The 288,358-nt window shown below is 49.9% G+C and overlaps 6 protein-coding genes across 10 annotated transcripts; 3 read left to right on the top strand and 3 right to left on the bottom strand.

Annotated features, from left to right (window-relative positions):
- Positions 1-52,738: 52,738 nt before the first annotated feature.
- Positions 52,739-94,585, top strand: LOC143781328 (tumor necrosis factor receptor superfamily member 16-like). Its single transcript, XM_077267879.1, has 7 exons — positions 52,739-52,920; positions 74,359-74,464; positions 74,660-75,025; positions 80,742-80,810; positions 86,032-86,209; positions 87,095-87,240; positions 93,416-94,585. Exons 1-7 carry the CDS (start codon positions 52,852-52,854, stop codon positions 93,715-93,717), a joined length of 1,236 nt encoding a protein of 411 aa, XP_077123994.1. The 5' UTR covers positions 52,739-52,851; the 3' UTR covers positions 93,718-94,585.
- A 472-nt stretch (positions 94,586-95,057) lies between these two features.
- On the bottom strand, positions 95,058-97,778 carry LOC143782209 (uncharacterized). The gene is made up of 2 exons (XM_077269417.1): positions 97,771-97,778; positions 95,058-95,931 (listed from the first exon to the last, which is right to left on the bottom strand). Exons 1-2 carry the CDS (start codon positions 97,776-97,778, stop codon positions 95,058-95,060), a joined length of 882 nt encoding a protein of 293 aa, XP_077125532.1.
- Positions 97,779-100,439: 2,661 nt separating this feature from the next.
- On the bottom strand, positions 100,440-185,601 carry SETD2 (SET domain containing 2, histone lysine methyltransferase). Of its 3 annotated transcripts, none has more exons than XM_077267875.1 (22): positions 184,313-185,601; positions 168,347-168,403; positions 143,215-143,233; positions 132,790-138,167; positions 130,439-130,570; positions 128,688-128,816; positions 128,038-128,161; positions 127,271-127,348; positions 127,094-127,191; positions 126,681-126,807; positions 126,295-126,429; positions 125,634-125,762; positions 115,632-116,279; positions 115,331-115,376; positions 110,591-110,750; positions 109,276-109,963; positions 108,741-108,875; positions 108,518-108,663; positions 108,234-108,348; positions 105,336-105,404; positions 104,628-104,729; positions 100,440-101,320 (listed from the first exon to the last, which is right to left on the bottom strand). In XM_077267875.1, the coding sequence occupies exons 1-22, from the start codon at positions 184,345-184,347 to the stop codon at positions 101,159-101,161; spliced, it is 8,712 nt and encodes a 2,903-aa protein (XP_077123990.1). In that variant the 5' UTR covers positions 184,348-185,601; the 3' UTR covers positions 100,440-101,158. The 3 variants fall into 3 exon arrangements, with proteins under 3 accessions (XP_077123990.1, XP_077123989.1, XP_077123991.1); XM_077267874.1 differs by having other exon boundaries at positions 100,441-101,320; positions 105,336-105,416; XM_077267876.1 differs by lacking the exon at positions 168,347-168,403 and having other exon boundaries at positions 100,441-101,320; positions 105,336-105,416.
- A 157-nt stretch (positions 185,602-185,758) lies between these two features.
- Positions 185,759-209,735, top strand: LOC143781327 (tubulin delta chain-like). 2 transcript variants are annotated; one of them, XM_077267877.1, is made up of 12 exons: positions 185,830-185,942; positions 186,699-186,835; positions 186,933-187,033; positions 187,402-187,497; positions 188,617-188,678; positions 190,154-190,291; positions 204,912-205,053; positions 205,734-205,919; positions 205,999-206,094; positions 206,346-206,421; positions 207,165-207,306; positions 207,397-209,735. In XM_077267877.1, exons 3-12 carry the CDS (start codon positions 186,939-186,941, stop codon positions 207,630-207,632), a joined length of 1,269 nt encoding a protein of 422 aa, XP_077123992.1. In that variant the 5' UTR covers positions 185,830-185,942; positions 186,699-186,835; positions 186,933-186,938; the 3' UTR covers positions 207,633-209,735. The 2 variants fall into 2 exon arrangements, with proteins under 2 accessions (XP_077123993.1, XP_077123992.1); XM_077267878.1 differs by lacking the exon at positions 186,699-186,835 and having other exon boundaries at positions 185,759-185,942.
- A 10,943-nt stretch (positions 209,736-220,678) lies between these two features.
- KIF9 (kinesin family member 9) lies at positions 220,679-260,421 on the bottom strand. The gene is made up of 21 exons (XM_077267870.1): positions 260,283-260,421; positions 253,021-253,125; positions 252,784-252,949; positions 252,581-252,687; positions 252,176-252,400; positions 251,939-252,022; positions 248,044-248,136; positions 247,243-247,387; positions 246,961-247,025; positions 235,596-235,673; positions 235,038-235,106; positions 234,077-234,181; positions 233,948-234,003; positions 232,558-232,648; positions 229,944-230,089; positions 229,515-229,715; positions 228,945-229,153; positions 227,189-227,368; positions 224,687-224,802; positions 221,920-222,024; positions 220,679-221,841 (listed from the first exon to the last, which is right to left on the bottom strand). The coding sequence occupies exons 2-21, from the start codon at positions 253,114-253,116 to the stop codon at positions 221,734-221,736; spliced, it is 2,445 nt and encodes an 814-aa protein (XP_077123985.1). The 5' UTR covers positions 253,117-253,125; positions 260,283-260,421; the 3' UTR covers positions 220,679-221,733.
- Positions 260,383-273,627, top strand: KLHL18 (kelch like family member 18). 2 transcript variants are annotated; one of them, XM_077267871.1, is made up of 10 exons: positions 260,383-260,740; positions 265,217-265,347; positions 265,662-265,802; positions 265,989-266,187; positions 268,168-268,328; positions 268,400-268,536; positions 270,049-270,286; positions 270,393-270,497; positions 270,791-270,902; positions 271,775-273,627. In XM_077267871.1, exons 1-10 carry the CDS (start codon positions 260,615-260,617, stop codon positions 272,159-272,161), a joined length of 1,737 nt encoding a protein of 578 aa, XP_077123986.1. In that variant the 5' UTR covers positions 260,383-260,614; the 3' UTR covers positions 272,162-273,627. The 2 variants fall into 2 exon arrangements, with proteins under 2 accessions (XP_077123986.1, XP_077123988.1); XM_077267873.1 differs by having other exon boundaries at positions 260,486-260,740; positions 270,064-270,286.
- Positions 273,628-288,358: the final 14,731 nt, after the last annotated feature.

Genomic DNA, 288,358 nt, shown 5'->3' with positions numbered 1-288,358 from the left:
GTATCCTTTCTCTTGGATACATTGTATCCTTTGGCTCGGATACTTTGTATTTTCTGGCTCGGATACATTGTATCTCTTACCCTGTGTGCGCTTTTCATTCTATGTTGGCGATACTAACATTTTACACCCCAGAGAGCCGGGTGGTCTGGGGGGGCGATACCGGAGCTGACACTTTACAAGCGGAGGTGTACACCTTGTGTAATCTTCCCCGTCATCATCAGCAGAAGCGATGCCCCATGGGGGCAGATAGTAAACCTCTGGAGCAAGTGCCAGCAAACAGCAGCATTAACCCTGGGGGGGCATTGTCCTCCGCATTTATGATGGAGTCACAGGAAATCCCCGCACATTCCTCAGACTCCTCTTCTTCCTCACTCAAAGCTTCAAAGAGAAGAGAAGAGGAGGAGGAGGAATGCACCTGAAGGCTGGGGGGCATCATGTCATGGGAAGTGAGGAGCAATCTGCCCCCAGGGGCGGCCATGACAGCTCCTGGGTGTGGAGGAGGGGGCGCTGTGGGGTCCGGGCCTCTCTGGACCACTTCTAGCCCAATCTTTGTTGCCTCTTTCTTGGGCGGTTTCTGCCTCTTCATGTGACGGAGGTGGTCTGCAGGGCCCTTCCCCTGTAAGCGCAGACCTGTGGGGGGCGATCAGCGGCTGCTATTTATGCCGATCGCAATCTGTCGGTGACCCCAACTCTTATTGGCTGCGGATTTTACATTCAGATTGTTTGAATTTCTCCTGCAGCGAAGTCCCTTATTGCCGGCGGTGAGGACGGCATCCATTCATGTAATCATGCTCCGCAAGTCACACCGCCGTCCTGCAGTCATCGTGCTCCGCAAGTCACACAGCCATCCTGCAGTCATCGTGCTCTACAGGTCACACCGCCATCCTGCAGTCATCGTGCTCCACAGGTCACACCGCCATCCTGCAGTCATCGTGCTCTACAGGTCACACCGCCATCCTGCAGTCATCGTGCTCTACAGGTCACACCGCCATCCTGCAGTCATCATGCTCTGCAGGTCACAGCGCCATCCTGCAGTAATCGTGCTCCACAGGTCACACCGCCATCCTGCAGTCATCGTGCTCCGCAGGTCACACCGCCATCCTGCAGTCATCGTGCTCCACAGGTCACACCGCCATCCTGCAGTCATCGTGCTCCACAGGTCACACCGCCATCCTGCAGTCATCGTGCTCCACAGGTCACACCGCTATCCTGCAGTCATTGTGCTCCGCAGGTCACACCGCCATCCTGCAGTCATCGTGCTCCACAGGTCACACCGCCATCCTGCAGTCATCGTGCTCCACAGGTCACACCGCCATCCTGCAGTCATCGTGCTCCACAGGTCACACCGCCATCCTGCAGTCATCGTGCTCCACAGGTCACACCGCCATCCTGCAGTCATCGTGCTCTGCAAGTCACACCGCCATCCTGCAGTCATCGTGCTCCCCTGACCTCTCTGCAGAGCATCGCTCCTCCACGTCCTGAAAGATACACAGTGATATATCCTGCAGATTATTAGACCACTGACCTCTCTGCAGAGCATCGCTCCTCCACCTCCTGACAGATAGATAGTGATCTATCCTGCAGATTATTACACCACTGACCTCTCTGCAGAGCATCGCTCCTCCACCTCCTGACAGATACACAGTGATATATCCTGCAGATTATTACACCACTGACCTCTCTGCAGAGCATCGCTCCTCCACCTCCTGACAGATACATAGTGATATATCCTGCAGATTATTACACCACTGACCTCTCTGCAGAGCATCGCTCCTCCACCTCCTGACAGATACATAGTGATCTATCCTGCAGATTATTACACCACTGACCTCTCTGCAGAGCATCGCTCCTCCTCCTCCTGAGAGATACATAGTGATATATCCTGCAGATTATTACACCACTGACCTCCCTGCAGAGCATCGCTCCTCCACCTCCTGACAGATACAGTGATATATCCTGCAGATTATTACACCACTGTCCTCTCTGCAGAGTATCGCTCCTCCACCTCCTGACAGATACATAGTGATCTGTTGTGAATTTGGATTCTGGGCTCCCCCGGTGGCCGCTTGTGGAATTGGACTTGTCATCCTCTTTCCTGTTTCACCTGATTCCATCAGTAGTGGGTGTCGCTATTTAAGCTCATTTCTCTGGTGGTTTCTTGCCGGTCAACAATGTTATCTGATGCCTCTCAGTGCTTGTTCCTGCTTCTAGACAACTACTGATAAGTTGGACTTTTGTCCATGTTTTGTTTTGCCTATTTGTTCCAGTTCGCAGCTGAAGTTTTGTTACTGTGTCTGGAAAGCTCTCGTCGATCAGGGATTGCTACTCTGGCGTTATGAGTTAATGCCAGAGTTTAAGGTAATCTCTGGATGGTGTTTTGTTAGTATTTTTCTGCTGGCCATGAAAGTATACTATCTGTCTTCTGCTATCTAGTAAGCGGACCTCAAATTTGCTAAGACTATTTTCCTGCTGCGTTGTTGTTTCATCTGAACTCACCGTCATTATATGTGGGGGGCTACTGTCTTCTTTGGAATATTTCTCTAGAGGTGAGCCAGGTCTTATATTTCCCTCTGCTAGCTATTTAGGTCTTAGGCCAGAGCTGGGCATCTAGCGATAAATAGGAAATGCTACCTGGCTATTTCTAGTTGCGCGGCAGGCTTAGTTCATGGTCAGTATAGTTCCATCTTCCGAGAGCTTGTCCTTCTATAGGCTTGCTATGATCTCTGCCTGCAGAGATCATGACAGTTTGACCGGCCAATAAAGTGTTAAAGACCCAGGTTGAGAAAGGAGAGTTATAAGAAGTCTGCTGGAATTTTTTTTTTTTTTTTTTTTTTTTTTTTCCTCCAGTCTGCCTTGCTGCAGTCTTTTTTCTCTCTCTCCTCCTAATCTCTGTATGCTCTGTGTGCACCTGACAATAATGGATCTCCAGAGTGTAACTGCGGGTTTGAATAATCTCATCACGAAAGTACAAAATTTACAAGATTTTGTAGTACATGCTCCGGTATCTGAGCCGAGAATTCCTTTGCCGGAGTTCTTCACAGGGAATAGAGCTAGCTTCCAGAATTTCCGAAATAATTGTAAGCTTTATTTGTCCCTGAAGTCTCGTTCAGCTGGAGACCCTGCTCAGCAGGTTAGGATTGTGATTTCCTTGCTCAGGGGTGACCCTCAAGATTGGGCCTTCTCATTGCCAGCAGGGGATCCTGCGTTACGCGATGTGGATGCGTTTTTTCTGGCCTTGGGCTTGCTTTATGAGGAACCTCATTTGGAACTTCAGGCAGAAAAAACTTTGATGGCACTATCTCAGGGGCAAGACGAAGCTGAAGTTTTCTGCCAAAAATTCCGTAAATGGTCTGTGCTTACTCAGTGGAATGAGTGCGCCTTGGCGGCAACTTTCAGAGAAGGTCTCTCTGATGCCGTTAAGGATGTTATGGTGGGGTTCCCTTTGCCTGCAGGTCTGAATGAGTCCATGACAATGGCTATTCAGATTGATAGGCGTCTGCGGGAGCGCAAACCGATGCACCATCTGGCGGTGTCTATGGAAAAGACACCAGAAAGTATGCAGTGTGATAGAATTCTGTCCAGGAGCGAGCGACAGAATTTTAGACGGAAGAATGGATTGTGTTTCTATTGTGGGGATTCTACTCATGTTATATCGGCGTGCTCTAGGCGTACAAAGAAGCTTGATAAGTCTGTTTCCATTGGCACCATTCAGTCTAAGTTTATTTTGTCTGTAACCCTGATTTGCTCTTTGTCATCCATTGCCACGGACGCCTATGTTGACTCTGGCGCCGCTCTGAGTCTTATGGATTGGTCCTTTGCCAATCGTTGTGGTTTTGATTTAGAGCCTTTGGAGACTCTTATTCCTCTGAAGGGGATTGACTCCACCCCATTGGCTAATAATAAACCACAATACTGGACACAAGTAACCATGCGTATCAATCCGGATCACCAGGAGATTATTCGTTTCCTGGTGCTGTATAATTTACATGACGATTTGGTACTGGGATTGCCATGGTTGCAGTCTCACAACCCAGTCTTGGACTGGAGAGCTATTTCTGTGTTGAGCTGGGGATGTAAGGGTATTCATGGGGACGTACCTTTGGTTTCTATTTCGTCGTCCATTCCCTCTGAAGTCCCTGAGTTCCTCTCTGATTATCAAGACGTCTTTGACGAACCCAAGCTTGGGTCGTTACCTCCGCACCGTGAGTGCGATTGTGCCATAGATTTGATACCGGGTTGTAAATATCCAAAGGGTCGTTTGTTTAATTTGTCTGTGCCGGAACATGCTGCTATGCGGGAATATATAAAGGAGTCTTTGGAAAAGGGACATATTCGTCCATCTTCTTCTCCCTTGGGAGCTGGGTTTTTCTTTGTCTCAAAAAAAGACGGCTCTTTGAGACCATGTATTGATTATCGGCTTCTGAATAAGATCACTGTTAAGTATCAATACCCATTGCCATTGCTTACTGATTTGTTTGCTCGTATAGAGGGTGCTAAGTGGTTCTCTAAAATTGATCTTCGTGGGGCGTATAATTTGGTGCGGATCAGGCAGGGGGATGAGTGGAAGACCGCATTTAATACGCCCGAGGGCCACTTTGAGTATTTGGTCATGCCTTTTGGTCTTTCTAATGCCCCTTCAGTTTTCCAGTCTTTTATGCATGATATTTTCCGCGATTTTCTGGATAAATTTATGATAATATATCTGGATGATATTCTGATTTTTTCTGATGACTGGGACTCTCATGTCCAGCAGGTCAGGAGAGTTTTTCAGGTTCTGCGGTCTAATTCTTTATGTGTGAAGGGGTCTAAGTGCGTTTTTGGGGTCCAGAAAATTTCCTTTTTGGGGTATATTTTTTCTCCCTCTTCCATTGAGATGGATCCCGTCAAGGTGCAAGCTATTTGTGACTGGACTCAGCCCTCCTCTCTTAAGGGTCTTCAGAGATTTTTGGGCTTTGCCAACTTTTACCGCCGATTTATTGTTGGTTTTTCGGATGTCGTTAAACCACTGACTGATTTGACCAGACAAGGCGCTGATGTTGCTAATTGGTCCCCTCATGCTGTAGAGGCCTTTCAGGAGCTTAAGCGCCGTTTTGCCTCTGCCCCTGTGTTGCGTCAGCCTGATGTGAATCTGCCTTTTCAGGTTGAGGTTGACGCTTCGGAGATCGGTGCTGGGGCAGTGTTGTCGCAGAAAGGTTCCGACTGCTCCGTCATTAGGCCTTGTGCCTTCTTTTCTCGCAAATTTTCGCCCGCAGAGCGGAATTATGATGTTGGGAATCGGGAGCTTTTGGCCATGAAGTGGGCGTTTGAGGAGTGGCGCCATTGGCTCGAGGGGGCTAGGCATCAGGTGGTGGTATTGACTGACCACAAAAATTTGATTTATCTTGAGACTGCCAGACGCCTGAATCCTAGACAGGCGCGCTGGTCTTTATTTTTTTCTCGCTTTAATTTTGTGGTGTCATACCTACCGGGTTCTAAGAATGTTAAGGCAGATGCCCTTTCTAGGAGTTTCGACCCGGACTCTCCTGGTAATTCTGAACCCACAGGTATCCTTAGGGAGGGAGTAATTTTGTCGGCCGTTTCTCCTGATCTGCGGCGGTCCTTGCAAGAGTTTCAGGCGGATAGACCGGATCGTTGTCCGCCTGATAGACTGTTTGTTCCGGATGATTGGACCAGCAGAGTCATCTCTGAGGTACATTCTTCTGCATTGGCAGGTCATCCCGGAATTTTTGGTACCAGGGATTTGGTGGCAAGATCCTTCTGGTGGCCTTCTCTGTCACGAGATGTGCGAGTCTTTGTGCAGTCATGTGACGTTTGTGCTCGGGCCAAGTCTTGTAGTTCTCGGGCTAGCGGACTGCTGTTGCCCTTGCCTATTCCTAAGAGGCCTTGGACACACATCTCGATGGATTTTATTTCAGATCTGCCTGTTTCCCAGAAGATGTCTGTCATCTGGGTGGTCTGTGACCGTTTCTCTAAAATGGTCCATTTGGTTCCTCTGCCCAAGTTGCCTTCTTCTTCTGAGTTGGTTCCTCTGTTTTTTCAGAATGTTGTCCGATTGCACGGTATTCCTGAGAATATTGTTTCTGACAGAGGTACCCAATTTGTGTCTAGATTTTGGCGGGCATTCTGTGCTAGGATGGGCATAGATTTGTCTTTTTCATCTGCTTTTCACCCTCAGACTAATGGCCAGACCGAGCGGACTAATCAGACCCTTGAGACATATCTGAGGTGTTTTGTCTCTGCTGACCAGGATGATTGGGTTGCTTTTTTGCCATTGGCAGAGTTCGCCCTCAATAATCGGGCCAGTTCTTCCACCTTGGTGTCCCCGTTTTTCTGTAATTCGGGGTTTCACCCTCGATTTTCCTCCGGTCAGGTGGAATCCTCGGATTGTCCTGGAGTGGATGCGGTGGTGGAGAGATTGCATCACATCTGGGGGCAGGTTATGGACAATTTGAAGTTGTCACAGGAGAAGACTCAGCGTTTTGCCAACCGTCATCGTCGTGTTGGTTCTCGGCTTTGTGTTGGAGATTTAGTGTGGCTGTCTTCTCGTTTTGTCCCTATGAGGGTCTCTTCTCCTAAGTTTAAACCTCGGTTCATCGGCCCTTATAGAATATTGGAGATTCTTAATCCTGTTTCTTTCCGTTTGGACCTCCCTGCGTCCTTTTCCATTCATAACGTTTTTCATCGGTCGTTATTGCGCAGGTATGAGGTACCTGTTGTACCTTCTGTTGAGCCTCCTGCTCCGGTGTTGGTTGAGGGTGAGTTGGAGTATGTTGTGGAGAAAATTTTGGACTCTCGTGTTTCCAGACGGAAACTCCAGTATCTGGTCAACTGGAAGGGTTACGGCCAGGAGGATAATTCTTGGGTCAATGCATCTGATGTTCATGCTTCTGATCTTGTTCGTGCCTTCCATAGGGCTCATCCTGGTCGCCCTGGTGGATCTGGTGAGGGTTCGGTGCCCCCTCCTTGAGGGGGGGGTACTGTTGTGAATTTGGATTCTGGGCTCCCCCGGTGGCCGCTTGTGGAATTGGACTTGTCATCCTCTTTCCTGTTTCACCTGATTCCATCAGTAGTGGGTGTCGCTATTTAAGCTCATTTCTCTGGTGGTTTCTTGCCGGTCAACAATGTTATCTGATGCCTCTCAGTGCTTGTTCCTGCTTCTAGACAACTACTGATAAGTTGGACTTTTGTCCATGTTTTGTTTTGCCTATTTGTTCCAGTTCGCAGCTGAAGTTTTGTTACTGTGTCTGGAAAGCTCTCGTCGATCAGGGATTGCTACTCTGGCGTTATGAGTTAATGCCAGAGTTTAAGGTAATCTCTGGATGGTGTTTTGTTAGTATTTTTCTGCTGGCCATGAAAGTATACTATCTGTCTTCTGCTATCTAGTAAGCGGACCTCAAATTTGCTAAGACTATTTTCCTGCTGCGTTGTTGTTTCATCTGAACTCACCGTCATTATATGTGGGGGGCTACTGTCTTCTTTGGAATATTTCTCTAGAGGTGAGCCAGGTCTTATATTTCCCTCTGCTAGCTATTTAGGTCTTAGGCCAGAGCTGGGCATCTAGCGTTAAATAGGAAATGCTACCTGGCTATTTCTAGTTGCGCGGCAGGCTTAGTTCATGGTCAGTATAGTTCCATCTTCCGAGAGCTTGTCCTTCTATAGGCTTGCTATGATCTCTGCCTGCAGAGATCATGACAGTGATCTATCCTGCAGATTATTACACCACTGACCTCTCTGCAGAGCATCGCTCCTCCACCTCCTGACAGATACATAGTGATATATCCTGCAGATTATTACACCACTGACCTCTGCAGACCATCGCTCCTCCACCTCCTCAGAGATACATATGTCTGAAGGACTTGATGTTGAACTTGTTATATGGGGGGATTTTGCGCTGGGCCCCTCTCCCCCACCCACAACCTCATAACTACCTGTGAATTGTGTCAGACAGTTGTCAGGAAAATGATAAAAGATGGTGGAGAATCTTCAAAGCCTGGAGCTGAGGGGGTCGGGGAGGGTCCCATGGCTGTGCCCCTCACTTTTGTCTTGGGGTGGAGGGGTCTCCTCTGGATTTTTGGCCTCGGGGCTAAATATAGCAAAACATGAGAAGAAACAGATCCCGTGTCTTCGCTTCTCCTGAGAAGACCCCGAGCAGACCCCCGGGCGCAGCCTCAGTGCTGGGACCAGAGGAGGATCCTTCTGGCGGCTCCAGGGATGAGGAGGACTATGGTCTATGCTCAGCCATGGCAGAGGGGCCAATGTGACGGACCCTGGGGCCCCGGAGACGCCACGTTGTACTATACAGTTTATTTATTTCGGATCTCTGCTTGTTGTCAGCGAATGGGAACATTCCTGGGAAACCAGTGACTGCAGACAAAGGTCCGACAGAAGTCCTGTGTAATGCTGGGACAGATACATTGTAGCAAACCTACCAGCTGTGAGGACAGAGCGCTTCTATTCACTGACAGCAAGCAGAAGTACTGACAAGGGACGACCACACGAAGCCGCTGCATGATACTGCATATAGAGAGGGGTCCGTAGAGGGATTACCGCCCTTATGAGAAGACGATAAAGGGGTCTCCAGGTACTAAGACCCCCAGCCACCAGAAAGCGGTCATCCTCCTGCAGCACCTCCGCAGGAGAGATGAAGTATTACAACGTTCCAGAGCCAATTAATGGGTCCCGCCAGGGCCGTATTTAGAGTTTCTGCTGCCCTAGGCACTTTTACTGCTGCCTCCCCCATTGGTGAGTATGACACTATCGGCAGTGACTTTGCCATAAATCGCAGATGTGAAAGTCGCCTTTTGCAGCAGATCCGGCAGTTTTTCTGCATCTGCCGTGTAACGGATCACTTACAGCAACACTGCGTTCGGCCTCATTCATTCCCTATGGGACTTGCGGACATGTGCGGCACTTGCGGTTTTGCCGCGATCCGGTAAATGCGGTACTTGCAGCAATGGAAAAAAACACTGCTAGCAGTGTCTCACCGCAAGTGCAAAACTGCAAGTGCCGCACATGTCTGCAAGTAGCCATCACTACCTGTCCCTGCACCTTGCTAGCTCATCCCTATCCATCCCTGTGACCTAAAACTGCACTAAAAAGCTTTAGAAAAACAATTTATTACCTGACATATTCCTATGATAATGAGGCTCCAGGCTACGGCGTAGACTAGGACGGGCAGCAGTCTCCGGGTCTCCATCCTCTGCACACCCTCAGTCCCTGCCTGTGCACAGACCTCCCTCCACCGGACCCGGGAATCACCGCTCGCAGTAGCATACCGGCAGAGGTGTATCTAGGGTTTCTGGCACCCGGGACATATGCAATCTGCACACTCAGTCATGTGCCCACGAGCCGCTCTCCCTAATGCTCTCAATGTTCAGTGAAAAACTGAGAGAAGCAGAAGAGAAGCTTGTTGTCACAGGACCACAAGTATGAAAATCACATATGAGTGACGTGTCCATGTGACGACTGCTGGAACCTGCAGAGCTGAATCCTGACATCGCAGCTTCTGAATTCTCACAACTAATGCACTGCACACATTTAGGATTCTCCCTGGCCGGTGGACGGTCATGTCAGCACAAGCATGTGATTTGTATCCTCCTGGCCACATTCCGACTAGACGTGCCCGGCCTCGCTCAGTTCATTTTCATTGACGGAGGCCACACATGTCTAGTCAGCATGTGACCGCATGTATGTAAATCGCCGGCACCAGAGAATCCTGACAGCATGCAGTGCGCACTGTGAGAAGTCAGAAGTCTGCAGTCACATAGAATGACTGCAGACTCATCACAAACCTGGACATCCCCTTTAATGCTCCTAACATAAATAAAAGCATGAGAATTACCGTATATACTCGAGTATAAGCCGACCCGATTATAAGCCAAGACCCCTAATCTTGCCACAAAAAACTGGGAAAGCTTATTGACTCGAGTATAATAATAATAATAATAATAATAAAAATAATTTTATTTATATAGCGCCAACATATTCCGTAGCGCTTTACAACTTATAGAGGGGACTTGTACAGACAATAGACATTACAGCATAACAGAAATCACAGTTCAAAACAGATACCAGGAGGAAAGAGGGCCCTGCTGCTCGCAAGCTTACAAACTATAGGAAAAGGGGGGACACGAGAGGTGGATGGTAACAATTGCTTTAGTTATTTGGACCAGCCATAGTGTAAGGCTCGGGTGTTCATGTAAAGCTGCATGAACCAGTTAACTGCCTAAGTATGTAACAGTACAGACACAGAGGCTATTAACTGCATAAAGTGTATGAGAACATGATGGAGGAACGTGATTATGTTGTTGTTTTTTTATTAATAGGCCACACAGGGATAATTAGGTTAATGCGTTGAGGCGGTAGGCCAATCTGAACAAATGAGTTTTTAGTGCACGCTTAAAACTGTGGGGATTGGGGATTAATTGTATTAACCTAGGTAGTGCATTCCAAAGAATCGGCGCCGCACGTGTAAAGTCTTGGAGACGGGAGTGGGAGGTTCTGATTATTGAGGATGCTAACCTGAGGTCATTAGCGGAGCAGAGGGCACGGGTAGGGTGGTAGACTGACCAGAGAGGAGATGTAGGGTGGTGCTGAGCCATGGAGTGCTTTGTGGATGAGGGTAGTAGTTTTGTACTGGATTCTGGAGTGGATGGGTAGCCAGTGTAATGACTGGCACAAGGTAGAGGCATCGGTGTAACGGTTGGTGAGGAATATGATCCTGGCAGCAGCATTCAGGACAGATTGGAGCGGGGAGAGTTTGGTAAGAGGGAGGCCGATTAGTAGAGAGTTACAATAGTCCAGACGGGAATGAATAAGTGAGACAGTAAGAGTTTTTGCAGAGTCGAAAGTAAGAAAAGGGCGAATTCTAGAAATGTTTTTGAGATGCAGATAAGAAGAGCGAGCCAGTGATCGGATGTGGGGGGTGAATGAAAGCTCGGAATCAAGGATGACCCCAAGGCAGCGGGCATGTTGCTTTGGAGTAATGGTGGAACCGCACACGGAGATGGCAATGTCAGGCAAAGGTAGGTTAGTAGAGGGAGAGAACACGAGGAGTTCAGTTTTTGACCGGTTCAGTTTCAGATAGAGGGAGGACATGATGTTAGAGACAGCGGTAAGACAATCACTGGTGTTTTCTAAGAAGGTCGGAGTGAAAGCAGGAGAAGAGATGTATAATTGGGTGTCGTCAGCATAGAGATGGTACTGGAAACCAAATCTACTGATTGTTTGTCCAATAGGGGCAGTATACAAAGAGAAGAGGAGGGGGCCTAGGACTGATCCTTGAGGAACCCCAACAGTAAGGGGAAGGCAAGAGGAGGAGGAACCAGCAAAACATACAGTGAAGGATCGGTCAGAGAGATAGGAGGAGACCAAGAGAGAACGGTGTCCTTGATGCCGATGGAGCGGAGCATAGTGAGGAGGAGCTGATGATCCACAGTGTCGAATGCTGCAGAGATCCAGGAGAATTAGCATGGAGTAGTGACCATTAGATTTAGCTGTTAGTAGGTCATTAGAGACTTTAGTGAGGGCAGTTTCAGTAGAGTGTAAAGAGCGGAAGCCAGATTAAAGAGGGTCGAGAAGAGAGTTATCTGAGAGATAGCGGGTAAGACGGAAGTGGACCAGGCGTTCCAGGAGTTTAGAGATGAAGGGAAGATTAGAGACAGGTCTATAATTAGCGGCACAGTTTTGGTCGAGGGAGGGTTTTTTAAGTAATGGATGTATGATGGCATGCTTAAATGAGGAGGGAAAAATACCGGGAAGTGAGGGAAAGGTTGAATATTTTTGTTAGGTGAGAGGTGACAGCCGGGGAAAGGGACTGGAGGAGATGTGACGGAATGGGGTCACTGGTGCAAGTGGTCGGGCGAGAAGATGCAAGGAGCCTGCTTACTTCTGTAACTGGTTCAAAGTCAGAGAGTGAACTAGATGCAGTGGGGGAGGGAGGACAGTGCTTGGTATGAGGGGATTGGGAGATGATTTCCTGTCGAATGTGGTCAATTTTTTCTTTGAAGTAATTGGCCAGATCGTCAGCGCGGAGATCTGTGGTTGGGGCCTGCTCTCTTGGGTTGCGTAGGGACTGGAAAGTGTCAAAGAGACGTTTAGGGTTATTTGACAGCGAGGTGATGAGGGTGTTGAAATAGGTTTGTTTGGAGAGGTGAAGGGCAGAGTTGTATGTTTTTAGCATGAACTTATAATGGATAAAATCTTCGGGTAGATTAGATTTTCTCCACAGACGTTCGGCGCACCTGGAGCACCGCTGCAGGAAACGTGTTTGCAGCGTGTGCCACGGTTGTCGCCGTCTGTGTCGAGTTGTTGTATGTATAGGAGGAGCAGCTTCATCCAGGGCACTTTGCAGGGTTTCATTGTAATGCTTCAGAGCACAATCAGGACATGAAATGGATAACGTATAAGCCTAGGGTGGGAAATGCAGCAGCTACCGGTAAATTTCAAAAATAAAAATGGATACCAATAAAAAGTAAAATGAATTGAGACATCAGTAGGTTAAATGTTTTTGAATATCCATATTGAATCAGGAGCCCCATAAGATGCTCCACAGAATATGCCGTATGCTGCTGCTGCGATAAAAAAAAAAGACATACTCACCTGGCCAGTTGACGGAGCCACCGCTGGCTCAGGTCCCCGACACTTATGATATTCACCTGTCCCCGTTCCACCACCGCGTGCCACTGTGTCTTCCAGGTCTCTGCAGTGACTGTTCAGGCAGAGGGTGCGCACTGAACACATCATCGCGCCCTCTGACCTGAACGTCACAGTCAGAGGACGTGAAAGACACAGCCCGGTGGTGGAACGGGGACAGGTGAATATTGCATTGCTCACCCTCCCCCTGTTAGACTCACCCTCCTGGCGCGGTCTCTGCACTTCCTTGCTTCGTCCCGGGGCCTGCAGCTACCTGCAGTGTTGAGCGGTCACTGGTAACGCTCATTAAAGTAATGAATATGCGCTCCACACCTATGGGAGTGGAGTCGCGTCCATATTCATCACCTTAATGAGCGGTACCACGTGGCCACTGAGCACAGGAAGAGCTGCCAGCGCTGAGACCATCGGAGTTGCAGGCATTGCTGGAGGAGGGTGAGTATGATGTCTTCAAGAAGGTGGGGAGGTGGGTGGTCGGCCAACCCCAGACTTAAAAAAAAAAAAAAAAATCACACAAAAAAAAAACTTGCTCAGGTGCCGCCCCTCGCATCCTGGCACCCTAGGCACATGCCCTCAAGTGTCTAGTGGCAAATATGGCCCTGCTGACACTATATACAGAGGTTCTGTGTGTAGTGTCACTGGTGATCACTGCATTACCTGTACACTATATACAGAGGTCCTGTGCATAAGGTCACTGGTGATCACTCTTACCTGTACACTATATACAGAGCCTCTGTGTATGTCACCAGTGATCACTGTATTACCTGTACACTGACACTATATACAGAGCTCCGGTGTATAATGTCACTGGCAATTGCTATATTACCTTTACACTGACACTATAGAGCTCCTGTCTATAATATCACTGCTGCTCACTGTATTACATGTACACTGACACTATATACAGAGCTCTTGTGTATAATGTCACCGGTGATCACTATTATCTGTACACTATATACAGAGGTCCTGTGCATAAGGTCTCTGGTGATCACTGTTACGTGTACATTATATACAGAGCTCCTGTGTACAATGTCACTGGTGATCACTGTATTACCTCTACACTGACACTATATACAGCACAATGTCACTGGGGATTACCGTTACCTGTACACTGATACTATATACAGAGCCCCTGTGTTTAATGTCACTGGTGATCACTGTATTAGAAAAACCACAAAAAGATGGCGGCAATACAGTTCCAAAATACTGATGAAGCAACCACTTACAACCTACCAACTCATGGAAGGGGTAACTGCTTAGCATATTATTGCACAAAAGAGGCTTGTATGGGGTGCTGGTCACACACAGGTAATGCACAGTATGCAACTTACAGCCGAGGCATCACTAATAGGCTGAGAGTGCACTAGTTCTGAGATCTGGACAGGTGAGCTGGTAACCCTTTGCGCTGATCACTGCATTACCTGTGCACTGACACTATATACAAAGCTCATGTGTATGTCACTGGTGATCACAGTATTACTTGTACACTTACACTATATTATTATTATATTTATTCCATGGCGCTTTACATGTGAGGAGGGGTATACATAATAAAAACAAGTACAGTAATCTTAACCCCTTTCTGACATTGGACGTACTATCCCGTCGAGGTGGGGTGGGCCCGTATGACCACCGACGGGATAGTACCTCCAGCGCAATCGGCGGCGCTCACGGGGGGAGCGCGGCCGATCGTGGCCGGGTGTCAGCTGACTATCGCAGCTGACATCCGGCACTATGTGCCAGGAGCGGTCACGGACCGTCCCCGGCACATTAACCCCCGGCACACCGCGATCAAACATGATCGCGGTGTGCCGGCGGTACAGGGAAGCATCGCGCAGGGAGGGGGCTCCCTGTGGGCTTCCCTGAGACCCCCGGAGCAACGCGGTTGCTGCGAGGTTCTCCTACCTCCTTCCTCGCTGCAGGTCCCGGATCCAAGATGGCCGCGGCATCCGGGTCCTGCAGGGAGGGAGGTGGCTTACCGAGTGCCTGCTCAGAGCAGACGCTGGTAAGCCTGCACCGATGTAAGTGAGATCTGTGATCTGACAGAGTGCTGTGCACACTGCCAGATCAATGATCTGTGATGTCCCCCCCTGGGACAAAGTAAAAAAGTTTTAAAAAAAATTTCCACATGTGTAAAAATAAATAAAAATAAAAAAATCCTAAATAACGAAAAAAAAAAATTGTTATTCCCATAAATACATTTCTTTATCGAAATTAAAAAAAAACAAACAATAAAAGTACACATATTTAGTATCGCCGCGTCCGTAACAACCCCACCTATAAACCTATATCACTAGTTAACCCCTTCAGTGAACACCGTAGGGGAAAAAAAAAAAAAACGAGGCAAAAAACAACGCTTTATTATCATACCGCTGAACAAAAAGTGGAATAACACGCGATCAAAAAGACGCATATAAATAACCATAGTACCGCTGAAAACGTCATCTTGTCCCGCAAAAAACGAGCCGCCATACAGCATCATCAGCGAAAAAATAAAAAAGTTATAGTCCTCAGAATAAAGCAATGCCAAAATAATTATTTATTCTATAAAATAGTTTTTATCGTATAAAAGCGCCAAAACATAAAAAAATGATATAAATGAGATATCGCTGTAATCGTACTGACCCGACGAATAAAACTGCTTTATCAATTTTACCAAACGCAGAACGGTATAAACGCCTCCCCCAAAAGAAATTAATGAATAGCTGTTTTTTTGTCATTCTGCCTCACAAAAATCGGAATAAAAAGCGATCAAAAACTGTCACGTGTCCAAAAATGTTACCATTAAAAACTTCAACTCGTCCCGCAAAAATCAAGACCTCACATGACTCTGTGGACCAAAATATGGAAAAATTATAGGTCTGAAAATGTGGAGACGCAAAAACTTTTTTGATATAAAAAGCGTCTTTTAGTGTGTGACAGCTGCCAATCATAAACATCCACTAAAAAAAGGCTATAAAAGTAAATCAAACCCCCCTTCATGACCCTCTTAGTTAGGGAAAAATAATAAAATTAAAAAAAATGTATTTATTTCCATTTTCCTGTTAGGGTTAGGGTTAGGGTTAGGGTTAGGGTTAGGGCTAGGGTTAGGGCTAGGGTTGGGACTAGGGCTAGGGTTAGGGTTAGGGCTAGGGTTAGGGCTAGGGTTAGGGTTGGGGCTAAAGATAGGGTTAGGGTTGGGGCTAAAGTTAGGGTTAGGGTTTGGATTACATTTACGGTTGGGATTAGGGTTGGGATTAGAGTTAGGGGTGTGTCAGGGTTAGGGGTGTGGTTAGGGTTACCATTGGGATTAGGGTTAGGGGTGTGTTTGGATTAGGGTTTCAGGTAGAATTGGGGGGTTTCCACTGTTTAGGCACATCAGGGGCTCTCCAAACGCGACATGGCGTCCGATCTCAATTCCAGCCAATTCTGCATTGAAAAAGTAAAACAGTGCTCCTTCCCTTCCGAGCTCTCCCGTGCGCCCAAACAGGGGTTTACCCCAACATATGGGGCATCAGCGGACTCGGGACAAATTGGACAACAACTTTTGGGGTCCAAGTTCTCCTGTTACCCTTGGGAAAATACAAAACTGGGGGCTAAAAAAATCATTTTTGTGGAAAAAAATGTTTTTTATTTTCACGGCTCTGCGTTATAAACTGTAGTGAAACACTTGGGGGTTCAAAGTTCTCACAACACATCTAGATAAGTTCCTTGGGAGGTCTAGTTTCCAATATGGGGTCAATTGTGGGGGGTTTGTACTGTTTGGGTACATCAGGGGCTCTGCAAATGCAACGTGACGACTGCAAACCAATCCATCTAAGTCTGCATTCCAAATGGCGCTCCTTCCCTCCCGAGCTCTGCCATGCGGCCAAACAGTGGTTCCCCCCCACATATGGGGTATCAGCGTACTCAGGACAAATTGGAGAACAACTTTTGGGGTCCAATTTATCCTGTTACCCCTGTGAAAATACAAAACTGGGGGCTAAAAAATCATTTTTTGCAAAAAAAAAAAGAATTTTTATTTTCACGGCTCTGCGTTATAAACTGTAGTGAAACACTTGGGGGATCAAAGCTCTCACAACACATCTAGATGAGTTCCTTAGGGGGTCTACTTTCCAAAATGGTGTCACTTGTGGGGGGGGGTTAATGTTTAGGCACATCAGGGGCTCTCCAAACGCGACATGGCGTCCCATCTTAATTCCAGTCAGTTTTGCATTGAAAAGTCAAATGGCGCTCCTTCCCAAACAGTCGTTTACCCCCACATATGGGGTATCGTCGTACTCAGGACAAATTGCACAACAACATTTGTGGTCTAATTTCTTCTCTTACCCTTGGGAAAATAAAAAATGGGGGCAAAAAGATATTTTTTGTGAAAAAATATGATTTTTTATTTTTACGGCTTTGCATTATAAACTTCTGTGAAGCACTTGTTGGGTCAAAGTGCTCACCACACATCTAGATAAGTTCCTTAAGGGGTCTACTTTCCAAAATGGTGTCACTTGTGCGGGGTTTCAATGTTTAGGCACATCAGGGGCTCTCCAAACGCAACATGGCGTCCCATCTTAATTCCAGTCAATTTTGAATTGAAAAGTCAAATGGCGCTCCTTCCCTTCCGAGCTCTGCTATGCGCCCAAACAGTCGTTTACCCCCACATATGGGGTATCAGCGTACTCAGGACAAATTGCACAACAACTTTTGGGGTCCAATTTCTTCTCTTACCCTTGGGAAAATAAAAAATTACGGGCGAAAATATAATTTTTGTGAAAAAATATGATTTTTTATTTTTACGGCTCTGCATTATAAACTTCTGTGAAGCACTTGGTGGGTCAAAGTGCTCACCACACATCTAGATGAGTTCCTTAGGGGGTCTACTTTCCAAAATGGTGTCACTTGTGGGGGGTTTCAATGTTTAGGCACATCAGGGGCTCTCCAAACGCAACATGGCGTCCCATCTCAATTCCAGTCAATTTTGCATTGAAAAGTCAAATGGCGCTCCTTTCCTTCCGAGCTCTGCCATGCGCCCAAACAGTGGTTTACACCCACATATGGGGTATCAGCGTACTCAGCACAAATTGTACAACAACTTTTGGGGTCCATTTTCTCCTGTTACCCTTGGTAAAATAAAACAAATTGGAGCTGAAATAAATTTTGTGTAAAAAAAAATTTAAATGTTAATTTTTATTTAAACATTCCAAAAATTCCTGTGAAACACCTGAAGGGTTAATACATTTCTTGAATGTGATTTTGAGCACCTTGAGGGGTGCAGTTTTTAGAATGGTGTCACACTTGGGTATTTTCTGTCATATAGACCCCTCAAAATGACTTCAAATGAGATGTGGTCCCTAAAAAAAAATGGTGTTGTAAAAATGAGAAATTGCTGGTCAACTTTTAACCCTTATAACTCCCTAACAAAAAAAATGTTGGTTCCTAAATTGTGCTGATGTAAAGTAGACATGTGGGAAATATTACCTATTAAGTATATTGTGTGACATATCTCTGTGATTTAAGGGCATAAAAATTCAAAGTTGGAAAATTGCGAAATTTTCAAAATTTTCGTCAAATTTCCGTTTTTTTCACAAATAAACGCAAGTTATATCGAAGAAATGTTACCACTATCATGAAGTACGATATGTGACGAGAAAATACTGTCAGAATCACCAGGATCTGTTGAAGCGTTCCAGAGTTATAACCTCATAAAGGGACAGTGGTCAGAATTGTAAAAATTGGCCCGGTCATTAACGTGCAAACCACCATTGGGGGTGAAGGGGTTAAACAATACAAGTCAGGACTGGTACAGGAGGAGAGAGGACCCTGCCCGCGAGGGCTCACAATCTACAAGGGATGGGCGAGGATACAGTAGGTGAGGATAGAGCTGGTCATGCAGCGGTTTGGTCGATCGGTGGTTACTGCAGGTTGTAGGCTTGTCGGAAGAGGTGGGTCTTCAGGCTCTTTTTGAAGATTTTGATGATAGGCGAGAGTCTGATGTGTTGTGGTAGAGAGTTCCAGAGTAGGGGTGATGCGCGAGAGAAATCTTGTATACGATTGTGGGAAGAAGAGATAAGAGGGGAGTAGAGAAGGAGATCTTGTGAGGATCGGAGGTTGCGTGTAGGTAAGTACCGGGAGACGAGGTCACAGATGTATGGAGGAGACAGGTTGTGGATGGCTTTGTACGTCATGGTTAGGGTTTTGTACTGGAGTCTCTGGGTAATGGGGAGCCAGTGAAGGGATTGACAGAGGGGAGAGGCCGGGGAATAGCGGGGGGACAGGTGGATTAGTCGGGCAGCTGAGTTTAGAATAGATTGGAGGGGTGCGAGAGTGTTAGAGGGGAGACCACAGAGCAGAAGGTTACAGCAGTCGAGGCGGGAGATGATGAGGGCATGGACTAGGGTTTTTGCAGATTCTTGGTTTAGGAATGTACAGATTCGGGAGATGTTTTTGAGTTTGTCGGCAGAAGGTGGAAAGGGCTTGGATGTGTGGTTTATAGGAGAGATCAGGGTCCAGGATTACCCCGAGACAGCGAGCTTGTGGGACTGGGGAGAGTGGGCAGCCATTTACTGTAATGGATATGTTCGTTTGGGGGGTCGCGTGAGATGGGGGAAAGATGATGAATTCTGTTTTGTCCGTGTTAAGTTTTAGAAATCTAGCAGAGAAGAAGGATGCAATAGCGGATAGATATTGAGGGATTCTGGTTAGTAGGGAGGTGATATCTGGTCCAGAGATGTAGATCTGTGTGTCACCAGTATAGAGGTGATACTGAAAGCCGTGAGATTCTATGAGCTGTCCCAGGCCAAAGGTGTAAATGGAGAAGAGCAAGGGCCCAAGGACTGAACCTTGTGGGACTCCGACAGATAGGGGGGAGGTGAGGAGGTGTTGTGTGAGTGGGAGACGCTGAATGTCCGGTCTGTTAGGTATGACGAGATCCAGGATAGGGCCAAGTCTGTGATGCCAAGGGATGAGAGGGTGTGTAGTAATAGGGAATGGTCCACTGTGTCAAAGGCAGAGGACAGGTCCAGGAGGAGGAGGACAGAGTAGTGTCGCTTGCTCTTGGAGGTTAATAGGTCATTAGTGACCTTAGGGCAGTTTCAGTGGAGTGGTGTGACCGGAAGCCAGATTGTAAGCGGTCAAAGAGGGAGCAGGAAGATAGATGGGAGGACAGATCAAGATGGACGTGTTGTTCCAGTAGTTTTGAGGCATAAGGGAGAAGTGATATAGGGCGATAGCTAGACACTGAGGATGGGTCAAGAGAGGGCTTTTTGAGGATAGGTGTGATTGAGCCATGTTTAAAGCTTGAGGGGAAAACACCAGTTGTTAGTGATAGGTTGAAGAGATGGGTTAGGGTTGGGATGAAGACTGTGGCGAGGTTTGGGATGAAGTGGAAAGGGATCAGGTCAAGTGCACAGGTGGCGAGATGCGATTTTGAGAGTAGAGTGGAGAGACAATCTTCTGTAATAGTGGAGAAGTTGGTTTTGGAGGTGGAGGGCTGGGAAGTTGGGAGGAAGGGCTCTTGGGGTTGTCAACCAAAACTGTCTCAGATGTTATCAATCTTCTGCTTGAAAAATGAGGCAAAGTCTTCAGCTGAGATGAGTGGGGAGGGAGGAGGTGCTGGGGGACGGAGGAGAGAATTGAAGGTGTTGAATAACTGTTTAGGGTTGTGAGACAGGGAGGATATGAGAGATGAGAAGTAGGTTTGTTTAGCTGTGGCGAGTGTGGCCTTGAAAGTAGTGAGGGACTGTTTGAATACGATGAAGTGCTTGTTGGAGTGGGATCTTTTCCATCTGCGCTCAGCAGCCCTGGAAGCTCGCCTCAGTTCTTTGGTCAGGCTGGTGTGCCAGGGCTGTCTGTTGATTTTTTCGAGCTTTGGTATGTGTGAGAAGGGTGACCGATTCCAAAGCTGCAGCTATTGTGGTGTTATATAGAGCGGCAGCGTCATCCGCATTGTGTAAGGAACTTATGTCTATGAGAGGGAGGAGGGATTCAGAGAGTGAATGTAGATCAAGGTGTTTAAGATTTCTGCGAGGGTGTGCAAGCTTGTGGGGTGGGGATTGTGGACAAGGAGTGGAGAGAGAAGAGAATGTGAGTAGATTGTGGTCAGAAAGAGGAAGAGGTGAGTTAGAGAGGTTAGATAGGGAGCAGAGGCGGGTGAAGATGAGGTCCAGTGTGTGACCATCTTTGTGAGTGGCTGTAGAAGACCATTGAGTGAGGCCGAAGGAGGAAGTGAGAGATAGAAGTTTAGTGGTAGCTGAGAGGGAAGTGTCAATGGGGATGTTGAAGTCGCCCATGATGATAGTGAGGATGTCCGCAGAAAGGAAATGAAGTAGCCAGGTGGTGAAGTGGTCAAAGAAGGTGGTGGCTGGCCCTGGGGGCGGTAAATGACAGCCAGTTAGAGGTTGGAGGGGGAGTAGATGAGCACAGAGTGCACCTCAAAAGGAAGGAAGGGTGACAGAGGGTGGCAGTGGGATGTGGGTGAAGGAGCAGTAATCTGACAGGAGAAAACCAACTCCTCCACTATGCTTGCTGCTGGGGTGGGGTGTGTGGGAAAGGAGGAATCCACCATACGAAAGTGCAGCAGGAGAGGCTGTGTCAGAAGGGGTGAGCCAGGTTTCGGTGATGGCGAGGAAGGAAAGTTTGGTAGTAACAAAATGATCATGGATCTAGGAAAGCTTGTTGCAGACAGAATGAGTTCCACATAGCTCCTGTTAGTGGGACTGGGGAAGCGGGGGCTGGGTGAATGGGTATAAGGTTAGAGAGGTTACAGAAATTTATGATAGAGCGTGTATGGGAGGTAGAACTGACTGTGGGGATGTGGTGAGGAGGACCAGGATTTGCAGAGATATCACCAGTAGTGAGAAGGAGCAGAGAAAGTGTTAGCAGGTGGGAGCAAGAGAGCGCAGGAGGTGACTGTCTATGCTTGGAGACAGAGGATTGTTGTTATGATCTGGTGGCCTAAGAGCAGCATGAGACGTACTCTGGAGAAGGTGGTACCTGTACTGACCTCAGACCCTGAACTTAACACCGCAACTAGAAGTAGCCGTGGAATGTAACTAGCACTCCCTAGACATCTCGACACAGCCGGAGCACTAATTACCCCTAGAGATAGAAAAGGGAAAACTATCTTGCCTCAGAGAAAATCCCCAAAGGATAGACAGCCCCCCACAAATATTGACTGTGAGAGGAGAGGGAAAAAACATACGCAGACTGAAATGAGAATTTAGCAAAGGAGGCCACTTCTAGCTAAATAGAAAGGATAGGACAGAGTACTATGCGGTCAGTATTAAAACACTAGAAAATATCCACCACATAAAATATAAAATCTCCACAGCTAACTAAAGATATGGAGAGTATATCTGCATCTCCAGAGTTACCAGCTTGGCTAAACAAATCCTTATACAGACCAAGCTGGAAAAGACAAAAACATGGAAAAGAACTGAACAATAAGGCCACAGCATGTGGACAGCAAAAATCAAGGCCAGAACTTAACTTTGTTGAAATGAACTGCAAGCAGAAGAGACCAGGCAGGGATGTGAATCCTCCAGGAACAATGGACAACTGGCACTGACTAAAGGGTGAAGCAAGACTAAATAGCCCAGTCAAAATTGCAAAAAGTGAACACACCTGATAAATGCTGCGATTCAGAGACAGCAGCGCTACCACTTACAACCACCGGAGGGAGCCCAAGAGCAGAATTCACAACAGATTGTATTTTGAGGAACAGTTCTGAGGAGGAGGTGAGGTGGATGGGGAGGACTGAGGAAGAGATGAACAGTTCCTTACTAGGAGTAGGGAGTAGGGGGGTTATTAGAAAGTGAAGGATTATAGGGGTGAGAGTGAAAACAAACAGAAACATTGTTTACAGTGACTGTGTCCAGTTACCTTCAGTTCCCTTCTGGTTCAATTCTGGTTTTAATTCTGATCTTCACACTTATATGATACACTTATAGGATACACACTGCAGACTTGAGCTATGCAATATATGTGCTACAAAGTGCATTCAGGTGTGACACAGAGAGGAGTGGTCTCTGTTCATCTTGGTCAGAAAATTAAGAGTGGACCAGATGCATATAAAGAAGCCAAAGTAAACAAGGTCATTAATAACACTGGGGTAGGCTGGGGTTAGTTGAAAGACATACCATGTGAATGCTAGCAGCAGAGGTAGGAGTCTGTGTGGAAAGTGGGGTGACGTACCAGGTGGGGATTATATGCACTTAATATAGACAAAGCAGGAGAGCTGGGTGGATGATCACTGTATTACCTATACACTATATACAGAGCTCCTGTGTATAATATCACTGGTGATTACTGTATTACCTGCACACTATACACAGAGTTCCTGTGTATAATGTCACTGATCACTGTATTATCTGTACACTATATACAGAGCTCCTGTGTATAATATCACTGGTGATTACTGTTATTACCTGCACACTATATACAGAGTTCCTGTGTATATTGTCACTGATCACTGTATTACCTGTACACTGGCACTATATACAGAGCTCCTGTGTATAATATCACCGGTGATCACTGTATTACCTGTACACTGACACTATATACAGAGTTCCTGTGTATAATGTCACTGGTGATCACTGTATTACCTGTACACTATATATAGAGCTCCTGTGAATAATGTCACTGGTAACAACCTGTATACAATACATGTCATACTATGAATGCCTTTAATGCAAGCCACCGCCATTCTACATCATTATTGCTGTGCATACCGTAGATCTGCAGTAGTGTGGACCCCTAGGATCAGTAATAGGATCATAGTATGGGCTTCTACAGTCAATTATATTGGTGGTCTCAGAGCCCCCAGTCCGACACTGATGCATGAAGGCAGGTTTCCCTTATTTTGAGAAGAGGAATGGATCAAGTCCTTTCTGTACTATCATAAACGGTAAATTTGGTGTTTTTTTTTACCTCCTCGTCTGTTTGATATTACTGAGCAGGTGAGTGACATAATCCCTCTTCAGTGTGCGCCCCTCATTCGCTGAGTAGCCGGTGTGGCTGCTGGTCGCAGGACCAGCAGGGTTTATAGGGTGCAGATAATCGGACATCACAGGAGCCCATGTGCAGATAAATGGGGCACTGAGTGCAGGGAGCATCCAGGGTCCAGGGACAGGAAGCATTGGAGCTGCCCAGAGGACACCAGAAACCTCCCTAGCCCTCACTGGGGGGTGGCAGGGCCCTGGGTGGCCCCTCCTGTGCTCGGCCCCTCTGCTCTTTGATGCTTTGTGTTATGCAGGAAGTGAACACTTGTTAGCAAACATCTCGCCCTCCTCAATACACAGAGCCCCCTTCCTGGACAATGAGGGTCAGCCTGGAGGCTCAAAGTCAGTTCATTGGTCTTCATGGTCAGACAATACAGGACCATCAAGTGTGTGACCCTCCCCGGCTATAAGGGTATGTGCACACGTCAGGATTTCTTGCAGAAATTTTCCTGACAAAATCCGGACATTTCGGGTATGTGCACACGTCCGGATTTCTTCAGGAATTTTTGCATTTTTTTTGGCGGAATTCCCTGATAAAAACGCAATAATTCTGCACAAAAAACGCTTAAATTATGCATCCTATCATTTAGAATGCATTCCGCATTTTTTGTGCAAATTCTGTGTTTTTTTTCCACAAAAAAAACGCAATCCACAAAAAGAAGCAACATGTTCATTCTTTTTGCGGATTTCCCATGATTTTGGAGTGTCAGGAGGAAATCCGCAAAAAATTCGCAAAAAAAAAAAAATTGCGGATTTCTGGCAGAAATGTCCGGATTTTGTCAGGAAAATTTCTGCAAATCCTGACGTGTGCACATACCCTTCTGCCAGAAATCTGCAATTATTTTTTTGCGGGCTTTTTTTGCGGAATTTTAGCGGATTTTTTTTTCCTCCTGACACTCCAAAATCATGGGAAATCCGCAAAAATAATGAACATGTTGCTTCTTTTTGCGGATTACGTTTTTTTTGCTGAAAAAAACGCAAAATTTGCACAAAAAATGTGGAATGCATTCTAAATGATAGGATGCATAATTTAAGCGTTTTTTGTGCAGAATTATTGCGGTTTTATTGGGGAATTCCGCAAAAAAAAAGCAAAAATTCCTGAAGAAATCCGGACGTGTGCACATACCCTTAATGTGTGACCCCCAGCAATGGCCGAAAATTCTAGTGGAAAAATAGAGTGTACCCCAGGATGGTTCTCCTCCCGGGTGCGGTCACTATTGCCTGACTTCAGCATTGGGATACCGATGGGGAGGGGGAGCGCCGGGGCTGCTCACGGGGGGTGCCGGGTCTGTGCACTGGGGGAGCGCTGGGGCTGTGCACTGGGGGAGCGCTGGGGCTGTGCACTGGGGGAGCGCTGGGGCTGTGCACAGGGGGAGCGCTGGGGCTGTGCACTGGGGGAGCGCTGGGGCTGTGCACTGGGGGAGCGCTGGGGCTGTGCACTGGGGGAGCGCCGGGGCTGCTCACGGGGGGTGCCGGGTCTGTGCACTGGGGGAGCGCTGGGGCTGTGCACAGGCTTCTCATGTTCTCAGTCACTGACAGCAAGCAGAGATCTTGGCAGTGAATAGGATGGGTGCTACAATCGTTCTGCGCCTCGGTCTCGCTGGAGAGCGCTATAAGCTTTACTACTTGTGACGCCGGGCGCGGCGGTCATTACCGAGACGTCCAGTGATATTAATAACCAGCTCAGGTCCAACAACTGCACCGTGACCTCTGGTGACTGATCTCAGCCTGCGATCTGCAGATCTATCAGGGCATCACAGGAGGGGCCCCGGGGTAGTGGCCCCCAAACAGCTGAGTCAACACATGGCCGCCTGCAACCTGCTGACTGATCCCATTAATGAGGCAACAGGCTGACCGTTAACCCCTTCATCACAGGGTCCCCCTGCTTCACCTCCACCATCATCACCCCGCCATCTCCATCAGAATATTCACATTTATACCAGCGAAGAAACCGTGGGCCACCGAGGTGGGATCAGCAATGGCCGCAAGGGAACACAAACATAACGGTGCAGCAGCAGTCCTATGTCAAAGAGTCTGGAAACTTAGCGATTACTTTGTGCCTCCGCATTGGCATGAATTACTCCACAACAATAAAGCCAGCAGCAATACCCCGCACCATGTACACCCGCACCCCAGCAGCAATACCCCGCACCATGTACACCCGCACCCCAGCGGCAATACCCCGCACCATGTACACCCGCACCCCAGCAGCAATACCCCGCACCATGTACACCCGCACCCCAGCAGCAATACCCCGCACCATGTACACCCGCACCCCAGCGGCATTACCCCGCACCATGTACACCCGCACCCCAGCAGCAATACCCTGCACCATGTACACCCGCACCCCAGCAGCAATACCCCGCACCATGTACACCCGCACCCCAGCAGCAATACCCCGCACCATGTACACCCGCACCCCAGCGGCAATACCCCGCACCATGTACACCCGCACCCCAGCGGCAATACCCCGCACCATGTACACCCGCACCCCAGCGGCATTACCCCGCACCATGTACACCCGCACCCCAGCGGCATTACCCCGCACCATGTACACCCGCACCCCAGCAGCAATACCCCGCACCATGTACACCCGCACCCCAGCGGCAATACCCTGCACCATGTACACCCGCACCCCAGCGGCATTACCCCGCACCATGTACACCCGCACCCCAGCAGCAATACCCCGCACCATGTACACCCGCACCCCAGCGGCAATACCCCGCACCATGTACACCCGCACCCCAGCGGCATTACCCCGCACCATGTACACCCGCACCCCAGCAGCAATACCCCGCACCATGTACACCCGCACCCCAGCAGCAATACCCCGCACCATGTACACCCGCACCCCAGCAGCAATACCCCGCACCATGTACACCCGCACCCCAGCGGCAATACCCCGCACCATGTACACCCGCACCCCAGCGGCAATACCCCGCACCATGTACACCCACACCCCAGCGGCATTACCCCGCACCATGTACACCCGCACCCCAGCAGCAATACCCCGCACCATGTACACCCGCACCCCAGCAGCAATACCCCGCACCATGTACACCCGCACCCCAGCAGCAATACCCCGCACCATGCACACCCGCACCCCAGCGGCAATACCCCGCACCATGTACACCCGCACCCCAGCAGCAATACCCCGCACCATGTACACCCGCACCCCAGCAGCAATACCCCGCACCATGTACACCCGCACCCCAGCAGCAATACCCCGCACCATGTACACCCACACCCCAGCGGCAATACCCCGCACCATGTACACCCGCACCCCAGCAGCAATACCCCGCACCATGTACACCCGCACCCCAGCGGCAATACCCCGCACCATGTACACCCGCACCCCAGCGGCAATACCCCGCACCATGTACACCCGCACCCCAGCGGCAATACCCCGCACCATGTACACCCGCACCCCAGCGGCATTACCCCGCACCATGTACACCCGCACCCCAGCGGCAATACCCCGCACCATGTACACCCGCACCCCAGCGGCAATACCCCGCACAATGTACACCCGCACCCCAGCGGCAATACCCCGCACCATGTACACCCACACCCCAGCGGCAATACCCCGCACCATGTACACCCGCACCCCAGCAGCAATACCCCGCACCATGTACACCCGCACCCCAGCAGCAATACCCCGCACCATGTACACCCGCACCCCAGCGGCAATACCCCGCACCATGTACACCCGCACCCCAGCGGCAATACCCCGCACCATGTACACCCGCACCCCAGCAGCAATACCCCGCACCATGTACACCCGCACCCCAGCGGCATTACCCCGCACCATGTACACCCGCACCCCAGCAGCAATACCCCGCACCATGTACACCCGCACCCCAGCGGCAATACCCCGCACCATGTACACCCGCACCCCAGCGGCAATACCCCGCACCATGTACACCCGCACCCCAGCGGCAATACCCCGCACCATGTACACCCGCACCCCAGCGGCATTACCCCGCACCATGTACACCCGCACCCCAGCGGCAATACCCCGCACCATGTACACCCGCACCCCAGCGGCATTACCCCGCACCATGTACACCCGCACCCCAGCGGCAATACCCCGCACCATGTACACCCGCACCCCAGCGGCAATACCCCGCACAATGTACACCCGCACCCCAGCGGCAATACCCCGCACCATGTACACCCGCACCCCAGCGGCAATACCCCGCACAATGTACACCCATGCCAAATTGTCTTTCCCTAAACAGAACACTTCTCATTTACACCATGTTACAAATTATTATGCAAATTACATTTTTATCGGATTTTCCTAAATGGTCGGTGCAAATGAGTCAGTCTAATAAGTCATCACCCGTTAGATTATACATCGAATTTTATTGCAGAAACCTCCCAATGATAACAGTATAATCTCCAAAGTGAATAAAACCCCACAATGCACTGCTCCATGTTATTAGGCACAGTATAATTTCTAAACATTTGATATGTTTTAAAGAACTGAAAAGTCTCATTTGTGGAATTTGCAGCATTAGGAGGTCACATTCACTGAACAAAAAAGCTATTTACCTCCAGAACCTCCTAACAGGCCAAGTTACATGTAACATAGGAGCCTTCTTTGATGTCACCTTCACAATTCTTGCCTCCATTGAACTTGTGAGTTTCTGGAGAGTTTCTGCTTGTATTTCTTCCCTCCCAGAGCTGCTGTTTGGATGTGATCGGCCTCCCACCCTCATAGATCTTTTGCTTGTTGATCCTGCAAAGGTTCTCTATAGGGTTGAGGTCAGGGGAAGATGGCGGCCACACCATGAGTTTATCTCCTTTTATGCCCATAGCAGCCAATGACTCAGAGGTTTCTTTGCAGCATGAGATGGGGCATTGTCAGCATGAAGATGATTTTGCTCATGAAGGCACGTTTCTGCTTTTTATACTATGGAGGAAAGTTGTCAGTCAGAAACGCTATATACTTTGCAGAGGTCATTTTCACACCTTCAGGAACCTTAAAGGGCCCTACGAGCTGGTTCCCCATGATTCCTGCCCAAAACATGACTCCTCCACATCCTCGCTGACGTTGCAGCCTTGTTGGGACATGGTGGCCATCCACCAACCATCCATCTGGACCATCCAGGGTTGCTCAACACTTATCAGTAAACAAGACTGTTTGACAATTATTCTTCATGTATGTCTGGGCCCAATACAACCGTTTCTGCTTGTGAACACTGTTTAGGGGTGGGCGAGTAGTAGGTTTATGCACCACAGCAAGCCTTTGAAGGAGCCTACACCTTGAGGTTCGAGGGACTCCAGAGGCATCAGCAGCTTCAAATATCTGTTTGCTGCTTTGTAATGGTATTTTGGCAGCTGCTCTCTTAATCCAATCAATTTGTCTGGCAGAAATCTTCCTCATTATGTCTTTATCTGCATGAACTCTGTCTGTGCTCTGTTTCAGTCACAAATCTCTTCACAGTACGATAATCACGCTTAAGTTTTCGTGAAATATCTAATGTTTTCATCCCTTCACCAAGGCATTGCACTATTTAACACTTTTCAGCAGCAGAAAGATTCTTTTTATTTTCCATATTGTTTGAAACCTGTGGCCTGTTTAATAATGTGGAACATCATTTTTAGGCCGCTTTCACACGTCAGTGGCTCCGGTACGTGAGGTGACAGTTTCCTCACGTACCGGAGACACTGACACACGTAGACCCATAAAAATCAATGCATCTGTTCAGATGTCATTGATTTTTTGCGGACCGTGTCTCTGTGTGCCAAACACGGAGACATGTCAGTGTTTGTGGGAGCGCACGTATTACACGGACCCAATAGAGTCAATGGGTCCGCGTAAAACACGGACCTCACACGGACATTCTCCGTCTGGGGTCCGTGTGCGTGCAGGAGACAGCGCTACAGTAAGTGCTGTCCCCCCCACATGGTGCTGAAGCCGGTATTCATATCTTCCCTGTAGCAGCGTTTGCTGTAGAGAAAATATGAAGAATAGTGTTAAAAATAAAGATTTAGGTGTCCGCCGCCCCCCCACCCCCTGTGCGCCCCCCCGCTGGTCAGAAAATACTTACCCGCTCCCTCGCTCCTTCCTGGTCTGGCCGCGCCTCCTACTGTATGCGGTCACGTGGGGCCGATCATTTACAATCATGAATAGTCGGCTCCGCCCCTATGGGAGGTGGAGCCACATATTCATGACTGTAAATGATCGGCCCCACGTGACCGCATGCAGGAGAAGCCGCGGCCAGACCAGGAAGGAGCGAGGGAGCGGGTAAGTATTTTCTGACCAGCGGGGGGGCGCACAGGGGAGGGGGGGGCGCACAGGGGGTGGGGGGGCGGCGGACACCTAAATCTTTATTTTTAACACTATTCTTCATATTTTCTCGGCAGCAAACGCTACTGCAGAGAGGATATGAATCGCAGCTTCAGCACCATGCAGAGTGGGTACCACACGCTCCGTGTGGTACCCACTCGCCATACGGGCGGCACACGTGTGCCGCACGTATGGCCTCCGTGAGTTCCCAGGCACACGGACACGGATTATCTGGACGTGTGGGACAGCCCTTAAGTAGTTTTCCTTTAATTAGAATCACCAGGAACACTAATTATCATGTGTTTAAGATTGATTTCAGTGATGCATTGAGCCCTGAGACACAATACCATCCACGAGTTTATTTGAAAAACAAAACAATTAAATCTTTATGACACTTAAATGCAATTTGCATAATAATTTGGAACACAGTGTAAAGCAAAATCCTCTATTTAGATCTCACCCATCCGCAGAACATTCTTCCAGTACCTTCAGGCTTGTTCAGATGATCTTTAGAAACCTCAGACGACCTTTATGTTATTTTTGGGGAGCTGTGACTTTCTCCTTGCAATCCTGTATTGCTCACCATTGTTGATCAGTGTCCTACTGATGGAGAACTCATGAACTTTAGCTGACCTGAAAGGCCTTTGGTTGCTTAGAGGAGACCTTGAGTTTCTTTGTGACCTCGGACTATTTTACCTCCTTCTTTCGGAGAGATCTTTGTTGCTTGCCCACTCCTGTGGGGTAATAAGGGTTTTGAATTTCCTCCATTTGTGTATAATCTGTCTGACTGTTCATTGGTGGATGTTTAGAGATGATCTTGTACCTTTTTCCAGCCTGATGAGCATCAATAACTCTTCTTCTGAGGTTCTCAGGACTCTCCTGTGTTCCTGCCATGAGCCACTTCCACAGAAGTGAAGACCAGACGTTGATAGATCCCTGCCCTTTATATAAAACAGGTCGCCCACTCACTCCTGATTGTCGTCCCATTGATGGAAACACCCGACTCTGATTTCACCTTATTTTCTAATCTTAAAGGTTCACATACTTTTCCATTACAGACGTGTGAATCATAATAATTAATAGTGAAATTACAAAGTCTGATGGTTTTCACTAATTTCTTTTCTTTGATTGTTTATAGCAGTGTGAAGACTCAGTAATTAGCAGTCAGCGGATCAGTGGTTAGCACTGTACAGTGGCTCAGTGATTAGCAGTCTGCAGCTCAGTGGTTAGCACTGTACAGTGGCTCAGTGATTAGCAGTCGTATGTGGCTCAGTGGTTAGTACTATATAGTGGCTCAGTAGTTACCACTGTACGGTGGCTCATTGATTAGCAGTCTGCGGCTCAACGGTTAGCACTGTATAGTGGCTCAGTGGTTATCACTGTACAGTGGCTCAGTGGTTAGTACTGTACAGTGGCTCAGTGATTAGCAGTCTGCGGCTCAGTGGTTAACACTGTATGGTGGCTTAGTGGTTAGCAGTCTGCAGCTCAGTGGTTAGCACTGTACGGTGGCTCAGTGGGTTTCTCCTGGATTCTCCGGTTTCCTTCACATTACAAAGACTGATGGGTACTGCAGATTGTCAGCCCCGATGGGGACAGAGATGATGATGTCCGTGCAGCACTGTCATATGTAAATATAATAAATCTACTTTTAGGATTTGTGTGAAAATCTGATGTTGTTTTAGGGCAAATTATAGAGAAATCAGGAAAATTCTGAAGGGTTCACAAACTTTCAGGCCCCTCTGTGCGTTATCATTCGGTGCTGCCCCTTCAGCTTGGGAGGCCAAGGCTTCCTCCTCCTAAGAACTGCCCTGCCCAAGGGTCATGAGGCGGAGCCCCCTTAGTTGGGACTTTGGGGTCACAGGGACCCGCTATGTCGGAGTGTGGTTAGACCCCCATTCCTCCCCCAGAATCCACAGACCAGGATATGTTCCGGGGTCCCGGTGGAGAAATGAGGGGGATTTATAGGAGATTTGGCAAAGACTGTCACAGATAAATACGGCCACAAAGTGACACAAGACAGAGATAGAGCGGCGCCAAGACTGGGGGTGATGAATAAGGATGAGGGGCGCAGACACGGGACCCTATTACTTCCCTGGAACGGCGGCCAATACTGGGCTCCGCCTGGAAACCTGCGACCACCGGGGGCACATGAGGCCTTCTGACAACCAGCGCTCTGGAGAAGGGGAGTGACGGACCCCGACGTTACATTCTGTACAATGTATCCAGCACGGAGCAATGTGGGGGCCCCGCGGAATTACTGCCCCCCATAGACCCCCACAGTGAGAGGTCGCCTGTGGGGGAGGGAAGCGACAACCTCTGCACTCAAATATGGAGCCCACATCTGGTAGTTGTCAGAGTCGGAGCTGCGGTACCAGGGTCAGCTTCAGCCCAGATGATGAGATGAATGTAAGCGGGGGTCTTATCCCCCAACCATGACACCACTGATAGCGCACATCTGAGTACACGGCGTCTGTCGCGTGTGCGTGTCGGAGATGACGGCGTCTCTTTACCCAGATGAAGTAAACAGAGGAGGATAACCCCCAACATGGAGGCAAACAACACAGCCAGGATTAGATACACAGCTCAGCCGACAGTATCACACAGGAGAGGATTAGATACACGGCTCAGCCGACAGTATCACACAGGAGAGGATTAGATACACGGCTCAGCAGTCAGTATCACACAGGAGAGGATTAGATACACGGCTCAGCCGACAGTATTACACAGGAGAGGATTAGATACACGGCTCAGCCGACAGTATCACACAGGAGAGGATTAGATACACGGCTCAGCCGACAGTATTACAGAGGAGAGGATTAGATACACGGCTCAGCAGTCAGTATCACACAGGATAGGATTAGATACATGGCTCAGCAGACAGTAACACACAGGAGAGGATTAGATACACAGCTCAGCAGTCAGTATCACACAGGAGAGGATTAGATACACGGCTCAGCCGACAGTATCACACAGGATAGGATTAGATACACAGCTCAGCAGTCAGTATCACACAGGAGAGGATTAGATACACAGCTCAGCCGACAGTATCACACAGGAGAGGATTAGATACACGGCTCAGCCGACAGTATCACACAGGAGAGGATTAGATACACGGCTCAGCCGACAGTATTACACAGGAGAGGATTAGATACACGGCTCAGCCGACAGTATTACAGAGGAGAGGATTAGATACACAGCTCAGCCGACAGTATCACACAGGAGAGGATTAGATACACAGCTCAGCAGACAGTATCACACAGGAGAGGATTAGATACACGGCTCAGCAGACAGTATCACACAGGAGAGGATTAGATACACAGCTCAGCCGACAGCATCACACAGGATAGGATTAGATACACGGCTCAGCAGTCAGTATCACACAGGAGAGGATTAGATACACGGCTCAGCAGTCAGTATCACACAGGAGAGGATTAGATACACAGCTCAGCAGTCAGTATCACATAGGATAGGATTAGATACACAGCTCAGCAGTCAGTATCACACAGGAGAGGATTAGATACACGGCTCAGCAGTCAGTATCACACAGGAGAGGATTAGATACACAGCTCAGCAGTCAGTATCACACAGGAGAGGATTAGATACACAGCTCAGCAGTCAGTATCACATAGGATAGGATTAGATACACGGCTCAGCAGTCAGTATCACACAGGATAGGATTAGATACACGGCTCAGCCGACAGTATCACACAGGAGAGGATTAGATACACAGCTCAGCCGACAGTATTACACAGGAGAGGATTAGATACACAGCTCAGCCGACAGCATCACACAGGATAGGATTAGATACACGGCTCAGCAGTCAGTATCACACAGGAGAGGATTAGATACACGGCTCAGCAGTCAGTATCACACAGGAGAGGATTAGATACACAGCTCAGCAGTCAGTATCACATAGGATAGGATTAGATACACAGCTCAGCAGTCAGTATCACACAGGAGAGGATTAGATACACGGCTCAGCAGACAGTATCACACAGGACAGGATTAGATACACAGCTCAGCAGTCAGTATCACACAGGATAGGATTAGATACACGGCTCAGCAGGCAGTATCACACAGGACAGGATTAGATACACAGCTCAGCCAACAGTATCACACAGGAGAGGATTAGATACACAGCTCAGCAGACAGTATCACACAGGATAGGATTAGATACACGGCTCAGCAGGCAGTATCACACAGGATAGGATTAGATACACGGCTCAGCCGACAGTATTACAGAGGAGAGGATTAGATACACAGCTCAGCCGACAGTATCACACAGGAGAGGATTAGATACACGGCTCAGCAGGCAGTATCACACAGGATAGGATTAGATACACGGCTCAGCAGACAGTATCACACAGGATAGGATTAGATACACGGCTCAGCAGACAGTACCACACAGGATAGGATTAGATACACAGCTCAGCAGACAGTATCACACAGGATAGGATTAGATACACGGCTCAGCAGACAGTATCACACAGGATAGGATTAGATACACGGCTCAGCCGACAGTATTACACAGGAGAGGATTAGATACACAGCTCAGCCGACAGCATCACACAGGATAGGATTAGATACACGGCTCAGCAGTCAGTATCACACAGGAGAGGATTAGATACACGGCTCAGCAGTCAGTATCACACAGGAGAGGATTAGATACACGGCTCAGCAGACAGTATCACACAGGAGAGGATTAGATACACGGCTCAGCAGTCAGTATCACACAGGATAGGATTAGATACACGGCTCAGCAGACAGTATCACACAGGATAGGATTAGATACACAGCTCAGCAGACAGTATCACACAGGAGAGGATTAGATACACGGCTCAGCAGACAGTATCACACAGGAGAGGATTAGATACACGGCTCAGCAGTCAGTATCACACAGGATAGGATTAGATGCACGGCTCAGCAGACAGTATCACACAGGAGAGGATTAGATACACGGCTCAGCAGTCAGTATCACACAGGATAGGATTAGATACACGGCTCAGCAGACAGTATCACACAGGATAGGATTAGATACACAGCTCAGCCGACAGTATCACACAGGAGAGGATTAGATACACGGCTCAGCAGTCAGTATCACACAGGATAGGATTAGATACACGGCTCAGCAGACAGTATCACACAGGAGAGGATTAGATACACGGCTCAGCAGTCAGTATCACACAGGATAGGATTAGATACACGGCTCAGCAGACAGTATCACACAGGATAGGATTAGATACACGGCTCAGCAGACAGTATCACACAGGATAGGATTAGATACACGGCTCAGCAGACAGTACCACACAGGAGAGGATTAGATACACGGCTCAGCAGACAGTATCACACAGGATAGGATTAGATACACAGCTCAGCAGACAGTATCAACAGGAGAGGATTAGATACACGGCTCAGCAGACAGTATCACACACGATAGGATTAGATACACAGCTCAGCAGTCAGTATCACACAGGAGAGGATTAGATACACGGCCCAGCAGACAGTATCACACAGGATAGGATTAGATACACAGCTCAGCAGACAGTATCACACAGGATAGGATTAGATACACAGCTCGGCAGTCAGTATCACACAGGAGAGGATTAGATACACGGCTCAGCAGTCAGTATCACACAGGATAGGATTAGATACACGGCTCAGCAGACAGTATCACACAGGATAGGATTAGATACAGCTCAGCAGACAGTATCACACAGGAGAGGATTAGATACACAGCTCAGCCGACAGTATCACACAGGATAGGATTAGATACACGGCTCAGCAGACAGTATCACACAGGATAGGATTAGATACACAGCTCAGCAGACAGTATCACACAGGATAGGATTAGATACACGGCCCAGCAGACAGTATCACACAGGATAGGATTAGATACACAGCTCAGCCGACAGTATCACACAGGATAGGATTAGATACACGGCCCAGCAGACAGTATCACACAGGATAGGATTAGATACACAGCTCAGCAGACAGTATCACACAGGATAGGATTAGATACACAGCTCAGCAGTCAGTATCACACAGGAGAGGATTAGATACACGGCTCAGCAGTCAGTATCACACAGGATAGGATTAGATACACGGCTCAGCAGACAGTATCACACAGGATAGGATTAGATACAGCTCAGCAGACAGCATCACACAGGAGAGGATTAGATACACGGCCCAGCAGACAGGATCACACAGGATAGGATTAGATACACGGCTCAGCAGACAGTATCAACAGGAGAGGATTAGATACACGGCTCAGCAGACAGTATCACACACGATAGGATTAGATACACAGCTCAGCAGTCAGTATCACACAGGAGAGGATTAGATACACGGCCCAGCAGACAGTATCACACAGGATAGGATTAGATACACAGCTCAGCAGACAGTATCACACAGGATAGGATTAGATACACGGCTCAGCAGACAGTATCAACAGGAGAGGATTAGATACACGGCTCAGCAGACAGTATCACACAGGATAGGATTAGATACAGCTCAGCAGACAGCATCACACAGGAGAGGATTAGATACACGGCTCAGCAGACAGTATCACACAGGATAGGATTAGATACAGCTCAGCAGACAGTATCACACAGGATAGGATTAGATACACGGCTCAGCAGACAGTATCACACAGGATAGGATTAGATACACGGCTCAGCAGACAGTACCACACAGGAGAGGATTAGATACACGGCTCAGCAGTCAGTATCACACAGGATAGGATTAGATACACAGCTCAGCAGTCAGTATCACACAGGAGAGGATTAGATACACGGCTCAGCAGACAGTATCACACAGGATAGGATTAGATACACAGCTCAGCAGACAGTATCACACAGGATAGGATTAGATACACAGCTCAGCAGACAGTATCAACAGGAGAGGATTAGATACACGGCTCAGCAGTCAGTATCACACAGGATAGGATTAGATACACAGCTCAGCAGTCAGTATCACACAGGAGAGGATTAGATACACGGCTCAGCAGGCAGTATCACACAGGATAGGATTAGATACATGGCTCAGCAGACAGTATCACACAGGATAGGATTAGATACACAGCTCAGCAGACAGTATCACACAGGATAGGATTAGATACACAGCTCAGCAGACAGTATCACACAGGATAGGATTAGATACACAGCTCAGCCGACAGTATCACACAGGAGAGGATTAGATACACGGCTCAGCAGACAGTATCACACAGGATAAGATTAGATACAGCTCAGCAGACAGTATCACACAGGAGAGGATTAGATACACAGCTCAGCAGACAGTATCACACAGGAGAGGATTAGATACACGGCTCAGCAGTCAGTATCACACAGGATAGGATTAGATACACGGCTCAGCAGACAGTATCACACAGGAGAGGATTAGATACACAGCTCAGCAGGCAGTATCACACAGGATAGGATTAGATACACGGCTCAGCAGACAGTATCACACAGGATAGGATTAGATACACAGCTCAGCCGACAGTATCACACAGGAGAGGATTAGATACACGGCTCAGCAGTCAGTATCACACAGGATAGGATTAGATACACGGCTCAGCAGACAGTATCACACAGGATAGGATTAGATACACGGCTCAGCAGACAGTACCACACAGGATAGGATTAGATACACAGCTCAGCAGACAGTATCACACAGGATAGGATTAGATACACGGCTCAGCAGACAGTATCACACAGGATAGGATTAGATACACGGCTCAGCAGACAGTACCACACAGGAGAGGATTAGATACACGGCTCAGCCGACAGTATCACACAGGAGAGGATTAGATACACGGCTCAGCCGACAGTATCACACAGGATAGGATTAGATACACGGCTCAGCCGACAGTATTACACAGGAGAGGATTAGATACAGCTCAGCAGTCAGTATCACACAGGAGAGGATTAGATACACGGCTCAGCAGACAGTATCACACAGGAGAGGATTAGATACACGGCTCAGCAGTCAGTATCACACAGGATAGGATTAGATGCACGGCTCAGCAGACAGTATCACACAGGAGAGGATTAGATACACGGCTCAGCAGTCAGTATCACACAGGATAGGATTAGATACACGGCTCAGCAGACAGTATCACACAGGATAGGATTAGATACACAGCTCAGCCGACAGTATCACACAGGAGAGGATTAGATACACGGCTCAGCAGTCAGTATCACACAGGATAGGATTAGATACACGGCTCAGCAGACAGTATCACACAGGAGAGGATTAGATACACGGCTCAGCAGTCAGTATCACACAGGATAGGATTAGATACACGGCTCAGCAGACAGTATCACACAGGATAGGATTAGATACACAGCTCAGCAGACAGTATCACACAGGATAGGATTAGATACACGGCTCAGCAGACAGTATCACACAGGATAGGATTAGATACACGGCTCAGCAGACAGTACCACACAGGAGAGGATTAGATACACGGCTCAGCAGACAGTATCACACAGGATAGGATTAGATACACAGCTCAGCAGACAGTATCAACAGGAGAGGATTAGATACACGGCTCAGCAGACAGTATCACACACGATAGGATTAGATACACAGCTCAGCAGTCAGTATCACACAGGAGAGGATTAGATACACGGCCCAGCAGACAGTATCACACAGGATAGGATTAGATACACAGCTCAGCAGACAGTATCACACAGGATAGGATTAGATACACAGCTCAGCAGTCAGTATCACACAGGAGAGGATTAGATACACGGCTCAGCAGTCAGTATCATACAGGATAGGATTAGATACACGGCTCAGCAGACAGTATCACACAGGATAGGATTAGATACAGCTCAGCAGACAGTATCACACAGGAGAGGATTAGATACACAGCTCAGCCGACAGTATCACACAGGATAGGATTAGATACAGCTCAGCAGACAGTATCACACAGGAGAGGATTAGATACACAGCTCAGCCGACAGTATCACACAGGATAGGATTAGATACACGGCTCAGCAGACAGTATCACACAGGATAGGATTAGATACACGGCTCAGCAGACAGTATCAACAGGAGAGGATTAGATACACGGCTCAGCAGACAGTATCACACACGATAGGATTAGATACACAGCTCAGCAGACAGTATCACACAGGATAGGATTAGATACACAGCTCAGCAGTCAGTATCACACAGGAGAGGATTAGATACACGGCCCAGCAGACAGTATCACACAGGAGAGGATTAGATACACAGCTCAGCAGTCAGTATCACACAGGAGAGGATTAGATACACGGCCCAGCAGACAGTATCACACAGGATAGGATTAGATACACAGCTCAGCAGACAGTATCACACAGGATAGGATTAGATACACAGCTCAGCAGTCAGTATCACACAGGACAGGATTAGATACACAGCTCAGCAGTCAGTATCACACAGGATAGGATTAGATACACAGCTCAGCAGTCAGTATCACACAGGATAGGATTAGATACACGGCTCAGCAGTCAGTATCACACAGGATAGGATTAGATACACGGCTCAGCAGACAGTATCACACAGGATAGGATTAGATACAGCTCAGCAGACAGTATCACACAAGATAGGATTAGATACACAGCTCAGCAGACAGTATCACACAGGATAGGATTAGATACACGGCTCAGCAGACAGTATCAACAGGAGAGGATTAGATACACGGCTCAGCAGACAGTATCAAACAGGATAGGATTAGATACAGCTCAGCAGACAGCATCACACAGGAGAGGATTAGATACACGGCTCAGCAGACAGTATCACACAGGATAGGATGAGATACAGCTCAGCAGACAGTATCACACAGGATAGGATTAGATACACGGCTCAGCAGACAGTATCACACAGGATAGGATTAGATACACAGCTCAGCAGACAGTATCACACAGGAGAGGATTAGATACACGTCTCAGCAGACAGTATCACACAGGATAGGATTAGATACAGCTCAGCAGACAGTATCAAACAGGATAGGATTAGATACACGGCTCAGCAGACAGTATCACACAGGATAGGATTAGATACACGGCTCAGCAGACAGTACCACACAGGAGAGGATTAGATACACGGCTCAGCAGACAGTATCACACAGGATAGGATTAGATACACAGCTCAGCAGACAGTATCACACAGGATAGGATTAGATACAGCTCAGCAGACAGTATCACACAGGAGAGGATTAGATACACGGCTCAGCAGTCAGTATCACACAGGATAGGATTAGATACACAGCTCAGCAGACAGTATCACACAGGATAGGATTAGATACACAGCTCAGCAGACAGTATCAACAGGAGAGGATTAGATACACGGCTCAGCAGTCAGTATCACACAGGATAGGATTAGATACACAGCTCAGCAGACAGTATCACACAGGATAGGATTAGATACACAGCTCAGCAGACAGTATCAACAGGAGAGGATTAGATACACGGCTCAGCAGTCAGTATCACACAGGAGAGGATTAGATACACGGCTCAGCAGACAGTATCACACAGGATAGGATTAGATACACAGCTCAGCAGACAGTATCACACGGGATAGGATTAGATACATAGCTCAGCAGACAGTATCACACAGGAGAGGATTAGATACACAGCTCAGCCGACAGTATCACACAGGATAGGATTAGATACACGGCTCAGCAGACAGTATCACACAGGATAGGATTAGATACACGGCTCAGCAGACAGTATCACACAGGAGAGGATTAGATACACGGCTCAGCAGACAGTATCACACAGGATAGGATTAGATACACAGCTCAGCAGACAGTATCACACAGGATAGGATTAGATACACGGCTCAGCAGACAGTATTACACAGGATAGGATTAGATACACGGCTCAGCAGTCAGTATCACACAGGACAGGATTAGATACAGCTCAGCCGACAGTATTACACAGGATAGGATTAGATACACAGCTCAGCAGTCAGTATCACACAGGATAGGATTAGATACACAGCTCAGCCGACAGTATTACACAGGATAGGATTAGATACACAGCTCTGCAGACAGTATCACACAGTGTAGGATTAGATACACGGCTCAGCAGTCAGTATCACACAGGATAGGATTAGATACACGGCTCTGCAGACAGTATCACACAGGATAGGATTAGATACACAGCTCTGCAGTCAGTATCACACAGGATAGGATTAGATACACGGCTCAGCAGTCAGTATCACACAGGATAGGATTAGATACACGGCTCAGCCGACAGTATCACACAGGATAGGATTAGATACACGACTCAGCAGTCAGTATCACACAGGATAGGATTAGATACACAGCTCAGCCGACAGTATTACACAGGAGAGGATTAGATACACGGCTCAGCAGTACCACACAGGAGAGGTTTAGATACACGGCTCAACAGACCGTATCACACAAGATAGGATTAGATACACGGCTCAGCCGACAGTATCACACAGGAGAGGATTAGATACACGGCTCAGCCAACAGTATCACACAGGATAGGATTAGATACACGGCTCAGCAGACAGTATCACACAGGATAGGTTTAGATACACGGCTCAGCAGACAGTATCACACAAGATAGGATTAGATACACGGCTCAGCCGACAGTATCACACAGGAGAGGATTAGATACACGGCTCAGCAGTCAGTATCACAAAACATAGGATTAGATACACGGCTCAGCCTACAGTATCACACAGGAGAGGATTAGATACACAGCTCAGCAGTCAGTATCACACAGGATAGGATTAGATACACAGCTCAGCAGTCAGTATCACACAGAATAGGATTAGATACACGGCTCAGCAGACAGTATCACACAGGAGAGGATTAGATACACGGCTCAGCAGACAGTATCACACAGGATAGGATTAGATACACAGCTCATTAGACAGTATCACACAGGAGAGGATTAGATACACGGCTCAGCAGTCAGTATCACACAGGATAGGATTAGATATACAGCTCAGCAGACAGTATCACACAGGATAGGATTAGATACACAGCTCAGCAGACAGTATCACACAGGAGAGGATTAGATACACAGCTCAGCAGACAGTATCACACAGGATAGGATTAGATACACGGCTCAGCAGACAGTATCACACAGGATAGGATTAGATACACGGCTCAGCAGACAGTATCAACAGGAGAGGATTAGATACACGGCTCAGCAGACAGTATCACACAGGATAGGATTAGATACAGCTCAGCAGACAGCATCACACAGGAGAGGATTAGATACACGGCTCAGCAGACAGGATCACACAGGATAGGATTAGATACACGGCTCAGCAGACAGTATCACACACGATAGGATTAGATACACAGCTCAGCAGACAGTATCACACAGGAGAGGATTAGATACACAGCTCAGCAGACAGTATCACACAGGATAGGATTAGATATACAGCTCAGCAGACAGTATCACACAGGATAGGATTAGATACACAGCTCAGCAGACAGTATCACACAGGAGAGGATTAGATACACAGCTCAGCAGACAGTATCACACAGGATAGGATTAGATACACGGCTCAGCAGACAGTATCACACAGGATAGGATTAGATACACGGCTCAGCAGACAGTATCAACAGGAGAGGATTAGATACACGGCTCAGCAGACAGTATCACACAGGATAGGATTAGATACAGCTCAGCAGACAGTATCACACAGGAGAGGATTAGATACACGGCTCAGCAGACAGGATCACACAGGAGAGGATTAGATACACAGCTCAGCAGTCAGTATCACACAGGAGAGGATTAGATACACGGCTCAGCAGACAGGATCACACAGGATAGGATTAGATACACGGCTCAGCAGACAGTATCACACACGATAGGATTAGATACACAGCTCAGCAGTCAGTATCACACAGGAGAGGATTAGATACACGGCCCAGCAGACAGTATCACACAGGATAGGATTAGATACACAGCTCAGCAGACAGTATCACACAGGATAGGATTAGATACAGCTCAGCAGACAGTATCACACAGGATAGGATTAGATACACAGCTCAGCAGACAGTATCACACAGGATAGGATTAGATACACGGCTCAGCAGACAGTATCAACAGGAGAGGATTAGATACACGGCTCAGCAGACAGTATCACACAGGATAGGATTAGATACAGCTCAGCAGACAGCATCACACAGGAGAGGATTAGATACACAGCTCAGCCGACAGTATCACACAGGATAGGATTAGATACACGGCTCAGCAGACAGTATCACACAGGATAGGATTAGATACACGGCTCAGCAGACAGTATCAACAGGAGAGGATTAGATACACGGCTCAGCAGACAGTATCACACAGGATAGGATTAGATACAGCTCAGCAGACAGCATCACACAGGAGAGGATTAGATCCACGGCCCAGCAGACAGGATCACACAGGATAGGATTAGATACACGGCTCAGCAGACAGTATCAACAGGAGAGGATTAGATACACGGCTCAGCAGACAGTATCACACACGATAGGATTAGATACACAGCTCAGCCGACAGTATCACACAGGAGAGGATTAGATACACGGCTCAGCCAACAGTATCACACAGGAGAGGATTAGATACACGGCCCAGCAGACAGTATCACACAGGATAGGATTAGATACACAGCTCAGCAGACAGTATCACACAGGATAGGATTAGATACACAGCTCAGCAGTCAGTATCACACAGGAGAGGATTAGATACACGGCTCAGCAGTCAGTATCACACAGGATAGGATTAGATACACGGCTCAGCATACAGTATCACACAGGATAGGATTAGATACAGCTCAGCAGACAGTATCACACAGGATAGGATTAGATACACGGCTCAGCAGACAGTATCAACAGGATAGGATTAGATACAGCTCAGCAGACAGCATCACACAGGACAGGATTAGATACAGCTCAGCCGACAGTATTACACAGGATAGGATTAGATACACAGCTCAGCAGTCAGTATCACACAGGATAGGATTAGATACACAGCTCAGCCGACAGTATTACACAGGATAGGATTAGATACACAGCTCTGCAGACAGTATCACACAGTGTAGGATTAGATACACGGCTCAGCAGTCAGTATCACACAGGATAGGATTAGATACACGGCTCAACAGACCGTATCACACAAGATAGGATTAGATACACGGCTCAGCCGACAGTATCACACAGGAGAGGATTAGATTCACGGCTCAGCCAACAGTATCACACAGGATAGGATTAGATACACAGCTCAGCAGACAGTATCACACAGGATAGGATTAGATACACAGCTCAGCAGACAGTATCACACAGGATAGGATTAGATACACGGCTCAGCAGACAGTATCAACAGGAGAGGATTAGATACACGGCTCAGCAGACAGTATCACACAGGATAGGATTAGATACAGCTCAGCAGACAGCATCACACAGGAGAGGATTAGATACACGGCTCAGCAGACAGTATCACACAGGATAGGATTAGATACAGCTCAGCAGACAGTATCACACAGGATAGGATTAGATACACGGCTCAGCAGACAGTATCACACAGGATAGGATTAGATACACAGCTCAGCAGACAGTATCACACAGGAGAGGATTAGATACACGGCTCAGCAGACAGTATCACACAGGATAGGATTAGATACAGCTCAGCAGACAGTATCAAACAGGATAGGATTAGATACACGGCTCAGCAGACAGTATCACACAGGATAGGATTAGATACACGGCTCAGCAGACAGTACCACACAGGAGAGGATTAGATACACGGCTCAGCAGTCAGTATCACACAGGATAGGATTAGATACACAGCTCAGCAGTCAGTATCACACAGGAGAGGATTAGATACACGGCTCAGCAGACAGTATCACACAGGATAGGATTAGATACACAGCTCAGCAGACAGTATCACACAGGATAGGATTAGATACACAGCTCAGCAGACAGTATCACACAGGATAGGATTAGATACACAGCTCAGCCAACAGTATCACACAGGAGAGGATTAGATACACGGCTCAGCAGACAGTATCACACAGGATAAGATTAGATACAGCTCAGCAGACAGTATCACACAGGAGAGGATTAGATACACAGCTCAGCAGACAGTATCACACAGGAGAGGATTAGATACACGGCTCAGCAGTCAGTATCACACAGGATAGGATTAGATACACGGCTCAGCAGACAGTATCACACAGGAGAGGATTAGATACACAGCTCAGCAGGCAGTATCACACAGGATAGGATTAGATACACGGCTCAGCAGACAGTATCACACAGGATAGGATTAGATACACAGCTCAGCCGACAGTATCACACAGGAGAGGATTAGATACACGGCTCAGCAGTCAGTATCACACAGGATAGGATTAGATACACGGCTCAGCAGACAGTATCACACAGGATAGGATTAGATACACGGCTCAGCAGACAGTACCACACAGGAGAGGATTAGATACACGGCTCAGCCGACAGTATCACACAGGAGAGGATTAGATACACGGCTCAGCCGACAGTATCACACAGGATAGGATTAGATACACGGCTCAGCCGACAGTATTACACAGGAGAGGATTAGATACAGCTCAGCAGTCAGTATCACACAGGAGAGGATTAGATACACGGCTCAGCAGTCAGTATCACACAGGAGAGGATTAGATACACGGCTCAGCAGACAGTATCACACAGGAGAGGATTAGATACACGGCTCAGCAGTCAGTATCACACAGGATAGGATTAGATGCACGGCTCAGCAGACAGTATCACACAGGAGAGGATTAGATACACGGCTCAGCAGTCAGTATCACACAGGATAGGATTAGATACACGGCTCAGCAGACAGTATCACACAGGATAGGATTAGATACACGGCTCAGCAGACAGTATCACACAGGAGAGGATTAGATACACGGCTCAGCAGTCAGTATCACACAGGATAGGATTAGATACACGGCTCAGCAGACAGTATCACACAGGATAGGATTAGATACACAGCTCAGCAGACAGTATCACACAGGATAGGATTAGATACACGGCTCAGCAGACAGTATCACACAGGATAGGATTAGATACACGGCTCAGCAGACAGTACCACACAGGAGAGGATTAGATACACGGCTCAGCAGACAGTATCACACAGGATAGGATTAGATACACAGCTCAGCAGACAGTATCAACAGGAGAGGATTAGATACACGGCTCAGCAGACAGTATCACACACGATAGGATTAGATACACAGCTCAGCAGTCAGTATCACACAGGAGAGGATTAGATACACGGCCCAGCAGACAGTATCACACAGGATAGGATTAGATACACAGCTCAGCAGACAGTATCACACAGGATAGGATTAGATACACAGCTCAGCAGTCAGTATCACACAGGAGAGGATTAGATACACGGCACAGCAGTCAGTATCATACAGGATAGGATTAGATACACGGCTCAGCAGACAGTATCACACAGGATAGGATTAGATACACGGCTCAGCAGTACCACACAGGAGAGGTTTAGATACACGGCTCAACAGACCGTATCACACAAGATAGGATTAGATACACGGCTCAGCCGACAGTATCACACAGGAGAGGATTAGATACACGGCTCAGCCAACAGTATCACACAGGATAGGATTAGATACACGGCTCAGCAGACAGTATCACACAGGATAGGTTTAGATACACGGCTCAGCAGACAGTATCACACAAGATAGGATTAGATACACGGCTCAGCAGTCAGTATCACAAAACATAGGATTAGATACACGGCTCAGCCTACAGTATCACACAGGAGAGGATTAGATACACAGCTCAGCAGTCAGTATCACACAGGATAGGATTAGATACACAGCTCAGCAGTCAGTATCACACAGAATAGGATTAGATACACGGCTCAGCAGACAGTATCACACAGGAGAGGATTAGATGCACGGCTCAGCAGACAGTATCACACAGGATAGGATTAGATACACAGCTCATTAGACAGTATCACACAGGAGAGGATTAGATACACGGCTCAGCAGTCAGTATCACACAGGATAGGATTAGATATACAGCTCAGCAGACAGTATCACACAGGATAGGATTAGATACACAGCTCAGCAGACAGTATCACACAGGAGAGGATTAGATACACAGCTCAGCAGACAGTATCACACAGGAGAGGATTAGATACACAGCTCAGCAGACAGTATCACACAGGATAGGATTAGATATACAGCTCATTAGACAGTATCACACAGGATAGGATTAGATACACGGCTCAGCAGACAGTATCACACAGGATAGGATTAGATACACGGCTCAGCAGACAGTATCAACAGGAGAGGATTAGATACACGGCTCAGCAGACAGTATCACACAGGATAGGATTAGATACAGCTCAGCAGACAGCATCACACAGGAGAGGATTAGATACACGGCTCAGCAGACAGGATCACACAGGATAGGATTAGATACACGGCTCAGCAGACAGTATCACACACGATAGGATTAGATACACAGCTCAGCAGTCAGTATCACACAGGATAGGATTAGATACACAGCTCAGCAGACAGTATCAGACAGGATAGGATTAGATACACAGCTCAGCAGTCAGTATCACACAGGAGAGGATTAGATACACGGCTCAGCAGTCAGTATCACACAGGATAGGATTAGATACACGGCTCAGCAGACAGTATCACACAGGATAGGATTAGATACAGCTCAGCAGACAGTATCACACAGGATAGGATTAGATACACAGCTCAGCAGACAGTATCACACAGGATAGGATTAGATACACGGCTCAGCAGACAGTATCAACAGGAGAGGATTAGATACACGGCTCAGCAGACAGTATCAACAGGAGAGGATTAGATACACGGCTCAGCAGACAGTATCACACAGGATAGGATTAGATACAGCTCAGCAGACAGGATCACACAGGATAGGATTAGATACACGGCTCAGCAGACAGTATCAACAGGAGAGGATTAGATACACGGCTCAGCAGACAGTATCACACACGATAGGATTAGATACACAGCTCAGCCGACAGTATCACACAGGAGAGGATTAGATACACGGCTCAGCCAACAGTATCACACAGGAGAGGATTAGATACACGGCCCAGCAGACAGTATCACACAGGATAGGATTAGATACACAGCTCAGCAGACAGTATCACACAGGATAGGATTAGATACACAGCTCAGCAGTCAGTATCACACAGGAGAGGATTAGATACACGGCTCAGCAGTCAGTATCACACAGGATAGGATTAGATACACGGCTCAGCAGACAGTATCACACAGGATAGGATTAGATACAGCTCAGCAGACAGTATCACACAGGATAGGATTAGATACACGGCTCAGCAGACAGTATCAACAGGAGAGGATTAGATACACGGCTCAGCAGTCAGTATCAACAGGAGAGGATTAGATACACGGCTCAGCAGACAGTATCAAACAGGATAGGATTAGATACAGCTCAGCAGACAGCATCACACAGGACAGGATTAGATACAGCTCAGCCGACAGTATTACACAGGATAGGATTAGATACACAGCTCAGCAGTCAGTATCACACAGGATAGGATTAGATACACAGCTCAGCCGACAGTATTACACAGGATAGGATTAGATACACAGCTCTGCAGACAGTATCACACAGTGTAGGATTAGATACACGGCTCAGCAGTCAGTATCACACAGGATAGGATTAGATACACGGCTCTGCAGACAGTATCACACAGGATAGGATTAGATACACAGCTCTGCAGTCAGTATCACACAGGATAGGATTAGATACACGGCTCAGCAGTCAGTATCACACAGGATAGGATTAGATACACGGCTCAGCCGACAGTATCACACAGGATAGGATTAGATACACGACTCAGCAGTCAGTATCACACAGGATAGGATTAGATACACAGCTCAGCCGACAGTATTACACAGGAGAGGATTAGATACACGGCTCAGCAGTACCACACAGGAGAGGTTTAGATACACGGCTCAACAGACCGTATCACACAAGATAGGATTAGATACACGGCTCAGCCGACAGTATCACACAGGAGAGGATTAGATACACGGCTCAGCCAACAGTATCACACAGGATAGGATTAGATACACAGCTCAGCAGACAGTATCACACAGGATAGGATTAGATACACGGCTCAGCAGACAGTATCAACAGGAGAGGATTAGATACACGGCTCAGCAGACAGTATCACACAGGATAGGATTAGATACAGCTCAGCAGACAGCATCACACAGGAGAGGATTAGATACACGGCTCAGCAGACAGTATCACACAGGATAGGATTAGATACAGCTCAGCAGACAGTATCACACAGGATAGGATTAGATACACGGCTCAGCAGACAGTATCACACAGGAGAGGATTAGATACACAGCTCAGCAGACAGTATCACACAGGATAGGATTAGATACACAGCTCATTAGACAGTATCACACAGGAGAGGATTAGATACACGGCTCAGCAGTCAGTATCACACAGGATAGGATTAGATATACAGCTCAGCAGACAGTATCACACAGGATAGGATTAGATACACAGCTCAGCAGACAGTATCACACAGGAGAGGATTAGATACACAGCTCAGCAGACAGTATCACACAGGATAGGATTAGATATACAGCTCATTAGACAGTATCACACAGGATAGGATTAGATACACGGCTCAGCAGACAGTATCACACAGGATAGGATTAGATACACGGCTCAGCAGACAGTATCAACAGGAGAGGATTAGATACACGGCTCAGCAGACAGTATCACACAGGATAGGATTAGATACAGCTCAGCAGACAGCATCACACAGGAGAGGATTAGATACACGGCCCAGCAGACAGTATCACACAGGATAGGATTAGATACACGGCTCAGCAGTCAGTATCACACAGGATAGGATTAGATACACGGCTCAGCAGACAGTATCACACACGATAGGATTAGATACACAGCTCAGCAGTCAGTATCACACAGGAGAGGATTAGATACACGGCCCAGCAGACAGTATCACACAGGATAGGATTAGATACACAGCTCAGCAGACAGTATCACACAGGATAGGATTAGATACACAGCTCAGCAGTCAGTATCACACAGGAGAGGATTAGATACACGGCTCAGCAGTCAGTATCACACAGGATAGGATTAGATACACGGCTCAGCAGACAGTATCACACAGGATAGGATTAGATACAGCTCAGCAGACAGTATCACACAGGATAGGATTAGATACACAGCTCAGCAGACAGTATCACACAGGATAGGATTAGATACACGGCTCAGCAGACAGTATCAACAGGAGAGGATTAGATACACGGCTCAGCAGACAGTATCACACAGGATAGGATTAGATACAGCTCAGCAGACAGCATCACACAGGAGAGGATTAGATACACGGCTCAGCAGACAGTATCACACAGGATAGGATTAGATACACGGCTCAGCAGACAGTATCACACAGGATAGGATTAGATACACAGCTCAGCAGACAGTATCACACAGGATAGGATTAGATACACGGCTCAGCAGACAGTATCACACAGGAGAGGATTAGATACACGGCTCAGCAGTCAGTATCACACAGGATAGGATTAGATACACAGCTCAGCAGACAGTATCACACAGGATAGGATTAGATACACAGCTCAGCAGACAGTATCAACAGGAGAGGATTAGATACACGGCTCAGCAGTCAGTATCACACAGGATAGGATTAGATACACAGCTCAGCAGTCAGTATCACACAGGAGAGGATTAGATACACGGCTCAGCCAACAGTATCACACAGGAGAGGATTAGATACACGGCCCAGCAGACAGTATCACACAGGATAGGATTAGATACAGCTCAGCAGACAGTATCACACAGGAGAGGATTAGATACACAGCTCAGCAGACAGTATCACACAGGAGAGGATTAGATACACAGCTCAGCAGACAGCATCACACACGATAGGATTAGATACACAGCTCAGCAGTCAGTATCACACAGGAGAGGATTAGATACACGGCTCAGCCAACAGTATCACACAGGAGAGGATTAGATACACGGCCCAGCAGACAGTATCACACAGGATAGGATTAGATACAGCTCAGCAGACAGTATCACACAGGAGAGGATTAGATACACAGCTCAGCAGACAGTATCACATAGGATAGGATTAGATACAGCTCAGCACACAGTAACACACAGGATAGGATTAGGTACACAGCTCATTAGACAGTATCACATAGGATAGGATTAGATACATGGATTCCTTTTATTTCTTACATTTTGCACATTTTTTGGGGATTCGCAGCCGCTCGTTCGCCCGGTTGTTCGCTCGGCTGCAGACATTACGGCATTTCCCGCTCTGTAATACAGAACCATTTGTACATTTTATTACCTGGACATAAAGATGAAACACTGAAACCCCTCAAGGTGAAGACCACCTATATAATGGGAAGCTCCGCACATCCTGACAGGGGGGAGATGAAAAGCTCCATAATAATAGAGACACATCCTCCATGGAGGGGAACAATGAGATCACAGGCAGGAGCCACAAAGCTTTACAGCCCCCATTCATTGCACCCTACAGGGGGATGCGCAGCCACACAGGGGGCACCGTCACCCGCCACCGCTGCACCCACAGGAACCTGGGGGCCACAATTACCAGAAAACATCCTGAACTCCAGACTGGGCAAAGAAAAAGGGTCTGGTGCCGAGGGGACAAAGAAGGTTCTCAGTGAGAAGAGGACGATGTTGTGGTGATGATGTTTCACCGCAGCGTCCAAAGTATCTGAAGAAACACAAGCCCTGGTATAGAAACCTAGAAACGTGTCCATGTTTGTGTTTCTTCAGATACTTTGTTACATTGTGCCGGGGGGAGACCCCTCAGAAGCCCGGACCCTGCGCTGTCACATCGGTCACTTTCCTGTGTAACCATTTAACTACAAGGTGATCACTGAACTCTGCAGAGTGATACATTGTAACAGGGAGCGAAGAGGATACAATGTAGCAAACCCTCAGCTGGGAGAAGTCTTTGGCCCCTTCATGAGAACATTAATGTTTATAGATGGAGGCGCCGCGCTGAAGCTGTCAGGTTCAGAGCCAGTTTTTGGGGTCTCAGCCCATAGACCCCCAAGTCATCTACAAATGTCAGCAGCGCCATTCTCGCCCATTCCTGTCTATGGGACAGCGCTGCTGTAGGGGGTCGGACCCCAATGCTCTGCCATTTTGCGGATTGGCGCAGGGTCCGCGACCCCCGGGAATTGGCGCATTGGCCTCGATGGAGCGGAGATATTATTAGCCGGTGAATTGTGATCATTCAGAGATGCTTCTGTTGGGTCTATTTGGCCTTTTCGAGCATTTTTAGGGCAGACGTTGGTCCAATCCACAGCACAAAGGCCGCGGACGGTTCTGGGCCCCAATGGCGCTAACATATAATGTCTCCGGGACAGAACTCGGGCGACAACATCTGGAGAGTAAGAAACGGCGCCCAAAATGCCGGAGAATAAAGGAGAAGCGAATAAAAGCTGCACTCCAGAAAGAGACATAAAAGCCTGAAAGTTTCCGAACTTTGTATTCCACCTTGATGAGGCTCATTCCCCGCAGTCCATGGGCCGTGTGCACACTCTGCGGTATCAGTGCGGTATCGGTGCGGTATCGGTGCGGTCTGACCCTGCGCTCACACAATAGTAGGAGAATGACCCCAGGCGGCGGGGCAGGGGTTAACAGCAGCAGGCAGGACCGCCATTGTCTCCTGCTCCCTCCTCCAGTCATCATCATCATCATCGTCCTGCAAAGTTCGGCCTCTTTTTAGGCTCCTGCTCCTCCTCCTCCTCCTCCATTCCCCTCTGGTGGAGGCTGCGGACTGCGCTCACACTACAAGCCCCAGCAGTGCGCGATGTACTGAGCGCGGCCCCCGGATGTGCCCCCCGGACCCCAGAGGAGACATGAGGACCCTGCTCGCCCTCTCCCTGCTGCTCATCGCCAAGGTGGGACCACTCGGACTTTCCGGGGCTTCTGGGTGGGAAGGGGTTACTGGGGAATTAATGACTGTCTGATGGACTACAACTCCCAGCATGGGCTCCGGATGGCATGCTGAGAGTTGTAGTTCCATAGAAGACTTCGCTCTGTGACTTGGGTACGGTGTGATTCCCTATGGGGGGATGTGACCGCGACCCCCGAGACCCCGCGGATCCTGTGTGCCGGGAGGGAGCGCTGTGCGGTCACCGGAGCCCGGGGGTGCGGGGACTTCTGCAACTTACATCCCGGCACATTAGAGCGGAGCACGATCCCGGCACCGGCCACAAACGTCCCCGGGAGGGAGATAAAATGGCGGCCACCGGCAACACGTCAGGAGACAAAGATGTGGTGAAGGAGGCAGCGTGTCCGAACCTGCCCGGGACCTCTCCTCTCCCCCGTACCGCCGCCTCTCCTCTCCTCGGTGCCCGCCGCCTCTCCTCTCCCCGGTACCCGCCGCCTCTCCTCGGTGCCTGCTGCCTCTCCTCTCCTCGGTGCCCGCCACCTCTCCTCTCCTCGGTGCCCGCCGCCTCTCCTCTCCCCGGTACCCGCCGCCTCTCCTCGGTGCCCGCCGCCTCTCCTCTCCCCCGTACCGCCATCTCTCCTCGGTGCCAATCGCCTCTCCTCTCCTCAATGCCCGCCGCCTCTCCTCTCCCTGGTGCCTGCCACCTCTCCTCTCCTTGGTGCCCGCCGCCTCTCCTCTCCCCGGTACCCGCCGCCTCTCCTCGGTGCCTGCTGCCTCTCCTCTCCCCGGTGCCTGCCACCTCTTCTCTCCTCGGTGCCCGCCACCTCTCCTCTCCTCAATGCCCGCCGCCTCTCCTCTCCCTGGTGCCTGCCGCCTCTCCTCTCCCCGGTGCCTGCCGCCTCTCCTCTCCCCGGTACCCGCCGCCTCTCCTCTCCCCGGTGCCTGCCGCCTCGCCTCGGTGCTCACTGCCTCACCTCATTGCCTCTCTCCTGGTGCCCGCCTCCTCTCCTCAGTGCCCGCTGCCTCGCCTCTCCTCTCCCCGGTACCCGCCGCCTCTCCTCGGTGCCTGCTGCCTCTCCTCTCCTCGGTGCCTGCTGCCTCTCCTCTCCTCTCCTCAATGCCCGCCGCCTCTCCTCGGTGCCCGCCGCCTCTCCTCGGTGCCCGCCGCCTCTCCTCTCCCCCGTACCGCCATCTCTCCTCGGTGCCAATCGCCTCTCCTCTCCTCAATGCCCGCCGCCTCTCCTCTCCTTGGTGCCCGCCGCCTCTCCTCTCCCCGGTACCCGCCGCCTCTCCTCGGTGCCTGCTGCCTCTCCTCTCCCCGGTGCCTGCCACCTCTTCTCTCCTCGGTGCCCGCCACCTCTCCTCTCCTCAATGCCCGCCGCCTCTCCTCTCCCTGGTGCCTGCCACCTCTCCTCTCCTTGGTGCCTGCCGCCTCTCCTCTCCCCGGTGCCTGCCGCCTCTCCTCTCCCCGGTGCCTGCCGCCTCTCCTCTCCCCGGTACCCGCCGCCTCTCCTCTCCCCGGTGCCTGCCGCCTCGCCTCGGTGCTCGCTGCCTCACCTCATTGCCTCTCTCCTGGTGCCCGCCTCCTCTCCTCAGTGCCCGCTGCCTCTCCTCTCCTCAGTGCCCGCCGCCTCTCCTCTCCCCGGTGCCTGCCGCCTCTCCTCGGTACCCGCCGCCTCTCCTCGGTGCCCGCCGCCTCTCCTCTCCCCGATGCCTGCCACCTCGCCTCTCCTGTCCCGGTGCCCGCCGCCTCTCCTGTCCCGGTGCCCGCCGCCTCTCCTGTCCCGGTGCCCGCCGCCTCTCCTCTCCTCGGTGCCCGCCGCCTCTCCTCGGTGCCCGCCGCCTCTCCTCTCCCGGTGCCCACCGCCTCTCCTCTCCCTGGTGCCTGCCACCTCTCCTCTCCCCGGTACCCGCCGCCTCTCCTCGGTGCCTGCTGCCTCTCCTCTCCCCGGTGCCTGCCACCTCTTCTCTCCTCGGTGCCCGCTGCCTCGCCTTGGTGCCTCTCCTTTCCCCGGTACCCGCCGCCTCTTCTCTCCTTGTGCCCCTCTCCTCGGTGCCCGCCGCCTCTCCTTTCCTCAATGCCTGCCGCCTCTCCTCTCCCCGGTGCCTGCCGCCTCTCCTCTCCCCGGTACCCGCCGCCTCGCCTCGGTGCTCGCTGTCTCACCTCATTGCCTCTCTCCTGGTGCCCGCCTCCTCTCCTCAGTGCCCGCTGCCTCTCCTCTCCTCGGTGCCTGCCGCCTCTCCTCGGTACCCGCCGCCTCTCCTCGGTGCCTGCCGCCTCTCCTCGGTACCCGCCGCCTCTCCTCGGTGCCCTCCGCCTCTCCTCTCCCCGGTACCCGCCGCCTCTCCTCTCCCCGGTGCCTGCCGCCTCGCCTCTCCTCTCCTCGGTGCCCGCCGCCTCTCCTGTCCCGGTGCCCGCCGCCTCGCCTCTCCTCTCCCGGTGCCCACCGCCTCTCCTCTCCCCGGTGCCCGCCGCCTCTCATTGCCGCCTCTCCTCTCCCGGTGCCCGCCGCCTCTCCTCTCCCCGGTGCCCACCACCAGGCCACGCTCACTGCTTGGAGCTTTGGGAAACTTTCTGGAGTCCTCGGTGTTGCCGATGGCATCTGATACCGGGAGCCCCAGCGGGTGTAGATGGTGGAAATCTGAGACTTCGCTCTGTGGCACCGACAGGTCGCATGTGATACATTGTTACAGTTGGGGCGATACAGGTTTTGACTTTGCTCGCTGAAGAATGAAGGGTTAATGTCAATACAGGAAAGATATGAGAGAGAAGAGACCCAGCACCGAAAATGTGCATGACATACCGGATTCATCAAGTCACCTCACATTTCATACGTTTTTCGTCGGATCCGTCGCTGGACAGATAAAACGTTACTATGTTCCTATTGCACCATCAGGCGCTAATACAACTATGAGAAAAAAATGGATTCCTTTTTTTTTTTTTTTTCAAAATCCGGTGGATTGTGTCTGATGGCAAAAACCTGATATGTGAAAGTGGCCAAAGTGTCACGGTGTCGTCTTCTGCAACTTCTACTCCGCAATGGAGGCAATAAAAAAGATGGAGTCGCTGTGCTGGGTGCACAGAGCGGCAGGGAGAGTTAACCGTGCGCTGCCAATTGATACAATGTATCCATGTCAGGACTTGATACATTTGGTTCCTCACTCCAGGGATCTGTAGAGTCTGAGCCCCCCCCCCCGCTGCTCAGCGTCTCTTAGGGCTCATTCACACTGCGCAGTCTGAACATGATTTTCTTTGCCGCCCGTTCTGTCTCCGCTGTTACCCTCCGGTTGTCAGCTCCCGTAGAGGTTGTCAGCTCCCGTAGAGGTTGTCGCCCGGTCTTTCCAGGTCCTTTGGCAGCCATATTTGCCGGCACCCAGCTTTCCCAGTAGCAGAAGTGTCTGTGGTGAGTACTGGATCCGCCGCCGGACTTCTCTCATTAGCTCATTATTGGGTCACTGATGTCGCCAATTTCCAGGCTTTTCCGCCGTCCGCACTCACGTCATCCCCCCCCCCTCCCTGCATCAATGATATCAGCTGTACCCCCTTATAGCCAGCCACAGAAACTGTACGCAGCTCTCCTGCGGTCTTATGGAAATGAAGCACCATGGATCATAAACTGCCCAGGGCCCCGTGTAGTAATGTACCGTAATGTACGGGGCCCCGTGTAGTAATGTGCCGTAATGTACGGGGCCCCGTGTAGTAATGTACCATAATGTACGGGGCCCCGTGTAGTAATGTACCATAATGTACGGGGCCCGTGTAGTAATGTACCATAATGTACGGGGCCCCGTGTAGTAATGTACCGTAATGTACGGGGCCCCGTGTAGTAATGTACCGTAATGTACGGGGCCCCGTGTAGTAATGTACCGTAATGTACGGGGCCCCGTGTAGTAATGTACCATAATGTACGGGGCCCCGTGTAGTAATGTACCATAATGTACGGGGCCCGTGTAGTAATGTACCGTAATGTACGGGGCCCCGTGTAGTAATGTGCCGTAATGTACGGGGCCCGTGTAGTAATGTACCATAATGTACGGGGCCCCGTGTAGTAATGTACCATAATGTACGGGGCCCCGTGTAGTAATGTACCATAATGTACGGGGCCCCGTGTAGTAATGTACCGTAATGTACGGGGCCCCGTGTAGTAATGTGCCGTAATGTACGGGGCCCCGTGTAGTAATGTGCCGTAATGTACGGGGCCCGTGTAGTAATGTACCATAATGTACGGGGCCCGTGTAGTAATGTACCATAATGTACGGGGCCCCGTGTAGTAATGTACCATAATGTACGGGGCCCCGTGTAGTAATGTACCATAATGTACGGGGCCCCGTGTAGTAATGTACCATAATGTACGGGGCCCCGTGTAGTAATGTACCATAATGTACGGGGCCCCGTGTAGTAATGTACCATAATGTACGGGGCCCCGTGTAGTAATGTACCATAATGTACGGGGCCCCGTGTAGTAATGTGCCGTAATGTACGGGGCCCCGTGTAGTAATGTGCCGTAATGTACGGGGCCCGTGTAGTAATGTACCGTAATGTACGGGGCCCCGTGTAGTAATGTACCGTAATGTACGGGGCCCCGTGTAGTAATGTGCCGTAATGTACGGGGCCCCGTGTAGTAATGTGCCGTAATGTACGGGGCCCCGTGTAGTAATGTACCGTAATGTACGGGGCCCGTGTAGTAATGTGCCGTAATGTACGGGGCCCCGTGTAGTAATGTACGGGGCCCCGTGTAGTAATGTACCGTAATGTACGGGGCCCCGTGTAGTAATGTACGGGGCCCCGTGTAGTAATGTACCGTAATGTACGGGGCCCCGTGTAGTAATGTGCCGTAATGTACAGGGCCCCGTGTAGTAATGTGCCGTAATGTACAGGGCCCCGTGTAGTAATGTGCCGTAATGTACGGGGCCCCGTGTAGTAATGTGCCGTAATGTACGGGGCCCCGTGTAGTAATGTGCCGTAATGTACGGGGCCCGTGTAGTAATGTGCCGTAATGTACGGGGCCCCGTGTAGTAATGTGCCGTAATGTACGGGGCCCGTGTAGTAATGTGCCGTAATGTACGGGGCCCCGTGTAGTAATGTGCCGTAATGTACGGGGCCCCGTGTAGTAATGTACCATAATGTACGGGGCCCCGTGTAGTAATGTACCATAATGTACGGGGCCCCGTGTAGTAATGTGCCGTAATGTACGGGGCCCGTGTAGTAATGTACCGTAATGTACGGGGCCCCGTGTAGTAATGTACCGTAATGTACGGGGCCCCGTGTAGTAATGTGCCGTAATGTACGGGGCCCCGTGTAGTAATGTGCCGTAATGTACGGGGCCCCGTGTAGTAATGTACCGTAATGTACGGGGCCCGTGTAGTAATGTGCCGTAATGTACGGGGCCCCGTGTAGTAATGTACGGGGCCCCGTGTAGTAATGTACCGTAATGTACGGGGCCCCGTGTAGTAATGTGCCGTAATGTACAGGGCCCCGTGTAGTAATGTGCCGTAATGTACAGGGCCCCGTGTAGTAATGTGCCGTAATGTACGGGGCCCCGTGTAGTAATGTGCCGTAATGTACGGGGCCCCGTGTAGTAATGTGCCGTAATGTACGGGGCCCGTGTAGTAATGTGCCGTAATGTACGGGGCCCCGTGTAGTAATGTGCCGTAATGTACGGGGCCCGTGTAGTAATGTGCCGTAATGTACGGGGCCCCGTGTAGTAATGTACGGGGCCCCGTGTAGTAATGTACCGTAATGTACAGGGCCCCGTGTAGTAATGTGCCGTAATGTACGGGGCCCCGTGTAGTAATGTACCGTAATGTACAGGGCCCCGTGTAGTAATGTGCCGTAATGTACGGGGCCCCGTGTAGTAATGTACGGGGCCCCGTGTAGTAATGTACCGTAATGTACAGGGCCCCGTGTAGTAATGTGCCGTAATGTACGGGGCCCCGTGTAGTAATGTACCGTAATGTACAGGGCCCCGTGTAGTAATGTGCCGTAATGTACGGGGCCCCGTGTAGTAATGTGCCGTAATGTACGGGGCCCGTGTAGTAATGTGCCGTAATGTACGGGGCCCCGTGTAGTAATGTGCCGTAATGTACGGGGCCCCGTGTAGTAATGTGCCGTAATGTACGGGGCCCCGTGCAGTAACGTCCCGGGGCCTATGACAGTTCTTCTGGTTCCCGTCCGGTGTGAGGTCTGGTACATTCTCTCCGCCCCCCACTTGCCCCGTTCGCCCATTCTGCCCGCTGTAGATCGGCCTCGGCTTTGCCGCGTCTTAATCCCAACTTCCCAAACCCTCGTCCAGGACTGGTTAGGAAAATGCCAAAAGTCACAAAATGTTTCCACAACTTTTGAGGCTTTTTTTTTTCCGTTTCAGGCAGTTTTCGCCTATGTGACCACGTTGTGGCTTCGTGTGCGGATTTTTCCGCACTGTTTTTGAAAAATCCGCAGGTAAAATGTCCTGTGTTTTACCTGCAGATTTCCTGCGTTTTTTGTGCGGATTCCTATACAGGAGCAGGTGTAAACCGCTGGGGAATCTGCCCAAAGAATTGACATGCTGCGGAATAAACAACGCAGCGTTTCCGAGCGGTATTTTCTGCAGCATGTGCACTGCAGATTTTGTTTTCCATAGGTTTACATGGTACTGTAAACGTGATGGAAAACTGCTGCGAATCCACAGCGGCCAATCCGCTCCGTGTGCACATAGCCTTACAAATATTCACCAAATCGAAGATCTCTGCTTGTTGTCAGTGAATAGACCATGAACTCCAGGATCTGATCGCTCAGGCTGTGCACTGATACATTGTAACAAACAGTCAGCACAGGAGAGCTTCCCTGTAGCTCAGAGGATTGTCCAGACTGGATACAATGGTAGCAAACGCTCAGCTGTGAGAAGTCCGATGTGAATCTGTTGTCATGCTTTTAGTTCTGGGGAGGATCAGCGGCGGCCGGACTCCTCTGACCTCGCTTATCTCCACAATGGCGGAGAGAATTCATAGAAGGTTGTCTGGGGGTCTCTGGTGGATGAAGCCGCAGTTTGTTACATTGTGTCCCCCACTATAACGTGCTATTCTCACAGGGGGTTACCGCTTTTCCAAACGTCGCTGTTTCTTTAGACTGTAAGTCCGCAGCTCCCTGCATCAATTATGTGATACGTCTTCACTTTGCCACAACCTTAAGGCTATGTTCACACGTTGCGGTTTTTGCTGCGGATCCGCAGCAGTTTTCCATGCGTTGTACAGTACAATGTTAACCTATGGAAAACAAAAACCGCAGTGCACATGCTGCGGAAAATTCAGCGCGGAAACGCTGCAGAATAAAAGAAGGAGCATGTCACTTCTTTGTGCGGATTCCGCAGCGGTTTTCAACCAGCACCAATAGGAAAGTGCAGTTGAAAACCCGCATAGGAATCCGCAGAAGAAACCGCGAGAAAATCCGCAGTGAAAACCACAGTGGTTTTGCAATGCGGATTTTCCAAATCTGCTGTGGAAAAATCCGCAGCAGAATCCGCAACGTGGGCACTTACCCTTAAGGGGATGTCCATTTCTTGACTATTTGCTGAACTTGGGGGCGGACATATCATTGGTGCAGCATGTGTGGCCGCACAGGGGCCCAAGAGGGGTGAGGGGCCACTACCACCCCCAAAGCAGGTGCATTGATGAGCTTTTGAGCTGCACAGGAGCCCTGTATGGTGTTCCTGGGTGGGGGCCCCCCCCCGTGTAGTGTTCCTGGGTGGGGGCCCCCCCCGTGTAGTGTTCCTGGGTGGGGGCCCCCCCGTGTAGTGTTCCTGGGTGGGGGCCCCCCCGTGTAGTGTTCCTGGGTGGGGCCCCCCCGTGTAGTGTTCCTGGGTGGGGCCCCCCCGTGTAGCGTTCCTGGGTGGGGGCCCCCCCGGTGTAGCGTTCCTGGGTGGGGGCCCCCCCGGTGTAGCGTTCCTGGGTGGGGGGCCCCCCCGGTGTAGCGTTCCTGGGTGGGGGGCCCCCCCGGTGTAGCGTTCCTGGGTGGGGGCCCCCCCGGTGTAGCGTTCCTGGGTGGGGGCCCCCCCGGTGTAGTGTTCCTGGGTGGGGGGCCCCCCCGGTGTAGTGTTCCTGGGTGGGGGGCCCCCCCGGTGTAGCGTTCCTGGGTGGGGGGCCCCCCCGGTGTAGCGTTCCTGGGTGGGGGGCCCCCAGTGTAGTGTTCCTGGGTGGGGGCTTTATACCCGCAGGTTGAGGGATAGGTCTTATATTTTGGGGGTCCCCTCCCGGCGTTTCCCCTGATTGCCGGGCGAGGGGGGCACAGCGTCTGAAGAGGCTCTTTCAGCTGAGAGAAGCGGCTCATTCATCCCCCTGAACGCGACTTCTCGGCCTCAGTAATTAAGTGGTCAGAGCTTAGAAAAAACACATTTCTGCTGGTTCCTGGGAAGATGATTACATGGGGGGTACACAGTGCCAGGCTCGGGGGGCCGTGCGGCGGTGTCCTCTAGGAAAGTCTCCCCCCAGATTATGCATCACCCGGGTTCTCCGACTTGAACCATGAAATGGGGACTTCACCGGCCCAGAACCAAAGGCAGGACGCACGGTGTAATCCTCGGGGGGCGCAAGTCACGGGCACCGAGCTAAGTGCTGGATCTTCAAGGGCGTCTGATGCATTCTGCCCATCGACTGGCATCAGCCTATAGAATAAACCAACAACTGCGCCACTGTCTGCCACGGTGCCTGAGGCTGCTATGAGAGATGGTGGTCCATCCACCTCCCAAATAGAAGGGGCCACGCTGCCATCCAGGTCTCTACCACGTAGACTTATGGGGCAGAGCGAGGGGCTTGGAGGGTCTCCTGGATCTCTGAGGTTGGTGATTGATGGGCACAGCTGTTTAGAGAGACAGCCACCCCACCTCTCCTGGATGATTCCTCTTATACTGGGAGCTGGCGCCCCTATAATGGGAGCTGGTGCCCCTATACTGTGAGCTGCTGCACCCCTTTTCCTCTAATACTGGGGGCTGGTGCACCCCTTTTCCTCTAATACTGGGGGCTGGTGCACCCTATACTGTGAGTTGCTGCACCCCTTTTCCTCTAATACTGGGGGCTGGTGCCCCTATAGTGGGAGCTGCTGCACCCCTTTTCCTCTAATACTGGGGGCTGGTGCACCCTATACTGTGAGCTGCTGCACCCCTTTTCCTCTAATACTGGGGGCTGGTGCACCCTATACTGTGAGCTGCTGCACCCCTTTTCCTCTAATACTGGGGGCTGGTGCCCCTATAGTGGGAGCTGCTGCACCCCTTTTCCTCTAATACTGGGGGCTGGTGCACCCCTTTTCCTCTAATACTGGGGGCTGGTGCACCCTATACTGGGAGCTGCTGCACCCCATTTCCTCTAATACTGGGGGCTGGTGCCCCTATAGTGGGAGCTGCTGTACCCCTTTTCCTGTAATACTGGGAGCTGGTGCCCCTATAGTGGGAGCTGCTGCACCCCTTTTCCTCCAATACTGGGGGCTGGTGCACCCCTTTTCCTGTAATACTGGGAGCTGGTGCCCCTATAGTGGGAGCTGCTGCACCCCTTTTCCTCCAATACTGGGGGCTGATGCACCCCTTTTCCTCTAATACTGGGGGCTGGTGCCCCCTCGTGTTCTGGACGCTGGTGGGTGCCACCGCCCCACCCCCCCTTGTCCCTCATGGCTGCGGGCGTCCTCTGATGTCTCCAGATGCTCAGCGCCATAGTGGGTCCTCGCAGGGGAGACCGCTGGGTCCTCACCAAATATGGAGCTGGTTGTGTGTAATCCGATCATTGTAAGAGGGAGACGCGGGGCCTAATGAGAACAAGACCCCGGGACCGGAGGATTCCCGGCGTCCATTAACCCTTCCTGCGTCGCGGCCCGTATAGACGGATCCATCGTACAGGAGGCCGATCGTCTGCGCTCATTCTTATGCACAAATGACCTAGAATCTTATAATTGATGGTTCGGCGATCGTCTAGCCGTGCCTGGCGATCAATGCCGGGGCGATCACTTGGGATCACTATCTGGGGCGCGGGATCCTTATACCTTAATGCACGGCCAATCCTACATGTGGCACACACGGGTCTGGGTTTAGAGGGATTGTCCAGTTTACACCCCCATATCTGTTCTGTCATCAGCGAATTGTGGGGGTCTTTTACCGGAAGACCCTGGAATGGTCCTCATTGTAAATGTAGCATGGTCTCTTCGTTGCCGGGCGCGGTGTCTGGGGGTTTCGTCTCCACATTGAGTGATTGTGCCACAGAGCTCCTCTGTCTGGTCCGTTGTACCCTGCATGCTCTGCCCCGATGGCGTTATATAATGGAGGGGAGGTACTTCCTGGGGGTCTGTGCGAGGCCCACTGCACCCGTCCCAGGGAGATCGGCTGTGGCTGGAGTCGTCCTTTAAGTCTCCCTCCCTGTGCGGTAGAACAAGGGCACTGCTGTGCGGCGCTCGCTGAAGGATCTGTGACTGTTCAGCTCTGGTCCTAATCAAACTGCATGTAACCCGCAGACTGGCACCGCACCCCCGTACCTGCCAGGGGGCATGACACACAGGACTCAAGAGTGACGACTCCCTCTCCTCCACACCGGCGGGCGGGCCTAGGTGTGGGGCTCTGCGGGCGGGCCTAGGTGTGGGGCTCGGCGGGCGGGCGGGCCTAGGTGCGGGGCTCTGCGGGCGGGTGGGCATAGGTGCGGGGCTCTGCGGGCGGGCCTAGGTGCGGGGCTCTGTGGGCGGGCCTAGGTGCGGGGCTCGGCGGGCAGGCAGGCCTAGGTGCGCGGGGCTCTGCGGGCGGGCCTAGGTGCGCGGGGCTCTGCGGGCGGGCCTAGGTGCGCGGGGCTCTGCGGGCGGGCCTAGGTGCGGGGCTCTGCGGGCGGGCCTAGGTGCGCGGGGCTCTGCGGGCGGGCCTAGGTGCGCGGGGCTCGGCGGGCGGGCCTAGGTGCGCGGGGCTCGGCGGGCGGGCCTAGGTGCGCGGGGCTCTGCGGGCGGGCCTAGGTGCGGGGCTCGGCGGGCGGGCCTAGGTGCGGGGCTTGGCTGGCGGGCCTAGGTGCGGGGCTCTGCTTGCTGGCGGGCCTAGGTGCGGGGCTCTGTGGGCCTAGGTGCGGGGCTCTGCTTGCGGGCGGGCCCAGGTGCGGGGCTCTGCGCAGCAGCATAAACAGTAAAAAGTAGGTGACACTTGTCAAGCACTGTGTTTGTGTGACCAACCTGTCAATCAGTTTTCCAAGCGATGCTACAGATCACTTGGAGAACGCTACGGATCCGTCCAAAAAACGGACCCAATGCATCAATTTCTTTACAATCCGCACAGGATCTGTCTTTTCAACATTGTGACAGATTGTGACTGATTGTAAGAACAGAAGTGTGAATGAGGCCTGATTTATATGGGGAGATGGGATCCTGCTGTAATTGGCATCAGGCAGGTTCCCAGCATAGACGATCATCGCCTTGTCGTGGCTGCTGGGCACATAAATTGGCCAAATTCCGCGCTAAGTATCTGCATTTTTTTTCTATTTCCTAGGAGCATTAATGTAATTCTGATGTCATGTCTCCATGCTGTAGTGTCCGCGGGCAGCGCTAGTGGTCAGTGCTGTATGGCGGCTGCTGCCCCTGGTCGCACCGTTAGATCCAGGGCTGCGGGGTCACACACAGGATTAGGTGCACTGGCCGCTGAGCCTGGACTAAGGACCCCTGTAACATTACATGATGGGGGGTCGGCAGTGGTCTGAGCTGTGTAGCCGCTCAGGGGCCCCAGAGGTCAGGGGCCACATCAGCTCCAGAGCGGAAAACTGCTTCTGTGACCCCCACTATTGGCCCTGGGCTGCCCCCCATACACCCCCCATACACCCCACAATCCTTCTCTCAGATTGTATCATCACACATGAGGCTTAGATACAGCGGCTGCGATGCGTGACCGGGGGCAGGAGGTTGTCTGGAAAAGTCTCTGATCTTGTCTGGGTTTAGTTGCTTGTTGTGAGCACAGCTGGGGAGGTTGTCGGGTGTGTGGTTGTCGGGTGTGTGGTTGTCAGGTGTGTGGTTGTCGGGTGTGTGGTTGTCGGGTGTGTGGTTGTCGGGGGGGGGGGGGGGGGTCGCGGAGGTTGCCGGGTGTGTGGTTGTCGGAGGTGGGTGCTGCACCTTATGCAGGTGTTCGGTCTCCAGGACGTTTCTGTGGGGAGGACATGAAACTCGCAGGTACAAGAACTTGTCACATTCATGGCTACAAGGGGGAGGTGGGGGAGGGGGCACATTGACCTGTTCGGTGCCGGAGCTCCGCGGCCTCCTGTGATGTCTGCGCTGCTCTCTGGTACATTCCTGCCCGCTGTAGCGCATAAACCACAGGTTGACTGCGGCGCCTCTGCTGGACACCAGGGGTACTGCGGCTCATCTCCTCCATCGAGTCCTTTTCCGTCACCCTTGGGAACCTGTGGAGCCTTTTGATTACTTTTGCCCCTTTCCTTGCACTGAGCAGATGTAGCTGAGCCGGGCAGTGTTTACTGCTGCACAATGTCCGGCCTTACAGGCAGTAAATAATTTAAGACACCGTTGGCATATTCCGGGATCTCCGTGCAGCCGACATTGATGTGGGGGGTCACTGACTTCATTCTCCAGATGTTACTGGCTGGGGCATTACATTGCAACTTCTGCTGCTGCTCCTCCTTGGCCGCCCTCTTCTGCTGCGGCTCCTCCTCAACCGCCCTCTTCTGCTGCGGCTCCTCCTTGGCCGCCCTCTTCTGCCTCTCCATGGCCGCCCTCTTCTTCTGCCGCCCTCTTCTGCCGCTCCTCGGCCACCCTCTTCTGCCGCCCTCTTCTGCCGCTCCTCGGCCACCCTCTTCTGCCGCCCTCTTCTGCTGCTGCTCCTCCTCGGCCGCCCTCTTCTGCTGCTGCTCCTCCTCGGCCGCCCTCTTCTGCTGCTGCTCCTCCTCGGCCGCCCTCTTCTGCTGCTGCTCCTCCTCGGCCGCCCTCTTCTGCTGCTGCTCCTCCTCGGCCGCCCTCTTCTGCTGCTGCTCCTCCTCGGCCGCCCTCTTCTGCTGCTGCTCCTCCTCGGCCGACCTCTTCTGCTGCTGCTCCTCCTCGGCCGCCCTCTTCTGCTGCTGCTCCTCCTCGGCCGCCCTCTTCTGCTGCTGCTCCTCCTCGGCCGCCCTCTTCTGCTGCTGCTCCTCCTCGGCCGCCCTCTTCTGCTGCTGCTCCTCCTCGGCCGCCCTCTTCTGCTGCTGCTCCTCCTCGGCCGCCCTCTTCTGCTGCTGCTCCTCCTCGGCCGCCCTCTTCTGCTGCTGCTCCTCCTCGGCCGCCCTCTTCTGCTGCTGCTCCTCCTCGGCCGCCCTCTTCTGCTGCCGCTCCTCGGCCGCCCTCTTCTGCCTCTCCATGGCCACCCTCTTCTGCTGCGGCTCCTCAGCCGCCCTCTTCTGCCTCTCCTCGGCCACCCTCTTCTGTCGCCCTCTTCTGCCGCTCCTCGGCCACCCTCTTCTGCCGCCCTCTTCTGCTGCTGCTCCTCCTCGGCCGCCCTCTTCTGCCGCCCTCTTCTGCTGCTGCTCCTCCTCGGCCGCCCTCTTCTGCTGCTGCTCCTCCTCGGCCGCCCTCTTCTGCTGCTGCTCCTCCTCGGCCGCCCTCTTCTGCTGCTGCTCCTCCTCGGCCGCCCTCTTCTGCTGCTGCTCCTCCTCGGCCGCCCTCTTCTGCTGCGGCTCCTCCTCAACCGCCCTCTTCTGCTGCGGCTCCTCCTCAACCGCCCTCTTCTGCTGCGGCTCCTCCTTGGCCGCCCTCTTCTGCCTCTCCATGGCCGCCCTCTTCTTCTGCCGCCCTCTTCTGCCGCTCCTCGGCCACCCTCTTCTGTCGCCCTCTTCTGCCGCTCCTCGGCCACCCTCTTCTGCCGCCCTCTTCTGCTGCTGCTCCTCCTCGGCCGCCCTCTTCTGCTGCTGCTCCTCCTCGGCCGCCCTCTTCTGCTGCTGCTCCTCCTCGGCCTGTTGTGAATTTGCTTTTTGCTCCCTCTAGTGGTTACTAGTTTTTTGACTCTGGTTTTTCTGTCATTCCTTTAATCCGCACCTGGGTCGTTAGTTAGGGGTTTTGCTATATAAGCTCCCTGGACCTTCAGTTCAATGCCTGGCAACGTAGTTATCAGAGCTAGTCTGCTGTGCTCTTGTCTACTGATCCTGGTTCCAGTTATATCAGCTAAGTCTGCCTTTTGCTTTTTGCTATTTGTTTTGGTTTTGTATTTTTGTCCAGCTTGTTCCAAATCTATATCCTGACCTTTGCTGGAAGCTCTAGGGGCTGGTGTTCTCCCCCCGGACCGTTAGACGGTTCGGGGGTTCTTGAATTTCCAGTGTGGATTTTGATAGGGTTTTTGTTGACCATATAAGTTACCTTTCTTTATTCTGCTATCAGTAAGCGGGCCTCTCTGTGCTAAACCTGGTTCATTTCTGTGTTTGTCATTTCTTCTTACCTCACCGTCATTATTTGTGAGGGGCTTCTATCCAGCTTTGGGGTCCCCTTCTCTGGAGGCAAGAAAGGTCTTTGTTTTCCTCTACTAGGGGTAGCTAGATTCTCCGGCTGGCGCGTGTCATCTAGAATCAACGTAGGAATGATCCCCGGCTACTTCTAGTGTTGGCGTTAGGAGTAGATATATGGTCAACCCAGTTACCACTGCCCTATGAGCTGGATTTTTGTATTCCGCAGACTTCCACGTACCTCTGAGACCCTCGCCATTGGGGTCATAACAGTTTGCCAGGCCAGTATTAAATGTTTAATGCATTGCAGAAGAGGGATTATAAGAAAGAAGATTCTGAGTTTTTTTTTTTTCTCCTTCCCCTTTACCTCAGAGTGGCTATGCTTGCTGCAGACATGAATGTCCAGACCTTGATTACAAGTGTGGACCAGCTGGCTACTCGTGTGCAGGGCATACAAGACTATGTTATCAGAAATCCTAGGTCAGAACCTAAAATACCGATTCCTGAACTGTTTTCCGGAGACAGGTTTAAGTTTAGGAATTTCGTGAATAATTGTAAATTGTTTTTGTCCCTGAGACCCTGTTCATCAGGAGATTCTGCTCAGCAAGTAAAAATTGTTATTTCGTTCTTACGGGGCGACCCTCAGGATTGGGCTTTTTCGCTGGCGCCAGGAGATCCGGCATTGGCTGATCTTGATGCGTTTTTTCTGGCGCTCGGTTTACTTTATGAGGAACCCAATCTTGAGATTCAGGCAGAAAAGGCCTTGCTGTCTATGTCTCAGGGGCAGGACGAGGCTGAAGTGTACTGCCAAAAATTTCGGAAATGGTCCGTGCTGACACATTGGAACGAGTGTGCACTGGCCGCTAATTTTAGAAATGGCCTTTCTGAAGCCATTAAGAATGTTATGGTGGGTTTTCCCATTCCCACAGGTCTGAATGATACTATGGCACTGGCTATTCAAATTGACCGGCGGTTGCGGGAGCGCAAAACCGCAAATTCCCTCATGGTGTTGTCTGAACAGACACCTAATTCGGTGCAATGTGATAGAAAAACCGCAAATTCCCTCATGGTGTTGTCTGAACAGACACCTGATTTAATGCAATGTGATAGAATCCTGACTAGAAATGAGCGGAAAATTCATAGACGCCGGAATGGCTTGTGCTACTACTGTGGTGATTCTACACATGTTATCTCAGCATGCTCTAAACGTATAGCTAAGGTTGTTAGTCCTGTCACCGTTGGTAATTTGCAACCTAAATTTATTCTGTCTGTAACTTTGATTTGCTCACTGTCATCTTATCCTGTCATGGCGTTTGTAGATTCAGGTGCTGCCCTGAGTCTCATGGATCTCTCATTTGCTAAGCACTGTGGTTTTACTCTTGAACCATTAGAAAATCCTATTCCTCTTAGGGGTATTGATGCTACGCCATTGGCAGCAAATAAACCGCAGTATTGGACACAGGTTACCATGTGCATGACTCCTGAACACCGCGAGGTGATACGTTTCCTGGTTTTACATAAAATGCATGATTTGGTTGTTTTAGGGCTGCCATGGTTACAGACCCATAATCCAGTCCTGGACTGGAAGGCTATGTCAGTCTCAAGTTGGGGCTGTCGTGGTATTCATGGGGATTCCCTGCCTGTGTCTATTGCTTCTTCTACGCCTTCGGAAGTTCCGGAGTATTTGTCTGATTACACAGGCCAACAAAAAACAACTTTTTTTATGTTTCTTTGATGAAAATAGGCAAATATTACTAATTTTGGGTCGAGAAACTCAAATATACCCACAGAATTGTTTAATTAGCTCTCGTTTTTTAGATACACGCCATGGAAGTATGTGCTGTAGGTAGCGATAAGAATTCATTACAAGAGTATAAATTGCACAGTACAGTACACATATTTAGTATCGCCGCGTCCGTAACGACCCAACCTATAAAACTGTCCCACTAGTTAACCCCTTCAGTAAACACCGTAAGAAAAAAAACAAAAAAACGAGGCAAAAAACAACGCTTTATTACCATACCGCCGAACAAAAAGTGGAATAACACGCGATCAAAAAGATGGATATAAATAACCATGGTACCGCTGAAAACGTCATCTTGTCCCGCAAAAAACGAGCCGCCATACAGCATCATCAGCAAAAAAATAAAAAAGTTATAGTCCTCAGAATAAAGCGATGCCAAAATAATTATTTTTTCTATAAAATAGTTTTTATCGTATAAAAGCGCCAAAACATTAAAAAATGATATAAATGAGGTATCGCTGTAATCGTACTGACCCGACGAATAAAACTGCTTTATCAATTTTACCAAACGCAGAACGGTATAAAGAAATTCATGAATAGCTGGTTTTTGGTTATTCTGCCTCACAAAAATCGGAATAAAAAGTGATAAAAAATGGTCACGTGTCCGAAAATGTTACCAATAAAAACGTCAACTCGTCCCGCAAAAAACAAGACCTCACATGACTCTGTGGACCAAAATGTGGAAAAATTATAGGTCTCAAAATGCAACGTATATAAGTGCCACGTATTTAAGTGCCACGTATAAGTGCCACGTATTTAAGTGCCACGTATAAGCAAAGTAATGATGGTAAGCAGTCTTCACAAGTGGAGTAATTGGTCTTCTTTGGTTGGCAAATGTCACATAACCACACACGTAACAAAAATTGTTAACAATATTTGCACATTTACGAGGCATTTTCAAAGTGTAAATTCTCTCCACAAAATTACTGCAACAAGAGAAAGAGACTTCAATTAGTACAAACTATGCAGACACAATGAATAAAATGGCTGACATTGGTTCAACAGGTCTGTAATCAGGTTTACCAATACACATTTGTTGAAAATTCAAAATTTCCCTATTTTCCTGCATAATAATCTTAAATGACCTGTATCTCAGCAACAAGAGCTAATAATGATTTTTAAGTAACATATTCGTTTTTAGGATGCTAAAATTATTACAAACCAGCTATTTTCATTTCAGAAACATTTTCACTGTTGGCCAGTGTTATCAGGATGTCTTCAGTGAGTCTGAGTCCAGTGCACTGCCTCCTCATAGGGACTGTGACTGTGCTATAGATTTGATCCCAGGCAGTAAGTTTCCTAAGGGAAGACTGTTTAATCTGTCGGTACCTGAACATACCGCTATGCGTTCATATATCAAGGAGTCTCTGGAGAAAGGACATATTCGTCCGTCTTCTTCCCCCCTTGGTGCGGGATTCTTTTTTGTGGCAAAAAAGGACGGATCTTTGAGACCTTGTATTGATTATCGGCTTTTAAATAAGATCACTGTCAAATTTCAGTATCCTTTACCGCTGTTGTCAGACTTGTTTGCCCGGATTAAAGGTGCCAAGTGGTTCACCAAGATAGACCTTCGTGGTGCGTACAACCTTGTGCGCATTAAGCAAGGGGATGAATGGAAAACCGCATTCAATACGCCCGAAGGTCATTTTGAGTACTTGGTGATGCCTTTTGGGCTCTCCAATGCGCCTTCAGTTTTTCAGTCCTTTATGCATGACATTTTCCGGAAGTATCTGGATAAATTTTTGATTGTTTATCTGGATGATATTTTGTTTTTTTCTGATGATTGGGATTCGCATGTGGAGCAGGTCAGGATGGTCTTTAAAATTTTGCGTGAAAATTCTTTGTTTGTCAAGGGCTCAAAGTGTCTCTTTGGTGTACAGAAGGTTCCCTTTTTGGGGTTCATTTTTTCCCCTTCTGCTGTGGAGATGGACCCAGTCAAGGTCCGAGCTATTCTTGATTGGACTCAGCCCTCGTCAGTTAAGAGTCTTCAGAAGTTCTTGGGCTTCGCTAACTTCTACCGTCGTTTTATCGCTAATTTTTCTAGCATTGTGAAACCTTTGACGGATATGACCAAGAAGGGCTCCGATGTAGCTAACTGGGCTCCTGCTGCCGTGGAGGCTTTCCAGGAGTTGAAACGCCGGTTTACTTCGGCGCCTGTTTTGTGCCAGCCTGACGTCTCACTTCCCTTTCAGGTTGAGGTGGATGCTTCGGAGATTGGGGCAGGGGCCGTTTTGTCGCAGAGAGGCCCTGGTTGCTCTGTTATGAAACCTTGTGCCTTTTTCTCTAGGAAGTTTTCGCCTGCCGAGCGAAATTATGATGTGGGCAATCGGGAGTTGTTGGCCATGAAATGGGCATTTGAGGAGTGGCGTCATTGGCTCGAGGGTGCTAAGCATCGTGTGGTGGTCTTGACTGATCACAAAAATCTGATGTATCTCGAGTCTGCCAAACGCCTGAATCCTAGACAGGCCCGCTGGTCATTGTTTTTCTCCCGCTTTGATTTTGTTGTCTCGTATTTACCAGGTTCAAAGAATGTGAAGGCCGATGCTCTTTCTAGGAGCTTTGTGCCTGATGCTCCTGGAGTCGCTGATCCTGTTGGTATTCTTAAAGATGGAGTTATCTTGTCAGCTATTTCTCCGGATCTGCGACGTGTGTTGCAGAGATTTCAGGCTGATAGGCCTGAGTCTTGTCCACCTGACAGACTGTTTGTCCCGGATAAGTGGACCAGCAGAGTCATTTCCGAGGTTCATTCCTCGGTGTTGGCAGGTCACCCGGGAATTTTTGGCACCAGAGATCTGGTGGCCAGGTCCTTTTGGTGGCCTTCCTTGTCAAGGGATGTGCGGTCATTTGTGCAGTCCTGTGGGACTTGTGCTCGAGCTAAGCCTTGCTGTTCTCGTGCCAGCGGTTTGCTCTTGCCCTTGCCTGTCCCGAAGAGACCTTGGACACATATCTCCATGGATTTCATTTCTGATCTTCCGCTATCTCAGGGCATGTCCGTTATCTGGGTGATATGTGATCGCTTCTCCAAGATGGTCCATTTGGTTCCTTTGCCTAAGCTGCCTTCCTCTTCCGATCTGGTTCCTGTGTTTTTCCAGAACGTGGTTCGTTTGCACGGCATCCCTGAGAATATTGTGTCAGACAGAGGATCCCAGTTCGTTTCCAGGTTCTGGCGATCCTTTTGTAGTAGGATGGGCATTGATTTGTCGTTTTCGTCTGCTTTCCATCCTCAGACTAATGGACAGACGGAGCGAACCAATCAGACTTTGGAGGCTTATTTGAGGTGTTTTGTCTCTGCTGATCAGGACGATTGGGTGACATTCTTGCCGTTGGCTGAGTTTGCCCTTAATAATCGGGCTAGTTCCGCCACCTTGGTTTCGCCTTTTTTCTGCAACTCTGGTTTCCATCCTCGCTTTTCTTCGGGTCATGTGGAGCCTTCTGACTGTCCTGGGGTGGATTCTGTGGTGGATAGGTTGCAGCGGATCTGGAATCATGTGGTGGACAACTTGAAGTTGTCACAGGAGAAGGCTCAGCGCTTTGCCAACCGCCGCCGCGGTGTGGGTCCCCGACTACGCGTTGGGGATTTGGTGTGGCTTTCTTCCCGCTTTGTTCCTATGAAGGTCTCCTCTCCCAAATTTAAACCTCGTTTTATTGGGCCTTACAAGATATTGGAAATCCTTAATCCTGTATCTTTTCGTCTGGATCTTCCTGTGTCGTTTGCTATTCACAATGTATTTCATAGGTCCTTGTTGCGGCGGTACATTGTGCCTGTAGTTCCTTCTGCTGAGCCTCCTGCTCCGGTGTTGGTTGAGGGCGAGTTGGAGTACGTGGTGGAGAAGATCTTGGATTCTCGTCTCTCCAGGCGGAGGCTTCAGTACCTGGTCAAGTGGAAGGGCTATGGTCAGGAAGATAATTCCTGGGTGGTCGCCTCTGATGTTCATGCGGCCGATTTAGTTCGTGCCTTTCATGCCGCTCATCCTGATCGCCCTGGTGGTCGTGGTGAGGGTTCGGTGACCCCTCACTAAGGGGGGGGTACTGTTGTGAATTTGCTTTTTGCTCCCTCTAGTGGTTACTAGTTTTTTGACTCTGGTTTTTCTGTCATTCCTTTTATCCGCACCTGGGTCGTTAGTTAGGGGTGTTGCTATATAAGCTCCCTGGACCTTCAGTTCAATGCCTGGCAACGTAGTTATCAGAGCTAGTCTGCTGTGCTCTTGTCTACTGATCCTGGTTCCAGTTATATCAGCTAAGTCTGCCTTTTGCTTTTTGCTATTTGTTTTGGTTTTGTATTTTTGTCCAGCTTGTTCCAAATCTATATCCTGACCTTTGCTGGAAGCTCTAGGGGCTGGTGTTCTCCCCCCGGACCGTTAGACGGTTCGGGGGTTCTTGAATTTCCAGTGTGGATTTTGATAGGGTTTTTGTTGACCATATAAGTTACCTTTCTTTATTCTGCTATCAGTAAGCGGGCCTCTCTGTGCTAAACCTGGTTCATTTCTGTGTTTGTCATTTCTTCTTACCTCACCGTCATTATTTGTGGGGGGCTTCTATCCAGCTTTGGGGTCCCCTTCTCTGGAGGCAAGAAAGGTCTTTGTTTTCCTCTACTAGGGGTAGCTAGATTCTCCGGCTGGCGCGTGTCATCTAGAATCAACGTAGGAATGATCCCCGGCTACTTCTAGTGTTGGCGTTAGGAGTAGATATATGGTCAACCCAGTTACCACTGCCCTATGAGCTGGATTTTTGTATTCTGCAGACTTCCACGTTCCTCTGAGACCCTCGCCATTGGGGTCATAACACGGCCGCCCTCTTCTGCTGCTGCTCCTCCTCGGCCGCCCTCTTCTGCTGCTGCTCCTCCTCGGCCGCCCTCTTCTGCTGCTGCTCCTCCTCGGCCGCCCTCTTCTGCCTCTCCTCGGCCGCCCTCTTCTGCCTCTCCTCGGCCGCCCTCTTCTGCCGCTCCTCGGCCACCCTCTTCTGCCGCTCCTCGGCCGCCCTCTTCTGCTGCCGCTCCTCGGCCGCCCTCTTCTGCCTCTCCATGGCCACCCTCTTCTGCTGCGGCTCCTCAGCCGCCCTCTTCTGCCTCTCCTCGGCCACCCTCTTCGGCCGCCCTCTTCTGCCGCTCCTCGGCCGCCCTCTTCTGCTGCGGCTCCTCGGCCGCCCTCTTCTGCCGCCCTCTTCTGCGGCTCCTCGGCCGCCCTCTTCTGCCGCTCCTCGGCCGCCCTCTTCTGCACTTTTGCCTCTTTCTAACCCATCTTCTCTGTTTTGCAGGTGGCTGCGCAGGACGAGTGTCAGGGGGGAGCGTGCTGCTCCCTGTGCCCCCCGGGTTATGGGGTGTCTGTGCCCTGTCGTACGGTGTGCGAGCCGTGCACAGAGGGTAAGTGACGTCCACAGAGGAGCAGGATTCTGGGAAAGCTGGGTGATGGCTAATATGGTGCCGTTACAGCTCCACCTCAACGGTGTTCTACAAATAGGCCATCTGTATGGATGGAGGTGGTCCCCCAGCTTTCCACGAGTCCTGACCGGCAGTCGCAGTGTGATCCGTTCTGAGTCTAACCCACATATCTTGCAGGTTCCACCTTCTCCGACGTGTCCAGTGCCACTGAGCGGTGCCGGCCGTGCTCCACCTGCCAGGGCGCCCTGCAGACACTGAACGCCACCTGCACCGCCGAGCACGATGCCGCCTGCCACTGTCCTGAGGGCTACTACCTGCACTCCGAGGATGGCGTCTGCCTCGCCTGCCACGTGTGCTCCAAGGGCTCCGGTGCCAAGACGCCCTGCACCCGCACGGAGAACACGCAGTGCCAGCCCTGCCCCCAGGGCTTCTACTCGGAGGTGAAGAGCAGCCGGTCGCCGTGCCTGCCCTGCCGGAGCCGGTGTCTGGAGACAGAGGTCCAGATCGGAGACTGCACCCCCCACCACGACATCCTGTGTATGAGTAAGTGCCGCCCGCGCCTTCTGCCATTAATAGCCCCGCTTGGTGTCAGCGTGAAGAAACAGTCCTGGACTGAGAGTGGTCACAGCTGAGGGACTGCAGCAGGTCGCCCCTCCGTCCAGTACCTCGTCCAATCTCCGGATTCTGTGACGCCCCTGGCACTGCCGCTTCTGATCCCACCAGGCTAGCGAAGCAGGGCAGGTGGCATCAAGGCGTCACAATTGTGTGGGGCAGATACCTCCACGGTCCTTAAAGCCAGCTGTCCTCAGACGTCCGGGCAAGAGACGCCGCCGCTGGCATCTCCCTCAATAGAGCAGCAGGAGACGCAGAAGCCGCCATGATACTATTCAGGTTCTTTCAACTACGGTTTTCTTGGCAGAACCAGATCTGCAGCGAAGACGGTCCATAAAGGAGATTTACCAGACTCTGCCCTGTGGGGACCGGCGCTCAGTGGGCAACTTACCCCGGCCGCTCCCTCCATTTATCGGGCTCTTAATCCTTTCCTTACAGTCCCTTCACTGTATCTCATCCAAGGACAATAACTCCAATCATCCAGAAGGAAAAGCGTCCGAGTGTCAATGTAATCCAGACGATTGTAAAGGACATAGAGCAGTATTATAGTAGTTATATTCCTGTACATAGGAGCAGTATTATGGTAGTTATATTCCTGTACATAGGAGCAGTATTATAGTAGTTATATTCTTGTATATATGGGCAGTATTATAGTAGTTATATTCTTGTACATAGGGGCAGTATTATAGTAGTTATATTCTTGTACATAGGGGCAGTATTATAGTAGTTATATTCTTGTACATAGGAGCAGTATTATAGTAGTTATATTCTTGTACATAGGGGCAGTATTATAGTAGTTATATTCTTGTACATAGAGGCAGTATTATAGTAGTCATATTCTTGTACATAGAGGCAGTATTATAGTAGTTATATTCTTGTATATAGGAGCAGTATTATAGCAGTTATATTCTTGTACATAGGAGCAGTATTATAGCAGTTATATTCTTGTACATAGGGGCAGTATTATAGTAGTTATATTCCTGTACATAGGAGCAGTATTATAGTAGTTATATTCTTGTACATAGGGGGCAGTATTATAGTAGTTATATTCTTGTACATATGATCAGTATTATAGTAGTTATATTCTTGTACATAGGAGCAGTATTATAGTAGTTATATTCTTGTACATAGGAGCAGTATTATAGCAGTTATATTCTTGTACATAGGAGCAGTATTATAGTAGTTATATTCCTGTACATAGGAGCAGTATTATAGTAGTTATATTCCTGTACATAGGAGCAGTATTATAGTAGTTATATTCTTGTACATAGGGGCAGTATTATAGTAGTTATATTCCTGTACATAGGAGCAGTATTATAGCAGTTATATTCTTGTACATAGGGGCAGTATTATAGTAGTTATATTCCTGTACATAGGAGCAGTATTATAGTAGTTATATTCTTGTACATAGGGGGCAGTATTATAGTAGTTATATTCTTGTACATATGATCAGTATTATAGTAGTTATATTCTTGTACATAGGAGCAGTATTATAGCAGTTATATTCTTGTACATAGGAGCAGTATTATAGTAGTTATATTCTTGTACATAGGAGCAGCATTATATAGTGGTTATGTTCTTGTACATAGGGGCAGTATTATAGTAGTTATATTCTTGTACATAGGAGCAGTATTATAGTAGTTATATTCTTGTACATAGGGGCAGTATTATAGTAGTTATATTCTTGTACATAGGGGCAGTATTATAGTAGTTATATTCTTGTACATAGGGGCAGTATTATAGTAGTTATATTCTTGTACATAGGAGCAGTATTATAGTAGTTATATTCTTGTACATAGGGGCAGTATTATAGTAGTTATATTCTTGTACATAGGGGCAGTATTATAGTAGTTATATTCTTGTACATAGGAGCAGTATTAAAGTAGTTATATTCTTGTACATAGGGGCAGTATTATAATAGTTATATTCTTGTACATAGGGGCAGTATTATAGTTATATTCTTGTACATAGGAGCAGTATTATAGTAGTTATATTCTTGTACATAGGGGGCAGTATTATAGTAGTTATATTCTTGTACATAGGAGGCAGTATTATAGTAGTTATATTCTTGTACATAGGAGGCAGTATTATAGTAGTTATATTCTTGTAGATAGGAGCAGTATTATAGTAGTTATATTCTTGTACATAGGAGCAGTATTATAGTAGTTATATTCTTGTACATAGGAGCAGCATTATGTAGTGGTTATGTTCTTGTACATAGGGGCAGTATTATAGTAGTTATATTCTTGTACATAGGAGCAGTATTATAGTAGTTATATTCTTGTATATAGGGGGCAGTATTATAGTAGTTATATTCTTGTATATAGGGGCAGTATTATAGTAGTTATATTCTTGTACATAGGAGCAGCATTATAGTAGTTATATTCTTGTACATAGGAGCAGTATTATAGTAGTTATATTCTTGTACATAGGGGCAGTATTATAGTAGTTATATTCTTGTACATAGGAGCAGTATTATAGTAGTTATATTCTTGTACATAGGGGGCAGTATTATAGTAGTTATATTCTTGTACATAGGGGGCAGTATTATAGTAGTTAGATTCTTGTATATAGGAGCAGTATTATAGTAGTTAGATTCTTGTACATAGGGGCAGTATTATAGTAGTTAGATTCTTGTACATAGGGGCAGTATTATAGTAGTTATATTCTTGTACATAGGGGCAGTATTATAGTAGTAATATTCTTGTACATAGGAGCAGTATTATAGTAGTTATATTCTTGTACATATGGGCAGTATTATAGTAGTTATATTCTTGTACATAGGGGCAGTATTATAGTAGTTATATTCTTGTACATATGGGCAGTATTATAGTAGTAATATTCTTGTACATAGGAGCAGTATTATAGTAGTTATATTCTTGTACATATGGGCAGTATTATAGTAGTTATATTCTTGTACATAGGGGGCAGTATTATAGTAGTTATATTCTTGTACATAGGGGCAGTATTATAGTAGTTATATTCTTGTACATAGGGGGCAGTATTATAGTAGTTATATTCTTGTACATAGGGGGCAGTATTATAGTAGTTATATTCTTGTATATAGGAGCAGTATTATAGTAGTTAGATTCTTGTACATAGGGGCAGTATTATAGTAGTTAGATTCTTGTATATAGGAGCAGTATTATAGTAGTTATATTCTTGTACATATGGGCAGTATTATAGTAGTTATATTCTTGTACATAGGGGCAGTATTATAGTAGTTATATTCTTGTACATAGGAGCAGTATTATAGTAGTTATATTCTTGTACATAGGGGGCAGTATTATAGTAGTTATATTCTTGTATATAGGGGTAGTATTATAGTAGTTATATTCTTGTACATAGGGGCAGTATTATAGTAGTTAGATTCTTGTATATAGGAGCAGTATTATAGTAGTTAGATTCTTGTACATAGGAGCAGTATTATAGTAGTTATATTCTTGTATATAGGAGCAGTATTATAGTAGTTATATTCTTGTACATAGGGGCAGTATTATAGTAGTTATATTCTTGTACATAGGGGGCAGTATTATAGTAGTTATATTCTTGTACATAGGGGGCAGTATTATAGTAGTTATATTCTTGTACATAGGAGCAGTATTATAGTAGTTATATTCTTGTATATAGGATCAGTATTATAGTAGTTATATTCTAGTACATAGGGGCAGTATTATAGTTGTTATATTCTTGTACATAGGAGCAGTATTATAGTAGTTATATTCTTGTACATAGGGGGCAGTATTATAGTAGTTATATTCTTGTACATAGGGGCAGTATTATAGTAGTTATATTCTTGTACATAGGAGCAGTATTATAGTAGTTATATTCTTGTACATAGGGGCAGTATTATAGTAGTAATATTCTTGTACATAGGAGCAGTATTATAGTAGTTATATTCTTGTACATATGGGCAGTATTATAGTAGTTATATTCTTGTACATAGGGGGCAGTATTATAGTAGTTATATTCTTGTACATAGGAGCAGTATTATAGTAGTTATATTCTTGTACATAGGGGCAGTATTATAGTAGTTATATTCTTGTACATAGGGAGCAGTATTATAGTAGTTATATTCTTGTACATAGGAGCAGTATTATAGTAGTTATATTCTTGTACATAGGGACAGTATTAAACTAGTTATATTCTTGTACATAGGGGCAGTATTATAGTAGTTATATTCTTGTACATAGGGAGCAGTATTATAGTAGTTATATTCTTGTACATAGGGGGGCAGTATTATAGTAGTTATATTCTTGTACATAGGGGGCAGTATTATAGAAGACTGGTCTGTAGGGTTTCTGTTGCTGTACAGATTAGTGTCTGTTCTTTTATCTTCCTCCACATCTCCTGTTTGTGCTGACACTCACCTCCTCCTCCACTATCAGCTTCTTGTTACCTACTTTTGGAGGTTGTATTTGTTTTTTGGGATGTGAATATTTTCTGTGACCCTGTCCTCTGACCCTCATCACACAGACACTTCAAAGGCAGCATGTGCTGTGCAGGCAGGGGGTGTTGACAGCAGAGCTAGGGGTGGTATAGTGAGGGGCACAGCTGGAGAGGTGCAGCACTGTGATCTCCAGCTACCTCTGGGTTCATGCAGTGGTGAGGCTGTGCGGGGCTCTCAGGCTGCACACAGTCTCCCCTGTTCACTTAATTATTATATTTTATTACTTAGACGCTAAACACAAAACAACACATCTGCAACAATGTAACCAATGGAGTCTTACAGTGGAAATGTCTCCTGCATTCAGTGCTAGTGATGAGCTCCGAAAAGTAAATCTGCACTTGTTACTGCCTGTGTTATGTTCCAGAGATGCACATACAGCGGGCTTCAGAGCTGAAATCTTCCAAGAATCCTTGCTTCTTTTAGCCCACACAGAGCTTAGATGGTTGGCAACCTAATTGGTGAGTTCAGCCGACATTCATCTAATGCTGAAGGCGACACGAACGGCAGAACCCTACATCATAGGAGTTCTGCTAATCTGCTGAGAAGGGGTTAATCCAGAAGTGAGACAATGTCCAATAATAAGCAGCAGAATAGTGAGTGCAGCTCTGGGGTATAATACAGGAGGTAACTCAGGATCAGTAATGTAATGTATGTACACAGTGACTGCACCAGCAGAATAGTGAGTGCAGCTCTGGGGTATAATACAGGAGGTAACTCAGGATCAGTAATGTAATGTATGTACACAGTGACTGCACCAGCAGAATAGTGAGTGCAGCTCTGGGGTATAATACAGGATGTAACTCAGGATCAGTAATGTAATGTATGTACACAGTGACTGCACCAGCAGAATAGTGAGCGCAGCTCTGGAGTATAATACAGGATGTAACTCAGGATCAATAATGTAATGTATGTACACAGTGACTGCACCAGCAGAATAGTGAGTGCAGCTCTGGAGTATAATACAGGATGTAACTCAGGATCAGTAATGTAATGTATGTACACACTGACTGCACCAGCAGAATAGTGAGTGCAGCTCTGGAGTATAATACAGGATGTAACTCAGGATCAGTAATGTAATGTATGTACACAGTGACTGCACCAGCAGAATAGTGAGTGCAGCTCTGGAGTATAATACTGGTATAAGGTGTGTCTTGGAGCAGAACTTTAATTATATCTGATATCTTTGTTTTGCACCAGATAAAGATGTGCCAATTTTAAAGCGTAAAGATGATAACAGCACAACGTACACCTCACTGGAGGATGGCAGTAAGTATGTTATACCGCTCCTATTAAAACAGCGGATTTTTCTACATGTTTTTGGTAAAGACTTCTCACATTACAGGTGGGCAAAACTGGCATTTATCATTTATTTTGTCGCGCCCTCATACTCTACTTTGCTGCACAGACCTCATAACCAACATTTCCTATCACTCAGGGTACTGTCACACAGTGGCATTTTTATCGCTACGACGGTACGATCTGTGACGTTCTAGCGATATCGTTACGATATCGCTGTGTCTGACACGCTACTGCGATCATGGACCCTGCTGAGAATCGTACGTCGTAGCAGATCGTTTGAAACTTTCTTTCATCGCTGGATCGTTGTGTGTGACAGCGACCCAGCGATGCGTTCGCTGGTAACCAGGGTAAACATCGGGTTACTAAGCGCAGGGCCGCGCTTAGTAACCCGATGTTTACCGTGGTTACCAGCGTAAAAGTAAAAAAAAACAAACCGTACATACTCACCATCTGATGTCCGTCCGGTCCCTTGCAGTCTGCTTCCCGCTCTGACTGTCTGCCGGCCGGAAAGTGAGAGCAGATCACAGCGGTGACGTCGCCGCTGCGCTCTGCTCTCACTGTACGGCCGGATCTGTCAGAGCAGGAAGCAGACGGCAAGGGACCTGACGGACATCAGATGGTGAGTATGTACGGTTTGTTTTTTATTACTTTTACGCTGGTAACCACGGTAAACATCGGGTTACTAAGCGCGGCCCTGCGCTTAGTAACCCGATGTTTACCCTGGTTACCCGGGGACTTCGGCATCGCTCCAGCGCCGTGATTGCAACGTGTGACCGCAGTCTACGATGCTGGAGCAATAATCATACGACGCTGCGACGTCACGAATCGTGCCGTCGTAGCGATGTAAATGGTACTGTGTGACGGTACCCTAAGTCATTGGAATGTGGAAATAAGCAAACACAGGGAGAACAAACACTTAGTAGATTTTCTACTTGGTTGTATTTGAATCCCAGTGCTGCAAACCAGTGCTAACCACTGAGCCACCGTGCTGCCCATGTACTGGAGTGTTAGATCCCCTGTTGTAGTACCACTAAAAATTGAGGTCAATGTAGTACTCCTCCTGTCCTGTATATATACACTGCACAGTACCACTCCTCCTGTCCTGTATATATACACTGCACAGTACCACTCCTCCTGTCCTGTATATATACACTGCACAGTGCCACTCCTCCTGTATATATACACTGCACAGTACCACTCCTCCTGTCCTGTATATATACACTGCACAGTGCCACTCCTCCTGTATATATACACTGCACCGTACCACTCCTCCTGTATATATACACTGCACAGTACCGCTCCTCCTGTCCTGTATATATACACTGCACAGTACCACTCCTCCTGTATATATACACCGCACAGTACCACTCCTCCTGTCCTGTATATATACACTGCACAGTGCCACTCCTCCTGTCCTGTATATATACACTGCACAGTACCGCTCCTCCTGTCCTGTATATATACACCGCACAGTACCGCTCCTCCTGTCCTGTATATATACACTGCACAGTACCGCTCCTCCTGTCCTGTATATATACACCGCACAGTACTACTCCTCCTGTCCTGTATATATACACTGCACAGTACCACTCCTCCTGTATATATACACTGTACAGTACCACTCCTCCTGTCCTGTATATATACACCGCACAGTACTACTCCTCCTGTCCTGTATATATACACTGCACAGTACCACTCCTCCTGTATATATACACTGCACAGTACCACTCCTCCTGTCCTGTATATATACACCGCACAGTACCACTCCTCCTATCCTGTATATATACACTGCACAGTACCACTCCTCCTGTCCTGTATATATACAGTGCACAGTACCACTCCTCCTGTATATATACACTGCACAGTACCACTCCTCCTGTCCTGTATATATACACTGCACAGTGCCATTCCTCCTGTCCTGTATATATACACCGCACAGTACCACTCCTCCTGTCCTGTATATATACACTGCACAGTATCACTCCTCCTGTCCTGTATATATACACTGCACAGTACCACTCCTCCTGTATATATACACTGCACAGTACCTCTCCTCCTGTATATATACACTGCACAGTACCACTCCTCCTGTATATATACACCGCACAGTACTACTCCTCCTGTCCTGTATATATACACTGCACAGTACCACTCCTCCTGTATATATACACCGCACAGTACTACTCCTCCTGTCCTGTATATATACACTGCACAGTACCACTCCTCCTGTATATATACACTGCACAGTACCACTCCTCCTGTCCTGTATATATACACCGCACAGTACCACTCCTCCTATCCTGTATATATACACTGCACAGTACCACTCCTCCTGTCCTGTATATATACAGTGCACAGTACCACTCCTCCTGTCCTGTATATATACACTGCACAGTACCGCTCCTCCTGTCCTGTATATATACACTGCACAGTACCACTCCTCCTGTCCTGTATATATACACTGCACAGTGCCATTCCTCCTGTCCTGTATATATACACCGCACAGTACCACTCCTCCTGTCCTGTATATATACACTGCACAGTACCACTCCTCCTGTATATATACACTGCACAGTACCACTCCTCCTGTATATATACACTGCACAGTGCCATTCCTCCTGTCCTGTATATATACACTGCACAGTATCACTCCTCCTGTCCTGTATATATACACTGCACAGTACCACTCCTCCTGTATATATACACTGCACAGTACCACTCCTCCTGTATATATACACTGCACAGTACCACTCCTCCTGTCCTGTATATATACACTGCACAGTACCACTCCTCCTGTATATATACACTGCACAGTACCACTCCTCCTGTATATATACACTGCACAGTACCGCTCCTCCTGTATATATACACTGCACAGTACCACTCCTCCTGTCCTGTATATATACACTGCACAGTACCACTCCTCCTGTCCTGTATATATACACTGCACAGTACCACTCCTCCTGTATATATACACTGCACAGTACCACTCCTCCTGTCCTGTATATACACACTGCACAGTACCGCTCATCCTGTCCTGTATATATACACTGCACAGTACCACTCCTCCTGTCCTGTATATATACACTGCACAGTACCGCTCCTCCTGTCCTGTATATATACACTGCACAGTACCACTCCTCCTATCCTGTATATATACACTGCACAGTACCACTCCTCCTGTATATATACACTGCACAATATCACTCCTCCTGTATATATACACTGCACAGTACCGCTCCTCCTGTATATATACACTGCACAGTACCACTCCTCCTGTCCTGTATATATACACTGCACAGTACCACTCCTCCTGTCCTGTATATATACACTGCACAGTACCACTCCTCCTGTATCTATACACTGCACAGTACCACTCCTCCTGTATATATACACTGCACAGTACCACTCCTCCTGTCCTGTATATATACACTGTACAGTACCACTCCTGTCCTGTATATATACACTGCACAGTACCACTCCTCCTGTCCTGTATATATACACTGCACAGTATCACTCCTCCTGTATATATACACTGCACAGTACCACTCCTCCTGTCCTGTATATATACACTGCACAGTACCACTCCTCCTGTATATATACACTGCACAGTACCACTCCTCCTGTATATATACACTGCACAGTACCGCTCCTCCTGTATATATACACTGCACAGTACCACTCCTCCTGTCCTGTATATATACACTGCACAGTACCACTCCTCCTGTCCTGTATATATACACTGCACAGTACCACTCCTCCTGTCCTGTATATATACACTGCACAGTACCACTCCTCCTGTCCTGTATATATACACTGCACAGTACCGCTCCTCCTGTCCTGTATATATACACTGCACAGTACCGCTCCTCCTGTCCTGTATATATACACTGCACAGTATCACTCCTCCTGTATATATACACTGCACAGTACCACTCCTCCTGTATATATACACTGCACAGTACCACTCCTCCTGTATATATACACTGCACAGTACCACTCCTCCTGTCCTGTATATATACACTGCACAGTACCACTCCTCCTGTCCTGTATATATACACTGCACAGTACCACTCCTCCTGTATATATACAGTGCACAGTACCACTCCTCCTGTATATATACACTGCACAGTACCACTCCTCCTGTCCTGTATATACACACTGCACAGTACCACTCCTCCTGTCCTGTATATATACACTGCACAGTACCGCTCATCCTGTCCTGTATATATACACTGCACAGTACCACTCCTCCTCCTGTCCTGTATATATACACTGCACAGTACCGCTCCTCCTGTCCTGTATATATACACTGCACAGTACCACTCCTCCTGTCCTGTATATATACACTGCACAGTATCACTCCTCCTGTATATATACACTGCACAGTACCGCTCCTCCTGTCCTGTATATATACACTGCACAGTACCACTCCTCCTGTATATATACACTGCACAGTATCACTCCTCCTGTATATATACACTGCACAGTATCACTCCTCCTGTATATATACACTGCACAGTACCGCTCCTCCTGTATATATACACTGCACAGTACCACTCCTCCTGTCCTGTATATATACACTGCACAGTACCACTCCTCCTGTCCTGTATATATACACTGCACAGTACCACTCCTCCTGTATATATACACTGCACAGTACCACTCCTCCTGTATATATACACTGCACAGTACCACTCCTCCTGTCCTGTATATATACACTGCACAGTACCACTCCTCCTGTATATATACACTGCACAGTACCACTCCTCCTGTATATATACACTGCACAGTACCACTCCTCCTGTATATATACACTGCACAGTACCACTCCTCCTGTATATATGCACTGCACAGTACCTCTCCTCCTGTATATATACACTGCACAGTACCGCTCCTCCTGTATATATGCACTGCACAGTACCGCTCCTCCTGTATATATGCACTGCACAGTACCACTCCTCCTGTATATATGCACTGCACAGTACCGCTCCTCCTGTATATATGCACTGCACAGTACCGCTCCTCCTGTATATATACACTGCACAGTACCGCTCCTCCTGTATATATGCACTGCACAGTACCACTCCTCCTGTATATATGCACTGCACAGTACCGCTCCTCCTGTATATATACACTGCACAGTGCCACTTCTGCACTTTTTTAGTTTCTCCTCTTTCCTCTGCAGATAAAGATCTGATCATTCTGAGGCGCGCGGATGGCAGTGGTCACATCGATAACACCACGGGGTCCGGTACTCCTCAGTTTATCCCCCCAGAGGACAATAGTAAGAACATCATTCCTGTCTACTGCTCCATCTTGGCTGCTGTGGTCGTTGGCCTCATCGGATATGTGGCTTTTAAGTGGTGAGTCCGTCTGATGTTGTCATGGTGGTGGTGGTCTTTATGCCGTTCCGTCAGTGGATGCCGTTGCTGTAGGGGTCTCTCGGGGGCATATTTTAGTGTGGGGTTTCTAGGTTTCCTGACCTGGAGAACCTCCGTCCTGCCGGGACGTTCATGGAAAACGTTTAACCTTAACACTGGCGCTTGTTGAGAATCTTTCCTCAAAGTTCTTCCTGAAACTTTCCACTGCGGTGTCTCCCAGCTTTCCTGTAGGAGATCCTTGAAGGTTTTCCCAGGGCCGGGCTTCTCCTCTCGGTAGGGAGGACATTCCGAACTTAGGATGAGGCTTTTGTCCGCTTTGCGGCTGTTCCGACCGATTCCCAGCGTATGAATAGGATTAGTGTCCCGCTCGGTGGATTAGATCCGTGTCTTTCACAAATCTCATCTCTTGCTGTTCTGTAACTGTCTCTTTAATAAAAGTAAAATCTTCTCTGAACGCCGGTCGCTGGGATCCGTGAGGCCAAGATCCGGGTAGAGGTTGTAAACTTGGCCAAAATTCATCTGACACTAAAATGCTGGTTTCTGAGCTCGGTGCCCTCCAGACCTGTACACCGCGGATCATTGGAGCTGTGTGGTTTCTTTTCTTCGGGTGGGGATCATGGAGATCTTTTTGGATCGGAATCATTGGACAATGTTTTGTTGTCCCTTAGACCAATCTCCCATTAGATGACTTCTGTCCCGAGAACATTGGTGGAGTGGTTGAGCCCTAGAGATACTTTGAGTAGTGACCTCCTGTGATCATACGCTCCGCTGTGAGTGAACGGCCTGAGCAGCGAGCCGTCCTATGGTCGTACATGTCCGACTGATCCCTCGTGCAGCCAAATAACCCCCTTGTTTTTTGTGTTTTAGCTGGGTCACTTGCAAGCAGAAGAAGCTCCTGGCCAAGCAAAGAGCAGGAGAACTGGCAGCATCTGGAGAGGGCGAGAAGCTTCATAGCGACAGCGGCGTTTTCCTGGACACGCACAGCCTTCAGGACCAGAACCAGCTGCACAAAGGTATAGTGGACCTTTCCTAGCAGGCAATGGTGGCCAACGCTAGGTCTGGCCTGGGGTCATCGCTAGGGGGGATGAAGAAGCTTGGCGCTGTGCCTCTGCTCCTTTTGGCAATTAATCCAATGTCCCCTATAGTATGATGGCTGTAAGGATGGGAAGACCATCTTGTGAGGCCCAAAGGCATGTTGTATCTTGGTGACATCCTAGGCGTGGGACTGATGAGGCTCGTGTGATGTGGGAATGTAGACAGGCCCATAGTGGAATGAAGTCCTCTCCTTGGTAGAAAGGTCCATGGAGAGAAATTCAGAGCCCCCAATATGTATATTGGGTTTATTTGTAGATGGATCCCGACTTGCCCCTAGTCATAGGTATCTCTCATGTTTTTTTTTTTTTTTTTTTATTCGTTTATTAACAACAAAATAAACTGTTACATACACATTTGTATCATCATTATTGAACATAATATAAAGTACGTATCCTTTTATGCATTGTTAAACATACAATAAAATGCGTATTTTTATTTATCACCAGTGTTATCTTGTAGCTATAAATTGTGTATGTTGGGTCATCTGCACCATATGTGTTATGTAAATGGAAACCTAAAATCATAAATCTTGAATTATAACTGTAACAGCACTAACTACTAATTAGAAAAATGGAAAGGAAAAGAACCTTTACCTCGTGTCTGTCCCCCATGCGATGTCCCCAACCAGCACCAAAGCCAATCCTGGCAGATCTATAGAGGAAGATGGGAAGAATTCCATCTACCCCAGATGTTTTTTCACATTTTCCTGGACATCCTCTGTTCCGGTACAGCGTACGTTCATATGGAATAATCGAATTTACCAGGTCGATCCAAGTTCTCAGAGATGGACATGAGCTCCCCATCCACCGCAGCGCCAACACCTTCCCTGCCATAAAGGGCGTAAGAAAATATCAATATAATGATCCCATACTCCAAATATGCAAATTAATGGATCAAGGGGAACAGGAATTAATAGCAAAGACGTTAATAGTGACGTCACCTCTTTCCAGTAATGAGGAATGGTGGGACAAAGTCTGCATCCGATGAGCGACATTGCAGACACTCTGGTGTTTGGGATCGACCCATTGTGAAGAGCCGTATCGGAGTTATACGATTGGTGTATTATGTATCGCTGGGTCATCCTGTTATTAACTGATAGGGATACTTTAATTGGAGATTCAAGAATATGGTCCCATTCCTCTTCCTGTATATCGGAAAGATGTCCCCCCCCACATCCCCTTAATAGATCTCACGCTGGATACAGCTCCCGATGATAACATATAGGTATATAAGGAGGAGATGAGGCCTTGGGGACCCTGCGAGATAACAATTCCTATCCAGGGTAGAGCGGATATAGCTCGGCCTGCACCTGGATGTCTCGTGTGCGATTGACCTTAGTTGTAGATATCGAAACTATTGGGATCTCGGTACACCATGTGTAGTTTGCGTCCCCCCGCCATACAGATCACCTATTGAGGAGACACCATGCCCGATCCAGAAGTCGGGTGATTCAGCAGAGCTGGACAATAGCCATTGTTCCACAGGGGCATTTCCACTATAATAATATCTATGAATCCAATAGTTCTTTTAATTTCCCTCCAGACTGATCATGCCAGACGAAGTAAGGGCAGTAAACGGGGGACACTAATTTTCTCCAGGTCCAGAAAGTTCAGTGGACAGTCAATTTGGGCCGAACGAAGCAGGTGGCTTTCAGAGTTAGGGAGACAATTATTGGGCATCCATTTATTGATGGCTCTAGCCTGACCTGCCAAGTAATAGAGATAAAAATCCAGCAACGCCGCCCCTCCCCCCTGCTTGCGTCGATAACTTGAGTTTGGGCCTAGACCTCCCCCATAGGAAAGATGTGATTTGAGAGTTCAAATTCACAAAAAAGGCTTTTGGTATTATCCCAGCACTGTGCTGAAGACCATAGCGGAGCTTGGGGAGCAGCATCGTGTAATTAGGTTGATACGACCGGCTGCAGAGAGCGGGAGCTTATTCCAAGCTGCAAATTTAGATTTGACCAATTCTAACAATAGGAATATATTAAGTTGTAAATCAGATCTACTATATATACATGAAACTGGGTACAATGGGGAGGGAGGAGAGAGTCTCAAGACAGGGCACTGGGATATGGGAGAGGGGCAGATTTGTCCCAATTTATGTACAGGCCTGAGTATTTACTAAATTTGTCTATAGTGGCAATTACCTGCGGCAATGTGTCCTCCGCCTGATCCATAAATATCACCATGTCATCAGCGTATGGACCGATGGTGTCCACACGGCCAGCTATGTCTATACCTCTAATGTCGGGAGAGGACCTTATGCGTATCGCGAGGGCTGGGGAGAGGGGACACCCCTGGCGGGTCCCTCTGTATACTGAGAAGGGTTTAGAAATGGAGCCATTTACAATTATACGGGCTCTAGGCTTCATATATAATAGACCTTACCCATTTGAAGAATTTATCACTGAAACCATATCTTTGCAGACATGCTGATAGAAAGGGCCACTCGATCCAGCGATGCCACTGCCCAGGAGTTGTCCAGCACCGACTGGACCCGTCTAATGTTAATAGACGTATTCTTACCCGGCATAAAGCCCGTTTGGTCCGGATGTATAAGGTCTAATATAATCGAGTTCAGTCTAGTAGCTAGAATTTTAGTAAAAATGTTATAATCTACATTTACCAACGATATAGGGCGGTAAGATCCACATTCCAAAGGGTCCTTCCCCTCCTTCTTAAGTATAATAATGTTTGCCTCGTAAAATATGTCCGGCATAGATCCTTCCTCCCACATCCCCCGAAACGCTCTCAATAAAAGTGGTGCTAGTGTGTCACCATATCTCCTATGTAATTCAATAGGAAACCCGTCTGGACCAGGAGCCTTCCCAGAGGCCATATCCGTCATAGCACACGATCTCCTCCAGGGTAAACTCGGCATCCATGAAGGCTGAACTCCGTGCGGGAAATGCTACAACCCATAAATAGTCCAGGTTTTCCAGAATATCAAAGTCACACTTAGATGTATATAGCGACTTGTAATACTTGTGGAAACAGTGAAGTATTTCTTCAGTTGAGGACACCAGTGATCCGTCTGGTGGTCGGATGTGTAGTATTGTATTAGATGAGTTATGTTGGCGTACCAAGAAGGCCAGAAATGTGCTAGCTTGGTTTCCGAATTCAAAATAGGATTGACGAGTGAAAAATAATTTGCGTTTAGATTTAGTGTCTGTATGCTGAGCATATAACCTCTGGGAAGTGAGCCACTCGATTCTATTACCATTAGTTGGCTCAGATATATATGTGGTCTCCGAGTCTTTCAGTCGTTGCTCCATCTCGTCATCTTCCCTTCAGGTCACCCTTTTTATATAACAGATTGTAGAAGATAAACATCCCCTTAGATTCGCCTTAAGGGCGTCCCAAAATAGGTGGGTGTTCTGGGGCTCCAGGTGGGACGAAATGAAGCAATTCAACTGGTCAACAGTCCGATCATTAGAGTCTGGAAGTTGAATCCATTCTGGCTAAAACTAATAAATACGGACAATCATATAATGGCATAGTCTAAGTTTAAGGATGACCGGGCTGTGGTCAGATATTCCCCTATTACCATGCTCAGTGCTATCCACCCACATTTCCAACCCCTCGGATCCAAATATATAGTCTATACGAGAGAGAGCACGTCTGGTGGATGAGTGACCGGTATATCCTTTTATCTCAGGGTGGCGTATTCTCCACAAATCCAACCATCCACTTCCCTCCATAAATAAAGCCAATTGGGATGGAGCCTGAGAGGGGGTTTCTCCAACGATCTCATCACCCAGTCTCAGTCTATCAAGGCGGTTATCCATGACGAGATTAAAATCCCCCATACAAATGACATTTGCGTCTGGGAAGTTTAGGACAAAACCCATTGCCGTCCGAAGAACTGCTATATTAGCTGGAGGAGGGTTACAAACACATAATATTACGTATTCACGAGAATTAATTAATGCATGTACAAAAACGAAACGACCTTCAGAGTCCCTCCGGGCCTCCCTAACGTCCCATCTAACATCTCTATGAATTGGCAATGAAACCCCTCTCGAGTAGCTAGTGTGAAACGCGTGAATGGACCGTTGTACCCATGGTTTCTGTACACATCGGGCCGTGTCTCTAGTCAAATGTGTCTCTACCAACACCACGACATGAGGATGATAGCGTTTGATCTGTGAAAATACTTTGATTTTTTTCCGGGGAGATTTGATACCCCGCACATTCCAGGTCATACATACTATTTCAGATACCATACTTACACGACAAAACATGGTATATATTGGTGTCCGGGCAGAGTCTAGGGACCGCACACAGAGGGCAAGAGAACTGTTGGCGGCGATTTCTAACTAAATAACAAATAGAACAAACATAAAAGAAAAAACCAAACAATATAGGAGTGAAGTCCTGTGCTCCTATTACTAAGTGAAAACGGGGATTCCCTCGCTAGATCCAGCGTCCGGTATTGTTGTTGGGTTGGACGCCCACACAGAGAGCTCCATTATACAATTAGAAAAAGGAGAAAAAAGAATTCTGGTAGTATCATAAATACATTAGGGTTTATTTGCATTGGACGCCCTGTGGGTCCGAAGCCATTCAGCCACAGTGAAAAATATAGAAGAACCCTCAAGAACAATTCATAGTCAAGCTAGATAAATCATGGAGTACATAACGTTTTGGTCTCTGAGTTGTTTCTTTATTTCCATGAACCGCGCCCGCTGTTTCTGAAGCTCCATAGAAAAATCCGGAAAGATCGAGATTGTGGCGTTGTGAAATTTGATAGGGCTTTTCTGCCGTGCCAGTCGTAGAATAGCGTCTCTATCCTTGCAGTTGAGAAGACACGCCAAAAAAGGTCTCGGCGGGGCTCCAGGAGGGAGAGATCTTGTGGGAACCCTGTGGGCCCTTTCCACAGAGAATGTTGAGAATTCATCTCCCAGAGAGGTCATAAGCCAGCCCTCTAAAAATCCATGCACCGGGGGGGCCCACAGCACCCGCAGAGGCAACAGCAAGGAGGGGGCCAAACCCTCCAAAGTAATAGCATCGGTAGGGTAAGTGTCTTCCTGATAGGGGAGCGCGGGGCCCAATTTTCCAGAGCACTCACTGCCCGTCCCCTTAATAGAGTTCAGAATGCGTGCTCACCTCCTAGACAGCGCTGCAGGTATGGTGATCAGCGTCACGTCTCCTCCTGTCAGAGCCCGAGCTTGTGTAGTGACCGCCGCCTCACACCGGCACCATCGTCAGAGTCCCACCAGCGCACCAGAGCCGCAGCGCAGTCACCTGCAGGTACCGGGGACTTCCCAAGGCTTAGGGGGGAGTCCCGGCACCGGCAGAAGCTGTGTGCCGCTCTGTAGCTTGTTAGAGCGCGTGCTTGTAAAATGGCCGCCGGCTCTCATGGATCCCGCTGACCGTGCAGACTCCCTCGGCTCCCAGCGTCTCACAGGTCCTCACAGCGCTCCCTGCAGCAGCCGCACACCTTCCAGGGTCCAAAGGGCCTCAGACCCGACAGGTAGCCCACACTTTGAAGGGGTCTTAATGGCAGGATGTAGACAGGATATTAGGAGCTCTCCCAGGGTGAGTCCTCTCTCTTCAGCTACATAGCCATGCCCCATCTCTCATGTTATTAAAAGCATGTAAACTTCTTGCGTTTCATTGGTTAGACGCAACCTCAATCTATAGGAGATCTATAACGAGGGGTAAATAATGTAATCTGGATGGAAAGAAGAGACCTAAACGTCTGATATAGCATACTCCAGGGAAGAGCAGATATGGCCATGTACATAATAATAGTAATAATAATCTTTATTTTTATATAGTGCTAACATATTCCGCGGCGCTTTACAGTTTGTACACATTATCATCGCTGTCCCCGATGGGGCTCACAATCTAAATTCCCTATCAGTATGTCTTTGGAATGTGGGAGGAAACCGGAGTGCCTGGAGGAAACCCACGCAAATACGGGGAGAACATACAAACCTCTTTGCAGATGTTGTCCTGGGTGGGATTAGAACCCAGGACCCCAGCGCTCTAGTTGCGTAGGCCAGTAGATCTTGTGGTCATATTTTTCTTCTGAAAAGGTCTACACATTAGTCTGCATCTAAAATTAATTCTTTTGTCTCAACAGCCAAATTGGAGCCAAAACTCTACATCAACCTCCTGCCACACAAGCAGGAAGAAGTGGAGCGTCTCCTGACCGACACCAGTCGTGGGAAAGACTGGCAACGTCTGGCCAGCTTGCTGGGTTATGAAGAAGACACAATAGATACTTTCGCTAGAGGAGAAGATCCAGTTCATACTCTTCTTACTAACTGGTCATCCAAGGAGAGCTCCACGCTGGAAGTTCTGTGTGCAGCCTTGGTCAACATGGAGCGGGCTGATGTGGTGGACACCCTGAACAGCACAGCCGATGCCAGCTCCGTGGTGTAACACCGCATGCTGGCTCATATATGACTGGAGATTGGGTGAACATTTTCAAAACTTATTGAACACAATGAAACCCAAGTGGTGGAAATATCAACATCTGAAGGTCCAAATAATGGTGGATTTTTTACAAAAAGAGACTGGTGCTGCCAAACCTTAAAATGCGGGAAGCCTGGTCCAACTGGAGTCCCCTCCGATCATGGATTACCACCTCCTTCACCTTTTTCTTCGTCTGCCTCCATCCACTTACCCGCGGGGTGGTATGACCATTTCATGGGCTGGATCCTTGCCTCAGGACTTCTTAAGGGTCAGTCCCACTAAGACTTTTTGGAGGGCAATGGTCCTGGACACCACATGGCTTCATCTATTGGGAGTCCTTGTGCTTCCTTTGGTTTATGTATTGTCCCTGTACTGATGCTGGGGCCTCTGGCGTCGTGCAGTGGTCCACGCCTCATCCTCCGCAGTCCTGACATCCGGTTGGGCCGTCCTCATATGTTCTGTATTAATATTAGCCTCATTCGGGGTCTTGTGGTTTCTTTTGTTACGTTTTTGTTTTTGCTACAGAAATACTTGACTTTCGTGCATTTTTCTTCTGTTTTTCATATCTGGAAACTACAGCCATAACTCGGTTCGGATGTTGATGATTTTGCTTCTTTCCGCTGCAGAACATGGATAAGAAGGAAATGTCGTGACTCTTGTCGATTTTTAATATTTTATTATGAAAAAGTTGCCCGGACTTTTTGTAAATGAAACTTTTTGTATCAGATTTTTTATTTTTTTTTTTCCGTCCTTAGATTTTGGGCACCTCTGAGAGGTCGCCCCCTGTGAAGTTTCACATGGTATTACCCCAATATTAAATGTTATTTTTTATTTCAAAACGTTCAGTGGGTTTCATTTTATTTATTTTTTAGTGGTTTTTCATGTTCATACAGTCGTCCATTTCTTCTTGGTGTCTGCATTGTCCACCATGCTGGTAGTTATGGATTGGTGTTTGTGCAATCATTGAATCGTGCACATATCAGCGTATCAATGTTTGTGGTGCGGCCATTATGTCAGGACCAGAACGATCGGGATCAGCGTCCCAATGTTTTTGATGTGGCCGTGATGTAAGAACCAGAACGATCGGGATCAGCGTCCCAATGTTTGCGGTGAGGCCGTGATGTAAGGACCAGAACAATCGGGATCAGCGTCCCAATGTTTGCGGTGAGGCCGTGATGTAAGGACCAGAACAATCGGGATCAGCGTCCCAATGTTTGCGGTGAGGCCATGATGTAGGACCAGAATGATCGGGATCAGCGTCCCAATGTTTGTGGTGAGGCCGTGATGTAGGACCAGAACAATCGGGATCAGCGTCCCAATGTTTGCGGTGAGGCCGTGATGTAAGGACCAGAACAATCGGGATCAGCGTCCCAATGTTTGCGGTGAGGCCATGATGTAGGACCAGAATGATCGGGATCAGCGTCCCAATGTTTGTGGTGAGGCCGTGATGTAGGACCAGAACAATCGGGATCAGCGTCCCAATGTTTGTGGTGAGGCCGTGATGTAGGACCAGAATGATCGGGATCAGCGTCCCAATGTTTGTGGTGAGGCCGTGATGTAGGACCAGAACAATCGGGATCAGTGTCCCAATGTTTGTGGTGAGGCCGTGATGTAGGACCAGAATGATCGGGATCAGCGTCCCAATGTTTGTGGTGAGGCCGTGATGTAGGACCAGAACAATCGGGATCAGCGTCCCAATGTTTGTGGTGAGGCCGTGATGTAGGACCAGAATGATCGGGATCAGCGTCCCAATGTTTGTGGTGAGGCCGTGATGTAGGACCAGAACAATCGGGATCAGCGTCCCAATGTTTGTGGTGAGGCCGTGATGTAGGACCAGAATGATCGGGATCAGCGTCCCAATGTTTGTGGTGAGGCCGTGATGTAGGACCAGAACAATCGGGATCAGCGTCCCAATGTTTGTGGTGAGGCCGTGATGTAGGACCAGAATGATCGGGATCAGCGTCCCAATGTTTGTGGTGAGGCCGTGATGTAGGACCAGAACAATCGGGATCAGCGTCCCAATGTTTGTGGTGAGGCCGTGATGTAGGACCAGAATGATCGGGATCAGCGTCCCAATGTTTGTGGTGAGGCCGTGATGTAGGACCAGAACAATCGGGATCAGCGTCCCAATGTTTGGGGTGCGGCCGTGATGTAAGGACCAGAACGATCGGGATCAGCGTCCTGATAAATTTTGTATCTTTGATTAACTCTTGAGCGAAGCTTTCCAGGCTCTGATACTATTCCTGGGTGTCTTCCTCCTCCGGCCCCTCATGTGCTGTGACGCTATAACACTGCGGACTAGCAGAGCTGCACGGACTTCTCCCAGACACCGCGGACCCCGTGTGCCTGCCCCCTATGGGCCATATGACGACCGGCATCTGGCTGTCTGACAGGCTGCGCCCCCCACTTCCAGGATCTGTCATCTGTAATAAGTTAGTGCGCCAGCTTTGAGCATCTGGTAATAGTGATGGAGGATGAGGAGGGTCTCACAGAAAAATCCAGGAATGTCCCCCAGAGAGATGGATCAGGTCTGCGCCACATTAACGTCCTCCAAGTCGCAGATTCAGGAGGCCACGACCCAAAGTGGAGAAGAATCTATTATCGACAAAAAAGGAAGAAACGGATCCACAAGGCCGAATGGGTAAAAAAATACGTAACTTTACTTCACATGGTTAAAAAAAAGTTGTCCGACAATTAAAAGCCATTGTGGCTTCTCACCGAGTTGTCAGTAATGTGAAATAAAGTTAGATTTTATTTATCGGCCATGTGGATCCTCATCCTCCCTTTTTTTTTTTGGCAATTTTCTCCGGTGGTCAATGGTATCGGATCCAAGCAGTGTAAACAAGGAGCAACGCTGCATTCACCACACGGCGAGGCTCCAACCAACATTCATTGTTGTGCTTCTATTATCCCTGTATCTATTATCCATCTATGTGTTATCTATGTTTCTATTATCGATAATCTATTCTCTATCATCTATTCCTCTTGGTATCTCGTTGCTTGCAGCTGCTCCGGCTCCTTCCCTTTTGCTGCAGTTTTCCTTGTTGTTCGTGACTTTTTTTCTATGGGAGCGAACAGGTGCCAGAATATAGAAAATGTGTAGAAATGTGAGAGGTCGGAGGGATTTACAGCTTATCCAGTGGCGGCCAAGAGACAGCTGCTCGTCTGTTCTGAGGGGCTTTCACCTGAGCCACAGTTCACACACAAAGAGAAAAACAGCGGGTACTGCGTCACTGCGATGGGGGCACTGTGGATATCACCGGCATTTGGTGACCGCCCGTCTCCTCCATCATCAATATCTGGAGAACGCCCGTCTCCTCCATCAATTCTTGTGCCAGAAATCTTCTGTGTATGAGGCTCATGCAGATCCCAGACAGATGGGATGATGGCAGATCCGGGGCCCCGTGCCTGATCATCACCCCCAGGACTCCTCGTTCTTAGGGACTGGATGTTGGGGGCCCTTGTCCGGCTGCAGTATAAATCTGGATCCGCTGGTACGTGCAGCACGTCATGCATGGTGATACTTGTACCTGAGGTCTGATGTTATCTCCCCCTTCCATGACGGCCCTTCCTGGGCTGAATCTGCATCTGGAGTCACTTATGGTGGAGTCGGCGCATTGTTTGGACACAGAGGAAAACCATTAACTCCGCCATTAGTAGGACATCAGGGAGAGCACAGACTACCTCTCATGTCAGTTCTTACCAGAATTGTACAGAAAAAGCAGATTTCAGATTCAATATCCAGCATCACTCCGGCAGACAAATATGCAGCATATAAGAAGTGGGGGAGGGGAACTGACAACCCGTACATACACAATCAGCTGTACAAAAGTAACTGTCAAGACAACAGCAACCGCACCAACAAAGGCCAAGAGCTGACTCCGGTCATGGCTACTCTGGAACTAGGAAACCATCAACATGCAGGATAGGGGTAATCGTTAGTATTTTCTCTAGGAAAATGAAAATCAGACAATTGCAATACACCCGCTACTATACACAACTGATCATTATGTTCCTGACCAGACCATGAACCACATAACATACAATCCCCCCCCCTCCTGCATGGTCAGCTAATCCAATCCTGCCCCCTACTGGTAAAAAACATAAATGACATAAAGTCAATAACAAAATATAACTACTATAATGCTGCCCCCTATATACAAGAATATAACTAATATAATACTGCCCCAATGTACAAGAATATAACTACTATAATACTGCCCCTATGTACAAGAATATAACTACTATAATACTGCCCCTATGTACAAGAATATAACCAGTATAATACTGCCCCTATGTACAAGAATATAACTACTATAATACTGCCCCTATGTACAAGAATATAACTACTATAATACTGCCCCTATGTACAAGAATATAACTACTATAATACTGCTCCTATGTACAAGAATATAACTACTATAATACTGCTCCTATGTACAAGAATATAACTACTATAATACTGCCCCTATGTACTAGAATATAACTACTATAATACTGCCCCCTATGTACAAGAATATAACTACTATAATACTGCTCCTATGTACAAGAATATAACTACTATAATACTGCTCCCTATGTACAAGAATATAACTACTATAATACTGCTCCTATGTACAAGAATATAACTACTATAATACTGCCCCTATGTACTAGAATATAACTACTATAATACTGCCCCCTATGTACAAGAATATAACTACTATAATACTGCTCCTATGTACAAGAATATAACTACTATAATACTGCCCCTATGTACAAGAATATAACTACTATAATACTGCCCCCTATGTACAGGAATATAACTACTATAATACTGCCCCTATGTACAAGAATATAACTACTATAATACTGCCCCTATGTACAAGAATATAACTACTATAATACTGCCCCCTATGTACAAGAATATAACTACTATAATACTGCCCCTATGTACAAGAATATAACCAGTATAATACTGCCCCTATGTACAAGAATATAACTACTATAATACTGCCCCTATGTACAAGAATATAACTACTATAATACTGCTCCTATGTACAAGAATATAACTACTATAATACTGCTCCTATGTACAGGAATATAACTACTATAATACTACTCCCTATGTACAAGAATATAACTACTATAATACTGCTCCTATGTACAGGAATATAACTACTATAATACTACTCCCTATGTACAAGAATATAACTACTATAATACTGCTCCTATGTATAAGAATATAACTACTATAATACTGCCCCCTATGTATAAGAATATAACTACTATAATACTGCTCCTATGTATAAGAATATAACTACTATAATACTGCTCCTATGTACAAGAATATAACTACTATAATACTGCCCCCTATGTACAAGAATATAACTACTATAATACTTCCCCTATGTACAAGAATATAACTACTATAATACTGCCCCCATGTATAAGAATATAACTACTATAATACTGCCCCTATGTACAGGAATATAACTACTATAATACTGCCCCTATGTACAAGAATATAACTACTATAATACTTCCCCTATGTACAAGAATATAACTACTATAATACTTCCCCTATGTACAAGAATATAACTACTATAATACTTCCCCTATGTACAAGAATATAACTACTATAATACTTCCCCTATGTACAAGAATATAACTACTATAATACTGCTCCTATGTACAAGAATATAACTACTATAATACTGCCCCCATGTATAAGAATATAACTACTATAATACTGCCCCTATGTACAGGAATATAACTACTATAATACTGCCCCCATGTATAAGAATATAACTACTATAATACTGCCCCTATGTACAAGAATATAACTACTATAATACTGCCCCTATGTACAGGAATATAACTACTATAATATTGCTCCTATGTACAAGAATATAACTACTATAATACTGCCCCCATGTATAAGAATATAACTACTATAATACTGCCCCTATGTACAAGAATATAACTACTATAATACTGCCCCCATGTATAAGAATATAACTACTATAATACTGCCCCTATGTACAAGAATATAACTACTATAATACTGTCCCTATGTATAAGAATATAACTACTATAATATTGCTCCTATGTACAAGAATATAACTACTATAATACTGCCCCCATGTATAAGAATATAACTACTATAATACTGCTCCTATGTACAAGAATATAACTACTATAATACTGCCCCATGTACAAGAATATAACTACTATAATACTGCTCCTATGTATAAGAATATAACTACTATAATACTGCCCCTATGTATAAGAATATAACTACTATAATACTGCCCCCATGTATAAGAATATAACTACTATAATACTGCTCCTATGTATAAGAATATAACTACTATAATACTGCTCCTATGTACAAGAATATAACTACTATAATACTGCCCCTATGTACAAGAATATAACTACTATAATACTGCCCCTATGTACAAGAATATAACTACTATAATACTGCTCCTATGTATAAGAATATAACTACTATAATACTGCTCCTATGTATAAGAATATAACTACTATAATACTGCCCCTATGTATAAGAATATAACTACTATAATACTGCCCCCATGTATAAGAATATAACTACTATAATACTGCCCCTATGTACAAGAATATAACTACTATAATACTGCTCCTATGTACAAGAATATAACTACTATAATACTGCCCCCATGTATAAGAATATAACTACTATAATACTGCTTCTGGTTAATTCTTTTAGTGCTCTTCAGCGAGCCATACAGTCCTTCATTCCCTTGTAGCCAAATGTATTTTATTCTCTTTTTTTCTTTTATACATAAAAAATTCAGTAAAAATTTGAAGTAAAACGTTATAGGCAGTACAAAAAAAAAAAGAAAAACAAAATTGTCAGTAATGCACAATTCTGCCTAACGAAAAAAAAAACAGAAAAAAAAACACGGTGAATGCACAAAGGGAAAAAATTACAAAAGAAAAAACCCTTTTAGATGAGCGACATGATATTTACAGGGGCACGTGGGGTATTTGCGCTGTAGGAAAGTCCTGGTTCTGGTGGTTCCTGGATTATGAAACAAAAATATATAACATTATATTCACAGATATGGTAAAATATAATACAGGCCCGCGGGCGGGGGAGAAAAAAACTAAATAAATGGGAGGGGGATGGGCACAATTTATTGCGCTCTACAGCAGAGAAAGGCGCCGGTTGTAGGAAGAGTTAACTCGGAAATCTTGGACCATAGAGCTGACACTCAAAGCCTTTTGTCGATCCAGTAAGGGGAGGAATCTGAGAATTAATGGCCACGGCGGCCATGTGAAATGTGCTGTCAGATTTAATATCGGGGGATGGACCGTTCAGTCGTGGGGGTTGGGTGCCCCATCATTGGGGTGCAGTTCGTGGCTTGGCCTCTGGAGGGCGCTATTCGAAGTCCACATCCTCTTTGGGCTTGTAGATGGTGCCGAACTTCTGCATGTACTTCTTGATGTACTCCTTGGTTTTATGCTTCACGTTCTCATTGCAGTCGAGGTCCTCAGGGTTCTTGCAGTATTTCAGCTCCTTGTTCATGACGCCGTGAGTCAGCTGTGGGGTGAAGAGAGGAGCGGTCATTACCCTGGTACTGTGGCGTCAGCGCCCATAATCCAATAATTACACAAGTGTCATTTGTTTCTCTTTGTTGCAGTATGTAGATATTGCGCTCGCTCTGGGGTTGCCATGACCGCAGTAATGTTGCAATATGTAGATATTGCGCTCGCTCTGGGGTTGCCGTGACTGCAGTAATGTTGCAGTATGTAGATATTGCGCTCGCTCTGGGGTTGCCATGACCGCATTAACGGACTAGCAGCAAGTACTGGATGTCAGTGAGCGCCAAGATTGGAGGATCACATGTCCACATGGACTCTATTCCATGCTACCATGTTGACCCCAGAGCAAGCGTGATATGTACTGGGACGTAGCAGAGCCAAGATCAGGAAAGGGGGGAAATACCCCTCAGTCAACAGCCTCCAAACTCCTGTCCCTTACTTCGTCCTTTGGACTTACTCAGTGGTCCTCCGCAGCCACCCACACAGACGGACATACCCTAGACCTGGTCTTCACCCGTCTCTGCTCTCTATCTAACTTCACCACCTCCCCTCTCCCTCTATCCGACCACCATCTGCTCACCTTCTCATCCCTGTCCTCCTCACCGGTCACCCATGTCCAGCAACATGCGCACCCACACAGGAACCTCGCACACCTGGACACCCACACACTCTGACTCCATCTTACCACAGGCATCCATATCCTCACTCCACGACACAGACACTGCCTCTGCTTTCTACAATGCCACTCTCGCATCAGCTATTGACACGGTTGCCCCTCTCGTTCATGGCAGAGTGTGACGTATCAATAGACAACCCTGGCACAATAACACCACTAAAAAGCTCCGGCAAGTGTCCAGGGTTGCAGAGCAGCATTGGAAGAAAACACATTCGCAAGATGACTTCACTGCATTCAAACAGGCAACACTCGCTTTTAAATCACCGCTCACCTCTGCTAAACAGGCGACTTCACAGCCCTCGTATTTTCCCTATCCTACAACCCCAAGCAGTTATTCATACCCTTTATCTCCCTCCTCCGCCCTCCACTGCCCCCTCCAACCTCCCTCATCTCTGCTGAGGACTTTGCCACACACTTTAAAAATAAGATCGACCAAACAAGGCAAGCCTTCATTGTTCAACCACCACAACCCCTTTGTATACCAGACCAATGCCCAAACCCCATAACCTCCCTACCCAACATCACTGAAGGGGGGCTTAATTGTCTCTTCTCCAAATCGCACCTCACCACCTGTGCGCTTACCCCATCCCATCCCACCTCCTCCCCAACCTCACCACCACTCTTATCCCATCCCTAACCCACCTCTTCAACCTATCACTAACTTCTGGCACCTTCCCTTCTGCTTTCAAACATGCCACAATCACACCTATCCTTAAAAAGCCAACCCTCAATCCAACTGCTATGTCCAGCTATCGCCCAATATCGCTGCTCCCATTCGCTTCCAAACTCCACTCTGAACTTTCCTCCCACCTCTCATCTAACTTGTTGTTCGACAATCTACAATCTGGTTTCCGCCCCATCACTCAACTGAGACTGCCCTGACCAAAATCACTAATGACCTACTTACAGCCAAAGCTAACGGACAGTACTCTGTACTCCTCCTTCTACACCTGTCCTCTGCTTTCGACACACTTGACCACTGGCTCCTACTACAGATCCTCTCCTCCTTTGCCATCAAAGACCTCGCCCTATCCTGGATCTCCTCATACCTTTCCAACCGCACATTCAGCGTCTCCCACTCCCACACTACCTCCTCATCCCACCCTCTCTCTGTTGGAGTCCCCCAAGGCTCTGTTCTAGGACCCCTACTCTTCTCAATCTATACACTTGGCTTGGGACAACTCATAAAGTCCCATGGATTCCAGTACCACCTCTATGCTGATGACACTCAGATCTACCTCTCTGGCCCAGACGTCACCGCTCTGCTGTCCAGAATCCCAGAGTGTCTATCAGCCATATCCTCCTCCTTCTCTCGCTTCGACAAGCTCAATGTGGACAAATCTGAACTCATCATCTTTCCTCCATCTCATAGATCTTCCTTACCTGACCTATCTATCACAATTAACAACATCACGCTTTCCCCCGTACCGGAAGTCCGCTGCCTCGGAGTAACCCTTGACTCTGCCCTGTCCTTCAAACCGCACATCCAAGCTCTGTCCACCTCCTGTCACCTCCAGCTCAAAAATATCTTCAGAATCCGTCCTTTCCTCAGCCGTCAATCTACTAAAATGCTTGTGCGTGCCCTCATCATCTCCCGCCTTGACTACTGCAACATCCTTTTCTGCGGCCTCCCTGGTAACACTCTCGCACCTCTCCAGTCCATCCTTAACTCTGCTGCCCGACTAATTCATCTCTCTCCTCGCTACTCCTCCGCTTCCCCCCTCTGCAAATCTCTTCACTGGCTCCCATTCCCTCAGCGTATCCAGTTCAAATTACTAACACTGACCTACAAAGCCATCCATAACCTGTCTCCTCCATATATCTCTGAACTAATCTCCATATATCTTCCCTCACGTAATCTCCGGTCCTCACAAGACCTCCTTCTCTCCTCCACACTTATTCGCTCCTCACCCAATCGCCTCCAAGACTTCTCCCGAATATCCCCCATCTTCTGGAATTCTGGGCCCCAACACGTCCAACTATCAACCACATTTGGATCCTTCAGACGGAACCTGAAAACTCATCTCTTCAGGAAAGCCTACAGCCTGCACTGACCCCGCTGCCTCCTCACCACTACTGGAGCTACCGCCTCACCAACACCGGAGCTCCTGCAACCCTCAACCTACTGTCTCCATCCCCACCATCGTGTATAATGTAAGTCCGCAAGAGCAGGGTCCTCGCCCCTCTGCATCAGTCATTGTTTACTGTAAGTGATATCTGTAACTTGTATGTAACCCCTTCTCATGTACAGCACCATGGAATCAATGGTGCTATAGAAATAATAATAATAATAATAATAATAATAATAATAATAATAATAATATTGTGAAAACAGAATATTAAGGAAACACAGTCAGATGACGAGCTGCATACACATAGGGACATTCTACATGGACACTTCTTGCATAGCTGCTTCACAGCCTTTACATTGCACACGCACTGTGTGAATGCTGCCAAACTATGACTACCGCTTTGTGTGCTGCTGTCAGTCAGCGGGCGGATAAGGGGCAGCACAGAGCCGGCACAGTACTGCCTCCTACAGCGGTTTTGCATGTATTAATGTGAAAAGGGGAGTGTGCCCCCTTCAAATACACAGCAGCAGAGCGCCCCCCGCTGTGTAGAGCCGCACCTTCCGTGCCAGGTGCTTGAAGTCCTCAGTTGTGTTTATCCTCCCAATCTTACAGTCCGGCTTCCTGTAAGGATTCAGACATTGCACGATGAACTGCGACATCTGGAAAGAGAGAAGGAAAAGCAGCGGGAATTAATAGAGAAGAAAAACCCCTAGGCGGCAGCGCCAGGAGGCGGCAGCGCCAGGAGGAGGCAGCGCCAGGAGGAGGAGGCAGCGCCAGGAGGAGGCAGCGCCAGGAGGAGGCGGCAGCGCCAGGAGGAGGCAGCGTCCGCAAAGCGCAACGTCAGGAGGCGGCAGCAGCGCAACGTCAGGAGGCGGCAGAATCGGCAGCGTAACGTCAGGAGGCTGCAGAATCGGCAGCGCAATGTCAGGAGGCTGCAGCGGCAGCAGCGCAATGTCAGGAGGCTGCAGTTTTACAATTTAAAGGGCCAGTCCCGGGTTATATAAGTGAAGCAGAAGTTCTGCTGAGTTTTGCATCTAAACTTCTCTCCATTTCCAGCCTCTGCTTACCGTAAGCAATTGATTTACTTGCAGAGGCTGAAACTGATCTGGAGGCAAGTCGTGCTCACACAGATGAGGGTTTGTTACAGTGCATGAGCACCTGTGTCGCTTGCCTGGTGTCGATCACTGTCACTAGCCCTGCAGCGGTGTGAGCGGGGCGGCTCTACTGCCTGTTGTGGGGCCGGCAGCGCCCGCTCTGCTCCTCACCTCCTTTCTGAAGACTTCTTTGCTCCTCTTCGCCAGCTCGCTCGATGTATCTGCTTCTGCAGTTTTTGCCTTTTTGGAAGACTAGAATAAATAAGTTAAAAGGTTGGGGGGAGGGGGCAGCTGCAGCTCAAAAACTAGCCTGGAACCCAATAGTGGGGGTCCGAGACATCCTGGACATGGGGGGGGGGGTGACCGTAGAGAGGACGAGGGAAGCACATGTATAAGAGGGTGAAAGGTCAGCAGTGGGGGTCACGTATGGAAACATTCAGCTCCGCACTCACCCAGCTTTCCCGGACTCCTGCAGAGCTATAGGAGGACAGCTGCGGCCACTTTGGTAGTCACCCAGCCTGACAAGCCGCCCTTTGTCCGCTGCTGCGCAGGATGCCCACATGGCGGACAGCTGGGGCGTGTTAATATGCAGGCGGCTGGCAGCCAGCTCCGGCCCCGGGCCCCTCCACAACAAACGTTTCCATGTCGTACTTGGGCTCATAAATGCTCCGCAGTCTGGGGAGGCTGAATGCGCCGTTTATGAAGATGTCGGGGGTCTTAATGAAGGAGCGGGGTCCAGTCAGCACTAATTACAGCCCAGGCTTTAATTGGGGAAGTGGCCAGTGACGGCTCGGGGGGAACGTTCCCCGCTCCTGGTTTACAGTCTGTGGGTGCCGGTCTGGGACGTTCTGCAGGAGGAGACGTGGTAATAAGGAGCTGTGAGCCGGGAGGGGGCCCGAGAAGACGCCTCACAAAGGCCTGCGTTACAGCGCCCCCCAGGGGTTATATGGGGCAACTGCAGAGCACAGACGTGGAGGAGGGGGGCACTTGCTTTTCTCCCCATTGTGAGTATCTGGCACCGTACAACAGCGTCACTCGTGGTCCACAGACCCCAGACCGCAGCAGGCGGAGGAGACGGCAGCGCAGACCTCAGAGGCCACAGCTGATTCAGGATCTGGCAGCGCAGCGCGGCGCGCACCGCGACGGCCGCTCACCTCCTCCGATTACAGGCCCCGGCTCCCTGCAGCCAGTGATAGCTCCTAGCAGCTGCCCACAAAGCACACATCACCCGGCAGAAGACATTTGCCGCTCAGGAAGATAAGAGAGCTGGGTGCCCATCGGTGGGGGAAATGCTAACGGCAGCTTATAAAGGTGTCACCCTGTCTTCCCTATCTGCAGGAACTAGAAGCCCTGCAGGGATGTGGGAAAGATGGGTGATGAGGTTCTCTCCTGGCGATTCCTTCACAGACTCGTGGTGACCCCCTCCCCATCACCATAATTAATCGGCAGCACCGGCTGTTTAGCCTCGTCCCTGTGATGCAGTGTGGAGCACCGGTGACCCGGGGACGGCGGGAGGACCCGGGGACGGCGGGAGGACCTGGGGACGGCGGGAAGACCCGGGGACGGCGGGAAGACCCGGGGATGGCACATTAAAGAGGTGATCTGTCACCTGCCACTTCTGCAGAGGGAGAAGAGAGGAGCTGCGGTAGAGCCAGAAAACCCAGACACGAGGGTATCACGCTGCAGTTATATGGAGAGGGTGCGTCACTGTGTATAGGGCCACACTGCAGTTATATGGAGGGGGTGTGTCACTGTGTATGGGGCCACACTGCAGCTATACGGAGGGGGTGCGTCACTGTGTATGGGGCCACACTGCAGTTATATGGAGGGGGTGCGTCACTGTGTATGGGGCCACACTGCAGTTATATGGAGGGGGTGCGTCACTGTGTATGGGGCCACGCTGCAGTTATACGGAGGGGGTGCGTCACTGTGTATGGGGCCACACTGCAGTTATACGGAGGGGGTGCGTCACTGTGTATGGGGCCACACTGCAGTTATATGGAGGGGGTGCGTCACTGTGTATGGGGCCACACTGCAGTTATATGGAGGGGGTGCGTCACTGTGTATGGGGCCACGCTGCAGTTATACGGAGGGGGTGCGTCACTGTGTATGGGGCCACACTGCAGTTATACGGAGGGGGTGCGTCACTGTGTATGGGGCCACACTGCAGTTATATGGAGGGGGTGCGTCACTGTGTATGGGGCCACACTGCAGTTATATGGAGGGGGTGCGTCACTGTGTATGGGGCCACGCTGCAGTTATACGGAGGGGGTGCGTCACTGTGTATGGGGCCACACTGCAGTTATATGGAGGGGGTGCGTCACTGTGTATGGGGCCACACTGCAGTTATATGGAGGGGGTGCGTCACTGTGTATGGGGCCACGCTGCAGTTATACGGAGGGGGTGCGTCACACTGTATGGGGCCACGCTGCAGTTATATGGAGAGGGTGCGTCACTGTGTATAGGACCACACTGCAGTTATACGGAGGGGGTGCGTCACTGTGTATGGGGCCACACTGCAGTTATATGGAGGGGGTGCGTCACTGTGTATGGGGCCACGCTGCAGTTATACGGAGGGGGTGCGTCACTGTGTATGGGGCCACGCTGCAGTTATATGGAGAGGGTGCGTCACTGTGTATAGGACCACACTGCAGTTATACGGAGGGGGTGCGTCACTGTGTATAGGGCCACACTGCAGCTATACGGAGGGGGTGCGTCACTGTGTATAGGGCCACACTGCAGTTATATGGAGGGGGTGCGTCACTGTGTATGGGGCCACGCTGCAGTTATATGGAGAGGGTGCGTCACTGTGTATGGGGCCATGCTGCAGTTATATGGAGGGGGTGCGTCACTGTGTATGGAGCCACGCTGCAGTTATATGGAGGGGGTGCGTCACTGTGTATGGAGCCACACTGCAGTTATACGGAGGGGGTGTGTCACTGTGTATAGGGCCACGCTGCAGTTATATGGAGGGGGTGCGTCACTATGGAGGGGGTGCGTCACTGCGTATGGGGTCATGCTGCAGTTATATGGAGGGGGTGCATCACTATGTATCGGGCTCTCGATTACCTTCATTGGGTTCTCGTCGTAGGTCGGCGTTCCCAGGTCCATTTCGGCCTCGTGGTCCATGCCCAGTCCTTCTTCCCCGGGGCTGTCCCAGGACGGCGGATCCCACTGCGTCTGTCTGGACAGCCAGAGGAGTCGGGGTGAGACATAACATATTTCCTGCCACAGTAAGGCTGAAGGCAGATACTTCTCACAGCTGAGGGTCTGTTACATGGCACCCTCGCAGATGTTTTCCTTCAGTCTCAGTCTCCCCCTCCGCACCTGTCTGATAAATGCCCGTCACTCACCTGGTTATTACATGGTAATAATAGATTTTGCCCTCGGGGTCCCGCGCCGTCTTCCAGCTGGGTGGGAGGACAATGGTTTTGGGTTTCGGAGGGGAAGGCGGTGGAAGGTCCATAATGCCGTTGGGGGGAGCCATTCCCATCTCCGGCTGAAAAAGCCACAAACAACACATGAGAAGAAGAGTCACCACAGGAGGGGTCTCCATGAATGGAGACGACTACCTACCTGCTGCAGAGGCGGCGGCTGCCCAGGAGGAACGATGGCCGCCACCGGAGGTGCCTGCTGAATGACGACCCCTGGTGGGTGCGGAGCGTAGATCTGCTGCCCCGGCATAAACTGCAACCCGGGCTGCGTGTAGCTCTGTAATAACAGAGGAGAGTTAGTGTCGACCCCCGTGGGTGGAGGACGGGTTGCCCTCTTCTACTGTGTCCACGCGCCAGGTTATGGCGCCCACTGTGACGGACCACCAGCCCACTGTGACGGACCACCAGCCCACTGTGACGGACCATCAGCCCACTGTGACGGACCACCAGCCCATGGGTCCTGGTACCATTAACGGTCGTGGTGAGAACACGAAAAAACAACCTGAGGACTGCGACGTAACAATGGGGGCAGGGAAACAAAGCAAGATATCAAGGGATCATGACTGCTCACAACTGAGGGGTTGTCACAGTGAATCCAACCTCACACAGCACTGTCCACACTGGATGGCAGTGTAACAGACCCTCAGCTGTGAGGCGGTACGAGGATGGTCACCTACCTGCACCATCGGTTGTGCGGTCTGTGTGTAGGCGGTGGGCACTCCATAGACGGTGGGGCAGGCCTGCCCGGGGTAGTAGATTGCCGGCTGGGCAGGGGCTGCCGGGTACTGTGGCTGAGTCTGATGCTGCGGCACTGCCACCGCTTGCTGGCTGGGGTCCCACACACTATAGGTCTGTGCGGGGATGGAGCTGGGGGCCGGTACTGGCATTACAGTCACACTGGCATCTTGGGGGACCATTGGCTCGGGTGGGGCTACATACTGCTGTGCGGGGACATCCATGGGGTCCGGCACATGCTGGACTACGGTCACCGGCTGAGGGGTGAGCATGGTGGTGTTCACCACCAGGGCCTGGGAAGCGTCATAGCTGTTGGGGGACGTCACTGATTCCAGGGGAGGTGGGGTCGGTAACAGGACTTTACCCATATTAGGGTTGGTGGGATCCACATAGGACTGGATGGGGTATCCCTGTGGGTACGTGACGAAGGGTGGGGGGATCTGGCCACCGTAGGCCATGGAGTCGTAGGGTAGGGGGGACGTGATGCCAATGCTCTGCATCTGCTGCTGCTGCTTCTGCGCCTCCCTCTGCGCCACCTCCTGCTCAAACAGCTTCCTGCGCTCCTCCGTGGACAGCTTGTTCCGATCCTGTAGGCGGCCCTTCTTCTTAGAGGAGGCCGGGGTGTCATACCTGCCAAGACACGAGGAAGGCGACTATATCAGGTCTCCAGATACACCCAGAGCTGCACAAATGGAGGATGAGGCACTAGTGGGCAGCTCTGGGTGTGAACAGAGGATACAACATTAGTGGGCAGCTCTGGGTAAGAACAGAGGATACAACATTAGTGGGCAGCTCTGGGTGTGAACTGAGGATAAGACACTAGTGGGCAGCTCCGGGTGTGAACAGAGGATACGACACTAGTGGACAGCTCTGGGTAAGAACAGAGGATACGACACTAGTGGGCAGCTCTGGGTGTGAACAGAGGATACAACACTAGTGGGCAGCTATGGGTGTGAACTGAGGATAGGACACTAATGGGCAGCACTGGGTGTGAAGAGGATACATCACTAGTATGCAGCTCTGGGTGTGAACAGAGGATACGACACTAGTATGCTGCTCTGGTTGTGGACAGAGGATAGGACCCTAGTATGCAGCTCTGGATGGGATTAGTGTTTTACACTCTGCCATCTCCCTTCCTTCCAGCGATTCTGTGATTCCCCCCCCCCCCGTGATCCCCCCCCCCCCCCGTGATCCTCGTGTTCCCAGGATTAACCCCTTGTTTAGGCTGCAGTCACACGTCGGCCACGCTGCGCTCACCTGTCCTCTCCTCTCTTTGCGCTGCGCTCATAGAAGGACGGTGGCGATGGGGATTTCTTGCGCTTCTTCTGGCTCTGCCGATCAGAGTCCCGCTCCCGGCTCGGGATCTTGGAGGTCGGAGTCTGGTAACCTCCACTAGAGGGGTCTCTCCAGCGGTCATCTGTGGAGCAGGAGACGTGCAAGACGCCATGATCATCACATAGTGACAGCACAGAAGCCACCGTGTATGCAAGTGTGACAATGGTGACTGATAAGGCTACGTTCACATTAGCGTTGTGCGACGCAGCGTCGGGCGCCGCTGCAGCGACGCATGCGTCATGTGCCCCTATATTTAACATGGGGGCGCATGGACATGCGTTGCACTTGCGTTTTGTGACGCATGCGTCGCTGCGGCGCACGCGTCAGGGCGCAGAGGACGCAGCAAGTTGCATTTTTTGTGCGTCCAAAATCAAGCAAAAAAAGGACGCATGCGTCACAAAACAATGCGTTTTGCATGCGTTTTGCATGCGTTGTGTCGCCGATGCGTCGCCGACGCAACACACAACAACGCAAGTGTGAACATAGCCTAATAGAGGAGTGTGCGGTGACTGGTGATAATAGAGGAGTGTGCAGTGACTGATGATAATAGAGGAGTGTCCAGTGACTGATGATAATAGAGGAGTGTCCGGTAACTGTGATGATAATAGAGGAGTGTGCAGTGACTGATGATAATAGAGGAGTGTGCAGTGACTGTGATGATAATAGAGGAGTGGGCAGTGACTGTGATGATAATAGAGGAGTGTACGGTGACTGTGATGATAACAGAGGAGTGTGCGGTGACTGATGATAATAGAGGAGTGTGCGGTGACTGATGATAATAGAGGAGTGTCCGGTAACTGTGATGATGATAATAGAGGAGTGGGCAGTGACTGTGATGATAATAGAGGAGTGTACGGTGACTGATGATAATAGAGGAGTGTACGGTGACTGTGATGATAACAGAGGAGTGTGCGGTGACTGATGATAATAGAGGAGTGTACGGTGACTGTGATGATAACAGAGGAGTGTGCAGTGACTGATGATAATAGAGGAGTGTCCAGTGACTGTGATGATAATAGAGGAGTGGGCAGTGACTGTGATGATAATAGAGGAGTGGGCAGTGACTGATGATAATAGAGGAGTGGGCTGTGACTGTGATGATAATAGAGGAGTGTGCTGTGACTGTGATGATAATAGAGGAGTGTCCGGTAACTGTGATGATAATAGAGGAGTGTGCGGTGACTGTGATGATAATACAGGAGTGTGCGGAGACTGATGATAATAGAGGAGTGTCCAGTGACTGTGATGATAATACAGGAGTGTCCAGTGACTGTGATGATAATAGAGGAGTGTCCAGTGACTGTGATGATAATACAGGAGTGTGCAGTGACTGCGATGATAATAGAGGAGTGTGCGGAGACTGATGATAATAGAGGAGTGTCCGGTGACTGATGATAATAGAGGAGTGTCCAGTGACTGTGATGATAATACAGGAGTGTCCAGTGACTGTGATGATAATAGAGGAGTGTCCAGTGACTGTGATGATAATACAGGAGTGTGCAGTGACTGCGATGATAATAGAGGAGTGTGCGGAGACTGATGATAATAGAGGAGTGTCCGGTGACTGATGATAATAGAGGAGTGTGCGGTGACTGTGATGATAATAGAGGAGTGTCCGGTGACTGTGATAATAGAGGAGTGTACGGTGACTGTGATGATAATAGAGGAGTGTGCGGTGACTGATGATAATAGAGGAGTGTGCGGTGACTGTGATGATAATAGAGGAGTGTGCGGTGACTGTGATGATAACAGAGGAGTGTCCGGTGACTGTGATGATAATAGAGGAGTGTCTGGTGACTGTGATGATAATAGAGGAGTGTGCAGTGACTGCGATGATAATAGAGGAGTGTGCGGAGACTGATGATAATAGAGGAGTGTCCGGTGACTGATGATAATAGAGGAGTGTGCGGTGACTGTGATGATAATAGAGGAGTGTCCGGTGACTGTGATAATAGAGGAGTGTACGGTGACTGTGATGATAATAGAGGAGTGTGCGGTGACTGATGATAATAGAGGAGTGTGCGGTGACTGTGATGATAATAGAGGAGTGTGCGGTGACTGTGATGATAACAGAGGAGTGTCCGGTGACTGTGATGATAATAGAGGAGTGTCTGGTGACTGTGATGATAATAGAGGAGTGTGCGGTGACTGTGATGATAATACAGGAGTGTGCGGAGACTGATGATAATAGAGGAGTGTCCAGTGACTGTGATGATAATACAGGAGTGTGCGGAGACTGATGATAATAGAGGAGTGTCCAGTGACTGTGATGATAATACAGGAGTGTCCAGTGACTGTGATGATAATAGAGGAGTGTCCAGTGACTGTGATGATAATACAGGAGTGTGCAGTGACTGCGATGATAATAGAGGAGTGTGCGGAGACTGATGATAATAGAGGAGTGTCCGGTGACTGATGATAATAGAGGAGTGTGCGGTGACTGTGATGATAATAGAGGAGTGTCCGGTGACTGTGATAATAGAGGAGTGTACGGTGACTGTGATGATAATAGAGGAGTGTGCGGTGACTGATGATAATAGAGGAGTGTGCGGTGACTGTGATGATAACAGAGGAGTGTCCGGTGACTGTGATGATAATAGAGGAGTGTACGGTGACTGTGATGATAATAGAGGAGTGTGCGGAGACTGATGATAATAGAGGAGTGTCCGGTAACTGTGATGATAATAGAGGAGTGTGCGGTGACTGCGATGATAATAGAGGAGTGTGCGGAGACTGATGATAATAGAGGAGTGTCCAGTGACTGCGATGATAATAGAGGAGTGTGCGGAGACTGATGATAATAGAGGAGTGTGCGGAGACTGATGATAATAGAGGAGTGTCCGGTAACTGTGATGATAATAGAGGAGTGTGCGGAGACTGATGATAATAGAGGAGTGTACGGTGACTGTGATGATAATAGAGGAGTGTGCGGTGACTGATGATAATAGAGGAGTGTCCGGTGACTGATGATAATAGAGGAGTGTCCGGTAACTGTGATGATAATAGAGGAGTGTGCGGAGACTGATGATAATAGAGGAGTGTACGGTGACTGTGATGATAATAGAGGAGTGTGCGGTGACTGATGATAATAGAGGAGTGTGCGGTGACTGTGATAATAGAGGAGTGTGCGGTGACTGTGATGATATCAGAGGAGTGTGCGGAGACTGATGATAATAGAGGAGTGTACGGTGACTGATGATAATAGAGGAGTGTACGGTGACTGTGATGATAATAGAGGAGTGTACGGTGACTGTGATGATAATAGAGGAGTGTGCGGTGACTGTGATGATAATAGAGGAGTGTGCGGAGACTGATGATAATAGAGGAGAGTACGGTGACTGTGATGATAATAGAGGAGTGTACAGTGACTGTGATGATAATAGAGGAGTGTGCGGTGACTGTGATGATAATAGAGGAGTGTGCAGTGACTGTGATGATAATAGAGGAGTGGGCAGTGACTGTGATGATAATAGAGGAGTGTGCGGTGACTGTGATGATAATAGAGGAGTGTCTGGTGACTGATGATAATAGAGGAGTGTCCGGTGACTGATGATAATAGAGGAGTGTCCGGTAACTGTGATGATAATAGAGGAGTGTGCGGAGACTGATGATAATAGAGGAGTGTACGGTGACTGTGATGATAATAGAGGAGTGTGCGGTGACTGATGATAATAGAGGAGTGTGCGGTGACTGTGATAATAGAGGAGTGTGCGGTGACTGTGATGATATCAGAGGAGTGTGCGGAGACTGATGATAATAGAGGAGTGTACGGTGACTGATGATAATAGAGGAGTGTACGGTGACTGTGATGATAATAGAGGAGTGTACGGTGACTGTGATGATAATAGAGGAGTGTACGGTGACTGTGATGATAATAGAGGAGTGTGCGGAGACTGATGATAATAGAGGAGAGTACGGTGACTGTGATGATAATAGAGGAGTGTACAGTGACTGTGATGATAATAGAGGAGTGTGCGGTGACTGTGATGATAATAGAGGAGTGTGCAGTGACTGTGATGATAATAGAGGAGTGGGCAGTGACTGTGATGATAATAGAGGAGTGTGCGGTGACTGTGATGATAATAGAGGAGTGTCTGGTGACTGATGATAATAGAGGAGTGGGCAGTGACTGTGATGATAATAGAGGAGTGGGCGGTGACTGTGATGATAATAGAGGAGAGTACGGTGACTGTGATGATAATAGAGGAGTGTACGGTGACTGTGATGATAATAGAGGAGTGGGCGGTGACTGTGATGATAATAGAGTAGTGTACGGTGACTGTGATGATAATAGAGGAGTGTGCAGTGACTGTGATGATAATAGAGGAGAGTACGGTGACTGTGATGATAATAGAGGAGTGTACGGTGACTGTGATGATAATAGAGGAGTGTGCAGTGACTGTGATGATAATAGAGGAGTGTACGGTGACTGATGATAATAGAGGAGTGTGCGGAGACAGATGATAATAGAGGAGTGTACGGTGACTGTGATGATAATAGAGGAGTGTACGGTGACTGTGATGATAATAGAGGAGTGTACGGTGACTGTGATGATAATAGAGGAGTGGGCAGTGACTGTGATGACGGTGAGTCTGGAGATGTGGGTGAGGATAACAGTCTTAGGGCTGTGGGTGCTGATAATGGGGGCGGGTTGGTACTTACTGTTCTCCTTCTCCACTTGGGATTTCTTTGGGATCCGATAAACTTCCTACATAAAAGAGCAGAGAGATGGGGTGAGATGTCCCAGGAGAAGGGCGCCAGAGTGCAGACCCCACCCTGTGTAATCGCCCCCCGCCGTCTGTCTGCACCCCGAAGTCAGATCCTAGACTCGTTCCCAGATAATTTATTACCATAGACCCCGGCTCTGATTTACCCCAATAGTGAGCACGGTGCGCAGCGTACGTCAGCGGCTCTCATGCAGGAGCAGAGTTGTGAGCCCCCAATGTGGGCACCACTTTCCTACCTTTAGATCCTTCCAGGCATCCAGCAGCTTGTTGGCGAGTTCGCTCATATCCAGCATCTTGTCGGTGGGTTCCTGGCTGCGCTCGCTTTCTACATCGGATACACCTTCCTCCTCGTCCTGGGATGGGGTCTCTTCTGCTTTGGTGGTCTCCTTGGTTTCAGTCTCGGAGGTCTCTATTCCAGCTGTGGACTCGTCATCGGCCTTGATGGAAGGAGGTGACGGCTCCTCCGATGGTGGGACATCTTCTGCTTTCACGTCGTCTTTGTGCTGGTGGCCGTTCTTCTGCTCCTCGGCGGCCTGCGCCTCCGGCTTAGCCGGCGCTTCCTTCACCTCGAGCTCGCTGGCAGGGTCAGACATGGCGCTGTCCATGCTGTTCTCGCTGATGATCTTCAGTCTGCGCAGGATCAGCTTCTTGGGGGTCTCCCCCTCCATCTCCACACTCAGCTTCGCAGCGGGGTCGGGGTTGTTCACGGGAGTATTGAGGGGGGTGTGGGCACGGGACGTGTTCTCGCTGGAGTAGCCGTCGCCTTCGCTCAGCTGCGGGATGGCCGTCTTGGTCTGCGCCCATCGCTGGATGATGGGGAGAATCTTGCTCTCCTCCAGCATGTTCTTATTGGGGATGGGAAGCAATTCCAGTGTCTTTATGATCTGATGCAAAAGGAGACAAAGAAAATCCTTACAGGACATGAAGGCATTCTGGCCAGGAGCAGGTTTATAGGGTTACACGGCAACATTACTAGGCGCTTGGCTTCTCCATCCTGTATGTACCACTGTGCATAAGACTGCAGAACGAGTTACATGAGATCAGTCAGTGAGCTCACCTCTGCTCTGTAACCCTTCTCCATCCTGTATGTATCACTGTGCATAAGACTGCAGAACGAGTTACATGAGATCAGTCAGTGAGCTCACCTCTGCTCTGTAACCCTTCTCCATCCTGTATGTATCACTGTGCATAAGACTGCAGAACGAGTTACATGAGATCAGTCAGTGAGCTCACCTCTGCTCTGTAACCCTTCTCCATCCTGTATGTATCACTGTGCATAAGACTGCAGAACGAGTTACCTGAGATCAGTCCGTGAGCTCATCTCTGGTCTGTAACTAGTCTGTAACTCTCCTCCATCCTGTATGTATCACTGTACATAAGACTGCAGAACGAGTTACTTGAGATCAGTCAGTGACCTCACCTCTGCTCTGTAACCCTTCTCCATCCTGTATGTATCACTGTGCATAAGACTGCAGAAGGAGTTACTTGAAATCAGTCAGTGAGCTCATCTCTGCCCTGTAACCCCTCTCCATCCTGTATGTATCACTGTGCATAAGACTGCAGAAGGAGTTACTTGAGATCAGTCCGTGAGCTCATCTCCGGTCTGTAACTCTCCTCCATCCTGTATGTATCACAGTGCATAAGACTGCAGATCGAATTACTTGAGATCAGTCCGTGAGCTCATCTCCGGTCTGTAACACTTCTATCTTGTGACAGCAGGAGTTATTTTTCTATCCTGACCCCATTTTTATTATTCTATGTGCATCTCCTGCTTTCCATAATGAGGTCTGTGTAAGTGTTGAGATAAGAAGTCTCAGGAATTTCTTTGTCTTAGAGACTTCCAGAAAACATAGGAAAGTGAAAGCAAAGACGTAGAGCCGCACCTAGGACCATTAACCCCTTAGGCTACTTTCACACTAGCGTCGGGAACAACCCGTCGCTGTGCGTCGGGCCGCCGTTCCCGACGCTAGCGTGGTCTCCGCCGCACAACGGGGGCAGCGGATGCATTTTTCCCACGCATCCGCTGCCCCATTGTGATGTGCGGGGAAGTGCGGGGAGGTGGGGGCGGAGTTCCAGCCGCGCATGCGCGGTCGGAAAAAGCAGACCGTCGGGAGCAAAAAACGTTACATGTAACGTTTTTTTCTCCCGACGGACCGCTACCACACGCCCAAGCGTCGCAAAACGGACGCGACGTTTGGCAATGCGTTGCAAATGCGTCGCTAATGTTAGTCTATGACGAAAAAACGTATCCAGCAAGAACTTTTGCTGGATGCGTATTTTCGGCAAAACGACGCATTTGCGACGTATTGCAGTTAACGCTAGTGTGAAACTAGCCTTAGTGACAGAGCCAATTTGATACTTAATGACCAGGCCAACTTTTACAATTCTGACCACTGTCACTTTATGAGGTTATAGCTCTGGAACTTCAACAGATCACAGTGATTCTGAGATTGTTTTTTCGTGACATATTGTACTTTATGTCAGTGGTAACATTTCTGATATGACGTGTGTCTCAGGGGTGAGGCTTCTCCTTGTGGAGCGTGACATACCAGCTCTGGCTTGTCGAGGTAAGGAGGCTTATTCGCCGTGCAATGCTCCTCTGGGAAATTTTATATGCAAATTGCCAATTCAGAGCGAAAGAGGACTTGAACTCTATAGCACCACCTGTTGGAAGTAGCGATCCTACACCCTTATTGTCATATTGCACGACTCGTCAAAGGGTTGATTGTGACTTGTAGGATCGCTACTTCCAACAGGTGGCGCTATAGAGTTCAAGTCCTCTTTCGCTCTGAAGAGGCAATTCGATATTACTTGTTTATTTCTGGAAAAAAAAACAAAAAGGGAATTTGGCAAAAATTGTGAAAATTTTTACCATTTTCAAACTTTTACTTTTTGTGACCTTACATCAGAGAGATATGTCACACAAAATAGATAAATAACATTTCCCACATGTCTACTTTACATCTGCACAATTTTGGAAACTATTTATTTTTGTTAGGACGTTATAAGGGTTAAACGTTGACCAGCAATTTCTCATTTTTCCAACAAAATTTATAAAACCATTTTTTTAGGGACCACCTCACATTTGAAGTGACTTTGGGGGTCTATATGACAGAAAATACCCCGAAGTAACACCATTCTAAAAACTGCACCCCTCAAGGTGCACAAAACCACATTTAAGAAGTTTATTAACCCTCCAGGTGCTTCACGAGAACTAAAGCTATGTGTAAGGAAAAAAAAATGAACATTTTCCTTTCTTCACAAAAATTTCACTTTGGAACCAATTTTTTTTTAATTTTCACAAGGGTATCAGGAGAAAATGGACCACAAAATTTGTTGTCCAATTTCTCCTGAATACGCCAAAACCCCGTATGTGGGGGAAAGCCACTGTTTGGGCGCATGGCAGGGCTCAGAAGGGTGGGAGTGCAGTTTTATTTTTTGAACCCAAAATTGGATGGAATGAATGGCGGGCACCATATCACGTTTGGCGACCCCCTGATGTACCTAAACAGTGGAACCCCCCCAGTCTAACTCTAACCCTAACCTTAACACCACAACCCCAACCCTAGTTATAACCCCAACCCCAGCTCCAACCCAGCCCCAACTCCAGCTCCAACCCCAGCCCCAACACCAGCCCCAGCTCCAGCCCCAACCCCAGACCCAACCCCAAACCCAAACCCCAGACCCAACCCCCAGACCCAACCCCAAACCCCAGACCCAACCCCAAACCCCAGACCCAACTTCAACCCCAGACCCAACTCCAACCCCAGACCCAACTCCAACCCCAGACCCAACTCCAACCCCAGACCCAACTCCAACCCCAGACCCAACCCTAACCCTAACCGTAGCACCAATCCTAACTCTAGCTAAAACTTCAACTATAACCACAACCGTAACCCCAAGCATAACCCTAACTATAACCACAACTGTAACCCTAACGGAAAAAAAAAATTTATAATATTTTTTTTTCACTAAGGGGGTGATAAAGGGGGGTTTGATTTACTATTTTTTTTATTTTGATCACTGCGATAGGGTCTAGCACAACGATCAAAATGAACCAATAGGAGAAATCTCCTATTGTTGTGGGGTGCAGGCCGGCAGATCTCGGCCCATGTACCTGCCATTTTTTTTTCCAGAAGATGCCGAGCTACACAGCCAGAGGAACATTGCAGTTACCAGGGGGCACGGGGGGACCCCATTATCTCTCCTCTGATGTGCTAGATCACATCAGAGGACAGTCAAATAATTGGGAAATCTGACTTTCTTTTTTTGCAGTTGCCATTACTCCGTGAATAACGGAGATCGCAACACTGGGGTCAGTAAAAACTGAAACGAATCATGTTCTCCGTGGTCTCGGCTACCCCCACTGGGGGGCGCTATACACATTTCTCAGCACCATTAAAAAGCGGCGCTGAGGAATAAGTATCCTTAACTGCCGCCACTAAAAGGCGTATCGGCGGTTGTTAAGGGGTTAAGACACCTAGGACCCTTAAGGTGGGTGTAGACAGTATTACCTTTGGCCAATGAGATGTATATATGCTAATACCAGCACATACAGTGTTGGAAGTATTTTGATCCCTGATTTTGTTAGGCTACGTTCACATTTGCGTTGTGCGCCGCAGCGTCGGCGACGCAACGCACAACGCAAACAAAAACGCAGCAAAACGCACGCTAAAACGCTGCGTTTTGCGACGCATGCGTCCTTTTTGGCCGAAATTGGACGCAAAAAAAAATGCAACTTGCTGCGTCCTGTGCGCCCTGACGCGTGCGCCGCAAAAAACGCATGTGTCAAAAAACGCATCACAACGCATGTCCATGCGCCCCCATGTTAAATATAGGGGCGCATGACGCATGCGGCGACGCAGCGGCGCCCGACGCTGCGTCGCACAACGCTAATGTGAACTTAGCCTAAGTTTGCCCACTGACAAAGACATGAACAGTCTATAATTTTAGGGGTAGGTTAATTTGATCCTTGAGAGATAGGATATCAAAAATAAAATCCAGAAAGTCACATTATATAAATTACAAAATCAGCAAGGGATCAAATACTTATTTCCAACACTGTATGTGGAGAGAAGCAGAGCAAATTATATTGCTACAATGCATGTCCAGTGAGACCTATACAACCCTTGACCGATGATGTAATGACCAGTGTCCGCATCACTCTCCTGTACGTACTAGGATTTTATAATTTAATTTGGAACAGGCACAACGTCTCCGAACGTACCACATTACGTGGCGATGACACTCTCCTCTCCATCCTCTATGTATCACTGTGCATAAGACTGCAGAATGAGTTACCAGTGATCCATCAGTGATATGGTCTCTAGTCTGTTATACATATCTCCTCTCCATCCTCTATGTATCACTGTGCATAAGACTGCAGAATGAGTTACCAGTGATCCATCAGTGATATGGTCTCTAGTCTGTTATACATATCTCCTCTCCATGCTCTATGTATCACTGTGCATAAGACTGCAGAATGAGTTACCAGTGATCCATCAGTGATATGGTCTCTAGTCTGTTATACATATCTCCTCTCCATCCTCTATGTATCACTGTGCATAAGACTGCAGAATGAGTTACCAGTGATCCATCAGTGATATGGTCTCTAGTCTGTTATACATATCTCCTCTCCATCCTCTATGTATCACTGTGCATAAGACTGCAGAATGAGTTACCAGTGATCCATCAGTGATATGGTCTCTAGTCTGTTATACATATCTCCTCTCCATCCTCTATGTATCACTGTGCATAAGACTGCAGAATGAGTTACCAGTGATCCATCAGTGATATGGTCTCTAGTCTGTTATACATATCTCCTCTCCATGCTCTATGTATCACTGTGCATAAGACTGCAGAATGAGTTACCAGTGATCCATCAGTGATATGGTCTCTAGTCTGTTATACATATCTCCTCTCCATCCTCTATGTATCACTGTGCATAAGACTGCAGAATGAGTTACCAGTGATCCATCAGTGATATGGTCTCTAGTCTGTTATACATATCTCCTCTCCATCCTCTATGTATCACTGTGCATAAGACTGCAGAATGAGTTACCAGTGATCCATCAGTGATATGGTCTCTAGTCTGTTATACATATCTCCTCTCCATCCTCTATGTATCACTGTGCATAAGACTGCAGAATGAGTTACCAGTGATCCATCAGTGATATGGTCTCTAGTCTGTTATACATATCTCCTCTCCATGCTCTATGTATCACTGTGCATAAGACTGCAGAATGAGTTACCAGTGATCCATCAGTGATATGGTCTCTAGTCTGTTATACATATCTCCTCTCCATCCTCTATGTATCACTGTGCATAAGACTGCAGAATGAGTTACCAGTGATCCATCAGTGATATGGTCTCTAGTCTGTTATACATACCTCTCCTCTCCATATTCTAGATCATGGACATAACAAGTGTTCCAGACCGGAGACTAGCTCGCTGACTGGTCTCTGGTAACTTTCTGCAGTCTTATGATTTTTCTTAACCCTTAATGCCACAGAGAGGCTTCACCTTCCTGACAGAGGCCCATCTCTCACACCTGCGCTCACTTTATGTGCTCCTATCGCTTTAACACTTCTACGTGTTCTATCGATTCGTAGATTGGTCGTTGTGAAACCTTTTCTCCTTCTCAGTGGTCGTAAATTTAGATTAATAACATATATGTTTATGAAAATATCAGAAATTTTGTGAAAATTTAGAAACATTTGGAATTTTCAAACTTTGAGTGTTTATGCCCTTTTAGAATAATAATTAATAACGAATATTCCTGCGTCAACTTCACAGCCAAATCATTTATGAAAGCCCCTTTTATTTTGTTAGGATGTTAGAAAAATTAAAACAAATTTTATTTTTTTTTTTAAGAAAAAGCTGAGAAAAATGTGCCAAGTCGTTTATACTGAACGCACAGATACCCCAGAGGGGCCAAGACAGCAGAAAACCACCAAGTTTGTGCACAGGGCAGGGGATCAGTGATACCAATATCTGCATTCTCCTTCTGCACTTCTATGTTGCAGCCTGCTTATGATTGGCCAGCGACATACAGGAGGCAGAAGGGCACGCCCCAAGGACAACCATCTAAGGCTATGTGCACACATTGTGGATTCCATCGCGGATTTTTCCCGCGGATTCTGCAAAATCCGCAGGTAAAACGCCCTGCGTTTTACCTGCGGATTTAGTGCAGTTTTTGTGCGGATTTCACCTGCGTTTTTACACCTGCGGATTCCAATTATGGAACAGGTGTAAAACGCTGCAGAATCCGCAAAAAGGATTGACATGCTGCGGAAAATAAACCGCAGCGTTTCCGCGCGGAGTTTTCCGCAGCATGTGCACTGCAGATTTGGTTTTCCATAGGTTTACATGGTACTGTACAACGCATGGAAAACTGCTGCAGATCCGCAGCCAAATCCGCATCGTGTGCACATACCCCAACAACAGCCACTAGAGTTAACTCATTAGGTGTCCATTAACTCTCACGGTGCTAGCAGGGATCTCACCGAGGTCTATGATGTCACCGCCGGTCACTGAGGCTGTGCTCGCAGCAGCTCATTCCCCAGTGGTTCTCAGCCTGGACGATCACATTTTGACACCCTTCAGGTTGAAAACTGTTAATCCCCCAGACATGGATTACGGCGTGGGACAGAACGACAGAGGTGAGGGATATTGTTTTTGGATTTTGTTTTATTACAGGAGACGAGGGATTCAGTGTTATGGGCATTAGGTGAGTAAAACTGTTTGTTACTTTGAAATAAAAAAGTAAAATTGTGTTGTTTTATTTCTACTAAAAGTCTTTATTTACCATGCAACTATAGGATTACTAATTCATAGGTGTCTTATAGACTCCTCTCCATTACTAAGCTGTGGGCTTGATGTCACTGGACAATACAAAGGTGACATCAACCCCACTTGCCACCGCCACAGGGCAAGTGGGAAGAGCCGGGCAAAGTACCAGAATTAGCGCATCTAATAAATGTGCCTGTAGTGAAATGTATAAATATATGTGTGCAGTGAACTATGCATAGGTATTGTGTGACTAGTAATAATTGAACATCTGTCCTGAAGGCTGCAGGTCTCACCCAGGTGTTAATATGTATTTTCCTGAGACAGCAGACTTCTGTTTCCAATCTCACCAGGGGGTCGTGCTGGGAACCAAGAAGAAAGGGAACATTTGACACCTCCTAGCTCTTTGAAGAGAGATGTCAATTACAGCCTGACACTATATCGGTGGGAAGCTTTACACAAAGAATCTCAGAGAAAATAATATATTCATTGGGGGCGCAGCCGTGGTCCAATCAAAAACAAGCAATTAGAATATCAACTTGAGGGGCTGGTCTAGAAACCTGACCTCCAGGGTGACTCTATACATTTGACTTGTATACATTCAAAATTGTTCTCTTGTGAGGGCAGCCTGGGAAGCTGATGTGATCCAGTCTATATTCATCCTACCCTCAGGGAGCAGAAGCAGACTACAAGTTAGCTATTTCTGTACGTTTTCTCCTGTTTATTTTATACTGTTCTGCATAGTTGTATTTCTTTTTATTACCATATTTTTATACCTTTTTCTTTACTGTAAGCACCGAACCGTTTTGTATTAAAGCATAAAACTTTAACAGTTGAACCTTGTATGTTCTTAAGAACCCATAGCCTAAGGTGTGTGAGTCTTATGAGTGGTAGACATTATTAGTAGTAATATTTCCGGGACTCATCGCCCGTGTATTTGGTGAGTGGTGGCAGCGTGTATGAGCGGGTGTGTGGCCTGGGTCGGTGTGTGATTTATGCTCCCATTACAGCATAGGACAGAGGTTGAATGCTGAACTGAGAGTGGGGAGATAGGGTTGCACCTGCAAGGGTTAATCTAAGTCATGTGACGAATTAGCAGCAGCACAGAGAGGGATCCGTGACAGTGCCTATTCTGGGCGGCTGCTATTTCTAGGCTGGGGGGGGGGGGGGGTTGCAATATCCATGGCCCCTTACCAGCCTGAGAATACCAGCCCCCAGCTGTCTGTTTTAGCAAGGTTGGTTGTCAAAAATGGAGGGGGGGGGGGGGGCATTCTTTAAAAATTATTTATTTCAATAATTAAAAAAATACAGCATGGGGACCCCTCTATTTGTGACATTGCTGAAGCCGACAGATGAGGGTTGCAGCCCCTAAGCTTTGAGTTTTGCCTGGCTGGCTATCAAAAATACAGGGGAATCCATGCCATTTTTTTTTAAATTATTATTTATTTACAGCGGCTGAGGAATGCTCCCATCAGCCCCTCCTGCTCTCACTGTTATTAGTGGCAGCAGGCGTCGGATGATGGGAGCAGTAGTCCCATCAGCTGACACCAGTGACCGGAGGTGAACTTTATACCTCTGATCACAGCTGTGCGCTCACGCTGTCTTTTGACAGTGTGGGAACTGCAGATCTCTGACCGGTGGGGATGATTTCACCACTGATCAGAAGCGTTTTTTGCCACGCTGTGATGCACATGACAGCGTGACAAACATCCGGTGTTCGGGCAGCCAAACACGAACAGTAACACTGACTTCCTGGTGAAGTCATTCACATTGTGTGGGCAGCAACACTCGTAACTGAACGAAAAGAAGCCCACCCCCATGACCAACTATATAAAGTGCTTTTTGCACATGATTACAGCGCTGGTTTTAATTAAAAAAAAATTGTACATCACTAAATGCAGTGGGGACAGTTTAGATGCCAAAAATGACGTGACAGGTTCCCTTTAAACTCAAATTTTACTTAGTTACCGTAGGAAAGTTCTCTCTTACTGGGGCGTACAGGCTTAAATGACAGAGCCAAGGCAGATGTAGAAGGGGGCTGGTTTACGTGTTATATGAGAGACACAGGACACCAGCCTATCACAGGAAAGATATTCCGCCCTACGACACGCCGCTCTACGATATTCTGGTTTATTAGTTCATTAAGTCTATTAGTGCGTTGGGCGTATAGGTCAGGGGCAATTTGTATGGCATAAACTGCAGACAATGTGAATAGAGCCCGATATTTCCAGATAATGCACAGTACGTTTATTGTCTTGGCCTATACTTCAGTAACCTCCAGAGCAGCAGTCACAACTCTGTTGATAACGCGAAGATCCCAAGCAGCAAGTGCTGACAGAAAGATCAGGGATGGCGGTGACAGCTGGTGCAGCTTTAGGTGTGACTGGAGTAGAAGACCAGACGTAATAAGGCATCGGTATAAGATTAACAAAGTGATCACGAGTCCTGACCTCTAGCTGCAGCCGGATGCTGGTACTTGTGTTTCCCCGGTTGTCTCCAAGTTCGGCCATCCAGATCCACAAGAGCGACAAGCCGTGACACTCCAGGAAAAACTTGAGGCAGGACGGAGACTGCGTATTCTGCGGGGACAAGCGGCAGAGAGGGTGAACCTGGAGCCGATGGTATATATCATCACAGAGGTAATTAGCGGGGTACAGTGACCCTGATCATCAGAGGGGAGAGGAGGGTGCAGCCATGTGCTTCACACTTCTGACTGACACATCCAACGAGGTGTATGAGGTGTCTAAAACCCTAGACTAATCAGGCGCACTACTTGCTCGCCAGTGTTGGCGCAGTCTCTTGTGCATGGTAAGTTTCTCCCGCTGCGCACAATCCCTTGGGGCAGAACTGCCAGCGGCATCCTGATCAGAGCAGCCGAGGGACCCAGGGTGCCCACACACATCTGTAGTATATGGGATGAGCTCGGCCCGGGGGTCTCCTGGGCTGGTGACACAGCCTCACAACGAGTTTTTTTTGTTCAATCATTTCCCAAACTGTGCAGAAATTATGCGGTCTCAGATGAGAATAAACTCTGATGCTAACACACAATGTGGACGCCCCTGTGATCAGTAACAGCCGCAGACCCCCATAACAGAGGAGCTGGATTCTCACCCGGATCAGCTTCAGGCAGGTTTGCTTCTGCTCTAAAGTCTCGATTCGGACCATCAGCCGCGATAAGCTGAGCACCTGGTTCTTGTCCGACAGACCTTCTCCGTTCTCCAGCAGGGCCTCCAGCTCTCCGTCCACCTGGATCACAGCAGAGAGGAAATATGATGTGACATTCTGATAATCCGGCACAGTCCAGAACACTGAGGGCTCTGGACTATCCGACCTTTGGATCCACACACATACAGTTATGTGAGGAGCCTGACATCTCTACAATGGGGCCTACAATGTACAGGGACAGAGACGCCGGGCAGTGAGGCTGCAGGAGTCCTGCCTGGTGGGATCCGGGGGCTGGAATAAGGGGCTCTCTCCCCTGTATGGAGGACACTCACAGAATCCTTCTTGCGGGATCTTTCCTTCTTCATCTTGCCCCCGGCTGCTCGGACACTGACGCGATTCTCCCCTCCGAGGTATCCTCTGCAGTTCGCTGATCCACAGAAGCATTTCTGAGCCTCCTTACTGCAACGTATGAGAGAGCGGAAATGATTACAATCACCATGTGCAAGCATGAAACACATGAGCCAGAAAGCCAATATGGCTTCCATACAGGTGCGGAGGACAGGATGGGAGCAGCCCTGCAAGGGGCACACCACAGGGTGACAGAGGATGTGTATCTGGCCAACCCTCCGGCAGCGCGAGGACAAAACGCACCCGTTCACCCAGTGCTGGGAACCAACATGGAGTCCCAAAGGGAGAAAGAAAAAAAGGATAAATAATATAGAATTTTGTTATGAGTGGTCCTTACCCGTATCGCTGGAACTGGTAGTCAAACGTCAGCTCAGCGCCAGCTGGCACCAGTCTGGTGGTAAAAAAGCCCACTCTGAGCTGTCCATTAACCGTCCACTACACAGGGCAGAAAGCAGAGTGATATTAGGTCCGGATCCACCTGGCTGCAGGCAGGACAGTCCGTGCCCAGCCTCACCTTCTGCGTCTCACAGTTGGGGTCACAGCTATGGTTCATGAAGCGCGAACAGTTTCCCTTCTGCGTTGCGTCAATAATCTGTGGGAAAACACAAAACGTGATCAGTGCGGACATCACCGGAGAGCGGACTGTCCGGGAAAGATGGACACTGCCTAGGATGGACGTGAGCAGCATATACAGAGCCTGCACGCCCTGCCGCCGGCACCATTCTCGCCTACACGTCCCGCCGCTGACACCATTCTCGCCTACACGTCCCGCCGCTGACTCCATCCTCGCCTGCACGCCCCGCCACCGCCGACCCCATCCTCGCTTGCATGTCCCGCCGCTGACTCCATTCTCGCCTGCACATCCCGCCGCTGACTCCATCCTCACCTGCACGCCCCGCCACCCCCATCCTCGCCTGCACGTCCCGCTGCTGACTCCATCCTCGCTTGCACGCCCCACCGCCGACTCCATCCTCGCCTGCACACCCCGCCACCGACTCCATCCTCACCTGCACGTCCCGCCGACTCCATCCTCGCCTGCACGTCCCGCCGCCGACTCCATCCTTGCCTGCACGCCCCGCCAACGACTCCATCCTCGCCTGCACGTCCCGCCGCTGACTCCATCCTCGCCTGCACGCCCCGCCACTGACTCCATCCTTGCCTGCACACCCCGCCGCTGACTCCATCCTTGCCTCCACACCCCGCCGACTCCATCCTCGCCTGCACACCCCGCCACCGACTCCATCCTCGCCCTATTACTGCCCCCCGGCCGGCTCCTCTCACCTCATCGTTTTTCAGAGCCATGAAATAATAGTGGATGTTCTTGCTGCGGGCGTACTCCTTCACGCGGCCTTTGAACTCCTTGTGGTCCAGCACCTCTCCGCAGTACTCCAGCACAAACGTGTTCCTGCGGGAAGGAAATTGTTTTATCTCCTTTGAACATACAAATCATTTTTGTGGGGTTTTTTTTTTCCATCATCCGTGGGACCTAATTTTTGTTATACTTTGCTCCGGCACCTCCCCAGGACCTGGCGATCACACAATTTCTTGGTCCGGAGGATGAACGCTTGTCCAGAGCAGTGTATAGAGTGATCAGGAAGGCAGAGGTGATAATAAACCCTCTCTGCCTTCTCTATGTGGAGTCTGGCTGTGTAACAGCGGCTCCCAGCACCTGCTCCCATTTCAGGCCACCGCTTGCTTTACGGTGATGCTTCAGATCATCATTGCAGAGTAACATGCGGACGACATGGACATTTTAAGTCTACGGACAGACTGGAACTAATTAGATGAGACTGCGACCAAATTGAATGTTCCATGGCTGAGATCAGGCGGCTCTTCAGGATGCAGAAATGGCAGACAACTATGGCTAGCAACCCCAATACCAGCTCGGCCCTGTTAACTCCTCAGGGAAGGTGCATCTACCATAAGCTTACGGTTTTAGGTCTCTGCCGGCTCGGAGGCCCCAACCCTTCTTATCCGTCAGGATGCATTCCACGTCAGCATGTTGCTTCCTCTGGAAACGCCGGTTGGAGCAGTAGTCTCCATTCGGGCACCTTGATGAACTGGGAGAAAGCAGGAAAAGAGTCAGAAAATGAGCGGCACACAAATCTATACGCTCAGATCTCCCTCAGCCGCCTGCAGATCTAGAACAATGCGCTAATTCCTAATAAATCCTTATAATGGGCCGCATCTGTAATACACAACTGCAGACCCCACTGCTGCACTCGGGGGGCTCCTCACTGAGCGCTGCGTCTCACATCCCCACCGGAAGCAGATTTCATATTACTACAAGAGCTTATTCACACTGAACTCGGGGGGGAAAAGCGTTTTACAGCAGCTGCAATCTGAACAATTATAGAAAGTCTCCATCACACAGTGGGGCTTTTTCTGTGCGGTTTGTGACCTGTGGTGCGGATTTTTTTATTTAAAGCAGCAAAGCAATTCTGAGTGTTTTTACTGCAGTTTTTCACCATGGAAATCATAATGGGTTATCACCAAAATACGCTTATAATTTGTGATGCAATTTTCTGGCCATAGCCTACATGTTTCATGCAAACCAAAAAAACGCCACATAAAAAAATGCTAACTGTGAACATAACCTTGCATTAATTGGGGTGCCTGCTGTTGCTTTGTGTAGTGCCCCCATGCTTCCAGACCTACCGCTTCCAGCTAATGAGTTGCTTGTCCTCTCGGCCACATGCACATCTGATATCCCTGCGCCCCCAGCTGCAACGCCTTCTCCTCCCTTCCGCAGGCCGCGACGCCTTCTCTCCACCTGCGGGCCGCGACGCCTTCTCTCCACCCGCAGGCTGCGATGCCTTCTCTCTACCCGCGGGCCGCGCCGCCTTCTCTCCACCTGCGGGCCATGCCGCCTTCTCTCCACCCGCAAGCCGCGCAGCCTCCTTCTCCTCCCTGAGCTGCGCCGCCGCCTTTTCCTCCCCGAGCTGCGCCGCCGCCTTTTCCTCCCCGAGCTGCGCCGCCGCCTTTTCCTCCCCGAGCTGCGCCGCCGCCTTCTCCTCCCTGAGCTGCGCCTCCGCCTTCTCTCCACCCGCAAGCCGCGCAGCCTTCTCTCCACCCGCAAGCCGCGCAGCCTCCTTCTCCTCCCCGAGCTGCGCCGCCGCCTTTTCCTCCCCGAGCTACGCCGCCGCCTTCTCCTCCCCAAGCTGCGCCACCGCCTTCTCCTCCCCGAGCTGCGCCGCCACCTTCTCCTCCCCGAGCTGCGCCGCCACCTTCTCCTCCCCGAGCTGCGCCGCCACCTTCTCCTCCCCGAGCTGCGCCGCCACCTTCTCCTCCCCGAGCTGCGCCGCCTCCTCCTCCTCCCCGAGCTGCCCCCCCCACCTCCTTCTCCTCCCCGAGCTGCGCCGCCTCCTCCTCCTCCCCGAGCTGCCCCCCCACCTCCTTCTCCTCCCCGAGCTGCGCTGCCACTTTCTTCTCGCTTCCCTTTTCCCTCTCACAGTATGCTTAGCACGCCTCACAATGAGAAGCTGCAGCCGCATCCCCTTCTCTCCCTATCGGTGATCCCCAGTTTTTTGCACAAGATTATTTGGGGACTGATGACATTCCCAAATGTTTACAGACATATTAACGCTGGTCTGGTGCGGACAGATCGATTCTCTACAGAAAACAGTGGTCTTAGGCTCAGATCGACAGACGGCGAGGATGTGCCGGGCACAGGAGCAGTCACCATTCAATCATGAGCAGGCGGTTGAGGCAGTCTTCTCCGCAGGCCACCTCGCCCCGAGACCGCTCCTCCTTAGACAGCAGCGGGCACTCGCACTGCATTCGCTTTATGTCCCGGTGACTTTTATTCTTCTTCCTGCAAAACAGAAATCATAGTTAGGACAAACCATCTGTAAGGGGAGTGAGAGAAGTCAGAGTGTAATAATCTGCAGGAGGTGGATGAGCGATGCTCTGCAGAGAGGTCAGAGGTGTAATAATCTGCAGGATATATCACTATGTATGTGTCAGGAGGTGGAGGAGCGATGCTCTGCAGAGGGGTCAGTGGTGTAATAATCTGCAGCATATATCACTGTGTATGTGTCAGGAGGTGGAGGAGCGATGCTCTGCAGAGGTCAGTGGTGTAATAATCTGTAGGATATATCACTGTGTATCTGTCAGGAGGTGGAGGAGCGATGCTCTGCAGAGAGGTCAGTGGTGTAATAATCTGCAGGATATATCACTATGTATCTGTCAGGAGGTGGAGGAGCGATGCTCTGCAGAGAGGTCAGTGGTGTAATAATCTGCAGGATATATCACTATGTGTCTGTCAGGAGGTGGAGGAGCGATGCTCTGCAGAGAGGTCAGAGGTGTAATAATCTGCAGGATATATCACTATGTATCTGTCAGGAGGTGGAGGAGCGATGCTCTGCAGAGAGGTCAGTGGTGTAATAATCTGCAGGATATATCACTGTATCTGTCAGGAGGTGGAGGAGCGATGCTCTGCAGAGAGGTCAGTGGTGTAATCTGCAGGATATATCACAATGTATCTGTCAGGAGGAGGAGGAGCGATGCTCTGCAGAGAGGTCAGTGGTGTAATCTGCAGGATATATCACAATGTATCTGTCAGGAGGAGGAGGAGGAGCGATGCTCTGCAGAGAGGTCAGAGGTGTAATAATCTGCAGGATATATCACTATGTATCTGTCAGGAGATGGGGGAGCGATGCTCTGCAGAGGTCAGTGGTGTAATAATCTGCAGGATATATCACTATGTATCTGTCAGGAGGTGGAGGAGCGATGCTCTGCAGAGGTCAGTGGTGTAATAATCTGCAGGATATATCACTATGTATCTGTCAGGAGGTGGAGGAGCGATGCTCTGCAGGGAGGTCAGTGGTGTAATAATCTGCAGGCTATATCACTATGTATCTGTCAGGAGGTGGAGGAGCGATGCTCTGCAGAGAGGTCAGTGGTGTAATAATCTGCAGGATATATCACTGTGTATCTGTCAGGAGGAGCGATGCTCTGCAGAGGGGTCAGTAATGTAATAATCTGTAGGATATATCACTATGTATCTGTCAGGAGGTGGAGGAGTGATGCTCTGCAGAGAGGTCAGTGGTGTAATCTGCAGGATATATCACTATGTATCTGTCAGGTGGAGGAGCAGAGAGGTCAGTGGTGTAATAATCTGCAGGATATATCACTATGTATCTGTCAGGAGGTGGAGGAGCGATGCTCTGCAGAGAGGTCAGTGGTGTATTAATCTGCAGGATATATCACTATGTATCTGTCAGGTGGAGGAGCGATGCTCTGCAGAGAGGTCAGTGGTGTAATAATCTGCAGGATATATCACTGTATCGTCAGGAGGTGGAGGAGCGATGCTCTGCAGAGAGGTCAGTGGTGTAATAATCTGCAGGATATATCACTATGTATCTGTCAGGAGGTGGAGGAGCGATGCTCTGCAGAGAGGTCAGTGGTGTAATAATCTGCAGGATATATCACTATGTATCTGTCAGGAGGTGGAGGAGCGATGCTCTGCAGAGAGGTCAGTGGTGTAATAATCTGCAGGATATATCACTATGTATCTGTCAGGAGGTGGAGGAGCGATGCTCTGCAGAGGTCAGTGGTGTATTAATCTGCAGGATATATCACTGTGTATCTGTCAGGAGGTGGAGGAGCGATGCTCTGCAGAGAGGTCAGTGGTGTAATAATCTGCAGGATATATCACTATGTATCTGTCAGGAGGTGGAGGAGCGATGCTCTGCAGAGAGGTCAGTGGTGTAATAATTTGCAGGATATATCACTATGTATCTGTCAGGAGGTGGAGGAGCGATGCTCTGCAGAGGTCAGTGGTGTATTAATCTGCAGGATATATCACTGTGTATCTGTCAGGAGGTGGAGGAGCGATGCTCTGCAGAGAGGTCAGTGGTGTAATAATCTGCAGGATATATCACTATGTATCTGTCAGGAGGTGGAGGAGCGATGCTCTGCAGAGGTCAGTGGTGTAATTATCTTCAGGATATATTGCTGTCAGGAGTGATGCTCTGCAGGGAGGCATACAATCAGCAGATAGGGGGTAGGTGCAGTAAGCGGAGGCCGTACCTCTCGGTCAGATAGACGTTCTCCTCTATCAGGTCGAAGTATGTCGGCATCTTCCCCAGCTTGTAGCAGTCCTTCCAGTGCTGCGGGTCCCTGAAGTCTTCCATGCAGCAGATGGGGCCCAGGCGGCCATGCTTCGAGGCTGGTGAGTCCACTAGACCGGCCTCGGCCTTCATTTTCCTTCTCTCTAGCGCTTCGGCATCATTCTCCGAGTCGCTCTCTAACTCCTGCCTCCGTTTCTTAGGTGGTCCTCGCTCCTTCATGTTTGACCGCTCGCGGGCCAGCGTCTCTCTCTTGTCCGTGCGCGGTGCGTTGTCCTTTATGGAGTTGCTGCTGATCTCATGCGCTTGCACGGAGCCGCTCTCCCTAGATTTATTGAGGAAAGCTTTAGGATGGTGTCCGACCTCGTGCATGTGATCCTTATCCCAGGCGAAATCGTACTCTTCATCGTCATCGTCTTCAGTGTAGCAGTTGGTGACGGAGTCGGGGACTTGGCCGGACGGCTTGCTGTACTTGTAGTCGTGCTTGTTGTGGTAGCTGGAATTCCAATAGCCGTTGTCACCGACGTAACCGTGTGAAGGATCGTGGCCGCTGCTTCCTTGCTGGTAGCCAAAGTACATGAAGCTACTGTCCGGGGGCTGGTAAGTGCTGCTCGGCTTTTCAGGCTGAGAGAAGTCCCATCCTAGGTCAGACAAGTCTTCTGCTGCCTGGAATCCATCCACTCGCGAGTAGTCTCCATGCCCTCGATTATATCCAGGTCCCTGGTGCCGACTGTCCGGCCTCTCTACAAAGCTCGTCGCCAGCTGCTTTTCTACTGTGGGGTGTATGGACGGGGCAGCGGGCATTGCAGACTTTTCTGGCTCCTTGGGTTTGGCTTGGCTGACCATGTGGCTCTCCTGTGCTGCGTGACCCTCTATGAGGGCTTTGCCTTTGTTTTTAGGTTTCATGGGTACAGGACGGCTGGTGCTGACATTGGCATCGGAAGGAGGGTGCTGAATCGCTGTTTTTGGAACGGGAACGTCATTACTTTTATCTTCCAGTATGACAGGCGTGACGGGGATCGGGATGTGCGCAGAGTTTCTCTCCTTAAAGTCTTCTGATCTGCTTTCTTGAAGTTTATGATCATTTTGAAGTGTCTCAATTTTTGTCGAAATTAAAGGACGAGCTTCATCCACGGATAATATACGGATTTTAGGCTTTTCCATGGTTATTGGAGAAGGATTTGCACCTTCCCTGCCAGAGGATGAAAATTGTGCTTCATCTGCAGATAATGACGATGGTTTAGTATCTTCCAAGGTCCATACTGATGGCTTCACTTCGTCCATGATCAATGCCAATGGTTTTTCTTCTTCCATGGATATTGGAGTTGGTCTCGCACCTTTCATGGTTACCACGGCTGGTGTCACACCATCCGTTGTCACCACTGCCGGTGTTGCATCATCTAGGATTACTGCAGTCGGTATTGAACCTTCCATGGTCACCGTAGTTGGTCTCGCACCTTCTATGGTCACAGCAGCTAGGCCTGCACCCTCAATGATCACCGATGTCAGTCTCTTGCCCTCCACGGCCAATGCAGTCGGTCTGGCACCCTCTAAGGCCAATGCAGTCAGTCTGGCGCCTTCCACAGTTAATACAGCAAGGCCTGCACCCTCCATCATTACCGCTGTCGGTCTTGCGCTTTCTATTTTCACTGCTGTTGGTCTCAATCCTTCCATGGGCACTGCTGCTGGTCCTACACTTCCCATGGTTATTGCAGCTGGTTTTGCAGCTTCTATGGTCACTGCAGTGAGTCGTGCACCTTCCGTGGTTACTGCAGCCAGTTTTGCACCTTCTTTGGCTACTGCAACTGGTCCTGCAACTTCCATGGTCACTGCAGCCAGTTTTGAACCTCCCAATGTCACTGCAGTTGGTCTTCCACCCTCCATGGTCAGTGAAGCTGGTCCTACACCTTCCATGGTCACTAAAGCTGGTCCTGCACTTTTCACTGTCACCGCAGCTGGTCCTGCACTTTTCATTGTCACTGCAGCTGGTTCAGCGCCTCCCATGGTCACCGCAGCTGGTCTTGCATCTTCCATGGTCACCGCAGCTGGTCTTGCAACTTCCATGGTCATCGCAGCTGGTCCTGCATCTTCCATGGTCAATGCAGCTGGTCCTGCACCTTGCATGGTCACCGCAGCTGGTCCTGCACCTTCCATGGTCAATGCAGCTGGTTTAATGTTTTCAATGGTAAATGCAGAAAGTTTTTCCAACGTCACTGCAGGTATTTTAGCACTACTCATACTTAATTCAGCTAGGCTTGCATCATCCAAGTTGACTGCAGAAGGTTCTGCTACTTCCATGGACAATGGTGACATTTCACCTTTGATAGTTGTAGATGTCTGACCTTCCTCCACGAGTAATGTAAACAGCTGACCTTCTTCTTGAGTGACTGGAGACATTATAGCTTCTTCCATGGTTAGTATAGAGGTTTTAGGAACGACCACGACTGATTGCAAACGATTCCTGGGGAGGCCGCTGTCATCAGAGTCTGTATCTTCCGATTCACTATCGGCACTTTCACTCTCTTCGCTGTCAGAGTAATACGCCTGGACGGCGCTGATGAAGTTCATGGACGGCACCATGCTGTCAGAGGTTAACTGTGATCCATCGTTAATAGTCTCCTCCTCGGCTTCAATGTGGAGGACCTCACACTTGTCGATCGCCTGCTTGGAAAATTCATTTTCTGCATGGACCTCAATCCATTCAGCCGCAGTTTCAAGTGAAGAAGATTTTTCATTTTCTTCCACATTACCTGTTGAAGAGTTTTTGATCTGTAAAGAATTTTCTTTCTTGCAAATTTGTGGTGACGATGGTGGGGCTTCTCCCAAAGTCACTTTATTGGAGACACAGTCGTCTTTGTCACTAGTTTTGTTATTCTCTGGGGTTTCTTCAGCTGACGAATCGCAGTATGTACTTTGTAGATAACAGATTTTGGGGGCCGTAGTTTCACAAGGTAAATCCCGCTCAGCAAAGAAGCTCATAGCTAGACTGGACTTTTGCAAAATTAAGTTTGTTATTCGAGGCTCAGGCTGAAGGTGAATTACAGAAATGTGACTGTCATTGATGTGCTCCCGCCCCGTGGAATGACAGAATTTGTCCCCGGGGTCCGGCGTTTTACAGTCCGTCTCGTTCGAATCATGACAAGGACGCCAGTCTTTGGTAATGCTTTCTAGGTGGCTTTTTGACTCTGTTGGCGACATGGGATCTTTATGCTCTGTAACATATGAGCGATGTGCTTCACTTGGAGTGATTTTCTCACCGCCTTCTGAGACGGCATCCAGCCTGCTAAGCGCATGCGCTCCGAGGTCCTCATCAGATTTATCAAGTTGTTCAGTTTCACTGCTATCAAAGCTCATTTCAGGAACATCTGAATTGCAGTTTTCAGAGTCGGGTGTTTCGTTTGGATCCTCAGAGTGAAAATTTTCTGTAGAACTGAGAGTAACGAAATGCCATCCTCGCCCATGGGGGAGATCGTCATCGTTGGTTCGGGGGGAACTGTTACTTTGATGATCATCTATAAACTGTTCAGCGTCTTCCATGTTAGGATCGAAAGTAGTCACGACTTTGTTTTCGATAGTAGAAGTCACCTTATGCCTATAAAACAGAGGAGAAACTGCCTTCTTGTGGATGGGTATGTTCAATGGGGAACGTTCATCTTTTTTGCCTGTTTTACGCTCATCTTTTGGTACCGGTCTTTCTTCCAAATCCCATTTAGAACTTTTTCTTCCTGAAGTTACCGATTCAGATTTGGAATCTGATGATTTTGGGAAATGAGACTTTAAGCTCTCCACCCTCCAATGTGAGGATCCATGTTTAATGTCAGCTTCTTTTGGAGGAGAACCTCTCCTAGAAGATTCTCTGGCAGGAGACTTGCTATCTTTTCCAGCTCTGCTGGACGTTGTACTTCCTCTGCGATCAGAATAATGCGAAGAATCGAATTTGGGATCTTTGTCGTATTTTGAGTGTGAAGACGATGTCATCCTGGTTTCTCTGTAAGAATGAGAAGATGATGGAGGATATCGGGAATCGCTAGGTCTAGAGTAAGATCTTCGATAATCTTCTTCAGAATCAGAACTGTCCCTGGCCCTACTGTCTGCATAGGAGCGCGAGTATCTCGTTCGGTAAGGAGAACTCCTGTGGTACCTCCGCTCGGACTCGTAATGATGTGAACGTTCAGATCTAGCATATGAAAAGCTACTTCTTGGGCCTCGGTCAGATCTAGACCTTGATCGTGACCTGGAACGGGATTTGCTTCTCCTCCGCTCACGGTCTGACCTACAATGAGAATAGGAGGACGAGTATTTGGAGTCTCTGTCTGACCTGGAATAACCAGAATGTTTCTGATCCTTTCCAGACCTCGATCTTGACGTATACTTCCCACTGTCCTCGCTTCTCAAGGACATGGAGCACCTTTTAGAGTCCCTTTCTCTACTGGAAGTGTGTTTTAGCTCATGGGAGCGATGGCTTGAGGAGGTCTGGACTGAATCTTCATCAGACTCTGAGCCGACAACCATAGTTTCTGAGTGAGACGATTTGGATTTAGGTTTTTCAGGGCTAGGATTAGATTTAATGCTTTGCACGCTGGCATAACTCTTCTCTTCCTTCCCAATATGGGAATATTCTTTTATCGCCGTCGTCTCCACTTTGTCGACGACCATCTGAGTGCTCGGGATTTCTACAACAGAAATTAAAGACCACTCTCTGCTTTCCTTTGCACCAGTTCTGCTTGATGATGGGGATGGAGACAGCTGTTCTTTTGAAGACACAGTGCTTGTAGGTTCTTTCACCTGTGACTTTGTGAAACATGCATTTGCTGAAAATGGCACCAACTCAACATCTGAAGAATACTTCATGCCTTCTATCTGTGCCTCTTGGGGTGATTGTGAGTGGGATATGGGGGCAGATGTTATAGGAGGAGGAGGTGGTGGAGGTGGGGGTGGTGGCGGCGGAGATTGGGGTGCTGGTAGTTTGCTTGTAACGCTTAGAAGATGCTTTTTGAAATGAATTTTTCCCAGTTCCACCTTGGGCTTTGGTGGAGAAACTTCCATGACTCCACCAGTAGATTCCACAAAGTCCATCTTGAGCTTTGAGATTTGCTCCGCGGAGCTGAGTGCGAGCGGATTACTCTGCGGCTCATTTTGCTTGTCGCTGACTAAAGGTGTCAGTAATCTGTTCTGGAAGGTTTTTTTTGTGAAGCTGAAACTGAATGACACCTTCTGCCTCCCCTGTTCTTCCAAGTTCACCTTTGATTTGGTTCCTTTAGGTAGAAATCTACTTGAGGAAATACCCTTAAATGCGCCTGACGATTTGCCAAACCCTTTCGATGATCCGTCACTCTTGGCCTGCAAAATAACAAAGCTAATGAGTGCATACATGAAAACACCCCTCCATTGCACGCGGACAGGACCTGGCCCCCAAAGCACGAGGACAGGACCCCTCCCCCAATGTACGGGGACAGGACCCCGCCCTCAATGCACGGGGACAGGACCCCGACCACAATGCATGGGGACAGGATCCTGCCCCCCAATGTACGGGGACAGGACCCCGCCCTCAATGCACGGGGACAGGATCCCGACCACAATGCACGGGGACAGGATCCTGCCCCCCCCAATGTACGGGGACAGGACCCCGACCACAATGCACGGGGACAGGATCCTGCCCCCCAATGTACGGGGACAGGACCCCGACCACAATGCACGGGGACAGGACCCCGCCCACAGTGCACGGGGACAGGACCCCGCCCCCAGTGCACGGGGACAGGACCCCGCCCCCAGTGCACGGGGACAGGACCCCGCCCCCAGTGCACGGGGACAGGACCCCGCCCCCAGTGCACGGGGACAGGACCCCGCCCCCAGTGCACGGGGACAGGACCCCGCCCCCAGTGCACGGGGACAGGACCCCGCCCCCAGTGCACGGGGACAGGACCCCGCCCCCAGTGCACGGGGACAGGACCCCGCCCCCAGTGCACGGGGACAGGACCCCGCCCCCAGTGCACGGGGACAGGACCCCGCCCCCAGTGCACGGGGACAGGACCCCGCCCCCAGTGCACGGGGACAGGACCCCGCCCCCAGTGCACGGGGACAGGACCCCGCCCTCAGTGCACGGGGACAGGACCCCGCCCTCAGTGCACGGGGACAGGACCCCGCCCTCAATGCACGGGGACAGGACCACGCCCACAATGCACGGGGACAGGACCACGCCCACAATGCACGGGGACAGGACCACGCCCACAATGCACGGGGACGGGACCCTGACCACAATGCACAGGGACAGGACCCACAGGGCTACACAATGAAAACTGCATTGCAGCACATGACGAGGTAGTGATAACAATTTGGAGGATAGAGTAACAGCTGCTGCTCCCCCAAGCACTCGCCGGTTCCATTAATCTGATCAGACTAGGGTACGCTGCACTATTTTTTCACTGTATTTTCTGTACATATATTGAAAGTAATGATGCAGGAAGTAACAGGGTTCCCAATGCCCCATGTCCTCATCCTGTGAGGGGTCCTCACAGCAGCACAGAGATTTGCAGGACAGGAGTATACAGATCTGAGTAATAACATCTGCGTCAGGTGTATCGGAGCGCCACACAGGAAACAGGCAGATGGCGAGTTTGGGGATATATAGATTCTAGCTAGTGATGAGCGAATATACTCGTTACTCGAGATTTCTCGAGCACGCTCGGGGGTCCTCCGAGTATTTTTTAGTGCTCGGAGATTTAGTTTTTCTTGCCGCAGCTGAATGATTTACAGCTACAAGCCAGCTTGATTACATGTGGGGATTCCCTAGCAGCCAGGCAACCCCCACATGCACTTATGCTGGCTAACAGATGTAAATCATTCAGCTGCGGCAAGAAAAACTAAATCTCCGAGCACTAAAAAATACTCAGAGGTCACCAGAGCGTGCTCGGGAAATCTTGAGTAACGAGTACATTCGCTCATCACTAATTCTAACATTTGTTTCAGTATTTTCATGTGAAAAGCTGAAGGCAGTGAAAAAATGCCCACTACTCATATAGAAAAAGTCTGAGGGTCCCACTTCCTCAGGTTACACATTGAGAAGTCCTAAGAGTCCTGTTCCTCCCGCCTACTCACAGAGAAAGCCTGAGAACCCTGCTCCTCACAGAGAAAGCCTGAGAACCCTGCTCCTCACAGACAAAGCCTGAGAACCCTGCTCCTCACAGACAAAGCCTGAGAACCCTGCTCCTCACAGACAAAGCCCGAGAACCCCGCTCCTCACAGACAAAGCCCGAGAACCCCGCTCCTCACAGACAAAGCCTGACAACCCTGCTCCTCACAGACAAAGCCTGAGAACCCTGCTCCTCACAGACAAAGCCTGAGAACCCTGCTCCTCACAGACAAAGCCCGAGAACCCTGCTCCTCACAGACAAAGCCCGAGAACCCTGCTCCTCACAGACAAAGCCTGAGAACCCTGCTCCTCAGAGAAAGCCTGAGAACCCTGCTCCTCACAGAGAAAGCCTGAGAACCCCGCTCCTCACAGACAAAGCCTGAGAACCCCGCTCCTCACAGAGAAAGCCTGAGAACCCCGTTCCTCACAGAGAAAGCCTGAGAACCCCGCTCCTCACAGAGAAAGCCTGAGAACCCTGCTCCTCACAGAGAAAGCCTGAGAACCCTGCTCCTCACAGAGAAAGCCTGAGAACCCTGCTCCTCACAAAGCCTGAGAACCCTGCTCCTCACAGACAAAGCCTGAGAACCCTGCTCCTCACAGACAAAGCCTGAGGACCCTGCTCCTCACAGAGAAAGCCTAAGAACCCTGCTCCTCACAGAGAAAGCCCGAGAACCCTGTTCCTCACAGAGAAAGCCCAAGAATCGTGCTCCTCAGAGAGAAAGCCTGAAACCCTGCTTCTCACAGAGAAATCCCAAGAACCCCGCTCCTCACAGAGAAAGCCTGAGAACCCTGCTCCTCACAAAGCCTGAGAACCTGGCTCCCTCTTTGACCGCTTACAATCTGGCTTCCGACTGCATCACTCCAGTGAACCTGCCCTGACAAATGTCACTAATGAACTACCTAATCCAAGTGACACTAGTCTGTCCTCCTCCTCCTGGACCGGTCATCTGCCTTCTATATTATTCTGTCCTCCTCCTCCTGGACCTGTGCTCTGTCTTCTATATTACTCTGTCCTCCTCCTCCTAACCCTGTCGGCTGCCTTTGACACAGTGGACCATTCCCTATTATTACAGACCCTCTCATCCCTTGGCATCACAGACTTGGCCCTATCCTGGATCTCATCATACCTAACAGACCGGACATTCAGTGTCTCCCACACCACCTCCTCACCTCGCCCCCTATCTGTTGGAGTCCCGCAAGGTTCAGTCCTAGGGCCCCTGCTCTTCTCTATTTACACCTTTGGCCTGGGACAGCTCTTTCAGTATCACCTCTATGATGATGACACACAGATCTACATCTCTGGACCAGATATCACCACCCTACTAACCAGAATCCCTCAATGTCTGTCCACTATTTCATCCTTCTACTCCGCTAGATTTCTGAAACTTAACATGGACAAAACAGAATTCATCATCTTTCCCCCATCTCACCCCCAACGAACATATCCATTACAGTAAATGGCTGCCCACTCTCCCCAGTCCCACAAGCTCGCTGCCTCGGGGTAATCCTGGACCCTGATCTCTCCTATAAACCACACATCCATGCCCTTTCCACCTTCTGCCGACAAACTCAAAAACATCTCCTGAATCTGTACATTCCTCAACCAGGAATATGCAAAACCCCTAGTCCATGCCCTCATCATCTCCCGCCTTGACTACTGCAACCTCCTGCTCTGTGGCCTCCCCTCTAACACTCTCGCACCCCTCCAATCTATTCTAAACTCCGCTGCCCGACTAACGCACCTGTTCCCCCCGCTATTCTCTGGCCTTTCCCCTCTGCAAATCCCTTCACCGGCTCCCCATTTCAGAGAATCCAGTTCAAAAGCTAACAGTGGTTGTCCACTACTAGGACAACCCCCTCTTAAACAAAATGTTCGGCCTCAATAAAATAAAGCCTATACTCACATAACGTGCTGGTGCGCTCCTGTGGTGTCGGCACTCGATGTCCCCGGGGCTGTGATGCGGTGTTGTGACAAGTGACACCGGCGCCCAATCATTGCTGGCATCAGTGTCTCAGCCTTTGGACAAACTGGACATGAAGAGGAAGTTCGGACTGCAGCTGGTCCCCGGCTTCCTCTTCATATTCAGTTTGTCCAAAGGTGGAGACAATAACTCCAGCACTGATTGGGCGCTGGCGTCACAACAAATCCATAACAGCAGCGGGAATGGCGCCAGCACGAGAGGCGAGTATAAGTTTTATTATTTTATCAGGGCCGAACATTTGGTTTAAGAAGGGGTTGTCGTAGTAGTGGACAATCCCTGTAACCATAGCATACAAAGCCATCCACAGCCTGTGTCCTCCATACATCTGTGACCTCGTCCCCCGATACTTATCTGCACGCAACCTCCGATCCTCACAAGACTTCCTTCTCTACTCCCCTCTTATCTAGTCTTCTCACAAAAGCATACAAGATTTCTCCCGTGCTTCCCCCATACTCTGGAACCCTCTACCCCAACACATCAGACTCTCGCCTACCGTAGAAACCTTCAAAAAGAACCTGAAGACCCACCTCTTCCGACAAGCCTACAACCTGCAGTAACCACCGATCGCCCAAACCGCTGCATGACCAGCTCTACCCTCACCTACTGTATTCTCACCCATCCCTTGTAGATTGTGAGCCTTCACGGGCAGGGTCCTCTCTCCTCCTATAGACTGTGAGCCCTCGGGGGCAGGGTCCTCTCTCCTCCTATAGACTGTGAGCCCTCGGGGGCAGGGTCCTCTCTCCTCCTATAGACTGTGAGCCCTCGGGGGCAGGGTCCTCTCTCCTCCTATAGACTGTGAGCCCCCGGGGGCAGGGTCCTCTCTCCTCCTATAGACTGTGAGCCCTCGGGGGCAGGGTCCTCTCTCCTCCTATAGACTGTGAGCCCTCGGGGGCAGGGTCCTCTCTCCTCCTATAGACTGTGAGCCCTCGGGGGCAGGGTCGTCTCTCCTCCTATAGATCGCGAGCCCTTGGGGGCAGGGTCTCCCTCCTCCTGGACTAGTCACTGACTATTCATGATTGTCCTTGCTATTATCATGTACACCCCTCCTCACATGTACAGCGCCATGGAACAAGTGGCGCTATAATGGTAATAGTATACTCCTCCATACTATGTTGTCCCCACGAAGGACAGATAAGTCGGCTTCAGAACAATAAATCACAACTAACACCAATTGGGAAATTTCGGAAATACTGGACTCTTATTGAAGATAACAGATCTGCATTGAGAACTGAAGGGCTACATCAAGACACGTAGTAATGAGAGGAAGGCGCCTCACCTCATTGTCGTCGTCTTCTCTGTTGTCATTCAAGAAGAAACACATAGAAAAAAAGAAAGAAAACAAAATGTAATTATGATAGAAAACAATCCACGAGAATAACCAGAAATCTAAACTTAACAGAAGCCATCATGTCCAGCACTTGTATTTGTATGGCGGCCATTACTGCGGCTGCAGCTTTCCCAAGGTCAATGGTGACAAGCACTTACCTTTCTGCAGCTCTCCTGCCGGTCTCTGGGCTTCCTCTGGCTGGGGCTGGCATGTCACTGGCTGCAGAGGTAACATGTCCATACGGCCAGAGGAGGTGGAGAGACCGGCGGGGAACCAGGCAACGATATTACAGGTGCTGCGGGGCTCAATAAAAGGAGGTACAGAGAGCGGTGAAGAACTAGGCTGCATTATTAGAGGTGCTGCGGGGGTCAATAAGAGGAGGTACAGAGAGCGGTGGGGAAGTAGGCCGCATTATTAGAGGTGCTGCGGGGCTCAATAAGAGGAAGTACAGAGAGCGGTGGGAACCAGGAAGTGTTATTAGAGGTGCTGCGGGGCTCAATAAGAGAAGATACAGAGAGCGGCAGGGAACCAAGAAGAGTTATTAGTGGTGCTGCGGGGCTCAATAAGAGAAGATACAGACAGCGGTGGGGAACTGGCAGCGTTATTAGAGGTGGTGCGGGGTTCAATAAGGGGAAGTACAGAGAGCAGTGGGGAACTAGACAGCGTTATTAGAGGTGCTGCGGGGCTCAATAAGTGGAGGTACAGAGACTGGAAGGGAACTAGACAGCTTTATTAGAGGTGCTGCGGGGCTCAATAAGACAAGGTACAGAGACTGGAGTGGAACTGTCAAGGTGAAAATATATTTCTTATATATCTTTCTGTACTTTTATACTCATACTGTGAAACAATAAGTTTTTCCTATGCTTGCAGATATAACTGTATTTAAAGATGGCCGCCAGAGCTTAGTTTCGTTTCAGGTTTTAGTGTCCGAAGGGTTAAGCCATTTCCTCAGAAACGAAACTCAGGAATGTGAAGAAAGGGAGGATTCACCAGAAGACGTCAGAACAAATCAGGAAGACTGGATGCTAGCTTAAACCCCGCCTAATGCACGCCTTCCCCTAACACTCAATATAGTATTGTGTATTTTAGAATAAAGCCAGTTGGTGTGACCGCTGCAGACATGTGTGGATGCACGGGGCATTAACTAAGTTTGAACCAGCTACCTGTCTGATTTATTCTTATCCGGTACCAGATGCCCTGCACACATATTAATTTGGAATGACTGGTGAAGGAAGGGTATATTGTCGTTTTACGGCCCCGACAGAACTAGGCAGCGTTATTAGACATGCTGCGGGGCTCAGTAAGAGGAGGTACAGAGACAGGCGGGGAACTAGGCCGCATTATTAGAGGTGCTGCGGGGGCTCAATAAGAGGAGGTACAGAGACAGGCGGGGAACTAGGCCGCATTATTAGAGGTGCTGCGGGGCTCAATAAGAGGCGGTACAGAGACAGGCGGGGAACCAGGAAGTGCTATTAGACGTGCTGCGGGGCTCAATAAGAGGAGGTACAGAGACAGGCGGGGAACTAGACAGCATTATTAGATGTCTGCGGGGCTGAATAAGAGGAGGTAGAGAGATCGGCGGGGAACTAGGTAGCATTATTATAAGTGATGCGGGGCTCAATAAAGGAGGTACAGAGACCGGCGGGGAAATAGGCAGCATTATTAGAGGTGCTGCAGGGTTCAATAAGAGGAGGTAGAGAGACCAGCGGGGAACTAGGTAGCATTATTAGAAGTGCTCAATAAAAGGTAGAGAGACGGGTGGGGAACCAGGAAGCGTTATTGGAGGTGCTGCGGGGCTCAATAAGAGGAGGTACAGAGACCAGCGGGGAACCAGGAAGTGTTATTAGAGGTGTTGTGGGGCTCAATAAGGAGGTACAGAGACCGGCGGGGAACTAGGAAGTGTTATTACAGGTGCTGCGGGGCTCAATAAGAGGAGCTACAGAGAGCGGTGGGGAACTAGGCAGCATTATTAGAGGTGCTGCGGGGCTCAATAAGAGGAGGTACAGAGACTGGCGGGAACTTGGCAGCATTATTAGAGGTGCTGCAGGGTTCAATAAGAGGAGGTAGAGAGTCCGACGGGGAACTAGGTAGCATTATTAGAAGTGCTCAATAAGAGGTAGAGAGACGGGTGGGGAACCAGGAAGCATTATTAGAGGGCTGCGGGGCTCAATAAGAGGAGGTACAGAGACCGGCAGGGAACCAGTAAGTGTTATTAGAAGTGCTGCGGGGCTCAATAAGAGTTAGAGACCAGTGGGGAACCAGGAAGTGTTATTAGAGGTGTTGTGGGGCTCAATAAGGAGGTACAGAGACCGGCGGGGAACCAGGAAGTGTTATTACAGGTTCTGCGGGGCTCAATAAGAGGAGGTACAGAGACTGGATGGGAACTAGGCAGCATTATTAGAGGTGCTGCGGGGTTCAATAATAATAATAATTATATAATAATAATAATTTTTATTTATATAGCGCCAACATATTCCGCAGCGCTTTACAACTTATAGAGGGGACTTGTACAGACAATAGACATTACAGCATAACAGAAATCACAGTTCAAAACGGATACCAGGAGGAATGAGGGCCCTGCTGCTCGCAAGCTTACAATCTATAAGGAAAAGGGGAGACACGAGAGGTGGATGGTGACAATTGCTTTAGTTATTTGGACCAGCCATAGTGTAAGGCTCGGGTGTTCATGTAAAGCTGCATGAACCAGTTATCAGCCTAAGTATGTAGCAGTACAGACACAGAGTGCTATTAACTGCATAAAGTTCAATAAGAGGAGGTACAGAGACTGGCGGGGAACTTGGCAGCATTATCAGAGGTGCTGCGGGGCTCAATAAGAGGAGGTACAGAGACTGGCGGGAACTTGGCAGCATTATTAGAGGTGCTGTGGGGCACAGTTTATGGCGTGTTACTATGGAGACAAACGGGTTTGCATGGGAGCTGTAAACTTCTCTAAACTTTCTATGTAATGAGTGAACATAAGATTTATAGGGTCTCGCTCGTACACAACGGGACCTCTGATCACCGACAAATTCTTGCCACGCCAGGAGGGCTCCGAATGTACTGGTCCAGGAGCGGATTTATTGGTTAGTCCTGACTAAACGTTTAGCACAAGTCTTGTATAAACTCAGGTGTCTGGTCTTATACAGTATTCGCGCTTCCCGCCATATTTGACCGCTGTTAGGTTCAGCTAACTTGTCTCCAGCCTCGGCCCCGTCCTCCAGCCTCGGCACCATCCTCCAGCCTCGGCACCATCCTCCAGCCTCGGCACCATCCTCCAGCCTCGGCACCATCCTCCAGCCTCGGCACCATCCTCCAGCCTCGGCACCATCCTCCAGCCTCGGCACCATCCTCCAGCCTCGGCACCATCCTCCAGCCTCGGCACCATCCTCGGCTCCAGCCTCGGCACCATCCTCGGCTCCAGCCTCGGCACCATCCTCGGCTCCAGCCTCGGCACCATCCTCCAGCCTCGGCACCATCCTCCAGCCTCGGCACCATCCTCCAGCCTCGGCACCATCCTCCAGCCTCGGCACCATTTTCCAGCCTCGGCACCGGCCTCCAGCCTCAGCTCCATCCTCCAGCCACGGCCTCCAGCCTCAGCACCATCCTCCAGCCTCGGCCTCCAGCCTTGACACCATCCTTGGCACCATCCTCCAGCCTCGGCCTCCAGCCTCAGCCCTGTCCTCCAGCCTCGGCACCATCCTTGGCACCATCCTCCAGCCTCGGCACCATTCTCCAGCCTCGGCACCATTCTCCAGCCTCGGCACCATCCTCCAGCCTCTGCCTCCAGCCTAGGCACCATCCTCCAGCCTCAGCCTCAGCCTCAGCACCGGCCTCCAGCCTTGGCATCCAGGCTCGGCACCATCCTCCAGCCTCAGGCTCGGCACCATTCTCCAGCCTCAGCACCATTCTCCAGCCTCGGCCTCCAGCCTCAGCATTGGCCTCCAGCCTTGGCATCCAAGCTCGGCACCATCCTCCAACCTCAGCCTCGGCACCATCCTTCAGCCTCAGCACCGGCCTCCAGCCTCAACACCATCCTCGGCACAGTCTTCCAGCCTCCACCTCCAGCCTCGGCACCAGCCTCCAGCCTTGGCATCCAGCCTCAGCACCATCCTCCAGCCTCAACACCATCCTCGGCACCGTCTTCCAGCCTCAGCCTCGGCACCAGCCTCCAGCCTTGGCATCCAGCCTCAGCACCATCCTCCAGCCTCGGCACCATCCTCCAGCCTCAGCACCGGCCTCCAGCCTTGGCATCCAGGCTCGGCACCATCCTCCAACCTCAGCCTCAGCACCGGCCTCCAGCCTCAACACCATCCTCAGCACCGTCTTCCAGCCTCAGCCTGCAGCCTCGGCACCAGCCTCAGCACCATCCTCCAGCCTCTGCACCATCCTCCAGCCTCGGCACCGGCCTCCAGCCTTGGCATCCAGGCTCGGCACCATCCTCCAACCTCAGCACCATCCTTCAGCCTCAGCGCCGGCCTCCAGCCTCAACACCATCCTCGGCACCATCTTCCAGCCTCAGCCTCGGCATCAGCCTCCAGCCTTGGCATCCAGCCTCAGCACCGGCCTCCAGCCTCAGCACCGGCCTCAGCACCGTCTTCCAGCCTCAGCCTCGGCACCAGCCTCCAGCCTTGGCATCCAGCCTCAGTACTATCCTCCAGCCTCGGCACCATCCTCCAGCCTCAGCACCGGCCTCCAGCCTTGGCATCCAGGCTCGGCACCATCCTCCAACCTCAGCACCGGCCTCCAGCCTCAACACCATCCTCGGCACCGTCTTCCAGCCTCAGCACTGGCCTCGGCACCGTCCTCCAGCCTCAGCCTCAGCACCATCCTCCAGCCTCGGCACCATCCTCGGCACCGTCCTCCAGCCTCGGCACCATCCTCCAGCCTCAGCACTGGCCTCGGCACCGTCCTCCAGCCTCGGCACCATCCTCGGCCCTGTCCTCCAGCCTCGACACCGGCCTCCAGCCTCGGCACCAGCCTCCAGCCTCCAGCCTTGGCATCCAGCCTCAGCCTCGGCCTCCAGCCTCAGCCTCCAGCCTCGGCACCGTCCTCCAGCCTTGGCACCGTCCTCCAGCCTCAGCCTCCGCACAGAATTCGTTTCAGTGCCAAATGGTATTGTGTCTCTCCAGGAACAAATAACACCTTATCTGAGCTCAAGGTGATTATTACACAGGAGAGCGGCGGCGGTCACACGAGGGAGACCTGTCCTCATGAGTATCCAGAGACATGTTATTAGGCTACTTTCACACTTGCGTCGGTACGGGTCTGTCGCTAAGCGTTGGGCCGATGTACGTTGTGAAATTTGTGCACGACGTGGGCAGCGGATGCAGTTTTTCAACGCATCCGCTGCCCATTCTGAAGTCCGGGGAGGAGGGGGCGGAGTTTCGGCTGCGCATGCGCGGTAGAAAATGGTGGACGGGACGGACAAAAAAACATTACATTGAACTTTTTTTTTGTGACGACGGTCCGCCAAAACACGACGGATCCAGTGCATGACGGACGCGACATGTGGCCATCCGTTGCGATCCGTCGCTAATACAAGTGTATGGGAAAAAAACGCATCCTGCGAGCACATTTGCAGGATCAGTTTTTTGCCCAAAAAAACGGATTGCGACGGATCGCAAACAACGCAAGTGTGAAAGTAGCCTAATATGTAGCCGCAGGGAAAAGGGAGACCGAGCACAGAATCACATCATCAGCACTCCGCAAACCTTCACAAATGGTCTAGAAATGCTCAGATGCTTCTCCAACACATAAAAGGGAATCTGGCAGTAAGATGAGCAGCACGGTGGCTCAGTGGTTAGCACTGTATGGTGGCTCAGTGGTTAACACTTGCTTTGCAGCGCAGGAGTCCTGGGTTCAGAGCCAACCCAACATCTGTAAAGTGTTTGTATGTTCTCTACTTGGGTTTCCTCCGGGTTCTCCGGTTTCCGCCCACATTCCAAAGACATACTGACATAGAATCTAGGCTGTGAGCCCCAATGGAGACAGTGCTGATGTGTGCACAGCACTGTGGAATTAATGGCGCCATTAATCAACCTTCAGACCAGGGCATATAGGGGCATGAAGTTATGTGAAATGTAAATTCCTCGACACCTTTAGATCATCTATCTGTTGCTGCTTGAGTCAATAGCATTTTCTTTCATGTGCAAATGAAAGTGCGTGGACAACCTCTTTATAAAATTATTAAACACAGTATACCTGGAATTATCCACGAAATTATATTATCACTCTGAAAGATATCACTAATGAACCAAAATACACCCGTGGTTAGGGTATGCTGTGAAATATCACCAGTGGAAGCCACTGTAATAGAAAGACCAATACCAAACGACCATGGATAGGAGATCACCAGAAAATCTATGAGCCCGGGAATAGTTAAAAAAATAGGCCTTTATTTATAAAGTTGGCAACAATTACATACAGCAATAATAAAAAGTATTTTATATGCTAAAAAATATAAAAATATATATATATATCTTATTCACGAGGTCAGGAAATGAACATGCTCAGTTAAACCCCCCCCCCACTATAGTATCTCATTTCTAGTTGTGCATATCGTAGAAATGCAAAGGTTACCATAAAAAGTGCTAGAATATCGGAAGAATCGTGTAAAATTGTAAAATATGTGCAAATCACAAGAGGACTATATAGCGCTGTGCAAATAGTGCAAAAAAGTGCATAATAAAAATAAGGGATCATATAACCCAATAACACAAAGTACCCACGTGTAGAGGCCTATATACAGGCCAAACAATAGGTAACCATATGCCTATATAAGATAGCACAACATAATATATGAAAATTATATATATACCTGGGGGATAGCTGAGACCTGAACCAGCGTGCGCCCGACGAGCGTTTCGGATGTATGTCCTTCGTCAGGGGGTGATCAATAGTAGTCTAAAGGGGTTTATATAGTGTGGCTTTTACTGAACGCTGTGGCCCGGGTGTATTAGGCGCGTGCACAGACAGGAGGTCTGAGAGTTCCGGTCCCCGCGTCACATGACCGGCCGCACAGGAGCGGAGTACCCGGCGTAACCTAGGTAACATGGACGCAGAGCGCCGGGACTCACAGACACAGTCTGGGCATGCGCACAACCAGGGGCACAGTGTGAGAGAACGTAAGTGCAGAAGATCTCATGCTGTTGACATAGCTCAGCTCATATGTCATATATTAGACCATAGAGGACATGAGGCACATATGAATGAAACTAATTGACCGGAGTTTGCCCATATAAGTCAAATATGCACATACTATACTAAACTATAACTCAAAAAAGAATTTTTTTGCTAATTATTTAGTCATATACTCCGAATATAGCTGCCCATATAAATAATATTGAAGACAAGTAAATGAAAAAATAATTAATGATTATCTACTAACCAGAAGAACAAAACAACTTGTGTCCATTATAAATAAGGCATATATATAGTGGGCGTACATAGGGATGATAATGGCTGCCTGTATAGTGATATTTTTCGGAAGTCAACGGCAGTAAATTCTCTGCTACATGCCTCATCATCACATCCTCCAACAATGATTAAATCAATTCCCATAGGCCAATTTTTGCGCTTATGGAGGATATGTACGAATGAGGCAGATTTTGAGAGGCAAGACTGACTTCCAAACTGTTCTGTTCACCGATGAGTGCCGTGCAACGCTCGATGGTCCAGATGGATGGAGTGGAGGATGGCTGGTTGATGGACACCCCATGAAAACACGGCTAAGGCGCCAACAACGAGGAGGTGGAGTAATGTTTTTGGCTGGAATCATGGGGAGAGAGATTGTCGGCCCCTTTATGATCCCTGAAGGGGTAAAGATGAACTCCATAATCTATGTGGAGTTTCTAAAACAACACTTCCTGCCATGGTTCAAGAGGAAGAACCGTGCTTTCCGCAGCAAGATCATTTTCATGCATGATAATGCACCGTCTCATGCTGCAAAAAACACATCTGCATCTCTGGCTGCTATGGGCATAAAAGAGGACAAACTTATGGTGCGGCCACCATCCTCCCCTGACCTCAACCCCATTGAGAACCTCTGGAGCATCATCAAAAGGAGTGTCTATGATGGCGGGAGGCAGTTCACATCTAAGCAGCAGCTCTGGGAGGGTATTCTGTCCACATGCAAAACAATTGGAGCAGAAACCATCCAAAAACTGACAAATTCAATGGACGAGAGAGTTCAGAAGCTTCTTTCCAACAAGGGGTCCTATGTGCAAATGTATCATCACCTAGAATAAAGTTTTCACCTGAAACTGTTTGATTTCATTTTGTAATAAGCTGATAATGCTATAACTTCACAATTAACCATTTTTTTGGTCAAAATAAAAAAAAAAAGGTTGAAAACTCTGCTGTGCATAATAATTTGGAACATGCATTTTGAGTGTTTATTTTTTTTTTTAAAGATACTGTTTTCATAGGCAGTTTGTTCCAAAACATTGCAATTATACTAGAATAGTAGATGACTGGAAAATAACAATGACTGCAATTCAGATAGGTAATTTAGAGAAAATATGAGGAAATATTATTTGCATAATAATTTGGAACACAGTGTATATAATTTTCATATATTATGTTGTGCTATCTTATATAGGCATATGGTTACCTATTGTTTGGCCTGTATATAGGCCTCTACACGTGGGTACTTTGGGTTATTGGGTTATATGATCCCTTATTTTTATTATGCACTTTTTTGCACTATTTGCACAGCGCTATATAGTCCTCTTGTGATTTGCAAATATTTTACAATTTTTCACGGTTCTTCCGATATTCTAGCACTTTTTATGGTAACCTTTGCATTTCTACGATATGCACAACTAGAAATGAGATACTATAGTGGGTTTTTTTTTTTAACTGAGCATGTTCATTTCCTGACCTCGTGAATAAGATATATATATATTTTTATATTTTTTAGCATATAAAATACTTTTTATTATTGTTGTATGTAATTGTTGCCAACTTTATAAATAAAGGCCTATTTTTTTAACTATTCCCGGGCTCATAGATTTTCTGGTGATCTCCTATCCATGGTGGTTTGGTATTGGTCTCTTTATAAAAGTAGCAATCATAAAATAACAGATACCCACCTCCCACATGGCCTTTCTCCAGAGATCGTGGCATCGGGTCTCCTGCGGCAATGTTCTGCCACGTGAGCGCTGCAGCCAATGAGACACTTAAGGGGCTGCTGAGATCTTACTACTTCTGCTTGTCCAAGGTACCATCAAGAGAATGCCTCAGCGCAATAGCGGACAGTACCACACGGGCTCCAATATCGTTGGAACGGTGCGAGTGGGGGAATAGGAGGAGGTTTTATTTTCAAAGGGGGCTGTCCAGGTACTAGAAAATCCCTTGTAAAGGGCGTGACAGAGCATTTAGGGAATCACTGCCTCCTAAAATTGTTTCCCTGTGGAGGCAGAGTTTTGGGAACTTCTCAACCACACCCAAAGCACTTACTGATCATTTGCACATGAATGAAAACAGCTATTTCTCAGGAATGCAGCAACAGATAGAATATATAAAAGGTGTCTATGGATTTACATTTCAATCACCTGCAAACCAACATATGCGGCTTGGTTGGGGGGCGAGTGATTGGTCAAACTGAAGAAAATTCCCTTTATAAAATTTCCTTTCCGCGTCCACGGCTGCTGAGCTGAGTAATATAGTGACACCAAATGGGAGACGCATGCAGTAAAAGCCTTCAGAGAAGGACAGCCTAGGGAGAAAAACTGCAAACAGGTATTTTATAAAAATAGAAGTAAGGAGATCAGCCTAATTATCCAACCCCGCCATTGTAGAAGGACCCCGGCGAAATAATGCCGCAAGTAGAGCTGCAACGTAGCGGACAGGCAGGTAATGCGGCCACAGGTGCAGCAGCGGGTGACATCCCGCAGTCCACGAGCGACAGTCCGAGTCCTGTGGATCTTATTTCAAGTGGATGCAACTAAGAACTTTGCCGACTGCAGAGCGGTGAATCTGGCGATCACCGGCTTCATTACTGTACAGTGGTTTCCACTAGGTCTGTAGCTTTTTTAACATGTAACTGGATACATAGTGGCGCATACGCTAGGATGGGAGATTGGGCAAATCAGGCCGACCTCCATACTTCTATCTTTATAGATCACCAGTCTGCACCCCGCTGTGTCCCCTGCCTCTATGATCGCTCTCCAGTGCACATACCGTATTTTTTGGACTATAAGGCGTTTAGAGGTGGAAAATAGGGAAAAAAATATTTAAGGCAAAAAAGTGTACAATATTTAATAACATACTATATGTGGTGTTATTATATATAATAGTATGTTATTATGTTGGAAGCTGTGGGACCGGTGTGGTGTCTGAAGTACTATATGAAGATGCTGGAGGGTGAGTATAAGAATGGGGGCACAGGGCTTATATAGAAAGCACCACTCCAGCACTGCAAAATAACACTGGAGTGCTGCTTTAAAATCCCGTGGGAGAACTATAACTCCCAGCATGTCCTGCAGATCCTATGACATGCTGGGAGTTATAGTTCACTAAAGGAGTGGCAGAGTGCTTTATTGTGTTTTGTAAAGACTAACCTCTTAAGTGTGGCAGCCAGCCACTGTGGTGAGGTAAAAGCATCCCATGACTGCACACACAGAGCCCTCCCTCCTGTTGCCTTTCCACAGCACAGGTTATAAGAGGAATCCGGCAGATTCTAGTGGGGAATCTGAAGGACATGTGATGATGTCAAGAAGAGGGAGGGCTCTGTGCTGCCATGTGATGCTCCAGCCCGCCCACTCCTGACATCACACAGGTCCTCCTTGTGCACACTGCACAGCACTCAGCTCCAGCCCAGGAAGGTAGGCAGAGATCTCCTCTCCCCCGGACCCTGCTGCTGCTGCCTCCTCCTCCCCCGGACACACGGATTTCCCCAGCTGCTGCAGGAATCAGCGCTGAGGAAACCATGTGTGTCCCTGCTTAAGTGCAGTATTCATTTGCTGCTCCTGGCTCACCGCTCAGCTGATAGGTGGGCGGGGAGTAGCTAATGAATATTCACTGCACTTAATCATCGGGACCACATGGTTTCGACATTTTTCTGCCTCCTGAAGTGGGATAACAGTGCGATCCCACTCGCTGCTGCCCCCCTCCCCACATGCTACATCCCTACCATAAGACGCACCCACACTTTCCTCCCAAATTTGGAGGAAAAAAAGTGCGTCTTATGGTCAGAAAAATACAGTATATACAGCCTACTCTCACTTGTATTGGGGGTGATTTACATATATACCCATTGTGCTGCTGATGTGTAATTATAATATATACATACATCATTTTCAGACATTTAGCACATTTGTGGGTCCTACGTGTTCCTGGGAAGGACATACTAGCACACAGGTATATTCCTGTTTACACCTTATTCTGCACGCTTCCTCCCGCCCAGTTGTCTCCACATTCATTGCTGTATTAACAAGTGGAGCAGGATCAGACTACCAGCTTCAGTTTGTTGTCTGTTACCATGGAGACATCAGTCTAGGAGATTTGTAGAGGGAATCTGAGGCCAGGTTTAGGCAGCCCCCCCTGGAGCTTCATCACAGGCTAGATGTCTTACTGCAATCTTTATAAACAGCAGCTGCAGTGTGAATTAAGCTCTGCTGCGAGCGCGCTCAGGAGTCTGCCGCCTTGCTGCGAGCGCGCTCAGGAGTCTGCCGCCTTGCTGCGAGCGCGCTCAGGAGTCTGCCGCCTTGCTGCGAGCGCGCTCAGGAGTCTGCCGCCTTGCTGCGAGCGCGCTCAGGAGTCTGCCGCCTTGCTGCGAGCGCGCTCAGGAGTCTGCCGCCTTGCTGCGAGCGCGCTCAGGAGTCTGCCGCCTTGCTGCGAGCGCGCTCGGTAGTTTGCTTAATTGCTGCGAGCACGCTCAGTAGTCTGCTGTATTTACATGCAAAGATTAGAGGAAACGGTCAATCAGTGGCAGGATGGTGGGGGGAGGTCATGCTGCAGCCAATACAGGGCAACTTCATAACAAGCAGGACATCGAGCAAGTGACAGATGCTGCAATCAGGATCTGTCACAACTTTATGCTATTCCCTTTAAAACGAAAACTTTTGGCAAAGTTGCATGTTGGAAAAAAACCTGCTTATATAAAGTACCTAACCCAGTTAGTGGTCTCCATCCATATTCCCCACAGAAGCCCTGCTGCTCACGTGGGAGGGTATGACGGTATAATGGCCATACAGCTACATGTGGCCCCCGGAGAAGCTCATTCAAGATGATGCAGATACAGTTATTGGTCCATGTAAGCAGCGCCTGGATCTATGAATACCCTGGGAAGGAATAACCGAGCATCAACTACCATGTCGTTCAGCTTGTACTAGGACAGAGCTGCCAGAAGTCACTATAAGGCCACGTTCACACACAGGATTCTGCTGCCAGAAGTCACTATAAGGCCACGTTCACACACAGGATTCTGCTGCCAGAAGTCACTATAAGGCCACGTTCACACACAGGATTCTGCTGCCAGAAGTCACTATAAGGCCACGTTCACACACAGGATTCTGCTGCCAGAAGTCACTATAAGGCCACGTTCACACACAGGATTCTGCTGACGTCAGAAGTCACTATAAGGCCACGATCACACACAGGATTCTGCTGACGACAGAAGTCACTATAAGGCCACGTTCACACACAGGATTCTGCTGACGACAGAAGTCACTATAAGGCCACGTTCACACAGGATTCTGCTGCCAGAAGTCACTATAAGGCCACGTTCACACAGGATTCTGCTGCCAGAAGTCACTATAAGGCCACGTTCACACACAGGATTCTGCTGCCAGAAGTCACTATAAGGCCACGTTCACACACAGGATTCTGCTGCCAGAAGTCACTATAAGGCCACGTTCACACACAGGATTCTGCTGCCAGAAGTCACTATAAGGCCACGTTCACACACAGGATTCTGCTGACGTCAGAAGTCACTATAAGGCCACGATCACACACAGGATTCTGCTGACGACAGAAGTCACTATAAGGCCACGTTCACACACAGGATTCTGCTGACGACAGAAGTCACTATAAGGCCACGTTCACACACAGGATTCTGCTGACGACAGAAGTCACTATAAGGCCACGTTCACACACAGGTTTCTGCTGGCGACAGAAGTCACTATAAGGCCACGTTCACACACAGGATTCTGCTGATGACAAGTCACTATAAGGCCACGTTCACACACAGGTTTCTGCTGACGACAGAAGTCACTATAAGGCCACGTTCACACACAGGATTCTGCTGCCAGAAGTCACTATAAGGCCACGTTCACACACAGGATTCTGCTGACGATGGAACTCACTATAAGGCCACGTTCACACACAGCATTCTGCTGACGACTGAAGTCACTATAAGGCCACGTTCACACACAGGATTCTGCTGACGACAAGTCACTATAAGGCCACGTTCACACACAGGATTCTGCTGACGACAGAAGTCACTATAAGGCCACGTTCACACACAGGATTCTGCTGACGACAGAAGTCACTATAAGGCCACGTTCACACACAGGATTCTGCTGACGACAGAAGTCACTATAAGGCCACGTTCACACACAGGATTCTGCTGACGACTGAAGTCACTATAAGGCCACGTTCACACACAGGATTCTGCTGACAACAAGTCACTATAAGGCCACGTTCACACACAGGATTCTGCTGACGACAGAAGTCACTATAAGGCCACGTTCACACACAGGATTCTGCTGACAGCAGAAGTCACTATAAGGCCACGTTCACACACAGGATTCTGCTGACGACAGAAGTCACTATAAGGCCACGTTCACACACAGGTTTCTGCTGGCGACAGAAGTCACTATAAGGCCACGTTCACACACAGGATTCTGCTGATGACGGAAGTCACTATGAGGGTATGTGCACATGCTGCGGATCCGAAGTTGATTTGACGCTGCGGATCCGCAGCAGTTTTCCCAAAGTTTACAGTACCATGTAAACCTATGGGCAAAAAAAAACGCTGTGCACCTGCTGCGGAAAAGCAGCGGATTATTTTCCGCAGCATGTCACTTCTTTCTGCGGATTCCGCAGCGGTTTTCAACATGCACCAATAGGAAAGTGCAGTTGAAAACCCGCAGAGGAATTCGCAGAAGAAACCGCGATAAAATCCGCAGTGAAAACCGCAGTGGTTTTGCACTGCGGATTTTCCAAATCCGCTGCGGAAAAATCCGCAGCAGAATCCGCAACGTGTGCACATGGCCTAAGGCCACGTTCACACACAGGATTCTGCTGACGACGGAAGTCACTATAAGGCCACGTTCACACACAGGATTCTGCTGACGCCGGAAGTCACTATAAGGCCACGTTCACACAAAGGATTCTGCTGATGACAGAAGTCACTATAAGGCCACGTTCACACACAGGATTCTGCTGACGACGCAAGTCACTATAAGGCCACGTACAAGTCACTATAAGGCCACCTTCACACACAGGATTCTGCTGACGACAGAAGTCACTATAAGGCCACGTTGACACACAGGATTCTGCTGACGACAAGTCACTATAAGGCCACGTTGACACACAGGATTCTGCTGACGACAAGTCACTATAAGGCTACGTTCACACACAGGATTCTGCTGACGACAGAAGTCACTATAAGGCCACGTTCACACACAGGATTCTGCTGACGACAGAAGTCACTATAAGGCCGCCTTCACACACAGGATTCTGCTGACGACAGAAGTCACAATAAGGCCACGTTCACACATAGGATTCTGCTGACGACTGAAGTCACTATAAGGCCACGTTCACACACAGGATTCTGCTGACGACAGAAGTCACTATAAGGCCACGTTCACACACAGGATTCTGCTGACGACAGAAGTCACTATAAGGCCACCTTCACACAGGATTCTGCTGACGACAGAAGTCACTATAAGGCCACCTTCACACAGGATTCTGCTGACGACAGAAGTCACTATAAGGCCACGTTCGCACACAGGATTCTGCTGACGACGGAAGTCACTATAAGGCCACGTTCGCACACAGGATTCTGCTGACGTGAGAATTTATTTTATCCCACATTTCAGATGATCTGCAAATACTTAAGACCAGGACATGACTTCTACAATCCAGAGCAGCAGCAAAAATCCCGAGCAGCAGCTGCAGATTTCACTACAAATCCATCATGGAATTTGCTTTTGCAAATCCTCACCCTGTGAATGTCCTGTAGCGACGCGCTGAGATCTCTGGGCGTCTATGGACCATCACAATTTACACACAGTTTTGTGAAAAAAGTGCTCACCACCTTCCTGATTTCCTATTCTTTTGCAAGTTTGTCACATTTAAATGTTTCCGATCACCAAACAAATGTAAATATCAGATCACAGATAACAAGTAATCACACAATGCAGGTTATAAATGAAGGACTTTATTATTAAGGGAAAAAGTAATCCAAACCTACAGGGTCCTGTGTGAAAAAGTGATTGCCCCCTAAACATAACTGGTTGGGCCGCCCTTAGCAGCAACAACTGCAATCAAGCGCCTGTGATAACTGGTAATCAGTCTTTACAACACTCTGGAGGGATTTTGGCCGCTTATCTCTGTAGAATTGTTGTAATTCAGCCAAATTAGAGGTTTCTGAGCATAAACTGCCTGACTAGGCCACTCTAAAGTCTAAATTTTTGTCTTTCTTCTGCCAGAGGTGCACTTGCTGGTGTGGTTTGGATCACTGTCCTTAAGCATAACCCAAGTGCACTTCAGCTTGAGGTCACGAACAGATGGCCGGACATTGTCCTTCAGGATTTTTGGGCAGACAGCAGAATTCATGGTTACATTTACCACATCAAGTCTTTCAGATCCTCAAGCAGCTAAACAGTCCCAGACTATCACACTACCACCACCATATTTTACTGTTGGTATGATGTTCCTTTTCTGAAATGCTGTGTTACTTCTACACCGGATGTAATGGGACATACTCCTTCCAATTAGTACAACTTTTGTCTCGTCAGTCCACAGAATATTCTCCCAAAAGTCTTGGGGATCATCAACATGTTATCTGGCAAAACGGAGATGAGCCGTTATGTTCTTCTTGCTGAGCAGTGGTTTTGTCTTTGATCCCTGCTATTCAAGCCATTTTTGACCAGTCTTTTTCTTATGGTGGAGACATGAACACTGACCTTAACTAAGGCAAATGAGGCCTGCAGTCCTTTGGATGTTGTTGTGGGGTCTTTTGTGACCTCTTGGATGAGTCCTTGCTGCGCTCTTGGGGTACTTTTGGTTGGCTAGCCACTCCTGGGAAGGTTCACCATTGTTCCATGTTTTTGCCATTTGTGGATAATGGCTCTCACTGTGGTGCGCTGGAGTCCCAAAGCTTTAGAAAAGGTTTTATAAACTTTACCAGACTAATCGATCTTAATTAATTGGTTTCTCATTTGTTCTAGAATTTCTCAAGATGGCGGAATGATGTTTAGCTTTTGAGGATCTTTTGGTCTACTTCACTTTGTCAGGCAGGTCTTATTTAAGTGATTTCTTGATTGAGAATAGGTGTGGCAGTAATCAGGCCTGCGTGTGGCTAGGGAATGTGAACTCAGCTTCTCGAAGATGTGATAAACCTATTTATATTTTAAGAGAGGGGCAATCACTTTTTCACACAGGGCCCTGTAGTTTGTAGGTTTGGATCTCCTTTTACATTAATAAAGTCCTTCATTTATCACCGCCATTGTGTGATTACTTGTGTTATATTCGTCTAATATTTACATTTGTTTGGTGATCTGAAACATTTAAGTGACAAACATTGGAAAGAATAGGAAATCATGAAGGGGGTGAACACTTTCACACAAATGTATGACTCGTCCTGAGAAGTCGTGTGTGGAGCGACGCACTGAAGACGCTTCAGAATGACAAAAAAGTGTAAAACTTGTCACAATGTATTACTCTCGGCTGCTGCCGTTCATTGATCCTGTGTCCGATCCCCGCACGTGGTCTTGGCTCATCATCCAGAAGTGATCAGACCATTTTCTGATTGGTGACGACTAGTGAGGAGCGAGCATGCTCGGGTATTGTGCTATCTGAGCACGCTCAGGTGATATCCCAGTATCTTCGGTGTGCTCTAATAATATGCGGCTGCTAGACTGCGGTAACACATGCGGGGATTGTGTGTTTGTTAGGCAATCCCGCATGTCTGACATCCACTGGGACTCGGACATATTACTCGAGGACACTGAAGGTACTCAGAAACTGCCGATAAGACGCCTTTAGCTGATCTTCCACATAAACAACCAACCTATAGAGGCGTCCCTGTAGTTCAGCTGAGGCCTTCGCGCTTCTTCCCCTGGCGGCTTTCTCGTCACCCGCTGTCCCCAGAGGGCCGCAGTGGCCCAGTCATTTCCAGTCGATCAGGGCTGGTCATCGGCCACTGACGACACTTTGGCACCATGATGAACTGCTCTCCGCAGTGACCCGAGGTCCGGGCGGCCAATGATGAGACGCAGAGCGGTCGCTCGCCACGAACAATCTTTCCATTACAGCGTCCATAAAGGAAAAACAGAGAAGCTCAATATGGCAGGTGAACGTCCTCCTGCCATGGTGCGGCATTAGGCCAGGCGGGGGCAGCCATCAGACATCTGCTGTGGACCGCGGCTTAAAGGGGTTTTCAACTTCGAAGGTTTAAAGAAAATCAGCCGTACTTCCCCCGACATCCCAGTGATGCCTCACTGCTGCCCGCCTAGTCTTGTTGAGATTGTTGGGTTACATCACCACTACAGCATCTGACCGCTGCAGACGATCATGCGCTGTATATTTTTTTTTCGACAGCAGCCAAACGAACTGAGACTAGGGGCAGCAGCAGAGAAGCGGCACTGGGACAGCAGCGGGTATTTAGAGCCGATTTCACTATTATTCCGGTAACACATTTGTGCCAGATGAGGATGTCAGGAGAAGGGCCTCCATGGCTTCCAGAGTCTGACGTCCTTATCCGCTGCCTCAACGCGGTTCTGGTCATCTTTAAATGGCAATCCCAGCAATACTTTAGCAAAAGGGGTTTTATTAAAAAATGTTGGCCAATTTCAATTCTACATATTTTCTGTATCACTGTACATAGAATGAGTTACGAGTCATCAGACAGCACACTCGTCTGGAGCCAGTAACTATTATCTGCTTTCTTCATCCACTATGTACATGTATAACCGTACATAGCAGCAGCAGAACGGGCCACCAGTGATCTCATCTGTTCTGTGACAGTTACCTGATGATCGCTGGTAACTCGCTCTGCAGTCTGCCATGTACAGTGATACACAGAGGATAGAGAAGAGGGATCCGCATTACAAACCTGAGAATGAGCTCACTGAGCGGTCACCGGTAACTCGCTCTGCAGTCTGCCATGTACAGTGATACATAGAGGATAGAGAAGAGAGATCCGCATTACAGACCTGAGAACGAGGCCACTGAACGGCCACCGGTAACTCGCTCTGCAGTCTGCCATGTACAGTGATACATAGAGGATAGAGAAGAGAGATCCGCATTACAGACCTGAGAACGAGGCCACTGAACGGCCACCGGTAACTCGCTCTGCAGTCTGCCATGTACAGTGATACATAGAGGATAGAGAAGAGAGATCTGCATTACAGACCTGAGAACGAGCTCACTGAACGGCCACCGGTAACTCGCTCTGCAGTCTGCCATGTACAGTGATACATAGAGGATAGAGAAGAGAGATCTGCATTACAGACCTGAGAACGAGCTCACTGAGCGGCCACCGGTAACTCGCTCTGCAGTCTGCCATGTACAGTGATACATAGAGGATAGAGAAGAGAGATCTGTATTACAGACCTGAGAACGAGCTCACTGAGCGGCCACCGGTAACTCGCTCTGCAGTCTGCCATGTACAGTGATACATAGAGGATAGAGAAGAGAGATCTGCATTACAGACCTGAGAACGAGCTCACTGAGCGGCCACCGGTAACTCGCTCTGCAGTCTGCCATGTACAGTGATACATAGAGGATAGAGAAGAGAGATCTGTATTACAGACCTGAGAACGAGCTCACTGAGCGGCCACCGGTAACTCGCTCTGCAGTCTGCCATGTACAGTGATACATAGAGGATAGAGAAGAGAGATCTGCATTACAGACCTGAGAACGAGCTCACTGAGCGGCCACCGGTAACTCACTCTGCAATCTGCCATGTACAGTGATACATACAGGATAGAGAAGAGGGATCTGCATTACAGACCTGAGAACGAGCTCACTGAACGGCCACCGGTAACTCGCTCTGCAGTCTGCCATGTACAGTGATACATAGAGGATAGAGAAGAGAAATCCGCATTACAGACCTGAGAAAGAGGTCACTGAGCGGCCACCGGTAACTCGCTCTGCAGTCTGCCATGTACAGTGATACATAGAGGATAGAGAAGAGAGATCTGCATTACAGACCTGAGAAAGAGGTCACTGAACGGCCACCGGTAACTCGCTCTGCAGTCTGCCATGTACAGTGATACATAGAGGATAGAGAAGAGAGATCTGTATTACAGACCTGAGAACGAGCTCACTGAGCGGCCACCGGTAACTCGCTCTGCAGTCTGCCATGTACAGTGATACATAGAGGATAGAGAAGAGAGATCTGCATTACAGACCTGAGAACGAGCTCACTGAGCGGCCACCGGTAACTCACTCTGCAATCTGCCATGTACAGTGATACATACAGGATAGAGAAGAGGGATCTGCATTACAGACCTGAGAACGAGCTCACTGAACGGCCACCGGTAACTCGCTCTGCAGTCTGCCATGTACAGTGATACATAGAGGATAGAGAAGAGAAATCCGCATTACAGACCTGAGAAAGAGGTCACTGAGCGGCCACCGGTAACTCGCTCTGCAGTCTGCCATGTACAGTGATACATAGAGGATAGAGAAGAGAGATCTGCATTACAGACCTGAGAAAGAGGTCACTGAACGGCCACCGGTAACTCGCTCTGCAGTCTGCCATGTACAGTGATACATAGAGGATAGAGAAGAGAGATCCGCATTACAGACCTGAGAACGAGCTCACTGAGCGGCCACCGGTAACTCGCTCTGCAGTCTGCCATGTACAGTGATACATAGAGGATAGAGAAGAGAGATCTGCATTACAGACCTGAGAACGAGCTCACTGAGCGGCCACCGGTAACTCACTCTGCAATCTGCCATGTACAGTGATACATACAGGATAGAGAAGAGGGATCTGCATTACAGACCTGAGAACGAGCTCACTGAACGGCCACCGGTAACTCGCTCTGCAGTCTGCCATGTACAGTGATACATAGAGGATAGAGAAGAGAAATCCGCATTACAGACCTGAGAACGAGGCCACTGAACGGCCACCGGTAACTCGCTCTGCAGTCTGCCATGTACAGTGATACATAGAGGATAGAGAAGAGAGATCCGCATTACAGACCTGAGAAAGAGGTCACTGAACGGCCACCGGTAACTCGCTCTGCAGTCTGCCATGTACAGTGATACATATTAGATATAGAAGACAAACTTAATATTTATCATAAAACCCAATTTAAAATGAATTTTTAGCCAAAAGTAGATTGCCCCTTTCTCATCCTTTGAGCTTCCTGTGAGACCCTGCAGTGATCTGACATGGTGCGCAAGTTTGTGACCTGCCAAAATCCCAAGAGTCTCCGGGGGTCGCTAACTCTCCCCCACAATATCACAAGTGCAGGAGTAAGGCGGGTGTTGGAGAGTTCTGCCCTCAGTAATACTGACGTGTAACGAACCCAGAATTAACCCTCCCCGGCCCTGACAGATGGACGCTCTCCCCGCCTGCGCTCACATGATGACATCGGCAATTTCAGTAAATCACAGAGCTGGCATTATACTGCACCCCGTGACGGAGGGGTGACTGTCGTCATAGCAACAGGGAGTTTTCAATGATGCTGGAGCAGGAGGCGGCAGGTGGTACTCGACTCCCACCCAAATGCCTATGCAATAATGCATTTTAGTTAAGAAAACATTCTGCAGAAAAACGTGTTCTGGCACAAAAGAGAGAAAAGGTCTAAGAAAGTGCAGCCTTTGACACGAGGGGCCAGTGGGGTCCAAGGTTCAAGACGAGTCCGAGAGGTCAGATTACACGTCATGTATGGGGGACGTCGGCGGACCCAGAGGAGGACGTCGGCGGACCCAGAGGAGGACGTCGGCGGACCCAGAGGAGGACGTCGGCGGACACAGGGGAGCACGTCGGCGGACACAGGGGAGCACGTCGGCGGACACAGGGGAGCACGTCGGCGGACACAGGGGAGCACGTCGGCGGACACAGGGGAGCACGTCGGCGGACACAGGGGAGCACGTCGGCGGACACAGGGGAGCACGTCGGCGGACACAGGGGAGCACGTCGGCGGACACAGGGGAGCACGTCGGCGGACACAGAGCAGCACGTCGGCGGACCCAGAGGAGCACGTCGGCGGACCCAGAGGAGCACGTCGGCGGACCCAGAGGAGCACGTCGGCGGACCCAGAGGAGCACGTCGGCGGACCCAGAGGAGCACGTCGGCGGACCCAGAGGAGCACGTCGGCGGACCCAGAGGAGCACGTCGGCGGACCCAGAGGAGCACGTCGGCGGACCCAGAGGAGCACGTCGGCGGACCCAGAGGAGCACGTCGGCGGACCCAGAGGAGCACGTCGGCGGACCCAGAGGAGCACGTCGGCGGACCCAGAGGAGCACGTCGGCGGACCCAGAGGAGCACGTCGGCGGACCCAGAGGAGCACGTCGGCGGACCCAGAGGAGCACGTCGGCGGACCCAGAGGAGCACGTCGGCGGACCCAGAGGAGCACGTCGGCGGACCCAGAGGAGCACGTCGGCGGACCCAGAGGAGCACGTCGGCGGACCCAGAGGAGCACGTCGGCGGACCCAGAGGAGCACGTCGGCGGACCCAGAGGAGCACGTCGGCGGACCCAGAGGAGCACGTCGGCGTTACCATGGGGCCGGCAGATGCGCAGCCGCTATGTGCACATCTGCAACTCTTGGCTGGAAAAATGCAGCTGCAAAAATGCGCATTATTGCCGTGTTTTGATGCACCTTTTGCCTGTGCTTTTGACTTTGAGTGAAGTCAATGGTGAAAAACGCAGCAAAAACGCACAGAGAATCGACGCGAAGATTATTTTCTGCACCAAATCTCCAAGTCACAAATAAGCAGCGTGTAATTAACGCATTCAGTTTGCTGCATCAGGATTGCTTCAGGTTTTGCTAGCAAATCTGCATGGCAAAAATGAACTAAATCTGCAACGTGTGCACAAGCCCAGAAGAAGCACAAAAACAGAGTCCGGAAAAATGTATCCAGACAAAAAGCCGGAGACCAACCAGCGAAGACGTTGCGAATGGAGGCCCAAAAATCTGCCAGACACAGCTCCACGACGCCGGAGCCACACGTATACACAACCGCAAACCGGGCCGGGACCGAAGGCATCACATGCCCAGAAGGGAGGTCCGGCCAGAAGAAGCTCAGCAAGAAGCTACACGGAGACACCCCCTCCTCACCGCCCAGCAAGGAGCTACACGGAGACACCCCCTCCTCACCGCCCAGCAAGGAGCTACACGGAGAGACCCCCTCCTCACAGCACAGCAAGGAGCTACACGGAGAGACCCCTCCTCACCGCTCAGCAAGCAGCTATACGGAGAGACCCCCTCCTCACCGCCCAGCAAGGAGCTACACGGAGAGACCCCCTCCTCACCGCACAGCAAGGAGCTACACGGAGAGACCCCTCCTCACCGCCCAGCAAGGAGCTACACGGAGAGACCCCTCCTCACCGCACAGCAAAGAGCTACACGGAGAGACCCCTCCTCACCACACAGCAAGGAGCTACACGGAGAGACCCCCTCCTCACCGCACAGCAAAGAGCTACACGGAGAGACCCCTCCTCACCACACAGCAAGGAGCTACACGGAGAGACCCCCTCCTCACCGCACAGCAAGGAGCTACACGGAGAGACCCCCTCCTCACCACTCAGCAAGGAGCTACACGGAGAGACCCCCTCCTCACCGCCCAGCAAGGAGCTACACGGAGACACCCCCTCCTCACCGCCCAGCAAGGAGCTACACGGAGACACCCCCTCCTCACCGCCCAGCAAGGAGCTACACGGAGAGACCCCCTCCTCACCGCCCAGCAAGGAGCTACACGGAGACACCCCCTCCTCACCGCCCAGCAAGGAGCTACACGGAGACACCCCCTCCTCACCGCCCAGCAAGGAGCTACACGGAGAGACCCCCTCCTCACCGCACAGCAAGGAGCTACACGGAGAGACCCCTCCTCACCGCTCAGCAAGGAGCTACACGGAGAGACCCCTCCTCACCGCTCAGCAAGCAGCTACATGGAGAGACCCCCTCCTCACCGCTCAGCAAGGAGCTACACGGAGAGACCCCTCCTCACCGCTCAGCAAGGAGCTACACGGAGAGACCCCTTCCTCACCGCCCAGCAAGCAGCTACACGGAGAGATCCCCTCCTCACCGCCCAGCAAGCAGCTACATGGAGAGACCCCCTCCTCACAGCTCAGCAAGGAGCTACACGGAGAGACCCCCTCCTCACCGCTCAGCAAGCAGCTACACGGAGAGACCCCCTCCTCACCGCTCAGCAAGGAGCTACACGGGGAGACCCCTCCTCACCGCTCACCACCAATAATAGAGGATCATAACACGTCTCATAATGCAATACACCAGAACACGCAATGTGCAGCACCGAACAAGAAGCAAATAATGGAAGATTTCACTTCAGAAGCTGAAAAATACAGAGTGCAGCTCTGGAGTATAATACAGGATGTAACTCAGGATCAGTAATGTAATGTATGTACACAGTGACTGCACCAGCAGAATAATGAGTGCAGCTCTGGGGTATAATACAGGAGGTAACTCAGGATCAGTAATGTAATGTATGTACACAGTGACTGCACCAGCAGAATAGTGAGTGCAGCTCTGGGGTATAATACAGGAGGTAACTCAGGATCAGTAATGTAATGTATGTACACAGTGACTGCACCAGCAGAATAGTGAGTGCAGCTCTGGGGTATAATACAGGAGGTAACTCAGGATCAGTAATGTAATGTATGTACACAGTGACTGCACCAGCAGAATAGTGAGCGCAGCTCTGGAATATAATACAGGATGTAACTCAGGATCAGTAATGTAATATATGTACACAGTGACTGCACCAGCAGAATAGTGAGTGCAGCTCTGGAGTGTAATACAGGATGTAACTCAGGATCAGTAATGTAATGTATGTACACAGTGACTGCACCAGCAGAATAGTGAGTGCAGCTCTGGAGTGTAATACAGGATGTAACTCAGGATCAGTAATGTAATGTATGTACACAGTGACTGCACCAGCAGAATAGTGAGTGCAGCTCTGGAGTATAATACAGGAGGTAACTCAGGATCAGTAATGTATGTACACAGTGACTGCACCAGCAGAATAGTGAGTGCAGCTCTGGAGTATAATACAGGATGTAACTCAGGATCAGTAATGTAATGTATGTACACAGCGACTGCACCAGCAGAATAGTGAGCGCAGCTCTGGAGTATAATACAGGATGTAACTCAGGATCAGTAATGTATGTACACAGTGACTGCACCAGCAGAATAGTGAGTGCAGCTCTGGAGTATAATACAGGATGTAACTCAGGATCAGTAATGTAATGTATGTACACAGCGACTGCACCAGCAGAATAGTGAGTGCAGCTCTGGAGTATAATACAGGATGTAACTCAGGATCAGTAATGTAATGTATGTACACAGTGACTGCACCAGCAGAATAGTGAGTGCAGCTCTGGAATATAATACAGGATGTAACTCAGGATCAGTAATGTAATGTATGTACACAGTGACTGCATCAGCAGAATAGTGAGTGCAGCTCTGGGGTGCTGGTCTACGGGACGTTATATGGACTCTAAATTTATTACATACTGGGTAGAAAGCTGCTAAGTAAGAACACCCCATTGCTACACATATGGATGACAGAAGCCGCAGGCCCTTATCAGACGCAGCAGGGCCTTAATTGCGGCATCTTTCCCCTTCCCCTCGAGTACCGGGGTGGGGGGTGCAGAGACTGCAGATAATGATAGAGTCACATATATGTATAGTCACAAACAAGTGCATTTACTGTTGGTCAGGAGGCCTCTGCGATTCCTCCTGTTCTGTCTCATCATCTTGTTCTGCCCTGAAAGACAAATACACACACATTAAGAACACGAGCAGCATGATGTAAAGGGCAAAAGTGAAGAAAAAAAAGTGTTCACGCCCCTAATATAATAGTGCTAATGGCTGTGCAGTGACCTGCGGGACGATCAGACATTGTTCTATATGGTGAAGGCCACCATGGACTTATGACCGGTAATGGACACAGTGCAGGAAGTCCAGCTCCGGGCTCAGCCATATACAGGGGGACACAGGCTGCCGTTTATTTGGGGTATGTGGGGGGTTCAGCGCCGGGCTCAGCCATATACAGGGGGACACAGGCTGCCGTTTATTTGGGGTATGTGGGGGGTTCAGCTCCGGGCTCAGCCATATACAGGGGGACACAGGCTGCCGTTTATTAGGGTTTTGTGGGGGGGTCCAGCTCCGGGCTCAGCCATATACAGGGGGACACAGGCTGCTGTTTATTTGGGGTATGCGGGGGGTCCATGTGATCCCTCCCGATCCCGCTAGTTACACCGAGTTCAGCTGATCGGTCTGTATAAGGTGCAATGGGGATAAGTCGCTGCTGACAGAGATCTCCAAAGGGAAAATGGATGGTGCATGCAGAAACAATCTGCCCGATCCTTTTCCTTCCCATCTGCACCTGCGCTGCTGCAGAGGGTTGGGCAGATCATTATCCTACATCTGTGGGGTCACGTGGCCCCGTTACAGCTGCTGATTCTGTACTACGCGGGGGATGTCGTGCCTATCATGCACCACCGAAACAGTACGTGCGCTGCGCCATTCATGTCCAGGTAGCAGGGCAGGCGGTAATTTGGGATTTATCGGGTTTGTTATCTGTGGTGTCACATAGGGAATACATGTCATACACCCCAGTATAGGAGACCCCCTCCACACGGGCACTAATGATACTGGGGGTCTCCCTGACTTCAGGATCAAGTTATTACAGGAAGTGGCTGTGAGCGAGAGGTCACCCGAGGTCACGAGAAGCTGGGGGCTCTAGGACCCTACAGGACTACAACCCCCATAAGACACAACCTGCAGTCAGAGTGTCACAGGAGGGTGAGGGGCACACACAGGTGTTTAACACTTCGCTCTCCATGGAGGTGCCAAGTACCGGCGGCACAGAGTCTATCCACGACAATACAATGGAGCTACCCATAGCATTTGGGTCATGACGGTCAGCCATGTTTACCGTTGATGCGATGTGATCTACAATGGACATTTATCTTGGATCATCCATGGACGACCCGGAGATCTGGTGTTGGACCAGTCACTCGAAGAACAAGATATTAAAAGCCTCGCTGACCGCTGCTCAGGAATGTGAAGCATCTAAGAAAATGGCCGAGGAGTGAAGACGAGGAGCGAAGACGAAGGGCGAAGCGAGCACAACAGCCGAGTGCCGGACCCATCTGTGGAGTCCGGAGGCAGACGAAAGCCCTGAAACCCAACATCCACAGACGTCAGAATTAACGCGCCCCATCCCCCGAGCGACTATAGGATGAAGCAAGATGTCACCATTCTGCAGACCTTTATGTGCATCACCCGGCCCAACTGACAGCGTCCACCCCGGACTGGACAAATAGCTCTCCCCGGCCCAGAGCCCGTCTGACCACCATCGTCAGCGACCGATTATCAGTTACACATACCAATGTCACCCACGAGGTCAAAGTGCAGGACGGCCTGGACCCTAAAGGGGAATTTGCACTGCACAAAAATCGGTAACGTTCATGGTGAAAAACGTTCTTTTCACAATTTTCTTGCCCTATAAACAGGCTGCCGAGCACCAGAAGAATAAGCAAAATGCTGGCTCATCAGATGGAATGATCTTAGGTGCAGCACAAGGGATCATTGCTCTCATCATCCTCTAATCGCTCACAAGTACAATGGCGGAGTGTGCGTGGAGCGAACTACTACAGATCGGCGAGGGCACATCATTTATCCATTGACCGTCATATCGTGCCAAAGGTCCGTCTGTGTAAAAGGACCTTAACGGTGGTCCCCCAAATCAAAATCAAGGGTCTCCCTCTACTGCGATGTGCAGCCAGGACACCCAACCCCCGACTGCAGGATCTGGGAGAGACGGGACTCATCTATTTTACTGACACGGTCACTCATCGCACACAATCGCTGCCATCAAGGGTCCCAAAGACTCCGTGATTCACAGCCTCATCCCAGACCCCCGCACCGGCCCTTTGGGGGAGGTCTGATGTAGCACTCACTGCACAGACCAGAGGTGGCTACAACGTTTTCTAAGCTGTTAAGATCACGTAATCACCGATCCACAGAATAGCAGATGCCCCCAGATCAGTTGGGGTCTGACCGCTGAGATCTCTCCCAATCTTAAGGCTGAGTCACACAACGATATCGTTGCAACGTCATGCTTTTGGTGACGTAGCAACGATCCCGCTAACGATCTCGTTATGTGTGACAGCGACCAACGATCAGGCCCCTGCTGGGAGATCGTTGGTCGATGGGAATGATCAGGACCATTTTTTGGTCGCTGATCACCCGCTGTCATCGCTGGATCGGCGTGTGTGACGCCGATCCAGCGATGTGTTCACTTGTAACCAGGGTAAATATCGGGTTACTAAGTGCAGGGCCGTGCTTAGTAACCCGATATTTACCCTGGTTACCATTGTAAAAGTAAAAAAACAAAACAATACATACTCACATTCTGATGTCTGTCACGTCCCCCGGCATCCACAGGGTTAAAACTGCTTTCGGCAGGAGCACTGGTAATGCACGCGCTGCTGCAGAGAACTTCCCTGCACTGACTGTGTCAGCGCCGGCCGTAAAGCAGATCACAGCGGTGACATCACCGCTGTTATTGCCGGCGCTGACACAGTCAGTGCAGGGAGGCTCTCGGCAGCAGCGCGTGGACGCCGGCGGGGGACGTGACAGACATCAGAATGTGAGTATGTAGTGTTTTTTTTTTTTTCTTTTACAATGGTAACCAGGGTAAATATCGGGTTACTAAGCGCGGCCCTGCGCTTAGTAACCCGATGTTTACCCTGGTTACCCAGGTGCTGCAGGGGGACTTCGGCATCGTTGAAGACAGTTTCAACGATGCCGAAGTCGTTCCCCTGATCGTTGGTCGCTGGAGAGAGCGGTCTGTGTGACAGCTCCCCAGCGACCACACAACGACTTACCAACGATCACGGCCAGGTCGTATCGCTGGTCGTGATCATTGGTAAGTCGTTTAGTGTAAAGGTACCTTTAGAGGGGCTGCCTGCCCCTGAGGAAATCATTAATGGTCTGTAAGCACACAGAGCAAAGATCCAGCTCCGCTCCGTGGTTCCAGCCATGAATACAGTTACAACCACGTCCTGACTGGAGTCTCAGAAACTTCTCCTAGGCCACGTTCACACGGTCAGTATTTCACATCAGTATTTGTAGACAAAATCAGGAGTGGAACAACCAGCAGAAAAGTAGACTAGAAACATCTGCACAACTTCTGTATTTATCACCCACTCCTGATATTACCCATGAAAAATACTGACCGAATACTGATCGTGTGAACGTGGCAACAATGGATTCTACAGAGAGGTGAAAACTAGTCGGCACGTGGCCGCAACGAGTTAACTCGTATACCTATGATGGGACCGGCAAGCAGAGCCGAATCCTAGCGGTGTGTAAGGCTCGGGCGACTTGCCGAAAAGGTACTCGGGTGGACAACTCCCCTTACACTATTCTTTTTTCCCCTAGACCTGTGCTTGTGTGCACGTACTGTAGTGTCAGTGTGTTCATACACCACCACCTAGACCTGTGGATGTGGGCACGTACTGTAGAGTCAGCGTGTTCATACACCACCACCTAGACCTGTGGATGTGTGCACGTACTGTAGTGTCAGTGTGTTCATACACCGCCACCTAGACCTGTGGATGTGTGCACGTACTGTAGAGTCAGCGTGTTCATACACCACCACCTAGACCTGTGGATGTGTGCACGTACTGTAGAGTCAGCGTGTTCATACACCGCCACCTAGACCTGTGGATGTGTGCACGTACTGTAGAGTCAGCGTGTTCATACACCACCACCTAGACCTGTGGATGTGTGCACGTACTGTAGTGTCAGTGTGTTCATACACCGCCACCTAGACCTGTGCTTGTGTGCACGTACTGTAGTGTCAGTGTGTTCATACACCACCACCTAGACCTGTGGATGTGTGCACGTACTGTAGTGTCAGTGTGTTCATACACCGCCACCTAGACCTGTGGATGTGTGCACGTACTGTAGTGTCAGTGTGTTCATACACCGCCACCTAGACCTGTGCTTGTGTGCACGTACTGTAGTGTCAGTGTGTTCATACACCGCCACCTAGACCTGTGGATGTGTGCACGTACTGTAGTGTCAGCGTGTTCATACACCACCACCTAGACCTGTGGATGTGTGCACGTACTGTAGTGTCAGCGTGTTCATACACCGCCACCTAGACCTGTGGATGTGTGCACGTACTGTAGAGTCAGCGTGTTCATACACCGCCACCTAGACCTGTGGATGTGTGCACGTACTGTAGTGTCAGCGTGTTCATACACCACCACCTAGACCTGTGGATGTGTGCACGTACTGTAGTGTCAGCGTGTTCATACACCGCCACCTAGACCTGTGGATGTGTGCACGTACTGTAGAGTCAGCGTGTTCATACACCGCCACCTAGACCTGTGGATGTGTGCACGTACTGTAGTGTCAGTGTGTTCATACACCGCCAAATAGACCTGTGGATGTGGGCACGTACTGTAGTGTCAGTGTGTTCATACACCGCCACCTAGACCTGTGGATGTGTGCACGTACTGTAGTGTCAGTGTGTTCATACACCGCCACCTAGACCTGTGGATGTGGGCACGTACTGTAGTGTCAGTGTGTTCATACACCGCCACCTAGACCTGTGGATGTGTGCACGTACTGTAGTGTCAGTGTGTTCATACACCGCCACCTAGACCTGTGGATGTGGGCACGTACTGTAGTGTCAGTGTGTTCATACATCGCCACCTAGACCTGTGGATGTGTGCACGTACTGTAGTGTCAGTGTGTTCATACACCGCCACCTAGACCTGTGGATGTGGGCACGTACTGTAGTGTCTGTGTTCATACACCGCCACCTAGACCTGTGGATGTGGGCACGTACTGTAGTGTCAGTGTGTTCATACACCGCCACCTAGACTAGTGGATGTGTGCATGTACTGTAGTGTCAGCGTGTTCATTCACCGCCACCTAGACCTGTGGATGTGGGCACGTACTGTAGTGTCAGTGTGTTCATACACCGCCACCTAGACCTGTGGATGTGGGCACGTACTGTAGTGTCAGTGTGTTAATACACCGCCACCTAGACCTGTGGATGTGTGCATGTACTGTAGTGTCAGCGTGTTCATTCACCGCCACCTAGACCTGTGGATGTGGGCACGTACTGTAGTGTCAGTGTGTTCATACACCGCCACCTAGACCTGTGGATGTGTGCACGTACTGTAGTGTCAGTGTTCATACACCGCCACCTAGACCTGTGGATGTGTGCACGTACTATAGTGTCAGTGTTCATACACCGCCACCTAGACCTGTGGATGTGTGCACGTACTGTAGTGTCAGTGTTCATACACCGCCACCTAGACCTGTGGATGTGTGCATGTACTGTAGTGTCAGCGTGTTCATACACCGCCACCTAGACCTGTGGATGTGTGCACGTACTGTAGGGTCAGTGTGTTCATACACCGCCACCTAGACCTGTGGATGTGTGCACGTACTGTAGTGTCAGTGTGTTCATACACCGCCACCTAGACCTGTGGATGTGTGCATGTACTGTAGTGTGTGTTCATACGCCGCCACTGTCCCGGTGTACAGCACAGTTGCGGTCCTCTTCTCAGCGACGTCAGTCACCGCTCTTCAGACTGCCCAGGTCACTCCATGCGTGAGCCGGAGGTCTCTTTTACAATGCACGCCTATGGGGTCTCGCTCTGCTGCTCCGTAGAATTACACGAATGTCACCCAGAGCGCAGCGTGACCTGGAGAAAGTCTGAGAAGGTGCAGAATGGTGCTGGATAGAGGAGGAGACAACGATAGGGCAGTATAATAACACACCGACACTGCAGCATATACACAGGTTTAAGGGGAAAGAGTTCATTAAAGGGTTTCTTTACGAATGGCCTCTGCAGTGCACAGGGGTAGAGCAGTAGTCGAGCACGCTGTACTCCGGTGGTCCGAAGAAAAAGGATTGGGAGGTGCATTTGCTCCACTTCTGCTCCAATTAGGGTGGGCACTGCAGAGCAGCACTCAGGATTGCTGGGGGTCTCTGCGATCACCACGCTATCACCGATCCTACAGCCACTGTGCCACAGACTGAGGACAGGCAAAGACAAATGGATCGGTGCAAATCCTTCTCCAAACTCAGCCGCACACAGGGATACACATGGTGTCCATTACTTGTGGTCAGGCGAGTGTTGCTGGAATAGCCCGGGTGACTGCATGCAGTGTGACACAGGATCAGCACAGAGATTTGTGGAGACAACTGAAGCAAACACTCAGCAGTGAGAAGCAGCAGCTCCGACACAATTCACAGCTTCTAACTCCACTGACCGCTGCACTCCAGAATGGTGATGGAGGGGAGGAAAGAAGTTGTATTTCTTCGTGCAAGTGGCACCATCACCGTAATGTGCAGCTGTTTGTATTTTCCTCTAGTCGTCATTCTCGCCTCCAGTACGGTCTCCTGGAATAATCTCCTGTAATTTACGATCCCGCAGGGGTATGTGACTTCCTAACACAAGGACGGTCAGCATGTGAGGTACAGTAAAGCATCGTTCTTAAGTTCCCAATAGTCAAAATCAGCTGTAAATACTGGGGTGCTGGCGGGGAAACCGCAGCCTAAAATATGGGGCTTTTTGAAGCATTTTTCTCCATTTATAAGAAAAGGGAAAAACGCTGCAAAAAATGCTGAAATGACTGATGCTGCAGAAATGAAACGGCTTCACATCTGCAAGATAAGCGAGCGTCGTGTGCATGGGGCTGCAGGATCTCACTACTTTGCAGATTTGCCACAAAAACTGAAGCATTTCCTTGTGCCAGCAAAGAAATAAAAACCGCAGCAAATACTTAACGCATGCACATAGCCAAAGTCGACGTTTTCACTGCATAATGATTTCGGGATCCCGGCACATCCACATCGGGGGGCGACAGGCGCAGATGGAGATTCCCGCCAGGATGCGTGCTTGGCGCCATGAGGTGTACGTGCCTCCTGTCCTGGCAGGAACCTGCGGCTCCATCTGCGCCTGTCACCTGCCAGTGTGGATGGGCTATGGGCACTCGCAGTGCTGTCGGTGAGGCCGGAGACTGGATCCACAGATCCTGAGCAGACAATGCTATCCACTCACATATATACAGGGCACACTGCGCTGTAAGGGGGGACCACATGGAGCTAGCGAGGGTGGAAATTCTGCTCCAAACTGTAGCTGGTAAACCAGACAGCAAGCGTGAAGTCTCACAATAAAAAACCACACTGATGGAGATGTGTGCATCAAACAGGAGGCCAGAACCCTGGAAAGTCGGTGTCGGTCCTCATCATACACACGTCTGGCTTGGGTCACCATTACTACACCCCATATTTACACCAAGCCCCAAGTGTACGATCAGATTTATACTTTTGTGCCTTCCAGGACAGTGGAGTCGGAGTCCATTTTGGTGGAGTCTAAATACATAATACATTGGGTGCAATAGTACAATGCAGGATGTGATGAAAGTGGGAAAGTGACGAGATCTCCTGTAAATCTCTGCTGCACTTATGTCCATGATCAGTAGTGACCGGCGCTGTGGAGTCGGAGTCAGGGAAATTGAGGTGTTGGAGGTTTGGGTCAGACTCCACAGCCTCGGTGCCTTCCCCTTAATATCAGACATTCAGACCCATTATAACGGGGACAAAGCTGGGGGGCAGTGACAGACATCACAGAGACCAGGCACACTATACACCTTGCTGATGTTCTTAAAAGATGCGAACGCTCTGGTCTTTTACTTAGTCTTGCTGCCTTGAAGGCGCTCGATCAGCCGACTTCATTTGCGTCTTTACACATATCCGGCTTCTCGGGTGCATTCCACTAAGCCATACACGCTCTCGACTCCTCACCCAGTGCAATGGTTACGCTCCCTCACGTAATAATATTTTAATGGGTCTAGACAGGGCTGCCCCCTATCCCCCCTTTAGCTTGTGCTCTGCACAGAGCCCTTGGTCTGTAACATAAGGAATAACCCGAACATTCAGGGATTCCTAGTAAAGGGGAAGGATTTCCTGGGGTCTCTTTCAGCAGATGACATCTTTCTCACTTCATGCAATCCACAAGTCTGCAGCCATAGGAGTGCATTGATCTGCTTACTTCCTGCACGGGGCTGTGCACACCATGCGGGAAGCAAGCAGATTATATGCGGTTGGTACCCAGGGTGGAGGAGAGGAGACTCTCCTCCACGCACTGCGCACCATATAATTGGTAAAAAATAAAAGAATTAAAATAAAAAATAGCGATATACTCACCCTCGATGTCCCCCGCAGTCTTCCGGCCTCTCCGCTGCACGCTGCCGCTTCGGTTCCTATAGCTGCTGGGCGGTGAAGGACCTGCGATGACGTCATGGTCTTGTGATTGGACGCGAGACCGCATGTGACCGGTCACGTGACCAATCACAAGACTGTGACGTCATCACAGGCCCTTCACCGCACAACAGCTATAGGAACGGACGCCGCTGAGGTCTGCAGGTGAGTATAACCATGTTTTTTATTTTTTTTATTATTTTTAAACATTCTATCTTTTACTATAGATGCGGCATAGGCAGCATCTATAGTAAAAAGTTGGTCACACTTGTCAAACACTATGTTTGACAAGTGTGACCAACCTGTCAGTCAGTTTTCCAAGCGATGCTACAGATCGCTTGGAAAACTCTAGCATTCTGCAAGCTAACTATGCTTGCAAAACGCTAGTTTTCTGCGGGTATATGCATGCTAATTCTGCATGCGATATACCCGCGGCAGGAGGCGCAGAATTGCCGCGGAAATTTCCGCGGCAATTCTGCAACGTGTGAACTTAGCCTTAAAGTAAACACTACAAAAACTGCAGCTCCCCCAATATCCTTGCTCAGCAGGGAGGGTCCTATGAGAAACGTTTACATTAGCCTGGAAAGACACCAAACGCAAATAGCTTGGAGTCTTTGTAACGGGGGTCTTCTGAGACCCTGTATAGACACAATGCCCCCGACTTCTTCCAGATTAATTTACTACTCTCCAAATGGTCTAAACGTCCCCTTAATTTTAGGGAGAGCAGTGGCTGTAAAGCCGAACATCTTACCTAAATGTCTATATGTGTGTGATTTCTAGAAGTGTGTTCTAAAAGTGTGGATTACATTAGAATTAAAACCTGAAAGATGTATACAGACTGTGCCCTGCTACCTGCCACCATCGCACTCTAACAAGCATCTCTATTCTTCCAACAGGTATGTTCATCCAGCTCTCCTATGAAGCGCACATAATACATCACCCAGCTTTGCGCATAGACTTTCCCCTGCTCCTAGCATTGTGATGGTATGTTCATCCAGCTCTCCTATGAAGCGCACATAATACATCACCCAGCTTTGCGCATAGACTTTCCCCTGCTCCTAGCATTGTGATGGTATGCCTTTCAGCTAACCCCCAACTTACTCTGTGATATTTATGACCTTCTTTACTTAGTCTTGATTGTATGCATCTGGTCCACCCTTAATTCTCTGACCAAGATGAGCAGAGACCACTCCTCTCTGCTCCACACCTGACCGCACTTAGTTTTCCATATATTGCATAGCACAAGTCTGCAGGACTTTAGTCTGCAGTGTGATTTCTAGAAGTGTGGATTACATTAGAATTAAAACCTGAATTGGAACTGAAGGTAACTGGCCAATCACTGCAAACAATGTTTCTGTTTGTTGTCACTTTTACCCCTATAATCTTTCACTTTCTGCAACCTCCCCTAATCCCCACACCAAGTAAGGAACTGTTCATCTCCTCTTCAATCCTCCCCATCCATCTCACCTCCTCCTCAGAACTGTTCCTTAACATACAATCCTCTGTCTCAAAGCACAGGCAGCCGATTCATGCCCTCTCCTGCTCCCACCTGCTAACACTATCTCTGCTCCTTCTCACTGCTGGTGATATCTCTCCAAATCCTGGTCCTCCTCACCATATTACCACAGTCATTTCTACCTCCCATCCACGCTCCATCACAAACTTCCGTAACCTCTCTAACCTTATACCCATTCGCCCAGCCCCCGCTTCCCCAGTCCCACTAACAGGAGCTCTGTGGAACGCTCGCTCTGTCTGTAACAAGCTTTCCTACATCCATGATCTTTTTGTTACTACCAAACTTTCCTTCCTCGCCATCACCGAAACCTGGCTCACCCCTTCTGACACGGCCTCCCCTGCTGCACTCTCTTACGGTGGCTTCCACCTTTCTCACACACCCCGCCCCAGCAGCAAGCATGGTGGAGGAGTTGGTTTTCTCCTGTCAGACAACTGCTCCTTCACCCCAATCCCACTGCCACCCTCTGTTACCCTCCCTTCCTTTGAGGTGCACTCTGTGCGCATCTACTCCCCCTCCAACCTCCAACTGGCTGTCATTTACCGCCCCCCAGGGCCAGCCACCACCTTCTTTGACCACTTCACCACCTGGCTACTTCATTTCCTTTCTGCGGACATCCCCACTATCATCATGGGCGATTTCAACATACCCATTGACACTTCCCTCTCAGCTGCCACTAAACTTCTATCTCTCTCTTCCTCCTTCGGCCTCACTCAATGGTCTTCTGCAGCCACTCACAAAGATGGTCACACACTGGACCTCATCTTCACCCGCCTCTGCTCCCTATCTAACCTCTCTAACTCGCCTCTTCCTCTCTCTGACCACAACCTTCTCACATTCTCATCTCTCTCCACTCCATGTCTAGAGTCCCCACCCCACAAACTTTCACACCCTCGCAGAAATCTTAAACATCTTGACCTACATTCATTCTCTGAATCCCTCCTACCTCTCACTGACATAAGTTCCATACACAATGCGGATGACGCTGCCGCTCTATATAACACCACAATAGCTGTAGCTTTGGAATCTGCTGCCCCACTTACACATACCAAAGCTCGCAAAATCAACAGACAGCCCTGGCACACCAGCCTGACCAAAGAACTGAGGCAAGCTTCCAGGGCTGCTGAGCGCAGATGGAAAAGATCCCACTCCAACGACCACTTAATCGCACTCAAACAGTCCCTCACTACTTTCAAGACCGCACTCGCCACAGCTAAACAAACCTACTTCTCATCTCTCATATCCTCCCTGTCTCACAACCCTAAACAGTTATTCAACACCTTCAATTCTCTCCTCCGTCCCCCAGCACCTCCTCCCTCCTCACTTATCTCTGCTGAAGACTTTGCCTCATTCTTCAAGCAGAAGATTGATAACATCAGAGACAGTTTTGGTCAACAAGCCCCAGAGCCCTTCCTCCCAACTTCCCTACCCTCCACCTCCAAAACCAACTACTCCACCATTACAGAAGATCAACTCGCCACTCTACTCTCAAGATCGCATCTCACCACCTGTGCACTTGACCCGCTCCCAACCCACCTCATCCCAAACCTCACCACAATCTTCATCCCAACCCTAACCCATCTCTTCAACCTATCACTAACAAATGGTGTTTTCCCCTCAAGCTTTAAACATGCCTCCATCACACCTATCCTCAAAAAGCCCTCTCTTGACCCATCCTCTGTATCTAGCTATCGCCCTATATCACTTCTCCCCTATGCCTCAAAACTACTGGAACAACACGTCTACCTTGAACTGTCCTCCCATCTCTCTTCTTGCTCCCTCTTTGACCGCTTACAATCTGGCTTCCGGTCACACCATTCCACTGAAACTGCCCTAACTAAGGTCACCACTGACCTTTTAACCGCCAAGAGCAAGCGACACTACTCTGTTCTCCTCCTCCTCGACCTGTCGGCTGCCTTTGACACAGTGGACCATTCCCTATTATTATTACAGACCCTCTCATCCCTTGGCATCACAGACTTGGCCCTATCCTGGATCTCATCATACCTAACAGACCGGACATTCAGCGTCTCCCACTCACACACCACCTCCTCACCTCGCCCCCTATCTGTCGGAGTCCCACAAGGTTCAGTCCTTGGGCCCCTGCTCTTCTCCATTTACACCTTTGGCCTGGGACAGCTCATAGAATCTCATGGCTTTCAGTATCACCTCTATGCTGATGACACACAGATCTACATCTCTGGACCAGATATCACCTCCCTACTAACCAGAATCCCTCAATGTCTGTCCACTATTTCATCCTTCTTCTCCGCTAAATTTCTGAAACTTAACATGGACAAAACAGAATTCATCATCTTTCCCCCATCTCACGTGACCCCCCCAACGAACCTATCCATTACAGTAAATGGCTGCCCACTCTCCCCAGTCCCACAAGCTCGCTGCCTCGGGGTTATCCTTGACGCTGATCTCTCCTTCAAACCACATATCCAAGCCCTTTCCACTTCCTGCCGACTTCAACTCAAAAATATTGCACGAATCCGTTCATTCCTCAACCAAGAATCTGCAAAAACCCTAGTCCATGCCCTCATCATCTCCCGTCTTGACTACTGCAACCTCCTGCTCTGGGGCCTCCCCTCAAACACTCTCGCACCCCTCCAATCTATTCTAAACTCTGCTGCCCGACTAATCCACCTGTCCCCCCGCTATTCTCCGGCCTCTCCCCTCTGTCAATCCCTTCACTGGCTCCCCATTGCCCAGAGACTCCAGTACAAAACCCTAACCATGACATACAAAGCCATCCACAACCTGTCTCCTCCTTACATCTGTGACCTCATCTCCTGGTACTTTCCTACACGCAACCTCCGATCCTCACAAGATCTCCTTCTCTACTCCCCTCTTATCTCCTCTTCCCACAATCGTATACAAGATTTCTCTCGCGTATCACCCCTACTCTGGAACCCTCTACCACAACACATCAGACTCTCGCCTACCATCGAAACCTTCAAAAAGAACCTGAAGACCCACCTCTTCCGACAAGCCTACAACCTGCAGTAACCACCGATCGACCAAACCGCTGCATGACCAGCTCTATCCTCACCTACTGTATCCTCACCCATCCCTTGTAGATTGTGAGCCTTCGCGGGCAGGGTCCTCTCTCCTCCTGTACCAGTTATGACTTGTATTGTTCAAGATTATTGTACTTGTTTTTATTATGTATACCCCTCCTCACTTGTAAAGCGCCATGGAATAAATGGCGCTATAACAATAAATAATAATAATAATAATAATATGTGTTGGAGACCCCCCCTGTACCAATCCAATATTGAAGACATTTCAGTCAGCTCTTTGTAATATTTTTGGGGGACATATTCGCCACTGTACAGACAAATCCGTCCTCTTTTCCCCCAAAACACAGGGAGACCTCTCTTTCCCAGATAGCTGGCGATACCATTTAGCAGTACACCTTCGTCAGATCCCAGCATGGGCCTCATTGTGGGCACATAACAAATGGTCAGAAATCGAAAAACTTTGGATACCCCCCATACACCCAAATTCATTATTATGGTCAACAACACCCTTGCTGGGTTCCATGTTGTGTACAGGAAATATTTGGAGGATAGGTGGAACAGCACCCCCCCCATCTCTCCCAGAGCCCCTAGGATCTCATTCCATTTAACATGACAAAGCCGTGGTTTCGAGCCCACCTATTCTACTATGCTGATGTAGTGGACCCCCTTTACTAGAAATATTCTCCCCTTCCAAACTATTAGGGAACAGTTTAAAATCCCAAATACGGCTTTTCCTCCCATCCACAGATCCGTCACTTAGCACAATATTCTCTGCTCCCCCCCACAGAGGGTCTTCTGGGAATATCTGGTATTTTATAGTCCCCTCTTAGGCCCGGTGGGGGAGATTTGGGTAGGGCGCGCCCTCTATGTAACACACGAGGAGAACTAATAGGAGATGGAAATGCCGGATATTGTGCATAGTTGTGTTCCCTCCGGAGGGTTCGCTGCCGCAGATATTCTGCTATCGGCCATTAATCTCTCCTTGGTGACGGACCTGATCTCCTCGATCCTAGGTGCTAGCGTTCCCCTGGATCCTCTGAACTCCCCGCTCAATGTGCCTCCACTCTCTATGGGAAAACTTCCAGCCAGGCTGCTCCTCTATATATGAACACCGGCCAAATGCCTCATTGCCCCCACTGGGAGAAAACATCAGCTCCCACCATTAATAGGTGCCGGCGAGGATCAGGGAGACCAGGCGGACGGAGAAGCTCACCGAGTGCTTGATTCATTTAACCGTATTTGGGCTCCATGGGACGACGGTCACCGTGTTGGCTTAAGAAGATGATGTACAGCCTTTCCCCTTCTTTTTTCCCTTCCCCCTCCAGTTTTATTGATCGATTATTGATGTTACAATGGATAACCTAGGAACCACTCATTCATTGCACATTGGACTTTTTACTGCTTTCACAAGACTTAGTCGATATTTCATTGTCCGGGGTAATAAGAAGGTTTCACAAGTTCCTAGTTGGCGCTGCCTAAACGCATATTGCATTGTTAAAGATAAAAATTGTTAACAGATAGAAAAATAAAGAAATCTTATCAAAGACTGCAGGTAAACAATCCAACCTCCCATAGATGGCGGCACAAATACCCAAAGGTAGAAAATTCTCTAGATGCCGACAACTGGGGCCCCGGGACCTTCCCCACCAAATCTCCGAGACGCTACATGTGGGTCATGGATGGGGGACTCCATAACACCAGGTATTACATAGCTCCCCCACACATACATTTATAAAGGCCACTGTATATTGTATAGGGTCATCATTTTCCTATAATAATTCACATCAGCTATCAGGAGGGCCGGCATACAGGTGCATACTAAAACCCTATGTGGCACATTAGGCTACTTTCACACTAGCGTTAACTGCAATACGTCGCAAATGCGTCGTTTTTGCGAAACGCCGCATCCAGCAAAAGTTTTTGCTGGATACGTTGTTTCGTCATAGAGTAACATTAGCGACGCATTCGCGACGCATTCGCGACGCATTTCCAAACGGTGAATGCGTTTGGCGGCGTTTGGGCGTATGGTAGCGGTCCGTCGGGAAAACAAAACGCTACATGTAACGTTTTTTGCTCCCGACGGTCCGCTTTTTCCGACCGCGCATGCGCAGTCGGAACTCCGCCCCCACCTCCCCGCACTTCCCCGCACATCACAATGGGGCAGCGGATGCGTGGGAAATATGCATCCGCTGCCCCCGTTGTGCGGCGGAGACCACACTAGCGTCGGGAACGTCGGCCCGACGCGCAGCGACGGGTTGTTCCCGACGCTAGTGTGAAAGTAGCCTTAATCTATACCTATGGTAGATATTTTAGTTGTATTCATCTATACATATGTATTTTCCCGGCATACATACATGGATGACCCCTGGAATCTGCACTTATCCACAGACGTAACATTGAGGGCGGCGGGATAAGCCGAGCTTAGAAGTCACTAAGCACATGAGGAGCGCCCCCTATAGGACAGGGATCACATCTGTGGCATTGTGTACACTCTCCTCTTATCACACAGAGTTCCGTCAGCTGAGGACACTAACATGATTCCGTGGGTCACTACAAATCCCAGAAAGCTGGCAAGTCATGCTGGGAGTTGTAGTTGATATTAGTTAGGGATACATGGGAATGGAGCAGAGATGAGCTGTGGATTGGAGATAACGGTCATAACTACCCCACAAATACACACCCATCGCAGGCTTATGATCAGCACACGAGTGCACCTTCCCTCCATACAACTCTGCAAACCTCCAGAGGTGGATCATGGAGTGATATGGAGGGGACAGGCCCTTGGGCATTTCAGGGTGCAGCTTTGACAGACAGGTGAGATATACTTACTCAGTCGGGTGTTCTGGATCATAGAAATCCCCCATTGTCAGTTGTGGAGCAAGGCATCCAGCCTGTGGAGAGGTGGGGGAGCGACTCCAGAGAGACGGGGTGCAGGAAAGGAGATCACTTCAAATGGGTCAATCACCGGGCAGCCCTGGAAACCGGGATCCACAGGGAGAACAGATACTACCAATGTCCTCAATGGGAAATATTGGGGTTCACGCAGAAAATAACTCCAGAGAAGACGATCCAAAGATATCGGGGGTCTCACAGAAATCCTCAGATAGACTGGGTGGGTGCAGGAAAGACACCTCCAGAGGGATGAAGAAGCTTCAAGAGAATGAAGAAAGTCAGCAGCAAATATCAGGGAATACACAGAAAGCCTCCAGAGACCGGGCGCAGCGGACTGCAAAGAGCGTTAAGGTGTTGGGGTGAAGGAGTTCCAGATATTGAGGTGCTTGCAAAAGGATTAATTCCAGATCTCAGGGTGCACACAGCAGGGTTCCCTAAATATTAGGGTTAAAGGTCCTCATCTGCAATCTGACAACGGTCCTGGTTGTTTTGGGGAGCACACAGCAGGTTCCCTTAGATATTATGGTGCAGAAATGTTGCTCATTAGAGATCCCCTCCTTCCATCAGTGATTTTAGGGTGCAGCCTCCCTCTCCTTCCATCAGCCGGTGGTGACAGTGCACAGGTTTGGGGTGCAGACTTTTCAGCAGGGCGCTGCTTCTTTCAGCAGTGATTTTTGGGAACACAGACTTTGGCTGCAGATTTCAGCAGGGCTCCAGGGATTCTGAGATGCACTCTCCAGCAGGGCTCATCAGTCCATGACTCTGGGGGGACACATTTCAGAAGGAGTTTCCCTCGTTCCACCAGTGATTTGGGGGTGCACAGACCTGGGGTGCAGACTTTAGCAGGGCTTCCCCCTTCCAGCAGTAATCTGGGGGTGCACTGACTTTGGGGGTGCAGTGACTTTGGGGGTGCAGTGACTTCCCCCTTTCTGCAGTAATCTGGGGGTGCACTGACTTCGGGGGTGCAGTGACTTTGGGGGTGCACTGACTTCGGGGGTGCACGGCTTCCCCCTTTCTGCAGTAATCTGGGGGTGCACTGACTTCGGGGGTGCACGGCCTGTAGCACGGCTTCCCCCTTTCTGCAGTGATTCCGGGCTGCAGACAGGACAGACAATGGCGGCGGCTCCGTCCTCCGCTCTCCCCTGGTCTCAGGCCATGATGCCGCTGCTCTCCCTCCGGCCTCTCACTCCTGCGCGTCCCCGGCTCCCGCTTACTAAGAAGGCCGCCTACTTGGAGAGTGTTTCGGGCTGCGCGCTTACCACAGGCCGCGGCTTGTCCCGGAGCTGTCAGGGCCGCAGACACGGCGGGGACAAGTTACCAGTGTAGGCCGGAGGAAGGTGCAGGTTTCCCGGCAGGATCGCGGCTCTGCGGCCTCCGGCTGCTCGGCTCCTCCTCCCCAGAACACGGAGCGGAAATGGCGCAAACCCATCCACTTCCTCCAGTCACAACTGTAACACGGGGAGGGGAGGAGACTGCACCCGGCGGTGAGGACACGGCCCGCCCGCACACCCGGCGGGGAGGACACGGCCCCGCACACCCGGCGGGGAGGACACGGCCCCGCACACAGGTGAGCGCACGACTCCCGGGGCTCAGCGGCCGCAAGCCGGGCCGCACACAGACGCCGATTATCCAGAGCTGGACCTGTTACCCATGGCAACCAATCAGACGCCAGCTTATACCTATTTCCCTTCAGTTAGAAAATGTAAGAAGCGTACTGATTGGTCGCAAATAATTTCGATAAACTTAATTTATGCACAGTGAACGTTAGTACAGCGCCCGCATACAGCTACCAATCCGAATCCAGCTCTTATGCTGCAGTTGTAGAACAGGAAATGAAAGGCGTGTTTTGATTGGTTGCTATGGACTCCATTTTCTGTCTTTCAATAAACTTTATTTATACAGTACATTGATGGACATATGATTGGTTGCTATGGGAAACTGATCAATAACATTTACTTATTGTGTCCAGTGTGTTTTTTAATATAAATAAATTGATAATTATTAACCCCTGATGGACACAACTTCAGTTTTTACTGTTTAGTTTGAAGCCAGGACTTTTCCCTCTCGCCTCATGATATCTGTTGTTTTTCACTTTTGCGGGAAGCGTCATTGTTCTGAATGGCTGCTTCCATTTTACCATATAAAGTACCGAGAACGGGGAAAAAAATCCTAATGTGATGGTGAAAAAACGTTTTTCTGTGAGTGAGGCGCGTGGTCCACGTGGCGCATAGAACATGGTGATCGGGGGCGGCTGCGCGGAGTGGAAAAACAGCCATTAGCAGCAATAAGCTTGTCCTTTCTTTTTTTTACACGCTCGCGGCAGATGCCGGCCGTCCATGCAGGCTCCTGAGCCCGCTGCACATATGGCATGGAGCTGAGGGGGTTAACGGCTGCAGAAAGCCTCGGCACAGTTGGCGCTTCCTTCATGTTCCTGGTCGGTTGCCGGCCCAGCAATCCTGAGTATTCGATATTCTGACACATCGGAATTTTACCGTTTTTCATCCATTTACCCCCAAAATCTGTGGGAATTCATCCATTTTGTTGTTTTTTTTCCCAGCTGGAAATGTCGCTGATCTGGCTCCAGGTTGGACAATGCGGCAACCAGATCGGCCAGGAATGGTGGCAAATCCTGAGCAGCAACCTCGCCGACGCTGACCGGTAACATGGCCTCCACCTTGTGCCTGTATTTTTTCCAATAAGTCTCCTCTAAGGGAATAGAATGGCCGCGGCCCCTTGTGGTACCAGCTGATTTATGGGAGAAGGGTCTTCAGACGACTGAGGGAAAAAAGGATCCACCTCCAGAAATCCCATAAAGTGAATGTTAATGAATCCATTATATCCGCATAGTAGCCTCTAACCCTCTAAGGGGGAGTTCACAAGGTCTTTAGTCATTGCATCCCACATTGTCCTGCCCCTCGACCTTCATGTATGACACAGCTGAGGGGTCTTCAGGCTCTGAGCAGGAGGGTCTGCCAGTGATCACATGTACAGATGACCTGAGCGGGCTGCCTCCTCATCTCTCACAGGTATCCGTATTTCTCCCGCGATGGACTCATTAACGCCATCTGTGTGGACACTGAACCTAAAGTCATCCGAAAACTCCGCCAGCAAGTGAAGAGCGGGTAAGTAGGGGTCCACCGATGGCTGATCACAGGGGGTCTGGGGAGCTGTAGGTGGGTGTGTATACTATTGCAATAGTAAGTTCACCCTTAAAAGGACACGGCTATTTTAGTTTTTTAATTATTTTGTCATTTTTTTCATCAGTTGCAGCCACATGAGAGTGTTTTTTTTGTTTGCTGGACAAATTCTATTTTTTAATGGGACCATTTTTGGGAAGATCTAATGTGTTGAAAAAGTTTAATCTTTTCTCAAGGACTGAATGGGGGAAAAAACAGCAATTCTGCATTTTTCTGCAGTGTTTACTGTGCGGGATAAGTGACAAGGTAACTGGGTCAATTCAATCAGTGATACCAAGTTTTGATATTTTTATACTTTCCTACTTTTCTATCATTTATTTTTTCTTGTTTTATTGTAGTCCATCTTGGGTACTAGATCTTGAGTGGTCCCGATCCCCCCATATAATACCATGTCTAACAGCTGCAGCCGGTGCACTCCTGCCTTCTCCCTAACCAAGCAGATGGCGCAATTGCTACTGACTGCGGCCTGTGAAGGGTTAAGCTGTAGGGATCAGTGTTGTCGCTGATCACTGACAGCTGATCACACGGATGCTGAACCAATACCCGACAGAATCAGCATGACGGACATCTGCACCATAGCAGAAAGGGGGCTGTTGACAGTGAGCCCCTAATAGAGGTTAATTACAGCGGATCCCAAGCGCCGGCAGCCATGAAAAATAACAACAGTTCTCGCCCTCCCTCGTCGGCTCTCTTTGTTTTGGCTGCAGCGGTGATGAAATGTCGCAGTATGCGTCACTGCTGCAGCCAATCACTGAGCTCAGCAGCTCTGATTGTTGCTGTCGGGGCGAATGCGTCCTCATCTTATGTTTTCAGAGGAAGTCGCTTGTTACACGGCAATCAGCCCAGAATGGCGTCTCCCCCTATATCGCCTCTGTGGACCTTTACTAGGACAACCCAATAAGGGGTGAAATCCCCACCAAGTGGAGGTATGACTACTGTCATTTGTCACTGCCTCCATGCTGCAGCCCCCTCCCTGGCGTCATCACCGGGGTCTGCACCGGGACCCTCGTCCAGCTGTGTCTAATGTCTGGCTTTCTCATTCAGATACTTCAGAGATTCCAATGTCATCGTGGGACAGAGAGGAAGAGGCAACAACTGGGCGTATGGTAAGAAAACTGTAGGGGGGCTGCGTACTGTATTTGGCATGTTGTAGGAGTTGCAGCACACTAGTACGTTTGCAGTATGCTGTGGCCAGTTGCAGTATGCTGTGGCACAGTTGCAGTGTGCTGTGGCACAGTTGCAGAAAGCAGTAGCACAGTTGCAATACGCTGTAGCAAGTTGAGCCTGTTGTAGCAGTTCCCACAGGTTGGAGCACAAGTGCAGCAAGTAGTAGAACATGTGCAGCATGCTGTAGCACAGTTGCTACACGTTGTAGCACAGTTGCCACACGTTGTAGCAGGATGTAGCACAGTTGCTGCACATTGTAGCAGGATGTGGCACAGTTGCAGCACGTTGTAGCACAGTTGCCGTGTGAAGGGACAAATTAAGAAAGATTCTCCATTTTGTGCTTTTCGACCAATAAACGGGGGCTCAGATATCTGCTTGATTCCCCCCCCCCCCCCCCCAAACAGAGACACACGTCTCCGTCTGGTCATTTTCAGTTGCCGGCAACGCCCTGTAGATTAATTTGGAAATCACTGAGTTAACTGTGAAGGATCACTTTAGATTCTCCCTCAACAGCCGCATGTTGTAAAACAGGTGCAACACGCTGTAGCACAGTTGCCGCATGTTGTAACACAGGTGCAACACGCTGTAGCACAGTTGCCGCACGTTGTAGCAGTTGCTATAGCACAGTTCCGCACATTGTAGCAGTTGCAGCACGTTGTAGCACAGTTGCCATCCGTTGTAGCAGTTGCTATAGCACAGTTCCGCACATTGTAGTAGTTGCAGCACGCTGTATCACAGTTGCAGCACGCTGTAGCACAGTTGCAGCATGCTGTAGCAGTTGCAGCACGTTGTAGCAGTTGCAGCACGTAGCGGTTGCAGCACGGTGTAGCACAGTTGCCATCCGTTGTAGCAGTTGCAGCATGCTATAGTTCAGTTCCGCACGTTGTAGTAGTTGCAGCACACTGTAGCACAGTTGCAGCATGATGTAGGAGTTGCAGCACGTTGTAGCACAGGTGCAGCACACTGTAGCGCAAGTGCAGCACGTTGTAGCAGTCACAGCACGTAGCAGTTGCAGCACGTTGTAGCACAGACAGTTGCCATCCATTGTAGCAGTTGCAGCATGCCATAGCACAGTTCCGCACGTTGTAGTAGTGGCAGCACGCTGTAGCGCAGGTGTGGCACGTTGTAGCAGTTGCAGCACGCTGTAGCACAGTTGCCATGGAGCTGTGGTCGCATGTGACGTGCAGAGTATATGGGACGGAGTCTTGCAGTTACCGTAGGACGAAAGTCACAGTGTGGCATCATGGAGAATCATCAACTCCGATGCCAGAGACTCAAGTTGTTGTGTAGCCCTCATCTCAGGGTTTTGCAGAAGGGGCCATCACAGAGCTGGGGCCACGCACAGGACGGCTCCAGGGCCCTCTGGATATTGCCTATAATATAGCTCTGCGACTGCTCTCCACTTTATTAATAGGTTACCAAGAGATTCCGAGCAGCGCGGAGCAGAGTCTGCTGCACAGGACCATGGAGGCTGTCCGGAGAGAGGTGGAGCGGCGGGACTGTTACAGCGGCGCGGTGATGCTGCACAGCCTGTGTGGCGGCACCGGATCCGGTATGTCCTAGAATGTGTAAGGGGGGATGGCTGTGGAGACCACCGACTCTCAGGGCCACCAGCTAATAGGAATAGGAAATGGCCGATAAGCAGCAAAATAGACAATGGCGTCTCCTGTAATGTTCTAGGGATGAGCCCCCTGACCGTCAGGGCCGACGCCGGCGTCATCTCCGGTTTGTGCTTTTATAGAAAGCTGAAAAGTTCTATCATTGAATGAGAACTCTTACAGAGTGCAGCTCCTGCTGGTGTATTCAGCACTCAGAACATTGTCTGCACTGGTAGGAGCAGGAGTAGCGATGTACCGGGCCGAGCTCTACATTATATTCATACTATGTCCGTGTCCGCAGATTTTTTATCATATTTTTTAAGGGAAAGTCACCTGAAACATCTGCTCTGTCTCTGGCGGCTGTAGTTTGTCCAGATCGTTCTGTGCGTCGATCATGTGGTCGTTTTATAATTCTGTTTGTTACAAATACAGCAAAACCAATTATATATTCTGACTTTTTGCATTTTTTAGAAACAGAAAAAGGTTCTTTTATTTGAAGGTTTTTTTTTCTTGCTGAACCTCAGAACAGTCGAGATGCCGGACACTGTACCTGCCAGGAGCACACAGGCGCTGCCGTCAGGCTTCTTGTTTGACCTCTGGCCACCTGTTCCTGGTTGGGCCAATGGGGTATGGAGGACACCCCCTACTTCTGTGAGACCCTACTTCTGGGAGTCCCTTGCCTCTCTCAGACCTCTGCCTATGTGAGTCCCTTCCCTCTGACAGACCTCTGTCTCTGTGAGACCCTACTTCTGCGAGCCCCCTGCCTCTGGGAGCCCCCTACTTCTGTGAGTCCCTCTGCCTCTATCAGACCTCTGCCTCTGTGAGCCCCCTACTTCTGTGAGTCCCTTTCCTCTGTGAGTCCCTTTCCTCTGTGAGTCCCTTGCCTCTGTGAGTCCCTTGCCTCTGTGAGTCCCTTGCCTCTGTGAGTCCCTCTGCCTCTATCAGACCTCTGCCTCTGTGAGCCCCCTACTTCTGTGAGTCCCTTGCCTCTGTGAGTCCCTTGCCTCTGTGAGTCCCTTGCCTCTGTGAGACCCCTTCCTCTGTGAGTCCCTTGCCTCTGTGAGTCCCTTGCCTCTGTGAGTCCCTTGCCTCTGTGAGTCCCTTGCCTCTGTGAGTCCCTCTGCCTCTATCAGACCTCTGCCTCTGTGAGCCCCCTACTTCTGTGAGTCCCTTTCCTCTGTGAGTCCCTTGCCTCTGTGAGTCCCTTGCCTCTGTGAGTCCCTTGCCTCTGTGAGTCCCTCTGCCTCTATCAGACCTCTGCCTCTGTGAGCCCCCTACTTCTGTGAGTCCCTTGCCTCTGTGAGTCCCTTGCCTCTGTGAGTCCCTTGCCTCTGTGAGACCCCTTCCTCTGTGAGTCCCTTGCCTCTGTGAGTCCCTTGCCTCTGTGAGTCCCTTGCCTCTGTGAGTCCCTCTGCCTCTATCAGACCTCTGCCTCTGTGAGCCCCCTACTTCTGTGAGTCCCTTGCCTCTGTGAGTCCCTTGCCTCTGTGAGACCCCTTCCTCTGTGAGTCCCTTGCCTCTGTGAGTCCCTTGCCTCTGTGAGTCCCTTGCCTCTGTGAGTCCCTTGCCTCTGTGAGTCCCTTGCCTCTGTGAGTCCCCTTCCTCTGGGAGTCCCCTTCCTCTGGGAGTCCCCTTCCTCTGGGAGTCCCCTGCCTCTGTGAGACCCCTGCCTCTGTGAGACCCCTGCCTCTGTGAGACCCCTGCCTCTGTGAGACCCCTGCCTCTGTGAGACCCCTGCCTCTGTGAGACCCCTGCCTCTGTGAGACCCCTGCCTCTGTGAGACCCCTGCCTCTGTGAGACCCCTGCCTCTGTGAGACCCCTGCCTCTACCAGACCCCTGCCTCTACCAGACCCCTGCCTCTACCAGACCCCTGCCTCTACCAGACCTCTGCCTCTGGGATGCCCCTGCAAGGCCCGTTTCTGTGAGCCCCCTGCCTTTGTGAACCATTATGATGTCTTGTGGAGAACTCTCGGCTGTGATCAGCTGTGCTAAGTCCTCCTTGGAAAGCTGAGCGTGCATAGATCCATGGATGGTACATGGGTAGGTATACTGTTATTTTGTGCATTTTGTGACAAGAGCGGAGCAGAGAGGAATGGGTGCATCGCTCAGATGAGTGCTTTGCTCTGTTGCTTCAGTGATTAATCCCTTTTAAGAAAACCCCTTTAACCGCTTCCCGACCTGTGACACAGCGTATGTGTCATGAAAGTCGGTGCCAATCCGACCTGTGACGCATATGCTGTGTCACAGAATGATCGCGTCCCTGCAGATCGGGTGAAAGGGTTAACTCCAATTTCACCCGACCTACAGGGACAGGGGGAGTGGTACTTCAGCCCAGGGGGGGTGGCTTTGCCCCCACGTGGCTACGATCGCTCTGATTGGCTGTTGAAAGTGCAACAGCCAATCAGAGCAATTTGTAATATTTCACCCATGAAAAGTGGTGAAATATTACAATGCAGCCATGGCCGATGCTGCAATATCATCGGCCATGGCTGGAAATACTGGTCTGCCCCCCCCCCCCCCCCCCCCACCGATCTACTCCCCAGTCCTCCGTTCGGTGGTCCGCTTCCCTCCGTCCTCCTGTCCGCTCCCCCTCCGTCCTGTCCCCTTCCCCCGTGCTCAGATCTCCCACCCCTCATACTTACCGATCCTCCCAGAGTCCGTCCGTCTTCTCCCTGGGCGCCGCCATCTTCCAAAATCCGGCCGGCAGATTCGTTCAATGTACATTTTGATCACTGTGATAGGTTTTATCACAGTGATCAAAATGAAAAAAATAGTAAATGAACCCCCCCTTTATCACCCCCATAGGTAGGGACAACAATAAAATAAAGAAAATATTTTTTTTTTATTTTTTTCCCCACTAAGGTTAGAACTAGGGTTAGGGTATGTGCACACGTATTCTGGTCCTCTGCGGATTTTTCCGCAGCGGATTTGATAAATCCGCAGTGCAAAACCGCTGCGGATTTATCGCGGATTCACCGTGGTTTTTCTGCGGATTTCACTGCAGTTTTACAACTGCAGTTTTCTATTGGAGCAGTTGTAAAACCGCTGCGGAATCCGCAGAAAGAAGTGACATGCACAGCGTTTTTTGTTTCCCATAGGTTTACATTGAACTATAAATTTATGGGAAACTGCTGTGCACCCACAACTGCGGAAACACTGCTGATCCGCAGCGTTTTCTGCAGCGTGTGCACATAGCCTTAGAATTAGGCTACGTGCACACGGTGCGGATTTGGCTGCGTATCCGCAGTGGATTGGCCGCTGCGGATTCGTAGCAGTGTTCCATCAGGTTTACAGTTCCATGTAAACCTATGGAAAACCAAATCCGCTGTGCCCATGGTGCGGAAAATACAGCGCGGGAACGTTGCGTTGTATTTTCCGCAGCATGTCAATTCTTTGTGCGGATTACGCAGCGTTTTACACCTGTTCCTCAATAGGAATCCGCAGGTGAAATCCGCACAAAAAACACTGGAAATCCGCAGTAAATCCGCAGGTAAAACGCATTGCCTTTTACCTGCAGATTTTTCAAAAATGGTGCGGAAAAATCTCACACGAATCCGCAACGTGGGCACATAGCCTTAGGGTTAGTGTTGGAATTAGGGCTAGGGTTGGAAATAGGGTTAAGATTAGGCTTGTGGTTAGGGTTATGGGTGTGTTGGGGTTAGGGTTGTGGTTAGGGTTGGGATTAGGGTTAGGATTAGGGTTAGGGTTGGGATTAGGGTTAGGGGTGTGTTGGGGTTAGGGTTGTGGTTAGGGGTGTGTTGGGGTTAGGGTTGTGGTTAGGAGTGTGTTGGGGTTAGGGTTGTGGTTAGGGTTATGGCTAGAGTTGGGATTAGGGTTAGGGGTGTGTTGGGGTTAGTGTTGGAGTTAGAATTGAGGGGTCTCCACTGTTTAGGCACATCAGGGGTCTCCAAGCGCAACATGGCGCCACCATTGATTCCAGCCAATTTTGCGTTCAAAAAGTCAAATGGTGCTCCCTCCCTTCCGAGCCCCGACGTGCGCCCAAACAGTGGTTTACCCCCACATATGGGGTACCAGCATACTCGGGACAAACTGGGCAACAATTATTGGGGTCCAATTTCTCCTGTTACCTGTTGTGAATTCCGTTCTCTGGCTCCCTCCTGTGGTCATGAGTGGTACTGTGTGAGTTTGTTCTTGGGCTCCCTCTGGTGGCCTTTAGCAATATGGCTGGTCTTGGCTGGGCTTAGCTGTTTCATCTCCTGCTAGGCTGGGCCTATTTAACTCACCTGGACCTTTTCTTGTCGCCTGCTGTCGGTGTATTCAGGCCTGATCCTGTGCTCTCCTGAATATTCCTTGTGACCAGTCTCCTGCTATGAGAAGCTAAGTTTGCTTGTTCAGTTTCTCATTATTTCCTTGAAAAAGTTTCTCATTATATTATGAGTTCAGCCCAGCTTGCTTTTATGTGATTTTTTGCTTGCTGGTTAGTTCTGGGGTGCAGAGTGCGCCCCTCACATCGTGAGTCGGTGTGGGGGTTCTTGTATTCTCTGCGTGGTTTACTTTTGATAGTTTTTGTACTGACCGCACAGACACCTATCTATTTTCTGCCTATCTAGTATTAGCGGGCCTCATTTGCTAAATCTGTTTCATCTCTACGTTTGTATTTTCCCCTTAACTCACCGTTATTATTTGTGAGGGGCTATCTAAAACTTTGGGGTACATTTCTCTGAGGCAAGTGAGGTCTTTGCTTTCTCTCTAGGGGCAGTCAGTTTCTCAGGCTGTGAAGAGGCGTCTAGGTTTTCAGGTAACGCTCCACGGCTGCCTTTAGTGTGTTTGGATAGGATCAGGATTGCGGTCAGTATAGCTTTCACATCCCCAGAACTTGTCCTATATACTCAGGGTATATTTGTCAGGTCAGTTTGAGATCCTACCACCAGGATCATAACAGTACAGCAGGCCCGAAAGTGTTAATGCAGCTAAAGAGGGAGAAGAGAAATCTCAAGGTCATTTTTTTTTTTTTTTTTTTTTCCTCTGCACTGTGTTTTGCCTCTCTCCTCCCCTTAATCTCTGGGTGGTTCTGTATGCAGCTACTAATATGGACCTTCAGAGTCTGTCTTCTAGTGTGGATCATCTCACTGCAAGGGTACAGGGCATTCAGGATTATGTAGTCCGCAGTCCTATGTCAGAGCCTAAAATACCTATTCCTGAGCTGTTCTCCGGAGATAGATCTAGGTTTTTGAACTTTAATAATAATTGTAAGTTATTTCTTTCTCTGAGACCTCGCTCATCTGGCGACTCTGTTCAGCAAGTTAAAATTGTTATTTCTTTGTTGCGTGGTGACCCTCAAGATTGGGCATTCTCTTTGGCGCCAGGAGATCCGGCACTGCTAAATGTTGATGCGTTTTTTCTGGCGCTTGGAGTGCTTTATGAGGAACCAAATCTGGTAGACCAAGCAGAGAAGGTTTTGCTGGCTCTCTCTCAGGGTCGGGATGAAGCGGAGGTTTATTGTCAGAAGTTTAGGAAGTGGTCAGTGCTCACTCAGTGGAATGAGTGTGCCCTGGCGGCGATTTTCAGAAAGGGTCTTTCTGAAGCCCTTAAAGATATTATGGTGGGGTTCCCCACACCGACGGGTCTGAATGAGTCAATGTCTTTGGCCATTCAGATTGATCGGCGTTTGCGGGAGCGCAAACCTGTGCACCCTCTGGCGGTATTTTCTGAGCAGAAACCTGAGCCTATGCAATGCGACAGGATTCTGACCAGAGTTGAACGGCAAAACCACAGACGTCAGAATGGGTTGTGCTTTTACTGTGGTGATTCTGCTCATGTTATCTCAGCATGCTCTAAGCGCACAAAAAGGGTTGCCGAGTTTGTCACCATTGGTACTGTACAACCTAAAGTCATTTTGTCTGTTACTTTGATTTGCTCTCTGTCATCTTACCCAGTTATGGCTTTTGTGGATTCAGGTGCCGCCCTGAATTTGATGGATTTGTCATTTGCCAGGCGCTGTGGTTTTATCTTGGAGCCTTTACAATTCCCTATCCCACTAAAGGGAATTGATGCTACACCATTGGCCAAGAATAAACCTCAGTACTGGACTCAATTGACCATGTGCATAGCTCCTGTACATCAGGAGGTGATTCGCTTTCTTGTGCTACATAATTTGCATGATGTTGTCGTGTTGGGTCTGTCATGGCTGCAGGCTCATAATCCAGTCCTGGATTGGAAAGCAATGTCTGTGTCAAGTTGGGGGTGCCAGGGAATTCATGGCGATGCTCCTTTGGTGTCTATTGCTTCTTCTACTCCTTCTGAAGTCCCTGAATTTTTGTCGGACTACCAGGATGTATTTGATGAGCCCAGGTCCAGTGCCCTTCCTCCTCATAGGGATTGTGATTGTGCCATAAATTTGATTCCTAGTAGTAAGTTTCCTAAGGGACGACTTTTTAATTTGTCTGTACCAGAACATACCGCTATGCGGAGTTATATACAGGAGTCCTTGGAGAAGGGGCATATTCGCCCGTCCTCGTCCCCTTTGGGTGCGGGGTTCTTTTTTGTGGCCAAGAAGGATGGTTCTCTGAGACCCTGTATAGATTATCGCCTTCTAAATAACATCACGGTCAAATTTCAGTACCCCTTGCCACTGTTGTCCGATCTGTTTGCCCGGATTAGGGGGGCCAGTTGGTTCACCAAGATAGATCTTCGTGGTGCGTATAACCTTGTGCGTATTAAGCAGGGTGATGAATGGAAAACAGCATTTAATACGCCCGAAGGCCATTTTGAGTACTTGGTGATGCCTTTTGGGCTTTCTAATGCCCCCTCTGTGTTTCAGTCCTTCATGCACGACATCTTCCGAGAATATCTGGATAGGTTTATGATTGTGTACCTGGATGATATTTTGGTCTTTTCTGATGATTGGGAGTCCCATGTGAAGCAGGTCAGGATGGTATTTCAGGTCCTGCGTGCCAATGCCTTGTTTGTGAAGGGCTCTAAATGTCTCTTCGGAGTCCAGAAGGTTTCCTTTTTGGGCTTTATTTTTTCTCCTTCTACTATCGAGATGGATCCAGTCAAGGTCCAGGCTATTCATGACTGGACTCAACCTACATCTGTGAAGAGTCTTCAGAAGTTCTTGGGTTTTGCTAATTTTTACCGTCGCTTCATCACTAATTTTTCTAGTGTGGTGAAGCCTTTGACGGATTTGACCAAGAAGGGTTCTGATGTGACTAATTGGTCTCCTGCGGCCGTGGAGGCCTTTCAGGAGCTAAAGCGTCGTTTTTCTTCGGCTCCTGTCTTGCGCCAGCCCGATGTCTCTCTTCCCTTTCAGGTCGAGGTTGATGCTTCTGAGATTGGAGCAGGGGCTGTTTTGTCGCAGAGAAGCTCTGATGGCTCTGGGATGAGACCATGTGCGTTCATTTCAAGAAAGTTTTCGCCTGCCGAGCGGAATTATGATGTTGGTAATCGAGAGTTGTTGGCAATGAAGTGGGCATTTGAGGAGTGGCGACATTGGCTTGAGGGAGCCAAGCATCGTGTGGTGGTCTTGACGGATCACAAGAATTTGACTTATCTCGAGTCTGCCAAACGGTTGAATCCGAGACAGGCTCGATGGTCGCTGTTTTTCTCTCGTTTCAATTTCGTGGTTTCATATATTCCGGGTTCGAAAAACTTGAAGGCTGATGCCCTTTCTAGGAGTTTTGTACCTGACTCTCCGGGAGTTTCTGAGCCGACTGGTGTCCTCAGAGAGGGGGTGATTTTGTCTGCCATCTCTCCTGATCTGCGACGGGTGTTGCAGGAGTTTCAGGCCAATAGACCTGACCGTTGTCCACCGGATAGACTGTTTGTCCCAGACAGATGGACCAGTAGAGTTATTTCCGAGGTTCATTCTTCGGTGTTGGTGGGTCATCCTGGGATTTTTGGTACCAGGGATTTGGTGGCTAGGTCCTCTTGGTGGCCTTCCTTGTCGCGGGATGTGCATTCCTTTGTGCAGTCCTGTGGGATTTGTGCTCGGGCCAAGCCTTCGTGTTCTCGTGCCAGTGGATTGCTTTTGCCTTTGCCTGTCCCGAAGAGGCCTTGGACGCATATTTCCATGGATTTTATTTCGGATACCCTTGCCTAAGTTGCCTTCCTCCTCCGATTTGGTGCCACTGTTTTTTCAGAATGTGGTTCGTTTACATGGTATTCCGGAGAACATTGTGTCCGACAGAGGATTCCAGTTTGTGTTCAGATTTTGGCGGTCCTTTTGTGCTAAGATGGGCATTGAATTGTCTTTTTCGTCAGCCTTCCATCCTCAGACGAATGGTCAAACCGAACGAACTAATCAGACCTTGGAAACTTATTTGAGATGTTTTGTTTCTGCTGATCAGGATGATTGGGTGACCTTTTTGCCATTGGCTGAGTTCGCCCTCAATAATCGGGCTAGTTCTGCTACTTTTGTTTCACCTTTCTTTTGCAATTCTGGTTTTCATCCTCGTTTTTCCTCGGGTCAGGTTGAGCCCTCTGACTGTCCTGGGGTGGATTCTGTGGTGGATAGGTTGCAGCAGATTTGGAACCATGTGGTGGACAATTTGACTTTGTCCCAAGAGAAGGCTCAGCGCTTTGCTAACCGCCGTCGCTGTGTGGGTCCCCGACTTCGTGTGGGGGATTTGGTATGGTTGTCTTCTCGTTATGTCCCGATGAAGGTTTCCTCTCCTAAGTTCAAGCCTCGTTTCATCGGTCCTTATAAGATTTTGGAAATCCTCAACCCTGTGTCATTTCGTTTGGACCTCCCACCATCGTTTGCCATTCATAATGTGTTCCATAGGTCATTGTTGCGGAGATATGTGGTGCCTGTGGTCCCTTCTGTTGATCCTCCTGCTCCGGTCTTGGTCGAGGGGGAGTTGGAATATGTGGTGGAGAAGATCGTGGATTCTCGTATTTCGAGACGGAGGCTTCAGTACTTAGTGAAATGGAAGGGTTATGGTCAGGAGGATAATTCCTGGGTTGTCGCCTCCGATGTCCATGCGGCCGATTTGGTTCGTGCCTTTCATTTGGCTCATCCTGATCGGCCTGGGAGCTCTGGTGAGGGTTCGGTGACCACTCCTCAAGGGGGGGGGGTACTGTTGTGAATTCCGTTCTCGGGCTCCCTCCTGTGGTCATGAGTGGTACTGTGTGAGTTTGTTCTTGGGCTCCCTCTGGTGGCCTTTAGCAATATGGCTGGTCTTGGCTGGGCTCAGCTGTTTCATCTCCTGCTAGGCTGGGCCTAATTAACTCACCTGGACCTTTACTTGTCGCCTGCTGTCGGTGTATTCAGTCCTGATCCTGTGCTCTCCTGAATATTCCTTGTGACCAGTCTCCTGCTATGAGAAGCTAAGTTTGCTTGTTCAGTTTCTCATTATTTCCTTGAAAACGTTTCTCATTATATTATGAGTTCAGCCCAGCTTGCTTTTATGTGATTTTTTGCTTGCTGGTTAGTTCTGGGGTGCAGAGTGCGCCCCTCACATCGTGAGTCGGTGTGGGGGTTCTTGTATTCTCTGCGTGGTTTACTTTTGATAGTTTTGTACTGACCGCACAGACACCTATCTATTTTCTGCCTATCTAGTATTAGCGGGCCTCATTTGCTAATCCTGTTTCATCTCTACGTTTGTGTTTTCCCCTTAACTCACCATTATTATTTGTGGGGGGCTATCTAAAACTTTGGGGATATTTCTCTGAGGCAAGTGAGGTCTTTGCTTTCTCTCTAGGGGTAGTCAGTTTCTCAGGCTGTGACGAGACGTCTAGGTTTTCAGGTAACGCTCCACAGCTGCCTTTAGTGTGTTTGGATAGGATCAGGATTGCGGTCAGTATAGCTTCCACATCCCCAGAACTTGTCCTATATATTCAGGGTATATGTGTCAGGTCAGTTTGAGATCCTACCACCAGGATCATAACAGTTACCCTTGTGAAAATAAAAAATTGCTTGCTAAAACATCATTTTTGAGGAGAGAAAAATGATTTTTTATTTTCACGGCTCTGCGTTGTAAACTTCTGTGAAGCACTTGGGGGTTCAAAGTGCTCACCACATATCTAGATAAGTTCCTTGGGGGGTCTAGTTTCCAAAATGGGGTCACTTGTGGAGGGTTTCTACTGTTTAGGCACATCAGGGGCTCTGCAAACGTAACATGATGCCCGCAGACCATTCCATCAAAGTCTGCATTCCAAAACGTCACTACTTCCCTTCCGAGCCCCGATGTGTGCCAAAACAGTGGTTTACCCCCACATATGGGGTACCACCATACTCGGGACAAACTGGGCAACAACCATTGGGGTCCAAATTCTTCTTTTACCCTTGTGAAAATAAAAAGTTGCTTGCTAAAACATCATTTTTGAGGAAAGAAAAATGATTTTTTATTTTCACGGCTCTGCGTTATAAACTTCTGTGAAGCACTTGGGGTTTAAAGTGGTCACCGCACATCTAGATTAGTTCCATGGGAGGTCTAGTTTCCAAAATGGGGTCACATGTGGGGGAGCTCTAATGTTTAGGCACACAGGGGCTCTGCAAACGCGACATGGTGTTCGCTAACGATTGGAGCTAATTTTTAATTCAAAAAGTCAAATGGCGTGCCTTCCCTTCCGAGCCCTGCCGTGTGCCCAAACAGTGGTTTACCCCCACATATGAGGTATCAGTGTACTCAGGAGAAATTGCCCAATAAATTTTAGGATCCATTTCATCCTGTTGCCCATGTGGAAATGAACAAATTGAGGCTAAAAGAAATTTTTTGGTGAAAAAAAAGTACTTTTTCATTTTTACGGATCAATTTGTGAAGCACTTGGGGGTTCAAAGTGCTCACTATGCATCTAGATAAGTTCCTTGGGGGGTCTAGTTTGCAAAATGGGGTCACATGTGGGGGAGCTCCAATGTTTAGGCACACGGGGGCTCTCCAAACGCGACATGGTGTCCGCTAAAGATTGGAGCCAATTTTTCATTGAAAAAGTCAAATGGCGCTCCTTCCCTTCCGAGCCCTGTTGTGCGCCCAAACAGTGGTTCCCCCCCACATATGGGGTATCGGCGTACTCAGGACAAATTGTACAATAACTTTTGAGGTCCAGTTTCTCGTTTTACCCTTGGGAAAATAAAAAAATTGTTGCTAAAAGATCATTTTTGTGACTAAAAAGTTAAATGTTCATTTTTTCCTTCCATGTTGCTTCTGCTCCTGTGAAACACCTGAAGGGTTAATAAACTTCTTGAATGTGGTTTTGAGCACCTTGAGGGGTGCAGTTTTTAGAATGGTGTCACTTTGGGGTATTTTCAGCCATATAGACCCCTCAAACTGACTTCAAATGTGAGGTGGTCCCTAAAAAAAATGGTTTTGTAAATTTTGTTGTAAAAATGAGAAATCGCTGGTCAAATTTTAACCCTTATAACTTCCTAGCAAAAAAAATTTAGTTTCCAAAATTGTGCTGATGTAAAGTAGACATGTGGGAAATGTTATTTATTAACTGTTTTGTGTCACATAACTCTCTCGTTTAACAGAATAAAAACTCAAAATTTGAAAATTGCGAAATTTTCAAAATTTTCGCCAAATTTCCATTTTTTTCACAAATAAACGCAAAAATTATCGAACTAAATTTACCGCTAACATGAAGCCCAATATGTCACGAAAAAACAATCTCAAAACCGCTAGGATCCGTTGAAGCGTTCCTGAGTTATTACCTCATAAAGGGACACTGGTCAGAATTGCAAAAAACGGCCAGGTCATTAAGGTCAAAATAGGCTGGGTCATGAAGGGGTTAAGAAAGGACAATTTCTTGGACTACACAGTATGTATATATATATATATATATATATATATATATATATATATATATATATAGTCATGGCCAAAAGTATTGACACCCCTGCAATTCTGTCAGATAATACTCAGTTTTTTCCTGAAAATGATTGCAAACACAAATTCTTTGTTATTATTATCTTCATTTAATTTGTCTTAAATGAAAAAACACAAAAGAGAATGAAGCAAAAAGCAAAACATTGATCATTTCACACAAAACTCCAAAAATGGGCCAGACAAAAGTATTGGCACCCTCAGCCTAATACTTGGTTGCACAACCTTTAGCCAAAATAACTGCGACCAACCGCTTCCGGTAACCATCAATGAGTTTCTTACAATGCTCTGCTGGAATTTTAGACCATTCTTCTTTGGCAAACTGCTCCAGGTCCCTGATATTTGAAGGGTGCCTTCTCCAAACTGCCATTTTTAGATCTCTCCACAGGTGTTCTATGGGATTCAGGTCTGGACTCATTGCTGGCCACCTTAGAAGTCTCCAGTGCTTTCTCTCAAACCATTTTCTAGTGCTTTTTGAAGAGTGTTTTGGGTCATTGTCCTGCTGGAAGACCCATGACCTCTGAGGAGACCCAGCTTTCTCACACTGGGCCCTACATTATGCTGCAAAATTTGTTGGTAGTCTTCAGACTTCATAATGCCATGCACACAGTCAAGCAGTCCAGTGCCAGAGGCAGCAAAGCAACCCCAAAACATCAGGGAACCTCCGCCATGTTTGACTGTAGGGACCGTGTTCTTTTCTTTGAATGCCTCTTTTTTTCTCCTGTAAACTCTATGTTGATGCCTTTGCCCAAGAAGCTCTTCTTTTGTCTCATCTTGACCAGAGAACATTCTTCCAAAACATTTTAGGCTTTTTCAGGTAAGTTTTGGCAAAATCCAGCCTGGCTTTTTTATGTCTCGGGGTAAGAAGTGGGGTCTGCCTGGGTCTCCTACCATACAGTCCCTTTTCATTCAGACGCTGACGGATAGTACGGGTTGACACTGTTGAACCCTCGGACTGCAGGGCAGCTTGAACTTGTTTGGATGGTAGTCGAGGTTCTTTATCCAACATCCGCATAATCTTGCGTTGAAATCTCTTGTCAATGTTTCTTTTCCGTCCACATCTAGGGAGGTTAGTCACAGTGCCATGGGCTTTACACTTCTTGATGACACTGCGCACAGTAGACACAGGAACATTCAGGTCTTTGGAGATGGACTTGTAGCCTTGAGATTGCTCATGCTTCCTCACAATTTGGTTTCTCAAGTCCTCAGACAGTTCTTTGGTCTTCTTTCTTTTGTCCATGCTCAATGTGGTACACACAAGGACACAGGACAGAGGTTGAGTCAACTTTAATCCATGTCAACTGGCTGCAAGTGTGATTTAGTTATTGCCAACACCTGTTAGGTGCCACAGGGAAGTTACAGGTGCTGTTAATTACACTAATTAGAGAAGCATCACATGATTTTTCGAACAGTGCCAATACTTTTGTCCACCCCCTTTTTTGGGTTTGGTGTGGAATTATATCCAATTTGGCTTTAGGACAATTCTTTTTGTGTTTTTTTTCATTTAAGACAAATTAAATGAAGATAATAACAAAGAATTTGTGTTTGCAATCATTTTCAGGAAGAAACTGAGTATTATCTGACAGAATTGCAGGGGTGTCAATACTTTTGGCCATGACTGTATATATATATATATATATATATATATATATATATATATATATATATATAATAGTCTAAGGGGTACTTCCGTCTTTCTGTCGGCAACTTCCGTCACGGAAATCCCACGTTGCTGATTGGTCTCGCCAGCTGCCTGTCATGGCTGCCGTGACCAATCAGCGACGGGCACAGTCCGATTAGTCCCTCCCTACTCCCCTGCAGTCAGTGCCCGGCGCCCGCTCCATACTCCCCGCAGTCACTGCTCACACAGGGTTAATGCCAGCGGTAACGGACCGCGTTATGCCGCGGGTAACTCACTCCGTTACCGCTGCTATTAACCCTGTGTGACCAAGTTTTTACTATTGATGCTCCCTATGCAGCATCAATAGTAAAAAGATCTAATGTTAAAAATAAAAAAACCTGCTATTCTCACCCTCCGTCGTCCGACAATGCGCTCGCGCCTGCTGCCATCTTCTGTTCCCAGAACTACTTTTTGTTTTAATTATTTTTTTAACAGGGATATGGCGCCCACACTGCTGTATACTACGTAGGCTGTGTTATATACCACGTGGCTGCTATATACTACGTGGGCAGTGTTACTGTGTGGCCTATGCTATATACTACGTCGCCTGTGTGCCTGTCTTATATACTGCGTGGCTGCTATATACTGCGTGGGCTGTGCTATATACTACGTGCCCTGTGTTATATACTGCGTGGGCTGTGCTATATACTACGTGCCCTGTGTTATATACTACGTCGCCTGTGTTATATACTACGTCGCCTGTGTTATATGCTGCGTGGCTGCTATATACTGCGTGGGCTGTGTTATATAGTACGTGAGCTGTGTTATATACTGTTTGGGCTGTGTTATATACTGCGTGACCACTGTTATATACTGCGTGGCCTGTATTAACGCATCGGGTATTCTGCAATATGTATGTATGTATGTATATAGCAGTCACATAGTATATAGCACAGGCCACGTAGTATTTGTCTGCTATATACTACATGGCTCCTACATACTATGTGGTCTGTGCTATATACTATGTGGCTGCTACATACATACATACATACATACATACATACATACATACATACATACATACATATTCTAGAATACCCAATGCGTTAGAATCGGGCCACCATCTAGTACCTAATAAATCAGGATGTCCTTTGTTCTGCCCCTCAGGTATGGGCTCTCGACTATGTGAAGAGATAAGAGATGCATATCCCGCTGGGTATATTTTGTCTGTCACCGCAGCACCACATGAAACGGGCGACTCTCCGCTCCAGCATTATAACTCGCTGCTCTGCCTGGCCTGGATGCAAAGGTAACACAATGTGAAACTGGGTACTGCAATGTGCTCCTGTCCGGTGCTGCAGTAATTTACAAACTGTACTGGGGCCATTTACACAGCTACAATCATATATTTGCCGTTTTGGGTATTGTGGAGAGTTTGTCACTGCTGCAGTCATTCTACACTATTCTGGTTTGATTTAGACCAATTATTCACATTTTTAGGTACTGCATTGGGGTCCTGACCAGTGGTGCATTTATAGATTCACTCCTTTACCTTTTGAAGTGGTCTGCACAGCTGCTCTCATGTACTTGCTTTTCTGGGTACAATTAGAACAATTATTCACATTTTTTAGGTACCGTAGTGGGGTCCTAACTAGTGCTGCAACCATTGATTTGTTTTAGATTCTGCAGTGGTATCCTCTCCAAGCTACAATCATATCTTTGCTGTTTAAGGTGCAAGGTTTATTGTATTTGCTGCAGTCCCTGTACTACGGTAATATAGGTAATACAAGGTCAGGGCAAATAATATAATGTTTTAAGCATCACTGTTGTGTCCTCATCAGTGTTGCAGTCATGGCTTCACTCCTTTATGTACTGTAGTCTTTCATTGGTTAGGTAATGTTAGAAGATCTGAGAAGTTAATCCTATTTTTGGGTACCGCAATGGGGCCTCATTCAGCCCTGCAATAATAATTTTTTTTAAACATATCAGGTTCTGTGACGGGATCCTCCTGTTCCAGAATGATGAGGTAATGAAGAGAGCGGCCTCTTTTGTGGAAAACAAGACACTCACTGCGTCTGGGCTTCACCCATCCATCTCCCTCACCTCTATGAACACATACATTGCCTCCTGTCTGGCGGGGCTCTTCTGTCCTGTATATACGCTGAGGACCAGAAGGTGCAGTCTTCTTAAGGGTCCTGTATGGGTGATGAAATGTTGGGTGTGTTGCAGTGACGTCTCTTTTGTGTCACCTCAGTTCGGTGAGTGTAGGCCTGGAGCCCTGGGAGCTGATCCGTTGTCTATGTCCGATGTCCACCACGAAGTTCCTCCACACATCTCTGGTCTGCAGCAGGTGACTGGTGGCTTTACTGAAATGCATGTATCTAATTCCTGCAATTCTGGAGAAGTCATGCGACCATGGCAGCCATTCACCTCCACCATGGGCGCCGATACCGCCTTAAATTAGGCCAAGTTCTCCAACTACAGACCCTCTCTATTAAGCTGAGTGCTGGTGGTCCTAACGGTGGACCCCTGGTAATCGGCTCTGAATAAGGCGGCTGCAGATTATTTCACTGGTTCCTTATCGTTTCATTGTATCCACAGGGGAACGGCCTCCTGGGACAAAGTGACGAGCTCCATGGTGCAGACCATCCCCAGAGCGGATCCACACGGCCGGCTCGTATCCTTTCCTGGAACTAGAATATCACTTTTTATTCTTCCTTTCTAAAAATTCTATTATAATCACAATTTTACTTCAAATATTAATATTCTGGATGCAGCTCTGGGTGTAAGTGGAGTACAGCCCTGTATTACAGTGTATCTCTACAACACAGATACACCATCCAGCTGAGTGTCATACTCCAGTCACATCCAGAGCTGCATTCGGCCACTCGTGGCGTGGAACCCACGTGATTCGTGGAGCTGACGTTTTCATTGGCGCCGTCCCGGGGATCAGATGAGGTTTTGATCTTTTATTGCATTTTTTGGTGGCGCTGCGTTCTTGGCGTTTCCATTTTCTGTTTACGGCCTTTATTGAACTGGCGATTTAATTTTTTTCAGACATTGAGATACAAAATTTGCTTTTATATTCCATTTTTTTACGATATTCTTTAGTTTCCCTGCAGGCACGTTCACCTGTGATCGCTTCTCCTATACAGCGCAGCCATAGGGGTGTATAGAGGAAGGCGCTGTCTCTTACTACGTGCCGCCCGCGGGGTTAAACATTTCAGACTTTTGGAGGTAAAAACTAAAGCAAAGCAATTAAAAATGTTTGAAGTGCTTGGTTACTGCGTGCTGTGCTCAGCGGTTTCTGGGTATCTGGCTGTCACCCAGCTTTCCCGGGCTCCGGAGTGCAGGTTACTCTGCAGCACGTCGTCCGGCACTGCACTATGTCAGCACGATCGTTAACGCTTTCCCACCCAGCATCACAGTCTGTCCGTATTGGCCGTGGCTCGTAACGCCCAGGACTATCCGTTCCTGCTGTCCCGGGACTCGGTGCTGATGAAGCTGAGGCAGGCGTACCGCTGTGTGCCGTGGCACCCCTCCGCCATCCAGTGCTGGACGGGTGAGTGCCGCTGTTACCCCACAGCCCGCGCGCTAAGATCATGGCGCCATTCGTTGTGTCGCTCACGTCTTGTGTGTTTTCTTCCCGCAGACCCCCAGAATATTCTGGACCCCTCATGTCACAGCCATTCCCTGACGGTCTGCGCCAATCACTCCAGTGCAGCCGACCTGATGAGCGGCGTCCTGTCCAAGGCCCGGGCCATGTACGACGCCAGAGCTTATCTGCACTGGTACCGGGGGTACGGCTGCGAGGACGACCACTTCCAGATGGCCTTCGATACCCTGACCTCCACGGTGGAGGAATACAGGGGTCTGGGAGTCCCCTGAGCGGCAGAGCAGCCATGACTGACACCCCGTAACCTCGGCACACGTACGTGCTAACACTGCAGGCCTGACGCCGACTCGTTGACCACCGGGGGCGAAGTGTCCCGATGTCCACTCCTTAGTCCCATCTGTGTCCAGGAAAGCTGGGTGACCAGCACTATGGCCACCGCTGCGACCCCAGCACTTTATTACAGTCCTGAATGGTAAATCTAGGGAAGAAGGGGTTAATGGTATGTCATCACTACAGGGTCATCATCGGTGGTCTTAGGGACTAATAACTGGAGGGCCGATCCTTACCGCGGTCACCGGCTTTCACTTATTTTTGACCCACAGCCTCCGTGATGTGTGCAATGATAATCTGGGCTCTACTTATCCTCCCCAGGTCCAGGGATACCTTCCCCAGTCTTTGTTGATCAGCATTGACATCAGATCGACAGCGCTGCAGACAATCACTGAGCTCACTAACTCATGGCAGAGCTGCTGAGCTTAGTGAATGGCTACAGCAGTATGACGTCACCGCTGCAGCCAAACAACACAAACGGGCAGTGGCTGAGACTCAGTACTGGACCTGGGGATGGTAAGGGTCAGCTTATCAGTTTCCACATGTATGAAAAGGGCAACCCCTAAAAAAGCAGTCTGTCAGCAGCATGATGTAGGTGCAGAGACCCTGATTCCAGCACTGTGACACCGGGCTGCTTGCTGAAATTGTGATTGGCAGCTTTCTGTGTATACTGTGCATAGGTAGAAAACAAGCAATCAGTGATGGGTGACGGGGCTATACAGAATGAGTATGGAGTACTACGCAGCAGCAGGGTTACTGGTGATAATCTCCTGCTGATAAAACTACAGCAAGCAGCCCAGTAAGTGACACATCGCTGGAGTCAGGAGCTCTGCGCCCACATAATGCTGCTGTCAGATTAGGTGATGTACACATTACATAGGTGTCTCTCCTGACTCCACCGCACACAGGAACGCTCCATTGGTCTCCAAGAGCCGCTGCAAGAATCACCTGTGTCGTCCCGATTCCTCAGAAGCAGCTTCTCTGCACCCTGACAAAAAGACCCCCAAATAGAGTGTCGGTAAATCCTACTGATATCACAGGGTTTAGACTCCTAACACCCGCTGCTCCAACTCAAAAAGCTGCGGTGGTCACTGACCGCTGCCCTGCTTACCAGTTTGCTGGCCTCAGCTTTGGGCTTTTTGCAGTGAATGTACCTGATACTAGTGGTCGAGGGGATAATATCAGCACCCCTGGTGGGCGAGGGGATATCAGCACCACTGGTGGGCGAGGGGATATCAGCACCACTGGTGGGCGAGGGCGGTAGAGGGGATAATATCAGCACCCCTGGTGGGCGAGGGGATATCAGCACCCCTGGTGGGCGAGGGCGGTAGAGGGGATAATATAAGCGCCCCTCGTGGACGAGGGCAGTAGAGGGAATAATATCTGCGCCCCTGGTGGGCGAGGGGATATCAGCACCCCTGGTGGGCGAGGGCGGTAGAGGGGATAATATCAGTGTTAACATCACCCGACTGTCCATGAACCAGATGGAACTAAAATTGGCAACTCAAGGACTGAATCACTGGTCAGTGCCGTGGGGCTCACCGGTCAGTGGCGTCGGGCTGGCCGGTCAGTGCCATCAGGTGTGCTGGTCAGTGCTGCCGAGCTGGCCGGTCAGTGGCATCGGTCTGGTCGGTCAGTGCTGTGGGGCTCGCCGGTCAGTGGCATTGGTCTGGCCGGTCAGTGCTGTGGGGCTCGCTGGTCAGTGCCGTGGGGCTCGCCGGTCAGTGGCGTCGGGCTGGCCGGTCAGTGCCATCAGGTGTGCTGGTCAGTGCTGCCGGGCTGGCCGGTCAGTGGCATCGGTCTGGTCGGTCAGTGCTGTGGGGCTCGCCGGTCAGTGGCATCGGTCTGGCCGGTCAGTGCTGTGGGGCTCGCTGGTCAGTGCCGTGGGGCTCGCCGGTCAGAGGCGTCGGGCTGGCCGGTCAGTGCCTGGCTGGTCAGTTCCATTGGGCTCGCTGAAGGTTCCCCTGTATCTTCTCATTTCAGTATATTTATTAATAATTTTTATATCCACAAAATGTTTATTAAATCTTATTCTTGTCTATTGATTATGGAGAGACTGTGGTGACAAAACACCAAACATATGATCTGATTGGAAACTGTCAGCAAGCATGTGCGCAGGCAGCCGGGAGGAGCGGGGCAGAGAGTGCACGGTGTAAATCTGCAGCTCAGTCTCAGTGCGGACACCGGGCAGAATGCAGTGATGTCAGCTCTGAAGTCTGCAGCATTACTATGTGTTTGCACGGCCCATGTTCCACTGATGTGTGATTGCCCATGTGGCCGGGCCGATCGTCCCCACACGAGTGGTCACAGCTGCGGAGGTAAACGCGCCACCACTCCGCCGACAAGTAAGTGAAATGCGTTGTCCGCAGCACACTGCTCCGGGGGCCGCTGCCGACAGAACGCTCACTGTGCGGGGACAGAACCAGCGCATTAATCATCCCTCCGCACATCGGCCCATGAGACCAGGACCATAAACGAGCCCCTGTATATGGCCGGGCAGAGGGAATGGTGCAGTCCTCCAGCTGCAACGTCCTTCCTCTATCCCTCCACGCACTCCTCTCTATGGTCGGCGTAGAGAGATGGGAAGCGGAGCGATCAGTCTGAAGCAAGGACAGTGCCAGGGACTAAAGAGGTAGGAAAGTACCGGACCCCCGGGCACAAGGATAAAGAAATTCACTGCCCTCCACCATGGATCTGAAATATAAGCATATGATTTCCCTAGACCACCAAGGATCTGTACAATAACCTCTCACTGCCCTAGACCACCAGGGATCCGTACAATAACCCCTCACTGCCCTAGACCACCAGGGATCCGTACAATAACCCCTCACTGCCCTAGACCACCAAGGATCTGTACAATAACCCCTCACTGCTGTAGACCACCAGGGATCTGTACAATAGCCCCTCACTTCCCTAGACCACCAGGGATCCGTACAATAACCCCTCACTGCCCTAGACCACCAAGGATCTGTACAATAACCCCTCACTGCCCTAGACCACCAGGGATCCGTACAATAACCCCTCACTGCCCTAGACCACCAAGGATCTGTACAATAACCCCTCACTGCCCTAGACCACCAGGGATCCATACAATAACCCCTCACTGCCCTAGACCACCAGGGATCCGTACAATAACCCCTCACTGCCCTAGACCACCAGGGATCTGTACAATAACCCCTCACTTCCCTAGATCACCGGGATCCATACAATAACCCCTCACTGCCGTACACCACCAGGAATCCGTACAATAACCCCTCACTGCCCTAGACCACCAGGGATCCATACAATAACCCCTCACTGCCCTAGACCACCAGGGATCTGTACAATAACCCCTCACTGCCGTAAATCACTGGGATCCATACAATAACCCCTCACTGCCCTAGACCATCTGGATCTATATAATAACCCCCTACTGACCTAGACCACCAGGGATCTGTACAATAACCGCTCACTTCCCTAGATCACCGGGATCCATACAATAACCCCTCACTGCCGTAGACCACCAGGGATCTGTACAATAACCCCTCACTTCCCTAGCTCATCGGGATCCATACAATAACCCCTCACTGCCGTAGACCACCAGGAATCCGTACAATATCCCCTCACTGCCCTAGATCACCGGGATCCATACAATAACCCCTCACTGCCCTAGACCACCAGGGATCCGTACAATAACCCCTCACTGCCCCAGACCACCAAGGATCTGTACAATAACCCCTCACTGCCCTAGATCACCAGGATCCATACAATAACCCCTCACTGCCGTAGATCACTGGGATCAATACAATAACCCCTCACTGCCCTAGACCATCTGGATCTATATAATAACCCCTCACTGCCGTAGACCATCGTGGTCCATACAATAACCCCTCACTGCCGTAGATCACTGGGATCAATACAATAACCCCTCACTGCCCTAGACCATCTGGATCTATATAATAACCCCTCACTGCCGTAGACCATCGTGGTCCATACAATAACCCCTCACTGCCGTAGACCACCAGGGATCTATACAATAACCCCTCACTGCCCTAGACCACTGGGATCCATACAATAACCCCTCACTACTGTAGATCACCGGGATCCATACAATAACCCCTCACTGCCTTAGACCATCGGGATCCATACAATAATTCCTCACTGCCCTAGACCGACAGGATCCATACAATAACCCCTCACTGCCCTAGACCACTGGGATCCATACAATAACCCCTCACTGCCCTAGACCACTGGGATCAATACAATAACCCCTCACTGCCCTAGACCATCTGGATCTATATAATAACCCCTCACTGCCGTAGACCATCGTGGTCCATACAATAACCCCTCACTGCCGTAGATCACTGGGATCAATACAATAACCCCTCACTGCCCTAGACCATCTGGATCTATATAATAACCCCTCACTGCCGTAGACCATCGTGGTCCATACAATAACCCCTCACTGCCGTAGACCACCAGGGATCTATACAATAACCCCTCACTGCCCTAGACCACTGGGATCCATACAATAACCCCTCACTACTGTAGATCACCGGGATCCATACAATAACCCCTCACTGCCTTAGACCATCGGGATCCATACAATAATTCCTCACTGCCCTAGACCGACAGGATCCATACAATAACCCCTCACTGCCCTAGACTGACAGGATCCATACAATAACCCCTCACTGCCCTAGACCACCGGGATCCATACAATGCCCCTGGTGAGCCATGACTCAAATGCAGGCCTTTGCCCAACTGCTTCAGACCCTCGCCGAGGAGTTTAAGGTGCTGCGGGGTGAGGTGGTGCAGCAGTTGTTGGGGTTCTGGGCCTCGGCTCAGGAGGTCTGTAAATTGTACTTCAGGCTCCGCCCTCGTTCATCAGAGAGTGAGGAACAACGGGTGGGAATCATCGTTTCCCTTCTTACAGGTGATCCCCAATCCTGGGGCTTCTCCCTGCCGGCCGATTCCCCATCTTGTGCAGGGTCTGTCTCCAAGGTTACAGGATGCTCTTGTGCAGTACGCAGCCCCCAGGTCAGTGGAGGCCGCCATGTCCCTTGCCATCCGGGTAGACGCCTGAGGGAGAGGCATACACCAAATGTGCCCCCGGTAGTCCTTGTTAGGGAGGAGGACACACCAGAGCAGGGGGATGAACCCATGCAGGTGGGAGGAGTTGCTTCCCAACGGTTTTGCCTGCGGTTCGCCGTGGTGTGGGGACGTTTTTACTGTGGGCAGACTGGTCATTTCATCAATGTCTGCCCAGCGCGCGCCAAAATACCTGCACCACCTAAGAAGCTGCGTCCCCCTGGTCGTGTGGAGGGAGGCGACCAGGGAGTGTACATTTCCTCCATCTTCTCGTCTCAGGGTATCTTACCTGCTGAGGTGGTGGTTGGTGGGGTAACTGAGTGTATACTGATGCTTGTGGACAGTGGAGCAGGTGTCAATCTGGTGGATGCTCATTTTGTCCAGACCCATGGCCTGAGGTGTAGGACACTAAACCCCTAAGCGTCCAGGCCATTGACTCCGCACCACTCAGCCAGGGGAGGGTGACCCAAGTCGTGGATGATACACACCTGCGTATAGGGACTCGTCATGAGGAGTCCCTGTCATGCTATGTCCTGAGGGGAATACCAGCTCCCATTGTTTTAGGACTCCCTTGGTGGAAGAGACACAGCCCGGTCATAGATTGGCGGTCCAGGGAAGTGGTCAGCTGGGGTCAGTCGTGTGAGGGCTGCTGCCCGGGAGCTACGATCTCTGCCGTTCTTCTACAACCCACCCCTTCCTCTGCAGTGGGGGCAGCAGAGGTGCAGCCAGGGACTAGGGGCAGGACTCAACCCTCACCACAAGCTAACCCTGAGTGTCGGGGACCTCTTAGGAGGAGGGGCAGGGTGGTGGTTCCCTCTGAGCATTGTGGGGGTGTGAGTGTGGTGACACAGGGGGACGCCTCTGTTGTCAATTCCTCAAAGAATTCACAGTCTTGTGGCAAACGTATCTGTGAAAATAAACGTTCAGGTCCGGACCTGTGTGTGAATGAGTACGTATGGGTTTCCACCGAAATCAGCAGGTGGAAGTGTGCAACTGGGACCTGGAGTTCCAGGATGATCAGGCCATATTGGGTTTCACCGTTTTGTGACTGTTCCCCCTCGTCGGGCCGTGACACCCTCACTGCCCTAGATCACCGAGATGTATATAATAACCCCTCACTGCCCTAGACAACCAGGCTCCGAACAATAACCCCTCACTGCTATAGATCACCGGTATCCATACAATAACCCCTCACTGCCCTAGACCATCTGGATCTATATAATAACCCCTCACTACCTTAGACCACCAGGATGCATACATTAACCCCTCTGTCACGATCCATGTTTGGATTTGTGGCAGATCTGGCCTCTTAGATTAAAACTTTTTCTCCTTTTAGGCTATCGGGGGTTAATGCGGGTTCCCCCCCGGTGGCCGCTGGTGTAATTACATTGCTGCCTATTCTGCTGACGCAGGTGGTGACCACTCCCACCTTCCTTTAAAAGGTCACCTGATGCATCATCTGACTGTTGGTTATACAGATCCTTCTGGAGACCAACCTAGTCGGAGACAGGAGCTTGCCGAGTACTGTGGTTCTTCAGCTGAATACTGATATCTGGTGCCTTACTCTCCTATGCAGTGTATTGCTAAGTGTGGTGTTATTGTTGCTTTGTCCCTTTGTTGTCTGTAATTTCCCTTGTGTTGTATTAGTGCAGTGGGACCAGTGCTCTCACCTGCCAGTTCCCTACTTAGGGATAGGAGGAGGGCAAGTGAGGGACTAGGTATCCTGCTCGGCGACGGGGTGAAAGAACCCATATAGGGACGCTAGTAAGAGCAGGGCACATCCTCAGGTGAGTGCAGGAGGTGTTCATTCCCCATTCCCTACTGACAGGGCCCACCATTGTTATTGTGTACCCGGTGTACCCTTATGTGTTTCGCCGTTTTGTGACTGCCCCCTCGGGTCGGATCACGCTACGACAGTCACTTCGTGACACTATAACCAACCATCCCATTTTTTTTTCTGGTGAGCCGTGACTCAAATGCAGGCCTTTGCCCAACTGCTTCAGACCCTCGCCGAGGAGTTTAAGGTGCTGTGGGGTGAGGTGGTGCAGCAGTTGTTGGGGTTCTGGGCCTTGGCTCAGGTGCAACCAGAACTCAAGATATCTCTTCCTGACAGGTTCTCTGGAGGGAGAGATACATTTTTGGCTTTTCAGGAGGTCTGTAAATTGTACTTCAGGCTCCGCCCTCGTTCATCAGAGAGTGAGGAACAACGTGTGGGAATCATCGTTTCCCTTCTTAAGGCCGGAGACACACTGGTGCGAGAGACGGCCGAGTCTCGCTGGTTAAAAGCAAGCTGTGGCACCTGCATTCCGGAGCTGAGCGTGCAGCTCCATGTATTGCTATGGAGCCGCACGCTCCGCTCCGGAGTGCAGGTGCCACAGCTTGCTTTTAACCAGCGAGACTCGGCCGTCTCTCGCACCAGTGTGTCTCCGGCCTAAGGGTGATCCCCAATCCTGGGGCTTCTCCCTGCCGGCCGATTCTCCATCTTTACGGTCGGTGGACGAGTGTTTTGTGGCCTTGGTGCTTGTGTATGGGGATCCTGATAGCGTCTCCCTGGCAGAATCCCGACTGCGTAAGATCAAGCAGGGGGCCGGCGGCGGAGAAGTACGGCTCGGGGTTCAGGAGGTGGGCCACTGACACACAGTGGAATGACCCGGCCCTTAGGAGCCATTTTGTGCAGGGTCTGTCTCCAAGGTTACAGGATGCTCTTGTGCAGTACGCAGCCCCCAGGTCATTGGAGGCCGCCATGTCCCTTGCCATCCGGATAGACGCTTGAGGGAGAGGCATACACCAAATGTGCCCCCGGTAGTCCTTGTTAGGGAGGAGGACACACCAGAGCAGGTGGATGAACCCATGCAGGTGGGAGGAGTTGCTTCCCAATGGTTTTGCCTGCGGTTCGCCGTGGTGTGGGGACGTTTTTATTGTGGGCAGACTGGTCATTTCATCAATGTCTGCCCAGCTTGTGCCAAAATACCTGCACCACCTAAGAAGCTGCGTCCCCCTGGTCGTGTGGAGGGAGGCGACCAGGGAGTGTACATTTCCTCCATCTTCTCGTCTCAGGGTATCTTACCTGCTGAGGTGGTGGTTGGTGGGGTAACTGAGTGTGTACTGATGCTTGTGGACAGTGGAGCAGGTGTCAATCTGGTGGATGCTCATTTTGTCCAGACCCATGGCCTGAGGTGTAGGACACTAAACCCCTAAGCGTCCAGGCCATTGACTCCGCACCACTCAGCCAGGGGAGGGTGACCCAAGTCGTGGATGATACACACCTGCGTATAGGGACTCGTCATGAGGAGTTCCTGTCATGCTATGTCCTGAGGGGAATACCAGCTCCCATTGTTTTAGGACTCCCTTGGTGGAAGAGACACAGCCCGGTCATAGATTGGCGGTCCAGGGAAGTGGTCAGCTGGGGTCAGTCGTGTGAGGGCTGCTGCCCGGGAGCTACGATCTCTGCCGTCCTTCTACAACCCACCCCTTCCTCTGCAGTGGGGGCAGCAGAGGTGCAGCCAGGGACTAGGGGCAGGACTCAACCCTCACCACAAGCTAACCCTGAGTGTCGGAGACCTCTTAGGAGGAGGGGCAGGGTGGTGGTTCCCTCTGAGCATTGTGGGGGTGTGAGTGTGGCGACACAGGGGGACGCCTCTGTTATCAATTCCTCAAAGAATTCACAGTCTTGTGGCAAACGTATCTGTGAAAATAAACGTTCAGGTCCGGACCTGTGTGTGAATGAGTACGTATGGGTTTCCACCGAAATCAGCAGGTGGAAGTGTGCAACTGGGACCTGGAGTTCCAGGATGATCGGGCCATGTCAGGTGTCGGCCATTCTCAGCCCGGGGACTTATCAGTTGGAGTTACCCCCAGTTATGGATGTACACAACTCATTCCCCAGGTCGGCGCTCTGGAGGTTTGTGGCGCCTTTTCATCAGGCCGCGTTTACCATAAACCTGAGGGTCAGGTGACTGCCGAGATGAACGCTGGTGGATCGAGGCATCCTCACTGTAGGTTGTTGTCTGGTAAGGTCCGGTGTTGAGGGTCCAGAGGCCACTCATTGAAAGGGGGGTACTGTCACGATCCATGTTTTGATTTGTGGCAGATCTGGTTTCCCTCAGATTAAAACTTTTTTCCTTTCAGGCTATCGGGGGTTAATGCAGGTTCTACGTGGCCGCTGGTGTAACTGATGCATCAGCTGACTGTTGGTTATACAGGTCCTTCTGGAGACCAACCTAGCTGGAGACAGGAGCTTGCTGAGTGCTGTGGTTCTTCAGCTGAATACTTATATCTGGTGCCTTACTCTCCTATGTGGTGTATTGCTAAGTGTGGTGTTATTGCTGCTTTGTCCCTTTGTTGTCTGTAACTTCCCCTGTGTTGTATTAGTGCAGTGGTCGGAGCAGTGCTCTCACCTGCCAGTTCCCTACTTAGGGATAGGAGCAGGGCAAGTGGGGGGCTAGGTATCCTGCTCGGCGACGGGGTGAAAGAACCCGTATAGGGATGGTAGTTAGAGCAGGGCACAGCCTCAGGTGAGTGCAGGTGTCCATTCCCCGTTCCCTTCCAACAGGGCCCACCATTGTTATTGTGTACTCGGTGTACCCTTGTGTTTTTCACCGTTTTGTGACTGTTCCCCCTCGGGTCGGATCACGCTACGACAGTCACTTCGTGACACTATAACCAACCATCCCATTTTTTTTTCTGGTGAGCCGTGACTCAAATGCAGGCCTTTGCCCAACTGCTTCAGACCCTCGCCGAGGAGTTTAAGGTGCTGTGGGGTGAGGTGGTGCAGCAGTTGTTGGGGTTCTGGGCCTTGGCTCAGGTGCAACCAGAACTCAAGATATCTCTTCCTGACAGGTTCTCTGGAGGGAGAGATACATTTTTGGCTTTTCAGGAGGTCTGTAAATTGTACTTCAGGCTCCGCCCTCGTTCATCAGAGAGTGAGGAACAACGGGTGGGAATCATCGTTTCCCTTCTTAAGGGTGATCCCCAATCCTGGGGCTTCTCCCTGCCGGCCGATTCTCCATCTTTACGGTCGGTGGACGAGTGTTTTGTGGCCTTGGTGCTTGTGTATGGGGATCCTGATAGCGTCTCCCTGGCAGAATCCCGACTGCGTAAGATCAAGCAGGGGGCCGGCGGCGGAGAAGTACGGCTCGGGGTTCAGGAGGTGGGCCACTGACACACAGTGGAATGACCCGGCCCTTAGGAGCCATTTTGTGCAGGGTCTGTCTCCAAGGTTACAGGATGCTCTTGTGCAGTACGCAGCCCCCAGGTCAGTGGAGGCCGCCATGTCCCTTGCCATCCGGGTAGACGCCTGAGGGAGAGGCATACACCAAATGTGCCCCCGGTAGTCCTTGTTAGGGAGGAGGACACACCAGAGCAGGTGGATGAACCCATGCAGGTGGGAGGAGTTGCTTCCCAACGGTTTTGCCTGCGGTTCGCCGTGGTGTGGGGACGTTTTTATTGTGGGCAGACTGGTCATTTCATCAATGTCTGCCCAGCTTGCGCCAAAATACCTGCACCACCTAAGAAGCTGCGTCCCCCTGGTCGTGTGGAGGGAGGCGACCAGGGAGTGTACATTTCCTCCATCTTCTCGTCTCAGGGTATCTTACCTGCTGAGGTGGTGGTTGGTGGGGTAACTGAGTGTATACTGATGCTTGTGGACAGTGGAGCAGGTGTCAATCTGGTGGATGCTCATTTTGTCCAGACCCATGGCCTGAGGTGTAGGACACTAAACCTCTAAGCGTCCAGGCCATTGACTCCGCACCACTCAGCCAGGGGAGGGTGACCCAAGTCGTGGATGATACACACCTGCGTATAGGGACTCGTCATGAGGAGTCCCTGTCATGCTATGTCCTGAGGGGAATACCAGCTCCCATTGTTTTAGGACTCCCTTGGTGGAAGAGACACAGCCCGGTCATAGATTGGCGGTCCAGGGAAGTGGTCAGCTGGGGTCAGTCGTGTGAGGGCTGCTGCCCGGGAGCTACGATCTCTGCCGTCCTTCTACAACCCACCCCTTCCTCTGCAGTGGGGGCAGCAGAGGTGCAGCCAGGGACTAGGGGCAGGACTCAACCCTCACCACAAGCTAACCCTGAGTGTCGGAGACCTCTTAGGAGGAGGGGCAGGGTGGTGGTTCCCTCTGAGCATTGTGGGGGTGTGAGTGTGGTGACACAGGGGGACGCCTCTGTTGTCAATTCCTCAAAGAATTCACAGTCTTGTGGCAAACGTATCTGTGAAAATAAACGTTCAGGTCCGGACCTGTGTGTGAATGAGTACGTATGGGTTTCCACCAAAATCAGCAGGTGGAAGTGTGCAACTGGGACCTGGAGTTCCAGGATGATCGGGCCATGTCAGGTGTCGGCCATTCTCAGCCCGGGGACTTATCAGTTGGAGTTACCCCCAGTTATGGATGTACACAACTCATTCCCCAGGTCGGCGCTCTGGAGGTTTGTGGCACCTTTTCATCAGGCCGCGTTTACCATAAACCTGAGGGTCAGGTGACTGCCGAGATGAACGCTGGTGGATCGAGGCATCCTCACTGTAGGTTGTTGTCTGGTAAGGTCCGGTGTTGAGGGTCCAGAGGCCACTCATTGAAAGGGGGGTACTGTCACGATCCATGTTTTGATTTGTGGCAGATCTGGTTTCCCTCAGATTAAAACTTTTTTCCTTTCAGGCTATCGGGGGTTAATGCAGGTTCTACGTGGCCGCTGGTGTAACTACATTGATGCCTGATGCATCAGCTGACTGTTGGTTATACAGGTCCTTCTGGAGACCAACCTAGCTGGAGACAGGAGCTTGCTGAGTGCTGTGGTTCTTCAGCTGAATACTTATATCTGGTGCCTTACTCTCCTATGTGGTGTATTGCTAAGTGTGGTGTTATTGCTGCTTTGTCCCTTTGTTGTCTGTAACTTCCCCTGTGTTGTATTACTGCAGTGGTCGGAGCAGTGCTCTCACCTGCCAGTTCCCTACTTAGGGATAGGAGCAGGGCAAGTGGGGGGCTAGGTATCCTGCTCGGCGACGGGGTGAAAGAACCCGTATAGGGATGGTAGTTAGAGCAGGGCACAGCCTCAGGTGAGTGCAGGTGTCCATTCCCCGTTCCCTTCCAACAGGGCCCACCATTGTTATTGTGTACTCGGTGTACCCTTGTGTTTTTCACCGTTTTGTGACTGTTCCCCCTCGTCGGGCCGTGTCACGCCAGGACAGTCACTTCGTGACACCCTCACTGCCCTAGATCACCGGGATCTATACAATAACCCCTCACTGCCCTAGAACACCAGGATCCATACAATAACCAATCACTGCCCTAGACCACCAGAATCCATACAATAACCCCTCACTGCCCTAGATCACCGGGATCCATACAATAACCAATCACAGCCCTAGATCACCGGGATCCATACAATAACCAATCACAGCCCTAGATCACCGGGATCCATACAATAACCAATCACAGCCCTAGATCACCGGGATCCATACAATAACCCCTCACTGCTGTAGACCATCGAGATCTATACGATAACCAATCACAGCCCTAAATCACCGGGATCCATACAATAACCCCTCACTGCCCTAGATCACCGGGATCCATACAATAACCAATCACAGCCCTAGATCACCGGGATCCATACAATAACCCCTCACTGCTGTAGACCATTGGGATCTATACGATAACCCCATCAATACTGTACTACCAGAAATACTGGAATTAAGTATCCCACTGCTCTAGACCACCAAGGACTCTTTCGCTGACTCTTTAAACATTTCCATGTATACCATCACTGCAGACCACCAGGGACACAGACATTTATCCTTTCCCTAACCTAAACCACCATGGCTGTAGACAATACCCTACAGTGGAGGCCACAGGACGGCTCGTGTGTATGTACTCCGGTGCTTGATCTTACTAGTAGAGACAGATGTGAAATCCTCCCCCGCCGCGGCTTCTGCACCACCACCTTTATTACAGCATGAACGAAAGAGACAAATACCCCAGATTGTTCCCACTTTACTGGAGAGGGGGGTCAGTGCAGCGCCCTCTGGTGTCAGCTAGTGACAGGGCGCCCTCTGGTGTCAGAGCTGGTGACAGGGCACCCTCTGGTGGTCTGCTGCTGACAGGGCGCCCTCTGGTGTCCGAGCTGGTGACAGGGCGCCCTCTGGTGTCACAGCTGGTGAAGGAGCCCTCGATTGTCAGAGCTGGTGACAAGACGCCCTCTGGTGGTAGACATGGTGACAGGGCGCCCTCTGGTGGTAGAGCTGGTGACAGGGCGCCCTCGGGTGGCAGAGCTGGTGACAGGGCGCCCTATGGTGGTAGAGCTGGTGACAGGGCGTGCTCTGGTGTCACAGCTGGTGAAGGAGCCCTCTGGTGGTAGAGCTGGTGACAGGGCGCCCTCTGGTGGTAGAGCTGGTGACAGGGCGCCCTCTGGTGTCACAGCTGGTGAAGGAGCCCTCGATTGTCAGAGCTGGTGACAAGACGCCCTCTGGTGGTAGACATGGTGACAGGGCGCCCTCTGGTGGTAGAGCTGGTGACAGGGCGCCCTCGGGTGGCAGAGCTGGTGACAGGGCGCCCTATGGTGGTAGAGCTGGTGACAGGGCGTGCTCTGGTGTCACAGCTGGTGAAGGAGCCCTCTGGTGGTAGAGCTGGTGACAGGGCGCCCTCTGGTGGTAGAGCTGGTGACAGGGCGCCCTCTGGTGGTAGAGCTGGTGACAGGGCGCCCTCTGGTGTCACAGCTGGTGAAGGAGCCCTCTGGTGGTAGAGCTGGTGACAGGGCGCCCTCTGGTGGTAGAGCTGGTGACAGGGCGCCCTCTGGTGTCACAGCTGGTGAAGGAGCCCTCTGGTGGTAGAGCTGGTGACAGGGCGCCCTCTGGTGGTAGAGCTGGTGACAGGGCGCCCTCTGGTGGTAGAGCTGGTGACAGGGCGCCCTCTGGTGGTAGAGCTGGTGACAGGGCGCCCTCTGGTGGTAGAGCTGGTGACAGGGCGCCGTCGGACAGTTCTTACACGGCCGCCAGCATTGAGGGGGGTTTGTTCTTCACACTGCTGGTGATTATTCCGGCTTTCTTCTTGGCCGGGGTGAGCTGAGCCTGAGCACGGGTGTAATTGTGCTGCACGGAGAGATAATAATGTAACAATTGTCGGCACCATCATATAACTGCACCGTCACCATTAATATCGGCACTCGCCTTTCGATCGGTTCTGATTCTTGCGTTGTTGAACGGGAGGGACCCCGGCGGCTCCATCAATAACTCCTGCTGAAGCTTTTCGCATCGCTCCTGCTCGTCTTCACCCTGTTACATGTAAGAAGATGAAAGGTGGTAAACGCTCTGCGGCTGGTCCGCTGCCCGGGGGTCTGGGCGGCTGGTCCGCGGCCCGGGGGTCTGGGCGGCTGGTCCGCTGCCCGGGGGTCTGTGCGGCTGGTCCGCGGCCCGGGGGTCTGTGCGGCTGGTTCGCTGCCCGGGGGTCTGTGCGGCTGGTCCGCTGCCCGGGGGTCTGTGCGGCTGGTCCGCTGCCCGGGGGTCTGTGCGGCTGGTCCGCTGCCCGGGGGTCTGTGCGGCTGGTCCGCGGCCCGGGGCTGGTTATACAGCTTGATCAGTCCAGCCTTCCTCAGACCCCGCTGCCGGTTTCTATCTTCTGAATTTGAGGTGTGATCCACCTAAACAGAGTTTTACAAACGCCTGATGCAGCAGGAGACACCGGCATGGTGGGCTCTCGTCTCCTGCATGGTGGGCTCTCGTCTCCGGCGTCTGCTCCGCTCTCAGTTTGGTGACTCCTCTGCCTGAGTTCAGTCTGAGACAGTCTGGTTGCTAAGGACCAAGCTCCCTGACGATTGTTACAATGTATCTCTGTCAGGACCCGGCTGATAACATCACATGAAAGGCTGCACCTCTATCTATGGGGGCAGACACCAGGGGCAACAGCTTATTAACGGGGATCATCGAGGGTCTCAGGGGCCGAGCACAGGCTGCACCTCTGTCTATGGGGGGCAGACGCTCACCAGGGGCAACAGCTTATTAACGGGGATCATCGAGGGTCTCAGGGGCCAAGCACAGGCTGCACCTCTGTCTATGGGGGTCAGACGCTCACCAGGGGCAACAGCTTATTAACGGGGATCATCGAGGGTCTCAGGGGCCGAGCACAGGCTGCACCTCTGTCTATGGGGGGCAGACACTCACCAGGGACAGCAGCTTATTAACGGGGCTCATCGAGGGTCTCAGGGGCCGAGCACAGGCTGCACCTCTGTCTATGGGGGGCAGACACTCATCAGGGACAGCAGCTTATTAACGGGGATCATCGAGGGTCTCAGGGGCCGAGCACAGGCTGCACCTCTGTCTATGGGGGGCAGACACTCACCAGGGACAGCAGCTTATTAACGGGGCTCATCGAGGGTCTCAGGGGCCGAGCATAGGCTGCACCTCTGTCTATGGGGGGCAGACACTCACCAGGGACAGCAGCTTATTAACGGGGATCATCGAGGGTCTCAGGGGCTGAGCACAGGCTGCACCTGTCTATGGGGGGCAGACACTCACCAGGGACAGCAGCTTGTTAATGGCATCATCGAGGGTCTCAGGGGCCGAGCACAGGCTACACCTCTGTCTATGGAGGGGCAGACGCTCACCAGGGACAGCAGCTTATTAACGGGGATCATCGAGGGTCTCAGGGGCCGAGCACAGGCTGCACCTCTGTCTATGGGGGGCAGACACTCACCAGGGACAGCAGCTTATTAACGGGGATCATCGAGGGTCTCGGGTCGAGCACAGGCTGCACCTCTGTCTATGGGGGGCAGACACTCACCAGGGACAGCAGCTTATTAATGGCATCATCGAGGGTCTCAGGGGGCTGAGCACAGGCTGCACCTCTGTCTATGGGGGGCAGACACTCACCAGGGACAGCAGTTTATTAATGGGGATCATCGAGGGTCTCAGGGGGCCAAGCACAGGCTGCACCTGTCTATGGGGGGCAGACGCTCACCAGGGACAGCAGTTTATTAATGGGGATCATCGAGGGTCTCAGGGGGCCAAGCACAGGCTGCACCTGTCTATGGGGGGCAGACACTCACCAGGGACAGCAGCTTATTAATGGGGATCTTCGAGGGTCTCAGGGGCTGAGCACAGGCTGCACCTCTGTCTATGGGGGGCAGACGCTCACCAGGGACAGCAGCTTATTAATCGCATCATCGAGGGTCTCAGGGGCTGAGCACAGGCTACACCTCTGTCTATGGGGGGCAGACGCTCACCAGGGACAGCAGTTTATTAATGGGGATCATCGAGGGTCTCAGGGGCTGAGCACAGGCTGCACCTCTGTCTATGGGGGGCAGACGCTCACCAGGGACAGCAGTTTATTAATGGGGATCATCGAGGGTCTCAGGGGCTGAGCACAGGCTGCACCTCTGTCTATGGGGGGCAGACACTCACCAGGGACAGCAGCTTATTAATGGGGATCAATGAGGGTCTCAGGGGCCGAGCACAGGCTGCACCTCTGTCTATAGGGGGCAGACACTCACCAGGGACAGCAGCTTATTAATGGGGATCATCGAGGGTCTCAGGGGCTGAGCACAGGCTGCACCTCTGTCTATGGGGGGAAGACACTCACCAGGGACAGCAGCTTATTAATGGGGATCAATGAGGGTCTCAGGGGGGCCGAGCATAGGCTGCACCTCTGTCTATGGGGGGCAGACACTCACCAGGGACAGCAGCTTATTAATGGGGATCATCGAGGGTCTCGGGGGGCTTAGCACAGGCTGCACCTCTGTCTATGGGGGGCAGACACTCACCAGGGACAGCAGCTTATTACTGGGGATCATCGAGGGTCTCAGGGGCTGAGCACAGGCTGCACCTCTGTCTATGGGGGGAAGACACTCACCAGGGACAGCAGCTTATTAATGGGGATCAATGAGGGTCTCAGGGGGCCGAGCATAGGCTGCACCTCTGTCTATGGGGGGCAGACACTCACCAGGGACAGCAGCTTATTAACGGGGATCATCGAGGGTCTCAGGGGCCCGGAGACTTGCACAGAATTCTGCACGTCCTCCGGGATGACGAACGATTCATTGTACCAGATTTCAAACTCTAAGACAAGAGGGAATAAGGTTATTAATTGGCCCCAAGACAGGAACATTCCGTCACCAATTCTCCCCTGTGCCACGTTAGCCTTGCAGATAACATTACAGGAGGACGGGTGTCCATAGTGGCACAGAAGACCACCACCAAAACCCACCTGCCCCCCACGAGACTGCTGTCCTGGCCATGCTTTACCCTGCTGCTCTGCTCCACTAGCACTCAGCTACGATCACTGACTCCTGCTTTCTACTATAGGACACTACAAACCCATTGTCCTCCGGAGAGGCCGTACTATTATTATTATTACTATTATTATTATTATTATACATGGAGCTCTCTCCTGTGCGTCCTCCGGAGAGGCCGTACTACTACTATTATTATTATTACTATTATTATTATTATTATTATTATACATGGAGCTCTCTCCTGTGCGTCCTCCGGAGAGGCCGTACTACTATTATTATTATTATTACTATTATTATTATTATTATACATGGAGCTCTCTCCTGTGCGTCCTCCGGAGAGGCCGTACTACTATTATTATTATTATTATACATGGAGCTCTCTCCTGTGCGTCCTCCGGAGAGGCCGTACTACTATTATTATTATTATTACTATTATTATTATTATTATTATACATGGAGCTCTCCCCTGTGCTTTACACTACAGCTCTGCTTGTTCTACATAGGAGGAAGATGTTATACAGGCGCGGGCAGAAGACTAAACACTCAGTGAGAAAGAAATCGGGAAACTGCCGCATATAGACAAGGACGTGGAGTCTCAATGTTCTTGATAATGGGAGGAGCCTATTTTACGGTGCGCGGCACTGTGGCTCAGTGGGTAGCACTGTACTATATATATAGGGCAGCATGGTGGCTCAGTGGTTAGCACTGTACTATATATAGGGCAGCACGGTGGCTCAGTGGTTAGCACTGTACTATAGGGCAGCACAGTGGCTCAGTGGATAGCACTGTACTATATATATAGGGCAGCATGGTGGCTCAGTGGTTAGCACTGTACTATATATAGGGCAGCACGGTGGCTCAGTGGTCAGCACTGTACTATATATAGGGCAGCACAGTGGCTCAGTGGTTAGCACTGTACTATATATAGGGCAGCACGGTGGCTCAGTGGTCAGCACTGTACTATATACAGGGCAGCACAGTGGCTCAGTGGTTAGCACTGTACTATATATAGGGCAGCACAGTGGCTAGAACTGTTTTGCAGTGCTGGAGTCCTAGGTTGAAGCCCCATCAAGGTAGCACACAGCATAAACCTTTGGTGTCTGCATCCATGTCTGCTGTAACCTCTCTGGTTCACATAGCATTATTCCTCTCCTTGTTTTTAGCCTGTGGGGGCTCTATCCTGAAGTGTGGTCAGCGCCCCCCATATCAGCACTCTAAGGTCCCCACTCCATCCTATGTTTAATGTCATGTCTATATGGTCACTAGCTCTTGGTCACCCGTTTAGGCTTCTCTTATACCCTCTGTTTGTTACTTCACAGCTTTAGTTACCTCTACTGTCTATGCCCCAAGTTGTGGCGGCGCTATTGTAAGTATTATTTATATACATCTACCCCCTCCCTTTCCCACCAGTCCAATTTACCGTCCATTTTCCTTCTACATCTTATTAGGCACATTCAGTGTATCCTTGTTCCATATGAACTCAGCCTTACTGGCTAAGATTGGCACGGTACGTTTTCTTCTTGTTTGTTACTCACTGTTACCACATTCGGCACTGTGCGGAGCTTTTTGCGATTATATCCACTGCCTTAGTATTTTATTCAGAAATGATCTTATATGATGACCTCGTTTTTGCTGGCTGTGTATGTTTATTTGCTTTTTTGTTGTTTATTGTCATTTTGTATATACTTTCGTTCTTTTTGTACTGGTTGTACTTCTTATTTTATTTATTTTGTTTTGACATTGTAGTGACTGATGAAAGTCCTTATGGACTGAAACGTTTCAAGTGCTACAAATAAATCAAACCTATCGCTGCTTAAGTTGAGTGCTAGACTTCTTTGTATCTGGATTGATGGTTTGGGAACCTAGTCTAGGCACCACATTGTAGCTGTGCACACGGTGTTCTCACTTACGAAGCCCCATCAAGGACATCTACAAGTAGTTAGTATGTTCTCCCCGTGTTTGCCTGGATTTCCTCCCACGCTCCAAAGACTGATGGGGAATGTAGATTGTCTGAAAATTAATGGCGCTATATAGGTAAGTATCACAGATAACGTGTCTGATCCTAGATGGAATCGGTGGCCCCCCATAGCCCATCACAGGGACAGGGTGCACGGCCGGGTCTGTTAGCAGATTTCACAGCCCTCAAATCCTGATGCCACAGACAAACCCTTTACTCACTAGGTCACATGAGCCCGGGGTCCGCAGCTCACCTGTAAGCAGCCGCTGCCGGCACTGATCCACCAGCTTCTGGCAGTACTGCACCTCAGCCTTCAGATCCTGCAGCTCGTCATAGTCCGCCCGGTACTGCTTCTTCAGGTCCTTGAGCCTGCAGATCCAACCGAACTCCTGCTCATCGATGATCACCTGCCCCTCCTCACTGATGTACGCACCTGGGGGAGACACGAGGGGGCTACACACCGTACACAAGGGGTCACTGCAAGTGACGCTGAGCACAGCACCCAGATAAGGGAAGAATATGCAGCGAGTGCACCAGCAGAATAGTGAGTGCAGCTCTGGGGTATAATACAGGAGGTAACTCAGGATCAGTAATGTAATGTATGTACACAGTGACTGCACCAGCAGAATAGTGAGTGCAGCTCTGGAGTATAATACAGGATGTAACTCAGGATCAGTAATGTAATGTATGTACACAGTGAGTGCATCAGCAGAATAGTGAGTGCAGCTCTCGGGTATAATACAGGAGGTAACTCAGGATCAGTAATGTAATGTATGTACACAGTGACTGCACCAGCAGAATAGTGAGTGCAGCTCTGGGGTATAATACAGGATGTAACTCAGGATCAGTAATGTAATGTATGTACACAGTGACTGCACCAGCAGAATAGTGAGTGCAGCTCTGGAGTATTAATACAGGATGTAACTCAGGATCAGTAATGTAATGTATGTACACAGTGACTGCACCAGCAGAATAATGAGTGCAGCTCTGGAGTATAATACAGGATGTAACTCAGGATCAGTAATGTAATGTATGTACACAGTGACTGCACCAGCAGAATAGTGAGTGCAGCTCCGGAGTATAATACAGGATGTAACTCAGGATCAGTAATGTAATGTATGTACACAGTGACTGCACCAGCAGAATAGTGAGTGCAGCTCTGGAGTATTACAGGATGTAATTCAGGATCAGTAATGTAATGTATGTACACAGTGACTCCACCAGCAGAATAGTGAGTGCAGCTCTGGGGTATAATACAGGATGCAACTCAGGATCAGTAATATAATGTATGTATACAGTGACTGCACCAGCAGAATAATGAGTGCAGCTCTGGGGTATAATACAGGAGGTAACTCAGGATCAGTAATGTAATGTATGAACACAGTGACTGCACCAGCAGAATAGTGAGTGCAGCTCTGGGGTATAATACAGGATGTAACTCAGGATCAGTAATCTAATGTATGTACACAGTGACTGCACCAGCAGAATAGTGACTGCAGCTCTGGAGTATAATACAGGAGGTAACTCAGGATCAGTAATGTTGTATGTACACAGTGACTGCACCAGCAGAATAGTGAGTGCAGCTCTGGAGTATAATACAGGAGGTATCTCAGGATCAGTAATGTAATGTATGTACACAGTGACTGCACCAGCAGAATAGTGAGTGCAGCTCTGGAGTATAATACAGGATGTAACTCAGGATCAGTAATGTATGTACACAGTGACTGCACCAGCAGAATAGTGAGTGCAGCTCTGGAGTATAATACAGGAGGTATCTCAGGATAAGTAATGTAATGTATGTACACAGTGACTGCACCAGCAGAATAGTGAGTGCAGCTCTGGAGTATAATACAGGATGTAACTCAGGATCAGTAATGTATGTACACAGTGACTGCACCAGCAGAATAGTGAGTGCAGCTCTGGGGTATAATACAGGATGTAACTCAGGATCAGTAAGTCTACAATAACTGATGCTGGAACCTGTAGTCCCCCGCGGGCTGGGTGCGTACCTTGCTTCTCCCTCTCCAGTTTGGCCATGTTGAGGCTCTGGCTTGTCGTGTCGATTTCCTTCTTGATGAGGTTTATCCGCTGAGTGACCTCCTTCAGTTTCCCTCGTTGCTCGGTCAGGGTGGATTTATTCTCCTTGAATATTCGGTTCAGTTCGCCGCCTCTTTCTGCCTTGAAGTCTTCGAACGCTGCAGCTTTGGGCGGAGGGGTCCTGGGAGGACAGAAGAGACTGAGAAATTCCTGCATTTATTAAGTGCCCTGAAAGGGTTAACCGTTACATTTCGAGCACTGGGAGGCGGGAACGCCTGCAGTGTAAAGTACAGTGTAAGGATAGGATAGAAGGGTCAGCCTGTTAGGAGTGGATTTCAGACTCTGACAGACAATGCTGGGGTCACTGATCACTGGCCAGCTACATAGAGCAGTGCTGCAGTGTAAAGCAGAGCAATAATCGCTGATGAGACAGGAGATGGGTTCAGACCACCTCATCCCCCAGTAGTGGTGACCAGGTCTAGGACAGTAGAAGCCTACAGCTGTCATGTACTACAACTCTCCATCCACACTACGACCCTCACCCGGGCCGGCTGGCCTCCTCCTTTGCTGCCGTCTCTGACCGCTGGGTGTCCGTAGCTGCGGTTTCCTGCTGCTCTTTGATCGCCGACTCCTTCACATCCGGCTCCCGGATGGACAAGGACGTCATAGTTTTCGCAGGTGAAGTGGCCTCTAGCTCCTTGGTGGGGGCCGGACTCACTGCCCCTTCTCTGCGGCTAGTGGGACTTAAAGAAAAGTGAATAATGTAAGCGGCGGAGGCCAGCATTCATCTAGGGACTGTGTGCCGGAGCCATACCAACTGCGTCATAGACTGAACTGCCGCATCCCGTACTGCCGCGTGGGGGGCAGGACCACCACCAGTGAGTTATCGGGTGGCCCGTCCCCTCCGGCGGCTCCCGCACCTGTCAGGCCCTCCCGAGTACTGATGCCCGGGTCCCATTACCTCCTCTCACCTGGACGGATCCTTTGATTTTCGGCCTTTGGACTTTTTCGCGGACAAGGAACGGTTCGTCTTGGAAGAAAATGGAGCGACTCCGATGCCGAAGCTGCTGCCGTCCATGTCCCCGACCAGATGTCCGTCTGCGTCCAGCACGCCGGCCTGGAGGAGGAGCACGTGGTAAGGCGAAGGCACCGCAGCAGAACAATCCACACACGGCCATCCTGCGGGAAGCTGGCGGACAACTGCTGCTCCTGACCGGGGCAACATAAGTCCAAGGTTTCGCCAGGAGAACACCTCAGGGGCCCATGTCTCCGGGTTGCTGTCGCACCCTGCGCCTCCAGTTCAGTGCAGCTTTGCTGTTATGGAGGTTGGGGGGATTCTTAGCCCCCACTGAGGAGCAGCAAGCTCATTCTGTGAACCCAAACCCCTTTAAGGGTTATGGCATCTCCGCAGGATACATATGGCGGTCATATAGGTTTTCGTACAGCTCTGGCTGCCATATTAAACAGGCCAACCCGTTATTAAATACTGCACCCTTATACCCCCCCACCTGCCCCAGCGCCACCAGCACTAGGTCTATCAGTGACATGTCATAGAAGCGCTGCAGCCAATCCGCGGGTGCTAATGGGCACGTGAACGTGAAAGGGAGATGTGAGCGCTGCAGCCCATTAGCCTCCAGTGATTGGCTGCAGCGCTCCCGTGACACTACAAGGTGACATTGCTGGTTTGGGAGGGGAGTATAAAGTGTCCTTATTTTACTTGGGACAGGAGGGGGGTCTCCAAGTGGTGGATAACCCCTGTAAGTCGTTGCCCTATGCGTCTGCATCACCCGCGCGGCCATGGCACAATACAGAGACTTCCTCCATGACGTGTGTCACGAACCCCTGACCGCTTCCAATATGTCAGGGATCCACACCGTGACCGTCACCCCTACGTCACGGATCGGGGTGACTTTAGGCCAACAGACGGCTATCACATGTGCAGGGGGGCTTATCTTCGTTGTCCCTCCACTCCACAATGTGATAAAAGACACACACAAGGCTATTGACCTCTTAAGTTTACAGCAGGGGCTTATTCTAGGTATCCCACTGCTCTTCAATATACCATGAACTGCAGGGACTTATGTATCCCGCTTACAGTTCCACTTAACCCTTGCAGCTCTCTGGCGCCCCCCTTACTCTCAGGTCAGATTAGGTACTGCACCTAGGGTAATTGGTCGCCAGAAAGTCTGCCTGCTATGTACTGGCTATTGGGCACGCTGCAGCGACACGATAAACTACTCCTGCTCAGGCAGGAACAATAATTATAAACGCCGCAGTCGCTACACATCACCCAAAAGTCTGCACACTATCGCTGCCACCAGCTCCGATTAAACGGGTCCGAAGCTAACCCAACACAGTAGCGTATTCCCTTCAGGAGACAGGGTACGTTTAGAGCATGGAGAATGAACTAGTATGAAATATTATACTCATAAAGTTTATGCAGTGTTTATATCAAAATATTTTACAAAGATGTTACAAATGAGACAATTGCAAATATGTACAAGGTAATTATAACAAAGAGGATTAAAGAAGAAAAGATAACACTCACATGTTCTTAGTTCATATCAGTTCAGGCAAAAACCATGCTGGTGGGCGGAGCTCCCAAAAATCCCAATGCATGAGGTACAGCTCTTCACATCAGACTCACATGTTCTTCCAGCAACAGACTCACCGCTGGAGTCTGGCCAAGACAGTTATAGCTCAGCTTGGCGACATCACCAAAAAGGGCTGGCTTTTCCAAACCCTCCTACCTCTTCAGTTTTACTAACTGTGCATTAAATATATCTGATGCCCGTAACTTCGCTACAGAACATGTAATAATCATACCACACCCAGCATTCATCTCGTATTATCGCTGGCATTCTAGTGAGATCAAATATGTCCTATTTGGGATGTATATTTACAGAGAAATCCCTACTTCTTTACCTGATGGAGTTAGACGCTCATGTTTAGAGTGCTGGATAGATGCTCCGATGGAGATTAAAAATATATTTTTTCGTGGTCCTATCTTAAATGGTTGGCCTAATATCTTACAAAACCAGAACAAAGGACTTTCATGATTCTGGAAGTTTCTAATCCAGTTAACGCTGGTCACTTTCCACTACAGGAAATGCCGGTCGTAAATACCTTGGCAAGGGGGATGAAGGCTTGTGAGCTGAAAGTCAGGAATGTGCAGCAAGAAGCAATAAACCCTTCTACACTCATTGACAAGACAAGCTAAAACACAGTGAAGGGGGGGTCAGCGCCCACCCTATGTGTGCTGGCAGAGAAGCTAAACTTATGTATTTCATACCATATCGTGACGTGTCAAGACTGACCAATGAGATCGGAGTAATCTCAGATCTGGGCATTTGTGCGGGTGCCGGCTGTCAGTCCGCTGTCGGCCCACGTCATCACTGTGCTGCTGATTAACACCAGGCTTCACCGCTATGTCAGGCTCATGTCATCACGGGGTTAAGTAAGTTCCTGCTATGTATAAGCGATGGTAAGCCACTGCTCTACACTGCAGCTGCACTCTCCACACAGGCCAGTATTAGTGGGGGCATGCACAGCTACCAGTCTGATCGGCCGGACCCCGGCACTCACCTTCTGCGCGGCAGCGATGGCCACGTAGTCGTTCTTATCAATCATGGTGTATTTCTCCCTCAGCCGCGACTCCACCGCCTGCTCCTGTTGGCTGAAGCACAGAGACCGGATCAATCCCCGACCCTCCGTGTCTACGCTCCAGCGTCCCCCTGCATGGCCGCGTTTAACCCTTAGGGCACGTGCACACTATGGTGCTGCCGGGATAGGGGTGAACACTGGCGTTAATCCACGTCCCAACCCCATTAGGTCCAGAGGAAATATCAGAAGAAAAATAATCTGGGAGAATCCGCAGCCGGCGGTGACCCACAGATCCTAGAGAGCAATCAACTGCTAGTGCTCCCCATACTTTACACTGCAGCTCTGCTCCCGATCACTGACCCCAGCGGAGCTGAACGTCTATGGAGGGCTGAAGACCACCGCCGGCTGCTCTGCCTTGCCCCATGCTTTACACTGCAGCTCTGCTTCACTGGATCGGCTGCTGTCTAGAAGTACAAGCAGGAGGGCAGACAACAGAGGTGATTATACGGGAGGGGGCAGGAGGGTATAACCTGCAGGAAACTAAACCCCCAGAGATGGACTGCAACACCGACAAAAGGGAGGAGCTAACACAAGGAGAGGGCCTTATGAGAACGTGGAGCCGCCACAAGAGGAGGGGCTTGTATGAGAAGGAGGGGTTTGTACAAGGCAGAGCCTCCAAAAGGAGGGGCTTATGTGAGTAGGCGGAGCCTCCACGGGGGGGGGTTGTATGAGCAGGCGGAGCTTGAGAGATTTGTATGAGAAGGTGGAGCACCCACAAGGGGAGGGGCTTGTATGAGCAGGCGGAGCCTCCATAAGGGGAGGGGCTTGTATGATCGGCTGAGTTTGTGAGGGACTTTGATGAGGTGGAGCACCCACAAGGGGAGGGGCTTGTATGAGCAGGCGGAGCCTCCATAAGGGGAGGGGCTTGTATGATCGACTGAGTTTGTGAGGGACTTTGATGAGAAGGTGGAGCACCCACAAGGGGAGGGGCTTGTATGAGCAGGCGGAGCCTCCATAAGGGGAGGGGCTTGTATGATCGGCTGAGTTTGTGAGGGACTTGTATGAGAAGGTGGAGCACCCAAAAGGGGAGGGGCTTGCATGAGCAGGCGGAGTTTGAGACTTGTATGAGCAGGTGGAGCCTCCATAAGGGGAGGGGCTTGTATGAGCAGGCGGAGTTTGAGACTTGTATGAGCAGGTGGAGCCTCCATAAGGGGAGGGGCTTGTATGAGAAGTTGGAGCCTCCATAAGGGGCGGGGTTTGTACAAGAAGGCGGAGCCTCCAAAAGGAGGGGCTTATGTGAGTAGGCGGAGCCTCCACACAGGGAGGGGCTTGTATGAGAAGGCGGAGTCCGGACGCGGCTGCAGACACTCACTTCAGAATCATCTTAAACTGGGAGAAAACTTCCAGGATCTGTCTCAGATTCACAATCTGTGGAAGAGAAAAGAAAGGGTTAATCATGGCGTCTGCGCCGGCCGAGCTCATCCAGGTGTCGGCGTCTCACATCGATCTCGTCCAGCGTCCCGTCCAGATACCGGCGGACCTGAGCACGGATCTCGGCCATCTGGGCATCGGTGAAGGGCTCGTAGCTGGAGGGGGGGCGTCTGCTCTGAGAACACAAGAACAGGACCCCAATAACATCACGCCGTACACCACCAGCCCAAGCCCCTAAATATAAGCTTGTTTGTATCTCAGGAGAAGCAGAGCTGCAGTATAAAGCACGGGGGACAACAAAACAGAGGATGTGTGCATACCAAAAGTACACCAGTGCAACACACCATGGACAGCACTTCACTTCACTGGTTAAAGCTACAAACTGCGTCAAGTAGTTACTCCAGTCACATCTAGAGCTGCACTCGCCATCCCGCAGTCACATCCAGAGCTGCATTCGCCATCCCACAGTCACATCCAGAGCTGCATTCGCCATCCCCCAGTCACTTCCAGAGCTGCATTGGCCATCCCCCAGTCACATCCAGAGCTGCATTCACCATCCCCCAGTCACATCCAGAGCTGCACTCACCATCCCCCAGTCACATCCAGAGCTGCATTCGCCATCCCGCAGTCACATCCAGAGCTGCATTCGCCATCCCCCAGTCACATCCAGAGCCGCATTCACCATCCCCCAGTCACATCCAGAGCTGCATTCCCAATCCCCCAGTCACATCCAGAGCTGCATTCGCCATCCCCAGTCACATCCAGAGCATTCGCCATCCCCTAGTCACATCCAGAGCTGCATTTGCTATCCCCCAGTCACATCCAGAGCTGCACTCACCATCCCCCAGTCACATCCAGAGCTGCATTCACCATCCCCCAGTCACATCCAGAGCTGCACTCACCATCCCCCAGTCACATCCAGAGCTGCATTCACCATCCCCCAGTCACATCCAGAGCTGCACTCACCATTCCCCAGTCACATCCAGAGCTGCACTCACCATTCCCCAGTCACATCCAGAGCTGCACCTTACCAGCGTGTCGTGGATGGCCAGCTCCCGCCTCAGGTGCTCGATCTCTCTCTGCAGGTTCTTACACACTCGCTGAGGACGGAAGAGAAAATTTGTTGGAAGCCCCTCTGTGCCCCGTATATAGTAACATATAGAGATAAATCAGCTCTGTGTATTAGGGGCCACACTGTGTCTGCAGTTTCCCCGCGCCCTGTATTGGGGGACACACTGTGTCTGCATTTCCCCCTCTTCTGTGTTGGGGCCACACTGTATCTGCAGTTTTCCCTCGACCTGTATTGGGGGACACACTGTGTCTGCAGCTCCCCCTCGCCCTGTATTGGGGGACACACTGTGTCTGCAGCTCCCCCTCGCCCTGTATTGGGGGCTGCACTGTGTCCGCAGTTTCCCCTCTTCTGCTAGTGCCCCCTGTGGGCAGTGCCCAGATTACCGCTCTCCCCTGTGGGCAATAGTTGATTACAGCAGCAATGACCCCATCTCCTGCGGCGGCTGCATTTAACCTCTCACACGCCGGCTTTCTTTTCCTGGAGGTCCGGATACTCCATAGTGTCGGCATTGACTTACCACAGGGTCGCAGCGCTCAACGACCACCGTCTCTGCCGGGACACATCTCATCCTGCTGGCGAAGCGAAGAGTGGAGAGCTGAGAAAACGAGAGGATGGAGAGATCTGATCAGTAGTGACGATGGTGCGACAGCAGGATTTCTACATGCATGATCCCTACGTCTTTCACAAAGATTAACCTGCCCAATTCCAGCCTTGCTGAAGCATCCGCAGATCATCATCTGGTCGTCTAATGGTTAGACGGAGACCTGGAGAGGCGGACAAGCCACATAGTCTGCACCCACTGTGAAATTTGGTGGAGGATCGGTGATGATCTGTGGATGCTTCAGCAAGGCTGGAATTTGGCAGGTTGGTCTTTGCGAAGGACGTATGAATCAAGCCGCATACAAGGTTATCCTGGAAAAACAGCGGATTCCTTCTGTTCAAGCAATGTTCTCCAACTCTGAGGACTGGTTTTTCCAGCAAGACAATGCGCCATGCCACACAGCTAGGTCAATCAAGGTGTGGATGAAGGACCACCACATCAAATCCCTGTCATGGCCGCCCAATCTCCAGACCTCATTGAAAACCTCTGGAATGTAATCAGGAGGATGATGGATCGTCACAAGCCATCAAACAAAGAAGAACGGCTGACATTATTGTACCAGGAGCGGCATAAGGTCACCCAAAAGCCATGTGAAAGACTGGTGGAAAGCATGCGAAGACGCATGAAAGCTGGGATTAACAATCATGGTTACTCCATGTAGTGAAAGATGTATAAATAAATAAATATATATATATATATATATATATATATATATATATATGTATTTGTGCAGTGAACTATGTATAGGTTTATTGGATGACTAGTAATGTAACATCTGTCCTGAAGGCTGCAGGTCGCACCCAGGTGTTAATATGTATTTTCCTGAGACAGCAGACTTCTGTCTCCAATCTCACCAGGGGGTCATGCCGGGAACCAAGAAGAAAGGGAACATTTGACACCTCCTTGCTCTTTGAGGAGAGATGTCAATTACAGCCTGACACTATCTATCTGTGGGAAGCTTTACGCAAAGAATCTCAGAGAAAATAATATATTCATTGGGGGTGCGGCCGTGGTCCAATCAAAAACAAGCAATTAGAATATCAACTTGAGGGGCTGGTCTAGAAATCTGACCTCCAGGGTGACTCTATAAATTTGGCTTGTATACATTCAAAATAGTTCACATGTGAGGGCAACCTGGGAAGCTGATGTGATCCAGTCTATATTCATCCTACCCTCAGGGAGCAGAAAGCAGACTGCAAAGTTAGGATTTCTGTAAGTTTTCTCCTGTTTATTTTATACTGTTTTGCATAGTTGTATGTCTTTTTATTACCATATTTTTATACCTTTTTCTTTACTGTAAGCACTGAACCTTTTTGTATTAAAGCATAAAACTTTAACAGTTGAACCTTGTATGTTCTAAAGAATCCATAGCCTTAAACTGTATGATCCGTATAAGTGGTATACAGTATTAGTAATATTTCCGGGACTCATCGCCCGTGTATTCGGTGAGTGGTGGCAGCGTGTATGAGCGGGTATGTGATTTATGCTCCCATTACAGCATAGGACAGAGGTTGAATGGTGGACTGAGAGTGGGGAGATAGATTAACCCTTGCAGGCACAACCCAAGTCACGCGCTGAGAGCAGATATGTGACAAATTAGCAGCAGCGCGGAGAGGGATCCGTGACACTCCACAAAGTATTGATTTCTGAACTCTTCCTGAGGTAAAACATTAGTATTGTCACTTCTAAATGATTATGAACTTGTTGTTTTTTTTTGCATTATTTGAGGTCGGCAAGCAATGGCCTTTTAGTTATTTTTACCATTTCTCTGGAACCTCGGAGACATGTTGTCAGTAGTTTATAGAATAAAATAACAATTTACATTTTACTCAAAAATATACCTATAAAGAGGCCTTTCTGAGGCCACCAAGCTGTTCATCCCTGTCCACGGGGTTGGAACATATATGATTGTATCTGATGGCTTGGCTGTAGACAATGGAGTTTTTTATGTGTTTTGGATGGGAACTGTCCCATTTAAGGTATGTTGGACGGTCGACTGGCTTCTGGTACAGGGATGTCTCTATTTTATTGTTCTGCAGCTTAATGATGGTGTCCAAAAAGTTAATTTCAGCACAGGAGTAGTTGAGTGTTAAGTGGGATGAAATTGATTAAACTGTTCATGGAACGTCTTTAGCTGTGGTTCAGACTCCGTCCAGATGATTAAAATGTCATCAATGTAGCGGTAGTAGGCCAGAGGCCTGATGGGACTGTGAAGGAAGAAATTAAGAAAGAATCTCCATTTTGTGCTTTTCGACTCCATTTTGTTGTTTTGATATAAATTTTGTTAGTAGGCTAAAGGTTACAGCTGTTATGAGATTTTGATGAGACCTTGATTGTTGCAACCTCGGTAGAACATGAGACTGAGGGTGTATTGTTCTACAAAACTTTGACGCACAGATTGTTCCTGCATTCTTATAGGCTAAGAACTGTGAGCGTGTTCTTATGCTGATTGGTTGAAGTGTAATTTCTATGACTATGATAAAGTCATGCAGAATAAACGGGGGCTAGAGATCTGCTCGATCCCCCATACAAAGACACACGTCTCCGTCTGGTCATTTTCAGTTGCCGGCAACACCTTATATATTAATTTGGAAATCACTGGGTTAACCGTGAAGGATCACTTTAAATCCTCCCTCAACAGTTGGTGCCGAAACCCGGGACCTAAGCAGGAACGCCTCTGCCCCCCCCGGAGGACAACAAGACAAATGATCCTCGGACCGGACACAGGCACTGGAAAATTGGGACTGATCATCCCCCACAACAACCACGGTAAGTTGGCAGTTATACTGTCCAGACTGACCGTTTGGTGTGGTTTTCCTGTGTTTGTTGCTGCAAAGAGGATCTGAGGTTTGTCCCCGGAGTGGGATGATTCTTGGGTGGAATCATATAGAGGTGTAGTTCCGTTGGAAGCCCAGTGCTCGAACCGTACCTCATAAGGGACGGACACCCCGGATTAACCAGTGATGTAATTCTCTTTACAGTCAAAATACCCTGAATTCCTGATCACTGTTAGAATCAGGCTCGGTGAGGTGATCGAAGATGGGTAGGATGCATAACTCAGGAATATATTGATTTAAATATTTCCAGGGGTGTCCGGAGGGTTAAGTCTAAGACGCCCTCCTCCTTTCACTGAGTACCGCGATTTTGGGTTGTCCCAGCGGGGGACAGGTAATAACCCCAGTGGAATAGGCTAAGCGGCCGCTCTGGTAACTATACACGACTAAGTAGGGGTATTTCGCTTTAAAGGAGAATCAGTCCGTGGAAGAAGAAGACTTTGAATTGTGTGATAAAAATTTGATATTGTTAGCCCAAAGAAGGGAAAAGAAATCTGTCAGGAATGCTGGGAAAATATTCTCAATCTGGTATGTGAATTGTGCGATGAAGATTTTGTAGAAATTAATTAAGTCTGAGAACTGCTGTATTTCCGGTTCTGTGTTTGTCTTTGAAATATCCGATGGGCGGGGGGAGTTATACAGCTGTGTTATGGCTTTCTTCTGTGCTGAGGAATGCTTTGATTCTTCCTATTTCCGTGTTTCTGGTAGGGAGGGGCAGCAGCAGGTCACTGCGCTCTTGAGTCTCTCTGTGTTTTCTTAGTGTTGTACGCGCTGGTAGATCTGTGAAATATTGTAAATTGAAAGTGAAATCTGGTTGTGCCCCTCAATCCTAAGGCACCAATATATATGTTGGGTTGTCAGAACTTAGTGCGCCTCCATCCTGTGATCCGGCTGCGTGGATCTGTGACGTATGCGGAGTTACTAATTCTCAGTGTAGAGAGGTCTGTTACAATTGTGAAGCAAGAAGACCCGGAGTTGTAGCCCCCACCTTTCCCTTGCTAAACGCTGACAGCAATTCCCCCGCTCCAAATACAGCCCCCCTTTCACAGCTGCAAGGACGCTCATTATCAGCGGTTCATGTAACAGATTCTAGTTTCTGCCCTCCTCCCATGGTACACAAGTCCAGTCTCATACTAAAATATCCCTTTTAACCCTGTCTGGGAATCTCCCTCCCCAGCCCCATGTCAATTCTCAGATCAAGAGCTTGTTTTAATTAGAGTAGATAACAGACCCAATAAATATACTCTTATAAAACCTATCCCTGTGGGACCTTTCCCTGAAGTTACTGCTCAGTTCGTAATCTCTCCCTCATGTCCGGTAAATTTACTGGGGGCAGATTTATTATCACAGTTCCGCTCCAGAATACAATTCCAAGATGATGGTCAGATGGTCCTTACGTTATATAACCCCTATGCAGATGAATATAATGAGATCTGTATCCTACATGCCCTTCCTACGGTTATGATGGTCCTGATAGACCCAGATTCTCCCTCAATAATGCCTGTAGAACCAGTAAAAGTGTTTCTCAAACCTGGTGCCCCTTTTTCTAAAGTCTATCAATACCCTTTGAAATATGATCAGGAGCAGTGTCTCAAGGGGCAAATACAAATGTTATTCGATAATGGTGCCCTGATACCCTGTGTTTCCCCATGTAACACACCCTTGTTTCCCGTTAAGAAAAAGACCCCACCCGGCCAACCCCCTGTGTACCGGCTGGTACAAGATCTACGGGCATTTAATGCAGTTACTGTTCCAGAAACTCCGGTGGTGCCTAAGCCACATACTCTTTTGTCCCAGATATCTCAGGATGCTGCTTGGTTCATGGTTATCGATCTTGCCAATGTCTTCTTCAGCATTCCATTACACCCAGATTGCCAGTTTCTGTTTGCATTCATTTATCAGGGATGACAATTGACGTGGACAGTTATGCCAAAGGGGGGCCAGTCATAGCCCAAGAGTGTCAGGCCTACCTTGCCACTTATGGCCCCTTGCAACCAGGAGAGGATATGGCCACCCCACACGATGTATATAGTATCCTTAACCAAGTACAACCTAGCCACATGTCCATGGCTGGACAGCTGCGACTTCAGTGTGCTATTTTAAAAAGGTGCGCTGTCCTGAACCCCGCTACTCTTCCCCTAGTTCCCCTGGATCCAAAGGGGGGAGGAGTAGGTGACATGAGCAAGGACACTTTTTCTTTCTAGAATGGATCCAGAGGAACAAGATTAGGTTTCCAAACCCCATGATTGTCTAGAATTGATGTCTCAGGAAACGGCTGGTCTCTATTGTGCCTATTCTAATGCTGATTTTGAGCTTTTTGTAGATGGATCCCGTCACCAAGATGACCAAGGACGCTTCTGTACCGGATATGCTGTGGTCTCAGAACATGAGGTAATCAAGGCAGAGTCAATGCCAGCTCATATGTCTGCACAAGAAGCAGAGCAAACTAGCAGAAGGTAAGACTGTAAATATCTACACTGATTCCAGGTATGCTTTTGGCATTGCACACGATTATGGGCCTATCTGGAGAGCCAGGGCTTTCCTGACAGCAAATGGCCACCCCATTAAACATGCTGAGGCAGTCCAGCAACTTATGAATGCACTACAGCTTCCCACCCAAGCAGGCATCATAAAGGTAAAGGCACATACCAAAGGCACTGATGGACGGACAAAAGGGTAACGCACTGGCAGACCAGGCTGCCAAGAAAGCAGCAAGCACTCCTGTGGCCTCTCAAGTACATCACCTAGACACCCCACCATCTCCATTTGTGTTGAAAGACATCTAAGCCCGGTTACAAGAACAGGCAAGTAAGGAGGAGAAAAATAGGTGGCAAAAGATAGGGGCTTGCTCTGATACCGTCACTGGGCTATGGGGGAGGGGTGAAAAGGTCTGCCTACCACAGGTACTGTACCCAATGATGGCACAGGTTCTGCACGAGAATGTGCACCACTCGAAGACGGCCATGTGTGACACTCTACAGAAACAATGGATTGCCCCCGGGTTTTCCACCTGCGCAGAAAGGCAGGTACAGAGCTGCATGATATGTGCCACACATAATCAGGGTAGGACAGTGAAAACCCCATCCAAACACACTCCCCGGCCCCTTTACCCATTCCAGAGACTGCAGATTGATTATATTCAGTTGCCTAGGGTAGGGACGTATGAGTATGTGTTGGTCTGCATTGATTTATTTTCAGGTTGGCCAGAAGCCTACCCAGTTGCCAAAGCTACGGCTAAGACAACGGTGAAGAAACTGATGGCTGAGATCATATGCAGGTATGGAGTTCCTGAAGTCATTGAGAGCGATCGGAGTTCCCATTTTACTGGAGAGATCATGTCAGAGGTAATGGCAGCACTGGGGGTAAGTCAAGCATTGCATACTCCATCCACAGAGCAGTGGAAAAGTGAAGAGACTAAATGGAACTCTTAAGCTTAAAATCCAGAAGGCAATGGCAGAGACTGGTGGACAGAATGCCTTCCTCTAGCTTTGTTTTCAGTAAGATATACCCCAAACAGGAAGACAGGACTGTCACCGTATGAGATTCTGTTTGGCAGGAGCCCCAATCTTGAATGTTTCTTTCCACAACAGTTGCAGCTCAAGTACCAGGACTTGACTAGCTATGTGCAGGCCTTACATGGACACCTTGCCAAAGTGCATTTAACTGTCTTCAGTTCTCTTCCAGACCCAGACAAGGTTCCTGGACACCATCCCTTTGTGCCAGGAGACCTGGTGTATGTGAAAAAGTTTGTGTGCAGAGATTGTCTCCAGCCGAGATTTGAAGGACCCCACACGGTGATCCTGGTCACCCCCACTGCAGTAAAACTTGAAGGAAAGAGCACCTGGATCCACACCTCACATTGTAAAAGAGACCGAACCAGTGTTTAGTCACAGTAGTGACTGGAGGGAAATGTTGCAGTTGTTTTTGATCCTGGAACTGGGGGCCATCCTCGCCCCTACCTCTTCAGCCCCTATTGCAAACATAAGAATTCTGGTCCCACTATTCTCTGGGTAAACCTGACAGCCCCGGTGAATATCTGGCGATTTGATTTCTGTGATGTAGTCAAGTGCCCCGAGACTGAACAGGTTGTAGAGGGGATCACCAGTTTTATATATGTGTTACCAGAAATTACAACGATAATTGTTATTATTGGACCGATGCCGCCTGGAATACAGGGGATGATTGGGGATATAAATTTAGTGAAGCCATGTTCCCTAAGGATGGGACGGGTAGGAGTCTTCGTGAGAGAATGCATCTAACAGCCCTTCTGCAACCACTTAGGGGCTGTAAATGGGGTAGAAGTTGTCACCCCCTCCTCCTAAATCTCGAAAGCCCCCAATCTGCTGACCTGCAGACATTTGTACTGGGAAGGCATTATAATTATGTATTTAGTAGTGGATACCATGGGAATTTAGGCCATATACAGCTCCAGGATATTAGCTTCAGACCAACCAAAGCCCCCGTTACCAGTACAGCTAAAACAGGCCCAGGTGAGCGTTTGCAAAATGTAGTTAATGAAGTGATCCCCATTCCAGGTCTCAGTTGGCAAGAGGTTTTCTCCATAGAAACACAAACAGCCCCAAGGAAAAACCTGTGGTTAGAATGGGTGAGATACAATGTAAGAGTCCAGAATATCTCTGTAGGATGTATTGCTTATGCTGCTGCGAATACACATCTATACACGCACGCATTGCTTTTCCCTGATGACAACACCACTGCCTGTGTCATGAATCTGTTGAAAGGTTTGAAGCCACTGATCGCCCAGATTATGTCCCACTAATTCATGAGAGACCCAAACTAAAGGTTCCAGGAGAAGTAACCGTATTAGCTGACAATTACACCTGCTACAATTCCCACGACACCACAGGTACACCAGTAGGGATCTTCAAGACAGGTTTCTGCAAAGAGAACAGTTCTCTAGATACTGATTTGCTAATCAAACATACAGAATATATGTACGACATTTATTGGTTATGTGGAGATGGTAAGCTCCGTCCTATGTTGCCTAATGCCTGGATAGGTCAATGCACCCTTGTTAAACTAGCTATGCAGTTCAAGATTTTATTTTTGGGATCCAAAGATACCTGATGAACCTACCAGAAAGAGGAGAAGTCTCGATCAGCTCCACATGAGTTATGAAGAAGATCCACTAGTGTATATTGATGCCATTGGAGTGCCAAGGGGGGTGCCTGACCAGTTTAAAGCCCAGAACCAGATTTATGCCGGCTTTGCTTCTACAATCCCACAGGTGCAGATTAATAAAAATGTTGAATGGATCAATTACATATATTACAGAGAACAAAGATTTGTTAATTATAGCTGTGATGCCTTTCAGGGTATAGTTGAGGATTTGGGCCCTAACACTTGTATGACCCGTGCTGCAACCCGACCTAAGAGAATTACACTGAATCCTGTCCAGACAAGATCACATGCAGTGATATAAGAAGCTGACACAGGATTGTGGTTGGCGGATAGTGGGGACATTAACTTTTGGGAGTAGGCTGACAGTAATCCTTTTGGGAAGGAGCTGTAGACCAGCATGTCATGTCGCCCCCACCACCAGAGAACCAACCACATCAGGTAGGGTAAGGGCCCCTTCACACTGGTCGATTCTGCTACGATTACGACGCATTTGCGTCATATTCGACATCGCAGTACGAGCTCGTAGCCAGCGGTCACACTCTACGATGTTAACGCTTTTTCTGACGTAGTTGCGATGTGAACGTCACGCGTCGCAATCGTACGCTACCCTTCACACCGCCATAGTCCTACGACTCCGAGCGTGACGTATTACCAGCATGGGCGTGCTAAAACGTCACGCCCAATCAGGAGACAGGTATGCGGAAGCCCAACCCACGTAGTCGCATTACGAGCTCGTATGACCGCCGTCACATACTACGATTTCGACCGCCACAGCGAGACATTTACGACGAAAGAAAGTTCTGCTCTTTCTTTCACATCGTACGATGCTGGGCTGCGTCGCAAATCGTAACGCCATGTCACACTTTGCAACCTCGGAACGAGGACGGATAAACGTCACAAATCGAACGCTCGTTCAGACTTTGATTGCACAGTGTGAAGGGGCCCTAAGACAGATACAGGAGTATTATCCCTGGAGGCCCACTGACTAGCTATGCAAAAACAATTGGCTGACCCTGAGAACCAATCTTTCTCATTTTACAAACAAACAATGATAATATGATGGACATATAAGTGCACCTGGGCAGGCCTAGGTAGTTAGTGAAAGCAACTCCGACTGGCACCTTCCTCAATCAAGAAGTAGACCCACCAGAGTACGATGGTACTGATCCAGGGGAGATCCCTAAGTATGTCCCCCTCAAAAGAGTAAACAAAACCCCCCATTCTCAAATGATGTTAAGAGATTTAGTTTAGGGACAGTGGGAGAACTCCATGTGAGGTTAGTGAAGGGTTCAGCTGCCTGGAGGCCTCTCGCTAGGGGAGAGTTTCTGAGGTGTCTGGATGAAGAGATCCACCTCCCCTTTTCCCATCACATGGACAGTCTCGAAGGATCTTTCTTAAGGGAAAAATTTAGTGTTTAGGGGGGATTGTCAAGGTGAAAATATATTTTCTTATACCTTTTTGTACTGCTATACTCTTATACTGTGAAACAATAACTTTTTCCTATGCTTGCAGATATAACTGTATTTAAAATGGCTGCCAGTATTCACCTTTATCTTTGTCATGTATGTAATACTAAAACTTGTTTTTTGGTGTATTTCTGTGTGTATTAGGAAATTCTGTACTAGGATAACTAATGATGAAACCAAAAGCGTTGCCACCCCTGCTCTTCTCTACACCGATTTCACAAAGTTACCTGATGAAGATGTTGAAGCCAAGCGCATGGCTATCTTCAAAAGATCCCCACTACTGTTATCAATAATTGTTATTCGTAAATTCTAGTATACAGGGGGGACGGGTACGCCGCAACAGACATGGCTGGTAACATGGCACCAGTCATGTGAAGACCAGTATCCCTCGAGCTTATAGCTTGGGATAGTACCTCTGATGCTGGACATTAATTAACAAAATTTATCTAGGGGGGAATGTGAAGGAAGAAATTAAGAAAGAATCTCCATTTTGTGCTTTTCGACTCCATTTTGTTGTTTTGATATAAATTTTGTTAGTAGGCTAAAGGTTACAGCTGTTATGAGATTTTGAGGAGACCTTGATTGTTGCAACCTCGGTAGAACATGAGACTGAGGGTGTATTGTTCTACAAAACTTTGACGCACAGATTGTTCCTGCATTCTTATAGGCTAAGAACTGTGAGCGTGTTCTTATGCTGATTGGTTGAAGTGTAATTTCTATGACTATGATAAAGTCATGCAGAATAAACGGGGGCTAGAGATCTGCTCGATCCCCCATACAGAGACACACGTCTCCGTCTGGTCATTTTCAGTTGCCGGCAACACCTTATATATTAATTTGGAAATCACTGGGTTAACCGTGAAGGATCACTTTAAATCCTCCCTCAACAGGACATGAGGACAAAAAGTCGCTTTCAAGCTTGGCCATGAAAAGACACTCTCAGTGCAGGAATGAATGTGTCGCATGGATTTATGTCTTTTTACATCAATTAATGAATTTGCTCCTCAGACCTTGTGGGGTCATCACAACGCAGAACCAGACCCCGATCAGAGGACAATAAAACATTCACACTCCTTATCTATGAACTGTTCCAATATTTATGGACATAACTGTTTATCACTCTCCTATAAGTAGTTCTGCTTCACGTCACCTGTCCTATCTATGACATTATTCCTGTGCATAAATATGTGATTCTTTAGAATTTCTATTAGTCTATGCCTGATGAAGAGACCTGAGTTGTCTCGAACGCTGCAATTTGTTACCATCTTTTCAGTTCTCCATTAAAAGGTATCAACCACTGAGGACTCTCAATTCTAAATATTTGTCTATTCATCTATCCTGACTCTATTGTGGATATTCTACACGTATTATCTCCTGCTGAGTCTGTCTGTGTGTTTTCAGATAAGGAGTTTTAGGAATGTCTTTGTCTATAGACATAGAAATAACAGAGAAACCAAAGAGTAGAGACGCACCTGAACTCTCCAGCTGGGTGTAGACAGTATTACCTTTACCAATGAGATGTGTGTGTGCTAATGCCAGCACATAAATAGAGATAAACCAATGATATTGCTACAATTTATGTCCAAGAAAAGCCTATATAGCATATAATGTCATGATGTAATAAAGGGAGATCTGCCATGATGCTCAGTGTATCAGCGTGGCTCTTCCGTGCACGTACTTGGATTTTACAATTTAATTTGGAACAGTCAAAACGTCCCACATTACGTGGCAACAACAACGGTGGCGGGGGAGGGGTTGTACACAGTCAGAGGACGCACAACGCTCTTTGCACACATGTCCCACCCCTCCATGAGCCGATCACATCCCAGGCAGACTCACCGTCTCGTCTATCTGAGCCGCCTCGCCGTAGACATTTGCCACCAGGACGGTGATGCAGTTTCCTCCTAAAAATCAGGAAAACAAAATGAGGAATGTGGGGACCCCTGCCTCTACCTATGTGTGACATGACAGGGGCTATCTGAGAAGTCTCCCACCATGCCCTGCTCGCTCATGGTCTACTTTCTGGGACCTGTGGTGCGGACACCAGGTCCCTCTATGTTAAGGGCTGTGCTGCTGCAGACTGTGCACAATCCTGCTGACTGTTTCATCGCTGTTTCTTACCGATGGAGTCCTTGAGGGCGTGAGTCAGTTTACTCTGCCGGAACGGCACGTGGTCGCGGCGGTCGGCCAGAGCGATGATCGTCTGCTCCAGGAAGGACAGTGACTTGTTGATGTAGGTGGCTTCTCTCAGGACTTGTCCTTCAGACTGAGGAACAGAGCAAAAGATCAGGGCGGCTGACACTGAGGGCGTCTTCACATTGCACTCTGTGTCCCCGTTGGGGCATACATCCAAAATCCTCTGCAAAATGGGGCCCGGACGCAGGGGCCACAGACTGTAAGAAAGCAGAGAGAGTGAACGTGCGCTCTGACGTGCATCATTTTCATGCGTGTGTGCCCACTGGAGGCGAACACCGGGACAGGATGAGCATGCTCTACCCCGCAGGTCTGCTTCTCCGCAGACCCGGGTCCCTGCAGACGTGGCTCCCCACAGGCCTAGCTCCCCGCAGACGTGGCTCCCCGCAGACGTAGCTCCTCACAGGCCCAGCTCCCCACAGACCCGGCTCCCCGCAGACGTGGCTCCTCGCAGGCCCAGCTCCCTGCAGAAGTGGCTCCTCGCAGGCCCAGCTCCCCACAGACCCGGCTCCCCGCAGACGTGGCTCCTCGCAGGCCCAGCTCCCTGCAGAAGTGGCTCCTCGCAGGCCCAGCTCCCCACAGACCCGGCTCCCCGCAGACGTGGCTCCTCGCAGGCCCAGCTCCCCACAGACCCGGCTCCCCGCAGACGTGGCTCCCCGCAGGACCGACTACCCGGCACAGGGAATCAGCTTCTGCCCGCTCTGCCCAGACCGTCGCCCGTGCACTCACCCCGGTTTTGCCAAGTCTCTCAGATCCCGCCAGGTCCACCAGGTTAATCTTCGATACCGTGTATTTTGCATCGGATAAAGTCCTGGAGTGAGACTGGAGAATAACAGGTTAATTAATTCATTCACTGCCGCAGTCTTCAAGACTCCCAGGACAATGCGCAGAGATCCAGTCACGGGGCTTACTGGATGAGTGATCCATCGGGGGCAGCACGTTCTCTGCACCAACCTGAGTGTATGAGCGAGATCAGAAGGTATTAATGGCTTATATTGTGAGGCGGGTGGTCTGTGCGGACCCCTCATATCTATCCTCATCTGTGACAGGAACATGATTGGCTCTATGGACCTCAGTGTCCACTGAGAACAGGTCTCGGGTACAAGACACGATGTAACAGCAGAATAGTGAGTGCAGCTCTGGAGGTGATTGGAGGATAAGACATGATGTAACAGTAGAATAGTAACTGCAGCTCTGGAGGTGATTGGAGGATAAGACATGATGTAACAGCAGAATAGTAACTGCAGCTCTGGAGGTGATTGGACGATAAGACACGATGTAACAGCAGAATAGTAACTGCAGCTCTGGAGGTGACTGGAGGATAAGACATGATGTAACAGTAGAATAGTAAGTGCAGCTCTGGAGGTGATTGGAGGATAAGACACGATGTAACAGCAGAATAGTAAGTGCAGCTCTGGATGTGACTGGAGGATAAGACACGATGTAACAGCAGAATAGTAAGTGCAGCTCTGGATGTGACTGGAGGATAAGACACGATGTAACAGCAGAATAGTAAGTGCAGCTCTGGATGTGACTGGAGGATAAGACACTATGTAACAGCAGAATAGTAAGTGCAGCTCTGGAGGTGACTGGAGGATAAGACATGATCTACCAGCAGACCAGAGAATGCAGCTCTGGATGTGACTGGAGGATAAGACATGATGTAACAGTAGAATAGTAAGTGCAGCTCTGGAGGTGATTGGAGGATAAGACACGATGTAACAGCAGAATAGTAACTGCAGCTCTGGAGGTGACTGGAGGATAAGACACTATGTAACAGCAGAATAGTAAGTGCAGCTCTGGAGGTGACTGGAGGATAAGACATGATCTACCAGCAGACCAGAGAATGCAGCTCTGGATGTGACTGGAGGATAAGACATGATGTAACAGTAGAATAGTAAGTGCAGCTCTGGAGGTGATTGGAGGATAAGACACGATGTAACAGCAGAATAGTAACTGCAGCTCTGGAGGTGACTGGAGGATAAGACATGATGTAACAGCAGAATAGTAACTGCAGCTCTGGAGGTGATTGGAGGATAAGACATGATGTAACAGCAGAATAGTAACTGCAGCTCTGGAGGTGATTGGACGATAAGACACGATGTAACAGAATAGTAACTGCAGCTCTGGAGGTGATTGGAGGATAAGACATGATCTACCAGCAGACCAGAGACTGCAGCTCTCGAGGTGATTGGAAGAAGAGACACGATGTAACAGCAGAATAGTGAGTGCAGCTCTGACAGTGAGTGCAGCTTTGGCTGTAACTGGAGGATGAGACGTGAGGCCTGTGGCAGGCATGCACACAGTGTACCCAATGACTGCGGACACTGTGTGTTACTGGCGGATGCTGCACGTTACTGACGGACACTATGTGTTACTGGCAGACACTGTGTGTTACTGGCGGATGCTGCACGTTACTGACGGACACTATGTGTTACTGGCAGACACTGTGTGTTACTGGCGGATGCTGCACGTTACTGGCGGATGCTGTGTGTTACTGGCAGACACTGTGTTACTGGCAGACGCTGAATGTTACTGGCAGACACTGTGTTACTGGCAGACGCTGCACGTTACTAGCAGACGCTGTGTGTTACTGGCGGACACTGTTACTGGCAGACGCTGCGTGTACACTGTGTGTGACTGTCGAACACTGTTACTGGCAGACGCTGCACGTTACTGGCGGACACTGTGTTACTGGCAGACGCTGCACGTTACTGGCGGACACTGTGTGTCACTGGCAGACGCTGCACGTTACTGGCGGACACTGTGTTACTGGCGGACACTGTGTGTTACTGGCGGACACTGTGTGTTACTGGCGGATGCTGCACGTTACTGGCAGACACTGTGTGTTACTGGTGGACGCTGCCCGTTACTGGTGGACACTGTGTTACTGGCGGATGCTGCACGTTACTGGCAGACACTGTGTGTTACTGGCGGACGCTGCACGTTACTGGCAGACACTGTGTGTTACTGGCGGACACTGCACGTTACTGGTGGACACTGTGTGTTACTGGAGGACGCTGCACGTTACTGGCGGACACTGTGTGTTACTGGCGGATGCTACACGTTACTGGCGGACACTGTGTTACTGGCAGATGCTGCACGTTACTGGCAGACACTGTGTGTTACTGGTGGACGCTGCACGTTACTGTGGACACTGTGTTACTGGCGGATGCTGCACGTTACTGGTGGACACTGTGTGTTACTGGCGGATGCTGCACGTTACTGGGGGACACTGTGTGTTACTGGCGGATGCTGCACGTTACTGGCGGACACTGTGTGCTACTGGCGGATGCTGCACGTTACTGGCGGACACTGTGTTACTGGCGGATGCTGCACGTTACTGGCAGACACTGTGTGTTACTGGCGGATGCTGCACGTTACTGGCAGACACTGTGTGTTACTGGTGGACACTGTGTTACTGGCGGATGCTGCACGTTACTGGCAGACACTGTGTTACTGGCGGATGCTGCACGTTACTGGTGGACACTGTGTTACTGGCGGATGCTGCACGTTACTGGCGGACACTGTGTGTTACTGGCGGATGCTACACGTTACTGGCGGACACTGTGTGTTACTGGCAGATGCTGCACGTTACTGGCGGACACTGTGTGTTACTGGCGGATGCTGCACGTTACTGGCGGACACTGTGTGTTACTGGCGGATGCTGCACGTTACTGGCGGACACTGTGTTACTGGCGGATGCTGCACGTTACTGGCAGACACTGTGTGTTACTGGCGGACGCTGCACGTTACTGGTGGACACTGTTACTGGCGGATGCTGCACGTTACTGGCAGACACTGTGTGTTACTGGCGGATGCTGCACGTTACTGGCAGACACTGTCTTACTGGCGGATGCTACACGTTACTGGTGGATACTGTGTGTTACTGGCGGATGCTGCACGTTACTGGCGGACACTGTGTGTTACTGGCGGACACTGCATGTTACTGGCAGACACTGTATGTTACTGGCAGACACTGTGTGTTACTGGCGGATGCTGTACGTTACTGGCAGACACTGTGTGTTACTGGTGGACGCTGCACGTTACTGGCAGACACTGTGTTACTGGCGGATGCTGCACATTACTGGCGGACACTGTGTTACTGGCGGACACTGTGTTTTACTGGCAGACGCTGCACGTTACTGGCGGATGCTGTGTGTTACTGGCGGACGCTGCATGTTACTCATGGACGCTGCAAGTTACTGGTGGACGCTGTAACTGGCGGACACTGTGTGTTACTGGCAGACGCTGCACGTTACTGGTGGACGCTGTAACTGGCGGACACTGTGTGTTACTGGCAGACGCTGCACGTTACTGGTGGACGCTGTAACTGGCGGACACTGTGTGTTACTGGCAGACGCTGCACGTTACTGGTGGACACTGTAACTGGCGGACACTGTGTGTTACTGGCGGACGCTGCACGTTACTGGCAGACACTGTGTTACTGGCGGACGCTGCACATTACTGGCGGACACTGTGTTACTGGCGGACGCTGCACGTTACTGGCAGACACTGTGTTACTGGCGGACACTGTGTGTTACTGGCAGACGCTGCACGTTACTGGTGGACGCTGTAACTGGCAGACACTGTGTGTTACTGGCGGATGCTGTACGTCACTCACCTCCAGGTGGACAGTGAAGATACAGTGGGATCGGGAGGAGCTCTTGTTCAGGGTGTGTGACCCGATGATCCTGTTGGTCTCGCCCTGCCGGGAATATAGCGACACTGTGACATAGTGGCCTGTGGAGCAGCAGACACCGTGCACAGCGTCCACGTGATGGGTGAAAGCTGACAGTCTACACTTCAGCATCCGATAATCCAGAACGTGGTCGCACACACAGGCACCATGGCGGCTCACCTCAAACAGCAGGTTCAGGGCGTGCTCCTCGTCTGCAGCGTGATGGAGCGAGAGCCCCTTAACAGACACCCCCTGGGGCTCGTCCACTATGGCCATCTGTGGGCCGGAGGCCGGGACGTCCGGCATGGTGGACAGGAGGTCGAACAGCGTCTCGTTGTAGATCTCCAGGTACGAGATCCTCACGGTCACCGTGCGATCACTCTGCTCATCGATCTCTTTAAACACCTGCAGGATGGAGGCAGAATAACGTCAGGCCGGGTGTAAGGACCTCCACATTGTCATCTCCAGTCACATCCAGAGCTGCGCTCACAAAGCTGCTCACTGCCTGCTGTGCAGGTCTGGATGTGACTGGAGTGTGGCAGGTGATTACACAGGCGGACCTGTCCGCTCCCCCCGGGGCAGTACCTGCTGCAGGGCTCTGGGTATGACGCCGCGGTTCTTGTAGTTCTCTGTAGCACCGGTGATGGTGTATGTTTTTCCGGCTCCTGTCTGTCCATAGCACATGATTGTACCTAGAGAAACAGCACAGTCACTGACGAAGAAATGCAGGTATGAAAGGGTTAAGCCCGTCCCCAATATCCCGCATACATTGCTGGCACGCCACTCACCATTGTAGCCCTGTAACCCTTGTGTCACCACAGACTTGGCCACAGCCTGGTACACGGAGGCCTGGGACACATCGTGGAGGACGCTGTCCACTCTAAATGACCAATCATATCGCTTGTTATTGACCACGCCGAATTTATCATCCTTCCGGAGGTGAATGTCAACGGCCTGACGGAGACAAGACGTCAATTATAGGAGGCCGGAACCGAGACCCCCGTCACCAATTATCACCCCCTCACCTTACTGTCAGCATCCACACTGATCACGTCCTGAGCAAAATGAGGGGTGGGACGGAAACGCACGAACACCTGAACATCACTGCTGCCGGTACTCATCTCGCTGCCCTGCAAGACCGAACACCATACGTTACACTGATCCTGCATTATACTCCAGAGCTGCACTCACTATTCTGCTGGTGCAGTCACTGTGTGCATACATTACATTACTGATCCTGAGTTACCTCCTGTATTATACCCCAGAGCTGCACTCACTATTCTGCTGGTGCAGTCACTGTGTGCATACATTACATTACTGATCCTGAGTTACCTCCTGTATTATACCCCAGAGCTGCACTCACTATTCTGCTGGTGCAGTCACTGTGTACATACATTACATTACTGATCCTGAGTTGCCTACTGTATTATACCCCAGAGCTGCACTCACTATTCTGCTGGTGCAGTCACTGTGTACATACATTACATTACTGATCCTGAGTTGCCTACTGTATTATACCCCAGAGCTGCACTCACTATTCTGCTGGTGCAGTCACTGTGTACATACATTACATTACTGATCCTGAGTTGCCTACTGTATTATACCCCAGAGCTGCACTCACTATTCTGCTGGTGCAGTCACTGTATACATACATTACATTACTGATCCTGAGTTACATCCTGTATTATACTCCAGAGCTGCACTCACTATTCTGCTGGTGCAGTCACTGTGTGCATACATTACATTACTGATCCTGAGTTGCCTACTGTATTATACCCCAGAGCTGCACTCACTATTCTGCTGGTGCAGTCACTGTGTACATACATTACATTACTGATCCTGAGTTACATCCTGTATTATACCCCAGAGCTGCACTCACTATTCTGCTGGTGCAGTCACTGTGTATATACATTACATTACTGATCCTGAGTTGCCTACTGTATTATACCCCAGAGCTGCACTCACTATTCTGCTGGTGCAGTCACTGTGTACATACATTACATTACTGATCCTGAGTTACATCCTGTATTATACCCCAGAGCTGCACTCAATATTCTGCTGGTGCAGTCACTGTGTACATACATTACATTACTGATCCTGAGTTACATCCTGTATTATACTCTAGAGCTGCACTCACTATTCTGCTGGTGCAGTCACTGTGTACATACATTACATTACTGATCCTGAGTTACCTCCAGTATTATACACCAGAGCTGCACTCACTATTCTGCTGGTGCACTCACTATTCTGCTGGTGCAGTCACTGTGTACATACATTACATTACTGATCCTGAGTTACATCCTGTATTATACTGCAGAGCTGCACTCACTATTCTGCTGGTGCAGTCACTGTGTACATATATTAAATTACTGATCCTGAGTTACATCCTGTATTATACCCCAGAGCTGCACTCACTATTCTGCTGGTGCAGTCACTGTGTACATACATTACATTATTGATCCTGAGTTGCCTACTGTATTATACCCCAGAGCTGCACTCACTATTCTGCTGGTGCAGTCACTGTGTACATACATTACTGATCCTGAGTTACATCCTGTATTATACCCCAGAGCTGCACTCAATATTCTGCTGGTGCAGTCACTGTGTGCATACATTACATTACTGATCCTGAGTTACATCCTGTATTATGCTCCAGAGCTGCACTCACTATTCTGCTGGTGCAGTCACTGTGTACATACATTACATTACTGATCCTGAGTTACATCCTGTATTATACTCTAGAGCTGCACTCACTATTCTGCTGGTGCAGTCACTGTATACATACATTACATTACTGATCCTGAGTTACATCCTGTATTATACCCCAGAGCTGCACTCACTATTCTGCTGGTGCAGTCACTGTGTACATACATTACTGATCCTGAGTTACATCCTGTATTATACCCCAGAGCTGCACTCACTATTCTGCTGGTGCAGTCACTGTGTACATACATTACATCACTGATCCTGAGTTACATCCTGTATTATACTCCAGAGCTGCACTCACTATTCTGCTGGTGCACTCACTGTGTACATACATTACATTACTGATCCTGACTTACAGCCCTGGCACACCAGCCTGACCAAAGAACTGAGGCGAGCTTCCAGGGCTGCTGAGCGCAGATGGAAAAGATCCCACTCCAACAAGCTCTTCATCGCATTCAAACAGTCCCTCACTACTTTCAAGGCCACACTCACCACAGCTAAACAAACCTACTTCTCATCTCTCATATCCTCCCTGTCTCACAACCCTAAACAGTTATTCATCACCTTCAATTCTCTCCTCCGTCCCCCAGCACCTCCTCCCTCCCCACTCATCTCAGCTGAAGACTTTGCCTCATTTTTCAAGCAGAAGATTGATAACATCAGAGGCAGTTTTGGTCGACAACCCCCAGAGCCCTTCCTCCCAACTACCCAGCCCTCCACCTCCAAAACCAACTTCTCCACCATTACAGAAGATCGACTCTCCACTCTACTCTCAGGATCACATCTCACCACCTGTGCACTTGACCCGATCCCATCCCACTTCATCCCAAACCTCACCACAGTCTTCATCCCAACCCTAACCCATCTCTTCAACCTATCACTAACAACTGGTGCTTTCCCCTCAAGCTTTAAACATGCCTCCATCATACCTACAGGGCTTTCTAAGTAAAATCGTAAGTTGGTTACCAGTCAGTGATTCAAACCAGTTTTAATATATAATAAATAAATCTTGGTCAACTAGCCAGTGGAATAAGGTAGTTTTCAGAATTAGTATGTAACACTGCATTATAACAGTTTATTTTTTTGCTTCGTCCCAATTAATTTACACAGCACTGTATCCTCAAAAAGCCCTCTCTTGACCCATCCTCTGCATCTAGCTATTGCTGTTCCTGCCGTACCCACCAATCCTGTGCTCCTGCCGTCCCTGCCAGTCCTGTGCTCCTGCCGTCCCTGCCAGTCCTGTGCTCCTGCTGTCCCTGCCAGTCCTGTGTTCCCGCCGTACCCACCAGTCCTGTGCTCCTGCCGTCCCTGCCAGTCCTGTGCTCCTGCCGTACCCACCAGTCCTGTGCTCCTGCCGTCCCTGCCAGTCCTGTGCTCCTGCCGTCCCTGCCAGTCCTGTGCTCCTGCCGTACCCACCAGTCCTGTGCTCCTGCCGTCCCTGCCAGTCCTGTGCTCCTGCCGTCCCTGCCAGTCCTGTGCTCCTGCCGTACCCGCCAGTCCTGTGCTCCTGCCGTCCCTGCCAGTCCTGTGCTCCTGCCGTCCCTGCCAGTCCTGTGCTCCTGCCGTCCCTGCCAGTCCTGTGCTCCTGCCGTTCCTGCCAGTCCTGTGCTCCTGCCGTTCCTGCCAGTCCTGTGCTCCTGCCGTTCCTGCCAGTCCTGTGCTCCTGCCGTCCCTGCCAGTCCTGTGCTCCTGCCGTCCCTGCCAGTCCTGTGCTCCTGACGTCCCTGCCAGTCCTGTGCTCCTGACGTCCCTGCCAGTCCTGTGCTCCTGACGTCCCTGCCAGTCCTGTGCTCCTGACGTCCCTGCCAGTCCTGTGCTCCTGACGTTCCCCGCCAATCGTGTGTCTTTGCCATACCGGTCAGTACTCTGTCCTTGCAGCCTCTGCCCATTCTGGTCGCCTCAGTGGCTCTGTCCTTCTCCCACCTTCTGTTCTTCTTTGCTCCTGCCCACAGTCGCCCCTTTGGCTCCGGCAGTTGCGGCTTCACCCTCCTTGGGCCTGTCCCAAACACTCCCTGTACAGGGGGTGGCACTATCTGGTCCGCTCGTCCTCGGGGGCTCTGAAGCCACGACCCAGAGGGTCCACTTCTCGAGTTCTTATAATCGCCCTATATCACTTCTCCCGTGCTGTCCCCCTACTCTGGAACCCTCTACCCCAACACATCAGACTCTCACCTACCATAGAAACCTTCAAAAAGAACCTGAAGACCCACCTCTTCCAACAAGCCTGCAACCTGCAGTAACCACCGATCGACCAAACCGCTGCATGACCAGCTCTACCCTCACCTACTGTATCCTCACCCATCCCTTGTAGACTGTGAGCCCTCGGGGCAGGGTCCTCTCTCCTGTAGATTGTGAGCCCCCGGGAGCAGGGTCCTCTCTCCTCCTGTAGACTGAGCCCTCGGGGGCAGGGTCCTCTCTCCTCCTGTAGACTGTGAGCCCTCGGGGGCAGGGTCCTCTCTCCTCCTGTAGACTGTGAGCCCTCGGGAGCAGGGTCCTCTCTCCTCCTGTAGACTGTGAGCCCTCGGGGGCAGGGTCCTCTCTCCTCCTGTAGATTGTGAGCCCTCGGGGGCAGGGTCCTCTCTCCTCCTGTAGACTGTGAGCCCTAGGGGGCAGGGTCCTCTCTCCTCCTGTAGACTGTGAGCCCTCGCAGGCAGGGTCTTCTCTCCTCCTATAGACTGTGAGCCCTCGGGGGCAGGGTCCTCTCTCCTCCTGTAGACTGTGAGCCCTAGGGGGCAGGGTCCTCTCTCCTCCTGTAGATTGTGAGCCCTTGGGGGCAGGGTCCTCTCTCCTCCTGTAGACTGTGAGCCCTCGGGGGCAGGGTCCTCTCTCCTCCTGTAGACTGTGAGCCCTCGGGGGCAGGGTCTTCTCTCCTCCTGTAGACTGTGAGCCCTCGGGGGCAGGGTCCTCTCTCCTCCTGTAGATTGTGAGCCCTTGGGGGCAGGGTCCTCTCTCCTCCTATAGACTGTGAGCCCTCGGGGGCAGGGTCTTCTCTCCTCCTGTAGACTGTGAGCCCTCGGGGGCAGGGTCCTCTCTCCTCCTGTAGATTGTGAGCCCTCGGGGGCAGGGTCCTCTCTCCTCCTATAGACTGTGAGCCCTCGGGGGCAGGGTCCTCTCTCCTTCTATAGACTGTGAGCCCTCGGGGGCAGGGTCCTCTCTCCTATAGACTGTGAGCCCTCGGGGGCAGGGTCCTCTCTCCTATAGATTGTGAGCCCTCGGGGGCAGGGTCCTCTCTCCTATAGATTGTGAGCCCTTGGGGGCAGGGTCTTCTCTCCTCCTATAGACTGTGAGCCCCCGGGGGCAGGGTCTTCTCTCCTCCTATAGACTGTGAGCCCCCGGGGGCAGGGTCCTCTCTCCTCCTATAGACTGTGAGCCCTCGGGGCAGGGTCCTCTCTCCTCCTGTAGACTGTGAGCCCTCGGGGGCAGGGTCCTCTCTCCTCCTATAGACTGTGAGCCCCCGGGGGCAGGGTCCTCTCTCCTCCTATAGACTGTGAGCCCTCGGGGGCAGGGTCCTCTCTCCTATAGATTGTGAGCCCTTGGGGGCAGGGTCTTCTCTCCTCCTATAGACTGTGAGCCCCCGGGGGCAGGGTCTTCTCTCCTCCTATAGACTGTGAGCCCCCGGGGGCAGGGTCTTCTCTCCTCCTATAGACTGTGAGCCCCCGGGGGCAGGGTCCTCTCTCCTCCTATAGACTGTGAGCCCTCGGGGGCAGGGTCCTCTCTCCTCCTGTAGACTGTGAGCCCTCGGGGCAGGGTCCTCTCTCCTCCTGTAGACTGTGAGCCCCCGGGGGCAGGGTCCTCCCTCCTCCTGTAGACTGTGAGCCCTCGGGGGCAGGGTCCTCTCTCCTCCTGTAGACTGTGAGCCCTCGGGGGCAGGGTCCTCTCTCCTCCTGTAGATTGTGAGCCCTTGGGGGCAGGGTCTCCCTCCTCCTGTAGACTGTGAGCCCCCGGGGGCAGGGTCCTCTCTCCTCCTGTAGACTGTGAGCCCTCGGGGGCAGGGTCCTCTCTCCTCCTGTAGACTGTGAGCCCTCGGGGGCAGGGTCCTCTCTCCTCCTGTAGATTGTGAGCCCTTGGGGGCAGGGTCTCCCTCCTCCTGTAGACTGTGAGCCCCCGGGGGCAGGGTCCTCTCTCCTCCTGTAGACTGTGAGCCCCCGGGGGCAGGGTCCTCTCTCCTCCTATAGATTGTGAGCCCTTGGGGGCAGGGTCCTCTCTCCTCCTATAGACTGTGAGCCCTCGGGGGCAGGGTCTTCTCCTCCTGTAGACTGTGAGCCCTTGGGGGCAGGGTCCTCTCTCCTCCTGTAGACTGTGAGCCCTTGGGGGCAGGGTCCTCTCTCCTCCTGTAGATTGTGAGCCCTCGGGGGCAGGGTCTTCTCTCCTCCTATAGACTGTGAGCCCTTGGGGGCAGGGTCCTCTCTCCTCCTGTAGATTGTGAGCCCTCGGGGGCAGGGTCCTCTCTCCTCCTGTAGACTGTGAGCCCTTGGGGGCAGGGTCCTCTCTCCTCCTGTAGATTGTGAGCCCTTGGGGGCAGGGTCCTCTCTCCTCCTGTAGACTGTGAGCCCTCGGGGGCAGGGTCCTCTCTCCTCCTATAGACTGTGAGCCCTCGGGGGCAGGGTCCTCTCTCCTCCTGTAGACTGTGAGCCCTCGGGGCAGGGTCCTCTCTCCTCCTGTAGACTGTGAGCCCTCGGGGGCAGGGTCCTCTCTCCTCCTGTAGACTGTGAGCCCTCGCAGGCAGGGTCCTCTCTCCTCCTGTAGACTGTGAGCCCTCGGGGGCAGGGTCCTCTCTCCTCCTATAGACTGTGAGCCCTCGGGGGCAGGGTCCTCTCTCCTCCTATAGACTGTGAGCCCTTGGGGGCAGGGTCCTCTCTCCTCCTGTAGATTGTGAGCCCTTGGGGGCAGGGTCCTCTCTCCTCCTGTAGACTGTGAGCCCTCGGGGGCAGGGTCCTCTCTCCTCCTGTAGACTGTGAGCCCTCGCAGGCAGGGTCCTCTCTCCTCCTGTAGACTGTGAGCCCTCGGGGGCAGGGTCCTCTCTCCTCCTATAGACTGTGAGCCCTCGGGGGCAGGGTCCTCTCTCCTCCTATAGACTGTGAGCCCCCGGGGGCAGGGTCCTCTCTCCTCCTATAGACTGTGAGCCCTCGGGGGCAGGGTCCTCTCTCCTCCTGTAGACTGTGAGCCCTCGGGGGCAGGGTCCTCTCTCCTCCTGTAGACTGTGAGCCCTCGGGGGCAGGGTCGTCTCTCCTCCTATAGACTGTGAGCCCTCGGGGGCAGGGTCCTCTCTCCTCCTGTAGACTGTGAGCCCTCGGGGCAGGGTCCTCTCTCCTCCTGTAGACTGTGAGCCCTCGGGGGCAGGGTCCTCTCTCCTCCTGTAGACTGTGAGCCCCCGGGGGCAGGGTCCTCTCTCCTCCTGTAGACTGTGAGCCCTCGGGGGCAGGGTCGTCTCTCCTCCTGGACCAGTCACTGACTATTCATGATTGTCCTTGCTATTATTATGTACACCCCTCCTCACATGTACAGCGCCATGGAACAAGCGGCGCTATAATAATAAATAATAATAATATACAGGACTACAACTCCCAGCTGTCACACCTACCGCTCTCAGGATCCTCCTCAGTGTAAACTGTCGGTGTCCATGGTAACAGCCAGAGAGCCGGAAGTGAGCGCAGCTTCCATCCGGTCACGTGACGCTCCTCGCTCCCCGGTGGCCCCGTCGGGCTCCGGTTGTTCCGCCTCCCCGTCCCTACTCTCCCCGCACACATCCCCCAGCAGCAGCCGGCACCGGACATGGTCCCGAACAGGAGCGGCCCGCGATCACCGGAAGTGACGTCACCGGCTTAGTGCAAGGGGCGGAGCCACAGGAGGCGGGCGGGGCCTGCGCGGGTCACAGGGTGAGCGGTGTCAGATCGTTTCCCGCCGGGTCACAAGATGGTGGACGAATTAGAGGAGCTGGAAGACCTGGTGCATGTCACGGTGGGCGACCTCCCCAGCCGGGGCTACGGGGTGATGGAGGAGATCCGGCGGCAGGGGAAGCTGTGTGACGTCACCCTGAAGGTGAGCACCCCCCCGCCGAGAGGTGGTATCTCCCAGACACCCCAATACCGGACCCGTCCTACAGTCCTAACCCCCCTCCCTCCCCCATTACCCGTCTCCTGTGCCCCCCATTACCTGTCCGTCTCCTGTGCCCCCCATTACCTGTCCGTCTCCTGTGCCCCCCATTACCTGTCCGTCTCCTGTGCCCCCCATTACCTGTCCGTCTCCTGTGCCCCCCATTACCTGTCCGTCTCCTGTGCCCTCCATTACCCATCACCGTCTCCTGTGCCCCCCATTACCCGTCTCCTGTGCCCCCCATTACTCGTCGCCGTCTCCTCCGCCCCCCCATTACCCATCGCCGTCTCCTGTGCCCCCCATTACCCGTCTCCTGTGCCCCCCATTACCCGTCTCCTGTGCCCCCCATTACCCGTCTCCTGTGCCCCCCATTACCCGTCTCCTGTGCCCCCCATTACCCGTCTCCTGTGCCCCCCATTACCCGTCTCCTGTGCCCCCCATTACCCGTCGCCGTCTCCTGTGCCCCCCATTACCCGTCGCCGTCTCCTGTGCCCCCCATTACCCGTCGCCGTCTCCTGTGCCCCCCATTACCCATCGCCGTCTCCTGTGCCCCCCATTACCCATCGCCGTCTTCTGTGCCCCCATTACCCATCGCCGTCTCCTGTGCCCCCATTACCCGTCTCCTGTGCCCCCCATTACTCGTCGCCGTCTTCTGTGCCCCCATTACCCGTCGCCGTCTCCTGTGCCCCCCATTACCCGTCTCCTGTGCCCCCCATTACCCGTCTCCTGTGCCCCCCATTACCCGTCTCCTGTGCCCCCCATTACCCGTCTCCTGTGCCCCCCATTACCCGTCTCCTGTGCCCCCCATTACCCGTCTCCTGTGCCCCCCATTACCCGTCTCCTGTGCCCCCCATTACCCGTCTCCTGTGCCCCCCATTACCCGTCTCCTGTGCCCCCCATTACCCGTCTCCTGTGCCCCCCATTACCCGTCTCCTGTGCCCCCCATTACCCGTCTCCTGTGCCCCCCATTACCCGTCTCCTGTGCCCCCCATTACCCGTCTCCTGTGCCCCCCATTACCCGTCTCCTGTGCCCCCCATTACCCGTCTCCTGTGCCCCCCATTACCCGTCTCCTGTGCCCCCCATTACCCGTCTCCTGTGCCCCCCATTACCCGTCTCCTGTGCCCCCCATTACCCGTCTCCTGTGCCCCCCATTACCCGTCTCCTGTGCCCCCCATTACCCGTCTCCTGTGCCCCCCATTACCCGTCTCCTGTGCCCCCCATTACCCGTCTCCTGTGCCCCCCATTACCCGTCTCCTGTGCCCCCCATTACCCGTCTCCTGTGCCCCCCATTACCCGTCTCCTGTGCCCCCCATTACCCGTCTCCTGTGCCCCCCATTACCCGTCTCCTGTGCCCCCCATTACCCGTCTCCTGTGCCCCCCATTACCCGTCTCCTGTGCCCCCCATTACCCGTCTCCTGTGCCCCCCATTACCCGTCTCCTGTGCCCCCCATTACCCGTCTCCTGTGCCCCCCATTACCCGTCTCCTGTGCCCCCCATTACCCGTCTCCTGTGCCCCCCATTACCCGTCTCCTGTGCCCCCCATTACCCGTCTCCTGTGCCCCCCATTACCCGTCTCCTGTGCCCCCCATTACCCGTCTCCTGTGCCCCCCATTACCCGTCTCCTGTGCCCCCCATTACCCGTCTCCTGTGCCCCCCATTACCCGTCTCCTGTGCCCCCCATTACCCGTCTCCTGTGCCCCCCATTACCCGTCTCCTGTGCCCCCCATTACCCGTCTCCTGTGCCCCCCATTACCCGTCTCCTGTGCCCCCCATTACCCGTCTCCTGTGCCCCCCATTACCCGTCTCCTGTGCCCCCCATTACCCGTCTCCTGTGCCCCCCATTACCCGTCTCCTGTGCCCCCCATTACCCGTCTCCTGTGCCCCCCATTACCCGTCTCCTGTGCCCCCCATTACCCGTCTCCTGTGCCCCCCATTACCCGTCTCCTGTGCCCCCCATTACCCGTCTCCTGTGCCCCCCATTACCCGTCTCCTGTGCCCCCCATTACCCGTCTCCTGTGCCCCCCATTACCCGTCTCCTGTGCCCCCCATTACCCGTCTCCTGTGCCCCCCATTACCCGTCTCCTGTGCCCCCCATTACCCGTCTCCTGTGCCCCCCATTACCCGTCGCCGTCTCCTGTGCCCCCCATTACCCATCGCCGTCTCCTGTGCCCCCCATTACCCATCGCCGTCTTCTGTGCCCCCATTACCCATCGCCGTCTCCTGTGCCCCCATTACCCGTCTCCTGTGCCCCCCATTACTCGTCGCCGTCTTCTGTGCCCCCATTACCCGTCTCCTGTGCCCCCCATTACCCGTCTCCTGTGCCCCCCATTACCCGTCTCCTGTGCCCCCCATTACCCGTCTCCTGTGCCCCCCATTACCCGTCTCCTGTGCCCCCCATTACCCGTCTCCTGTGCCCCCCATTACCCGTCTCCTGTGCCCCCCATTACCCGTCTCCTGTGCCCCCCATTACCCGTCTCCTGTGCCCCCCATTACCCGTCTCCTGTGCCCCCCATTACCCGTCTCCTGTGCCCCCCATTACCCGTCTCCTGTGCCCCCCATTACCTGTCGCCGTCTCCTGTGCCCCTCCCCCACCCTCTGCTGCTGATTGTTGCATTTTCCCTGTTTGTTACAATGTCTCAGCTTCTGTGCAGGACTGGACACAATTGTACCGACACCCCAGCTGTGAGGAGTCAGGTGTGTGGCAGTTTCCATGCTCGCGGTTCTGCCGTCCTGTGTACACAGCTCCTGGTTTCCTCGGGTGTGACCGCGTTCTGCTGCCAGGTTGTGCCCACATCACCCGTCCTGGTAACCAGGGTGCGGCAGGGTAACTCTGCGGAGCAGTCGCCCACACGGGGTGGTGCTGGATCACTACAGGCGATATCCTGGAAACTGCTCATCCTGCAGGAATGATGGGGGAATTGTGCGTGTAATACTGTAAATTACCGCCAGACTGTGCAGCGCGGCATCACACGTTCCTGCGTGCAGACTGGGCAGAGCCGGGGTCACCGTCCTGGTGTTCAGACCCTCTTTGTGTTGAGCCGGACCCTGGAGTCTGCTGTCTTAGGAGCCGGCAGCACGTTGCGTAAAGCGGTGTTATTAAACCAGCTGCGGGTTCATGTTCTCATCTCAAAGATAATGCCCCGGTGCCGCCCTGTGATGCCCCTCTGCCCTCCAGTCACCCCACGGGGCATTACTGGCTGCCTGCCCTCACTGGTGGCCGAGGTGTAGAGCCCCGGTGCTGCCCTGTGATGCCCGTCTGCCCTTCGGTCACCCCACGGGGCATTACTGGTCACCTCTTCTCACTGGTGGCCGAGGTGTAGAGCCCCGGTGCCGCCCTGTGATGCCCGTCTGCCCTTTGGTCACCCCGCGGGGCAGTACTGGTCACCTCTCCTCACTGGTGGCCGCAGTGTAAAGCCCCAGTGATGCCCGTCTGCCCTCCGGTCACCCCGCGGGGCATTACTGGTCGCCTCTCATTACTGATGGCCGAGGTGTAGAGCCCGGTGCCGCCCTCTGATGCCCCTCTGCCCTCCGGTCACCCCGTGGGGCATTACTGGCTGCCTGCCCTCACTGGTGGCCGAGGTGTAGAGCCCCGATGCCGCCCTCTGATGCCCCTCTGCCCTCCGGTCACCCCGTGGGGCATTACTGGCTGCTTGCCCTCACTGGTGGCCGAGGTGTAGAGCCCGGTGCCCCCCTCTGCCCTCCGGTCACCCCGCGGGGCATTACTGGTCGCCTCTCATTACTGGTGGCCGAGGTGTAGAGCCCGGTGCCGCCCTGTGATGCCTGTCTGCCCTTCGGTCACCCCGCGGGGCAATACTGGCTGCCTGCCCTCACTGGTGGCCGAGGTGTAAAGCCCCAGTGATGCCCGTCTGCCCTCCGGTCACCCCGCTGGGCATTACTGGCCGCCTCTCCTCTCTGGTGGCCGAGGTGTAGAGGCTGATGACCCTGAGGTCAGTGTGGCGGTCTCCCCAGGCTGTAGGCCAGCGCAGTGCCGGACACCAGGCGACCCGCCGTGTTTTGGCCGAGGACTCGCGCTCCTCCAGAATAGTCCGGCTCTGGTTCACTGGTCGGTCCGGCGGCTGCTACATTAATCCAGGGTCTCGGCCATTTCCTGCCTGTAGAAAGTTCACGACTTCTGAATCCTCTGTGGCTTCGCTTTTCTCATGTGTGATCCTCCAGTCACATCTAAAGCTGCAGTCGTCGCTCTGGCAGTTTCCTGACAGCTTTGGGACTTGTGGGTGAAGATGCTGCGCAGTACAGCAGAGCTGTGTGTGCGGGGAAGACACTACACCATCCATAACATGCCAGACCCTGAGCCAGCACCAGATACCTGCGGATAAGAAGCCGTGAATGCAGCTCTGGGTGTGTGTGGAGTAGAGCTGGTGATACCGCGGATCCAGTAACAGATGTTATTTGTTCCTCAGGTCGGGGAGCACAAGTTCAGTGCGCACCGCATCGTGCTGGCGGCCTCCATCCCGTACTTCCACGCCATGTTCACCAACGACATGATGGAGTGCAAGCAGGACGAGATCGTCATGCAGGGAATGGACCCCTGGTAAGTAGCGGGGCCGACACATTGTAACAAACTCCCAGATGTCAGTATCTATAAGGAACTGACCCCACTAGTCCTATAGGTGACCCCCGGGTGTGAGGTGGTTGCCCCCTATAGGTGATTTCTGGATGTGAGGTGGTTGCCCCCTATAGATCACCCCTGGGTGTGAGGTAGTTGCTCCCTATAGGGGTCCCCTGGATGTGAGGTGGTTGCCCCCTATAGATCACCCACGGGTGTGAGGTAGTTGCCCCCTATAGGGGTCCCCTGGGTGTGAGGTGGTTGCCCCCTATAGATGATTGTCCCCTCTCTGTCCTCAGCGCCCTGGAGGCTTTGATTAACTTTGCGTATAACGGGCACCTGGCCATCGACCAGCAGAACGTGCAGTCCCTCCTGATGGGCGCCAGCTTCCTGCAGCTGCAGAACATAAAGGACGCCTGCTGCGCCTTCCTGAAGGAGCGGTAAGTGCAGCTGTGACATGCGGATCCGAGGACTCGTTCCCCAGTAGCACTGCCTCTCTGTGCCCACCGCGGGGACGCCGACGGGCTGCCTGGCGGTGAGCAGCGGGGGGACCCGTCCCATCTCCCGGGGTCCTTGTGGTCGGAGCTGCAGGCACTTCTATCCTGACGTCTCTGTTCTCCTCTAAGGTTGCACCCCAAGAATTGCCTGGGTGTGCGGCAGTTTGCGGAGACGATGATGTGCTCGGTGCTGTACGATGCCGCCAACCGCTTCATCCACGAGCACTTTGTGGAGGTCTCCATGTCGGAGGAGTTCCTGGCTCTCGCCTTTGATGAGGTCCTGGAGCTGGTGTCCAGAGACGAGCTGAACGTGAAGGCGGAGGAGCAGGTGAGACGAGGGGGACCCCGCAGTCCTGTGACCCCACAGACATCCACGCCCCTCATCAGGAGGATCACACCACCCACCCTCCACCATGGTTACATCTAATCTCCTGACATACTCTGTGCTGCTGGGGGATTTCATCCTCTCACTATGTAATATTACACAAGATGAACTCACCGCTCTGCTGAAATACTCTGTGCTGCGGGAGTCTTTTAGGTATCGGTCTTCTTGCACATGTAGTGGACACTGGCCTTCTATAAGATCAGATCCCTTATGTCCTGAAACACTCTGTGCTGCTGGGGAGCAGTCTATTAATGCCTCAGTCTTAAACCTCCCACAAAACTGACTTCCTGCAATGAGTCCATGTTCCCAGCAGCGCAGAGTATTTCAGGATAGGAGTGTTTGGATATTGCAGGAGATCACATTAGAAGGAGCCGGGTCCCCAGCAGCGCAGAGTATTTCAGGATAGGAGTGTTTGGATATTGCAGGAGATCACATTAGAAGGAGCCGGGTCCCCAGCAGCGCAGAGTATTTCAGGGTAGGAGTGTTTGGATATTGCAGGAGACCACATTAGGAGCCGGGTCCCCAGCAGCGCAGAGTATTTCAGGGTAGGAGTGTTTGGATATTGCAGGAGACCACATTAGAAGGAGCCGGGTCCCCAGCAGCGCAGAGTATTTCAGGATAGGAGTGTTCGGATATTGCAGGAGACCACATTAGGAGCCGGGTCCCCAGCAGCGCAGAGTATTTCAGGGTAGGAGTGTTTGGATATTGCAGGAGATCACATTAGAAGGAGCCGGGTCCCCAGCAGCGCAGAGTATTTCAGGGTAGGAGTGTTTGGATATTGCAGGAGACCACATTAGGAGCCGGGTCCCCAGCAGCGCAGAGTATTTCAGGATAGGAGTGTTCGGATATTGCAGGAGACCACATTAGGAGCCGGGTCCCCAGCAGCGCAGAGTATTTCAGGATAGGAGTGTTCGGATATTGCAGGAGACCACATTAGGAGCCGGGTCCCCAGCAGCGCAGAGTATTTCAGGATAGGAGTGTTTGGATATTGCAGGAGACCACATTAGGAGCCGGGTCCCCAGCAGTGCAGAGTATTTCAGGATAGGAGTGTTTGGATATTGCAGGAGACCACATTAGGAGCCGGGTCCCCAGCAGCGCAGAGTATTTCAGGATAGGAGTGTTCGGATATTGCAGGAGACCACATTAGGAGCCGGGTCCCCAGCAGCGCAGAGTATTTCAGGATAGGAGTGTTTGGATATTGCAGGAGACCACATTAGGAGCCGGGTCCCCAGCAGTGCAGAGTATTTCAGGATAGGAGTGTTTGGATATTGCAGGAGACCACATTAGGAGCCGGGTCCCCAGCAGTGCAGAGTATTTCAGGATAGGAGTGTTGGGATATTGCAGGAGATCACATTAGGAGCCGGGTCCCCAGCAGTGCAGAGTATTTCAGGATAGGAGTGTTTGGATATTGCAGGAGATCACATTAGGAGCCGGGTCCCCAGCAGTGCAGAGTATTTCAGGATAGGAGTGTTCGGATATTGCAGGAGATCACATTAGGAGCCGGGTCCCCAGCAGCGCAGAGTATTTCAGGATAGGAGTGTTTGGATATTGCAGGAGATCACATTAGGAGCCGGGTCCCCAGCAGTGCAGAGTATTTCAGGATAGGAGTGTTTGGATATTGCAGGAGATCACATTAGGAGCCGGGTCCCCAGCAGTGCAGAGTATTTCAGGATAGGAGTGTTCGGATATTGCAGGAGATCACATTAGGAGCCGGGTCCCCAGCAGCGCAGAGTATTTCAGGATAGGAGTGTTTGGATATTGCAGGAGATCACATTAGGAGCCGGGTCCCCAGCAGTGCAGAGTATTTCAGGATAGGAGTGTTTCGATATTGCAGGAGACCACATTAGGAGCCGGGTCCCCAGCAGCGCAGAGTATTTCAGGAGGTGGCCTGCCCACCTGTGTGACCCTCCTCTCTCCCGGCAGGTGTTTGAGGCGGCCCTGGCCTGGCTGCGCTATGACCGGGAGCAGCGCGAGCTCTTCCTCCCCGAGCTCCTGACTAAGATCCGGCTGCCCCTGTGCCAGCCACAGTTCCTCACGGACCGGGTGCAGCAGGACGACCTGGTGCGCTGCTGCCATAAATGCCGGTAAGGGGCGGCCATGTGTGAGGCGTCCGCGTCTCCTCCGACTCCCCCGTAATGGTGTGTGTGGGTTTTAGGGACCTGGTGGACGAGGCGAAGGATTACCACCTGATGCCCGAGCGTAGGCCACACCTCCTGGCATTCAAGACCCGCCCCCGCTGCTGCACCTCCATCGCCGGCCTCATCTACGCCGTGGGAGGACTCAACTCTGCAGGTACCTTGTAATCCGGAACATGTGCGGGCTGAAATACTCTGCACTGCTGTGGGCAGCTGCCACCGTCACCCCGAGGCCGAGCGTCTCCTCAGTCAGGAAGGAAGGGGTTACAGCAGCGATTACTCCGGGCCCGGATTATGGGCGAGAGGGCGGCACAAGCCACGAGGATCACTGAGCCGTCCGTCCGATGGCCCCGGACTAATCCTCCGCCCCGAGCTGCGGAAGGTTATTCATACAGGGTGCAGATGGCAGTCCTATGTAACACCACTGATAACACAGTGATAACTCTCTGAGTACAGATAATGTAGTAGATGTCACCTGCAGTCCTATGTAACACCACAGATAACACAGTGATAACTCTCTGAGTACAGATAATGTAGTAGATGTCACCTGCAGTCCTATGTAACACCACAGATAACAGTGATAACTCTGAGTACAGATAATGTAGTAGATCTCACCTGCAGTCCTATGTAACACCACAGATAAAACAGTGATCACTCTGACTACAGATAATGTAGTAGATGTCACCTGCAGTCCTATGTAACACCACTGATAACACAGTGATAACTCCCTGAGTACAGATAATGTGGTAGATGTCACCTGCAGTCCTATGTAACACCACTGATAACACAGTGATAACTCTCTGAGTACAGATAATGTAGTAGGTGTCACCTGCAGTCCTATGTAACACCACTGATAACACAGTGATATCTCTCTGAGTACAGATATTGTAGTAGATGTCACCTGCAGTCCTATGTAACACCACAGATAACACAGTGATAACTCTGAGAACAGATAATGTAGTGATGTCACCTGCAGTCCTATGTAACACCACAGATAACACAGTGATAACTCTCTAAGTACAGATAATGTAGTAGATGTCACCTGCAGTCCTATGTAACACCACAGATAACACAGTGATACCTCTGAGTACAGATAATGTAGTAATGTCACCTGCAGTCCTATGTAACACCACTGATAACACAGTGATAACTCCCTGAGTACAGATAATGTGGTAGATGTCACCTGCAGTCCTATGTAACACCACAGATAACACAGTGATATCTCTCTGAGTACAGATATTGTAGTAGATGTCACCTGCAGTCCTATGTAACACCACAGATAACACAGTGATAACTCTCTAAGTACAGATAATGTAGTAGATGTCACCTGCAGTCCTATGTAACACCACAGATAACACAGTGATACCTCTGAGTACAGATAATGTAGTAGATGTCACCTGCAGTCCTATGTAACACCACTGATAACACAGTGATAACTCCCTGAGTACAGATAATGTGGTAGATGTCACCTGCAGTCCTATGTAACACCACAGATAACACAGTGATATCTCTCTGAGTACAGATATTGTAGTAGATGTCACCTGCAGTCCTATGTAACACCACAGATAACACAGTGATAACTCCCTGAGTACAGATAATGTGGTAGATGTCCCCTGCAGTCCCATGTAAGGTGTGTTGGGATCTGGCGATCACTATGTAAGACGAGTAGCGCATTTCTACGCAGGCGATTCGCTGAACGTGGTTGAAGTCTTTGACCCAATCGCCAACCGCTGGGAGAAGTGCCAGCCAATGACGACGGCTCGCAGCAGGGTGGGCGTGGCGGTGGTGAATGGACTCCTGTATGCCATTGGTGGCTATGACGGCCAATCGCGGATGAGCACGGTGGAGGCGTACAACCCTGAGAGCGACTCGTGGAGCCGGGTCGGCAGTATGAACAGTAAGCGGAGGTGAGTGCCGGACTATGGGGCGTGCGGACTATGGGGCGTGCGGACTATGGGGCGTGCGGACTGTTGGACCCTCCGTGACTCTGATCTCCGTGTCTTCTGGCCTCAGTGCGATGGGGACGGTGGTGCTGGACGGACAGATCTACGTCTGCGGGGGATACGACGGCAGCTGCTCGCTGAACTCCGTGGAGACGTATTCCCCAGAGACGGACAAGTGAGACGCGGGAGGCGGGGGGTTAACCTCTGCTGTATTGTCACCGCAGCTGAGGGGTTGTTACAGTTGCGTCCAGGTTACACAATCCTCTGGGAGCTGCCAGTGTGGATTCCTGCTGATACATTGTAACAAACGCTCAGCACTGAGCGGTCTCCTTCGCTGTTTGTCTCATGCAGGACTGGATGAAGCCTGAGCTCTGCAGATAGTGGGGGGTGCACTGATACTGTGGGGGTTCAGGGATCTGTCCGGATGGAGGACGCCCCGCTACCTGCTGCCTTCTGCTTTTTGTCTAGGTGGTCTGTGGTGACCCCCATGAGCTCGAATCGCGGCGCGGCAGGAGTGACTGTATTCGAAGGGCGGATTTACGTGTCGGGCGGACATGACGGGCTGCAGATCTTCAACACTGTGAGTGCAATACTAAGTCATGTCATCGGACCCCCGTTCTGTAGGATTTCCCCTCAGCTTCCCCATCACCAGCGCCGAGACCACCACAGTCCATGGCTGCTGCAATAGTGAAGCCAATCATTGCCATGTAGCAGCGTTACTTGTCAGAGCAGCCATAATGGCTTTACACATGGCCACCGCCAAAACGGACCAGCAGATCGACAACCCGCTCAGTCATGGGGACTACACCAGAATCCGGCATGAAACGCGTCAGTATAGACAATGTGCGTCACTGGTAGCGGGTGTGTGACGGCAGCGTAGCATGGGGGCAGATACCGAGCTATGGCGGACACGAGGGTTTTTTTGGTACCATTTCAATCACTCATGTAAAAAAAAAATGTAAGATTCAAGACCTGCACCCTCAGAGCCAAAAGCTGGGCGTCCTAAGCCTCCTGCTGCTCATTAGACAAAGCTTATGAGTCCTAACCCCTGTCAACATACTAACACTGTAAATCCTCCCACATGTGCAGACCGAGCCGACTGGACACCGTCCCTTTCCTCCTGTGTGTGCAGACCGAGCCGGCTGGACACCGTCCCTTTCCTCCTGTGTGTGCAGACCAAGCCGGCTAGACCCCCTCCCACGTGTGCAGACCGAGCCGGCTGGACACTGTCCCTTTCCTCCTGTGTGTGCAGACCGAGCCGGCTGGACACCGTCCCTTTCCTCCCGCGTGTGCAGACCGAGCCGGCTCGACCCCCTCCCGCGTGTGCAGACCGAGCCAGCTCGACCCCTCTCTTCCCGCGTGCGCAGTCAGAGGCCCCGCCCCTGCTATACTACTACTGCTATGCTGCCCTCAGATTGGAGATTACAATTCCTGCTTTCTGCTATTCCACAGATGGAGTATTACAACCACCACACAGCTACGTGGCACCCGGTGGCAAATATGCTGAACAAACGCTGCCGTCATGGAGCGGCTTCACTCGGGAGCAAGATGTTCATCAGTGGCGGTTACGATGGTTCTGCATTCTTGAGCGTTGCCGAGGTTTACAACTCCATGGCGGACCAATGGTACCTCATCACCCCTATGAACACTAGGCGCAGCCGCGTCTCTTTAGTAGCCAATTGTGGCCGCCTGTATGCAGTGGGTGGCTATGACGGCCCGTCCAACTTGAACTCTGTAGAAATGTACGACCCTGAGACCAACCGATGGACGTTTATGGCTCCCATGGTTTATCATGAAGGTGGTGTAGGGGTGGGCTGTATACCGCTTCTGACAATATAGCAGTTGGTGGACTGCTACAAGAACATATTCCTCTTCGATGAGAAACAGGCTCAATGTCTGTGTTTTTTATATTAATGTGAACGTAAGGACCCTGCGGTATGAGGTGCCCTGGTGCTCATCTCTCCTCCGTTGTGATAAATGCTTCTGTTGTCTACATAAAGAGAATGTATGTATGGACTATGTGGGGACCGCTATGGGGTCAACCACAACCCCAAACTTACAAGTGTTGGATTTCATAAAGATGTGTGAACTTGTTGATTATAGCTTATGCACCAAAGTGATGCGAGTGTTGTGCACCATGCTGTGCGCTGTAGTCTGACTGTCCGGGAGCTTGCAATCAAGTAAAAAGTTACTTAACTTAATGATCTTTGACTACAGGTTTACCTATTATTGTGATGATTATAGTGCCATAGAGTTACCAACGAAACCTCTACAGCTCCTGAATTACATCCCTTCTACCTGCCGCCATCTTACTTGCCTATATAGTGAGATGTGGAGAATTATAGCCATGATCACTGCATTACGATTCTCTGCTAAAACAAATCCAACATTTTGCAGTTCACTAAAACTGAATGCAACTGTTCCAAAAATGTTGCTTCATCCTTGTTCACTCCAATACTCCAGTCACATCCAGAGCTGCATTCACAGTTTTTCTGAGTGCCATGTGATCTTCATACATGTGTCGGTTTACTCTGGGAAGACTGTACCAGTTGGTGGCAGTAGAGAGCGGTGTGGCTCTCTAGCCTGAGAGTTAACAGAAAGTCAGCACCATGCAGACTGAACCTGTTAAATAATCAGAATTGGAGCTATTCTGTCCAGTGGACCAGATGTTGAGCTGCGGCCCCCTGATCGATGTAGACAATCTGGATGTCCCCTATTATTTATCATAGTGAAATGATGGGGGTTATACTCCAAGAAATAAGAGGCTGCAATAAATACAAATATGACTTCTGAATTGCTCTGCAGGGAGACTTTCCTTTTGGGTCATTCTATCATGTCTCCACCAGAGGGCGCTGTACTTAAGCAGATCTAATGTCTGCATGTGTAAGTGTATGAGGCAAATAAAATATGTACTTAAAGGGATGAGTGGGAGGATGGTAAGTGGCCTGTAAGGGTGAACAAACACTTTCTCTGCAGTTGGCCTTGCAGAGGATGCCTTTAACCCCTCCCAGTTTAACCCTTTATGGCCATTGTGTAGATGCCTCATGAAGTGCAGCTGCTGGGTCGGTTCTGCTGGGTGCAGCCTCCTCAGCTTTCCCTGCCTTTCTCGCATGATTCTCCTCCATGTACCAGGTTTTCGCTGTGAATTGGTTTTGTGATTTCTATTCCTAGTGAGGTGAGTTACATGATGCAGACTCTAGGGGGCGCTGTCATAGACGAGGCACAGCCTGTATTTATTATAAGGAATTCTGGGTAATTTTCAATGTTTTACTACACAATAAACTGGTGAACATTGTGACTGTTAATTTATTTTCGGGGTTGACCTCCTTTCATTTGGTGGGGTTCTCTGACCTCTTCGAATGGAGTTTTTTAGACCCCTGATGGTTATTTCTTTCTGGGCCTCAACAGATATGACATTCCAGCAAATTGGTAAGTGGGGGAGGGGCTGGAGGAACCGCCATTATCCCATTTTCCATGAGGTTGGGCGGGCCCCTCTTCATGTGGTGCTTCCTGCACAGCCATGATTCCTAAATCTGGGGTCATTGAGCCCTAATGCTCATGTTTTCCTCCTGTCCGTCTTCTCAGCGCTCGTGGTGCTGGATCTTGCGAAGTCTGCACATGCAGTTATGGGTATGTGCTGCATCGTGCAGAGCAGAATGTATCACACCCTCGCATGAGCTGAGCTCTATCCATTCCTAGAGTCCTCCTGTTAGTCCTGCGGATCGCATCTCATGGTGCTGTACTTGTGTAGCCGTTGGTCAGTATGCCGTTAGTCTGATCAGAGTATATGCACCCTGTACAGTAGAGTTCTATCCATTCTTAGAGTCGTCCTTCAAGTCCTGATCAGATGTGCTATATATATCTTGTATAGTGATGGGTGAGTAATTCATCAATCAAATCAGGATATCTGTCTCCTCCATTGTGATATATGCCTGTTCGCTACATAAAGAATGTATGTATCAACTATAGTCAAGAGGGACCGCCATGGAGTCAACCACAACCCCCAAGATTACAAATGTTGATTCTCACAAAGATGTGCGAACCTGTTGATCATAACAAATGTACCAATGTCATCTGGGTGTTGTGCAATACCATGTGTGCTGTAGCCCTACGGTCTGGCAGTTCGTGATCACTGGGCAAATCTGCTACAGCTGTTCAGAGCCACATAGAGAATAAAAATCATCTATACTGTTAGAGGAGGGATTTCTAACCTACTCAGGTGTTCTGTGTAGGGAATCCAAGCTATGAAGCAATAATCAGAGAGACAGACTGCTCGTTGTCTTTCCAAATAGTCTCTGTTTAATGGGGGGGGTTAGGGTGTTCTTTTATAGTACAAGATCAAAGGAAAATGAGGCAGTACACAATAATCTGGCAGAAATAGGAGTTATACAATGGGTTGTCAAACACATCCTGAGATATGAGAAATTACATGAGAAAATGTGGGGGTACTTCCAGCATGTCAATGTGATCTGGTTCAAAAGTTAAAGTTCTCAAATCTGGCTGAAGAAATAGAATTTTTGGGTGAGTACAGACCCTATTGAAAACAATAACATGTCTTTGACAATTTCTGGGAATTGTAGGAACTGACCGTTGGCTATAAGAATATCGGCATGTAGACAGATGATAACTGGAACATAGGCCATTCTTGCATAATACTATTTTCCAGTTCACCACCTGACAGCACCATTGGAGGACGTCCTTCTTACCCTCAGTGGGACAGGAACAACAAGCGGTTAAAAGGACCGACCCCACTCCACCCACCAGTGTTTTTCCTGTCCCATTGCGGATAGGAACGGCAAGCTTCCCTCCGACGGTGCTGTGCAGATGGTGGGGATCGGGGGGCACAGCCCTTCCCTGCTGCAAGATATCTGTGGCTGATACCTGCTATGGGGGGTCCCTCAGCCTCCCCAGTGCAGCGCTGCTCCTGGGGTCTGGTCCGTTTCCTCCGCACAGGGGGCTCTCGGTCCGGGCGCCTGTGTGCTGGGTTGTGGGCGGCGGTCGCTTCCAGCGGCGACCGATTTCCACGTGCGGCCGCAGCTTGCTCAGGTGGCCGCTTCCGGGTTCAGCAGCCGCATCACTTCCGGTCGCGGCAAGCGCCGGAGCACGGGGACGCCGGCAGCAGCGCCGGCCTCAGTGAGGCTTTGCAGCGCGTCAGCCGCAGCGGCAGTAAGGAGGGCAGGATCAACCAGGTAAATCCTATATTAATGTCATAAGGGGATCTTTATGCCACCGGCCATCCTGAAAAGGAGCACTCGGCTACATGGTTTAAATCTTCACTATGGAAGAAACAGCCAGACCTGAGGGGACTGACCAGCTTCAGGGGCACGTGAGTGGGCTTTACTAAGCCATACCACAATGCTCACCCCTCCCCCTACTTTCTACCTATGAGTAGACGCCTTGTCTTAGTATTGGGCAGAAGGTCTCCTGTACGCTTTTCCGCCCCTTCCTCTGATACCGAAAACACTCAGGAAGATACGAGACGAGAGAGCAACCGTAATCCTGGTGGTTCCTTTTTGGCCAAAAAGGAGCTGGTTCTCTCTACTATCCAGAATGTCAACAGAGAGACCAATCTTACTACCGAACAGGCAGGACCTTCTACAGGGGCCGGTGTTTCACGAAGATCCAGACTCTCTTCACCTGTCTGCTTGGATCCTGAACGGCAAACCCTAAGATCCAGAGGCCTGTCGGAGGATGTCATTACCACACTCCAGGCAAGCAGAAAGCCGGTGACTTCAGCGATTTATAACAAAATCTGGAAGCGGTATTGTTCCTTTCTGGGAGAGGTTTCTGTGGATACTTCAAAACTGGACATTCCCAGAATCCTAGACTTCCTGCAACTTAGTCTTGAGAAGGGCCTTCGGCCTAGTACTTTAAAAGTACAGATTGCAGAGCTTAGTGTCTTTTTTGATACGTCACTAGGCTCTCATCCCTGGATAGCGAGATTTTCCAGGGCCACGCAGAGAATGAGGCCACTTGTGAGGAAATCAACTCCTCCTTGGGACCTAAACCTGGTCCTTAATGCCCTGTGTAGAACCCCGTACTTGTTATCAGAAGATATGAGCATAGCCAATCTCTCCTTTAAAACTGCCTTTCTGATTGCCATCACGTCAGCTAAGAGTTTGGGGGAGATGCAGGCTCTTTCCACCCAGAACCCATATCTTCAGATCTTTGACGCCAGGATAGTCTTTAAGACTTAACGCTGAGTCACACATAACGATATCGTTGCAACGTCACGCTTTTGGTGACGTAGCAACGATCTCGCTAACGATCTCGTTATGTGTGACAGCGACCAACGATCAGGCCCCTGCTGGGAGATCGTTGGTCGATGGGAATGATCAGGACCTTTATTTGTCAAGCAAAAAAGGCAGCACACTGCAGCGCTAACACATGCAAACATGAAACACAGAAATTTAACTGCATTGCTGCACTAGAAAAATGAGAGCGTTTAGCGCATAAAAAAGGCCAATTTTATGTGTACCTGGTAGCCACTTTACGGCATCTCTCTTATACCAGGTCCTACGCAGGACCTTTATTTGGTCGCTGATCACCCGCTGTCATCGCTGGATCGGTGTGTGTGACGCCGATCCAGCGATGTGTTCACTTGTAACCAGGGTAAATATCGGGTTACTAAGTGCAGGGCTGTGCTTAGTAACCCGATATTTACCCTGGTTACCATTGTAAAAGTTAAAAAAAAATACACTACATACTCACCTTCTGATGTCTGTCACGTCCCCCGGCGTCCACAGGGTTGACTGTGTCAGCGCCAGCTGTAAAGCAGAGCACAGCGGTGACGTCACTGCTGTTACTGCCGGCGCTGACACATTCAGTGCAGGGAAGCTCTCGGCAGCAGCGCGTGCATATTAGCAGCGCTCAGTTTTAACCCTGTGGACACCGGCGGGGGACGTGACAGACATCGGAATGTGAGTATGTAGTGTTTTTTTTTTTACTTTTACAATGGTAACCAGGGTAAATATCGGGTTACTAAGCGCGGCCCTGCACTTAGTAACCCGATGTTTACCCGGGTGCTGCAGGGGGACTTTGGCATCGTTGAAGACAGTTTCAACGATGCCGAAGTCGTTCCCCTGATCGTTGGTCGCTGGAGAGCGGTCTGTGTGACAGCTCTCCAGCGACCACACAACGACTTACCAACGATCACAGCCAGGTCGTATCGCTGGTCGTGATCGTTGGTAAGTCGTTTAGTGTAACGGTACCTTTAACCCAGCTTTCCTCCCCAAGGTAGTGTCCTCTACAAATATAAATCAGGAGATAATCCTTCCTTCATTCTGCCAACACCCTAGAAATACGAAGGAAGGGGTCTACCATAACCTTGACGTTAGGGAGACTGTTGTAAAATACCTGGGGGCGACAGAAGGTTGGAGACGAGACACTAACTTGTTCATACAGTACGGGGGTCCAAATAGAGGTTGAAAGGCAGCAAAATCAACCATTGCTAGGTGGATTAAAACCATGATTAGCCTAGCATATACAGACCAAGGGAAAGATCCCCCGGATACTCTTAGGGCCCACTCAACACGAGCTATCTCTACATCAAGGGCAGAGAAGGGGGGAGCCTCAGCTGAGCAAATCTGTAGGGCGGCGACTTGGACCAGTCTTTCTACCTTTGCTAGACACTATAAATTAGATGTCGTATCAGACCAATTAGCCTTTGGTAGGAAAGTCTTACATGCAGTAGTCCCACCCTAGCTAAACATCCTTTGGTATTCTCCAATGGTGCTGTCAGGTGGTGGACTGGAAAACGGTAATTAGTTCTTACCGGTAATTGTATTTCCAGGAATGCACCTGACACCACTACTAGTTCCCTCCCACTGCAAACTTTTACTACTGACTAATGTGATGTAACATTGGTGTGTAATTGTAAATAAACTCTTTTTTGCATCCATCCAGATGTGGTACTTAGAAAATCACTGGTGGGTGGAGTGGGGAGGGTCCTTTTAACCGCTTGTTGTTCCTGTCCCACTGAGGGTAAGAAGGACGTCCTCCAATGGTGCTGTCAGGTGGATTCCTGGAAATACAATTACCGGTAAGAACTAATTACCGTTTTCTTCTATTTTATTCATAACAGAGATTAACCACTTCTTTCACAATACTCACCTGCTGCAGCAGCGCAGTTTCTATGATGTCTGCACCGCTGTTCCAGTAGGAACGCGTGCAGTAAGATCCTCGGGCCGGACAGTACACTTGGAGCAGTTTCCCTGGCCCCTAGACCGTGCCCCTTTTTGGACTCCTCTGGTCTTCTCTACGCCCAGCATAGTTTTGGTTTCTCTCCACTTCGAGCTGTCTGTGAATGGGAACATGTCACTTCTGACCAATCATTATCGCTGCTCACCACGTCTGTGTGAATGAGGCCGAGGTCGCCCCACCACTCGGATGTTGGGGTGATGGCAGCCCTGGATTTATCTGGAAAATAAATGAAATTCTTGGCAGAGAACGGCCATTTTCTGTGTATTAATTTTTTCCTGTGTTGTGAGGTTTCTCTTCCAGGAGCCTTCATTCACCGCATTATCTGATCGCTAGGTCCATCCTGATCTCCTGGTTCCTTGAAGATCTGTCTGAGGTACAGTAGGAAAAGCATAAACATGAGTGCGAGCCGCTGCAGGCACCATAATCCCAGACAGCGATGGCGGCTGTCACCCATGTATAAGAGTAGGGAACGGTTACAACGTCGGCCCTCCGCTCTGGAAACAGGGCGAGTTCACCCCCCGCCATCCCCGTGTCTCCTCATTATCCCACAATCCCGCCTGTCATTGTGCTCTGTAATGGAGACATGTAATCCCTTCTAATCTGCAGCACCAGGGAATCAATGTGCTCTAAAATAACAACAGTGTATCCAACAGATGAAACATTGTATCCAAACCGCTGCAACATCCACGTGATCCGGACGATCTACCACCATAACAGGCCGCCTACGAGGAAAGACGAAGCGTGCAGGTGAAGAGCTGGTGACCATGGCTGCTCCTCACCTGGGCTGCTCCTCACCCGGGCGGCTCTTCACCTGGGCTGCTCCTCACCCGGGCGGCTCTTCACCTGGGCTGCTCCTCACCCGGTCTGCTCCTCACTGGCTGCTCTTCACCCTGGCTACTGCTCACTGGCTGCTCCTCACCCGGGCGGCTCCTCACTCTGGCTGCTCCTCACCCTGCTTTCTCCTTACTCTGGCTGCTCCTCACCCGGGCGGCTCCTCAGTCTGGCTGCTCCTCACCCGGGCGGCTCCTCACTCTGGCTGCTCCTCACCTGGGCTGCTCCTCACCTGAGCTGCTCCTCACTCTGGCTGCTCTTCACTCTGGCTGCTCTTCACTCTGGCTGCTCTTCACCCTGGCTGCTCCTTACTCTGGCTGCTCCTCACCCTGGCTGCTCCTTACTCTGGCTGCTCCTCACTCTGGCTGCTGCTCACTTTGGCTGCTCCTCACTCTGGCTGCTGCTCACTTTGGCTGCTCCTCACTCTGGCTGCTGCTCACTTTGGCTGCTCCTCACCCTGGCTGGTGCTCCTCACCCGGGCTGCTCCTCACCCGGGCTGCTCCTTACCCTGGCTGCTCCTTACTCTGGCTGCTCCTCACCCTGGCTGCTGCTCACTTTGGCTGCTCCTCACTCTGGCTGCTCCTTACCCTGGTTGCTTCTTACCCTGGTTTCTCCTTACTCTGGCTGCTCCTCTCTCTAGCTGCTCCTCACCCGGGCAGCTCCTCATTCTGGCTGCTCCTTACTCTGGCTGCTCCTTACCCTGGCTGCTCCTCACCCTGGTTTCTCCTTACTCCTGGCTGGTCCTCACCCTGGCTGCTGCTCACTCTGGCTGCTCCTCACCCTGGTTTCTCCTTACCCTGGCTGCTCCTCACTCTGGCTGCTACTCACCCGGGCGGCTCCTCACTCTGGCTGCTCCTCACTCAGGTTGCTCCTTACCCTGGCTGCTCCTCACTTTGGCTGCTCCTCACTCTGGTTTCTCCTTACTCTGGCTGCTCCTCACTCTGAACAAGGATAAGAAACAATAAAAATATGGGGTGCACTGTGTGGCGGTACATTGTGTGATAAGTGTAGGAATGCTGAGTGGTGTAGTACTCAGCCCTAGCTGCTGCAGTGCTTCTTCCCAGATCATCATAACGATTAGCTCATGGACAGAAGGCCGAGATATCGGAGGAGGACGCTCAGACATCTTGCCCCTCTTTTCCTTGATGCCGTTCTTGATGTATTCACCCACATACTGTATAGTTGGTATAACCTGGGCATCTCCTGTATATAATTATATATGTACAGCTGGTATAACCTGGGCATCTCCTGTATATAATATATATGTACAGCTGGTATAACCTGGGTATCTCTGTATATAATTATATATGTACAGCTGGTATAACCTGGGCATCTCCTGTATATAATATATATGTACAGCTGGTATAACCTGGGTATCTCTGTATATAATTATACATGTACAGCTGGTATAACCTGGGTATCTCCTGTATATAATTATATATGTACAGCTAGTATAACCTGGGTATCTCCTGTATAAAATTATATATGTACAGCTGGTATAACCTGGGCATCTCCTGTATATAATTATACATGTACAGCCAGTATAAGCTGGGCATCTCCTGTATATAATTATACATTACAGCCGGTATAACCTGGGCATCTCCTGTATATAATTATATATGTACAGTTGGTATAACCTGGGCATCTCCTGTATATAATTATATATGTACAGCTGGTATAACCTGGGCATCTCCTGTATATAATTATATATGTACAGCTGGTATAACCTGGGCATCTCCTGTATATAATATATATATGTACAGCCGGTATAACCTGGGCATCTCCTGTATATAATTATATATGTACAGCCGGTATAACCTGGGCATCTCCTGTATATAATTATATATGTACAGCTGGTATAACCTGGGCATCTCCCGTATGTAATTATATATGTACAGCCGGTATAACCTGGGCATCTCCTGTATATAATTATATATGTACAGCCGGTATAACCTGGACATCTCCTGTATATAATTATATATGTACAGCTGGTATAACCTGGGCATCTCCTGTATATAATTATATATGTACAGCCGGTATAACCTGGGCATCTCCTGTATATAATTATATATGTACAGCTGGTATAACCTGGGCATCTCCTGTATATAATTATATATGTACAGCTGGTATAACCCGGACATCTCCTGTATATAATTCTATATGTACAGCTGGTATAACCTGGGCATCTCCTGTATATAATGATGTACAGCCGGTATAACCTGGGCATCTCCTGTATATAATGATGTACAGCCGGTATAACCTGGGCATCTCCTGTATATAATGATGTACAGCCGGTATAACCTGGGCATCTCCTGTATATAATTATATATGTACAGCCGGTATAACCCGGGCCTCTCCTGTATATAATTATATATGTACAGCCGGTATAACCCAGGCCTCTCCTGTATATAATTATACATGTACAGCCGGTATAACCTGGGCATCTCCTGATACATGGTGTTATAGTCGGTGTGATACTGATTACATACCTGTCACCTGTGTTTCTCTGCTCCTGGGAAGGTCTTCTGGTTTCTGTGAGGGGCTTCTTCCTGGCCGTTATGTTGGGGGCTTATAGAGCCACGGGAAGAGACGTCGGAGGAGGGGACTTTGTTGGTTCACATATGACTTATTCACATATGACTTATATTTAAGGAACGTTCCTGTTTTCTATGGGAGAAGAAAGAGAAAAAGCAGAGAATGAGCCTGTTTTCTTCTTCTTTTTACAATGTCTTGGAATGTTCCCCGTCCCTTTAAGGCCTGATCCTTCTCTTGGCCAATATTGATCCTTGGAACTCGGGGGATTAGTAATAAGTCACTTGGCTCCATCTCGCTACAATAAATAGGAGCAGCAGATCCGGGAGAATTCTGTGTGTAGAATCCCACTGTCCCCACCCAAATATTGCAGCATGCACATCCCAAAATCCCCCCTGACCCCTGTGATGCCGGGTCACATTCTATCATTACCTGTGGATACTTTGTTGGAAGATCCAAACGTTTTAAGCCAAAATCTGTGTTCAGCTTGTGGTTACAATTGTCGGTTGCGTTAGTGTTCGCGTCCTCCTGGGGGGTGCTGGAGGTTAGTACATAGCACCCCAGAAGTGTGAGCCCCCGGATCCAGCGCAGCCGCCTGGACGTGGGGCAGGAACGTGTCTGAGGACCGGGCAGGGAGTTCCCATTTACTTTGTGGTTTTACGTCTCATGGCCCGAAAACCAAATACTGGAAATTCAGAACCGGACACTTTAATGGATCTGATGAGAAGCGATCAATCAGCGGAATGTTCTGATAGGTGAGGCCTGACACAGAGGCTTCCACTTATGAATGGATACATTGTATCCAGAATCTCCCCCCATAGTGGGCAGATTTAACCCCTACCCACCCTGGTGGTTCTTATTATTGCATCTTCACTTCTTCCTCGACTTCTGCCAGGAGTAGCCCTCACTTTATTTCTCCGTCACCTCCACCGTAGGACAACTTTACAATGTAACGAGCAGAAAAACAGGGAAAAACTACAAATGGAGTGAAATGGTGAAAACAAGTTGTCCGTTGTTTCTGCGGCAGTAAAAGTCCACCGCTCAGTGGGATTTCAGTGACACCAAACGTTTACAGAGGGTTCTCACATTTTAATGGTTAAAAAATTCATAAATAAAAAAACCCTGAAATTTTGTTTATGTCGCCGTTTTTTGAGAGCCGTCACTTTTTTAGTTTTCTATCAATGGGGCGGTTTGAGGGCTTTTTTGTGCAAGGTGAGCTCTTGTTTTACTGTTCCCACTTTGGGTGCATATTACAGATTTGAATCAATTTTTGAGAAAGGTGCGACAACCAAAAAACAGTAACCTCAGCCCATAGGTCTTGCTGCAGTGCTTTTTATTTGATGCGGCAAGAAAAACAGATATTGTCCAACGTTGCCACCGAGAGCGGTCTTCATCAAGGACATCTGTGTGCAGCTGGAGCCGGGGACCAGGAAATGTGGCCGGTTTTGGAGCTCCTCCCCTACAGGCAGCCTGTTTTGGAGCTCCTCACCCACAGGCAGCCTGTTTTGGAGCTCCTCACCACAAGCTGCCAGCTTCGGATCTCCTCCCCCAAAGGCAGCCTGTTTTGGAGCTCCTCCCTACAGGCAGCCTGTTTTGGAGCTCCACCCCCACAGGCAGCCTGTTTTGGAGCTCCTCCCCCAAAGGCAGCCTGTTTTGGAGCTCCTCCCCTACAGGCAGCCTGTTTTGGAGCTCCTCCCCTACAGGCAGCCTGTTTTGGAGCTCCTCCCCCAAAGGCAGCCTGTTTTGGAGCTCCTCCCTACAGGCAGCCTTTTTTGGAGCTCCACCCCCACAGGCAGCCTGTTTTGGAGCTCCTCCCCCAAAGGCAGCCTGTTTTGGAGCTCCTCCCCTACAGGCAGCCTGTTTTGGAGCTCCTCACCTACAGGCAGCCTGTTTTGGAGCTCCTCAACACAAGCTGCCAGCTTCGGATCTCCTCCCCCAAAGGCAGCCTGTTTTGGAGCTCCTCCCTACAGGCAGCCTGTTTTGGAGCTCCTCCCCCACAGGCAGCCTGTTTTGGAGCTCCTCCCCCAAAGGCAGCCTGTTTTGGAGCTCCTCCCCTACAGGCAGCCTGTTTTGGAGCTCCTCCCTACAGGCAGCCTGTTTTGGAGCTCCTCCCCCAAAGGCAGCCTGTTTTGGAGCTCCTCCCCCACAGGCAGCCTGTTTCTGTAGCTTTTCTTCCATAGACATTCTGGCAGCTCTGAGGACTCCACATCATCTTCTGCATATAACTATATATATATATGTATATATATATATATATATATATATATATATACACATACAAACATACAGTTGATATAACCGATATCATTGGAGTATCTCCTATATAGAATTATACAGTGCCTGGAAAAGTCTTCATACCCTGTGAGCTTTCCACATGTTTCACCCATAGACTTAAATGTATCATACTGTGATTTTCTGTGATACAACATAAAGTAACAAATATTTGTGAAGTAAAGGAAATGATATGAGGCTTTCTAAATATTTAAAAAATATAAATCTGATCATTGTGAGGTGCACTAGTATTCAGCCCCTGTAGTCTGATGCCCCTAAATAAAATCCTGAGTGACCAGTCTCCTCCAGAAGTCACATAATTAGTACATGGCGTCCACCAGGGTGTGATTTCTTCTCAGTAGAACTACAGCTGTTTTGTGAAGGCCTCAGAGGTTTGTGTGAGATCATTAGGGGTCAAACCGCATCATGAAAACCAAGGAGCTCACCAGACAGGTCAGGGATAAAGTTGTGGAGAAGAGCAAACCTGGGTAGGTTATAAAAAAATAGCCGAAGCCGTGAACATCTCACAGAGCAGTGATCAATCCATCATCCAATAATGGAAGGAGTATGGCCCAGCTGTAAACCTACCAAGACATGGTCGTCACCTAATCTGACATCCCAAGCAAGGGGAGCACTAATGAGAGAGGCAGATAAGAGGCCCATGGTCACTGAGATCCACAGCTCAGGTGGAAGAGTTGGTCCACAGGATGACAATTAGCCATATGTTCCACAAATCTAAGTTTTATGGGAGAGTGGCAAGAAGAAGCCATTTTTTTAAAGCAGCCATGAAAAGTGCTGGAGGAAAACCTTAGCAGCTGCAGGAGACTGGGACGTAGGTTCATATTCCAGCCGGACCCCGACCCTAAACCCCCTGCAGGAGCCACAATGGAGGGTGTAGATCAGAGCATGTTCATGGTTGATACATGTCCAGCTTCTCTGCGCCCGCTGCCAATTATTGACGGGTCTCTCCCTGCCCGTGTATATAGAGAGATCTGTCACTCCAGGGCAGCGGGCGCGGAGAAGCTGCGGGGACCGACCTGACCGACTAGCCTCACATGCGGCTCGGTCCTTGGTGGCTAGGAAACTGTTTAACCCTCTGTAGCTCCGCAGCGTTTCAGAGTTAAGCACATATTCATCACTCCAAAATACAGCAGACGCTTCCACTACATGGATACATGACAACATGGATACACAAGAGGATTCCAGCAGTCGCTTTCTTATTTCCAAATATAAATCACTGGAGATTACAGAGAAGTTTTCATGGAAAATCATTATCACCCAAGAAACTCAAAGATGCAGCCGAGACAACTGGAGGAGAAATGTCCTTTTAGTTTCAGAAAAGAGCCCTGGTAGTAATCTGTGACGGCCGGATCTGCCAGATCTTCAGTAGGTTCCTCATCTGGGACCTAAATGACGAGAAAATCTATTATTCTACATGAATTAAAGCTTTTACTGCAGAATCGGCGTATTCCTGCAAGGCAGCAGAGCTCCGATATAGAAGAGGAAATAGCCTCATACAGCACTGAGATAAACTGTTTATTAGGGTATGTGTCCACGTTCAGGATTGTATCAGGATTCGGTCAGGATTTTACATCACTATTTGTAGCCAAAACCAGGAGTGGGTGATAAATGCAGAAGTGGAGCAGATGTTTCTGTTATACTTTTCCTCTAATTGTTCCACTCCTGGTTTTGGCTACAAATACTGATGAAAAATCCTGACCAAATCCTGATGCAATCCTGAACGTGGACACATACCCCTACAATGCAGAGCTGCACTCACTATTCTGCTGGTGCAGTCACTGTGTACATACATTACATTACTGATCCTGAGTTACATCCTGTATTATACCCCAGAGCTGCACTCACTATTCTGCCGGTGCAGTCACTGTGTACATACATTACATTACTGATCCTGAGTTACATCCTGTATTATACTCCAGAGCTGCACTCACTATTCTGCTGGTGCAGTCACTGTGTACATACATTACATTACTGATCCTGAGTTACATCCTGTATTATACTCCAGAGCTGCGCTCACTATTCTGCTGGTGCAGTCACTGTGTACATACATTACATTACTGATCCTGAGTTACATCCTGTATTATACCCCAGAGCTGCACTCACTATCCTGCTGGTGCAGTCACTGTGTACATACATTACATTACTGATCCTGAGTTACCTCCTGTATTATACCCCAGAGCTGCACTCACTATTCTGCTGGTGCAGTCACTGTGTACATACATTACATTATTTATCCAGTATTATCCTCCGGAGCTGCACTCCTAGCAGAGATGTGTGGTGACAGTGTTCTGTTATGTGATCAGGAGATGTGATACAATGTCCTCGGTTGGTCACTGCAGCTGATCTCCGGGTTCTTCCCCCATAAATCATATAATACTCATTGAATGCTTTGTTACCAGTTTGTCCTCAGTGCTGGGAGTATAACCTCCATCAGGTGATTCCGCAGCTGCCGGGCGTCCAGGAACAGGGACGGACAAAGTGATTGCAAATTGAAGACACAGGAGGAAGCGGATGGAGAGCCCCATCTGTACTCAGCTCTGCTACACCGGCTCTGCTCTGTCCGCTCTGCTACGCCGGCTCTGCTGTATCCGCTCTTCTACGCCGGCTCTGCTGTATCCGCTCTGCTACGCCGGCTCTGCTGTATCCGCTCTGCTACACCAGCTCTGCTGTATCCGCTCTTCTATGCCGGCTCTGCTGTATCCGCTCTGCTACGCCGGCTCTGCTGTATCTGCTCTGCTACGCCGGCTCTGCTGTATCTGCTCTGCTACGCCGGCTCTGCTGTATCTGCTCTGCTACGCCGGCTCTGCTGTGTCCGCTCTGCTGTGTCCTCTGTTGTGATCCCGGTACGGTGGTTAATTTTGTGCTCAGTCTTCCCGGATTTATCTTGTGTTTATTTTTGGTATTAATGTTTGGATTTCACGCTCCGCAGATCTCACATTACAGGATCAGGTCATGTTCTCAGCCCCGGACCTTTCCGCGTGCACGGTGTCCCATGCTGGAGCGCCGGCCCCATCGGCTTCAGCTTTATACACTGAGGTTTGTTGTTACCAATGATTCTGTATGAAGCCGCAGAGATCAGCACTTTATAATCCTCCTGACAACCAACCTGTGTATCCTGTGAAAGGTTGTCAGGCTCGCCCCCTGAAGGCGACATCTCTGATTCCACACCCCTTATACTGCAGCACCGCCCTGGTGATGACATCACTGATATAATGACCTGAGACCACACCCCTTATACTCCAGCTCCGCCCCTGGTGATGACATAACTGATATAATGACCTGAGACCACACCCCTTATACCCCAGCCCCGCCCCTGGTGATGACATCACTGATATAATGACCTGAGACCACACCCCTTATACCCCAGCCCCGCCCTGGTGATGACATCACTGATATAATGACCTGAGACCACACCCCTTATACTCCAGCTCCGCCCCTGGTGATGACATCACTGATATAATGACCTGAGACCACACCCCTTATACCCCAGCCCCGCCCCTGGTGATGACATCACTGATATAATGACCTGAGACCACACCCCTTATACCCCAGCCCCGCCCTGGTGATGACATCACTGATATAATGACCTGAGACCACACCCCTTATACTCCAGCTCCGCCCCTGGTGATGACATCACTGATATAATGACCTGAGACCACACCCCTTATACCCCAGCCCCGCCCCTGGTGATGACATCACTGATATAATGACCTGAGACCACACCCCTTATACCCCAGCCCCGCCCTGGTGATGATATCACTGATATAATTAAGTGAAAACACTGTGTGCACAGTCACTATATGGTGCATAGACTAGGTTCCCAGACCATCAATACAAATCAAAAAAGAAGTCTAGCACTCATCTTCAGCAAACGTGGAATAGATTTATTTGTAGCACTTGAAACGTTTCAGTCCAAAGGGACTTTCATCAGTCATGTGCTAATGATAGGCACGGCCTCCAGACACGGAATCCACCGCAAGACTTGCAGTGGATTCCGTGTCTGGAGGCCGTGCCTCTTTTTCTCCTGTTTCCATCGTCAGACTGCAGGTGTTTTACTTTATAGGTGGTCATCGCCCCACCATACTAGCACTCTGCCTAAGTTATATTACTCCTATCCTTTGTGCCCTATAGTGTGGCGGCGTCTTTGTACATTGATTGGGTACTGTTTCTTTCCCCATG

This window comes from Ranitomeya variabilis, chromosome 6 (genome assembly GCF_051348905.1).
Source record: "Ranitomeya variabilis isolate aRanVar5 chromosome 6, aRanVar5.hap1, whole genome shotgun sequence".
Taxonomy (NCBI): domain Eukaryota; kingdom Metazoa; phylum Chordata; class Amphibia; order Anura; family Dendrobatidae; genus Ranitomeya; species Ranitomeya variabilis.
The sequence above is the reverse complement of the archived record's forward strand: the minus strand, read 5'-3'. Positions and strand labels throughout refer to the sequence as shown.

Excerpts from the sequence above, each read along its gene's own strand:
- KIF9 (XM_077267870.1), bottom strand. The coding sequence starts at position 253,116 with ATGAGTACCGGCAGCAGTGATGTTCAGGTGTTCGTGCGTTTCCGTCCC. Across the intron at positions 247,026-247,242 it reads CGCCCTCAAGGACTCCATCG|GAGGAAACTGCATCACCGTC; the intron begins GTAAGAAACAGC and ends CCTGATTTTTAG. Across the intron at positions 232,649-233,947 it reads CAGTTTAAGATGATTCTGAA|CCAACAGGAGCAGGCGGTGG; the intron begins GTGAGTGTCTGC and ends TCTGTGCTTCAG.
- SETD2 (XM_077267874.1), bottom strand. The coding sequence starts at position 184,347 with ATGGGGGATTTCTATGATCCAGAACACCCGACTGA. Across the intron at positions 127,349-128,037 it reads TGGCTCTGAAAAACGATGAG|ATTATTGACGCAACGCAGAA; the intron begins GTGAGAGGAGCC and ends GTTTTCCCACAG. Across the intron at positions 110,751-115,330 it reads CCAAGTGGAGAAGGAGAACA|ATGACCGCTGGAGAGACCCC; the intron begins GTAAGTACCAAC and ends CCTGCTCCACAG.
- LOC143781327 (XM_077267878.1), top strand. The coding sequence starts at position 185,790 with ATGGCGCAAACCCATCCACTTCCTCCAGTCACAACTGTAACACGGGGA. Across the intron at positions 187,034-187,401 it reads AACCTCGCCGACGCTGACCG|GTATCCGTATTTCTCCCGCG; the intron begins GTAACATGGCCT and ends CATCTCTCACAG. Across the intron at positions 205,920-205,998 it reads TATACGCTGAGGACCAGAAG|TTCGGTGAGTGTAGGCCTGG; the intron begins GTGCAGTCTTCT and ends GTGTCACCTCAG.
- LOC143781328 (XM_077267879.1), top strand. The coding sequence starts at position 52,852 with ATGTGCCCCCCGGACCCCAGAGGAGACATGAGGACCCTGCTCGCCCTC. Across the intron at positions 75,026-80,741 it reads CCACGACATCCTGTGTATGA|ATAAAGATGTGCCAATTTTA; the intron begins GTAAGTGCCGCC and ends GTTTTGCACCAG. Across the intron at positions 87,241-93,415 it reads CCAGAACCAGCTGCACAAAG|CCAAATTGGAGCCAAAACTC; the intron begins GTATAGTGGACC and ends TTGTCTCAACAG.
- KLHL18 (XM_077267871.1), top strand. The coding sequence starts at position 260,615 with ATGGTGGACGAATTAGAGGAGCTGGAAGACCTGGTGCATGTCACGGTG. Across the intron at positions 265,348-265,661 it reads ATGCAGGGAATGGACCCCTG|CGCCCTGGAGGCTTTGATTA; the intron begins GTAAGTAGCGGG and ends CTCTGTCCTCAG. Across the intron at positions 268,537-270,048 it reads GGGAGGACTCAACTCTGCAG|CGCATTTCTACGCAGGCGAT; the intron begins GTACCTTGTAAT and ends TAAGACGAGTAG.